The sequence below is a fragment of the Meriones unguiculatus genome, chromosome 7 (genome assembly GCF_030254825.1).
Source record: "Meriones unguiculatus strain TT.TT164.6M chromosome 7, Bangor_MerUng_6.1, whole genome shotgun sequence".
NCBI lineage: Eukaryota > Metazoa > Chordata > Mammalia > Rodentia > Muridae > Meriones > Meriones unguiculatus.
The window spans coordinates 19,815,842-20,093,850 of NC_083355.1; the positions used below are offsets into that span (position 1 = coordinate 19,815,842).

At 47.1% G+C, this 278,009-nt stretch overlaps 14 protein-coding genes, 2 long non-coding RNA genes, 6 other non-coding genes and 1 pseudogene across 44 annotated transcripts; 9 read left to right on the forward strand and 14 right to left on the reverse strand.

The window, feature by feature from the left end:
• Positions 1-10,137: 10,137 nt before the first annotated feature.
• Positions 10,138-12,144, reverse strand: Arl4d (ADP ribosylation factor like GTPase 4D). The gene is made up of 2 exons (XM_021642733.2): positions 12,050-12,144; positions 10,138-11,399 (listed from the first exon to the last, which is right to left on the reverse strand). Exon 2 carries the CDS (start codon positions 11,289-11,291, stop codon positions 10,686-10,688), a length of 606 nt encoding a protein of 201 aa, XP_021498408.1. The 5' UTR covers positions 11,292-11,399; positions 12,050-12,144; the 3' UTR covers positions 10,138-10,685.
• Positions 12,145-18,493: 6,349 nt separating this feature from the next.
• Positions 18,494-18,684, reverse strand: LOC132655698 (U2 spliceosomal RNA). The gene has a single exon (XR_009593483.1). It is a non-coding gene; the product is annotated as a U2 spliceosomal RNA (small nuclear RNA).
• A 4,677-nt stretch (positions 18,685-23,361) lies between these two features.
• Positions 23,362-23,552, forward strand: LOC132655694 (U2 spliceosomal RNA). The gene has a single exon (XR_009593478.1). It is a non-coding gene; the product is annotated as a U2 spliceosomal RNA (small nuclear RNA).
• A 3,635-nt stretch (positions 23,553-27,187) lies between these two features.
• Positions 27,188-27,378, reverse strand: LOC132655699 (U2 spliceosomal RNA). Its single transcript, XR_009593484.1, has one exon. It is a non-coding gene; the product is annotated as a U2 spliceosomal RNA (small nuclear RNA).
• A 3,465-nt stretch (positions 27,379-30,843) lies between these two features.
• On the reverse strand, positions 30,844-31,034 carry LOC132655695 (U2 spliceosomal RNA). The gene has a single exon (XR_009593480.1). It is a non-coding gene; the product is annotated as a U2 spliceosomal RNA (small nuclear RNA).
• A 14,853-nt stretch (positions 31,035-45,887) lies between these two features.
• Positions 45,888-53,075, reverse strand: Rdm1 (RAD52 motif containing 1). Its single transcript, XM_021641194.2, has 7 exons — positions 52,408-53,075; positions 51,934-52,113; positions 51,474-51,596; positions 51,069-51,228; positions 48,710-48,814; positions 48,217-48,302; positions 45,888-46,206 (listed from the first exon to the last, which is right to left on the reverse strand). The coding sequence occupies exons 1-7, from the start codon at positions 52,501-52,503 to the stop codon at positions 46,096-46,098; spliced, it is 861 nt and encodes a 286-aa protein (XP_021496869.1). The 5' UTR covers positions 52,504-53,075; the 3' UTR covers positions 45,888-46,095.
• LOC132655696 (U2 spliceosomal RNA) lies at positions 52,893-53,083 on the reverse strand. Its single transcript, XR_009593481.1, has one exon. It is a non-coding gene; the product is annotated as a U2 spliceosomal RNA (small nuclear RNA).
• Positions 53,084-72,211: 19,128 nt separating this feature from the next.
• LOC132655697 (U2 spliceosomal RNA) lies at positions 72,212-72,402 on the reverse strand. Its single transcript, XR_009593482.1, has one exon. It is a non-coding gene; the product is annotated as a U2 spliceosomal RNA (small nuclear RNA).
• Positions 72,403-79,881: 7,479 nt separating this feature from the next.
• Positions 79,882-84,784, forward strand: Ccdc200 (coiled-coil domain containing 200). The gene is made up of 3 exons (XM_060388316.1): positions 79,882-79,968; positions 82,551-82,875; positions 84,720-84,784. The coding sequence occupies exons 1-3, from the start codon at positions 79,882-79,884 to the stop codon at positions 84,782-84,784; spliced, it is 477 nt and encodes a 158-aa protein (XP_060244299.1).
• A 1,157-nt stretch (positions 84,785-85,941) lies between these two features.
• On the reverse strand, positions 85,942-93,609 carry Tmem106a (transmembrane protein 106A). 2 transcript variants are annotated; one of them, XM_021641219.2, is made up of 9 exons: positions 93,517-93,609; positions 93,128-93,261; positions 92,250-92,473; positions 91,745-91,808; positions 89,831-89,984; positions 88,756-88,896; positions 88,601-88,644; positions 87,606-87,659; positions 85,942-87,270 (listed from the first exon to the last, which is right to left on the reverse strand). In XM_021641219.2, exons 3-9 carry the CDS (start codon positions 92,452-92,454, stop codon positions 87,150-87,152), a joined length of 783 nt encoding a protein of 260 aa, XP_021496894.1. In that variant the 5' UTR covers positions 92,455-92,473; positions 93,128-93,261; positions 93,517-93,609; the 3' UTR covers positions 85,942-87,149. The 2 variants fall into 2 exon arrangements, with proteins under 2 accessions (XP_021496894.1, XP_021496893.1); XM_021641218.2 differs by having other exon boundaries at positions 93,128-93,569.
• A 292-nt stretch (positions 93,610-93,901) lies between these two features.
• Nbr1 (NBR1 autophagy cargo receptor) lies at positions 93,902-123,611 on the reverse strand. 6 transcript variants are annotated; one of them, XM_021641214.2, is made up of 23 exons: positions 123,467-123,611; positions 119,993-120,059; positions 119,570-119,686; positions 114,759-114,821; positions 113,722-113,740; positions 112,124-112,146; positions 110,301-110,498; positions 109,140-109,217; positions 108,520-108,734; positions 107,886-108,053; positions 106,931-107,140; positions 106,088-106,247; positions 105,721-106,008; positions 103,984-104,133; positions 103,449-103,524; positions 102,878-102,988; positions 102,465-102,629; positions 102,208-102,282; positions 100,271-100,682; positions 99,412-99,503; positions 98,712-98,769; positions 97,945-98,050; positions 93,902-95,281 (listed from the first exon to the last, which is right to left on the reverse strand). In XM_021641214.2, the coding sequence occupies exons 3-23, from the start codon at positions 119,669-119,671 to the stop codon at positions 95,108-95,110; spliced, it is 2,943 nt and encodes a 980-aa protein (XP_021496889.1). In that variant the 5' UTR covers positions 119,672-119,686; positions 119,993-120,059; positions 123,467-123,611; the 3' UTR covers positions 93,902-95,107. The 6 variants fall into 6 exon arrangements, with proteins under 6 accessions (XP_021496889.1, XP_021496890.1, XP_021496887.1 ...); XM_021641215.2 differs by lacking the exon at positions 123,467-123,611 and adding an exon at positions 123,097-123,415 and having other exon boundaries at positions 109,140-109,184; XM_021641212.2 differs by lacking the exon at positions 123,467-123,611 and adding an exon at positions 123,125-123,414.
• Positions 123,612-123,973: 362 nt separating this feature from the next.
• Brca1 (BRCA1 DNA repair associated) lies at positions 123,974-190,324 on the forward strand. Of its 9 annotated transcripts, none has more exons than XM_021641183.2 (23): positions 123,974-124,280; positions 126,019-126,117; positions 134,138-134,191; positions 137,353-137,430; positions 140,197-140,285; positions 143,413-143,549; positions 144,417-144,519; positions 145,690-145,735; positions 148,003-148,076; positions 149,292-152,558; positions 153,445-153,521; positions 158,913-159,084; positions 164,371-164,500; positions 167,098-167,276; positions 169,946-170,229; positions 172,537-172,624; positions 176,065-176,142; positions 176,763-176,803; positions 180,493-180,573; positions 184,360-184,414; positions 186,912-186,985; positions 187,881-187,941; positions 189,122-190,324. In XM_021641183.2, exons 2-23 carry the CDS (start codon positions 126,038-126,040, stop codon positions 189,265-189,267), a joined length of 5,394 nt encoding a protein of 1,797 aa, XP_021496858.1. In that variant the 5' UTR covers positions 123,974-124,280; positions 126,019-126,037; the 3' UTR covers positions 189,268-190,324. The 9 variants fall into 9 exon arrangements, with proteins under 9 accessions (XP_021496858.1, XP_060242638.1, XP_060242641.1 ...); XM_060386655.1 differs by having other exon boundaries at positions 158,916-159,084; XM_021641185.2 differs by lacking the exon at positions 123,974-124,280 and adding an exon at positions 124,301-124,530.
• A 1,289-nt stretch (positions 190,325-191,613) lies between these two features.
• LOC132655126 (large ribosomal subunit protein eL33-like) lies at positions 191,614-192,977 on the reverse strand. Its single transcript, XM_060386659.1, has one exon. The coding sequence runs from the start codon at positions 191,993-191,995 to the stop codon at positions 191,663-191,665; it is 333 nt and encodes a 110-aa protein (XP_060242642.1). The 5' UTR covers positions 191,996-192,977; the 3' UTR covers positions 191,614-191,662.
• A 5,767-nt stretch (positions 192,978-198,744) lies between these two features.
• On the forward strand, positions 198,745-202,351 carry LOC132655128 (uncharacterized). Its single transcript, XR_009592766.1, has 3 exons — positions 198,745-198,957; positions 199,402-199,511; positions 200,989-202,351. It is a non-coding gene; the product is annotated as an uncharacterized LOC132655128 (long non-coding RNA).
• A 3,744-nt stretch (positions 202,352-206,095) lies between these two features.
• Rnd2 (Rho family GTPase 2) lies at positions 206,096-209,594 on the reverse strand. The gene is made up of 5 exons (XM_021641172.2): positions 209,326-209,594; positions 208,746-208,833; positions 207,828-207,937; positions 207,064-207,198; positions 206,096-206,891 (listed from the first exon to the last, which is right to left on the reverse strand). Exons 1-5 carry the CDS (start codon positions 209,425-209,427, stop codon positions 206,643-206,645), a joined length of 684 nt encoding a protein of 227 aa, XP_021496847.1. The 5' UTR covers positions 209,428-209,594; the 3' UTR covers positions 206,096-206,642.
• Positions 209,595-211,198: 1,604 nt separating this feature from the next.
• On the forward strand, positions 211,199-218,162 carry Vat1 (vesicle amine transport 1). 2 transcript variants are annotated; one of them, XM_021641149.2, is made up of 6 exons: positions 211,202-211,724; positions 214,277-214,484; positions 214,863-215,033; positions 215,154-215,243; positions 216,282-216,523; positions 216,665-218,162. In XM_021641149.2, the coding sequence occupies exons 1-6, from the start codon at positions 211,293-211,295 to the stop codon at positions 216,746-216,748; spliced, it is 1,227 nt and encodes a 408-aa protein (XP_021496824.1). In that variant the 5' UTR covers positions 211,202-211,292; the 3' UTR covers positions 216,749-218,162. The 2 variants fall into 2 exon arrangements, with proteins under 2 accessions (XP_021496825.1, XP_021496824.1); XM_021641150.2 differs by lacking the exon at positions 215,154-215,243 and having other exon boundaries at positions 211,199-211,724.
• A 50-nt stretch (positions 218,163-218,212) lies between these two features.
• Ifi35 (interferon induced protein 35) lies at positions 218,213-227,986 on the reverse strand. Its single transcript, XM_021641151.2, has 7 exons — positions 227,815-227,986; positions 220,441-220,539; positions 219,567-219,714; positions 219,365-219,471; positions 219,076-219,262; positions 218,879-218,985; positions 218,213-218,694 (listed from the first exon to the last, which is right to left on the reverse strand). Exons 1-7 carry the CDS (start codon positions 227,833-227,835, stop codon positions 218,503-218,505), a joined length of 861 nt encoding a protein of 286 aa, XP_021496826.1. The 5' UTR covers positions 227,836-227,986; the 3' UTR covers positions 218,213-218,502.
• Positions 227,987-229,205: 1,219 nt separating this feature from the next.
• Positions 229,206-232,444, reverse strand: Rpl27 (ribosomal protein L27). Its single transcript, XM_021641120.2, has 5 exons — positions 232,326-232,444; positions 231,980-232,062; positions 231,150-231,319; positions 229,445-229,555; positions 229,206-229,333 (listed from the first exon to the last, which is right to left on the reverse strand). Exons 2-5 carry the CDS (start codon positions 232,058-232,060, stop codon positions 229,285-229,287), a joined length of 411 nt encoding a protein of 136 aa, XP_021496795.1. The 5' UTR covers positions 232,061-232,062; positions 232,326-232,444; the 3' UTR covers positions 229,206-229,284.
• A 2,880-nt stretch (positions 232,445-235,324) lies between these two features.
• On the reverse strand, positions 235,325-246,690 carry Rundc1 (RUN domain containing 1). Its single transcript, XM_021641138.2, has 5 exons — positions 246,148-246,690; positions 241,321-241,479; positions 239,905-240,103; positions 239,262-239,378; positions 235,325-238,376 (listed from the first exon to the last, which is right to left on the reverse strand). Exons 1-5 carry the CDS (start codon positions 246,655-246,657, stop codon positions 237,511-237,513), a joined length of 1,851 nt encoding a protein of 616 aa, XP_021496813.1. The 5' UTR covers positions 246,658-246,690; the 3' UTR covers positions 235,325-237,510.
• Positions 246,691-246,797: 107 nt separating this feature from the next.
• Ptges3l (prostaglandin E synthase 3 like) lies at positions 246,798-252,687 on the forward strand. 8 transcript variants are annotated; one of them, XM_060386661.1, is made up of 8 exons: positions 246,801-246,963; positions 247,236-247,298; positions 247,432-247,621; positions 247,739-247,805; positions 247,922-248,020; positions 249,413-249,502; positions 251,739-251,792; positions 252,290-252,687. In XM_060386661.1, the coding sequence occupies exons 3-8, from the start codon at positions 247,554-247,556 to the stop codon at positions 252,323-252,325; spliced, it is 414 nt and encodes a 137-aa protein (XP_060242644.1). In that variant the 5' UTR covers positions 246,801-246,963; positions 247,236-247,298; positions 247,432-247,553; the 3' UTR covers positions 252,326-252,687. The 8 variants fall into 8 exon arrangements, with proteins under 8 accessions (XP_021496815.1, XP_060242644.1, XP_060242646.1 ...); XM_060386663.1 differs by having other exon boundaries at positions 247,508-247,621; XM_021641140.2 differs by having other exon boundaries at positions 246,798-246,963; positions 247,236-247,621.
• Positions 252,688-253,512: 825 nt separating this feature from the next.
• Positions 253,513-262,609, forward strand: Aarsd1 (alanyl-tRNA synthetase domain containing 1). The gene is made up of 12 exons (XM_021641139.2): positions 253,513-253,669; positions 253,759-253,890; positions 255,214-255,373; positions 257,473-257,530; positions 258,176-258,332; positions 258,426-258,542; positions 258,711-258,841; positions 259,094-259,160; positions 259,300-259,391; positions 259,779-259,833; positions 260,446-260,540; positions 262,409-262,609. Exons 1-12 carry the CDS (start codon positions 253,631-253,633, stop codon positions 262,542-262,544), a joined length of 1,239 nt encoding a protein of 412 aa, XP_021496814.1. The 5' UTR covers positions 253,513-253,630; the 3' UTR covers positions 262,545-262,609.
• Positions 262,610-267,779: 5,170 nt separating this feature from the next.
• LOC132655702 (U2 spliceosomal RNA) lies at positions 267,780-267,955 on the forward strand (annotated as a pseudogene).
• Positions 267,956-273,847: 5,892 nt separating this feature from the next.
• Positions 273,848-277,249, forward strand: LOC132655389 (uncharacterized). The gene is made up of 5 exons (XR_009593202.1): positions 273,848-273,975; positions 275,044-275,139; positions 276,224-276,390; positions 276,478-276,640; positions 277,097-277,249. It is a non-coding gene; the product is annotated as an uncharacterized LOC132655389 (long non-coding RNA).
• Positions 277,250-278,009: the final 760 nt, after the last annotated feature.

A 278,009-nucleotide genomic window follows, 5' to 3' on the forward strand; every position in this document is an offset into this window, starting at 1 on the left:
AGAATGCTCTGCCATAAACCAGAGATCCCTGTCTGTCTCTCCACGGAGGAAACCAGATCTAAGACAAATTTCTCCTTTATGCTAATGAGGCGGAACCCACAACCTTGTGGGTAAGCAAGGTTGTAGGTTACTCGGCCACTGAGCTAAACTCCTAGCCCCCAAATCCACTTCTTTTTTCTCTCCTTTTATTAGATTTATTTGTTTTACTGTATGTGTAAATGAGAATGCCTACTGGTGCCCCCTGGATCTCCTGGCACTGGAGTTATGCATGGCTGTGAGCCACCATGTGGGTACTGGGAACAGAACCCAGGTCCTCTGCAAAAGCAACAGTGCTCACATATCTTTGTATAAAAATTATTCCGTATCTCCGATGGCTAGAACATGTCAGATTCCCCAACCCTAAATACCATTCAGACTGCAGGTGATCGATTAAATAATTCGATTGGAGGCACAGTCTGCTTGGCAGAGAAATGGATGGCGGGGTTAGTCTAGGACTGCCCTGTCCACTCCACTACACACACACACACACACACACACACACACACACACACACACGTTATTGTCCAGCTTGCATCATATAAGCCTCCTGCCTACGTGTGTGCAAAATCAGAAAATCTGGTCTGTGGATTATCCAGACACCCAGCATCCTTCTCCTGAGGGAAGCCTCTTGCTCTCCAGCACCTCATGGGTTGGGGGTGGAAAGACAGGATGAGGCAATCTCCGGCTGTCAGTGCTGCCGCTGCTGCTCCAGCTGTCTGATGAAAGATCAGACACTATTGGGTAAAGCCACGTTAGAAATTTTCGGTGGCTGTCACGTATCTGGGCTTGTCATCCGGCAGAGTTAAGGAGTGCTGGTAGGCTAAAACTGCCCTGAAAGGGCGGGGCATGATGGAGAACACCTTAGTCCCTGCACTGAGGGAGCAGAGGAAGGCAGTCTCTGGGGATTCGAGGCCAGCCTGACCTCGACACCTGTCCTAGCAAGTTCCAGGACAGCCAAGGCTGTACAGTGAGACCCTGTCTCAAGAAAAAAAAAAGGGGGGGGGGGGAGGAGACTCAGGAGATCACTGCCTAACCAGATTTGAGTCACCTAGTCCTGGAAGACCATAGTTTGAAGATATCCTAAAATCATTCCAGATATGCAAAATTGCTGCTACTCAAGCTTTCCAGGAAGGGGAGCAGCCAGATCTTTTGGGTTTTTTCAGTTCACTCTGCCAACAGGCCTCTTTGCCATTTCTCCTGGACAGCCACAGTTTGGGCCTGATTCTCCTCTGACTTCAGAGTTGAGGATGTGAACATGTATCTTCCACTCATCTCTCCTTCCCCTCAAATATCTAGACTCACAGCAGCGACAGGTAGCAGAGTGACTCATGTGCGTGATCTTTACATTTCTAGAAACCCAAATTCTTTTTTGTTTGTTTAAAGTGCTAAGGACTGAACCCGGGGCCTTGAACTTGTACTAAGCAAACTAGCCCTTGGCCACACCCCCGGCCCCGGTCAGCTACATTCTTTAAAGATGAAAAAGAAAGAGATGTGGGCCTAGATGCCATTCAGTGAGCCAGGCTTGCCAAGATTGTGCAAGGCCATGGTTGAATTCCAACACTGCAGATGAAGAAAGAGGAGGAGGAGGAGAAACTGTGAATGTGCCTGTAAGCACAGCCCTTGAGTGATGGAGGCTGGGAGGGGTTAGGTGTTTGATTCAGCTACAAAGTGAACCTGATGTCAACAGGGCTACAGGAGATGCAGAAGCAGCCAAAACAAACAAGCAAGCAAACAAAAAAGCAGATGAGGTTGAGCATGGTATCATAGGATTTTAATCCCAGGACTCAGGAGGAAGAGGCAGAATTTTTGGCTGGCCTGGTCTAAAGCGTTCCAGCCAGCTACACAGTGAGACCTTATCTAAAATCAAACAGTTAAATACAATATTTAAAAAAAAAAAAACATAAAAACAGATTAAACCAATTTTAAAAAAGTAATTAGTAAGCTGGGAGGTGATGGCATACTCCTTTAATCCCAGCATTCGGAAGGCAGAGGCAGGCAGTTTTTTGTGAGTTCTAGGCCAGCCTGGTCTACAGAGTGAGTTCCAGGACTGCCAAGGTTATACAGAGATACCCTGTCTAGGAAACAAACAAATAAAAGTAATTCATTAATGACATAACTGTTTGTTTCTGAGATAAGGTCTTGTACAATTCAGGCTGAGAGCGAAGGAATTCAATGTATCAACATATAGTCTAGGATGTCCTTGGACTCTTTGAGCCTCCACGTGGATGGTGGGAATTAAACACAGGTCTTTTGGAATAGCAGCCAAAGCTCTTAACCACTGAACCGTCTCTTGTCTCTCCAGCAACCTTGATCTTCCCTGTCTCTCCCTCCCAGATGCTGAGATTCCAAGTGTGTACCACCAACATATGAAACTAAACTTAAATATTCTTAATTTTTAAATTACATTTCATTTATTGTGTGTGCGTACCAGGATGCCTGTGGAGGTCAGAAGACAACCTGAGGGAGTCACTTCTCTCTTCCTACTACGTGGGTCTCGAGCCATGTTCTCTGGCTCGTCCTTGTCAGCAGCCAGCTCTACCCCACTGATCCATCTTGTTGGCCCAATAATGGGGCATCTCAGGAATCTCATAGAACTTGAATGTCCTCAGGTGACAGTGGGTAGAGCTGGGGGAGGGGAGTGGTGGACAGTCTCTGAGGAGTGTCCTAGGACATGCAGTTTAATTACAGGAGAGGGAGGAACGAAACTATGTTTGTTAACCTTCAGACTCCAGTCTCTCCTCCTAAGGGGCTGGCAGGGCCAGGGCTGTTCAAGGCCAAGGCCCAGAGTCCCTCCCTGATCGGGGTGCTTTGTGATCAGAACCCCTCCTTAATCAGGATGCTTTATACTGGCTCAGAGTTGTTTTCTTTGCCTCCCCTCCTCCTGGAAGGCTTCCAGAATAAGCCCTCCAGTCTCTCCTGCTGGCTATCCCTTCTAGGGCCCGACAGCTTTTATAAACTAACACCACTTCCTGCCCCACCCTCTAGGCCCTGAGGACATCCAGTGTCCCTGAGATAGGTAATGCCTGGAGGACAGAACATCGAACAGACCAGGTCCCTGCCTAGAAGTCAGAAAGTAAATAGCCCAAAATAAGGTCATTTCACAGGGTGATGAAAGGAGGGGAGGGAAGAGAGAGAGAGAGAGAGAGAGAGAGAGAGAGAGAGAGAGAGAAAGCCTTCCTCTTCTTATTGAGAACTATAAAAGGAACCAGGACCTAGGGGCTGTGGGTCAGTGCTGAGAGTGTTCTCCAAGCATCCATGAGGCCCTGGGTTCAATTCAAAACCGAAGCAAACAATAGCAAGAGGCCCTACCTTAATAGTTCCGGGTCGGCCAGATTACACTGTGAAACGCCATCAAAAATAACAACGCCTGCCTCTCTCAGGCGAAGCGGAGCTTGCTGGAGCACGCCTGTAATCCCAGCACTTGAGAGACCAAAGGAGAAGGATCAGGAATGCAAGGCCATGCTGGGCTGTATAGCAAGTTCAAAGCCAGCTTGGGCTACCTAAGACCTAACAGGGAGGGGAGAGGGGAGTGGGGAGAGAGAGACAGAAAGAACGGGTACTGTTTCCTGCTTGAGTTAGGGTCACCATGACCAGAAGCAGCTTGGGGTTGGGGAGGAAAGGGTTTATTTGGCTCACACCTCCACATCAGTGTTTATGACTGGAGTAAGTCAGGACAGGAACTCAAGCAGGGCAGGAACCTGGAGGCAGGAGCCGATGCAGAGTCGTGGAGCGCTCCTCACTGGCATCCTCCCTGTGGCTTGCTCCGCCTGCTTTCTTATGGAACCCAGGACCACCAGCCCAGGGATAGCGCCGCCCACAGTGGGCTGGGCTCCACCCCCTCAGTCACTAATTAAGACAATGCCCCACAGGCTTGCTAACAGCCAGATCTCGTGGAGGCATTTTTATCAATCAGGGTTCCCTCCTCTCTGGTGACTACAGCTTTCGTCAAATTGGTGCAAAACTATCCAGCACACTGCCCGAGACCCTCATTGATCGATTTTTATGTAGGATGAGGAGAGGTCACAGTTGGTGCCAAGGTCATCTTACCCTTCAGCAAAACAGAACAGGAAGCTGAGGCAGGAGGACCCAGCTTTAGAGACCAAGCCTCCTTCTCTAAAACAAAATCTGAGTTTTCGCCACCTTCGGCTACGTAGCGAGACCCTGTCTCAAAATACAAGACGAAAACAAATAAAATCCCAAACATTAAAAAAAAAAAAAAATGCTGGAAAGCCACGCAGTAGCGGGGCGTGCCTTTAATTCCAGCACTTGGGAGGCAGAAGCAGGCGGACCTCTGTGAATTCGAGGCCAGCCTGGTCTACAGAATGAGCTCCAGCACAGCCAAGGCTACCCAGAGAAACCCTTTCTCGAAAAACAATAACAGCAAATGCTGGAAATAGTGTCTAAGAGATGGCTCTGAGGTTAAGACCCAGTACTACTCTTCCGGAGGACAAGAGTTCAGGTCCCGCGTTCAGGTCCCAGGATCCACACAAGGAGACTCACAACCTCTAAGGGACCTCCAGGGGATCTGGCGCCTTCTTCTGGCCTTTGGGCAGCTTCACTTAAGTGCATATACCTACGCAGAGGCGCGTGCAGGCACACACGCACAGTTAATAAGGGTAAAATTCGGCTGTTGGTTCGTTCTGGAGCTGAATCTCAACAGCGGATCGCGTAACTTGTGTTCAGCCCCCACACGAGCTGGGCGAGGGAGACCAGACACCCTGCTTTCAACACACTCCAACAACAGCTGTAACCTCCACCCTCCTCCAGGGTTCTTTCCACCAGATTAACCAGGAAGGGCACTCAGGGTACCAAGGAGATAAGCCTCCTTCTGCCTCCCCACCGCGCCCTCCCCCACTCCACCGGAGCAGAGAGGAGATGGTATGCCAGGATTAACCAAGAGGTCTGAGTGAACCGAAGCGGTCAGGCCCCGACAACCCACAGTGCTCTGAGAATCAGAGCCACCGGGAGTCCTTGCGCTATTGGCGGGGAAACCCCTCTATAAGGCTCAAGCAGGGGTCACGAGGTGGGTTGGGGAGCTAAAACTTCCTCTTCCCTCTTTAGGGCTTCCCTTCTCGCTCAGTTCCGAGCAGGCATATCTGTCTCAGCCTCCCTCCCTGAGCTAAGTCCCCTCCACTCCAGGATTTATTTCAGGACTTGCTTCGCCTACTTTGTCTGACGTTTCTGACAAGCTGGGTGCTAGGGAGCCTTTCACCATCTGCCAGCCTCCGCCACCAGCCAGGCAGCCGGCAGTGGTGGCGAGCCTGAGCTCGTTCTCCACCCAGTTGAATCCTCCTCTACCCAGTTACTGATTAAGTACCTTCGCTCTCTAAAGCAAAGGCACTCAGTATGGAGAGGCCCGGAGGTCAGCAGCTGCTGGGCGAGGCTGAATATGCTTTAAACTTCTCTCCCTCAAACTCTGGCTAAGCCTTAAACATATATTACCCTCATCCTCAGCGCACCTTAAAACAAAACAAGCCATGTAGACCAGGCTAGCCTTGTATCCCTTCCTCTGCCTCCCAAATGTGGGACTAGCAGCATGTACTAACATGCCTGCCCACCTAACTGTAGGTCTGGTGTGGTGGCACATGCCTTTAATCCTGGCACTCTGGAGGCAGAGGGAGGCAGAGGCAGGGGTAGATCTGTGAGTTCAAGGCCAGCCTGATCTACAGAGGGAGTTCCAATACCCAGGGCTGTTACATGGAAAAAGCTTGCCTCAAAAAAAATGGGGATGGTGGTGGTAGGGATGGGGATGGGGATGGGGATGGGGATGATGATTGTTTTGTCTTTTGGGACAGAATCTCACTGCACAGCCTTAGCTGGCCTGGAACTCACTAAGCAGACCAGGTTGGCCTTGAACTCACAGGGATGCACACCTTTGGGACTAAAAGAGTGTGTCACCTCAACCAGCTCTACTATGATAAAAAGAAAAACTTTGTGTGTGCATGTGTGTGTCTGCCTGGGTATGTGTACGCACATGTATATGAGTATGTCCGGGCTCAAGTATCATTATGCAAGGAGGCCAGGAGTCAGAGAACAAGTTTCAGGGGTAAGTTCTTTCTCTGCATCATATTTGTGTGTGTGTGTGTGTGTGTGTGTGTGTGTTGGTGGATGTGTATGTGGGTGTGGGGGGTGTGGGTATCACACCCAGGTTGTTAGGCTGAGTGAGCTGCCTTGAACTTGTCCACATAATACCCTTCAACACCCCCAAGTAATTTTCCTCAAGCAGATAAAAAAAAAAAAATGCAAGGAGGTTTTTGGTTCATTCATATGGTGAATCCAATAATAAATTCATTAATAAAAACGATGATAAAGCACATCACGAAATTTCATGTAGTCATCATAAAGAGTGAGGAAAAATCATAGGTGTCAGCGATGAATCATGTCCAAGATATATAAATGAAAAAGGCAAATCTGAGCAGGACACCTTATGTAATCCTGTGTGTGGTGAGAGAGAGAGAGAGAGAGAGAGAGAGAGAGAGATCTTTATACCCATATGCAAATATACAGAAGAATATACAGAAGAATAGATTTAAAACTTGTTCACAGCTCCTAAGTTTAGATCAGGGTATTTCTCTACTTTTTGTTTGTTGGTTTGTTTTCCGAGACAGGGTTTCTCTGTGTAGCCCTGGCTGTCCTGAACTCAATTTGTAGACCAGGCTGGCCCAGAACTCAGATCTGCCTGCCTCTGACTCCCCAAGTGCTGGGATCACAGGCGTGCGTCATTGCCACCGGGCTCAGTAGAACATTTTGAAGATTTTTTTTTTCTTACTTTATGTCTGTGTGTGTGTGTGTGTGTGTGTGTGTGTGCTCATGAGTAACGGTTGCTAGAGGGAGTTTGACATGGAACCCTAGGCAGTCTTCCTGACTCAGCCTTGAACCACCCAACTACGCGCACCTGGACAAGTAAGACTTTTTTTTTAGGAAAAATATGTTTTTCTTCATGTTCCAACCAGGAAAGGAGGTCCTAAGAATTCATCCAGACTCCCAGCAGTGAGAGCCCCTGGCAATGTTCAACCCGCTGCTTCCAAGGAACTGTGCTTTGTCCGGGTGGGGGGCAGAGCGGGTCTAAGGATCGTTTGGGATATGGTGGGGTGTTTGGGGGATGTGCCTTATAGCCTCCTTTCTGACATTTTCCCCTTCTACTGCTCACTGGTCGCCCATTCAGAACAGGCCCCTGATAGAGAATAGGCCATTCTCTGCAATGAGGCCTGTCGGGTTAGTTTTGTTTTAAGACAAGGTGTCACTAGCCCTGGCTGGCCTCAAACTCACAGTGATCTGCCTGACTCTGACTCCCAAACGCCGGTACCAGGCCTGTGCCACCAAGCCCGGCCTTTCTGACACTGTGACACATGTTGTCATCTGCCAATTTCAAAGCTGGAGAACCACACGCCTGAGTTCCCAGAAGTTGCGCAAACAGCTGGTAATGTTTTCAATAAGTTGATGATTTTGTGTTGGGCTGGATTCAGAACTGCCCTTCCCCCATGGGCTGGGCTTTCCTGGGAGATGCCTGCCTTAAGACTCTAATGATACACTGGGTGAAAGGAGGGTGTGGACTTTCTGGCCAGATTTGAAACCAGAGCTCTGTTAGGTTAGGAGATAAGACCTTCCACTCCCCAGGAAGGGAGTGAAGGAAGAAGCGGAAAGCTGGGCCTTAATCTAATCAAGGAAAGGGAATCCGAGCGATGTGGGGAGAAGCGGGAGCCCAAAGCACAGGGATAACAACTTGTTCTCCTGGGAGCAGGATCTGAACGTACCCAGAAGGAGCCCTGTGCCCTTGGACAAATCCCTGCCCACTCTGATCCTTATCGGCTTTCCTCCTTCTCCTTGCCCACTTATGCTTGAGCGCATGCGCAGTTGAGAAGGACTCGCGAGTGCAGGGGAATGGAGCCCACTACCACCTCTGCCCAGAGAAGGAGAGGCTCCGGGAAGGAAAGGTGTGCAAGAAAACGCTGTCCCTGTGGATTCTGCATTCAGACTTGGGCAAAGAAAGAGGGTGAGCAGTGGGAGGGTGAGTCAGAAGGGAGCCCCGACTCTGGGCCTACAAGTCTCCCAAGTACCAGTCCCAGCCACCACTCCTGGCCCCAGGGACCCTCTCCTCTGAGAGAAAATTATACTCCCCAGGGAAACCAGGACGAAGGAAATACAACCTGCCTCCAGCCCTCACCCGCTCCATGCCTTGCCCCTTGGTCCTGTGTTCAAAACTCAGAATCCCTCAGGCAGGGCTGCAGAGTGGGAAATCCTGTCTCCCACTCTTTTCTGCAAGACAGGAAGGCAACCGCCTTTGCAGCTCCCCAGTCCTATGGATGGGTCAAGGCAGGATTGTTCCAAAGCTCCCAATGTTTCCCCCACCCCCAGCTACAGTGCAGAGTTTTACTAAGAATTCCCCAGGGCATCCCTCTCTCCACCACGCTGTGGCTGTCAAGGCAATTGGCCTTTCCATCTCTCACCTGCCACCCTTCCCCTCCTTCCTCTACCACTGCCAGCTGAACAGCCAAGCCCAAGGGTTTGGGGGCCTCCTATGGAACATGACCCCTGACCTGCTCAAAGGCTAAGGACATAACTGAGAAGAGTCAAGTAGGTAGGAAGGAAAAGCATTTTAATGGCATTTAGCTGACTCAGAATCAAGAGCTGACACCTCAGAAGCCATAGACACAGAGCGAGAGACAGAGAGCAGGGAGCAGGGAATACATCTCTTTACCTCTTTCCCCAAATCTGGAAAACTTAATCCCAGAGATGTGGAAAAGAAAAAGAAGAAACAAGAAGAAAATAAGGTCATTGAAGACTTCAGGACAAAAGCAGACTTGGGTGGGGAGAAAAGATCTCCCAGGACAAGCCTTCACCTGGCAATGTCCTTCCCAGCCTGGTACTTGTCCCTGAACTGCAGAACCCTGCTCCAAAGGACTGAGAGCCATCAGTCAGGTGTGTCAGAGAGGTCGGGTAGCACATACTTCTGGCAGAACCAGCCCAGCAGCTCTGTCAAGCTGTGTCCCTAGCACTGACGCATTCTGGGGCGCCCTTCCGGATCAGTGCACACTCACAGAGCTTCAAGGGAGTTGCAGGACAAATCTAGATGGCCCTGGAGTCAGCAGCAAGCTTCAGCTTTTGGAAGAGAAGTCTCCCCCAGAGAGCGCTGTTGAGAGTGAGGGACCCCTTTATCAGATCTCCCGGGGCACGATTGTCAAGCTGCTCTGAGGACCCCTTGTTTGCAAAGGCCGTGGGTGGGACTGGGGTTTTAGAAAGACTGTCTTTGGCTGCCTCAGGCCTCCCACCCAGATAGATTAGGAGAATCTTATTTTTCTATCAGACACAGCTGGCCTTCCTGCAGGGGGCGGGCCCCTGGAAGCCTCCGCAGGAACCTGGCAACGTGCACATGTTATCTTACCACTATTGTGCGTGCTGCTGGGTCTCTCGGGGTCACCCCAGACTGGTTGGGTTCTTGTTCTGGCTTCCACCCCCCAAAAAGGCTAGGACTGCAGGTGTACACCTCACAGGCCACTGTTTGCCCTGTTAACATCTGTAGATGGTGTTTTCCCCCCTTCTTGTCTCATAGGTTGGGAGTGGGGAGGATGATGACTTCTGTCCCCTCTGGGAAGACTCGCTGCTGTTCCCGAGGCTGAAAGGCTCAGGCTGAGTCACCAGGCCAACCCAGGTCTTCGCAGCGCCAGCAAGCTGCCAGAGAGCTGCAGTCAGCAGGACTGAGCTCTTGGAGGTGGCTTAAGGCCAGGAATTACTTTCCATTCTTGCCACCTCCGAAAGGGGAAAGAAATCAGGCAGAGTGATGGGGCCAAAATGACCCTTCAAGGTCTCGGGAACAGACAGACGGAAGGGCAGATCCTCTGCCACAGGCAGACCTAAGAGCAGCTGGTCTCGGGGCAGAAGCCAGAGGAAGTCAGAGAAGGCAGAAAGGAGACAAAGCCCCTAAACTAATAGCTTTGGGGGTTTTCAATGAACTCCAGGGTTTCTACCAGCCAACCCGAGTGCTTGTTTTGTTCATTCCGGATAAACATTCCCCTTCCCCTCTGATCCATGCAAATCCCAGACTCTCCACAGGGCTAGGACAAGTAAGGCAAGAAGCAGTTACCAGGTCAAAACAAGAGCTAGAATCATCCAACTTTAATAACTTACAGGCAAATGCTAAAAAACAGTAATACGGAGGACACACAAGGCTTATATATTAAAAAAAGGCTGGGGATCTACAAACATGAGCAGGATTCTTGGCACTTTCACAGACTCAGAAAAGGCTGTGACTTAGGAGAGCAGCTGAGGAGAGCCTCCCCAAGCAGCTGGGGAGAGGGAAGATGTTCCCCATTCATTCTCCAGACAACTTCCTGCACACCCTCCCCCTGAAAAGGTAAAAATATACATCCAAATAAAAAACGCTAGGGAAGGAAAAGGAGAACCAGGGTCGAGGTAGAGTCAGCATTTGTATTTGTCTCCGCCGTCTTGCAGCCTCTACCCTCTACAGGTGAAGGGCAGTAAAGACGCTCTGTCTCCCCTCCCCGTGTGGCACCGAAACAGGGGACCCCATGCTCCTTCGGTCCTTTGAAGTGGACAGGTCCAGCACCCAGGCTGGCTGAGAGGTCACAGGCCCTGCCTGTCTGTCGCGTGTACTGAGCCCTAGCAGGTAGGGTAGGGGCAGCGTGTGGTCACCGTCTCTTCTTGCTCGCCCGAGGTGCCTTCTTCCTCTTGAGGATCATCTCATACAGCCGCTCCAGTCCGGGCTGCAGACCCAGCCCGTCCACAGCGCTGCAGCCCTGCACGTGGGTGAGCGTGGCCGCTGCCAGCTCTCGGACTGCCAGCCTCTTCTCCACCTCGGCCGCACTCAGTGCCCCCGGCTGGTCCTGCTTGTTGGCCAGCACCAGCACGGGGACCCCCTGGTTGTCAGAGGCCTTACTGATGCGGTGTAGCTCCACTTTGGCTTCCTCTAACCTCTCGGCTTCCGTAGAGTCCACCACAAACACCAGTCCGTCTGTCCGGCGGGTGTAGGAGCGCCACAGCGGCCGAAGCTTCTCCTGACCCCCAACGTCCCACACTTGGAAAGTGATCCCACGGGACCCCCCCAAGGGCACTCGGATCTTCTCAGTGTTGAAGCCCTTGGTGGGAACGCTCTGGACAAACTCCTTGAACTTGAGGCGGTAAAGAAGGGAAGTCTTCCCCGCCGAGTCCAGCCCTATGACCACAACGTGCAGGGCCTGGAAGTGGGGCAAAAAGGATGAGGCAGTGGGTGCCATCTCAGTCAGGTGGTTCCCCATGGTGAGCTAGAGTGCAGGGGAGGATCAAGGAGCAGGTCTAGGGCTCCAGGCGGAGGAGGGGGCGGCGGCGGACCTTGAAATGGCAGGTAGCACAAAGTGGGTGCTTTCCTAAACAAGGAAAGGTCAAAAGAGAAAAAGAGAGAGAGAGAGAGAACGGTTTAGCATAAACACGAATTTGCAACTTTTGGATCCTTTCCACAAATCAGCGTCCCACTCTTCTAAATATTCCTTTTAGTAGAACGGTTTAGGTAAATTATTTTGTGCGTGTGTGTAAGCCACACGCAGGTTGTGAGTGGAAGTCAGGACAACTTGCAAGAGTATGTAGGTCTCAGGGATCAAATGCGAGTCCTCGTGCTTTAGGGTAGGCGATTTTGACCGCTGAGCCCTCCCCTTTTCTAAAAACCTAAAAGTACCTACAGGTGCAACAGAGGGTAAACATTCCCCCTTCCCCCAAGATCCCTGCAGTTCTCCTGCCCTAGGGCCAAAGAAACCCTCAGGGTGCGGGTCGCGCGGGCTAGATCCGAGGTAGGGTCGTCTCCCCGCGCCCCTCCCCGGGCTTCGGTGAAGGCAGACTGCTGGGATCTCCATTCCCTGGAGGAGAATCCTCGCAGGGAGGCGGCGGTCGGGCAGTGCGCCCGAAGGACGAGCCGCGAGGCGGGACCGGCCGGCCCCAGCGCCCCTGGAGTTCTCCAGCGGGCCTGTCCGCACCGGCCCCCCGAAGCCCAGCCAGCCTGCGCCGCCCGTGCGCCCGCCTTTACCTTCAGCCAGCCGCGCTCCGCGCCCGCGACGTCCACCCGGCGCGTCCGCCCGCCCGCCCACCCTCCGCGTCTCAGCCACGGCGGACTTTGCGGGGCCGCGGCGCAGGTTCCGCGTTTAAAAACCCTATCGTGACGTCACAAGGCGCGGGCCAATCGGCGCCGCCCGGGGGCGGAGCCCGGCCGGGACTCCCAGAGCCAGCCTCCGCAGCCCCCGGCCTCGCTCTCTCCGGAACCGCTTTATTTCATCTTTTCCTACCTTATTCCAGATTTTAGGAACAAGAGCCTGGGATTCATCACGAGTGGGAGGCGGGAAGGACCAGAGGGACAGGCGTGGCCGCGTGTGACGGGAGCAGGGAAAGAAATGTCTAATAACGGCGCCACCCCACCATCCCTTCCCCGCACACAGAGGGAGCCCCGGGCCCCTCCGGTGGTCTCCATCCACCTAAGGGGTCTGCTCGTAGAGATGCCGGCTTCGTTCGGTTTCCTCGTTCAGTCGTGCGCATTTAGGTAGCTTTCTTCGTCCAGTTTTCAAAACAAGGGTTTACCTGGAACCCCCATGCAGCTGATTTCATAGCACTAAGCGGGTTGCCGAGGCAGTCTCTCCTGTAGCCCGGACTGCCAACTAGTTTTGTAGCCAAGGATGACCCTGAACCGCCTACTCCAGCTCCCAAGTGTTGGGACTGCAGGCACACACCTTTTTTGAAAAATAATTTTTTGTTTTATGCACATTGGTGTTTTGCCTGCACGGATGTCTGTGTGAGGGTGTTGGATCCTGGAATTACAGACAGTTGTTGAGCTGCCGTGTGGATGCTGGGAATTGAACCCGGGTCCTCTGGAAGAGCAACCAGTGCTCTTGACCGCTGAGCCATCTCCCCAGCCCCTGTATGTGCACTATGGCTGGTGTCCACAATGTCTAGAAGAGAGAGAGTCAGATCTCCTGGAACACGGATGCTCTGAACTGAATTTGGGACCTCTGTAAGAGTAGCAGGTCACTGTAGCCATTGAGCCATCTCTCTAGCCACACTGTTTTTTGTTGTTTTTCGAGACAGAAACGGTTTCTCTGTGTATCCTTGGCTGTCCTGGAACACTTTGTAGACCAGGCTGGCCTTAAACTCACTGAGATCCTCCTGCCTCTGCCTCCCGAGTACTGGGATCAAAGGTGTGCACCACCACCAGCAGTCTCTAGCTGCTAATTTTATTGTTGCTTTTAAATTTTTATTTTTGATATGTTGTTTTTCTGAGGTGAGGATTGAACCCACGCCTTGCATTTGCCAGGCAAGCTCTCCACCACTGGGCTAAATTCCCAACCCCTAGATTTTATTTTTATTTATGTGCGTATGTGTTAATATATGCCACGTGTTTATAAGGATGTGTCGGATCCCCTGGAGCTGGAATTATAGTTAGTGGTGACTGCCTGACGTGGGTGCTGGGAACTGAACCTGGGTCCTCCGGAAGGTAGTAAATGCTCTTAATGAGCCATCGCTTCAACCATTTTGGGGGCTTTTGTTTGGCTGTTTCTGGTTTTTTGAGATAGGGTCTTTTTATATATCCCTCGATATCCAGGAACTTACTATGTAGACCAGGCTGGTCTCAAACGCAAAGATCTACCTGCCTCTGCCTTGCTACGGTTAAAGGCCTGGGCCACCATACCCAGGTGCTTTGTTTGTTCTTTGAGATGGGATCTCAGTATGTAGCCCAGGCTGGCCTGGACCCCCTGGCGATCTTCGGGCCTCAGCTTCCTGTATGCCTGTCTGCTGAGATTACTGGCCCCATCAGCACTGTTGATTCTCACAGTGACAGTTAGGAACATTGTATTTTACAGGTACAGAAAGCCCCAGAGGTTAAAGGATCTGTCTGTGACCACATATAGGTAGTGGGTAGCTGAGCAGGACCTGTCTGAATTCAGCGCCTGGACACCCACCACTTGGCTATAACCTCATGAGGAAGCCAAGGGGCTAGGTGGTCTTAGCAGAAATTCCTCCATCAAGGCTGCTCCAACAGCAAGAGCTCAAGGGCCTGCCTTGTTAAAACAAGACTTTAAAAGGCTGGGCACAGTGGTATAGGCCTAAACCCAGCACTCCATACAGACAGCGGGATCTCTTGAGTTCATAGGCCAGCCTGGTCTACACAGTAAGCTCCAGGAGCGCCAACATTACACAGTAAAGCTCTGTCTAAAAAAACACAATAAAATAGACTTTAAAAGACGAAGTTCAGAGCTGGAGAGATGGCTCAGGGGTTACGAGCACTGCCTGCTCTTATGGAGGACCCGGGTTCAATTCTCAGCACCCACACGGCAGTTTGCAACTGTCTGTAACTCCAGTTCCAGGGATCAGACACTCTCACAGACACACACAGGCCAAACACCAATACAAATAAAAGTAAATTATTTAAAAAAAAAAAGAAGAAGAAGAAGTTCAACCGGGCATAACCCCAGCCTGTAATCCCAGGTACTCTGGAGGCTGAGGCAGGAGGATGGTCAAGTCAGAGCCTCTCTAGGCTATACAGTAAGTCCAAGTCCAGAAAGGGCAAATTAACATGATCCTATTTCAAAATATTGACAACCCAGGCTTGACAATGGCAGAGCTTTGGCCTAGCGTGCACAGACTCTGGGTTCTATCCCCAAACAGATAAAATAAAGCTCTTGTTGACCTCACACTGAGCCTCCGCACAGGCCAGAGTTCTAGGGCGACAAGACCCCTGGAGCCTCAAGGTCTTCCTCCATCACGAGTGACAGGCAGTGGCAGCTCAGGAAGACACACGCTGAGTTTTTACAAATCACCAAGCACGGACACCAGACGTGCGTGAGGTTTCAGAGGACGGAAAGACCGAGGTTTCCGGAAATGCAGGGCTTGGGGGTGGGGGCGGAGGGGGGGGGCATCACACTTAGGAGCTGCACTTCCAGCTGCTCTGAAGAGGAGGAGATGTCACAAAGGGCAATGTGACCAAAAGGACACCGGGATCACCCTTGGGAAAAGCTGTGTGTAAAGAGGATTGGGAAGTGTCTGCCAGACTGTCACAGCCCAGCCCTTTCCTGCCCCGCCTCCTCCAGCAAGTGCTGATAAAGACCCTTCCACAGCTCTAACACCAGCCATCGCCTCCTTGTCCCCTCCCTACCACAAAGGTAGCCACCTGGCTTGCCTGGCAGTTCAGGGAGCCTCCAAATTCCTAGCAATCTTCAGAAATTAGCCCGGGAACGGAGACCTTAGAAAGTAACTGTTTTCACTCTCCAAAATGGGGAGTCTCCAAAATGGGACGGACGGGAATGTAGCTAAGGCCCAGAGACAGAAATGAGCATTGAGGAAACCCATGAGGTAGGCCAAGGGCATTAGGGAACACCACGATACAGAGAGGATTTCTATGGCAAACCCCAGTCTAGGAGCTTAACACACTTTTTTCTTTTCTTTTTGGCTTTTCCAGACAGGGTTTCTCTGTCTGACCCTGGTTGTCCTGGCACTCATTCTGTAGACCAGTCTGGCCTCTAACTCAAGAGATCTGCCTTTTTTTTTTTTAAATATCCATAACTGGGTCAGGCACAGTGGTACAGTCCCCTGATCCCAGCACTGGGAGGTAACAAGTTCCAGGATAGCCCAGTCCACCCGGGGAATTTCAGGACAGCCAATGCTACGCAGTCAAGATTCTTTCAAAACCCCAAAATCAAAGAGTTGCGTGTGGTGGTCTACACCCCCAATCTCAGCACCTGAGAGATAGAGGGAGGCAGGAGGATCAGTTCTTTAATTAAGGTTCTTTTTGCTGCTACATACTAAGCTTGAGATCAACCTGGGCTACAGAAAACCTGTGTCCAAACACACACACAAACAAACAGAAAACACTCATAACATAATGGACTCTGAAGCAGAAGAGAGAGGGGAATTAGGCAGTAGGAATAGATACCTTGTCAATTATCTCTAAGATTTTAAGTTTAATCACCAGCATGTTTTAAAAACAAGCAAAAATACAACATACCAAGATTGGGATGAGTTTTGCCTACTAGGAACTGTACAAACAACCCAGGCTTTGAACAAAGGTTATAATGACTGTGAAACTGGAAATACGCATGTCGTCAGGTGTCCTGCCAACTTTCTAACAACCCTTTCCCTCACAGGATTCACACCCGAGATGGAAACTGTCACCTATCTGATAAAGGAAATGGAACTGGCATCCTTTATCTTTCATGTTTGCAGGGAAGGTGTGGATGGACAAATGGGAAGGAGGAGGCGAGGTCTGGGAGAAAATAAAGATTTTGTTTCTGTGGTTGTTTGTTTTTGTTTGGGGGTGACGGGATTTCTCAGGGGCACCTTTTAAAGAAGGGACTTTTTTTAGAAACAGTTTTTAAGTGACTGGCAACTAGATAAGCGTCCCGGGCAGCAGGACAGATGAGCTTGCAGTCATGGCTTACTTCCCTTTCTGGCTTCCCACTTGGGTCAGGGTCCAGCTGTTTGGTCAGGACTTTGAACCCTGCAGGGTGGAAGCTCACTCCTCTTAGCGGAAGCTACACTGAGCGCAGCTCTGTGTCATGGCAGCCCCTCTGCCAGGAAGTCTTCCAAGGAGATGGAGGAGAGGTCCTGGTCATGGAGCCAAGGCTTTCTCCTTGTGTATGAGGTTAGCAGTCTTGGGGGGGGGGGGTGTCCCTGAGCCCTCAGGGCTCCTGTGAGTATGGATGGGCCAAGACTGGATGTGAAATTCTTCATTTCACAGGATCAGGAGTTCAGAGTTATAGTTCAAAGTCATCTTTAGTTGCAGACTAGGTTTGAAGCCAACATGGGCCACATGAGGCCTAGACAACCTGAGCTCCAACCATAAAACCCACATCAAGGTGGGAGGAAAGGGGGCTGGAGAGATGGCTCAGAGGTTAAAGAGCACCGGCTGCCCTTTCAAAGGTCCTGAGTTCAATTCCCAGCAACCATATGGTGGCTCACAACCACCTATATAGTGAGATCTGGTGCCCTCTTCTGGCATGTGGGTACACATGCAGGCAGAACACTATAAATAATAAATCTTAAAAAAAAAAAGGTGAAAGGAGAGAACAGACTCCACAAAGTTGTCTGCTGACTGTCGAATACATACACACTCACATCTTTGTATATACACAATAAATCAGATATGAAATTAAGTAGGGCCAGAGAGCTGGCTCAGTAGTTAAGAGTACCTGATGCCTTTGCAGAGGAAAGGCTTGCAGCTGTCTGTTTAACTCCAGTTCCAGAAAAGCGGCTGCTGTCTTTTGACCTCCTTGAGCAACAGGCACACAGAAGGTGCACAAAACACATTTTTGTTTGTTTGTTTGGTTTCGGCTTTTTGAGACAGGGTTTCTCTGACCACGCTGGTCTCTAACAGAGATCTGCCCCCACCTCCCCAGCACTGGAATTAAAGGCGTGCGCCACCACACACAAAGCCGGGTGCTTTAGGAGGCTGGATGACAGGATCTGATCCCTGGAATTAAGAGTTACAGATGTTTGTGAGCTGCTACGTGGGTGCTGGGCGTTGAACCTGGACCCTCCAGAAGGGCAGCCAGCGCTCTTAACTATTAAGCCATCCCTCCAGCCCCATGTATGGACTTTTAGGGGAGAAAAACAGGTTAGAAATGGGATGATACTTTCAACCTCAACATCCCAAGTTGCTAAAAATCCTTGGATCCAGTCCCTCATTAATACCACTGGATTGGACAAGCTACTCCTCCCCGGGACCGCCACTCCTCAAGGACCGCCACTCCTCAGTAACGACAAGTTTCAGTGGATACCAGCCCCCCTCTCCTCCTCCTAACAGACCATGCACTGGAGGGAGGGAGGGTGAGAAGATGGGTAACTCATCTCAGCTGCCTGGTGTCCTCTTTTGAGACGGGGTCTCTCTGGTTCTGGTCCGGCTGACCCACAACTTGACATCCCCCTCCCTCTGCCTCCTGAGTACTGAGATGACAGTGCGGCACCAACCCTGTCCCCGCAGCATCTTAACCAAGTACATTTCCAAATGATCAGATGCGCTGCGGGGAGGGAGGGGTGGGAGGGAGGCCTAGCAATCAGCTAGTGAATCTTCAGGTTGGAAAGTAGCAAATGCTGCCCCCTGATGGGCACTGTCACTGCTTGATTCCTACATTTTCTGACCATGCTTGTGGGGCTTCATATTGGAGCTGTACAACTGGCTTCGTCTTTCCTAGGAGGTCTAACAGCGCGCCTTTAGTCTCAGCAGAGGAAGGGGGATCTCTGATTTGGACGCCAGGCAGGTCCACCAAGCTAACAGCTAGGGCTACCCACAGAAATTCTGTCTTGAAACACAAAGTATTGCGCATTGTTTTCTAGACAGGGTTTCTTCTGCACTCCTGGTTGCCCTAGCAACTGCAGCGAAGACTAGCGGGGCCTCAAACAGACCTCCGTGTGCTTTTGTTCGTGAAAAAACAAAACCATCCATGCTGCTGCTGCAGCGAGTCTAACTTTCAAACCGCTTTATTCCCCGAGGGGGTGCACCGTTCCTGGAGGTACTGCAATACCAGGTCGATGCGCGGAGTGGACGGAGCAAGCTCCTATTCCAACTCCCAGCTCCAAAAATCCATTTAATATATTGTCCTCGGATAGAGGACGTATCAGATATTAAACTGATAAGAACAGATACTACACTTGATCTTAGCCAAAAGGCCGAGAAGCGATAACTCCAAACGCCCGCTCGCCCGCGCCAGGGACGGCCGCACCCGCCTTCACCTCACGGTCACACTCGCTCACGCGTGCACGCACGCGCGCCCGACACCCACTCTGCCGTCCTATCGCGCCCACCACGTTCACGCCGGGGGAAGCCTGAGAGAATCCAACCCGGGACGAGAAAATGTATTCGCTTTTCGTTCCCAGAGTTCCGTGGAGCCGGGGCCGCGTCCTCATTTGCATGCCCCGCCCAGCTCACGTCAGCGTCAGAAGAGCGCCCAAGCCAGAGGCGCTTTGGCGGGCTCCTTCAGTTACTGAGCTGCGACCGACCCACAGATCCGTTTCTCTCTCAGGTTCTTCACAAAGCTTCAGATTCAGGGTGGAGGACCACAGGGAGGGCCTCACTTTCCTCTTTCTCCACTCCCCCCCCCTTTTTTTTCCTCTTTCGTTACCTTGCTATCTGGGCCTAGGAGCCTTCTTTATACAGAGGTGAGATCATCAGTCTGGGGGAGAGGGTTCCATAGCCACCATACAGCCCCCTTCCCCAGGACAATAGATGCATGGACTGCTGGAGTTCCAGATTATTTATGTATTTCTTTGGCTGTTACATGCTGTTTTGAGACTGTCTCTCATATTGTAGTGTAAGACCTGGGATCTCACAGCTCAGGAGTTTAAGATTGCGCCCTTCCCAGAAACTCCCCCAGACCAAGACTTGTTGAAAAAGCAAGAGGTTTATTAACCATTGCACAATGGGGTCACCCCTGCTGGTCAGCAAAGAGTGGCACCGGGAGACAAAGGCCTTTAGGTTTTTAAAAGAAAAATTGTGGGAGATTTGAAGTTGCAGTCTTGGCAATTTAGGATTGGATGAGGAAGCTATAAAGTAAGATAATTGGTTAGTCTTAGGTGCTCAAGCTTGGCCAGTCCTGCCAAGTGTGGATGCAGCTGCAATTGAAGGTGGGGGTGGTTTAGTTCATCCTTGAAGATTAGGGGCTGCAGACTTTTGGCTGGAGGTCAAAAGCTACTCAGAAGAAGTCTAGGTTCGTTGCTAAGAAACGGTATCTCAAAGACAAGGGTCTGGTATTCTTTTTGCCGAGTGAAGGTCATTGCTTGCTTGCCCTTTTTTTCTATCTGTCCTCACAGATAGGGTCACATTTCTCCATTCTCTGGAAAGGTACTAAGAGGCTTTAGCTTAACCTGGACCTAAAACTCAAAACTATAGGCTTTAGAAGACATGTAGGTTACAAAGTTAGCCTAACCCTTTCAGTAGCCCAAGCTGGACTGCAACCTTCCCGCCTCAGCCACCGCCACCACAGCCCAGCTAAATAACACTTTCCAGGGACAAGGGAGACTGCCAAGAAGGAATTAGCACTGTAAGGAGTACTAACAGGCCCAAACATTGAAACACGGTGCCACAGGCCTTGCCCTTTCCCGTCTTCCCTCGCTAGAAACGGCTGGATTACATTCCTCAAGCTAGGCCTCCAAAGTCTATTCCTTTATTTGGCCACTAACTCATTCTTCAACGGTCCATCTGATCACTAAGCACCCAAGTCCAGCCGTCAAAATCCATCACTTCTACACCGGCTAACCTGTCCAATCAGGACTTAACCAGCCCACCCCAGCACAGACCTGCCCCTTTTCTCCTTCAATACCCACCTGTTGCTGGATGCCTTTGTGGACGCCAACCCCCAGCCTGCCTCCTTGGGGTAATCTCCGTGCTGAGAATTTGGTGTCTGGGTGTGTTCTGTGCCTACGCCAAGGCTCCCTTACACGAGGGACTCCATGGAAACATGTCAGGTATCCCCAATGTCCAAGGAGCTTGTGAATGGCTGTGAATGCACAGAGCTGTGTGACTCCGTAGTAGGGGTTACTAACTTGGAGAAGGCTGGGCGGCAGGTTCACCTTGTTTGTACATAGTCCCAAACAGGAGCTATTTTTGATGGGAAGACTGAAACCTTTTATTGGCTAACTCATCCCGTCTGTTTTTACCCAATTACTGCGGTGATTTGAACAGACTCACATGTATGAATGCTCGCTCCATGCACTGTTAGGAAGCGCAGCCTGTCGAGGGAAGGTGTGGCCTTGTTGGAGGCTGTGTGTTGCTGTGGGGTAGGGCTTTGAGGTCTGTGGCTCAAAATACAGAACCCTTGTTCTGCCCAGTTCACGAACCCCAAAAGACCAGGAATAACTAGACTCCGCTGTAAGTACATGAGGTTCTTTTTATTGTAAATTACAAGCTGCAGCTTGGGCCCCCACACACCCACCACCGAAGCGGTGGGAGCTGAGTGCCCTGTGCCCAGGTTAGTTGGGTCATTTAAAGATTCTGGTCCATCCCAGCATGCCCAAGGCAGGGGCAATTCCTGCCTGTCAAGCATCTACCTGGTGTCCCTCCCTAGAGGGATGGTCCAGTTTCCTAGCAACTGTATCTCTAGTGGGTGGGGAAAGAATGCAGTGAGGTGGCTCTTCCCCTCAGGGCATTACTAGACTTCTTTACGTACCTACTTCAGGTCTTAATAGCTGCTAATTTATCTTTTGGTCTCTCACCCTCAGCTCCTCCCGCAGCACCGTATCTGCCTAGACGCTGCCATGCTTCCCACCACCATGATAAAACCTCTGAGACCGTAAAGCAGGCCCAGCCTTGGTCCTGGTGTCTTGTCACAACAGAAACCCTAAGTAACAGACTTCTTTAGTTGCTTTATTTCTCCCTCTCCCGTCATCACACATCACACCTGTTCCTCTGATGCTCAGGCTTGTAAACACCACCCCCAGCCCATTCCCTGCTTCCTGCAGGCTAGGCAAGCACTCCACCAGCTGGGTTCCATCCCCTGCCGCAGGGTCAACCTGTCACCTAATGAGGGATCCTAAAAATGGTGGTGGAAGGGGCTGGAGAGATGGCTCAGAGGTTAAGAGCACTGGCTGTTCTACCAAAGGTTCTGAGTTCAATTCCCAGCAACCACATGGTGGCTCACAGCCATCTATGATGAGATCCTGTGCCCTCTTCTGGCATGTACATGCGGCAGAATAATGTATGAATAATAAATAAATCTTTAAAAAAAATAACCTGTGTTTGGCTTTTTAAAAAAATGGTGGTGGAAAATACTACCATTAGTATCTGTTTGGGGCTCGCTCCGATAAAATACTCAAAACATTCTTCTGTCCATCTGATCTTCACCGCCACTTAAGAAACTGATTGGCCTCAAGCGCCTCCAAAAGAGAATCTGGCAGGCAGCAATATTTGCAGGTCTCTCTCTGGACTGCAGGTTCGCCTCTGCACCAGGCGTACGGCGCTGCGACATCAGACCTTTGCTCTAAACAGCTCACGGTGCCAGCAACTGGCACATTACTAAGTTTGTCTTCTGTTGGTATAATGTTCTTTTTAAATGTATATGCCTTACCCTTGTTAATTCAAATACTGATTTCCCCACCCCCAACTCTCTGGTTTCGATCTGGATATTGCACTGTGATACTCACTATAAGCATCCTGTCTCAACTCTTGTGTAAACAGGACACAAATAAAGCAACTAGATACAATGTTGTGCAATGGGAGGAGCCAGAGGACAGGAAAGAGGGGAGGAGCTAGAGAACAGGAAAAGGCGAGAAGGAGGAGGAGCTCGAGGAGAGGCCCACGAGAGAGCAGAGCTTGGAGGACTTTGAGCATGAACCAGACCTAAGATTTCACAAAAAGCAAGTATAATGTGGGAAATTTAAATGTTAGGAAACTGAGGGCTTGGAGGTTTAGGAGGGAGTAAATATTGCCCAGCATTGTGTTCTAGGTTAACTAAAGACCCAGTCTCTGTGTGGTGATTTGGTTTTACAGCTGCTGAGGATTAACAGCATTACTAGAAGATAAACCGGTAGTAAATATTAATAACCACTTACAACAGTCTTCAATGGGTGGTCAAAAAGGTTCATCAAGGTAAAATTGTGCCTTTTTTGACTACATTATAATCCTAGACTTCGGGGAGGATTGAACGGGGCTGTGGGGAGGACATGTCAGGGGCAGCTATGCTGAGGATAAGTGGTGCGTCTAAACTGGTCCAGCCTTGAGTTAGAATACGTATCCTGGCTCGCTGGCTGACGAGTCCAGAGCTTCTCCAGTGTTGATGTAACGTTCGGTAACACCTGCTTGCCTAAAGCAGCATTCCTCTGCAAATCTTACTTGCTTTAGAAGCTATGGCACGCTCCAGCAGTTAGTTTCCTTCCAAAGCTTGGGCAGATCCCTGGGGCTACATTCAGGGGGGGGCACCGGCTCCCCTCCCTCCGACGTGGATCTCGGCGCTCAGGACAAGACGCGATGCCGAATGGACTAAAGGAGGGCGAGCGTGGGTGGAGAGGTGGGTAACCTCTGTGGCTGGTGCTGTCAATTCTCTGTCCGAAAGATCGCGAGGAACCCGGCACCACAGTGTCTGTCGCTCCCATAGCGCTCTGCAGCTCGCAAACAGAAGGCGAGCTGGGCGGGGCATGCAAATGAGGACGCGGCCCCGGCTCCACGGAACTCTGGGAACGAAAAGCGAATACATTTTCTCATCCCGGGTTGGATTCTCTCAGGCTTCCCCCGGCGTGAACGTGGTGGGCGCGATAGGACGGCAGAGTCGGTGTCGGGCGCGCGTGCGTGCACGCGTGAGCGAGTGTGACCGTGAGGTGAAGGCGGGTGCGGCCGTCCCTGGCGCGGGCGAGCGGGCAGTGTGAGTTATCGCTTCTCGGCCTTTTGGCTAAGATCAAGTGTAGTATCTGTTCTTATCAGTTTAATATCTGATACGTCCTCTATCCGAGGACAATATATTAAATGGATTTTTGGAGCTGGGAGTTGGAATAGGAGCTTGCTCCGTCCACTCCACGCATCGACCTGGTATTGCAGTACCTCCAGGAACGGTGCACCCCCTCGGGGGACTTACAACGCTGGTTTAAATAAAAGCTGTATTGGCAATGCATCTACTCTTTCCTCTCACTCAGGCGATTCACCTTGACTCATGTCTTAACAAAGCTCTTATTTTTGCCGTCTCCCGCCATGCGATCTGCTTTAATACCTTGCTGGGTGGAGTCTTTTGAGAGACCTCTGTGGTAGACCCGTCTTGTTCTTCCTTCTTCCAATGTCTATCCTTTAAACCTTTCTGAATGAGACTGAGCATCTTAACCAGGGTTCTCCTCCTCACTTAGCTTCTTTATAAGTGAGTATATACCGTGTGTGTCTTTCTGCTTCTGGGACAGCTCACTCAGGATGGATGATCTTTTCTAGTTCCCACCATTTGTCTGCAAATTTCATGATTTCCTTGTTTTTCATTGCTGGAGTATCACTATACTCCATTGCTGGAGGGAATGTAAACTTGTAACCACTTTGGAAATCAATTTGGCGCTTTCTCAGACAACTACGAATAGTGCTTCCTGAAGACCTAGCTACAGCACCCCTACGCATATATTCAAAGTATGCTTAAATATACAAGGACATGTGCTCAGCCATGTTCATAGCAGCTTTATTTGTAATAGCCATAATCTGGAAACAACCTAGACATCCCTCAACTGAGGAATGGATACAGAAATTGTGGTACATTCAGTATAGAATTTAAAAATGAACTATGCAAACCAAATACAAGGACAAGGACATGTAAAACTTCACGCTTTTGATCCTAGCGCAAGAGGCAGAGAAGGGCCTATCTAGACAGCAAATCTCTTCCCACCCAGGACTACATGGTAAGACAGTCTTCAACCACCAACCAACCAAAAGCAGTCCCATCATCAAGGAGCTGGCTTTATTCTAGGCACAAAGGGATCATTCCACTCCTGTAAAGTAATAAATGTTATGCCTCATGCAAAATAGACTAAATCATATACACTAGGTTAAGAAAAGGCCTGATGGCATATGCCTTTGATCCATGAAAGGCTGAGGCAGGTGGATCTCTGTGAGCTCAAGGCCAGCCTGGTCTACAAAGCGAGTCCAGGGCAGCAAAGGCTGCACAGAAAAAAAAAAAAAAAAAAAAAAAAAAAAGGCCTAGAGGTTAAGAGTGCTGGATATTCTTCCAAAGGTCCTGAGTTCAATTCTCAGCAACCACAGGGTGGCTCACAACCATCTATAATGAGATTTAGTGCCCTCTTTTGGCCTGCAGGCATACATGCAGTCAAATACTGTATAAACAGAAAATACCAAAAAATAATAATACTAAATAAATAAATAAATAAATGGCAGCTAGAATGCTTTTAATCCCAATGCTCAGGATTTTGGGACCAGCCCTGTTCTAGGATGGCTCATGCCTTTCTGTCTAGGTAATCACGCAGATCTCTGAGTTCTAGGCAAGCTTGATTTACATAGTGCTATTTAGAACAACTAGTGACACACAGAGAGACCCTGACTCAAAAACTGGAGAAAGAAACTGAGGAGCCTAAAAGATATAAAAGACTACCTGTCTCTTGGCTCAAAACAGTATTGAGAAAATTATCTTGCCAAAAGCAATTTACAGGTTCTATGGAATCCCAGTAAGAATTCTAGTGACTCTCCTGGAAGATTTTAGCAGAGGGAGATCTTTTTTTTTCTTTCATGAACACAGTTTTATAGCAGTCATTATATATCTGGTTATCTGGTTCAATCTTGAGTTTTAAATTTTTATGTGGTATTTCCAGTTTCTTTGCAGGTAATTTTTTTTTAATAATCACTCTACAGCCTGATCCCTAGGCCCCTTCCTTCCTCTCCTCCCAGTCCCGCCCTCATGCTTCTCTCTCCCCATATACCTACCCCCTCTCCTTTAGAGTAGGAGTGTCCCCGAAGAGGTACCAAACCATGCTGGCGCCTCAGTTCGAAGCAGGACTCTCCCACTGAGGCCTGACAAGGCAGCCCAGCTAGGGGCAGGCAACGGAGTAAGAGACAACCCCTACTCCAGTTGTTAGGGGAACCCATATGTTGACCTTAGCTGCACATCTGCTACATGTGTGCCCTTTGGTTGGTGGTTCACAGAGGTGAGGCCCCATGAGCCTAGGTTAGTTTACTCTGTCGGTCTTGTAGTGTCCTTGACCCCTCCAGTTTGCTCTCTCCTTCCCCCAAGCTTTGCCTATTGTTCAGCTGTGGGTGTCTGCATCTGTCTCCATCAACTGCTGGATGAAGCCTCTCAGAAGACAATTATGCTAGGCTCCCGTCTGCAAGCACAGCAGAGTATCGTAAATAGTGACAGGGGTTGGCTGTCTCCTATGGGATGGGTCTCAGCCTGGAACAGTCCATGCTTTGCCGTGCCCTCAATCTCTGTCTGCTCCATCTTAATCCTACACTTCTTGTAAGCAGAACAAGTTTTTGGGGTCAAAGGTTTTATGGGTGGGTTGGTGTCTTCCTGGCTACAGGGGGTGGTGACTTCAGGCTCCTTCAGGTTTCTAACACGCCCCACTGTTAGAAGTCTCAGCTAGGGTTCCCACCCCCGCCAGACGCCAGGGTGCCTCCCCCATCCCAGGGATGCTCACCCCCAGTTCCCTCCCTCCACCTACTTCAGAGGTCTGTTTTATTTCCTCTTATGAATGAGATTCAAGCATCTCAAACGACTCTTTTCCGTTCCTCTGTGTAGCCTTGGATTTCCTTGACTCGTTTCGTAGATCAGGCTGGCCTCTTAACTCACAGAGATCTGCCTGCCTCTGCCTCCGCAGTGCTGGGACTAGAGGGTGTGCGCCACCGCTGCCTGGCTTTGGAGGGGAATCTTTAAAGTGTACAAAGGATCCTGGAAAGCCAAAGCAATCCTATCAAAAAGAACATTGCTGGAGTTATCATCATACATGATTTCAAGTTATAATTTGTGCCTATAGGCACAGCAACAAAACCAAAATGGTATTGGCAAAAGAGAGACATGTACACCAATGGAATAAATGAAGGAGGAAGATACAGATTACACAACTATAGCCATGTGATTTTTGACAAGGATACCATATATATATGTGTGTGTGTACAATGGAGAAATAGAAAAATGTAATTATCTACGTGTAAAATAATGAGTCTTATCTCTTACCCTACACACACACACACACACACACAGCTTCAAAAGACCTCAACATAAAACTCCAATTGCCACCGGGCTGCTGTTGCACACGGCCTGTACCAGCAACTGAGGGAAATTATCTCTCTTGAGTTCGAGGCTAGCCTGGTCTACAAACTTAAAAGTCCCTCAAGACAGCCAAGGCTACATAGAGAAACCCTGCCTCGAAAATGAAAAAAAAAACTGCAATAGGAAAAAAGTATGTAATGTATTTCAGGAGAGAGAATTATAACTCACAGAATAAAACCAATAAGTGAAAAAACATTAAAAGACGGCTGTACCAAAGAAAGATGTCAGTTGAGTGAAAAAGCAGAGGAAAATATTATTAAAGGACTAATCTGAAAATATACAAAGAGCTCAAAAAAACCAGGCAGATACCGATCTTGATGAGGGTTCAAGGCGAAAGAATTGCAGAACAGAAGGCTGACAGATAATAAGATGATAAAGAATAAGATAAAGGAAGGTTCCTGAATAACTCAGCACCCAGCTTTCTTTTAACCAGTGTTGTAAGTCCCCCGAGGGGGTGCACCGTTCCTGGAGGTACTGCAATACCAGGTCGATGCGCGGAGTGGACGGAGCAAGCTCCTATTCCAACTCCCAGCTCCAAAAATCCATTTAATATATTGTCCTCGGATAGAGGACGTATCAGATATTAAACTGATAAGAACAGATACTACACTTGATCTTAGCCAAAAGGCCGAGAAGCGATAACTCACACTGCCCGCTCGCCCGCGCCAGGGACGGCCGCACCCGCCTTCACCTCACGGTCACACTCGCTCACGCGTGCACGCACGCGCGCCCGACACCCACTCTGCCGTCCTATCGCGCCCACCACGTTCACGCCGGGGGAAGCCTGAGAGAATCCAACCCGGGATGAGAAAATGTATTCGCTTTTCGTTCCCAGAGTTCCGTGGAGCCGGGGCCGCGTCCTCATTTGCATGCCCCGCCCAGCGCAAAGCAATGACTGGAGCCGGAAGAGGACTAGGAACTGATCCACAGACCCACAGTAGCTCTGCCAGGTTCATGCTTCAGACGCGGGATGAAGGTCCTCGCTTTTCATTTTCCCTCTACTTTTCTATTTGTGAGTAGGAGCCTTCTTTACAGAGATGTGAGATCAACAATTAGTTGGGGAGAGTTCAAGTGGCCACAATACGGTCCCCCCACCCCCAGATCAAGGGATGCACGGACCCCTGGAGTTCCAGCTCATTATTTGTTTGCTATGTATTTTTCTTTGTTGTTTTGAGACTGTCTCATACTGCAGCCCAGGCGAGACTGCAGCCTTCCTGTCTCGGCCTCCTCAGTGCTAGGATCAGAAGTGAGAACCACTACACAGCTTTTGCGCTCCTGTCTCCGGTGTCAAATCCTAGGAGGAGACTGAAAAAGCAGGAAGCACCAGTTCAGGATGGCGCCAGGTATCAGCATAGAAGGGCTTGAAGGCAGAAGGGGTTAAAAGCTGGACCTGAAACCAGAGTGTAAACTGGTGTGTAACATTTTCCGGGGAGATGTGAACTAACATCCCTTTCACCCCCTGAAAAGGCACTGATAACCAACAGACGAAAGGATTCCAACACGCCTACGCAGTGACTTTATCAGGTTACTTACCGAAGAAAGGAAATGGGTTGCTCATGGGAGCGTGGCAAATTGAAAGGCAGCTGTTTTACCAGCACACCCTGCCTTGGGTGCAGACTTGTGAAAGCTGGGCTGGGGTTGTTCAGAGATTCACCAGCCTGGCCATGAATAGGTTTCAGACACTGGCACCAGTGCTACATACACCCTGTGATACTGGCCAGCTGGAGGCGTGGCGGGCACGGCTCTGGCAGGCATTGCGCTTCTCCCCGATTCCCTCTGCCTCCCTGAAAACCGTCAGATTTACATTCCTAAACTAGGTCTGTTCCCTTTGGCCCTTTTTCTCCTGAGGCTGACTACCAAGGTCCAGCTGCCAAAGTACTGAATTCCAGTAATCAAAAGCACCCTTTGGTTCACCTAATGAACATAGCCAGGACAGTCAAAATTACAGAGGAAAACTTAAATACCTCACCCCTACTCAGGATTTCCCCTTTTACCTTCATAAGCCCACATTTGCTCCTGGGTAGAATCTGTCTCCTCTTTATCCAGAGGCAGTCCTTTGTTCCCCAGGACCCAGGGACAAATGGCCCTGCCCACCTCTCCTTTGTTCCCTTCCCCTTCTTCCTTGTCCTCTTTTCCTGTGTTTGTCTCTTATTGCCTGCCCTTTGTCCCTCTGGGGCAAATACATTTTGGGGTGGGATGGTGGGGGGCCGAGAACTGGATCTTTGGGGTCCTGAGCTTATACTGATCCCTTACACCCTGGACTACAGAATAGCCTGGAGTCAGGGGCTTATGCAGGCAAAGAACAGCTAAATTCTGTTGGCTGCAAACCAAAGGCTGCATATTTATTTATTTAGTCTTGGTTATTTCCACCAAAAAAAGCTTCTGTTTACAGAACCAGACACAGTGGTAACCCTTATGAGTACTCTTACGAGGGACTTTTGTCTTTCATAAAAAAGTTTTGTTAGAGTTATACAAGACCAGGCAATGACAAAAACAACCAACAGCCATTAATATTTGGGCTTCCAATTTTGATTTATAGTTCTCTTAATCACAGTAATTTTTAAACTTTAAAACAAAGTTAGCGGTAGCACATGCCTTTAATTCCAATACTCCAGAGGCAGAGGCAGGCAGAACTCTGTGAGTTCAAGGCTGGTCTTCATAGCAGATTTCCAGGACACCCAAGGAAACACAGAGAAAACCAAAACCAGAAAGAAGGAGGGAAAAAAAAAACCAAAAACAAACAGCTAAACAAATAAACAAAAAAAAAAAGTTGGCTATCAACGTAAGTGTTGCCCATCACATCTTCTGGGCTACTGGAGGAAGAGTATTCTCTGACCAAAACTGTCACTGCTTATTTAAGGGGGGGTGGGGGAATAGAGTGGGGTGTGTAGGTTTCAGAAACTTCCTGAGACTTGCAAGTTAATAGGCTTCCATTCCAGAAGACATCCCTTCACAAAAGGGCTAGTAAGCAAGAAATTAAGCCTGGAAGGATGCAACAGGCTAGGGGGCTAGTTGGACAAGACCACAATGGAAACTCTGACAGGGGAAAGGTACATTATCCCAAGAAAATGACTATCAGGTCTCAAAGACTCTTAGGACAAAAGGCTAACTGGGGTGCCTTATTAGCATATGAAGGCTGGCGCTGGCTTCCAGTCCCTCTAAGCATTGCCAGTACCTGGTACAAGCTCCTCAGCACTGCCCCTCAGTGCCCTGTCCTAACCTCTGGAGGCCCTGTGGTTTGCTTCCTATATAACACAGCCATTTTGGCTATTTTCCTCTTGGTTCTCTTACCTCTCCACTCCTGGATCTCTCTTTGTCCTCTCAGCTCCCCATCTCTTCCTCTCTAACCAGACCCTCACACGGCTCTGTGTTCGGTTTGGACGCTTCCAGATGCCTCTTCCTCATATCTACAATAAAACCTCCTCACCCACACGCAGAAGTGGTCAAGCTTGGATCTTAGTGATGCCAATTAAGAGGGCAGAAGTGGCCAGATTCAGGGGATATTTGGAAAAAGAGCCTCTGTCTGGCATTTGCAGCAAGTTTGCTCTTAACTGACTCATCTCTCCAGACTCCAGATTTCATTTAAAGGTTATTTTTATTTACTCAACTAGCAGACTAGTAAAACAGCTCAGAAGAAACACATCTCAAACCCAGACGGAGAAAACACCTGTGACTGCAGCGAAACACTAATAGACTCTATGAACTACACTTGGTTCCTGGAATCAGAAAATGAACATGCAAAAAAGAAACTTAGAATAAGTAATTACCATTTCGTTTTCCTACTCCATTTAATCATAGAAGAAACTAAGTTCAAGGTCCCAGGCCCTAGGGGAGCTGGCAAGGCCAATAGCTGAACAGCTTCTGTTTTGTAAGGAAGGAGTTGCTTGAGTCTAGTCATGTCAGGCACAAGTTTCTCCATCTTGATGATGAAGTCAAATAAGCTCGTATTCTCAAGCCTAGGAACCTACTCTTACTTCTTGATTGATAGAGATGCCCTTGCTCTGCCGTCTATCTCAAAAATATAACTGGACAGACAGCGACGAAGAAAGAGCAACAACTACAATATCCCCAACAAGCTTTCTTTTGAACCAGCAAGACTCCCCCGAGGGGGTGCACCGTTCCTGGAGGTACTGCAATACCAGGTCGATGCGTGGAGTGGACGGAGCAAGCTCCTATTCCAACTCCCAGCTCCAAAAATCCATTTAATATATTGTCCTCGGATAGAGGACGTATCAGATATTAAACTGATAAGAACAGATACTACACTTGATCTTAGCCAAAAGGCCGAGAAGCGATAACTCCAAACGCCCGCTCGCCCGCGCCAGGGACGGCCGCACCCGCCTTCACCTCACGGTCACACTCGCTCACGCGTGCACGCACGCGCGCCCGACACCCACTCTGCCGTCCTATCGCGCCCACCACGTTCACGCCGGGGAAAGCCTGAGAGAATCCAACCCGGGACGAGAAAACGTATTTGCTTTTCGTTCCCAGAGTTCCGTGGAGCCGGGACCGCGTCCTCATTTGCATGCCCCGCCCAGTTCGCCTTCTGTTTGCGAGCTGCAGAGCGCTATGGGAGCGACAGACACTGTGGTGCCGGGTTCCTCGCGATCTTTCGGACAGAAAATTGACAGCACCCGCCACAGAGATTACCAACCTCTCCACCCACGCTCGCCCTCCTAGTCCACTCGGCATCGCGTCTTGTCCTGAGCCGAGATCCACGTCGGAGGGAGGGGAGCCGGTGCCCTCCCTGAGAGGCCCCGGGGGAGGCAAGTTCTGATCCGCCCAAGGGATAGACGGAGCCTTAAAGATGGGGCCTTTGGGATTTCGGCTCCTTTGCTAGAACTGTTTCCGCTCTGGGATTTTCGTCGTATGTCCTCAGCCCCCACCCCCGCACCTCACCCTCCCAAAACACACCCCGTGTTCCTTCCTTTCCTTGTTCGACTTTTCACACGGAGAAGCAACCCCGGAGGCTACGTGGACAAACCCGGTTTCAGAGGCAGGCGGGACCTATAATGAGTTGGGAGCCAGAACAGTCTATGCACACAGCCCAGGGCTATGTAGTGAGGCTGTGTCAAAAAGAAAAACCTCAAGCCAGGCTTGACAGGGCAAGCACGCCTTTATAGAGTCGAGCCCTCTGGAGGCAGAGCCAGGTAGAACTCTGAGTTCGAGGCCAGCCTGGTCTACAAAGCAAGTCGAAGACAGCCAGGGCTTGATACACAGAGAAACCCTGTCCCGGAAGAAAATAATAATAATAACCATTTAAGTTTGAGCGAGGTGGCACACAGCCGTAAATTGCGAGCACTCAACTCCACAGGCCTGCCAGTGTTCTGCAGTGAAATGCTATTGCTATCTTAAAGGAGTACCTGACTAGAACAGGTTTTGGGTTATTAGATGCAGGCGTGCCCACCCATTTTCCACTGTGAAGGGAATTAACCAACCCCACCAGCTTCCCTTTGACCTTCATACTTAACATACCACCTTCACATACCACACATATGAACACACAGTAATAACAAAAATTAAAAAAAAAAAAAGAGCTAGGCAGATCAAGCCCTCAGGAGGCAGAGAGGCTGGTGGAGCTCTAAAATGTAGGCCAGCCTGATCTACATAGAGAGTTCTTGGCTATCCAGGGATACTCACTGAGACTCAGAGATAAACCCCAGCACATGCTGGCAAAGAAGCTAGACAAAAGGCGGCTCTTACACTGTGCTGGTGGAAACACAAGCCAGCCCAGACACTAAGGAAATCAGTACTGGGGTTTACTCAAACTAATAATAGCTCTTCCAGGGAAGTATGAGGTAGAATGTACGTTCAACATGCAATAAATACATGCATGCACAAAAGCTTAAATACGTATTAGGGCAGTGGTTCTCAACCTTCCTAATACTGGGTGACCTTTTAATACAGCTCCTGTTGGGGTAACCCCCTACAATAAAATTACTTTTGTCGCTACTCTGTAATTTTGCTACTGTTATGAATCATAATGTCAATGTTATGGGAGATGGTCTAGGTGAGCCCTGTGAAAGGGTGATTTGACCTCCTTAGGGGTCACGCCACACAGGTTGAGAACCACCATACCAGGGACTGCTAGTTTTGTTGTGTAACCAAACTTCCTGGGGTGATGAAATACACGGGTCCTCTCAAACCCATGTAGGTAACCCACAAAAAAACAAAGTCCAACTTGGGGAACAAGGAGTCTTACTTACGGAAATAGGGGTCAGGGGTTACTTACAGGAGCAGAACTGATTCAAAAGACAGCAGCATCACCAAGGCCCACCCGGGCATGGGCAAAAGCTAACAGAGCTGGTGCCCTGGAGCACACTGTACAGCCTGCAGGTAGCACAAGAGGTTGGAGAGCGAACTTTCCTCCTTTGGTCTGAACCTCTCCGAGGCAGCACTTCCTGACTCAGGGTCAAGATGTTTTTCTCCTCTGCGTCTTCTTTCCTGTTCAGTTGCCTCCTCTGAGAGGCTCGGCTTTTTACTGTTTACAAGGGAGGATCCTAGTGAAGCTAGTCAGTTTCAGGGACTTCCTGAAGTTGTGTTTTGTTTTGTTTTGTTTTTGAGGTGTTTACCTTCCTGCTTAAGGAACTTCCTGCAAGATGCAACAACAGTGGTATACTTGTGTAAACTCAGTACTTGGAAAATGGAGTCAGAAAAAAAATTGTAAATTTGGGGGCCAGTCTGGGCAACACAAAGAGTTTTCAGGGCTGAGGATTTCAAGTCTACAGAAGGAAACTGTCTTTTTAAAAACAAAGGAGGGGAGGACTAGAATACTCAGATGAGTCTTTTACGGGCTTTTATGCAGATACTGGCACCAGGGCTACACCAGGACTCTGGATTCCCAAATGCAGCACCAAGCCACATCAGGCAGGGGTTTCCAAAGGCAAAGAACAAAGTTACAGACATTTTGTTTTGTAAACAGATGTTTCCCAGGGATCTCGGTGGGCTTTTGATTGTTTGGTTGGTTTTTGTTTTTTTGGTTTTTCGCGACAAGGTTTCTCTGTGTAGCCTTGGTGTTCTGGACTCACTTTATAGACAAGGCTGGCCTCGAACTCAACTGGGATCCACTGCCTCTGCCTCCAAGAGTGCCTTCGCTGTTTTTTAAGACAAGAGTTTCTGTGTATCCCTGGCTGTCCTAGAACTAGCTCTGTAGACCAGGCTAGCCTCAAACGCAGAGATCCCCTACCTCTGCCTCTTGAGTGCTGGGACTAAAGGCATCTGCCACCACTGCCTGGCACGAAAACAATCCGTGTTAACAGTCCTTAACTTCTGGAAATTCAATTTTGCTTTACGGTTCTCTTTAAGCACAGTAATGATAAACTTTTTTTAATCTTTTTATTTTTTATTAATTACAGTTTATTCACTTTGTATCCCCCCATAAGTCCCTCCCTCCTCCCCTCCCAGCCCCACTCTCCCTCCCCCTTCTTCTCGCTTGCCACTCCCAAGTCCACTGATAGGGGAGGTCCTCCTCTCCTTCCTTCTGATCTTAGTCTATCAGATCCCATCAGGAATGGCTGCATTGTCATCTTCTGTGGCCTGGTAGGGCTGCTCTCCCCTCAGGGGGAGGTGATCAAAGAATAGGCCTATCAGATTATGTCAGAGGCAGTCCCTCTTCCCATTACTATGGAACCCACTTGGATACTACGCTGTCATGGACTACATCTGTGCAGGGGTTCTAGGTTATCTCCATGCATGTTCCTTGGCTGGAATATGAGTCCCTGAGGAGACCCCTGTGTTCAAATTTTCTGGTTCTGTTGCTCTCCTTGTGGGGTTATGATAAACTTTTTTTAGCCAGGCACAGTGGTGCATACCTTTAGTCCCAGCACTCAAGAGGGCAGAGGCAGGCAGATTGCTGTGAGTTTGAGGTCAGCCTGGTCTACCAATTGAGTCCAGGACAAAAACAAAAAAAAACCCTTAGTCTTTTGCCTGTGTGTGTGTGAGAGAGAGCCCCTTAAACTGGAGTTACAGTGAGTTAAGTGCTGGGAATTTAACCCAGTTCCTCTTAACCACTGAGCCATCACTCCAGCCCTCATTTTAAGCCTTTAAAGTTAGCCAGAGAGCATTTAGCTATGATGTGAAAAATCCTAGACTGGATCTGTAAGACCTGCAGTCCCGCTGCAGGAACTCCAGACCGCTCCCCTCCCAAGGAGACTCACAGACCGTGGTTTGATGCAAAAGCAAGAGGCACTAGTTTATTCCGATCGCGATGGGGTCGCCCCTTCAAGGCAGGAGATGACCCCAAGCATACAAAGCACAGAGTTTTTATACCTAAAAGTCAGACCACATATGTTTCTTTACATTGACTCGTCAGCAGAAAGATAACATGAAAAACAGTTTTGCAGCTGGCAGCTTGTGGCTTCTTTTTTTTTTTTTTTTTTTTTTTAGCTTGTGGTTTCTTCCAAGAGTAGTCCTCCCTGCCCCAGGTTTCTTATCTCAAAAATAAGCTCGTCCTGTCCTCTAAGGAGGGGCATCTGGTCTGGCCTCTATTCAAGGTTTAGTAGTCCTAGCTGTTTTTCTTTCTAAGCTGGCCCTTATTCAAGGTCCAGTTGTTTTTCTTTCTAGTCTGGGACGGTCTCATTTCTCATTTCCCCCCTTTTTCTTTGACATAATTTTAACCCTAAAATTACAGGCTAGATTCAGCCTGCACCTCTAATTTCTGATACTGCTGTTGAAGCATAAGGACCTGAATGGTACTAATCCGTTCTCTCACGAAGTTAAGCAGCTTGTTAAAAATGCAGAGACCAATAGTTACAATCAGGAGAAGAATTAGCAAGGGGCCGAGCAGGGTGGAGATTAGAGTGGTCATCCATGGAGAGGAATTAAACCATCCTTCAAACCACCCTAGGCTTTGGGCTCGTTCTTGCTTTATCTTTTCTAAGCCTTCTTTGACCTTGTCTAGGGTCTCAGTGACAACTCCAGTATGGTCGACATAGAAACAGCATTCTTCTTTTAGGGCATCACATAAACCTCCTTGTTTCAGAGACAATAAATCTAAGCCCCTTCTATTCTGTAACACCACCTCTGATAATGACTGCAAGGAATCTTTGAGCTCTCTAATTGTTCTTTCTAATCTTTCTATGTCCTCATCAACAGCTGCCCTAAGCTCATTTAGCCCACTATGTCGGAGGGCTATAGCTGACCCTCCAGCTGCTGTCCCTGCTGCTCTCAGTCCCATCCCAAGCATTTTATCTACGGAAATTCCCAAATCTCTTTTTGTTCGTATCAGTGGTTCCCCCCCAGAGTCCCAGTATTGAAAGGGCTCTTCATACGGGTGATAGGTAACTCGGGGGATTACCTGGACCAGGACACAGTAGTCAGACAAATTAACTAGCACCTGAGTACTGACACAAGTAGTAATTCCTGTCGCACAGGCCCACCATCCATTGGTCGGTGGTATGAGGTACCCGGACAGGCCTGTAACATTATAGGTTTGGTTACATAAAAACTGATGACTTGGGGGGATTTTACCCACACAGAGTCCTTGCCCTGAAACAGCAGACAGGCAGAGTCTAGCCTCCCTCTGTGTCCAATGGCAGGCTGTCGCCTCTTGGGTATTATTTATCTCATCTGTAAAGGCAATTCCTTCATAATATGGGGGAGCAATCCCAAAACATAACCAACAAGACTCAGTAGCTTCCGGATTGGTGTTATTTAGGGCCTGGAAGGCTCCCTGTGCTAGGGAAGTAATGTATGGTCCAGGAGGCTTAGGGGAAGAATCTTCACCTATTTTTGAGTTAGGAGTCGGAGAGGGGGTTACTGGGCGTGGGGCCGTAGTCTGGGGGTCCGGTTTTACTGGGGGAACTAGACGAGGGCCAGCTTTATTCGGCCCTACTTCAGCAGATGGGGTTGTTATTTTTAGTTTGATGGTGAAGAATAGCCCATCATCATATCTTTCCTTATATATTCGTAGGCCCCAAGTGAACCCCGTCAACCAGTTGGTTAAAATCCATTTTCCCGCATCCATGAAGCGGATCAGCAGGGGGTGGCACCAGGTGGTACATACTGGCTGATTAGTCCACCTATTGTTCGGTCCCCGGTCTGGGGGCTCAGCATGACTGTAATTAGCTCTAACACTGATGTAATCCCAACTGGAGGTAGGCTCCCAGTAAGTATCGCCAGTGGTCTCACAGCCCCAACTTCTGCAGTAGAAGTCATTTTCCCCCCCACATTTGTTTACTAATTTAGGTTGCTGATGGGGTCCTGGACATACATAAAAGGTCAGGACTCGCAGCATACTGCGGTGGTTGGTGGTCCCGCAGCCCCCCCCAGGGATCTAAGCCCCTCTCACTGTAAGGCCTATGTCTGGAGTGCTCAGGAACCACGTTGGGGTCTAGGTGGCTTTGCAAATCCCATTTTGCAGGCGCTCCTAAAGCCATTTTACAGAGGTCAGGGTACAAGTTCGGCCACCATGTGAAGGGTGGGGCTATCTTTGAAACAGACCAAATTATAATATGTCTCTGATTAGTTACTTCCCAAGTCAGAAGTTTGGGCTGGTGCGGACTGGAGCTCCAGCAAGTATTGAACAGAGTCAGAAGCACCAGCAATTTGTGGATATTACTCACGGCTAGCATTTTTAACAAGCTTAAGTTTTAAGGGATTGTCACTGGGCTGGATTTTCCAGTCAGAAGTGGAGTCCTCTGGAGCGGGTTTGACATGTGATGCGTGGATCCAAGCAGCGATGCCTTCTACCTTCACAGCTGTTGGGGTGGTGAGCAGGACGCAGTAAGGACCTTTCCACCGGGGTTCCAAATTCTGACTATGGTGTCGCCGTACATAAGCCAAGTCTCCAACTTGGAACTGATGTGGCACCTCTAGGGATCCTGGTGCATATGCACTGCCAACCTTGCTCCAGGTTTCTTTTTGAATAAGCTGCAGTCCCTTTAACCTGGACAACAAGTCAGAGTTACTATTAGTTATGTCAAGAGGGTCTCCAAGGAGAGTTAAGGGAGCAGGAACTCCATACGATAGTTCAAAAGGTGTAAGGTTCAGCAAAGAAGGAGTATTCCTGACCCTAAAGAGAGCCAGAGGGAGGAGTACTACCCAGTCACCACCAGTCTCCATGGTCAATTTAGTAAGGGTCTCTTTTGGGGTTCTATTCATTCTTTCTACCTGTCCTGAACTTTGGGGTCTATAAGCACAATGTAATTTCCAATTAATCCCCAAAAATCTGGCCACCTCCTGACTTACCTGAGCAACGAAGGCCGGCCCATTGTCTGACCCGATTACCTTTGGAATACCGAACCGGGGAAAAATGTCTTCTAAAATTTTCTTGGCTACAACCAGAGCAGTCTCTTTCTTGGTGGGAAAAGCTTCCACCCATCCTGAGAAGGTATCTACAAAGACTGAGAGATATTTATTTCCATACCTGGCCAGCTTGATCTCGGTAAAGTCCACTTCCCAATGCATTCCAGGTCTAGTTCCCCTTAGCCGTTTTCCAGAGCTTTGGAAATTCTTCCCTACATTTACCTTTTGGCAGGGGGTACATGTCTGAGTCACTTTTTCAGTTAGAGCAGTGAGGTTTAGTATTCGGTAAGGAGATTGGCGAACAATTTCAGTCAATTTCCTTGTCCCTAAATGAGTCCATTGATGCATTTGGGCTATTAGTCTCCTAGCATCTTCCTGTGGCAAAATGATCTTACCTTTGGAGTCAACCCATGCTCCCACATTAGCATCGAATGTCCCTTGTTTCCTCTGTATTTGCTCCAGGTCATCCTCTGAGTATTTTAGTTGTTCCTTCTCTGGCAACTCAGCAGCTAATATTACTGGAGCTGGACTTCCTCAAGCAGCTGCTTTAGCCTCCTGATCAGCCATGTTATTCCCCTTTGCCGCCTTAGAATTTCCCTTCTGATGTCCCGGGCAGTGAATTATGCTCACCTTGGTGGGCAGTAGTAGAGCATTGAGCAAGGCCAAGATTTCACTTTTATTTATTTATTTTTTTCCAGAGCTGAGGACTGAACCCAGGGCCTTGCGCTCACTTTTATTTTTAATTTCTTTACCGGCTGACGTCAATAGGCCTCTCTGCTGGTAGATGGCCCCATGCACATGGGCCGTAGCAAAGGTGTACCTGCTGTCAGTGTAGATGTTTGTCTTTTTATCTTTCCCCAAAGTTTATGCTTGAGTTAAGGCAATTAGTTCTGCCATGGAGCAGAGGTGCCTTCAGGCAGCGCTTGGGCCCATATTACCTTGTGTCTATTCACCCACCACCACTGCTCCCGCTTTTCTTTTTCCATTTTCTAAAAAGCTACTCCCATCTGTGTAATATGTCACCTCTGCATCCGGCAGAGGCTGGTCTTTTAAGTCCTTTCACCATCCCTGTTCTTCCGCCAACACCTGCAAGCAATCAAGCTCCGGGGGCTGAATTTCTGGATCTGGTAACAGGGTGACGGGATTTAGCCCTGTTGCCAGGGCAAAAGTAATCCTGTCGTTATTTAAAAGCAAAGTTTGGTAATGAGTCATGCGCGCATTCGTGAGCCAGAGATCAGGTGGCTGTCTGACAACACCCTCAAGGGCATGAGGGGCATAGACGGTAAGATCTTGTCCCAAGGTCAGCTTGTCAGCATCCTTTACCAATGCGGCGACTGCTGCTATTATCCGAAGGCAGGTCGGCCATCCTGCCGCTACTGGACCAAGCTTTTTAGATAGATAAGCTACCGGTCTCTTCCAGGGTCCAATCTTTTGAGTTAACACCCCTTTAGCCATCCCCCGGTTCTCGGCCACATAGAGATGAAAAGGTCTAGTGACATCAGGATGTCCCAAGGCTGGACCTGACATTAAAGCCTGTTTAATATATCAAATGCAGCTTGTTCATCTTTTCCCCAGGAAGAAGAGTCATTGCCCTTTGTAAGGGCATACAGAGGGGCTGCCATTTCAGCAAACCCGGGAATCCATAATTGGCAAAACCCCGCTGTACCAAGAAATTCCCTCAATTGTTTAGTAGTTCTTGGAGGGGGAATATGAAACACAGTCTCCTTTCTAGCCTCCGATAACCATCTTTTTCCTTCCTTTAGTATATACCCCAGGTAACTGACCTGTTTCCGACATATCTGGGCCTTTTTCGCCGATGCTCTATAGCCGAGTTCGCCCAATTCTCGTAACAGTCGGCTGGTGGCTTCGAGACAGGTTTTCCGACAATCTGCAGCTAGTAAGATGTCATTCACGTACTGGAGGAGAGTTACCTGAGTATTTGTGGCCCGGAAGTGCGCCAGGTCTCGGTGCAGGGCTTCATCAAATATGGTAGGAGAATTTTTAAACCCTTGGGGAAGTCAAGTCCATGTTAGTTGGCCCGAGACCCCGGAGTCAGGACCTTTCCATTCAAAAGCGAAAACATCTTGTGGCAGGGCTAAGTTGAAGACAAAAGAATGCATCTTTGAGGTCTAGAACAGTGTACCAGGCTCTGTCAGGGGGAAGGGAGCTCAGCAGGTTATACGGGTTGGGGACCGTTGGATGTAAGTCCATAACCTGTTTATTAACCTCCCTCAGGTCCTGCACAGGCCGATAATCGTTGCTTCCAGGCTTCCGGACCGGCAGTAATGGAGTATTCCAAGCGGACTGACATCTTTTTAAAACCCCTAGGTCAAGGAGTCGCTGTATATGAGGGCGAATCCCATCATGGGCTTCCTTAGACATTGGATACTGCCGCACTGCAACGGGGGCTGCCTGAGGTTTTGGCTCTATCTGGACTGGCGGTTGCTTTCTTGCTTTCCCCAAGCCAGCTATCTCAGCCCAGGCCTCAAGGTATTTTTTCACCCACCAGCCAATGTCTTTTTCCCCATCTTTTAAATTTTCAAACAGTCGGTATTCATCCTTCAAGTGGATTGTGAGCACATGAATGGGATCCCCTCTGTTGTCTGTAACCTGTGGGCCTTCTGGGTTAAAATAGATGTGGGCTCCCATTTTGGTCAGGATATCTCGTCCCAGCAATGGGTATGGCCATTCAGGCATGACTAAGAACGAGTGGGATACCCAGCCCACTCCGAGGTCCACCGTTCTTTGGGTAGTCCATGAGTATTGTTTATATCCAGTGGCCCCTGGAACCCATGATTTTTTATCTTTTTTATCCCCTGAGTCTTGCAACAGGACTGAACGCTGAGCGCCAGTATCCACTAGAAAATGGACTGGCATCCCCTCCACCTTGAGGGTTACCCTGGGCTCGGGGAGGGGACCGAACCCCGTCCTCCCTCATCGTCATCGTTCAAGGTCAGGACCCGGGTCCCCGTGGCTCAAGTATTCAGCGGCTTCTTCTTCCTCTTGAGGCAATCTCTGATCCAGTGTCCCTTTTCCTTGCAGTAGGCACACTAGTCCTTAGACAAAGGGCCCTAACGGTTGCCGGGAACTCTCTCCCTTTCAATATGACTTTCCTGTACTACGGTGGCCAGAATCTTAGTCAGTTTTTTATCCTGTCTCTTGTCTCTTTCTCTCATCTCCTGTTCTTTCTGCTTCCGTTCCTCTTTTTCTTCTTCTGTCTCTCAACTATAGACTTTCTCTGCCACTTGCACTAGATCCTTCAACGACTTATCCTGCAGACCTTTGAAGTTTCCTACGAATATCCCTAGCTGACTGATCTATAAAAGACACGGCTACTGTTGCCTTGTGCTTAATCAAACAACCAAGAAGGTTCAGACAGGAGCCTATACAGAAACAGAACAAAACAGAAATCTGACAAACAAAATAGACTGACCTGTTTCAGCCTGACCTCTGAGCCAGGTCTGGTGAGAGCCGGGGAAGGGACGTGTCGGTTTCCCAGGTGAAGCGCCACATGTAAGACCTGCAGTCCCGCTGCAGGAACTCCAGACCGCTCCCCTCCCAAGGAGACTCACAGACCGTGGTTCGATGCAAAAGCAAGAGGCACTAGTTTATTCCGATCGCGATGGGGTCGCCCCTTCAAGGCAGGAGACGACCCCAAGCATACAAAGCACAGAGTTTTTATACTTAAAAGTCAGACCACATGTGTTTCTTTACATTGACTCGTCAGCAGAAAGATAACATGAAAAACAGTTTTGCAGCTGGCAGCTTGTGGCTTCTTCCAAGAGTAGTCCTCCCTGCCCCAGGTTTCTTATCTCAAAACAAGCTCATTCTCTCTAAGGAGGGCCATCTGGTCTGGCCTCTAGTCAAGGTTTAGTAGCCCTAGCTGTTTTTCTTTCTAAGCTGGCCCTTATTCAAGGTCCATTTGTTTTTCTTTCTAGTCTGGGATGGTCTCATTTCTCAGATCTTGTGACTGAGAATTCCCAAAAAGGAGCTGTGTCTGGCTGGAGTAGTCTGTCTGTAGAGACTGACAGACAGACAGGAATGCCAGTGTTTTCAGCACTGTGGAGAGACTGGGACTTTGCAGTTTTGCCGGCTAATTACTTCACCTTGGGCTTGTTTCAGCCATTCCTTGCCTCATTCTGTAGTTGAGCTAATTAACACGGTGCATGACAATAAATCAGAACCTCTTAGAAGCTACTGACTTACCAGAACAAGCGCTTCCACCAACCCAAGAGCTATGATTGTAAACAGACAGCATCTCGGGCCCATAAAATAGCTCCTCCCATCTCAGTGTATCTGCCTCTCTTGTATACACATCAATGTCTTTTTTAATTGCCTTGATTTAGGCTGGGTGGTGTTGGTACAGCTTTAATCCCACACTTGGGAGGCAGAGGCAGCAGGTGGATCTCTGTGAGTTTGAGGGTAGCCTGGAGAGCTAGTTCCAGACAGAGAAACCTTATCTCCCCCCCCCCTTTTTTTTAAAGATTTACTTATTTATTATTTAAACAGCATTTTACTTGCATGTGTGCCTGCATACCAGAAAAGGGCACCAGATCTCACTGTATAGATGGTTATGAGCCACACCATGTGGTTGCTGGGAATTGAACTCAGGACCTTTGGAAGAACAGACAGTGCTCTTAACCTCTGAGCCATCTCTCCAGCCCCCCCCCCTTTTTTTTTAGTGACTTTCTTTGTTCTGTAAATCTATAAAAATGTCGTGAAACTGCTTCCACATTGCAACATGGAATTTGGGGTAAGCTAAATCTGTTCCTGGGCCATAGTCACTCAAAATAGCTTGGGGAAAAAAATAAGTCTTATTTCCTTTAAGATGAGAGCTATGCTTCTTACATCAGCAGTTTCTAGCGGATAGTGGACCAGGGCAATAAGGAGTCTCATGGGGAGCAGGGACACTTGGAGGATGAGACAGAGCAGGGGTGCAAACCTGTAAAGAGAGGCAGTAGGGTTCCTTCCAGGTCATCCTGGGTTTCATCATGAGTTTGAAGCCAGGCTTTTTAGCATATGCCTTTCTTCATTTACCCTTTCCTAATAAACCTTTTTGTTTCTGTTTCTAAAAAAAGGAAAGGAAGAAAGAATTTGAGTCCAGCCTAGGGTCGGGGGTAGTTCAGAGATTCACCAGTCTGACCTTTGTTCAGCTGCTGGTGCCAGGTTTCCTAAATGTAGCACCCACCTCCTCAGGAGTGAGGGGTTTACAGAGGCAAAGAACACAAAGTTACATTCCTTCTGCCTACAATCGGAAGGTCATCTTGAGCAAAACAAGATTTTGTTTACAGAATCAGAAACGGCAGTTGACCTTATGACCTATTATCTTGCCCTTACAACAGTTTCGTTAAAATTGTACAAGACCAGGCAATTTCAAAAGGCAACCTTTAGCAGCCCTTAACATTTCTGCTTTACGGTTCTCTTAAGCACAAAAATTTTAAACTTTCAAACATTAACCTTAGTCCTTCAAGAAAACCTGTTTCCAAAAACACTTGTGGGTTTTTTTTGTTTGTTTGTTTTTGTTTTTTGGGGGGGTGCTAGGCGGGGCTGAAAAGATGGCTCAGCTGTTACTAACACTTCCTGACCTGTCAGATGACTGGAGTGGGGTTCCCAGTGCTCAGGTCAGCTGGCTCACAACTGCCTGTAAGTCCAACTCAGGGGGTCTGATGCCATCTTCTAGCTTCCTGGACACACACACACAGAACACACTTTCGTAAAGCAGCAACTGTTATGGCTTTTTTGTTGTTGTTTTGTTGTGTTTGCCGCATGCACGCACGGTGCTTACAGAAGTGAGCCTCCCCGTGGGTGCTGAGAATCGAATCCATGTCCTTTTTAGGAACAGGTGCTCTTAGCCACTGAGCCAACTCTTCAGCGGGTAAGCAGCACCTTGAATCCATTCTGTGGGGCTCCACCGTAGCCGCACCGTTGCTAAGCTAGCTCCTCCAAGTTCCAGCTGCTTCTACTGAACTCTCCAGCTACTCACAGGAGAGCAAGTGTTCGAAACGGCTAGTTCTCTCAACCTGATCTACACCAACAGTCTGGATCTTTGGAGTGGAGAACGGTAGGGCAGAGCCCCAGTCTGATCGCCCTATCACTGGAACCACCTCTGGGAGCCTTGGGAGCTGGGTCAGCTAGCAGGGCACATTCTGGGGTGATCGGATTCGGGGTATAGCTCCCTGGAGGAACAGGTATCCTGGATTAAAAGCAACTTTCACTGAAAGACAAAACAGCCAGGTGCCGTGTAAGCTGCAGGCACCTTACAATGGGAGAGATTCCATTGATATCGGATCTATCAATGGGAGAGATTCCATTGATATCGGAAGAGGAGTACAAACACCAGAGGTCAGTTGTCCCCAGGCGTGGAGAGAACCTGGAAACAATCCTGGGCCCACTCTGGGAACTACCTGGGCCAGTTGTTACTTAACGAAGATCAGATCCTTGGGACCCACAAGACAAGGTGGATCTGTGAAAGTACTTTTATTCTCCTGTTTTAATTGCTGTCTTGGAGACTTACTGCCTCTATCTGCTAACCTATGCCTAGTCCTGGAAGCTTCTTGCCTCCCGACAATCTAACCTAGGCCTAGAATGTTCTCAGCCTCTGAAACATACTGCTTAATAAGCTCACAGTTGCTTTCTTCTTCTGAGCTCATAGCTGGCTGGTTCAAATCCGTTGTTCTGGCCCAAACTCCTCTCCAAGCCGACTTACTCTATCTGGCTTCTCTCTCAGTTCCTGAATTGTTCCACTTGACCTCAAAGAAACTCCAGCAATCTGTTCTAATCTTCTGGCTCATTCTCTGGCTCGTTTGATCTTCATCTGAGCCTAGCTTTTTCTCTCTGTAACCTATAAAATTATCTCTTCTGTGTTTTACAGAGCTGCCCCTTAAGTAGCTTCCCTTTACTCTCTCTTCTAGTGAGAGTTGAGCATGTCCTATTCTGGATAATCTTCTCTGAATCATCTCTTTTTTTTTTTTTTTTTTAAGATTTATTAAGTATATATACAGTGTTCTGTCTGCACGTATGCCTGCACACCAGAAGGCACCATAAGTCTCATGGTAGATGGTTTTGAGTCACCATGTGGTTGCTGGGAATTTACCTCAGGACCTTTGTAAGAGCCAGTGCTCTCCACCTCTGAGCCATCTCTCCAGACGTCACTTTCCAACAGGGGAGCTTCCTTCTACAAACTAACTTTACCTTCACTGTTTGGGATTAAAGGCGTGTACCCCAACACCTGAACCTAAGCCCTTCTGTTGGGCCTGATAAGGCCTGCTGCATCTACCTGAGCCTGGCTTGAGTTTGGAGACCTGTTTTTAGCTTTTAAGAGGCGCCATTTTGGGCAAAAGGGATTCAGCATATCTGCCTTAAAATCAACCCTGCCTGGTAACTGTTACGTGGAGTTTGGTTGCTGGCCCACCTAACCTTGCCCTCTGTCATCTCACCTCACTTCCTTAATCCTGCCCCTTGACTCAAACCTATAAAAGGGGCTGTTTAATAAACCGAGTTCCTGCTTCAACAGATCTCCCGCCTCGGTGGTGCTTTATTCCCTGGGGCATCCAGGGAGGCTCGGGCCATCGACCCTCATCATCCCGATCAGCCACGGAAGGCATCCAGCTGGACTAGCCACCCTCCTCTCGGTTCCACCTGCCGGATATCGACCCGGTACACCTTCTTTACCTGAAACTTGCTCTAAAACTTGCTCTATATCAGGCAGGCCTTGAACTCAGAGATCTGCTTGCCTTTGTCTCCTGGATTAAAGACATGTTGTATTCCAGCAGGATCTCACAGACCTAGAAGGTCTTTGGGTGTGATCTCTTGCCAGAGCAGCCATGTTCTGAATTAACATTCCTCTACATGGCTCTATCTGGACCTTCAAGACACGGCCCCACACACTGTTCATGACAGGACGCCTTTGTTAGGATGCCTTTATTGTGCTGGGACAGCTCCACTCTATATGGGGAGCCTTTTCCTACCACAGTGACAGGGTGCAAGCCTCCTTTAGACCTCTCCCAGGACGCCCTCCAGGGCCTGACACTTGGGTGTTTGGGGATGCCAGCAGCCCATAGATTGAAAACTTGGAACTTTCCATCAAAATCGGAGGGTGGGGCCTCAGACACCATCAGAACTGCTGGTGCGGCTCCCCGAGATTCAGTTCTTCCTCTTCCAAGCTGAAATCTGAGAGACATTCTTCCTCCCTTTGGCTGGGCTGATTCCAAGGAAAGCAGCTGACCTGCGGGACGAAAAGAGGCCCATCAGGGTGGCGGGGAACACACTGTGGTCACTCAAGTGTTGCCGTCCTCCGACCTTTCACCACCAGGCATCATGGTTCCTGACCCACTGCTGGTTGTGCTGAGCCTACCACAAAACCTGTGATCACACCTAAGCTTGTGCAGGATGGATCTGGGGTAGATAACTCAGCCAAAAGGTTTGTATCAAAGTAGAGAGCCTTTCCACCTTTCCACCAGCCAGGGGAACCATCCGCAGCCCATCCTGACTCACAGGAGCAAGAGACCCTCACACACCAACACAGGGAAGCCACCCAGCTGACTTCCTTCAGAGCCAATTTTATAATCTGTATTATGAGTTGCAAGAAGAGCCTTCATCTTGGGGCTGGAGCGATGGCTCGGCAGTTGAGACATACACTGCTCTTGCAGAGCACTTGAGTTCAGCTCCCAGGACCCACCTGTAACTCTAGCTCCAACGGATCTGACGCTTCTGGCTTCCTAGGACATGCATTCATGTGCGTAAGAGCACATACCAGTGTCCTGATATGGCTGGACACGTAGTGGTGGTTCTTAAAATGGAATTTATTCTAACCGTCTCCTCAACTATCGGTGAATACTGCTGCAATCAGATTTCAGAATCCAGTACTGACTTGCTTCCTATCATATTCAGAGAGCTGGACTTGTAGATAGACAGATAGATAGATAGATAATTTTATGTTCATTGGTGTGTTTCATCTGCATGTATGTCTGTGTGAGGGTGTCAGAAGCTCTGGAACTGGAGCTACAGACAGGTGTGAGCTGCCATGTTGGCACTGGATGGGGGCTGAGAGATGGAGAGATTATCGAGAGAGTGCAGGTGGAAATATCTGCCCGGCCCAAGGTGAATAAGGCAATTATAAAATCTAACAGGTGTCTATGTTTTATTAGTTGTGATAGTGGGTTAAGTAATACCACGCGCACGCGCATGCACAGAGGCACACTCAATAAAAGAATAAACTGATAGCATAGCCCATGGCTTACTAGCCTTACTTTTGGGTAGCCTACTCTAAGCTTTACTGCCTTGTTGAACAAGTTTCTGTTTACATTGTGTCTTAGCTGAATTCCTTCCAGCACCAAGACAGGAGCCATAAGAGAAATATTTACCGGGAAATCTGTTTTCATTGCTTTCCAGGGTACAAACTACTTTTTTTTTTTTTTTTTTTTTTCAAGACAGTTTCTCTGTGCAGCCCTGGCTGTTCTATAACTCACTCTGTGGACCAGGCTGGCCTGGAACTCGCAGCGATCCGCCTGCCTCTGCCTATCAAGTGCTGGGATTAAAGGCCTGTGCACCACCACCTGACAAACTACTTTTTGAGATGGTGACCTTTCTGCCTTTCCAAAGCAAACCACTTCAAAGCTCTAGGGTGTGTAAAGTAATAAAAAATCCCAAGTGACATTGCTATGACTCAGAACACATTTTGGCTCCTACCCTTTTAAAGATATCTTCTGTGTAACAGTGACTTTTTTTTTTTCTTCAAATGACTTTGGCAACTTATTCTTTGATTAAAACCTTTCACACAACTGATTTATAGGGAAAAACATGGCAAAATAGCCTTCTGGAGAGAAGGGGAAATGCCAGGATTTAGATAACAGGCCATATTAGAAAGAGAATGTTTTCCCTAGTAGTAGACAGCAGAAAATGCCCAGGTCCTTGTGCCCTTAGGATCCTTTGAGGAAGCTCTAGAAAAATCCCTGCTCAGGCAGCCTTCAGTAAGGCTTCAGTAAGGCCTGGAGCAGGAGCCTTGTCACAGTCATAGCCATGCTCTTAGCAACCTAGCTCTCTCCAAACTCCAAATAAAGGGACAGAGGCCAGGACCAGGAATTCAGGAAAAGCTCCCAACTGGTCTGCACTTCAAAGCACTTCCGAGACACTACTTCCCTAAGAGTGCTGTGCAGCGCAGTCTTCCAGATCCCGCTGGCTTCTTCAGTCTTGGCTACCCCGGCTTCGGAAACATCGGGCTCCGGTCACCACATACCTGGATTAAATTCTGCAGTTCCTCCTCACTTCCGGGATCTAGGGACTCTTCACTGGGCCTGTACTCCACTGCAATCTTGCCACTTTCTGAGAGAAAGAGGATAAATTCAGAGCTGTTCCCGTGTCCAACAGTCATACCCAGTGAGCACTTACACTTTCTAAACGCTAAAGGAGAGCGTGTCTAGAAATGTCACATCCCATGCTGCATTTGTTAACAGAACCAACCATCTGCCTAAAGAATGAATGAGCAGGGGCAGGCATGGTGGTGCACCCAGGACACACAGGCAGGAGGATCTCTGAGTTCGAGTCCAGCCTGGTCTATATAGTGACAGCCAGGGGTACACAGGAAGACCCAACCAAAAAAGAGACACTTAGACCACTGGCCCCAGCATGATCAATGCTTTCAAATAAACTTTCTGGTCTATAAGCAGGGATACACAGAGAAACCCTACCTCAAAAAAAATAAAAACTTAATAATAAACAAACAGGCTCACCCAGAACCACGATAGACAGCTTCTGGAAGGCGTCTGATAGGGCCCTCTGGATGGCAAGCTTCTGAGCTGTCTTCCTCTTCATAAGAAATGATGACTGCCCTGGGTCTAACCAAACAGATGCATTTCAAATACCTGAATGGGGGCTGGTGAGAGGCTCAGTTGCTTGCTGTAGGAGCGCTTGGACTCAGTGCCTATGTGACAGCTGGGCGTTGCCCTGTGTACGTCTGCAATCCCAGCAGTGAGTTCAGTGAGTTGGGCCAGGAGATATAAAAATGAAAAAAAAAAATATTTTTTTTCTTCTAGGCCTGCCCTAGCTCTGAAAAATGACATGGAGACTTGTACTTATTTCAATAGCTTTAGGCACTATAGGGGGGAGATACTAAGTTAACCTAACCCGATAATACTAGCCAGGAATACTGGCCGAGACAGTGGCGCTGTTATCTTCTAGCTGGCCAAAAAGAAAGACAAACTCCAGGTTGAGGGAGAGCCCCTGCCTCAAATGAATAAAGAGGAGAATAGAGGAGCACACACAGTACCCTCTTCTGGCTTCTGGGCTGGATCCCACAGGCTCACGTGCTGTGTGCACACGCATACATGCATATACTACACACAAATAGACCACACGCACAAAATAAAGTAAGTAAAAATAGGCCCTGCACCTCGGCCTGGGCAGCAAGTAGAGCTGGCCCTAATGGCATGGGCAAGGATGAGCCAACCCCGAGGGTATGAGATCAGGAGAGCTGGCTCGGCCCTGGCTAGCTGCAGCACTGGCTGGGCCAGCTGGGCCAGGACAGGAGACCCTGTCCCAGTGGTGTGGGTGTGGGAAGGCTGGCGGGGCTGACCAGCTCAGGTATTTCTCAGGCCCAGATTCCGGGCTTCAAGTTGGCTTACCCCAACATCTACCCCATCTATGAACTGCTGGAGTGTGTGGGGGCCTCTCCTGCAGATCCAAAGCGGTAGGATCTCCATGACACAGGGCAACAACAGGATAGGGCAGGAGAGTCCTGGTGAGGATCCAGTATTGATGGTGTAGCAGAAGCCGGAGGCCTCAAAGCAGACCAGTGACTCACTGCAACGAACATTTGCAGGCAAAGAAGTGCGGACAAAAGAGTGTTCTGTGGGACACACTGCGACACACTACAGCTTCCACAGTGAGTTTTTTTTCCCTCTGTTGGGGTGGGGAGGGTGTAAGGGTGGAGGGCAGGTATGAAGGGAAGGGGAGGAGGTGGATTGCGGTACATGATGTGAAATTCACAAGGAACCAATGCAAAGTTTAAAAAAAAAATAAGTAAATACTTACATGATAGCTATTGTTATTCAAAGAGAAAACACATTTATGATTCATTTTCAGATCAACTAAAGAACGCATAGCACCAACAGCTGGCTGAATGGCCCCGCTGAGGGTACATCATGATAGGGCCTGTGACTGTACAGGCCCAGTGTCTTCCAAAGTTCCTGATATAATAACCGTGGGGTTCAAATCAGGAACAGGCACACGTGTCCTATCACTGGCCAATTTCAAACTGACAGGCAGGAGCTATACTCACTGCCTGCTGCAGCTCTGGGCTGGAATCACCCTGAGTGAGGTCGGGTGATGGGACAAGGTGGGTGGTGGAACCCCAAATGGATGTCATCTGTGCTGCCACCTCAGGAGCCCACTCAACCCTCCCTCACCAGCACCCTTGCCTCTGACTTGGACCCCTCATGCTCAGGGCCAGGGAGTCTAGAAAAAAAAACAAACAAACAAACTCTAAATCAACCCCAAGAACCTTTTCCCATTGGCCTATTTCTCGGTTGGAGCCATGCCATTAGCAGGCAAAGGACTGAGCGTCTGTCTATGCAGAAGTTTATGGCAATGTTTAGATGATAAATGACATGTCTGTATCTGTATGTCTGTTCCTCTGTGTACACAACAGAGATGTCAGATCCTACTGGATCTGCCGTTACAGGGGTCCCTGCCACCTGAAGGGAGTGCTAGGAACAGAATTCAGGTCTTTGGCCAGAATAGTCTGCACTCTTACTCACTGAGCCATTTCTTCTGTCCTACAGCAGGATTTTGCTGAGATAATTGAAGATTAAGAATTCTGATCGATTATTTCAACTTTGAGCAAGTCTCTAACCACAAGCTAGAGACACCTGACTTCTGCCTCCCCTGAGCTTCTGGGCAAGGAGGGCAGTTCTGTTGTAAATACAAAGGGTTTGTCAGGCACGTGCTGAAAGTGAAAATCTCTATTCTATGGTATAAAAATTCTGCCTGAGACTTCAGTAGTTTAGCAGTGGAAGGACCTGGCTAGAGAGAAGACAGACAGACGCCCGTGACATGCCCGTTCCTGCCGCCCTCCCTGCGCCGGCCACGGACCTTCCTCCAGCTGGTGCAGAGGCTCCTCCGAGATGCCGACTCCCCGGCTCCTGCACCCGTAGGACGGCAGCACCACCTCCGCGGCGCAGAAGAACTGGAGGCTCCGCTTCTGCGAGGGCCCCGAGAGCGCCTCACGGTCAGGCCCGGGCAGCTCCTGCAGCTGGGAGGGGTCGGATTCAAGTCCTAGGATTTCCTCCTCTCAGAGACCCAGACCTAAGGCTGAATTCACCGAGCTCTCCACCACTCTGCCCGGTCCCCAGGTCGCCTAAGATTTCCTAACTCTTAAGGCTGGACCAGTTCGGACACATCCACTTATCCTCCGGCCCCTGACATGTCCTCCCCGAAGTCTAGGGTTAAAATGTGGAAGGGAGAGTGTGGTTAGCCAAAAAAAGGCACGAGGCTTACCTTGATGATCCTCTTTGACCACCCATTGAAGCCAAAGTAGTAATTTGCCAGTTCCTGGCACCGTGAGCTGTTCAGGGCAAAGGTCTGATGTCGCGGCGCCGTACGCCTGGTGCCGAGGCGAACCTGCAGTCCGGAGAGGAGGCAGAGCGGTTGGCCAGGGGCTCCGACGCTCGGAGGGAAGCAGCGGTGATGGGGTCGCTGCGGGCTCCCGTTCTCGGATGATTCGGCGACGGTTCAGCGGGGGAGACAACGGGCAGCAGCCGGCAGCGAGCAGGCGGCGAGCAGCCAACCGGAAACTGAAGGATTCCTTCAGAACAGGCGGTGGAAGAGATGCGCCCTGAGGCTCGCTCTGACAGAGCTGGGCGGGTTGGCTGTCACACGAAAGGGTGGTTTTCCGGGCGCCAGCTGGCTCACGGCGGAGCTCGGGACCCCACTCCAGACCCCCCGCGTCCGCACCCACCTTCACGGGCGAAGTCTGGAAGAGGGGCTCTCCGTCGCACGCCTTTTGGGCTCTCCGGGCGTCCCGCGATGAGTAAAACCTGAGGACCGCGTAGAAGCCGGGGCCGGCCACCGCGGCGTTCGGGAAGACCCGCACCGAGTACACGAGGCCGAACCGGGAGAACGCGGTCAGCAGGGAGCGCTGTGGGAGGCAGGCCCACGACGTGAGCGCCGACTCCGCCGGTTCGCGTCCTCCTGCACTCCCGAGCGGCCGGGGCTTCCAGACCGCCCGGGGTTCGAGATCCGCGTCCCCGAGCGCCGACTCCGCCGGTTCGCGTCCTCCTCAACTCCCGAGCGGCCGGGGCTTCCAGACCGCCCGGGGGTTCGAGATCCGCGTCACCTCCCCCCCGCCCCGAACACCCTCCCGCGCCTCCCCTCCCCCCCATCTCCCCTCCCCCCCATCTCCCATCCCCCATCCCCCCGCGCGGCCTCTCACACTTAAGGCCTCGGCTGGGGGACCGGCGCTCAGCTCCCACACCAACAAAACTTTGTCACTCTGGGCGGGAACTACAAAGGGGATCAACTCCGCCATGTTGGCCGAGCCAGTGCGCCTGCGCGAGGCACTGCCGCGAACTTCAAAACCGTTGGCGCGCAAAGGGCGGGCCAGGCCGGAGGAGTGAGGGGAGGAGGAGGCCGACCCTCACGCGAATCTCGGCTTTTTTCGAGGAAGAGTTTCTCTGTGTAGCCCTGGCTGCCGTGGACAACCAGTGGCTTTACCACGCCGGAGAAACAAATGAGATGGGAGGCAGGCTTGGCCTCGAACTCACGGCGACCTAGCTGTTCGCTGAATGCTGAGAACTAGGTGTGCGCCACGCCAAGCCCACTGCAGGGTACGTGTGGATCCAGAGCAGAGTGAGTTCAAGTGAAACAGCAGTAGTGGACAATTTCCACGTCCTTCTCTTTGAACCGCTTTGTCCCCCGAGGGGGTGCACCGTTCCTGGAGGTACTGCAATACCAGGTCGATGCGTGGAGTGGACGGAGCAAGCTCCTATTCCAACTCCCAGCTCCAAAAATCCATTTAATATATTGTCCTCGGATAGAGGACGTATCAGATATTAAACTGATAAGAACAGATACTACACTTGATCTTAGCCAAAAGGCCGAGAAGCGATAACTCCAAACGCCCGCTCGCCCGCGCCAGGGACGGCCGCACCCGCCTTCACCTCACGGTCACACTCGCTCACGCGTGCACGCACGCGCGCCCGACACCCACTCTGCCGTCCTATCGCGCCCACCACTGTTATCCCCAAAAAAGCCTGTGGGATTCAACAGAGGCCGAGAATTTCTCCTCCCAGAGTGGCTCTTCGCGCTCCCAGAGTTCCCGAGAGCGTCTTCATTTGCATGCTCCGCCCAAGCGCGCCGGAAGCTGGAGCCTGAGCTGTTTCCGACGCCTCTGTGTGAGCTGTCCGGCGCGCTGAAGTCTCCCTGGGGTTTGGCCAGGCTCTCCCCCATATACCCCCGCAATCTTTCCAAGAAGTGACCACACCGACCGCAAGCGGCCCGCTCTTTCTCCCTTCCCCTCTCACACCTTCCTCTCTAACGTTGCGTACCTGGTTCTGAGAGCTTTGTTTTCAGGCGGTCAGATCAACCATGGGTTGGGGTGGGCTTTGACAGCTGAGTACAATTCCCGAGAACACGCACTCTGCCTAGCTCAAAGGATAGAAGGACCCTTGAGGAAAGGGGCCTTTCGATTTCAAGCTTATTTGAGCCACATATCTCTGGTGTGTGTGTGTGTGTGTGTGTGTTTGTTGGGCGGGGGAGACTCAGGTTCGAATCCCAAGCATCCACATGGAGGCTCACAGCCATCTGTAACCTCAGTTCCAGGGGAGCCACACGTGGCGTACGCAAGAAAAACATTCATATACCTAAGTAAATCTAATTTTTTTTTTTTCCAGAGCTGAGGACCGAACCCAGGGCCTTGTGCTTGCTAGGCAAGCGCTCTACCACTGAGCTAAATCCCCAACCCCTAATTTTTTTTTTTTTAGACAAAAGAAGTAAATAAAATTTACAAGGCTCAGGACGTAAATAGTAAATAAAGGCTTTCTAAGCCTACAGGATTCACAAGGCCCTGCCCCCAACTCAGGTGAGCAGTAATAATTACTGGGCAGAGGAACCTCTCCCCCGCTAGCCCAGCTGCCTGTGAGTCAAAGAACTCCAAGAATGCAGGTGTTATGAGCATGGGCTTTTGGCTATGCAGAGCTGCCTTTGAGTCACCCATGTTTTTTTGTTGTTTTGTTTTTTGTTTTTCGAGACAGGATTTGTCTGCATATCCTTGGTTCAGGTCTCGAACTCACAGAGATTCACCTTCCTCTCCTGAGTGCTGAGATTACAGGCATGTGCCAACGCACCTGGCTTCACCCACGCTTTTATAAGCAGCTACCAGTGTTCCTCTAAGTAACCTCATAACTCACTGATTCACCAAGCTGCACTTGGGTAGACTCATTTACGTGTGTTGTTAATGCCTGTTTTAGAGTAAAAGAGAACTTTGTTCACATCTCCCCCAGACAATGTTGCTCCCTTAATAGCCAAGCCATCCCTCCAGCCCAGAGAGGAATCTGTGAACCAGGAGACTAGGTCCAGGACCTAAATGGGCCAGCCTCCCTAAAGAAGGGAAGTATGGGGGACTAGATGGTCAGACAAGACCTCGTTGAAACGCTCAGAGCGGCCCCAGGGTGGACAGGTGTATGTGGGGTTGGTTGATCCCATTCTCCTAAGAAGGGTGACCAGGCTTGGATCCTAGGGATAGCAGTGTAGTGGGTAAGAGGTAACCAGATTCAGGGTTCTTGGATAGCAGAGCTGTTCAAACTTGCCTTTATGGGGGCTCCGGGGGCTGTGAGTTCTAGAGACAGAGAAGTAGGGGTACTTCCAAGAGTTCTGGTCAAAGCTGCTGAAGGACAAATTTACCAAGAGGTTTATGTTCTGAGATCAGCTTCAGAGTCACAAGCTACAAATGGGTGTCAGACAGCCAAGGTCAAAGGACAGCTAAACAGTGGCAGGCACCATGCTGCACAAGTAGGGACCCTTTTTTCCTGTTAGTGGCAGCAGGGATTAGAGCCAAGGCCTTGCACATTCTAGGCAAGCGCTCTCCCAGGGTGCAGTTTTCTCTGTGTGGCCTTGGCAGTCCCAGAACTAAGTCTGTAGACCAGGCTGGCCTTGAACTCACAAAGAGCAAGATGACTGGCTGAATGCCAAGGCAGCTTCAGGATGGTACCTTCCATCATCTTAAACGCAAGACACACAATAAGAGCTTTTGCTGCACCTCAAGTAGGATGATTTCTCTGAGACAGGATCTCATTGTGTAGCAGTGGCTGGCCTGGATCTCACTATGTAGACCAGGCTGGTCTGGAATTCACAGGAATCCTCCCAAGCCCTGTCTGTGCTGGAATTAAAAGCCTGTGACATCATACTCTGCCTGCCACAGGAATTCTTTTGGCCAGATGAAAAGCATGTAAATAAGGAAATGGGAGGATAATGGACCCACTTGGAAGTACGTGAAACCAAACTGGGCCTGGTCTACCAGCCTGGCCTGCATAGAAAGCTCCAAGACAACAAGAACTAACTACACAAGACCTTGTCTCAAAAACAGACAAAAAGTGAAACAGTCACAAGGGCACCCTTTAGCTGTGTCATTCAAAAAAAAAAAAATCAAGTCCTCTTTCTAGATGGTGAACAGAAAGATAAAAAGACCATTTCCTTACTGTTTTTGTCCAACACACACGCAAAAAAAAAAAAATATATATATATATATAGATATAGATATAGATATATAGATATAGATGAGGTGGCACACACACACCCGTAATCCCAGCACTCTGGCAGAGGCAGGTGGATTGCTGTGAGTTTGAGGCCAGCTGGGTCTACCGAGTGAGTTTCAGGACAGCCAAGGCTAACAGAGAAACGTATCTGAGACCCGAAATCAGGTTACATGTTTGGTTGCAGGTTTACACAAGCCCCTCCATGTGCTTCCGTGGTTTGGGAAGATGGCTCTGAGTTCGTGTGGGCTTTACAGTCTACTCTGCTTTTTCAAGACAGGGTTTCTCTGTGTAATCCTGGTTCTCCTGGATTAACCTGCCTCTGCCTCCCCAGTGCTAGGATTAAAGATGTGCACCACTGCCACCACCCTCTTTTGTTTTTTGTTTTTCGAGACAGGGTATCTCTGTGTAGCCTTGGCTGTCTTGGACTCTTGGACTCACTTTGTAGACCAGGCTGGCCTCGAACTCCCAGTGATCCTCCTGCCTCTGCCTCCCCGAGTGCTGTGGGACGTTGATTGCAGGAGGGTGGTAGGGGACAGGCACCGCCAGGGGGCGTGTGGATAGGTATTACCTCTCAGCGACTATATACTATCTTTTTATTTCATGTACATCGGTGTTTGACTCCATGTATGTCTATGTGAGGGTGTTGGATCCCCTGGTTCAGAGGTTACAGTCATCAGCTGCCATGTGGTTGCTGGGAATTGAACCCGGGCCCTCTGACAGAGCAGTCAGCGCCCTTAACCGAAAAGCCATCTATCCAACCCCATCAAAGACCATATTCTAAGAGGCAAAACATGTCAGCTCTTACCAGTTTACTATCTGATGGGCCTCTTATCCCAGGACGGCAGCTTAAGTGGCTTTTCGGAACAACTTTTCGCCTAACTTTTTCCTGGTGGGCCCAGGGCTCATGCCCCGCCCTTCTCCAGGAGGGGTGTGGCCAGCACAGTGGAACAGGCTTCCAGGTGCAAGGTTTTCCTCCCACGATGTGAGTCCCGGGGATCGAACTCAGGTCGTCAAGCTGAGCAGCAGGCACTTTGACTGGCCGAGTCATCTCACTGGTCCCATACAGGCATCTCCTCAATGCGCATGACAGTGATTTCTCACTTCTAACAAGTTCTCCCCGCCCCCCATTTTATAGCCTAGTGTTGCGAAGACTTTCCTCCACCCTCCTGCGGCTTTTCTACCCAATTCCCCTCCCTCACCGAAACACTGGTCGGCCTCTGGTGTGTGTGCAACTAAAAGTAGAAACACGGATCCAGGTATTAGACACAATCACGCGTGCATGGTTTCTTGTTTTCATCCTGAAGGGTGAGATTTCGCACCTAGGACAGCAGGTGCCTGGCCTCGAATCGGCATTTGCTGAATGAGTGAGTGAGTGTCAATCGACTCCACGCGCACGGCGCAGACAGCTCTCCCTGCTGCAACTCCCCAGGGTTTGCTACCCGCTGACCACCGACTGTCTGCGGGCTCTCTTCTGCTTTCTAGTCTGGAGAACCAGAGAAGGGCGTGTCCTGGGGATTTGTCACCCCACCCACTCGACAGCCAGCTCTGGACTCTATCGCGCGTGCCTAAGCCATTCGGGAGTGTCACCACTGCGCATCCAATTTGGACAGAACGGGAGGCAGGCAGTTTTGAGGTTGCGCAGGGCTGGAGGGAAATGCCAGGCTCTTGATGAACCAGAGACAGGCCCCAGGACAACCGGCATTTTAAGTGACAGTCCTCAACCCTCGAAGATACCATGCCACTGTTTGTTTCCCAGAGGCCAAGTGCCCTGGGCAAATGAAAAGATATTTTATAACCACAGCTGGGAGCCCCGTATTTGAAAATAAAAATTTTCTGAGATTTAGCCAGGAATTGTACGTCACCCCAGCCACTTTCCCTGCATCCTTGTAAAAATGTCATCCCCGTTGGAAAGAGGTCTTGGGAGCTTCCGGGCCACAGTTTTCTCTTGTGCCATTCAGAGGCCTGTACCCGTCCCTCTGTGTTTTCTCCGCATCCTCTACCTGTCTCAACAATAGCCACCTTATCCAGGGGAAGAGCCCTTCCAGAAAACAGAGGAGGAAATATGAGCTGCCCTTTCCTCGGCCTCTCCAGTCAGAGCACCAAGCCTCAGGCTTATTCGACTCTCCTCCATTTCTGGATGCTTTACGGCCACTCAAGGCCTCTGTTCATCCTCTGCCTTTTCCCTGCATCCTCAGCATATACAGCCTGGGCTGTATGACAGAACTGTACATATCTCAGCAGTCAATCATGCCTCAAGGCTGAAGGGGCCACAGAATCACTGAAGAAGAGGGGGTCTGCCCCCCCAGGCTCCTCCATATGTCACAGGAGTCTTCCCAGCTTACCTCACCTATGTGCTGTCCACTGCCCCCTGAATTCACCGTGTCACAGGTCAGCAGCAGCAACAGTTTTCCTGGGTGCTGTGAGCCACCCTAGCAAGTGGGTGGCCATCTCTTTTCAAATATTTGTCATCTAAATTTGGGACCTAAATGGATAGACGGCTGCCAAGGCATGGCAGTTTTCTCCTCATTTCGTTTCTGCATCCAACAAATGTTCTGGGAATGTAGAGCTTATGTTTGTAGCCCGAATTGCTTTGTCTTTATTATTATTATTTCGTTTTTCAAGACAGGGGTTTCTCTGTGTAATAGCCCTGGCTGTCCTGGACTCGCTTTGTAGACCGGGCTGGCCTTGACTCACAGTGATCTGCCTGCCTCTGCCTCCAAGTGCTGGGATCACAGACATGTGCCTGCTGCTTACAGCCCAAATTAGTAGATGTGAATTAGAAGAGGACTCTTTGTATTATTTTGCAGAGGGCCCAGGGTTTATCTACATCTTGTACACTAGAGGAAAAAAAAATAAAGCATTATAATGAATGGTGACAGCGTTAACATTGCATCTTCCAATTTTTCCTCTAGAGAGTATGGCAGTATGTGATTTAGGGCACTAAAACATCACTTCATCACTAAAATCAAGTTACTTATTGATGAAGCCTGAAGAGCTAAGACCATCTTTTTTCTTTCTTCTTTCTTTCATTCTTTTTCTTTCTCTCTCTTTCTTTTCTTCTCTCTCTCTCTCTCCTCTCTCTTTTTCTTTTCTTTTTTTTTTTTTTTTTTTTTTTGAGAGAGAGGGTTTCTTTGTGTCCCTGGCTGTGTTGGACTCACTTTGTAGACCAGGCTGGCCTCCAACTCACAGCGATCCACCTGCCTCAGGTTCCCTGAACACTGGGATTAAAGGCATGTGTCACCACGCCTGGCGACCATCTTTTCATGGATATTCCCTTTCTGAGTCGGTAGTGAGTTCAGTGCTGCTGTTCTCCTCCTGAGCCTGTAACACCTCCGTGGATACTCCTGGATCCCTATAGACACCCCGTTAACTGTCAACAAAAAGGAGAATGATTTGGGTAAGAGGAGACTGGTCACCCTTCCACAGTTCACAGCCATACACACACACCCCAAATAAATGAGGGGCCAGCAATTTTGGTGTACCATTAATGGGGGAAAGGTAAACCTGTGAGATGGCAGCAACATGGAGAGCCCACCATTAGCCAACTAGCTGCCTACTCAGAACCTGGAAATTTGCACACAGGAGTCTCCTGAGCACAGCCCACTGCCCCATCCTTCCAGGGCTGGAAAAGAAATGGCTGCCCGATTCTGCAGATTTGTCTGACTGGAAGAGGACCTTCTCACACCCACAGTCCTGCCTCCGGAAGAGTGGACAGAGCCCCCTCCACAGGGAGGCCAGGGCGAGGCCAGGCTTCTGAGGGATCACAGAGAGACACCTCCTCTCTCACTCAGCAGGACACGGACACCTTCCACCAGTGTCTTCCCGTGTGGCCCTCCCTCCTGGGGAAGCTCTGATCCAGTGTATCCCGGGTCCCCCAACAGAAAGCTCTTCACAGAAAAACATACCGTACCCTCCCTGTTTCTCCCTTAAATGTTGGCAGGGATCTTTGGTATAGGTGAAGACATGTTCAGCTGGTTTATCCCTACGTGGACTCGATCAGCAGAGCAATAGCGGCTTCCAGACAATCGTTACTTGAAATCCTAAAGTGCAGAAGGTCAGGGGCTGGAGAGAGGGCTCAACAGTTAAGAGAGCTTGCTGTTCTGGCAGAGGACCGCATTTGGTTCCCAGCACCCACACTGTGGCTCACAAGCGTCTGTAACTCAGTTCTGGGGCATCCAAGGCTCTCTTCTGACCTCCTCTAGCACAGGCATATAGATGTGCAGACAGGACTCATACATGTAAAATAAAGTAAATCTAAAAAGCCCTTAACAAAGGGTGCAAGCTCAGAGCCATTCTGTTCTGGCCAGCTTCAATGAGAATCATGCAAAGCTCCTGAGAGCCAGGCGTGCCCTTGTGTCCATAGGTTCCTTTCCCAAGAGAATTAAGATTTTAAAACCTTTTTTTTTCTTTTTTGAGACATGACTTCTTTGTGTAGCCCTGGCTGTCCTGGAGCTCCCTTTGTAGAGCAGGCTGGCCTCAAACTCACAGAGATCCAACTGCCTCTGCTTTCCCGAGTGCTGGGCTTACAGGTGTGTGCCACCACGCCTGGCTTCAGTCCCCATTCCTTACTTTCTAATAATTATGTTCATATATTTTTCCTGCCAATTTAAAGTTCCTTTTAAAAAAGAATCATCTATTTCTTTAAAGTGTCAATAATAAGGACTAATAATGTACACACTTCTGGACCTGTGTATAAAGGATTAAGATTAACTTTGCAAAACCTGTGAAATGGCTCAGTGGGTACAGGCACTTGCCCCACAAGCCAGACAGTTCAAGCCCAAGGACCCACCTGGTAGAAACTGAGAACCAACTCCTGCAAGTGTCTCTGACCTCCACATATGCACCTGGCACGTACATACATATTCACACATATACACATACAAACACACGCACTAAATTAAGTATTTTTAAACATTTTGACTTGACCCTTCCCAGGAAAGAACGCAGTCTTTTCTTCTCTCTGAACAGACAGAAAGACCACAAAGGAGGCTGGATGTGGCCGGCGCACGGGAGAGAGGCAGAGACAGGTAGATCTCAGGGCATCTGAGGCCGGCCTGATCTGCATAACAAGCCCCAGGGCAGCCAGGATTCGAAGCAAAATAAAAACCAAACCAAACAACACCAATATCTTGCGTGGGTGTTCCCTTCTTGGCCAGGAGACTCGAGATTCATACTGTGAAGTGTTAGGGACACATCTGGTCTGTGACAGAGTGAGGTGGGAGAATCATGAATTTGAAGCCAGCCTTGCCTCCATGGTGAGACCTTCTCTTAACAAACAAGAGATTGGAGGAGCGTCCGGTAACAACACACTGGCTGTTCTTACAGAAAGCCTGAGTTCCTAGCGCTCATGTCAGATGGTTCACAACCACATGTAACAGTTCTGGGCCGTCAAATTCCCTCTGCAGACACTGCGCTGAAATGCACACAACTCACATAAACACTCTACACACCATATGAGGTGGTACATAGTTTTGTTTTGTTTTGTTTTGTTTCTTTTCGAGACAGGGTTTCTCTGTGGAGCCTTGGCTGTCCTGGAACTGGCTTTGTAGACCAGGCTGGCCTTGAACTCACAGAGAACCACCTGCTTCTGCCTCCTGGAGTGCTGGGATTACAGGTGTGCTCCACTGAGCCCAGCTGGTACGTGCTTTAAGTTCCAGCACTCAGGAGGCCGAAGCAAGTGGATCTCTCTGAGCCTGAGACTAACTTAGTCTGCATATCAAATTCCAGACCAGCTAGGGCTGTACAGTGAGGACTCCATCTCAAAACAAACAGGGCTGGAGAGATCGCTCAACAGTTAAGAGCTTTGGCTGTGTTTCCAAGTAGGCTGTGTCTTGATCCAGAGAATGCAACACCTTCTCCGGCCTCCTCAAGCACTGAATGGACATAGTGCATAGACATCCATGCAAGCAAAACACCCATACAAACACAGAAGCAAAACTCTTTCAATGAGGCCACTGAGCACACAACACAAGAGACAACGAGAGATGCTGACTCGTCAAAGTGGAAGGAGGAAACAAGAGCACCACAGTCTACATCCTTGTCCTACATCCTTGCTGGGAAGAAGTTTTCCTCTGACCTCCACCCACGCATCTTCAAATACAGATGGTCATGTTTAAACACAGATATCATATACACATGCAATGATATGTTTTAATCTTTCAGTGCTCCCATAAGTCACTGTGTGACTTTTCAGATTCCTAGCATTCAGTTAAGTTCATTCGTAATACATCCTTCACTGCCTCCTGAGCCAGTCTTATGCTGGTAGACTGGCCTACTGAATCCTCACTGTCCGGCAGCCGTGCCCTAACCTAGGTTGTACTCCCTTGGTTTTCCCCCATTTATTAACAATTCTGGAGCAGCTGGAGCAAGCACAGCTGGGAGCGTTGCTGGCCATGTGTGAGGCCTGGTCAGTCCCCAGACTGCGTAAAGTGGGTGTAGTGGGACATGCCTATAATCTCAGCACACAGGAGGCTGGGGCAACGGGCCCACAAGCTCATCCTTGGTGACGTCGCAAGTTTGAGGTCAACTGGACTACATGAGACCCTGTCTCAAAGGAACACTATACACATTCGTTGGGGCTCCTTGAAGCTCTCCCTAGCCCCCACCCCTCATTGATTACAGAGTGTGTGGAGAACGACAGCACCACAGCCTGCATCCTTGTCCAACATTTCACTAGGCGTCATTTCTTACGTGCATCTAGCATTTTTAAGTTCTCAAGGCAATGTCACAAAGCCTCGGCTCTCACAGTTCTTAGCCCAGAGTACTGCACAAAACAGACGTGATGCATGGAAAGCTAAGGACAGAGACTTGGTTCTGGGGCCACAAGATGGCTCACCTGCTAAAGGCGCTTGCCACAGAGCGTCATGAGCTGAATTCGATGCCCAGGAACCACACAATGAAGCCAGTCTGCTCTGGGAAGTTATCCTCTGACTTGCACATGCTTGCTGCAGCACACATGATACACAAATAAAAAGACAATGAGAACTTTAAGAGATGAGTTTGGGGCTGGGGAAATGGCTCAGAGGTTAAGAGCACCGGCTGCTCTTCCAGAGGTCCTAAGTTCAATTCCCAGTAACCACATGGTGGCTCACAACCATCTATAAAGACATATGGTGCTCTCTTTTGGTGTAAGAACATTGCATACATATTAAATAAATCTTAAAAAGAAAAAAAAAAGAGATGAGTTTGGGACATAACGGGGATTGGATTCTAGCTAACACTCCTATATGTTTGAGGTACTGTGAAGCATTACATGTTTTCACTCTTCTGTATTTCATAGCAATCCTATGAAGTGGCAGTGAAGCTCTCATCATCTCCATTTTACAGGCGAGGGAGTTCAGTCACAGCTAAATAATTTCTCCAGGGCTGCTTAATCTCTTCCCATCTGCCCTCCGCGTGTGTGTGTGTGTGTGTGTGTGTGTGTGTGTGCGCGCGTGTGTGTGTCTACTTATGTGGCCAGGTGTCTGAACACATGCATGTGAAGACAGAGGTCAATGTCAGGTGTCATCCTCTTTTGTTTTCTTATCTTTGACACATGGGTCTCCTGTTGGTATAATGTTCTTGTGGAATGTGTACCCCTTACCCTTTTTCATTCAAATACCGATTTCTACCCCAACTCTCTGGTTTCAATCTGGACATTGCATTGTGATACTTGTTCTAAGCATCACCTGTCTCAACTTTGTGTAAACATGCCAAAATAAAGCAACCAGCCACAATGTTGAACAATGGAAAGGAAGCAGGATAAGAGGGAGGAGCCAGAGGACAGGAAGGTGTGGGAGGGAGAGGAGGAGAGGAAGAACAGGAGAGAGCTGGGAGAGAGCTGAGAGAGAGGTCTCAGAACGAAGTGGAGAATGAACCAGACCTAAGATTTCACAAAAAGCAAGTATAATGGGTGAATCTAAGTGTTAGGAAACTATGAGGGCTTGGAGGTTTAGGATGGAGTAACTATTGCCCAGCATTGTGTTCTAGGTTAATTAAATAAATCCCAGTCTCTGTGTGGTGATTTGGGTATATGGTTGTTTAGGACTAACAGCAACATTACTAAAAGATAATTAACAGTACGTTTTAACAGCAACTTACAACAGTCTCCCATTGAACCTACACTTGGTGGCTGCCCAGCCCCAGGGTTCTAGTTATCCCTGCCCCCCAGTGCTGGGGTTACAGGGGTGTGTTGTGTCAATCAGTTTTTATATGGATGCTGGGAGTCCTGACTCTGGTCCTCGTGTTTGCATGACAATCACTACCTATCCACAAACCCATCTCCCCAGATCCCCAGAATCAACTCTGACCTCTTCACTAACGAGATGAGTTAAAAGACTGGATGAGGACAAGGAGACGCTGACAAGCAAAGGTAAGAGCAGGGCATCCAGCCTCTAGGCTGGCAAGGTCTGGAAGACACAGGGAGGCCTTGAGGAAAAGGCTGGTATGTCTGGCAAGATGCAGATCACAAGTGAAATACCTACAAAACGGTGAAGCATCCATTGCAGGTCTAGAGCTGTGGCACGGGCACTCCACACAAGCCCTGCACCGGCCCGAGACCGCAAAATAGTGTCTCGTCTTGGCGCTGCAGAACAGTGCTGGAGTTCATGATGGCATCTTCTTCCCTTTGCACAATCGAATCTTTTCTGCAGTAGAATTTACCCCCCCCCCGGAGGGAAAATAGCATTCAACCCCAAGGTTGAGCTATGACTTCAGTTAGGTTTGGTAAGCGTGCCTGAACTTGGTCTGGAGGTGAAAGCGTCACTTCAGGGTGTTTTAGAGCCACAGCTGTCCTCTTAGGGACTTCAGGACACGCAGCCTCTGTAGTCGGTGATGCTGCAGTTAGTGACACAGGCTGGCTCCTGGCCTGACGTTGCATGTCATCTCATAAAACACTGGAGCTTGAGCTGTATGCTCCTTGTGTGGGCTGTGCAGGCTCTGTGAGGGCAGACTCCGGAGGGCTGGACAGAGTTCAGCCTCCACACTGAGTCCTGCAGTCAAAGTTCCAGGTCAAAAGGGTGGACTGTGACTTCCGTGAGATATGGATGCCCAGCCTAGACATGGTTTGAGTGTGGAAATGACACCCAAAGTTCTCTTCAAGGAGAAGGTCGAGCCCTATTCAGGACTGCAGGATTTTCAGCCTCTCTATGGTAGGCTCTGAAGTCATGGCGTGTGCTGGTTCGAGCTTCAAATGTGACACTGGATCACGTGGGAATGTGAGCTGGGGTTGATATTGGAAATGTTACTTCCTAATCTGCTGGAGGTTGACCTACAGCCTCAGGTGGCTCTGGAGGCTGCCTGGGTCGGAGAAAGCTCCGCCCTCCTTAGAGCACTGAAGACTAAGCTAGGCTGGCTTGCTTAGAAACGGTTCCGCCTTTGTTTCTCAGCCAGTGCTGCGGGCTGAGATGGGGACGTTTTCTGAGCCAGATATGGCTCTGCCTCCATGGTGGACTCTCATAGCAGACGTGGGGCTTTCTGGTGAGTTGAGGAAGGACCTGCTGCCTTGCGGGTGATGTAGAGTCTGTGCCAGGGCCTCTTGTAGGGCTGGAGAAGATTCATTTTCAGAGAATCCTGGCGGCTGGCTGGGAAGGGATGTCCGAGTGGGTGGAGTGGGGACAATAGGGCCTCCTGCCCAGCTGGAGCAGGTCCGACTTCTGCCACACACCCTGGGGATCGTGCAAGCTCCAGGCCCAGGTGCTTAGCTGTGGTTTTAGGAAACTTTCAGCACCGGCTTCGGAATATCCCAGTCAGACGTCAGACCTTGAACAAGACGTAATCTGTCAGTGGAAGAACAGGAGTTAGCCTCTGCAGAGGATGCTGCAGCTCAATCTGGGATCTTATGGTAGAAGATCAACAGCCGCAGGGGTGGAAGAGGCAGAGCTGAGCTCCCTCCCCTGCTGACTTGGAGAAGGTTCCCCAGGAGCTCTTCCGGTTGGGCAGGGACCCGTGGGTCAACTGCAGCATGCTGATGCTTTGCACAGGATGTTGGCTGCAGAACTGTAACCTGCTGCTTGTCTTCCAAGGGTTCAAGCATCTCAGATGACGCTGGGGACTGAGACAGGGCTACCTCTGCAGTTAAAAGTTTCAATCTCACTAACCGGCTCTCGAGGTTGAAACGTGACACTGTGTGATGCTGGGAGCTGGACTTGATCACGTCCACTCCACGGGTTGGCGGAGGCTGAGATAAGCGTTTCATCAGGAGCTCTGCAGGCTACTCTATGGCCTCCTGCTGGGCTGGAGGAACATCAGCCTGCGGGGGGGGGCAGGGGGCGGGGGATTTGAGTTCTTGGCTGTGGCCTCAGGTGGATAGGTTCTGGAGATGGAGCTGAGGCCTCCAGATGTGCTAGCAACAGAGAGGCTTTTGAGCAGAGCTGAGCCATCATGCTGGGTCACACAAGGTCCTACACCATTAACTGGAACTGTACTTGGTTGAGCTGTAGGCTTGGGGTGTCCTGGAGAAGCTGTTACCTTTGCATTGGCTTCCATTGTTCCTCTACACTGCACATCTGAAGATTTCATGGTCACTTTGGACTGGCGTGAATGCTGACCTTGACAGTGACCTTGATGGGAAATGTCACTTGGAGATGCTCTGATGTTGGAAGGCGCCTGCTGTTTGAGGTTGCAGCTCTCTGATAACTCTCCCCTCCCTGCCCTACAGGATGATTACGGATTGTGGTTTAATGCAAATTAAGCATCCTTAAAGCCCTTAGTTTTAGCCACTCACCCACTCCGCAAAGGGTACATAGCCTTTATTCTCTGGAATAAAAGTTGAGCTAGCTCCTGAGGGGGTTCTCAGAGTGCTCGCTGGCCTTTTTAGCCTTGTGCCTCAGCTTGTGCCCCTCCTGACTTCATGGGCTGGTGGGAAACAGCCCCCCAGGCCGGAGGAAAGCCACACTCTGGGCTGTGAGCTGTTTTATCCTGGTGGATTGGAGAAGGTTTAAACTCTTCTGTAAACTCAGGCTTGAGCTGGAACCTCCAGCTAGCAAGCCAGGTTATCTTTCCCTGGGAAACCCAGAGGGCTGGGCTGGTTGTTCCTGCTCAGAGAGAAGGTTCCACGCCCTCGGCATACACCGTGGGTTACACTGGAGACTCCTGCTGGACCAGATTAGATTCACCATCCTTGGTAGGCTCTGGTAAACATCCACACGCCTCACTGTAATGGGAAAGTTAGAACGGTGAGCTTCATTCTCACCTGCTTAGACTGTCACTTCACAAATTAGTGGAGTGTCAACTGCCTTTTCATAGAAGCTTAGAGTGGCTTTTGGCTTAAGTGGATCCTTGACTTCCTCAGGGGTCTTTTCACACTTAGCCTACACTTTGAGCTAGCTTCCGGAACTGATTCTGCCTCCTCAGGAGACTCAGAGGTTGGTCAGCTGTTCCTGGTTACTGGGAAATGGTTTAAGTCTTCAAGGATCTCCTTGCCTGCCTCTGATGCCTTCCACCATCCTCTTAGAAGACTCAGAAGGCTGAGCTGGCTGTGATGAAGCTGATTAGAAGGCTCAGCTTCCACAAGAGAACCTGGAGAGTGAGCCCAGAATCCCTCTGGATTCTAGGAGATTCTGTCTCCTTGGGAGTTGCAGGGCAGAATGTAACAGTGAACTTGATCTTGACCCAAAGGTTTCTGAAGTCTTACTGGATTTTCAGCTTCACTCTCCACAGAAAGAAGTTTCTGGAACTTGAACTGCAGACTCTTTGCTGGACTTCCTCTGGGTTTTTCAGGATCAGCTGTCGCTCCTAGCTCACTTCAAGCAGTTTCCAGGTCTTCAAGGAGCACTCTAGCGTGATTTAAGACCTTGTAGTGAGTGAAGGAAAGGTTGTGCTTTAAAGGTGTGTTTAAGACCCCAGTAGCTGAAGCCAGGGCCTCTTTTTGGGCTGACAGTCTCTGGGGTTGGGGTTGGGGTTTGCTGTTGGCTTGGAGTAGGCTGCATCTTCTTGCCCGCCTCTGAAATTATCATAACCTTGATCTATACTTGATCCATAATTGATGTTTCACTGTCATGAACGGCACCTACCTCATATTTATAATTTTAAAGACTTGTTTATGTGTGTTGAGTGTTTTGTCTGCGTGCATATATGTGCACCATACATACTTCGTGCTTGGAGTTCTGAAGCAGGTGGCAGATCCCCTAGAACTGGAGTTACTGACGGCTGAACCACCATCTAGGTTCTGGGAACTGAACCCTGGTTCCCTACTGAGCCAGCTCTCTAGCCCCCATAAAAACTTATGACTTGTTATTTTTACAGTGTTCTGTCTGCATGCACACCTGTACGCCAGAAGAGGGCATCAGATTTCATCGTAGATGGTTGTGAGCCACTATGTAGTTGCTGGGAATTGAACTCAGGACCTCTGGAAGAGCAGCTGGTGCGCTTAACCTCTGAGCCTTCTCTCCGGTTCCATAAAAACGTCTTGCGAATCCACAACTCGGGCTGAGAAGGTGTCTTAATGGGTAACAAATTGCTCCCTTCTATTGGAACTGTACCTGAGACACAGCCGCGCCTCCACCTTTTCCCATCCAACCACAGCAAGCTAAGTAGAGCACCCTTCTCCTGCACCGCGCCTGCGTATATTGCTTCGATCGCGGCTCAAAGTGCAAGCGCATCTAATTTGGTTTCGTTTGCACTTGCAAATCTGTATCCGTTTCTGACAGCGAGAGAGATATTTGTCCAGGCCTTTCAAACTGGGCTTTCTGGAGGACAGTGGCTCTGCAGACGGTTTTAGCTGGTGCCCCTCCCTCTTCCCTCCTCCCTCCTCGGCGGCGGCTGGTCGTTGGTGGCGGTTACCAGGAGCTTTGGTCTAGGCCGGCACGAGCACGCTTAGTGGGCGGGGCTCTCTCTCTCTCTCTCTCTCTCTCTCTCTCTCTCTCTCTCTCTCTCTCTCTCATCTTTTCCTTTCTCCCTCCCACTTGTCTCTCTTCATTCTCTCTTTTCTGTACAGTCTCACTATGTAGTGAGACCTGGAACTTACTATGTAGACCGTTTTGGCCTCGGAGATCTGCCTGCTTCTAAAGCTGTGCACCGCCACATCTGTTCCTGGAAGCCTCCCTTGGTTTTACCTTTCTTTCTTTTTTTCTTTCTTTTTTTTTCTTTCTTTTCTTTTCTTTCTTTCTTTCTTTCTTTCTTTCTTTCTTTCTTTCTTCTTTCTTCCTTCCTTCCTTCCATCCTTTCTCTTTCTTTCTTCCTTCCCTCCTCCTTTCTTCTTCCTTCCTTTCTTTTTCTCTCTTTTCTTTTTTTTTCCTTCTTCTTTCTGTGTAGCCTTGGCTGTCTTGGACTCACTTTGTAGACCAGGCTAGCTTTAAACTCACAGTGATCCACTTGCCTCTGCCTCCCCAAGTACTGGGATTAAAGGCGTGCACATCCATATCTTTTTAAAGGCCTTCCACATCATTTAAAAAATTTTTATCTTGGGCTGGAGACATGGCTCAGAGGTTAAGAGCACTGGCTGCTCCTCCAGAGGTCCTGAGTTCAATTCCCAGCAACCACATGGTGGCTCACAACCATCCAGAATGAGATCTGGCGCCCTCTTCTGGCATGCAGACATACATGGAGGCAGAACATTGTATATGTAATAAATAAATAAATCTTTAAAAAAAAGTGATAAAAAAATTATTCTTAAAAAAAAAATTTTATCTTGAGGGGAGAAGGAGGGAACAGGGTAGCCCAAGGCTGTCTAAACTTCCTGTGTAGCCAAGGACAACCTTACATTCCTGGATCTTCCTGCCTACACCACCCCATGACCCCAATCCCGACCATGCTGTGACACAACACCCTATTTCATGGGATGCTGGCGACTGAACCCAGGGCTTCCTGCATACCAGGCACACACTACCAACTGCTCCTCTGAAACTTAGTATTATTTTTTTATTACAAACCACACAGTGGAAATTATGAATTCTACTATCCAAGCAACTGAGATGATCATTAACAATCGTTTGCTCTCTGGTTGTGGACACTGATGATGAAAGCAACCAAGGAAACTGAAGAGAAAGCATGGAGTGATGAACAGCAAAGAAATTTCAGTCCTCGAAAAGAAATTTCAGTCCTCGAATCCAGTAGCTCCTACTCAAGACTATGAGCCAAGGAGCATTGGTGAGGAGGACTAGACTGATTCACATCAGCCCGATAAGCTAGGGGACACAACACGCATCTCTATGAATTTTACAGACAGCTAAAACTACTGGATGCTAAGTTCCATTAACAAGATTTTTTTGTTTGTTTTTTCAAGACTGGGTTTCTCTGTATAGCCTTGGCTGTCTTGGACTCACTTTGTAGCCCAGGCTGGCCTTGAACTCAGAGATCTGCCTGCCTGCCCCTGCCTCCCAGAGTGCTGGGATTACAGACGTGAGCCATTGTGCCTGGCTCTTAACGAGATTTTTTTAAACCAGGCTCCGTGCAGCACGCCTGTGATGCCAGCACTAGGGGAAGCAGAGGCAGGAAGATCTCTGTGAGTTTGAGGCCAGCCTGGTCTACAAAGTGAGTCCAGGAAAACCTGGTGTGTATAGGGAAGACATTTAGGACTACACAGAGGGACCCTGTTTCAAACCATACTAACTTTCCTCCCCCCAGAAAAGAAAAAAACCCAAAGGGACCTAGAGCAAAGAAGGGGTATGACATAATTCTGAATTACCTTCTACCAGAAAGTAAAAGAAATGTTCAAGATATGGGCTGGGAATGTCGAAGGGACACAAGAACCAGCTCAAAGGGCACAAGGGCCAAGTTTGCAACAGTGTTTTTCTTTATGGCTTTATTGAGATACGATGTACAATATATAATTAATATTTCATACAACTAACTCACTTAAGGTATAAAGTCCAGGCTGGGCATAGTGGCACATACCAGTAATCCCAGCACTTGAGAAGCAGAGGCAGGAGGATCACCACAAGTTCAAGGGAAGCCTGGGCCACACCCCGAGACCCTGTCTCAATTAATGAAAATAAATTTGAAAATAAAGTATAAAATCCAATAGGTATTAGGTGTGTTCACAGAGTTCTGCAATTATTACCATTATCTATTTTAAAATTGTTTTGCTCTTTTGGTTTTCTGAGACAGAATTTCTCTATGTAGCCCTGGCTTCACAGAGAACTCACCCTGTACACGAGGCTGACCTCGAACTCACGGAGATCCTCCTGCTTGTCTCCCAAGTGCATGGGCCACCGTTGCCCAGCACCACTTAACTCTTATGAGGTATTCTGGCCAAGGATGGGCAGCCTGGGTCTCATCATGAGGAAATGAAGCCAAACAGAGGGGATCATCTGTGCAATGACTGGGTTGTGTCCTTTCAAAATGCTCAGTCTGTGAGAGCACATGGGGCTGGTCTTATCACATGGTTATATTTCCCCTTAAAGAGGGCTCGAGGTACGAGGACTAAGGCCAGGTGCCCCTACACACACACACATACACACACACACACCACAACATACAAGATGGCTTCTCTGGTGGTCTTGGTCCCTGCCTGGTCTGGTTCTGTCTTTGCCACACAGCCTGCGCTCCCAACATTCTTTGGTTGGTCTCACTACCCCACTCTAGTATTTAAGCTGGAATATAGAGAACCCAGATGAACTAAGATTTTTAGGTAAATGGCTAATAGCTATTTAGCACATTGATTGATGTCATGTGGCCCTCCCAACTTTTGACTCAGGATGTCTCCCAAAGATTGGCTTCTTAGAAAGGGAAGCTGGAGGGTCTGGTTTGACCTTTTAGGTCCCTAAGGGTGCTCTTGGGGTGACAGTGGTCCCAGTACGTGGCCCATCCAGCTTCCAAGCCTACCTCTCTGGTCCTAGCTCCCAGCCAGCCCAGGGCCTTCTGGGAGGATCTACAGGACAAGGTGGAAAAGTGGCAGGAGCCTCCTCTTCCTCACCAAGCACTCTCCGGCGGCCCCATCTCGAGAAGGCACGACGCGTTCTCGGCCACTCCAGCCTTCTGGAACCCTGGTTCTGTGACGTCATCACTCTCCTGGAAATGTGCTGGTTTGAACTGTGCAAACTGTCCAAGCTTTAAAAAGGTAGAAATGGCAGATGGGCCTGGAAGGCAAGGTGTCCAGCATAAGCATGACCTGGATGGGGTTCTGCTCGCCATCTTTGAGGGTAACCAAGGCACACTCCTTTGCTTCAGGGGTGTCTGTGACCCTTCCAGAAGCAACCCTTTCTGAGATGCCCCAATATTGTGTTTCAGTAAATGTCCCTTCTTCCTAAAGTCGAAGCAAAAGGAAACTCTGAAATCAAAAAGCTCTTGATAACTGTGGATATGGGTCCGGTGAAAGAGGACCCCTTCACTTACTCGAGTTTCACACATTAAGGCAAACCACAGCCGGTCTAAGAAAAAGCTTACCAGGACGGTGTGCAGTGGAAAGTAGGATCAGTAAGTAAAAGAAAACAATTAGGGATAGAATAACACAGGTAGCTGAGCAAGACAAAGGACCAGACAAGCAGGACAGGAACAATAGAGTAAAAAGGAATGCCGCAAACTGGAAATGCACGAGCTCTGTTTTAGACCGGTATCATGAGTCCCCCGAGGGGGTGCACCGTTCCTGGAGGTACTGCAATACCAGGTCGATGCGTGGAGTGGACGGAGCAAGCTCCTATTCCAACTCCCAGCTCCAAAAATCCATTTAATATATTGTCCTCGGATAGAGGACGTATCAGATATTAAACTGATAAGAACAGATACTACACTTGATCTTAGCCAAAAGGCCGAGAAGCGATGCCAGACGCAAGCCCCAGAGCCGATGCCATCATCTTAGCCTCCCGCTTTGACTTGTGGTGAGCGTCATCGAGACGCTGTCTCCCCCCTGTGCCCCTCATCGCTCTCGTGATCAGTACTGGACTCTGGTACAAATTTCTTCAGCCGCTCTGCTCCCAGGAGAAACTTCCCGCGCGTGCGGGACCCTCGCTTCTCTCCTCCTCCCGCAGAAGCACGCTCTCCGGCTAATTTGCATGCTCCGCCCAGTCGCGGAGGGGCGTGGCCGCCGCGAGCCGACTCCACCCAGGAGGAGCCTCCCGGCCGGAGACGCTGGAAACTTCCTCTCTTGCTGCGGCTGAAGGCCAGAGCGGAAGATTCGATGGGCCTCTTGGAGGCCAGCCTTCCAGCCTTTCTCGAAGACAACATGGTTGACACACAAAACACACAAGAAAAGCCCAGACTTCATGACACTTAGTTAATTAAGTAGTTAATTTATAGGCAGGATTTCTGAACATAGCCCTGCCTGGCTTCAAACCTAAGATTCTCCTGCCCTTGACCTTCCAGACGCTGGAATTATAGGCATGTGCTCATATCCTTTCCTGCGCCAAGCCCCATTAGACCCTAAGACCTTTCACCTCCGCATGGCCCCAGTTCTGCCTTGCAGGAAGCCCCAGGACCAGACCTTGAATCCTAATTCTGAGTCTAGACCAGAGAGTGAGCTCCCTTTGCCTCCCGCTACAGAACCCGGGAGTTTTCTTCTGGGTTCGGTAAGAGCTGTGTCCGCGAGGCATATCGGCCTGTCTGCATTGTCACCTACGTCCGTCTCTACCCGCCTTCTGATGGTCCCAAACCCTTCCGTGCCAGCTCGATCTGAGTACACACCCTCTCAGCCTTCTGAAGAGCCGTTTCTGCACTGCTCCTCAGTCGAGATGACCTCTTCAAATCTCCAGCTGCCTCCAGGCTGCCCCACCTGCTCTTGCTTCTCAGCACTCGCACTTGTGCCTTTGTAATCTTTAAAAGTCTTGGGGACTGAAGAGATGGCTCAGTGGTTAAGGAAGAGTGTGTCGTGTGGGGCTGAAGAGGTGTTTCAACTGTTAAGGTCCACAAGGCAGCTCACAACCGTCTGTAACTCCAGTTCCAAGGAGATCCACTGCCTTCTGGTTTCCATGGGCACTGCGCCCATGGAAACTGTACATGCACACAGACATATATGCAGGCAAACCAACCATAAACATAAAATAAATTTAAAAAAATTAAAGGACAGACACCTATTTCTCCTTTTCATTCCCACGAACATCAGTTTTCCTTTGGGAGGCCTTTATTCAAGCTCTGGCTGTGCCATTGTGTCCTGGAGACCAGGTGTCTGAGAGCCTTGAAGAGGTTCAAGGAAGTAGATTTGAAGCCCCACCTCAACTGAATTGCTGTGTACTCTGGGCTGAACCATTTTTGGCTTTTTAGGTTTCTTCTCACGCAAACCTCGGAGGCCAGACTGTGCGGTCTAGGATTGTTCCAGGGCTCTGCCCTCTGCAAGCGTCCAGTTTCTAACCTCACTGCTAGCACGGACGCAGGAGGAGCTGTCCTTGGTTCTGAACCCTAGAGTGTTGCCCGCCTGGGCTAAAAATTTGTTCTCAGCAGATCCTAGCTGTTCTTGACATGCTTAGAGACTGCTGGGCTCAGGACAACACAGAAGGCTCAGAAACTGAGCGCGGAAGGTGACTCCATGGATAAAGCACTTAACATGCAAGCAGGAGGACTGAAGTTCAAATCCCCAAACACTGTTTGTCTAAATCTCTGGCCCTGAGGAGACCCTTTGTCCTATTTCCTCTTCCTTTCCCACAGTGCTTAAGACCAGACTGTAGTCACCTATATCACCTAAGAAACCTATATCACCTATAAAACCTAAGAGGTTTTAGGAAAAATGCATTATTGTCTTAAAAATGTATTCTTTCAAAGATTTTTAAAAAAAATATATTTCTTATTTATGCAGCATTCTGCCTTCATGTGTGCCTGTGTACCAGAAGAAGGCACCAGATCGAACTATAGATGGTTATAAGCCACCATATGGTTGCTGGGAATTGAACTCAGGACCTTTGGCAGAACAGCCAGTGTTCTTAACCTCTGAGCCGTCTCTCCAGCCCTCTTTCAAAGGTTTTTAAAAAATATTTAATATTTCTATATCAGCTTTATCTTTTTTCTTTTTTTTTTAAATATTTATTTATTTATTTATTATGTATACAATGCTCTATCTGCATGTACACCTGCAGGCCAGCAGAGGGCGCCAGATCTCATTATCGATGGTTGTGAGCCGCCATGTGGTTGCTGGGAGTTGAACTCAGGACCTTTGGAAAAGAAGCTAGTGTTCTTAACCTCTGAGCCATCTCTCCAGCCCATCTTTTTTCTTTTTTTGGGGGGAAGGGTTTCCAGACAGGGTCTCTATGTGTAGCTCTGACTGACCTGGAACTCACTCTGTAGAGCAGGCTGGTCTCAAACTCAGAGATCTGCCTGTCTCTGCCTTCCGAGCGCTGGGATTAAAGGTGTGCACCACCACTGCCTGGCTACTGTTGTTTTTTAAAGTCTCTCACTGGTCTTGAAAGGATTAAACTAACTTTGTAACCTATATGTCTTCTAAAGCCTATAGTTTTGAGTTTTAGGTCCAGGTTAAGCTAAAGCCTCTTAGTACCTTTCCAGAGACTGGAGAAATGTGACCCTATCTGTGAGGACAGATATATATATATATATATATATATATATATATATATATATATATGCGAGCAAGCAATGAACTTCACTCAGCAAAAAGAATGACCAGACCCTTGTCTTCGAAATAGTGTTTCTTAGCAACCAACCCAGACGGCCTCAATCCTTCTTCTGAGTAGCTCCTGACCTCCAGCCAAAAGCCCGAAGCCCTGATCTTCAAGGATGAGCTAACCACCCCCACCTTCAATTGCAGCTGCATCCACACTTGGCAGGACTGGCCAAGCTTGAGCACCTAAGACTAACCAATTATCTTACTTTATAGCTTCCTCATCCAATCCTAAATTGCCAAGACTGCAACTTCAAAATTCCCAGGCTTTGTTTTTTAAAAACCCAAGGCCTTTGTCTCCCAGTGTCACTCTTTGCTGACCAGCAGGGGTGACCCCATTACACAATGGTTCAAATAAACCTCTTGTGATTTTGCAACGATGAGATCTGGTCTCCTGAGTTCTCTTCGTTGCTTCTAAAAATTAGGCTCATGCTGGGCCTAACAGTCTGGAACTCACCAAGTAGGCTAGGCTTGCTGGCCACTGAGCCTGAACAATCCACCTGTCTCCACAGCACTGAGATTACAAACATGCACAGCCACACCAAGGTGATGAGGGTCTGAATTCAGGTCCCCATTCTTGCATATCAAACATTTTGCTGAGCCATCTTCCCAGCCCCCACATAGCTGAATTAAAAAAAAAACAAAAAACAAAAAACAAAATAAGCTGTTTATTGCTATACAGGACCTAAAGAAGCCTCCAGAATCTTGTAATTTTCTTGTGTGTTTTGTAATTTTCTGTGAGTTGCATGAGCCTTCTTTTTCCCTGAAGAGATGATGCTTCTTCATTCTGGAGGAAATAGCTACACAACAGAGGATTTTTGTTTTTGTTTCTCTGAAGAAGCCAACAGGCTCCATTTTCTCCTCTCACTCTTGCAGACAGAGAGGCTGGAAGCCCAGGTTTCCTGTCAAGAGCCACTAGGGAAGGTGGGTGGCTTGTGTTGGGTCTAGAGGTTGTGCAAATAATAAGGACAGGACCGCCAAAGTCAAATTAAACCAGGCAGCAACTTTATTCACCACGTGGAGTGCTTCTAGCTGGCTAGGGACACAGCCAGACACAGTTTCTTTTTCTTTTTTTTTTCTCTCTCTTTAAGATTTATTTATTATGTAGACAATGTTCTGTCTGCATGTACACCTTCACGCCAGAAGAGGGCACCAGATCTCATTATAGATGGTTGTCATAAATAAAAAATTAAGTGTTGGACTGTACAAAGTTTATTATTAGCCCTAAGATGATCGTGGTGGTATTATTTAACCCACTATCACAAACAATAAGATACAGGCACCAGTTAGACTTATAATGGCCTTATTTACATCTGGTCTACCTTCCATACATAAATCCCGTGGTACTTGCTTATATATTCTTCATCTGGGCCTTTTCAGGCCGTCATTGGAGTCTTTTCTCCCAGCTCATGTGGTTTTTTCTTCTCCATGCTAACCCATTGTGGTGTCCTCCTTCCTCCTCTCTTCCCATTTGTTTGTCCGCCCCATGATTCTATCCTCTCCAAGCCCAGGGAACCTTAGCCATGCCTACCCCATTCTGCCCTGCCCAGGTTTAGGCATAGGCCATTTAATTAGCCAATCAGGTAGGTTTACACAACACAGATAGTTGTACCCAGATCTTGAGAGCTAGTAACATGCATCAGACCAACAATGGTTGTGAGCCGCCACGGGAATTGAACTCAGGACCTCTGGAAGGGCAGCCAGTGCTCTTAACCTCTGAGGCCATCTCTCTAGCCTCCGCCACAGCTGCTTTTAAAGGAGCTCCTTTAAAAAAAACTATGAACAGATGTTAGGATACAATTAGGAAAGAAGTTAGTTATTCTTTAAATGGATGGGCCTGTCCTTGAGTACCAAGCCTGTTCAGGATGTTGGCACAAGCGATAGCGTGGAGAGGGCACATGGGAAGGGAAGTGGATCAGCTCAAGACTCAGCTTCTGTGGTAGCTGAGCAATGAGATGGAAAGTGGGTCACCTCAAGGCTATTCCAACAATGCAGCAGGGTTTTTTTTTTTTTTTTTACCTTTATGGGCCAATGCAGGTTTTTTGGGGCAGGGGGCTCCCGGCAGAAAGGAGGCGTCAGAATGGGGGCAGCATGGAAATGCTCTAGGCCCTTCAGGCTGCACTGTGATGGTACCCGATTTCACCCACTTTACATCCCAGACACCAGGATGCATGATATGGTTTATGCCAGGAGAAAGCATCATTCATTTATACAAGAGCATCAGTCTTGGGTTTTCTTCCTCCTTCCTCTTAGGTTCATAAGATAATGCAGTTTCTAACAGTCCACGTTGGCTTAGACACCATACAATAGTGTAATAATAAAAGTCTGCATTTACTGCAGCTTGTGCTTGATATTGATTCTGTCTCTGTGTGTGTGTGAGGGCAACATATGTTGTACACAGCCATGTGAAGGCCAGAGATTGCCATCAGTGGTCTTCCTCAATTGCTCTCTACTTCACTGGCTGAGGTACAGTGCCTGAGCCTAGCCCACCCCCAAAAATCTACTTTAGTTAGCCAGCTCTTTCATTTTATTGAAAATGTTTTGTGTTTTTTTTTGAGCCAGGTGCACACCTATCATCCTAGTACTCTGGGAGGCAGACGCAGGTGCATCTCTGTGAGTTCGAGGCCAGCCTGGTCTACAAAGTGAGTCCAGGACAGCCAGGAATACACAGAGAAACCTGTCTCGAAAACTCAAAACCAAACCAAACAAGCACTGGGGCTCAGAAATTTAGAAACATTTCCCCGAATTCAGGCAGTCAGATGCACTGTCCCGTCTCCTTTATCTTACGATTCTCATTTTAGATGTCTGTTCCTTCCAAGTCAGTGGTGTAGGGGCTGAGGAGATAAAGATGAAAGTGAGAGATGAGAAAGTGCAAAAAAATAACTCATTTCCTGTTTTGTCCTTTAAGGAAGAGAGACGGAGGAGGAGCCTCTCCCTCTTCCTGTTTTCCATACATATGTTGTGGCTTCCTTTTGAGAACAGGATCTTACCCTGTAGCTGGTCTGTAACTCTATAGCTCAGGCTGGCTTAGAATTTGTAGCGTTCCTCTTGCCTTAGCTCCTCAAATTCTGGGATTATGCACATGAGCCGTCATGCTCCACTCTTTTAGAGTCAGTTTCTACAAAGATAAACATGATGTAAAGATGAATGTCCAAGATTGGGTTTAGTGCCACAGACTTTTAATTCAACTACTTGGGAGGCTGAGGGCACGAGGGTCTCAAGTTCAAGGCCACTCTGGCAGCTTATCCTAAAACCTAAGGTAAGAACTTATCCTAAACCTAAGGTAAAAAGGAGCGCCAGAATACAGACCAGTTGTAACTTGACTAGCAGGCAAAGCATCAGTCACATTTCCCTCTATTATAGCCTCTCTCTCTCTCCCTCTCTCTTTTTGAGACAGTTTCACTCTGTAGATCAGGCTGGCCTTGAACTCAGAGATCTGCCTCCCAAGTGCTGGGATTCCGAGTGCTGAGAGAAGGAGATGTCACCGTTTTACTGAAAGGAAAAGATCCAGCAAGACAAAGCATCCCTCCTTTCACACATCGGAGCTGGAACAGCTCTTCCCTCTTTTTATAGCTTAGTGTCCCACTTTGAAGGTGGGACATGCTTTGGATATGAACATGTTTTTGTTTTAATCCCAGGTGTGGGATGTGGGACTGATTCAGATAGTCCACAGCAGCAAACTATTTCCCTCCCTCGTGCAGGCTCTGAGAGGGGCTCTTTGCCCCATTTATTCTCTGGAGAGAGAATAAATGCCAGGGCCCAGAGAGTGGAGAGCTCTGAGAAAGAACAAGGCTGCTGCAGCTCCTATTGCTATTAATGCAGTGAGACAAGAAGTTGGAGGTCTCCTGGAACAAGGGCTGGCTCCAATGAACCCCACGACCCTAACCAGCAGGAAGCAACTTACAGAACTGTGCCCCCCCTCCTACTAACCCTTTCTCCTACCTAGTGTTGGAAGGGATTGGGGTGTTGGAAGGGATTGGGGTGGAGTGGGGAGAGATATAAAAAAATGTAAATAAAAGTTTTTAAAAAGTAGGCCAACACCAGCATCCTTTACAGGGCAGGCTCTGGGACACTGAGTGGCCTGCTCAAGTTCCCTCAGCTCAGTAGGTGACACAACCAGGATTAAATTTCCATCAAGGTGGTCCCACTACAAACAGCTCGATTGACAGGCTACTCCATTCTTGCCCCTCCACAGCGAAGCTCGGTCAGGGTTTACATTTTCTTTCATCTCAACTCAATGCTAACCGTTACTGGAAGGACAGTGAGATAGGAGAGATGGAAGAGTGAGGGAAAGGTAACTCCAGACAGCTTGTGAGGAGGGAAGGGCCAGCAGAGGGTCAGGTGCTACTGCTGGAAGCTTCTTGGCAAGTCTCTCCAGAGACTCAAATGCCCAAGTTTTATTGTCTCCAGGGTCCACTGAGACCCCAGGCTGAGGAGGGATTGTATCTCTTTTCTCCTCAGGACTCTGAAAGGACTTACAAGTGCTCCCATGAGCCTTGGGAAGAATGATCTCAACCTCCAATACTTCAGGGGGAGTTGCTCAGTTGCCCTGACAGTGGCCACATTGTGAGGTGATCCAGTCAGGGTAATAGGCCATGTGGTGGGGCTGGGGTGGGACGCAAAAGAGGCCTCCGGGCAGTGGCATCTAGGGCTCTTCCTGCCCTCACATCCTGCTGAGGCTTTCTATCACCACACCATCATGGGGAGTGCCTACCACTGGGAAGCTCGGCGTCGGCAGATGGCTTTGGAACGGAGGAAGAAGCTGATAGAGCAGCAACAAGAACAGGTAAGTTCATGAGCTGAGCTTGAGCCTTCAGGGTCCGAGGTGGGGCATGAGTGAATGGGGACTTGTGACAGACTCCCTAGGAAGTGGACTGCTGGCTTGTGAATGCTGTTTGCTTGGGTAGGAGGCCAGCTAACTCAGTCATCCTGCTGTAGGCTGGTGGAGAGGGAGATTATGGCCAAGAGGGTATCTGTTCGAAGAGATGAGGTCTCACTCTGTTGCCTGGGTTGACTGTGAACTTTTGGGCTCAAAAGATCCTCTAACCTCAGCCTCCTAGTGCCTAGCTGAAAGTAGTGTGTTTTTCATGGCCTAAAACCTGTGCTGCCGGATATTATAGCCCCGAGCCTGTGTGCCACTGAATTCTTCTGATGTGGCTCAGAGCGAGAAGCTGATGTTAATATAAGTTTAATTTAGGAATAAAATTAGAGCATCAGTTCACATAGTAAGAAAAAAAATTCTAAGTATTTTTCATATAGTTTGTGTGAAGCTTCCCCCCCCTTGGTTTTTTGAGACAGGGTTTCTCTGTGTAGCCCTGGCTGTGCTAGACTCGCTTTGTAGACCAGGCTGGCCTTGAACTCACAGTGATCTGCCTGCCTCTGCCTCCCCGAGTGCTGGGATCAAAGGGGTGTGTCACACCACCCCTGGCTTGTGTGAATCTTTTTCAACTGTACTTTGGTTTTTTTTTTTTTTTTTTTTTTGGCAGGAAACAGCCCTGTATAGACCAGGCTACCCTAGTAACCAAATTTCCTGACTCCAATATATCAATATATCTATCTATCTATCTATCTATCTATCTATCTATCTTAGATTTTTTTTTTTTTTTGAGTTTCACCATGTAGCCCTAGTTAACCTAGAGTTTACTATGTAGACCAGACTGGACTTCAACTCATTGAGATCCACCTGCCTCTGCTGGAGGACTGGGATTAAAGTTATTCCACCACACCTGCTTATGGATATACATGTAAGATTTTTGTATGTAGGGGCTTTGCTTGCACGTATGTCTGTGCACAATGCATGTGCCTGGTGCCACTGGAGGCCAGGAGAGGGTTTTGGTTCCCAACACTGCCATTACAGTTATGCACTGTCAAATGGTGCTGGGAATTGAACCCAGGTCCCATAGAATAGTAGCCAGTGCTCTTAACCACTGAGCCATTCCCCAGATTTATTTCGTGTGTGTTTGTGCCCTTAGGGGGTCGAATGAAGGTATCAAATCCCTTGAAGCTAGAGTTATAAGTGTTTGTGAGCTGCCTGATGTGCTGGAAACTTCATGTGGGTCCTCTCGAAGGACAGCAAACACTTTTCATTGCTGAGCCATCTTTCTAGGCCCTGAGTGCAAATGCTTTTAATAAAAATCCAGTATCCAGCTGGGTGTTGGTGGCACATGCCTTTAATCCCAGCACTTGGGACGCAGAGGCAGGCGGATCCCTGTGAGTTGGAGGCAAGCCTGGTTTACAAAGTGAGTCCAGGACAGCCAAGGCTACACAGAGAAACCCTGTCTCAAAAAAAACAAAACAAAAAAGAGAGAGAGAGAAAAAAAAAACAATTCATTGTCCTTGTGGCTGGAGAGATGATGAAGTGGTGAAGAGTGCATGCACTGCTCTTCCAGAAGACCCAAGTTCCTGCTCCAGGATGCATGTCCAGCTCCACAGGCACTGAAACTCACACTCGCATACCCCTCTCCTCCTCACACACACACATAACCAAAGATAATAAAAACGGGCTGGAGAGAACACTGGCTACTCTCCCAGAGGGACCCAGGTTTGAGTCTCAGCACTCATGGGGTGATGGCCTCTAGCTTGTGGCAATCCTCCTGCCTCCACTTCCCAAGTTCTGGAACGACAAGTATGTGCCACCATATATACCACCACGACCTGCCTTAATATATTTAATAAACCCTGGAGCTGGAGTTACAGGCAGCTGTGAACTGCTGGTGTGGGTGGTGGGAACTCTGCAAGAGTAGTATATGCCCTCTGAAGCCATTTCTCCAGCCCCAGGACCTACTCAGTGCCGAGTTTCAACGTGGTCGACAGGGGCCTGTGGGCAGGTACTGAAGCTTCTGACTAGAGTGACTGGGAAAGCGTCGATTGGCCTTTTTTCTTTTCTTTTTGTTTTTTTTCAAGACAGGTTTCTCTGTGTACCCTGTCCCCGACTGATGTGCTTCCTAGGGTGCTGGGATTAAAGGGGTGTGCCACCACACCCCACACGTCAACCTTTTTTCTAGAGTTGTGGCAGAGAAGGTGGGGATGTTGTAGACCAGATTTGAGCCCTGTAAAATCTGGAACTGGGACCCACAGAATGGCTTCCTGGTGGAGACTCTTCAGCGTAGGTTCGGTCGGTCTGTGCCTAGAAGATAGGACCACTTCTGGGACACGAACTGAGCAAGGGAGCACAGCCATTCAGAGCCATGCCTTGGCTGCGGAGAATGCAAACAGCCTAGGCCCTACCTCCAGCCTCTAACTCCAGGGGATAAGGACAGACTAAGCTCCTCTCTTGTATTCCCTTTCTCCACCACTCAGTTTGTCTCGCAGATGAGTGACTGACTGGGTGAGGGGAGAGGATGTCATTTGCTGGGGTTTTCTTGCCAGGAAATAAAAAAACTGGAAGAGAAGAAACAGCATTTTGAGAAAACATGTATTCCGCATCAGGATTCAAAAGGGCTACCACCTGCACGGCCACAGCCACAGCCACAGCCACAACAGCCACAGCCACAGCCACTGCCACCGCCACCGCCACCGCCAACACCTGGGCTAAAGTCACAAACGGAGCAAGACACTTCCATTCAGATCACCTGCAAAGGTAGCCTCCAGAGCAACACCCAAAGGCAAAGACCCCAGACTAGACCAGCAGGGACCCAACAAGATGGTCAGAAATCCTGTAGTGGGCGTGGACCTCCAATCCTTCCGGGTTACGGTGAGTGGGTGAGTGTGCCGCCTGGGAGGGGAGGTGGGGAGCGGAGCGACCCCTTGAGCCCCTTCCAGCACTGTAGCTGCGAAGTTCTATTGGCCCCTGGCCCGTCCAACCCCTTCTCAGCACCGTTGGCCTCTAACAGCCCAAGTGGCCTCTCCTCCCTCTGGATGGATTTGCTCCAATCTAGGGCAGCAAAGGAGCTTTCTCAATAGAGCGACTGGGAAGGCAGCGGCAGCCTCTTTTCTAGGGTATGGCAGAGAAGGTGGGGATGAGCCCTTGAAGTCTGGAACAGGGAACTACACAATAGCCGAGGTTCTTCAGAGTAGGTTCAGTCTGTGCCCTAATAGCCCCAGAAAGCGCCTACTCCCAACCCACCGGGCCTCCTTAGCAACTGCTGGATGAGTGACTCGTGCTTTGTCTTATCAGGTCTGAGGAACGAAAGCCAGTGTAGCTCTTCTAAATATTCCCGATTCACGGTGAGAGAGGCAAAGGGGCTCTGGCTGAGTGACTGAGTGCAGGTCCTTGTGTGCCTGTGGAGGTCAAGGAGGATTCCTTAGCAAGGAGTCCAGGGAGAGGACTGGAATCATTCCAGTCACTTCTGGGTTTTGTTTTGAAGTTTTTTTTTTTGTGGTACTGGGGATTGAACCTAGGGCCTTATGCATGGCTAGTCAAGAGCTCTATATCTGAGCTAGCGTCCCCGCCTACTCCACCCTCCTTGTACTTTTTTTTTTTAACTTAAAAAAAGTGGATACTTACATGTGCTTATATATGGTGTGGGTATCTGAAGAGGCCAAAAGCTAGCAATGGATTCCCTGGAGCTGGAGTTACAGATGGTTGTGAGCTATCTTATGTGGGTGCTGGAAACAGAACTTTGGTTCTCTGCAAAATCAGCAAGCATTTTTTTTTTCTTTCTTCAAGACGGGGTTTCTCTATGTAGCCCTGGCTGTTCTGGAACTCATTCTGTAGACCAGACTGGCCTTGAACTCAGAGATCCACCTGCCTCTACTCCCCTAGTGCTGAAATTAAAGGTGTATGCTACCACCACCAGGCCTCAGCAGGCACTCTTACTGCTGGGCCATCTCTCCAGCTTTCCTAGTCTTTCATTCTGTGGCAGGATCTTGTTAACTTTCCCAGGCTCACTGTGAAGTCACTCTGTACCCCAGGCAAGCCTTGAACTTGTCAACTTCCACTTCAGGTTCCCCAGCAGCTGAGATTACAGGCTTAGAGCCATCAGGCCAGACTGCCAGCCCCTAACTCCTAATCAGAATTTAAAATGGCAGGAGTCCGGTACAGCTACCAAAGCGAGGGCACCTGTGCAGTTTCTCTGAGGCTTTAGGTGGAGGAGCAGCTGTTCTGTTTTTTCACTTCGATTCTTCTGGTCTCAGAGGCTTAACACAGTATTCTGAAAGCAGCACACCCAGAAACAATTAACTCGTTTTGCTTCCTGTCTCTCCTTTTTCCTAGTCAACTAATTACATCCAGCAGTGGTGATCCAGAGATGGACTCCAAGATTCGATGATACCACAAAGCAAAAACAAACCCCCAAAACAAAATAACAAAACCCAAAATCCAAACAACAAAAAAGACCAACAGCAACCATGCTTTCTTTTCATCCAGCAACCTTTCTACTCCAAACGACCAGCCACATTTGGAAAGGAGGCTCGTTGGGATTAAAATCTGATTCTGGGGAAGAACAAGGATTTTTGGTCAGCTGAATGAGGGAGGAGGGCCCACAATGGAGGTAGAGAGGATGCAAGATAGTAGAAGGCAAACCCATGCTATTTGAGTTTGAGGCCAAGCCTGGGGAGAATGTGGTCTTGAACCCCCACCCCCATTCCCACCACAAGCTTGCACCTACAACTACTACTACCACCGTTCCTCATCCGGCGACGACAGCCTCCTCAGTTTGTAAATGACCATCACTAGAACAGAGCCAGCGCTTACTCAGATACAGCCTGCGGGAGGGGCTGCAATTCAATAGTGCAGCAGTAGAAAAGGGGGGGAGGGCATCTTAGCCTTCTACAAGTCTGGATCCACACTAGGTATTGAGCCGTGAGGGAGGAGATGTGGGATGAGGGCGAGAAATTTCAGGAGGGAGAGGTGCTGCATCACTGGGCTCAGGACATGTGACCTTGGAAAGGGGCATAAGCTTGCCTACTAAAGTCCTCAGGCCTCTTTTCCTTCTGGGTGTCACACTTTCCACTTAGCAGAGGGCCAGAACACTCCAAAAGCTCCAGGTCTCCCTTTACCTGGAGGAGGCAGGGCTAGGGACCCTCAGTATCCGCCTCGAGGAAGACACAAATCCTGTAAAGTCCTTTCTGCTCCCATTCTGAGACAGGCCCCCTCCGTCACAACTGGGGACCAATGGGTCATTTCATTCGTCCATGGGGCATCACCTCCAGGTCAGGAGCCGTGTCTTAATGTAGTCTAGAGATGATCCCTGAGTGGGACAGCTGGGACAGTATGCGGCTTGAACAGGAATATTAAAGTTCAAAGATGGTTTAGGGATACACAGTGGAAGAAAGAGCAAGCCTCTGTGGGATACTCTCTCAGAAGCCAGAGAAGCAGAACTTGTTTCAAAAGGTCTTAGAAGCCTACATGCTTATCAACATGAAAGCTTTAAAACCTGGGGAGGTAGCCAGTTGGTAAAGTGCTCTCATCTCGCAAGTACAAAGGCCTCAGTTTAACACTCAGAACCTGTAAGAAAAGCTGGGCATGGTGGCACAGGTAATACCAGCACTAGAGAGGTGGAGAAAGGTAGATACCTTGGAACTTTTTTTTTTTTTTTTTAAAGGATAGTGCCTGGCACAATGGCACATGCCCTTACTTCCAGCCCTAGGAAGGTAGTGGCAGGCAGATCTCTGTGTGTTTGAGACAAGCCTGGTCTAAATAGTTCTAGGGCAGCCAGGGCTCCACAGCGAGACCCTGTCTCAAAATAATACATTTTAAAAAAGGATAGTACCCAAAGATGGACCCCCAAGGTTGTGCCCTGACCTCCACACGCATGCACACACAAAATCAAATGGCTTGTGAGCGCCGGCACCCTCACTTTCCTGCCCAGGAAACTCCTTTTTTTTCCTTTAGCACCGCTAAATAGTTTATTGATAGAAATCTTTTACATTTGATGGTTTATACCCCAAGACCTCGGCTTGACCTCCCTGCGACTCTGTGTTTTGTTGGCATACCTTAACCCTGGCTACTCAGGGGGGAAAGCTTGGGACAACAGACTTTCCCTCCTTGCAGCCCGAGTCTAGCTATATAGTTCCGTCACCATTACTGCCTCATCAGCTTCTTACCACACCACCTGTCTGAAGGGCCAAGGGGAGCTAGTTTAACGAACAAACATTCCTGCCTTCCTGCAATACAGATCTCATCTCTATGTAGAATCCTTTGGGAAATTGGGAGTTACGTGGGATTTGGTTCAGTGCAGTGACAGGCGAGGATCTAGCCCAGTTCTGGTGAATCTGTCACTCTTCACAGTCAAAGCCCAGAGAACAGCAGAGGCCTTGGGAAAAGAGGGTGGGCCGGGTGCAGAGAATCCATGGGAGCCCCACAGCTTTGGCCTGACAACAGTTCATGGCCTTCAGACTTTCTGAGTACAGTCACTGGGCCTACTCTATGTACTGTGTCCACACACATGGGCTTGGGATTGTGGGCTTAGAAACTTTAATAAATACCTTTTCAAATGACTCTGCCTTTGATCTAGGGTAGACCAGACAGCTCCTCCGCAGCTACTTAGCTTTAGAGCTGTTCTATAGGGAAGAGGTTTAGATGAAGTACTCTGCCTTCCTGGAAACCAGGGACACTGTCCTCAACCAGGAAGGATGAGGACCTTACGGTCCCTCATCTGGATAGCTTGTAAGGGGAGAGACCACTTATTGAGAGACAGGTCACCACCATCACTATCACCTGACCAAAGCGACAGAGAACATTATAGTCACCTAAAAAAGACCTTGCAGACGGCACTGGATGTCCTCAAAACCACTTCTTACTGGGAGAAGCACTTGAAAGGGTCCACCCATGTTGTATGTCTCAATAAAACTAAGACTTTCTCTGAAGACCCACCTCAACACAGAGCATGGGTAAGATCAGTCAGATGTGACTCAGGGGATCTGAGGTGTCAGGGCCTATGACATAGTTACAGAAGTTCCATGTGCTACGGGATAACAAAGCAGAACTTTTCCTTCGGCAAAGTCACTACAGTCCATCCTTGCGATCCATGGAAATGAGCCGCAGACCAGCCTGCGGGTGCCTGGAGTACAGAGGCAGCAGACAGGTCAGGCTGGACGAGGGAGCTCCAGGTGGGGCACTGACATGTTCTCCCTGCAATCCACATACTCAAAGCTCTCGAAGGGCAGCTGCTGTGGATGGCTCAGGTAGGAGCAGGTCAGGGAACCCCTGGAGAGGAAGGAAGCAGGGCTTGCTGTGAAGTCTGCAAGGGAAAGGACAGCTTTGGCCTGGGTCTACTCTGTGTGTGAAGCTGGCTCCCCAGGACCTCCCTCCCGCTTCCTTCTGCTCTGCCAGGACTCTGGGACAGCTGTCCCACCTGTGTTCTAGAAACTCCAGACAGGGATCATAAGCAAGACAAGATCGGGCCCCAGAGTTGCTATTTCCTGGAACTGCCAAAAAGACTCATGATGTCAGCTACCGGAACTCTCTCTCTACCTCGTGAAATGCAACTGAGGTGGGACTGAAGTGAGAGCGGGGACCCAGGAGTTCCACACCATACTTACTGGATATTCAAAAGAATATGGTGGACCCTGACTTTCAGCCACGTACAGATTTTGCTGAGAGAGAGAGAGAAAGGAAACACTGAGCCTTGTTTCACAGTGAGTAGACAGGTAACTTAGAGGACTTAGAAGTCACAGCACGGCTGGGCATGGTGGCACATGCCTTCAATCCCAGCACTTGGGGAGGCAAAGGCAAGCAGATCCAAAACAAACAAACAAACAAAAAGGCAGAATACAGTTTTCTTGCCTCCCTTTGGGGGCCTTCACGATGCCACTCTTACTTAACCCTTTATCCTTTAAGATGAGCCTGGCCACCTGGCCATCCATGTATTCCTGGCCCAGGAATACGCTGGCCTCTGCCTCAGCAGAAAACTAGATATTATTCTTCCACAGAGATTCAGAGAGTCCAACTCAGATAAAGATTAACAAAACTCCACCTTGTTAGTCTAACCTAGGTCCGACAGGAAGAAGAGGCTGTGGACTTTTGCCCTTGCATATTGCTGTCTTGGTCACGAGTCCTGAGTCCAGTTATAAGAGGCAGGCGGATCTCTGTGAGAGCTCAAGGCCAGCCTGGTCTACAAATTGAGTTCCAGGATAGCTAGGGCTACACATGGAGAAACCCTGTCTCGAAAAACAAAACAAAACAAATACGTTTAGTTGTTGGGGGGGTGGTGGCTCACACCTTTAATTCCCCCACTAAGGAGGCAGAAGCAAGTGGAACTCTTGAGTTTCAGGATAGCCAGGGCTACACAGAAAAGCCCTGTCTAAAAAAACCAAAAAGATTAGTGCGTGTTTAGGCACACTCAAGTCATGGCATCTGTGAGAATGTCGAGGGACAATTTGTGGGAGTGGGTTCTCTTTTCCTACCGCAGAAGACTGGAAGATTAAATTCAGGTCAGGGTGGCAAACACCTTTACCTCACCAGCCCGTCAGTGAATGCTATCTGGGTTTTTAAGCCAAGGAAGAGGGTAGGAGTGAAGAGAACAGAGGGCACTCACTATGTGTTTTCATCCAAAATCCTGCTGGCAACTTCATAAGGCACCTGTCAGTCAAAGGGACACAAGATTAGCTTGTGTTGTCAGGCTGTCCCCTTTCCACCACCACAAACATCCACATACCTGTAAGCAGGGCTGGCCAGGGACAGGGGAGTTACCTGCTCGTTGGCCAAAGGGCCGATGTGCAGGCGGAGGCTGCTGTTGACTTGTCCTACCACAGAGGTCAGGTGGAGCACCTCGGCAGTCAGCCATGTGACTGTGATGGGATAGAAGTTGCTGTTGGAGATGTTGAGCACATTCTGGAGATGACAGCAAGGACAGAAAATGGTGAGGATGGCTCCCCTGCAGAAGGGAGAACGGGAGGAGCTGCAGAAGTCTGGCCCTTTGGCCGAGTCCCAGCCTGCCCTCTCTACAGATGACTCTGGAGGCTTGTTATGGCAAAGGTCACCTTTAAGGCGAGACGCTGAGCTGGGTTCTGTGGTGCTCCCTTACTCTCCTGATTACTCTGGAGACTAAAAGGATCACTTGAACCCAGGAATTTAAGACCAATGTTGGGCAACATAGTGAGAGCCAATCAATCAATCAATCAATCAATCAATCAAGGTTTGTTGGCTCAGGTTCCAGGTTTGTTTTCTTCCCCCCCCAAGACAGAGTTTCTCTGTGTAGCCCTGGCTGTCCTGGAATGTACTCTGTGGACCAGGCTGGCTTAACAGAGATCAGCTTGCTCCTGTCTCCCAAGTGCTGGAATTAAAGGTGTGTGCTACCACTGCCTGGCCAGCTTTTTTTTTTTTTTCCTTCAATGATTGATTTTTATTTTGTATGCACTGGTGTTTTGCCTGCACGTATGTCTGTGTGAGGGTGTCAAGTCACTTGGAGCTGAATTATAGACCGCTGTAAGCTGTGGGTGCTGGAAAGTGAACTTGGGTCCTTCAGAAGAGCAGCGAATGGCCCCTCACCCCCTCCAGCAGCTAGTGGTCTTAACTGCTATCTCTCCAGCCTCTCAGTAGCCAGTCTTATCCATTTCTCTCCATTTTTTCTGGACATCCTATTCCTCCCTATGATTGACCTCTTCACTCTGTGGAGTCCCAATCCCATACCATCTACTATGGAGCTCATGGTGCCTCTCAGAATTTTCTGCATACCACAAGACCCTTGGTACCTGCACCTTTAGGATTACATGGAGATGTTTTGGAGAAGAAGACAGTAGTGACAGGAGGAGCAGCTACCACCTACCGTCATGTTGAGCTGTACATGATTCTCATCAAAGGCTACCGTGGAGGAGTTGAGGCCTACAGGCTGCACGACAATGGACCGTGGATACAGGAAAAAGATGGTGAGGGAGAAAGCCAGCAGGCAGATGCTCACCGCCAGGCACACAGAGAGCTTCCTGTGTGAAAGCAGGCCCCCAGGATGGAGGAGAGAAGTCTGAACACCAACGAGACCTGAGGAGGAGATTCAGTCCCTCCTCTCCAGACAAGCGGTTTTCTCTTGCACATTGCCTAACAACTGCACACTTAGCTCTCTGTGGCTTGGCACAGGGTTTGAAGGCAGGCATCCTGGCTTCCATCCCCAGCTCCCTGTCCCCACTGATGTAATGCTGAGTGACACTACTTAACCTCTTAAAAAGCCAAGCATGTCTGTGAAGAGGAGATAATCTATTTCATAGAATTTCCTATGGGTCAACAGAGGGAAAAATAATCAATCACTGTTCTAGGCACACAGTAAGGCCTCAGTGAAGCCAGGACATGGTGGCCCACGCCTTTGATCCCAGTACTCCAGGAGGCAGAGGCAGGTGGATCACTGTGAGTTCTACAAAGTGAGCCCAGGGCAGCCAAAGCTACACAGAAAAACCCTGTTTCAGAAAAAACAAACCAAACAAACAAAAAAAAAACTTAGTGGGGATACAGCTGGGATACAAAGTTCATAAACTGTAACTAATATTAAAAAAAATAAAAATTTAAAAAAGTAAAAAATGATTAAAAAATAATCAATCAAGTGAATACCTCAGTGAATGATACTATTACCATTAGAAGCCAGTCCATATGCTTCTTTGTTTCTAATTTTATTACATTTATTTGTTTATATATTTATTTGTTTGTTTGAGGTAGGGTTTCTCTGTGTAGCCCTGGCTGTGCTGCTGGACTCCATTTTTAGACGAGGCTGGCCTTGAACTCACAGAGATCCACCTGCCTCTGCCTCTGCCTCCTAAGTGCTGGGATTACAGATGTGTGCCACCACACCCGGCTCTACTTATTTATTTCCTTTGTGTGTGCTAGAGCATGTGTGTGGAGGTCAAAGGGCAACTTGTAGCAGTTAGTTCTCTCCTGCCATGTGGGTCCCGGGGTTTGAACTTCAGGCCGAGCAGTAAGCACCTCAACCTGCTGAACCATGGCCTGGGATAGTTTCTGCTTTTAGTACGTTAGCTAGGGAGGCTGGCCAACAGCCCTCAGGGAAGCTGAGGGTCTGTGGAGGAGGTTACAGGCATCCTTGTTAAATGGATGCTGTCACATACAGGGTCACTGACACCGCACAGAAACTCAGGGCTGCTTCTGAGGTTCTGAACTGTCCCAGAACAGAAGTCCAACTAGCTGCTTTCTAATCTCTCTTGGGAAGAAAGCAAGATCTAAATTGCTATAGCAAAGGTAGCTGCAAACAGGGTAACTTGTTTGCTCCCAGAAAGCTTGGCCCCTCCGTGAGGGGCCTCAGCTCATCTCTACTATGAACTATGCTGCTTTTTTTTTTAATTGTTAAGTTATATTTTGACCAACATATAAGTGTACATATTTATGGGATATAACATTCCAATCTCTGTTATCTACATCGTGAAACACGGGTAGTTAACAAAACTATGACATTTATCTTTTTTTTTTTTTCTTCTTTTTGCTAGATATAAAACCCAGGGCCTCATTCACGCTGACTAAGCAAACACACTATTAGTGAGCTACAATCCCAACTGCGGATACTATATTTTGTTTTGTTTTTTGACACTATTCTCTTAAACAAGGACAATCCTTGGAAACAGGAGGGTAGTGTAAGTTTGAGCACAGTAAGACTTGGGCTTTCTGGATGAAAACCAACAGGGGAAAAAAAATCAGATCAAAAGATGGGAGACAGGTAAGGCAGCCCCCGCGGACATATGAAACTCACGTGTGTTTGGGCTTCAGCCTTTGGTCCCCGTAAGGGATGAGGGCTACTAGCTGCTTCTCTAACTCTGTAGAAGGAAAGAGAATGCTAAGAAGCATCCGTGACAAATACTTCCTGTGCCAGCCTCCCTGGCGCATCCCTCCACCCCATCAGGCTGTGCCAGGAGCAGGACTGAGGAAACTGGGTAAAGCTGGCAGCACACTTTCAACTAGAAAAGGAGCCTGACTTCCACTACGCAGTATGAAGAAACATTGAGACACTAGCAAGTCAGAGGTGCCCCATTTCCTTTGGAAAGGTCATTTTTAACCTCTTGAGGAACAGATGGACAAGAAACTTTCCTTTAGGGGCTGGGGAAGAGAGCTATGGCAGGATCTGGTATTTCTCCTTGGCCAATCTGAGACTAAGAGAACATGAAATGGCAGGGTTCACCCGCTTCAGTTGACGCAGCGGGGCAGGTCTGGGTCTCTCCCTGGTTTCTCGGATATTTCCCGGACCTTGGGCTACTCACCTTGGCGGATCTCCCCATTGCCTTGGCAGGTAGGGCAAGTCACAAAGCCGGTACCAGCAACCTTTTCATAAGGCACACCGCGGGGTGGCTTGTTGCCACAGATGCTGAAGTAGTTGGCCGCCTTGCTGGTAACGGCTGGGTTGTCGGGGAGGATCGGCCTGTCCTCATCCTGCTGAGACTTGAGCTGGGAGAATGCCTTACCCATAGTTCAGCAGGATTCTTCACTAATGAGAAATAAAACAAAGTTCAGTGCTATTAGCCTGCTAGCACTGCTGCCAGACACAATTCTGGTTTTAAGTTTTCAAGATCAGCAGGAAGCCCCACCGTTATCTAAGCAAGCTTTAGCTTAGGGAAGAAAGGTTTGGGCGGTGCCTTGGGACTTATTTATTTTTTAATAAGAATTCAATTCAGAAAAGAAAAGCAGAAGTTATTTCACTTTAAGGGCCTTCCATAAGTGAATGGTGAATATTTTTTTTTACCAAGAAAAGCTGAACTGTCATTTCAAAGAAAGGGAAGCTGGGTAGGACTGGGAGTGGGAGGCACAGCAGTGGCAGGTTCCTTTGTCCTCCCTAATCAAGTTATTACTCTGTGGAGAGGCAAGAGTGCCAGGGCAGAAATGCCTGAAGTGGGCTTGCGAGTGTAGAAGGCAGGAATCTGGCTGAATAAGCAGGGCTTAAGTGAGAGGCCAGAGCTGTGGCTAAGCCCCGTGAAACCGGACTGGGAGGGAGCCTAAATCTGTACACTGCTTTCTGAGACATCTGAGAGTGTTCTTCATTAGGAAAGGTCAAGACGAAATCTGAACTTTCCCCCAAAGCCCCAAAGTAGCAACTCTGAACACATTCAGATCATCCTGGACTAAAATAAAGCCCCTTACTCACCTGGTTTAGGTCTGGGATTCCAGGCTCTTTTCAGCCTCAAGACTGGGTTTTCTGGAATGCTCCTTTGGGGAGAAGGGCCTCTGGGTTGCGGTGGCCCCAGGGCGGGAGGACGGTCAGCTCCCTTCAGCGGAGACCTGAGAGAGTTGAACGTGCAGGGAGCAGGGATTCTAGCCTTCCGGGAGGGTCAAGTCCCCTCCCTACTGGGACTTTCCGAAGGGCCACCAGGTGGGCAAGGAAGGAAAAGGTAGGATTTCATTGAAGAAGGATTTTAAATCCACCACATTGGCCGTTAGTCGAACTTGGCACTGCGTTGGGCGCTGTGAAAGCTCAGACGACCCTGTTTGAGCTTTTTGTAGAGGGGAAGGAAAGGGGTCCTGGGAGCGCCTTACCCGAAGGTGGCGACGCCCACAGCGTAATCGAAAGTGCGGGAGCTGCTCGCTCATCGCAAGCTCGGAGTCCAGGCCCGGCCGACCCCGCCCTCGGCCCCGCCCTCTCCCCAGCGGCGCCCCCTGCCGGAACGCGCTTCCGGCGCCGCGTCTCCGAGCCCCGCGGGACCGTGCTATTACAAGGACCGACTAGCCCAGGGAAGCGTTTCAGGGAACGTTTATTCACAATTCTTTAAGTGACTATGCACAAGTAACAACGGAACGAACGCCTAGACCCGGACGGTCAAGACAGGTCCGGCTCCACATCCACCTAATCACCCACACAAAATGGCTCTGCCTCTACCCAAACCCCACGAAAGCGTTTTAAATAATAAACAGCTTGGTTGGCTTGAAGTTTGAATTGTGGTTTATTTAGAAGCATTCAAGAGTTAGACTGTAAGTAAACAGATTATGAGTAATTAAAATCTCCATTTATTATAAATACCAACTAAGTTAAATAATACTATTTTAACTATCTTTCCCCTTTCAGCTGGGGTCCAGATTCCTTCAATAAATTCTTTAGTGTTTCGTTACCTCTTCTTTCACCACCTGTACCCAAAGCCCCCTTTATGAACTAGCGCTCTGAGAGCAAGTTTCTTCCCAGTTACCCTAACGGTAAACTAACCTTTCAGTGGGTTAGCCCCCAACCACCACACTTCCTGTTCTCTAGGGCTGGACACCTCAGAAGCAGAGTACATTCGTGAAGTCACCAGCATTTCTCCTGTGTCCCCTCACCCACACTCACATCTTACTGAGATGAGTATTTGCACATACCTGTTCTCCTTAAGATCTGCTATGACAGTCAGAAAAAGGATGATTTAAATTTACCTTCCCTTTATCTAACAGGTGGGGTTTTCATTTCCCTATAGGATTCAGAAAATACTTCACACTACCTAGGATTTTTCCTTAAATAAAACTTTATGCAAAAGTACTTCAACAGACACTGCTCAGTAGGTGCTGGTGGGTTAACTAGCATGCCCTTCCATCCTTCCAGGTGGATACTTAATTGTACCACTGGAGTCTTCTGAAAGCTAAGTCTTAACAGAAAAATGACTTTCTTGATCTGCTGTCCTTTAAGGTCACGTAGCTATGAAGCTTGGGGTTGGTTATAAAAATTAGGAGAATAATTCTTGAAAACATTCAAGATTAATCTTTAGAAAACAAAACAAAAAAAAAACCAAACTAACATTTAACAGCCCATTAAGAACATCCACATGAACCAAAGAAAAATACTCAACTTCAATACTAGCAGAAGGAAAAGCAGTCCACAGGAAGTTCAAGGTACACGCTTCCTTGTACTACAGTGGAGAGAGTTCTGTCCAGAGCAGTTGGAAACTGTCTTCCTACCATTCATCCCATTTCTAAAGTGAAAATTTAAGTTCTGGTCTTTGATTTTGCTCCAAAGAATACTGTAACAGGTATTGGTTCAACCATTCAGCGACGCTCGATATAGATTCATCGGATTAAAAAACAAGCAAGGGCTTCCACCCACACTCAATGACAGGATAGAGATCATCTCTGAGCGGCAGGCGGTTATTTAATACAAGATCAGGCCTCAGTAGCGGTGGCTGTACCAGTCGTTGTTGCTGACTTGGAGGAGCTCTGTCACAACCTGCAGGATATTCTGATTGTGTTTTCTCAGCAGCCTCAGGTTCAGCTGCCTGTCGCAGAATCCCATTTCAAAGAGATGTGCCATCAGGGCTGCTGTCTGATCTTCAGAAGTGATGGGCTGTGCAGAGACAAGTAGACATTTTCTGTATAATTTAACTGCTTATCTTGCAAATATTTATTAAACTGTCATCCTAGGCTTTCCTTACTTAGTCAACATGTTAGGTAATGGACTTTCTGAAAGCAGCATTAGGCACAGTGGCTCATACCTGATTACAGGTTGGAGGAAGAGCACAGGTTTGGGGCTAGCCTGGGCTACAGTGAGACCTTGTCTCCAAAACCCCAAACAAACAAAAATCACCAATTCTTCAGCCAATTAAAAATTGAAGAGCAAAATGAAAAGCCTTGAAAACTTTAACTAAAATTGTGATGGAGCAAATATGAGCAAAAAAAAAAAAAAAAAAAAAAAAAAGACTTCCTGAAGATGGCAGGGGACATGAAACTACCAGGTATGCAAGTAAGATGGATATAAAATGGGGAAATTACATCTTTGGCAGTCTTTTTGACTTTTTAACCCCAAGACAGAAGTGATCCATTAAGAGGAAGCTAACACTCATTTACAGAAACTCCCCTCCCTTTTCCGAGAAAAGTCTCTTCCTGCTGACCAGGACATTATTGAATTCAGAGATGCAGCATCAGCTTCCTATATGCTGCTTTGCCACTGAGCTATAATCCCTAGTCCCTCTTTCTGCTCATTTTAGAACAGGCTAACTACCACCCTTGACAGGTTTGTTTGTACATTGCACTCTCTTGTTTTTCGAGATAGCGTTTCTCTGTGTAACAGCTCTGGCTGTCCTGGAACTCACTTTGTAGACCGGTCTAGCCTCAAAGTCAGAGATTCGCCTGCATCTGCTCCTCAAGTGCTGAGACTCAAGGAGTGTGCTACCATGTTTGGCACATTTTTCTCTTTACCTCTACCACCTCAGAAATATTTCCTCATTTCTATTGATAACACCTTTCACTGCTAGGCTTGCCAGCTTTCAAGTTTAGACTCGAATTGTCAAATTCCTCACCACTGGGTCACAGCTCTCTGCAGCATTTAGCACTCTACTGTCCTCTTATGAATCTTCCCAAGTCCCAGCAGTGGCCCAGTTTTCCTCTAAGTTTTGTTTTAGCAAAATTCCGACGCCTTGATCCTTAAAAGGCTGTTTCTGTCTCCCCCTCCCTTTCTGGATAATCTCATCCAATCACATAGTTTCTACTAGAACCTGTATACAAAAAGACTCAAACTTCAGCTCAGGCCACACATCCAGCTGCACTCTGGATGGCTCTCCTTTTAACCTAAGTAAGTTGTAAACTCAACACTAAGCAAAACTGACAAGATTTACTCCTACCCAAATGGTTAACTTTTTTTATGGGGGGGGGGCATTAATGTATTTTTGTATATTTGTGTGTATGGTGCTCATGTACATGTCAGAGGACAACTCATGGGAGTCAGTACTCTTTTTCCATGATGTAGGTCCCAGGGACTGGAACTAAAGTTGTCAAGGATTGGCAGCAAGCACCTTTGCTCACTGAGCCATCTTACTGGCCCTACTTCTTACAATGCCTGGTACTGAGTACCTAAGCTAAAGCTTGAGATTTATCCTGGGGTTCTTTGTATTCAATCACTTACAAGTCCTGATATTTCTGTTTCCTTTACATTAATGGGGGTATGGTGCCACATGCCCTTAGTTCCAGCACTCAGAGGCAGGTGGATTTCTGTGAGTTCAAGGCCAGCTTGGTCTACACTGAGGCAGCCAGGGCTCTGTATAAACTATTCTAAAAACAAAACAAACCCAAAAAACAACATAACAACAACAAACACCTTGTCTATGTCTTAAAACCTCAGCAGCTGGTCTTTTTGCTTCTCACTCCTCTCTTCAGGTCAGAGTTATATCCACTCACGTTCAACTCTACTGGCTAGCTATTCTATTCCAATTTTCTTCTTCTTCTTCTTTTTTTTTTTTTGAGACAGAATTTCTCTGTGTAGCCATGGCTGTCCTGGAATTCATTCTGTAAAGCAGGCTGGCCTCAAACTCAGAGATGCATCTGCCTCTGCCTCCTGAGTGCTGGGATTAAAGGAATACGCAACCACTGCCCGGCTCTATTCCCTTTTTCAAAAGGGAGGACAAGATCCTGCAATTGAACCCAGGGTGCTAGGTAAGAATTCTGTTGTCCTTAAACTACATCGGTACTCTTAATTTTTAATTAAGAAAAGGTTGCACTGTGAGCCCAGGCTGGCCTTGAACTTGCATTCTTTCTGCCTCCTGAGCAGCTGGGATTACAGGTGAGAGCTACCATATCCAGCATTAAAATACTCTTTCCTGGTTCGGAACACTTGCTTTGTCCTCTAGGCCTCAGTGCAGATACTAATTTCCAGGAAGCCTCTGTCCCAGGAGTTAGAGATGCCCTGTCTGTTGGACTCGCTGGCACAGTATCTTGCCCTGTATTGGAAATGGGGATGCTTTGCCAATCCCCGGCAGTTGTTGGAATGTGTGACTTATGTATCCTGTAGTATCTGCAACTCTGTACATGTGGTAGGTTGTCAACAAATCTTAGGTTCTTTTCCTTTTCTCCCCAGTTAACTTGATTAAAAAGATAGAAAATGGCAGGGCTGTGTGTTCAAGGACTACATCCACATAGAGTCCATGCCATGTAAACTGCCAATCCAGACAGAAACACAGTGCCATCTGCACTGGTGACTTAAGGGCTGAAGTTAAGGAAAAGAAACCACACACTGACCTGTGCAGTGACTGGTGGCCCAGAAAATAGGGCCTTGTACGCAGAGGCAGCAACAGACAAAGCCCCCTTCACCAGTCCTCCAGCAATGCTGCTCCCATTGTGGTGCCTACAGAGGAAAACCAAATTATCTCCCCAAATAAAGTCAGGACCTTATAAGATAATGTGGGTGCTAATCTTCAAAGAAAAATGAGGTATCCTTAAGAGGAAAAAAAAAATCAGATGCAAAAAATGAGAATGAATTGTTTTCATAGCTACAGATCATGGTTTGATGCAGGGCTCTGACTCGGCTTGCACAAGACATGAGCACTGTGGGAAACGTTTGCCCTAGTTACCACGCCAGCTTTCCATCCCAGCTGAAAGTCAACGTGGTCAGGGCACACCTGGATAGCAGCAATTTGTCTGCAAATCTCAGAGAAAACCTGGCAAAGGAAATTAGATTTTTCTGGATACTGATCTGAGATGACAGGCAGCTGTATCTAAGAAAAAATGGCCAAGATGCACGTGGGGCTTGCCCCTCCTGTTTCCTTGGGCACTACAGGTGAGCTTTAGGGCAGTCCTTTCTTGTCTGGAATGTGGAAACACTTAAGCGTAAGCCGTAGCTCTCTGTCCAGTGGCGCTTGAAAGCTTTAGAAGTAAAAACAGTGAGGAATGAGTGCGCGCCTTCCTGTGCTCTGCTGGTGGCACATGCTCTGAAGAGGCTCATTAAAGCAGAAGCAATGCTGGGATGTCCACCTGCTTCTCAAGAAGAGACGTCACAAGGTCGTTACCTTGAGTGGTCACAGCTCCTCTGTCTGCTGTTTACAAGTCCTGATGAGCCTCTGGGCTCTAAAAGCAAAAGAGCTGTTGGTTAGCCGCAGCGTCCACAAGCCCCGTATCCCCCAACTCAGCAAAGCTATCATCGAGGCAGGCAACAAGTTAACTGGGGTGCCTGAAGTCCTTTTCCTTCTTTTTCTAAGTTTCAGAAAGTTCTGTGTGTGGTTTAAGTAACAGAGGAAGACAAAACTCTCTAGAAATGCTATACAAGGGGACTTCATTGAGTAAAAGAAAAAAAATCATAATCCCATTACACCGATGTGTTAGTTTTCACAGTTTTAGGTTTGGCATTTTCAGGAAGGGAAGTGGCTGCGAGGACCTACCTACTACTTCACAGTGCTACTGTCCTGATTGTTCAGATAGCGGACAGACCTACAGGCATTACAAACTAGCTGAGCTGTTGTATCCTGCTGGGGAGGAAAGGCAGAACTGGAGCCTATACTGGCCTGCTTCCAAGGATGCGCTCTTCCCATTACAATGCAACACCCACCTCCAGGTCTCCATATATACTGAAGAGAGTAGAAACAGCATGAGGGAGAAGTACAGAAAGGCCCCTAAACAAGGTCACGAGTCACAAAACAGACAACTTGCTGATACCTGGCTTCTACTGGAAAGAAGCAAAGGAAGGGAGGCGAAGACCAAGCTTGTCATTACCTCCTCTGATCTGATCAGGGACTGAAGGAACTTCTTGGATGGTAACTGGTGAATCCACTCCTGGGGACCCATACTGCCCACAAGGGGAGCTCCTTTAGAAAGAAATAATAGTGGAGGTAAGCTGAAAATCATCCAAGGCAGTGGTAGGAAAACAGTTAACAGTGAAGTAGTGCCAGAGGCTCTGAAGGCTTCACATTCTCCTCCCTATCACATGTGACTTTGGCAACATGGTCAGAAGGGCTGCAGTCTACTCTCTGATTTCCTCTCTAGCCACAAGCCAGCCAGAAAGACTGGCTTCAATTCAGGTCACTTCCCTCTCCATCAAGTGGGGCTAGCAGATGCACATTTCTAGCTCCCTGCATAGTTGATGTTATATTCAGGGCTCTCACGTGTTCTATATAGAGGGAGAGACCAATGGCTCAGACCCAGCAGACTTACATACTTTCTCTCTGGACTTGAGGTATATATCCATAAGGAATTTAATTTCCTACTTGTTCTTTGCTTCTGTTAAAACATGGAAGACAGAGCTTTTCTGTTGACATGCTTGCCAGATAAATGCTCTAACTTTGAGCCAACTGATAAGTGCTTACATAAGTTTTTGCTGCACTCATTCAACCCAAGAATCAAAACATGAAGGGACGATCCAGAGATGTTTGTGTTTAAAGACTTTCCTCCTCTTAATTATAAACAATAAGTAGACAGGCTATGCTCAGGGAAGTTAGGTCAACTAAAACAAACATTTGTGAATCCCAAATTCACAAATGCTGAGAAATATCAATATGACCTTTATTCATCTAAGTTTAGACTATGGTCATTTCCAGTCTCAGGAACAGGATGGCTAAGGGGTGATGAGCAGTACCTGGATGGTGCTGGCGGAAGCCCTACTACTTCGGGGACTAGAGGCACTGTGTCCAGAGTCTGTGAGGTCGTGAGGATGTCACTGATGCTCTGCTCCTGGGGCTGGCTCTCCCCTTCTGGGAGTCTCTCTCCAGCCTCGGTTGGTTCCTGCCCAGCCTCGATCCCAGGTTCGCCTTCAGACCCTCGCTCCAGGCCGGGCTGTGAGAGTGCAGAGCTGTACATGGAGTCCCCCAGTGGGCGGCTGGTGTCAAAGCACTCAGGCAGGATGATGATGTAATCTTCAGAGGAAGCAGAAGACTGACTTTGAACTTCATCTTGGAGTTCTTCCTCCTCAACAACTTCTTCCTCAGCAACTCGGATAATTTCCTCCCTCTCATCTCCAAGTGGTCCTTCTTCAGGCAAAGCAAATTTCACTAAGGAATGATGAAAGTAACCACTGTGAGGGAAGAGGCTTAGCAGCAAACCTCAGTGCTGTTCTCACTCAGCAAAGCCTTGTAGATCATAGGTTAGCACAAAAGCCACAGTGGAAAGAACTGGAGGAAGAGGCTGCTGCTGGAGCCATGGCTGTACTCTGTGTTTCAAGATCATGCAAAACAAACAGGATGGAAGTCAACAGAAACAAGTGTGTGGGCAGAAGCAGCGAGGCCTCCGGTGAGCACTGGGAATCCTACAGGCCTTTTTCCTCTTTGCTGTGATAGTTAAGAGACTGAGATAGTTTAACCAGAACTGATAAGCTAGCTAGCTGGGTTATAAAATGGACAGTCATGTGGTAAGCACTTTAGTTTGTATGCTCGTTTTCCTTTGCCTTAGAAAAGTGATGCACAGGGGTGGGTACAAAGGTGCCCCAAGATCCTATCAGAGTAATAACTGGTAATAACTGTGAATAATCTGGTTTATCCTTCCACACCTTTCCGCTATTTGTATATATGTATAAAAACTAAAAACCATTCATACTTGTGTGTTCATTCTAAGCAAATATAGGACAATTATGTTTGAAGGTATATATAGGTCAAATTTCATGTTTTTACATGTGTGTGTAACGCATGCTGATTACGTCTCTGTGTGTGCATGTGTAGGCCAGAGAAGGATATTAAGTGTCTTCCTCTGTTGTTGGCCACTTTATTTAAGACAGGGTCTCTCACTGAACCTGAAGCTTGGCATTTTGGCTAAGATGTCTGACAGTGAGCTCAGGACCTGCCTGTCTCAGTTCCCTGTTGATGGGGTTATGGGCAGACAGGGCTGTACTTGTTTTAGGTGGGTACTAATTTAGGCTTTCTTGCCTGCACAAAAAGAACTGTTACCCACTGAGCCATCTCCCCAATTTGGTACTATCATTAAGCACCAGAAAGTACATTTTTTGTATAGTTTTTGGAACATATGGTACTGGCTCTACTAATTTGATACTAGCAGTCTGTTTTAAAGGTACTGTTTATGTGTGTGCGCATGTCTGTGTGTCTATGTAAGTGAGCAGGTGGATAAATGGGACTGTGGATGGCGCCTAGAGATGAGGTCAGCACTGGGTGCAGCTCTCTAGAAGCCATTTCCCCCATCTTTTTTTGAGATGGTGTCTCACTACGCAGCTGGCCTCAAACTTATAGAAATGTAGCTACATCTACATCCTGAGTACTGGGATTAAAGACATTTGTAAAATGTCTGTCCACCTACTTTATTTTTGAGACAGGCTCTCATTTTGAGCTTTCACATGAGTACTGAATGAGTACTTTTCACATGGATGGTGCTGAGCCCCTCATGCTTGTAAAACACATACTCTATCTCCAGAACCCATGAAGGTGTTTTCATGATAGAATTTAACTCTGGGAAACAGTCTTGTTTCTTGCAGGAGTGCATTGTCCCACACTTTTCAGATTGCTGCCCTTCAGGGAAAGCAGATGACCCCGCTGCCAATGGGAACTTTGCTGAGGAGCTCTGTCAACTTACAGGAAGAATCCTTTCTGCAGAATCCAGGCAGCACTACTGGCTGCTGTTCCTCTGTGGAATGCAGTTGTAATTCTCCTGAGAAAGTGCAGAAATGAGTTAGGGTGGCCTCTGTTCTGGTGCTCTAGTAAGAACGCCAGCATACTCAGAAGTCAGTGCAATCAGGTTCCAACAAAGACCAACCTCCCTCCCCTCTTAGAAGGCTGAAGAGCACTCATTCAGGTGCCACTGACAGCTGGTGGAAACACAGGGACACTCACTCTGTGGAGACCTCTGCCGGCAAGGTGGGCTGTGGTCCGGAGCAGCATCCAAAGTGAGCGATCGGATTACAGTCTCACACACAAACTGGGTCCCACTCAGGTCTTCCTCCGTTTCATCCACTGAAACAGAGGCCTCAGCCTTCCTCTTTGCCGATATGGTGGAATCTGAAAGACACACAAAACTTGTCTGTACTTGGTGTTTAAAGGTTTCAGAGCTTTCACCAGTCACTGCATACTAAACCTGGGTGAGGGAATAGCTGCTCTTGTTGTCATGAGGAAAGACTTTAAGAGAACGAGAGGCTATGGGACATCAGTTCGCATGCTGAGGTGAAGTTAATGAGGAATGGGTGTATGAAGATGGGTGTGGATGGAAAGGGATGGTACAGGTGCTTTACAGATATGTAACCCCTTACCAGGAGGTGCTTTAAATCCCGCCCCTTCACTCTCTTCCTGTATCTGCCCCAAGCCTGGCTTCTCTATTAAAGGACTGTCATGTGGCAGAGGAGACATGCAGGGAGTCATATCTGGAGAATGAAGACAGGAAAACCATCAACTGAGAAAAAGCATGACATCATAAACAGTCAAGTGTCCAGAAGCAGCATTTGTAGGTTTCTTGCTTCCTATGGGGTTAAAATAAATCCAAATATGCTCCATTATCTGTCATAAAGAACTTCTCTAGATTACCAGGAATGAACCTAGCTTTGACTCATTAGTGCTGGGTCACAACAAGTAAATGGCCTGGAATGTCAAAGCCAAAATACAAAACCACGAGGAAAGAAACAAAGGAGAAAAATGAAGGTGGGTCCCATTATAATAGGGAAGCCCTGCACACACTTGTACTGTGGCATTGACAGACAACAGGGAGAGGAGGAGATGGACCATGGAGGCAGCTTCACCATCACAGTGTGGGAGGATTCTTTGCCCTCTAGTGCCTCAGACTGTAATACCAGCACCTAAACCAGATGAGCCAAGTGACATTCTTACCCACAGGGGTGTTGTGGGGCACTCTCTCCAATTCTTGGACAATGTTTATATCCAGCAACTCAAAGGACAGCAGGTCCTAGAAAAAGAGACAGCCAAATAAAGATGACTGCAGTGCAAGTGGGAGCCATGTTCTGTCACGAGTGGACCCACAGGTCTCCGGTACATTGTCTGGATTCAATTCTGTTCAAGTTCATGTCCCTCCTTAATCAAAGTGGGAACTCTTGTTCTCAAAGTCTACCTGGCTGGGGGGTAGGAAACAGTGGGTAGGGAAGCAAAGCAGGCGAAGAAGAAGAGGAGACTGAGGGAAGTTGTGGCAAACCACAAACCTGAGCTTCCAACTCAGGAGGAAATGGTTCAGAAGCTTGCTCCATGTATGATCTTACTTCCATTAAATACTGCTGGCTGGATCAAGCCTGCCCATTGCCAACTTCCCAGAGCCACGGTGGCTATGCCATCTTCTCAATACCAAGGTGGGAACTTTCTCAGTGCTCACTCCCTTTCTGTCCCTGTCCCTCAAAGTGTGGGCTATATTTACCTGAGCAGTCAGAAGGTCCACGGATGGAATGTAGAGTTCCCTCTCGCTGGCAACATTTTGTGTCTTTTGTGGGGTGCTGGTTCCTGTCCTTTCTGTCTGCTTTGTCACTTCACCCAGTGGAATCTCTTCTTCAGCCAGAAGAAAAGCTTCCTGTAGAGACAAATAATTGGTACACATTTTAGGACCTCAATCGAACTCAAGCACCAGGCTGACAATGTGACCCTTAAAATAAAAACACAGTGGAATCTCTCCATTAAAAATTTTGATTTTGGGCTGGAGAGATGGCTCAGAGGTTAAGAACATTGACCGCTCTTCCAAAGGTCCTGACTTCAACTACCAGCAACCACCTGGTGGCTCATAACCATCTGTAAGAAGATCTGATGCCCTCTTCTGGTGTGTAGGCATACATGCAGGCAGAATACTGTATAAGTAATACATAAATCCTCAAAATTATTTATTTCTTTGTTTATTTATTCAATACTTCAGAGAGGCAGAGACAGGCAGATTTCTGTGAGTTTGAGGCAAGCCTGGGCTACAATGCAAGTCCAGGACAACCAAGGCTACACAGAGAAATCCTGTCTCGAAAAAAGACAAAAAAAAAAAAAAAAAAAGGCTGCAGAAATAGTAGAGTTCACATACTGTTTCTTCACCTAGTTTGCTCTACAACTTAATAAAAGCACCGTTAGCCCAGACTGGGAATTTAACACTGGCTAGGGCCAAATTCAAACAGCAGCATTTGTGCTATTAACAAAAAAGCAACAACAAACTGTAGCAAGGACAGGCAGGTGAAGATGTCCTCAGTGCTCTGGGAACAAACAGGGATATTCTAGAAGATGAGTGTTAAGGGAAAAGCTCTGGCCCTTATTTCCCTGGTCCAGCAAGCACTATCCCAGAAACAAAAGCCCTCAGGGACTGCCTGCACCTAACCCTAAGGACAAGGCCAAACACCAGCATAAAAATGTACTGATGGGGGAGTATCCCCAAATCCCATGCATTAAGAGCCAGGTGGTGGTGGCATATACGTTATTCACAACACTTGTGAGGCAGAGGCAGATGTCTGAGTTTGAGGCCAGCCTGGTCTACAAAGTAAGTCCAGGAGAGCCAAGGCTACACAAAGAAACCCTGTCTTGAAAAACAAAACAAAACAAAACAAAAAACAAAAAAGGTGTAGCCCCTAGAGGCATGGCATTACTAGGCAATGACCCTTTTTGAGGTAGAACATTACTTAAGATCCTTAGGTCACTGTAGGAAAAAAAAATGCTGAACTTTGGTCCCTTCCTCTTTTTCTCTTTTCTTCCTGGCCCCTGAGTGGCATTTTGTTGTTTTTGGTTTTTTGCTATGCTATATATTCTCTGTTAGTACAGTCTAGTACACCAACCAGAGGCCTAAATGCAATGGGTCTGCCTAATCATGGACTGGAACCTCTAAAACTATGAGCCAAAAACAAACCTTTTCTCTTAATAAGTTAAGCATCAAGTATTTTGTTATAGTGATGGAAAACTCAGAAACAGTAAGCTTTTAAGGAAGTCTAGAAGACCAGCACGCTATGAGTGAGTTCTTTTACATTCTGGTCCTCAGGGTTCATTTGTGTCAATGCCTAGAGCTAGTCTTGAACTTGTAGTTCTCTTGCTTCAACCTCCCAAGTGCATGGAATATAGGCAAGCATCACAAGGCAGGCCACGCCTAACGACTGAAGAAACAGTCTGGTATACTGGGCCAAAGTCTGCAAGTGCTCACCTCTTGCTCACAGGTGAGATCATCAGCTTTGCTTGAGCCGATCGCGCCTCTTTCATTGTCAGAGCTCTCAGAGGAGGGAAAAGGATCCACTATGATGCTGCACCAGACCCGTGGCCCAAACTGCTGGCCTCTGTGAGAGAGACGCCAGTGTGAAGTGTACGTCCCCTCCAAGGCTGGAGCGATGAACTCCACAGACACAACCCCCACATGGCCAGCCTTCAGGCAGGGAACCAAAACATCCTTCTTCTCTGTAGACGCCAAAGTCAAGTTTCCCCACATGAACTTGAGCTGAGAAGGACAAGAGAAAGCTGGTTAGCTCTGCCCTCTGCTGCTGCACACCCGTCTTTGCATTCTGTGGGAGAGATACCTTTGTGTCTGTACTCCACTTCACGTTCCCTGTGTTTTTCATCCTCCAGTGTTTGATAAACTTGGTTCCTGGCTGAAGATGAGTCCCATCAGGCAAATTCTCATCCACAAATGCTGCGCTGAGCATGGGCATAACTGGGGCACAGGGCTGCAGAGGAAGCCTAGACAGAGATCCATATACTTAGTCACTTGCTGCTGGGGGTGATGGCTGACGGTGCTTTTTAAGGGTGTACTAATATGTTTGCCTTAAAAACTTACACAAATTAGGCTGAGCTTGTGGGAAGGCTCAGCAGGTAAAGCTATTTGCCATGCAAGCCTAGTGACCTGAGTTCAATCCCCAGAATGCACAATAGAACAGAACTGACTTCACAAAGTTGTTCTCTGATCTCAATATGCATGTCATGGCCCACATGCCCAGACCATACACATCATGTGCACGCACACACGCGTGTACGCGCGCACACACACACGTACACACACATAATAATAAAAACTAAGAATAAAAATTGTGTGCGCGTGAAAGATAATGCTAGGAGTCAAACTCTAGGCTGTCAAAAACATGATGCCTAAAGGGGTAATAAAGTGTCCATACCTACAACTAGAGACTTGCTTCCTGTTTCCAACCTGCCAGACTGCCTCCAGGAAAGAGAAGTCTGAATTAGCCCAGTTCTCAGTCTTACTAGCTTCTAGCTTTTGGACTGGGGCATCAAAGTGTCAGAAATAACCCTGAACCAGCTTGGAGATCAGACAGGGGATACAAGAGCTAAGACAAAGGGCGGCTCCAGTTCCAGGTTAGAGAGCTGGGCCAGAAGCCACACCCTGACCTGGCCTGGGATCTACCTACATCAGGGTGTTAGGATGCAGTAGGCTCTCAGGTCGGCCCAAAGGGGACTTGGGATTCTGGAGACCATGGATCGAATTCCACAAATGAATCTTCCTGTGGAGTTTAAGCTGCTTTTTAAGCTCCTTGACTTCCGCTTTCCGCTGTTTCTTCTCAGCACGCAACCTTTGCTTTTCTGCTTTCACAAAGTTCTTATCCACCTGTTTTTGGAGCCTGTGGGATAATGAATGATGTCTTAAAGCACAAAAAAGCCTGAGGCTAATACATCAATGTTAGCATGTAGTTTCTCAATTTCTTTTACACTCATCATTTCCCCTTGATGAGTCTCAGCCCACTGTTTCATCATTACACATCAACTGAATAAGAGCAAGAATACGGAGATTAATAGTAATTTTGTGATAATATGTAACATCATTGCATTTTTCTTTTGTTATGAGACTGTCTCACTGCATAGCTCAGTCTGACCTAGAACTCAGTATGGTTCTGAATGCTAGGCATCACATCAGAGTTTGTGGAACCTTCGCTTGTCCTGGAACTTGCTCCATAGACCAGGCTGGCCTTGAACTCAGAGATTTGCCTGCCTCTGCCTCCCGAGTACTGGGATTAAAGGCGTGTACTACCACTGCCTGACTATATATATATATATATATATATATATATATATATATATATATATTTTTTTTTTTTAAAGATTTACTCATCATATGTAAGTGTACCTGTTAGCCTGATGCCCACAGAAGGCAGAACTGGGTATCAAATCCCCTGAAACTAAAACTGTAGACTGTTGTGAGCTGTCATGTAGATGTTGGGAACTGATCCCAAGTCCCTGGCAAATGCAGCAAGCACTCTTAACCATAAGCCATCTCTGTAGGCCACATCAGAGATTCATCATATCAACACCTGCAGCAGCAGAATCAGGAAGCTCGTCAGAGGAACAGCCCCAAGGGTATGGCTTTACCTGACTTGTTCCAGAGCAGCAGGCAGACGCGGGGTGGGACACTTTGAGTGGCAAAATGGTTCGGTGGAAATCACAACAGGTCTCCGCAACTTCAGCAGGACGTGGTTCGTGTCATGGGCATATGGTCCCGCTTCGCAGTCTTCACATATGTTGTAGGATGGGCACAGGCTGTGTGAAAAGAACAGCATAGTAAAAATGTCACAGTAGGAAGTCCGTCAATAGAGAGGAACCAGACTAGACTTTAGATTTGCTCCTTTAACAGCTAGGTGGTGACCTACAATCGCCACTTGGCTATGCCATGGCTGATGCTTCTCATTAAAATGTAAATAAGAGTAACTTCCAATCACACCCATGTCCATGAAATAGTTTACAGGAAAAAATAAGATACCAGATCATTCTGAACAGGGGGAGTCTATCCTTAGTGACCTGACTTTGACTGATTTTGTTCATCCAAATGTACCTGAATAGCACTCGGAATAGTTCCCACCAAACCCACAAAACATGGAACAGAGGAGTAGCTTGTGCTTCCAAATCAAAGCTATATCACCTACTGCTCAGAGACAGAGGATGTCCAGCTTCCCCTCAACTACTCAGAGTGCTAGGCAGTCGCCGCTTTTGCCCAAGAGCTGCTTACCTACACTGGTAACGCACACCAATAATCCTCTTTTGGCAGTGGCTGCAAGCAATATGCCAGCTGAACTGGTTTTCTGGCAAAAACAGTGTTTCCTCTGAAATAGGCATGGAGACTTCTGAGGGCGAGGAACCCAAGGGTGGCTTCTGGAGGACAAGCTTCTCCTGCAACCTCTGCTCAAGCTTCTCAACTGTTTCCTTAACCACTTGTTCTCTGAACTACAATGCAGAGCAGAAGGTGGGGGAAAAACTCAGTTCCAGCATGGGAAAAAGTGAGAAGAGAACATGTTTGGATCTTTCCTGTTGACTGTTGATGATATAACCTAAGAACATGGCTAATGGCTACCGGAGGGATGGACAGAAATGAAGCAGGTCTCTTCCTTTCACGGCTAAACTGATTCTTCTCTTTCTACTTTGTCCTTCACAAGCACAGAGATCTGTCCCTCTCCCTCAGATGCTTAGAACTGGATTCTCCTTTCATGATGCTTCAGGCAAAGGCTACAACTTTCTTCATGACATCTGCTCTGTGTCTGAAAATCACTGGCTGCCACTCTCCACTCAACCGCACCAGAGGCTGCGGCCATCTACCTGACTGCTAAAACCCAGGCCGAAGAGAACACTCACCGTTTCCAGGTAGCTCGTAAACCAGTCTGGGGGCTTGTCTTGAGGCTGATCCGTGTCACAGGGAGCAAGTGAACATGGCTGTGAGAAGATATAATCTGAGACCTTGGAAGTTACTTTTCTTTTCAAAAGTAATTTTTCCAAAATGTATTATTTTCAGGTTTCTTCTATCAGATGTCACAAGCATAGGACATGCAAGTAATTTTTTTTTAAAGTTACGGTGTAAAAGAACACAAAAAGAAAAACAACATGTGTATTCTAGTTTCTTTTCTCTAAAAGTACACCAGGGTGGTCAGTTTCAAAGATTCAGATCTAGATAGTCAACCTAACACCCAAATTCCTGTGTGCATGAGGATGTGTGCATTTGTGTGGAGGCTGGAGGACAACCTTCGGTGTCATTCCTCAGGAACCTTTTTCTTTCTCTTTTTCTTTTTAAGGCAGATGCACTCCCTGGCCTGGAAACAGCCAAGTAGGCTAGGCTGGCCTGTAAGCCCCAGAGATCCTCCTGTTTCTGGCTTGTCTGTACTGGGATTATAAGAATACACATACGCACCACACCTGACTCTTCTTCTTTTTTTAAAAAAAGTTTTTTGACACAGGGTTTCTCTGTGTAGCCCTGGCTGTCCTGGAACTCACTCTGTAGGCCAGGCTGGCCTCAAACTCAGAGAACTCAGAGATGCACTTGCCTCTGCCTCCTGAGTGCTGGGACTGAAGGTGTGGGCCACGCGCCTGGCTCCACACCTGGTTCTTCTGTGTGTGGAGATCAAAGGACAGCACTATGCTGGCTCTTGCCTCCCACCTTGTGAGAGACAAAGACTTAATGCACATGCCAAGCTGGCTGGCTAGCAAGCCTTCAGAGCTCCTCCTTACTCTGCTTTCCATCTTGCCATAGGAGCACTGGGATTACAGACATGACTCACTGTCTGTGAATTTGGGGGACTTGAACTCATGACTCATGCTTGCACACTAGCCTCTTTACCCAGTAAGATATCTTTCCAGCCTTTTCTGATTTAAACATGGGTTCTGGGGACCAAACTCAGGTTCTGTGGTTTTAAGATTATCTCCCCAGCCTCCTTGCCCCAGTCTTTGATGACTCTTCAATGGTATATAAGAGACAATAAGATGTAAGGTTAGAGTAAGATGTAAGGCCCATCCTTCTCATACCTGTGCTGCAGGCTCCTCTGTGGTCTTCATCTCTGACCCCAAGACTCTCACCAGTGAAGAATAATGCGCAAGTGGCTTCTTCCCTGTCCTGCCAGCTGCTTGTTTTTCTACTACAACCTGGGGGAATGCTTCATCTACAACGTGGTACCCTTCGTGGACTTGCATCTGTAGTTGGTTTCCTTGCTTACTGTTAGCCATCTGGGAGCGTATTACAAAACAAAAAGACACTGTGATTCTCCTTTCCAAATGAAATGTCAAGGCACTGAGACCCCGAAGTTCAGTGAACTATGCTGTGACTTTTGTTTGCATTTCTAAATGAACAGGTGGAGTACCCCTAATTAAACTTCACTTATGAGATGCTGACGTGATACCACAAGTAGAAAAATTAGCAGCTGGCATTTATGATTAGTAATAATCAAAATACTGTGAACTAAGAATAATATAGAAAATTACCTTTAGGCTATATAACATATATGAGACAAATTTCAAATTTAGCCCATTCCTTCATAAGATACCTCATTTATGAATGTACAAATATCCCAAAATCAAAATTTTAAAAATCGAGGCATGTCTGGTTCCAAGTATTTTGGATAAAGACAATCAACCTCCATGTTAACAGCTAGCCTGCTGTTTGTTAAGAATATTAACAACAAATGGCTTTATTATATTAAAAATTGATGAAATTGCTAGGTGAGATTTTCCCATCAACTGGATTCTTCTTTAATTATTTTGTTTGTCTGTTTTGACATGGAGTCTGAGTTGCCCTGGCTGGTCTCCAGCTCAAGATCTTCCTGCTTCACCCTCTGAGGTACGACAATTACAGGTGTACACTACCATACGTGGCTTAACTGGTCATTCTATAAGGTAGTAACTCTAATCTCAACTTTCTAAAAAACAAAAATAAATTCCAGCCTAACACTAATCATGGCCACTTAAAGCTGTTCCCTATACCTAAGCACTTATTTTTCCGTAACCTAGTATTTCACAAAGCAAGTTTAAGTGGTTCTATCTCTGAAGAAATTTTCCTAATAAAGTATTACAGAAATTCTTCAAGAAGCTGTCTGGTTTCCAGGAACATACATAAATGTTTAAGAAAAATTAGGGACTGAATGGATTGGAGCGCCTCTGTTTTTCCTTTACTTATTTTTATACAATAGACTTAAGATTCCATTTAAAAACAACATTTTTTTTTTGTGTAACTATGTTAAGTAATGCGTATAAAAATTAAGTTGATTATTTTATTAAGATGGGATATAGAATACTCACCTAGCATGCATGTGGCTCTGAGCTAGAGCAGCATTAAAAAATCCTCCTGTCCTCGCTCATTCAACCCCCCTTCTCTTTTCTGGTTTTTTTGAGACAGGATTTCTCTGTATAGCCTGGGCTGTCCTGGACTTGCTTTGTAGACCAGGGTGACCCCCAAAGTCATAGAGATCCACTTGCCTTTGTTGGGAGGCATGTGTCACTGTGCCCAGTTAAAAAAGTCTTGCTACATAGCCAAGGCTGGTCTCAAACTCAGTGTGTAGGCTAAGCAGTCTTTGAACTCAATGGTCCAGGCACTTTGGCCTCCTGTGCTGGGAGCACAAAAGTTACCACCACATCCGAGGAGGGGGTTTCTCTTTAAATGATAAAATGGTGGCACCGAGACCCACAATGTGAGGACACGGTAACTTAATGCCTGCTGCCGAGTCATTCACAACGCTTACCAGAGGCTTCCTAACTGAATGGCTGTCATTTCACTTATTCTTAGTACTTTCCAGTGGAGTTTAGGTTTCAATAAATATTTTTAAAATTGCTTAAAAATAAAATGAAGTAAACATTACCTTAAGTGCTTCTTCATATTCTCCTAAAGGGACAAAAAAACAAAAACAAAAACAAAAACAAAAACAGTGTTTTGTTGTTTTTTTTTTTTTTTTTGACCATTTCTCAACATTCTATTGACAATCACCTATCATAGTTTTTTGCTTTTTTTAGGGGGTGGGCGAGTCTAGCTATGTAGCTCAGGCTGGCTTAAAACTCACAATCTTTTCTGTGTTGGGATTACAGAAGGCAAAACCAGGCTTGACTAATCCTATGGTTCCTATAGTTCCAGTGCACAGCATCAAGAATACAGTTAATGTATTGTATTGATGAATTCTGCTATAGTAGATTTCGCCTACTTTCACCCTGAAATGGCAGAGGCAGGGTGTGGGGGGTGGCAATTGTGAGGTGAAACACATTTTAATTTCTTTCACTGAAGGTACTCTTTTAAAGCCACCTGTATGTATTTCATATCAATGTTGTATATCTTAAAAATACGCTCAAATTCTTATAATCCTTACATATGGACTCTCTTCTTATTGCTAATGATGCTTTTCCTTCTGGTCATAACAAGAGCCCATTCTTGGCCCCTGCCCCCATAGCTATGACAACTGAGTACAACAATACAGTGGTAGCCAGCTCTGGCAATGGAGCTATTGGTAGTCCACGGAGGTGGGAGGAGACCCTTGCCTGACATTCCACTCCTTTCCCCAGATGCAAGTGGTCTTGAGAGATGATATCCTATTTATATAAGTGAAGGATGATGAAAAGTGGGGCTCTGTGATGCAGTGAGAGTTCAAACCATGATGGGGCGGGACCTTGCAGTGATATCACTATTTGGGGGCTGTCCACACTTCTGTACACAACTCCACTCTAAAAGAAAGCCCAACAAACTCCCTGGTTCCACCAAGTCTGACTTCAATGAGACTGTGCTTTGATCTGTTGTTGGTGCCTACCTGGTGTGGCTGGACAGCGGTTTGCGTCTCCCCAGGAAAATTCAATGCAACACTTATCCACGGCAAAGAGAAGCTATGACAAAGCACCTTTCTCTCAAGTTCCTCTGTGCTGCTCTAGCCTTCTAGACAAAATCCCTTATGAGGCGGGGAGGTAGCTGTGCTGGAAGAGTGCTCGCCTAGCTCACAGCAACCCCTGAGTCTGATTCCAAGTGCTGCATACAGTTGGAGTGGAGGCATGAGCCTGTAATCTCAGTACTCAGGAGGTGGAGGCAGGAGAAGCATATGTTCAAGGTCATTCTAGGCTACACACTGAGTTTGAAGCCAGCTGGGGATACCTCCTGAGACCCAACCATCAAAAAGAAAAACAACAACAACAAAAAAACCCTCCTACAAAACTAATGCCCACAGATGACTGGGCACACCGTCAATTTACAGCATGCCAAATTTTATTCTACAATGTATGCTAGAACCAAATATGGTTTAAATGGAAATAACTCAATGAGCAGATGAACTTGTTTTGAAACAGGGTTTCACTATGTACTGAAGATTGCCCTTAAACCTGGAATCCTCCTGCCTCAGCCTCCTCACTATTAGTTTCACAGACAGAGACTACCACGTCAAGCAAATTTTAAGTAAAGCTAACTAGATTTTTCTCAGGAACTTACCTTGACTATTGATGGATATCTATGAAGAGAAAAAAAGCAACAGTGAGTTCTAAGTCTTATCACCTGAGCATTTATGTTAACTAGGACCAGTCTTACCCAAAAATCCCACATCAGGTGTTCAGCATTCCCACTACTGCTGAAGTAATGTGCTCTGTTTTATCTTAGGGACAAGAGCCTGGGATCTGGAGCCCCTACTTCCTTACTTTTGTGCCTCTGGGCCAGATTCCTGACCTCTATGAGCTGCTGCTTCTTCATGGTAAATGAAGATAATGTCCCAGGTGCACAATACTGATAGTATGCTGTGCGGTAACCACTTGGTAAAGAGTCCCTATTAGCAGCAGCATAAGCTAAGCGACAGCCTTGCTATATTTTAGGTTCTCTCTCTGATAGTCTTCACGTTGCTTTCCCATTTCTCAGCTTCATCTCAGATGCTTATAGTCTTTCTTTCTTTTTTTTTGAGACAGGGTTTTTCTGTGTAGCCTTGGTTGTTCTGGAATTTACTCTGTAGACCAGGCTGACCTTGAACTCAGAGAATCCACCTGCCTCTGCTTCCTAGCCAATAATCTTTATGAAGAATGCAATTAACAAATATATTTAAACTATTAGGCAAATGAGATAATACTATTATGAACTTTTTTCTTTCTTTTGTTTTATGTCTTCCTTCCCCTCATGGCTCTTTGAGATAGACTTCTGTTCTAAGCCCTGGTTGGCTTAAACTTCCCAGGATCATGCCTCAGTCTCCTATGTACTGGGAAGACAGCTGTGAGCCATTACAATGGGCTTTATTCTGAACGTTTTTTTTTTTGTTTGTTTGTTTTTTTGTTTTTTAAGACAGAGTTTCTCTGTAGCCTTGGCTGTCCTGGACTTGCTTTGTAGACTAGGCTGGCCTTGAACTCACAGAAATTGGCCTGCCTCTGCCTCACAGATAACAGGTGTATACCACCGCACCCAGCTTATTCTGAACTTCTAAAGCTCTTATCACTTTGGAAAAGATCCCGATTCTAAATATCTAATAATGGGGTCCGCAAATACTTTACCTCCTCATTTTCCTCATCCAAGTATTTTATTTGGATATTATTCAGATCAAATGAAACTTTTACCTGCAAATGAAACAAATTGATCAGGGTATCTCACTATATAAAGTTAAACATTGTAACTGTCTTTATTGACTATGAATTTTCCAAACATTACATGTATTAGTGGTAGTGGCGGAGCTAGAGTCTTCTGCCTGCGCCACCAATAGTGTGGCGACCTTTCCAACACCACAGCTCTTGCAGCCTGAAGATATCTCCAGAGCTCACCAACTGGGCTAGTCTAGTTAGGCAGTATGGGCGTCCCAAGCAACTGACTAAGACAGACATTAACACACACTTTACACACACCTGCACAGTAAGGGTTTAAGCCAAAGAGCCCTCTCCTCAGCCCCTTACATTCATTTTTTGTGTGTGTGATGCTGAAATTCAACACAGAGCTCTGTGAATGCCAAATGAGCCCTTCACGAAGGTACATTCCCAGCAAAACATCTTAACATAGATTTAAAAACCTACAAAAGTCAAAGAAAGCAGACTAAAAGTAAACATTTGTAAGTGGCAATAGGGAAAGGAGTAATAAGACATAAAAGAGCATCAAAAAGGACAGATCTGATGGTTAATAATCCAAAGGCCCAGTGTGCTAGTGCACATCTTCAAGCTTTTACTCTCAGCACGTAGGAGGCAAAGGGAGGTGGATTTCTATGTTTGAGGCTAGCCTGATCTACATAGTGAGTTCTAGAACAGCCAGAGATAGATAAAGAGACTTAAAAGAAAAAAAGAAAAAAAAAAGGTTAAAAAATATATTAATTCAAGTAAAAATGTGCAGAAAAATTACAGGGAGGAAACAGAAATGCCTAATAAATACATAAAAACACATTCAATTTTCCTGGTAGGCAAAGTCTGAGACAGCGCTGGCTGTCCTGGAACTCACTTTGTAGACCAGGCTGGCCTTGAACTCACAGAGATCAGCCTGCCTCTGCCTCCCAGGCACTAGGATTAAAGATGTGTGCCAACATGCCCAGTGGTAACATTTTTTGAAGCTGAAATAGATAAGTGTGGTCAAAGATTCAGGGCAAGGGCCATACTCAGTGGTACAGTGCTGGTCTAACATGTAGAAAGACCCATGTTTGACCCCCAGCACCACAAACAAAACAAAACAAAACTCAAAGCATTAAATATTTTTTTCTGTAAATTGTTATAATTATTCTGTGAACCATTTGGCAGTTATCGATTAAATGTTCTGAATTTTGCTTTGTGTGTATAGGGTTTTGCCTTCATATATGTCTGTGCATCCTGTGAATGTCAATGCAGGCAGAGGACAGAAGAGAGTATCTAATGTTCTGCAACTGCCATCTGGATATTGGAAATCTAACTAGATCCCTTGGAAGAGCAACCAGTGCTCGTAATCACTGGGCCATCTCTCTAGCCTCCATCTATAAAAATTTAAAAATTTTATAGGCTTATGAAATGGCTAATGAAATGACTTAATTAGTAAAGTACTTACACAGAAGCCTACTAACTTTTTTTTTTTTTTTTTTAGATCAGGTTTTTATGTGTAGCCCTGACTGTCCTGAGCTTGCTCTGACCAGGCTGGCCTCAAACTCAAGAGATCCACCACCTGCCTCTGCCTCCCAAGTGCTGGGATTAAAGGCATGTACCACCACCAGCCAGCCTAACCTGAGTTTGATCCCCAGAACTCAAATAAAGGTTGAAGGAAGTAACCATTTCTCTCTCTCTCTCTCTCTCACAATAATATAAAAATAACAATAAAAACAATTTTTTAGAAGTTCAAAACCACATCTCACCTTTGGGTAGAGTCCACCCAATAGAACAATACATAAGCTATCCCCACTGAGAGATGTAGATCCTGTCTATTTCATAATGGGAAAAGAAAGACAACCCTGTGGGGAAGTCAGTAAGTAATAGTTACATCCACAGTGGTCAGCAACACCAGCAGTACCCTGGACCCACAGCTTTAGAAGACGGAGCTTTGCTCTGTGTCTACTGATTAAGAACTATTGCTGTAGCCTGGCATGGTGGCATATGCCTTTAATCCCAGCACTCAGGGAGGCAGAGGCAGGCAGACTGCTATGAGCTCAAGGCCAGCCTGGTCTACAAACAACGTCCAGAGCAGCCAAGGCTACACAGAGAAACCCTGTCTATTAAAGGTCGGTTTGATGCAGGTTACTGGCCTTCAAGATCTGGTAACACCTACCCTTGTTTTGTAAACCTGCCTAAGACATACCTGATTGGTTGATTAAATGGCCTATACCTGGGCAGGGCAGAATGGGATAGGCGTGGCTAAGGTCTCTAGCTTTTGGGTTCCAGAGAGAATCACAGGAATCAGATGGATGGGAAAAGAGAAGGAAGGAGGACAACACAATGTGTTAGGGTGGAGAAGAAACCTCGTGAGCTGAGAGGAAGGACTCCAATAATGGCGTAAAAAGGCCCACATGAAGAATACAAGCAAGTACTAGGGGTTATGGACAGAAGGTAGTCCAGGTAGGAAGGATTACGCTGGATGGCACTGAATGGGGCCGGGGAGATGGATGGTGAGGCTATTGAGACAGTGTAGGTAAAATATCTGCCCGGCCCAAGGTGAATAAGGCAATTATAAAATCTAACAGGTATCTGTGTCTTATTATTTGTGATAGTGGGTTAAATAAGACTGCCGTGATAACCACAGGGCTAATAATAAACATAATATAGCCCAATACTCATTTTTTATTTACTAGAACACCTGTCTCAGAAAAGCAAACAAACAAAAAAACCCCAAACAAACAAAAAAAGAATTACAGCTACAGTATGTTGCTGGGCAAGAAAAGCAAGCTGGAAACCAGGCTTACTGTAAGGCCTGACCAGATACCTGCATGAACGTGGAATATGGAAACGTGGTTAAGTTCCCAGAGCGGATATCTCTGTCACTCAAAGGAGGGGTGAATAACAGACGCAGGGTAGGAGTCTGTGGACAGACATTATCTCTTTACTTGTTAAGAGTGTTTCATATCAGGATGAGGGGATCTCTGAGACAAGCTGGAAACCTGGGACAGAGTAGGCTACAGAGAAGACTTGGGGATCTCTAGCTGAGCCCTCCAGCAGTGGGAGACATGGAGACTAAGGAGGCCACCCTCCAGTCAGACAGGACTTATGGTGGTGGGAGGGGAACACCAATCTACCTACAAAATCTTCTACCCAAAATTTATCCTGCCTGCAGAAATAAAGACCGAAACTGAGGGAATGGCCAACCAATGACTGTCCCAACCTGAGATCCACCCCATAGGACAGAGCCAACCCCTGACACCATTAACGATCCTCTGCTACGCTTATATACGCCTAGCATAACTGTCATCAGAGAGGCCCCACTCAGCAGCTGGTGGAATCAGATGCTTAGACTCAGCCAAGCATTAGCGGAGCTCGGAGCTCGGGGAGTCCTGTGGAAGAGTGGGAAGAATGATGGAAGGACCTGGAAGGGACAGAAATGCCACAAGAAGACCAACAGTCAATTAACCTAGACCCATGGGGGCTTGTAGAGTCAGAAGAACCAACCAAGAAGCATGCATGGACTGGACCTGGGCCCCTACACATGTGTAGCTGATGGGCAGTTTAATCTTCCTGTGGGTCCCCTAGTGAGTTGAGTGGGTGCTGTTTATGGCATGGACTCTGTTGCCTGCTTTTTAAATCACTTCTCCCTTGAGAAGTGCCTGGCCTGGCCTCAGTGGATGAGGATGAGCTCAATCCTGATGCAACTTGATGTGCTGGGGGGACTTAGTGGTGGTGGGGTTCCCCTTTTCTGAGGAGAAGGGGATGAAGGGGAAAAGGGTGGGAGGGGGGATGGGGAAGAGAAGAGGGAGGAGGCTATGTCTGAGAAGTAAAGTGACTATATAAATTAAAAATAAATTCAAAAATTAAATGGGCATGTATTAAAATTTTACAATAAAAGAAAAAGGTAAGCCACCAACTCACCAGCTATTAGGGAAAGAAAGGTAACTGGTGCTTTCCCAACAGCCTTCCCCCTAGGACAGTCCAGAGGAAAAACGTTGGGAGGTAGGACTAGACTTAGAAGGAAGGTCCTTCTAAAATCTCCTTCCTTCCTAAGCTGCCCACACAGACAACCACGTTTGTAACCAAATGGTTACTTTAAACACACGCGCCCAAGTAGTAAAACATTAACCACAGCAAACTCCACTATGCTGGAAGGGTACAAAGGGCAAACCAAGGCGAGAGAAACTATCAGCAAAGCAAGGAACGGATGCTGCATAAGCACCCATGGGAGGTTTTCTTTTGCTTTTTGCCAGCTCTGAGACAGTCAACCTTTGACCTAGCAACAAGCAGGTCTTGCAAAACACCAGTCATATCCTCATTAGTTAACAAACAGCAGCAATTCATCTGCTCTCCAGCCTGAGAAAATTCCCCCACAGCCTGGCTGCGGGGGAGACAATCTAATTTATCCTTCAGAATGTTCCTACACCATATTTCACTCAAAAAATAAGTTTACCTGATACAGTAGACAAAGAGAGAGAAAACCCACTCCTGAAATTGACCCAAACTTATGTTCTCTCTCTTTTTTTAAAATAAACATACATAATTAAAAAATGTTTAAAGAACATAGTCATTTCTTCCCTCTATCCTGGTACATTTCCTATTCAAATACTGAGCCCCTATAAAAAATAATTTTCCAAAGGTCCAGAAATGGTAATGATGACAAACAACAGTTAAGAATTAAACTGCTAAAAATAGCTTCATTTTATGAAAGAATATCTGTGTCTAAACCACTAAGAAACAGAACAAAGTGAGAAACGGAACACAATAATACTCACCATAGCTTCAACATCAGCCCAAGTTGTATTTTCTGGATCCGAAACCAGAAAGCTTTGAGTTTCATTTTTAAAAGTCACATTTAAAGTAACCTGTGGTTCCATGCTGTGGGGCTGAGGCTGGGAGAATGGGTGGACGAAAGAAAGAGGGAGGGATTAAAAAACCGCACTGACACATTAGCTTTAACGTAGAAGTTAGATTTGGGAGATCACAGTGATTAAGAAAAGCAATGTCCCTTCTGCTACATGATTTACTACCCAGAGTGTGTTTTATACCAAATCTGTTACATAAGAATTTTTCTTTCTCAGGGATAAAGACATTAATGTTCAAGCTGTGCCATAAAGATTTATGCTTATGCTACAGTTAAACTTATATAGAACTTCCACGTTAGGAATAAAAGCCAAGTTAGGCACAACAGCACATACCTGTAGTCCCAGTTACTCAGGAAATTGAAGCAGGTTGGTAGCTGGAGTCCAAGAGTTCTAGGTCAGCCTAGGAAACAATAAGATTCTGTCTTTAGGACTAAAGAGGTGAGGTGCTGGGAGGGGAGGAGAAAGTCTGCTGAAACAATTGAAATTTTGTCCGTATCCACAAAAACTCCCCTAACATGTTTCCAGCCTCTGCGGTGTTCACTGTGTTTCAGTGCTTGCATAGGTAAGTATCTGTAGCATGAGCCAGCAAAGGTGGATTAACATAGATAAGGAGTCAGCCAGCACTTGGGCAACAGAGAAGGTATTTCCAGTCTTAGGCAGTGAGAATAGCCTGGGCTTCAGAATGAGCACTTGTCTCCAGAAAACAAGCAGGTAAAGTAACAAAACCACCAAAAACCAACCAACCAACCAACCAACAAAAAACCCAAACCACCCAAATTTCCCACAATTACTTGTGAAAAAACTTAAAAGCTACAGCTGGCTTCTACAATTAACAACTGGGAACTAATTTTGTTACCCAGAATTCCTTCCTTTCTGGTGTTAAGTGTGTGTGTTGCTGCAGATGGAACACAGGTGCCTGAATGCTAGGGAGCCACTCTACTACTGAGCCACAACCTCGCCCCATGAAAATGTCCATTTATTCTCAAATACCTATGAGAAAAAAAATTAAAACCCATGTTCTCATGCCTAGTAAGTTGGCAGTTCCTTAATGAAACACCTACTATTAAAGTCTGTTTGATTTTAATGAAGGACTTTGCTTACTGATAGACTGTCACTTCAGGGAGAAAATATTTTAAGTTCTGTAAAAATACAAGTAAATCCACTGGTGACAAAAAGAAAAGTCGCCTCTTGAAATATTTAGCTTATTCTCAATCTACATCTGAAAGAGCCACGTTCTGCTCCACACATAACAGATGAACAAGATTAAGTCGTAGATTTTCCAGTGTGATAGGAAGGGAGCCCATGGGATAGGAAGACCGGCTCCAGACAGCGCTCCACAAGATTAGCTGTGCAACTATGAGTAAGACGGTCTCTGAGCTTCTGCTGCTTAATCTGTAAAACAAGACTATTTTGCTTATTTTAACAGTGTTACTTAAGTCTACTGAAATCATGTGGCATCAATTTCCAGCACCACCAAGCGTGCAAACTCTTTGAAATAGTGTTTAAATATGAAAACGACTATTATAAACAATTCTTTAGTTGATAGCTATATCTTATTATTGGGGCCATACTGCAGCCCATACCTGTCTGGAAACTGCTATGTAGATCTCAGGTTCTTACACAAATTTGCTTGCTTCTGCCTCCGGAGTGCTGTACTATGAATACAATTGTCATTTTAAGAACCTCGAGGTTTTTTTGTTTTTGTCTCTCTGTATAGCCATTGCTGTCCTAAAACTCACTCTGTAGACAAACTCACAGAGATATGCAGAGAGCTGGGATTAAAGGGGTACACCACCACCCAACTGAACCTTGTATTCTTTTTTGTTTTAAAGATCTATTTATTTATTATGTATACAGTGTTCTGCCTGCATGTACACCTGTATGACAGAAGAAGGCACCAGATCTCATTATAGATGGTTGTGGGCCACCACATATGGTTGCTGGGAATTGAACTCAGGACCTTTGGAAGAACAGCCAGTGCTCTTAACCTCTGAGCCGTCTCTCCAGCCCCGAACCTTGTATTCTTAATCACAGATTACTTTATATACTCAATTATCCAATTTCTTCCCCATTATCAGTCTTCATCTAGAGTTAAATTCACCAATTCTCTGCTGACATCCAGCATTTATTTACCTTAAATGCAACAATGCAACTCTTCCTTAGGATCTTTGAAATTTAGGCCTAATCCCATCAATTCCCCTCCTCCCCCCCCCCCCCCGTATGCTAGACTTGCCAAACGTAAAAAATCTGAAAAACACTCGCACTTTACAACTTCAGGAAATAAACTTCCGGGCTGGAGAGACGGCTCTGAGACTAAGAGCACTGGATGCTCTTCCGAAGGTCCTGAGTTCAATTCCCAGCAACCATAAGGTGGCTCAAAACCATCTATAATGAGATCTGGTGCCCTCTTCTGGCCGGCAGGTGTACATGCAGGAAGAAAACTATAAATAATAAATAAATCTTAAAAAATAAAAAAAGTGAAAAAAAAAAAGTAAAGCTTTCACATTTTGTGTTTGGAAGGAAAGTAATCTTCCTCAGTCTCAAATTACACAAGTGGGAATTAGTTCCCATATCCTGGAGTTCATCCAGCTGCTCTTGCCAATGGGAGAAAACAGGAAGTAGGAGAGTCTAGCTTAGCTGGCCAATATTCCAGTCTTCATAAGGGGCCTACCTCGCTTACGTGTGAAAATTCTTTCAGTCAGAGCATTAATCTTGAATTTGTGAAAAGACCAAAGGTACAGTTAACCCCATCTATACTTTCTACCTGTACGTTTCCAGCCAGCCGTCAGGTAGCTGTACTTAAGCCTGCAGCTTCCCTAAGCCTTACTGACTCACATTCATGTGGCAAAGGTCAGCTTTTCCCCATGTGAATTTTTTTCAACCTCGACAAATAATTTCAATGAAGCCAACGTGGGAATCTTAACTTTACTGTCTCTACCAGAGGCCAGTACAAGCTCTAAAATGGGTGATCTGAAAGCTGGGTGTTTGACATCAAGGGAAAACGATGCCTCTCCTAGATCAAGATATCTTCAGTAGTCTCAAAGAGAGGAAAGGCTTAGAAGAAGAAAGACGCGTGTCCTTTCTTCTTGCAGACTTAAATCCCAGTCTTCCAGTAATGGTTCCCTGGAACTCCATGTCCCCAGGACAGTGAGTGTCACCACCGCCGGAGGCCCTCTTTTGGTACTGGGGATTTCGACCTTCTCTTAGCAGAAACGGCCTTTCTAAGCGATGAACTCTCTCCCTCGGGCCGTATCCAGCCCCCTGGGTACTGTCGGTGACAACCCAAGCGACTCTCTCACCTGGACTCCGAAAAAGACTGGCTGCCCCTGAACATGAAAAAAAGTCACTCCTCCTTGCAAGATTACTCCCTTGAACTTCGCCCAGCCCTCGGAGGACGACATGACCCTACTCCTAGGTAACAGCAGTTGTTTCCTTACCAGCTTTCCGCCCACGGGGGGCGCTTACCCGCGGCCAGCGCAAGGACCGTTCGCTGCCAGCTCGGCGGCTATCCCTGCGGGGAGAATCTAACATGGCGGACCGAGACCGGGCCCAGTCCCATGTTTCTCTGAGTTTTCGGCAAAGTGATTGGCTCTTTCTGTTTGTCCCTCAAAACCACCGCTCCACCGATTGGTCAACGCTGCGCCGGCAAGGGCGGGACAGAAGCTCTCTGAACCGCACAACAATAACAAACACCCGGGCCGAGGGGCGGAACCAGTGCGCAAATGTCAGCGGAGTCGATTTTTCTTTCTCAAGCCGATTGGCCGCCCTCGGCTTTCCCTCAGGTCACTATCTTGGAGGACTAGTTACCCGAGAATCGCGGGGCTGGATGGGAATTGTAGTCTTTCTGGAGCTTGCAGCTTTAGCCGAGGCTCTGTGCGCAAGACATGAGAACCGAACGCTGCGGTGCACAGCAGCTGTCTTGCATAACCGCGAGGTCTCCGCCGTATCGACTCGGTTACCGTGCTAACTGCGCCTGCTTCGGGTGTCGGAAGCTCCCGTCCCTCACGACTACAGTTTCTAAGGGCCGCTGTGGAGAAGGCCTTTCTTTCCGCAATGCATGCTGGAATCGGTAGTTCTTTTTATTTTTACACAAGTCTCTGTTTACCTAAACTGGAGACTTCCATGGCAGGAAGGCTGAGGGAGGTATGAGGCCTCGTCTTGCAACTGCTTTGGCCACTACCTTGCGCTCATATTCCGGCCTCCGGTAGCGATTCCGACCCTTTGTACAGAATTACTGTGACGTAATAAGCAAGCGTAAATGCGAGGAGGCGGGTGCCTAATAGAAAGAGTTTTTTCTCTTCCGTCTCTTTTTAGTGACGACATACAGGGAAAGACTAGGTGGCCAATCCCGAGCCTGGAAAGAGTCTCGGCCTTTTTTTTTTTTTCCTACTCTCTCTCCCCGCCCCCTTTTCCGATGACGTGTCTGAATCTCGTGTTCCTAGAGGCTGACACTAGGCGCCAAGCGGCCGGTTTCCTTGGCGACGGAGAGCGCGGGAATTTCAGATAACTTGCAATTGCGGCTGCGCGGCGGCCGCCGGTGGAACATACGCCGTTCCAGGGTCTTCTCTGGGATTTAGGCCTTGGGGCTCGGAAGCACGGGCTTTTCCTTCTCGGAGTGAAGGTGAGGCAGCCATGAAGAACACAGAGAGCACCTAGCGATGCTCTTGTGAAAGGCGGGGAGCCGCAGGTGGAGAATGCCCGGGACGGAACCAGAGGGTTCTCGGCGTTGTGAACTTGAGAGGACTTCTGGGGGGGGGGGATGTAGTTTGTGCATTCCCGGAGGCAGCTGTGAAGGAAGAGGGCAAGGCATGAGTGAGCGGGATCCTGGCTGTAATCGAGCCTTGAGGCGGTATAAGGCTTCCGGCTAAAGGGTGAGTGAGGATAGGCGGGCAGAAGTGTGGCAGGGAAGAGAAGACCCGGGGTTTGTGGAAGAAAACTTGGGAACTAGATCTATGTATTTCACAGAAGGTGCTAGAAGGGACGTAAATAAAAGAACGGCATTAGGAACGAATGCTGTTGGCAGGGGAGACGTATTTAAACAGTGCAGGGTGGAGAGGCCTCAGCAGTTTTTAGTGTTCCTTTTGGTGACTTTTTTTTTTTAATGTGTTTCTTTTCGCTTGTTTTGGTTTTAGGTTTTTGTTTTTGTTTTTGTTTTTTTTTTGAGATAGGGTTTCTCTCCTTAGCTTTAGCTGTCCTGGAACGAGCTCTGTAGACCAGGCTGGCCTCGAACTGACAGAGTTAGGCCTGCCTCTGCCGTTCGAGTGCCGGGCGGCTGGTTAGTTTTTAAGACAGCCTCATTATGTAGCTCTGCCTGACTTGGAACTCTGTATGGAGAGCTGACTGGCCTTGAAATCATCCTTCTGCCCTTGCCTCCTGGGAGAAGGGGTTAAAAGTCTCCAATGCCCAGCTAGTTTTGGAGTTTTTGAGACAGGGTCTTCTGTAATCAGATTGGCTTTGAATTCCTTATGTAGTCCAAGGTGACTGTTGTTAAGTGGTAATTAAATTTACTATGGATTTATCTTTTAATAATGCTTGCTGTTAATCCTAAACAGCTGTATAACCAAATCACCACACAGAGACTGGGTTTATTTAGTTAACCTAGAACACAATGCTGGGCAATAGTTAGTCCCTCTTAAACCTTCAAGCCCTCATAGTTTCCTAACATTTAGATTTTACCCACATTATACTTGCTTTTGGTGAAATCTTAGGTCTGGTTCATTCTCCATGCTGTTCCAAGGTCTCTCCTCCAGCTCTCCTAGCTCTCCTATCGCCCTTCTCCTCCCACTCATTTCCTGCCCTCTGGCTCCTCCTCTCTTTCCTGTCCTCTGGCTCTACCTTTGCACAACATTTGGTTAGTTGTTTTATTTTGGCCTGTTTACACAGTTGAGACCGGATGCTTAGAATAAGTATCACAATGCAATATCCAGATTGAAACCAGAGAGTGGGGGTGGGGGAGAAATCAGCATTTGAATGAACAAGGGTAAGGTGTATACATTTCATAAGAATATTAAACCAACAGGGGACCTTGAACTCCACTGTAGTTCCAGAGTCCTGAAAGTACCGGTTTACAGCACTATGCCTGACCGATTTTGGTCTCTAACTAGCCCAGAAAGACTGCTCAACTTTTTGTTTTGGTTTTTCAAGAGGGTTTCTCTGTGTAGCCTTGGCTGTCTTGGACTCACTGGCCTCAAACTCAGATCTGCCAGCCTCTGCCTAGGATTAAAAGTGTGTGCCACCACTGCCTTGCAAATTTTGTAATTATGTGTGTGTGCCAGAGGTTCTGACCTGGATCTAGACATGTGTATTTAAAAACCTTTTCAAGTAGTTTAATTACATGCATTTTTAAATTTGTGTTAAAGTTCACTAGAACTGGAAGAAATGGATTTATCTGATGTTCGAATTCAAGAAGTCCAGAATGTCCTTCATGCTATGCAGAAAATCTTAGAGTGTCCAATATGGTAAGTCAGTGGAAGAGTTTATTAATTTGACATTCTTCATATGATTATCTCTCATGCAAATGAGGAGTGGCTCACCCTGCCACCCCTTCCCTCTTTTCCCAACCAAAGGACTCTTGACATGGTCTTCCTTGGTTCTTAATTTGTTCTGGATGGATTAAGTGGCAGGTTGGCTTTTCCTCCAGCTGTAGGACCAGCTTAAAATGACCCTAATAAATAATGTCAAAATAAAAGTGCTTGGTATTTGTGAGCCCTTATGTCTCTGGATGAAAGTTTGGCTGAAACTGACCTGTAAATTAATGCCACCTATCCTCAAAGCTTTTAGCAAGCCTACTGTGAAATGATCTTTTAGTTTTCTTTTTCTAGGAAAGGAAGAGGGGAACAGTTCATTGGTTTATTCTTGCTACCTTGCTGCCTTTTTGGGGGGGGAGGGGGTCCAGGCTACATTGTATAGAGCAAATTGCCCTCAAACTCATTAATTCAATATCTTGACCAAGCCTGACCTTGAACTTAAATCTCTGGCCTCAGCCTCTTGAGTGCTAGGATTATAGGCATATACCATCACACCTGGCTAAAAGAGTTGGGTTTTGACCAGAAGAGTTTTACCTGTGTGACTCTATCTCCAATCAAGATATGAAACATTTCCACTACCCTAGAAAGTTCCCTGTGTACTCAGGGAGTTCTTAATTTTCAGACCTTCTAGAACCTTTGGAAATTAATTTTTAGTGTATAATTTTGTAATTTTTAGAATTTTATGTACTAGGGCTTAGAATGTAGCTCCGTAGAGATTGCCTAGCGCACAGGAAGCTATGGGTCACTTCCTATCATTTCATAAATTAGGCCTGGTGGCAGACATCTGTAATTTCATTAGTAGGTAAAGGCAGGTGGATTAGGAATCAGTGTCATCTTGGACTGTCAGAACAGCCTGGGATACATCTGACCCTGTTTCTTTTTGCTTGGCCGTAGAGCAACTTGACAAGCATGCTTTAGGCTCAATTTTCAGCACCACAAATAAATGATAAAGAAATAGATATTCTGAGAAAAGGGTCCCTGGCATAGCAAATGTTAAAAGGCCTAAGCAAGGGCTGAAGAGATGGCTTGTGGTTAAAAGTTCATACGCTTGTAATCCCAGCACTTCGGGAGGCAGATGCAGGGGAATCTGAATTTAAGGCTAGCCTGGTCTACAAAGCAAGTCCAGGACAGCCAGGGCTCTTTTCCACAAAGAAATCCTGTCAAAAAAAAAAAAAAAAAAAACAACGAAAAGTTCATACTGTTGTTGTAGTAATTATTAAAAATATTTGAGTGTTGGACTATATAATGTTTATTATTAGCCATAAGGCTATCACAGCGGTGTTTTACTCCACTATTACAAATAACAAGACACAGACACCTGTTAGATTTTATAATTGACATACTTGCCTTGGGCCAGGCAGATATTTCACCTACACTGGCTTAATATCCTCACCATCCATCTCCACCCCCCCTCCAATGCCATCCTCCTTAATCCTCATCTGGTCTACTTTCCATACATAATCCCATGGTACTTGCTTCTATTCTTCATCTGGGCCTTTTCATGCCATTATTGGAGTCCTTCCACCCAGCCAACGGGTTTTTTGTTTTGTTTACTCTCTACCTACTTGACTGTCTCCTTCATCCTCTCTTCTTTCTCCTGTGATTCTCCTGAACCTGAAGCCCTGGAACCTAAGCCACGCCTACTCCACTCTGCCTTGTGCAAGTATAGGCTGTTTAAACAACCAATCAGATATGTCTTAGGCAGGTTTACAAAGCAAGGATAGGTGTAGCCAGATCTTGAGAGCCTGTAACATGCCTCAGACCAACCTGCAACATACTGTGCCTTCAGAAGCATCAGGTTCAAATTCTGCTCTTGAAGATGACCCAGTTCAGTTCCCACTCGGCATCCACATGGCAGTGCACAATTGTCTGTAACTCCAGGATCTGACAATCTCACACAGACAGATGTATAGGCAAAACACCAATACACGTAAGATAAAAATAAATAATTCTGGGGCTGGAGAGATGGCTCAGAGGTTGAGAGCACCGGCCGCTCTTCCAGAAGTCCTGAGTTCAGTTCCCAGCACCCACATGGTGGCTCACAACCATCTATAATAATGGTGCCCTCCTCTGGCGTATAGGCATACACTCAGGCAGAATACTGCATAAATAATAAATAAATCTTTAAAAATAAGTAAATAAATTACTAGAAAGAAAGTTAAAATTGTTGCTTCTCTTCTCATTCTGTGCAGTGGTTATTTAGACCTGTAGCCAGGCCTTTTAGCTGTTCTTAAAATGTGCAATATTATCTCCTGCTTCTGCCTTTAAGCCAATAAGGCTTCATGCTCTCTTTGACTGTGATCTTTTGATCCATATAATTACCTGACTTGAAAAATCTGAGTCTTGATTTATGAGGTGCAGCAGTTAAGAGTGCTTGCTTGCTGCTCCTTTGGGGAAGAAGAATTCAATTTCTGGCATTCTAATTGGGTATTCACAATCATTTGTAACTCTAGCTCTAGGGGATCCAATGTCTTCATCTGGTCTTTCCAGGCACCTGTGTACACCTGTGTGTGTATACACAAAGAGACACGTCAAAACAAGACAAAACTTTGCATTTTATAAAAATGAAAGAACAATATTTTATGTGCATTTTCATGAGGGTGTCAGGCCACCTGGAACTGCTTATGGACAGTTGTGAGCTGCCATGTGGGTGCTGGGAGTTGAACCCGGGTCCCTTGGAAGAGCAGACAGCACTCTTAACCACTGAGCCATCTCTCCAGGCCCCCCCCCCAATTTTTTTTTTTTTTTTTTTAATGTTAGCAAGCATTTAATTAACCTTCCTGGGGGTCTTTAAGCCACTGGGATACAGCCACCTGCAACACCCTTAATCCTGTCTTCAGCTCTTCTAATGAAGAATTTGGCCTTCACAGTGACAGGCTGCTTAGGGAGCTTGCCCTTCCCCAGAACTTTATAGCAGCCTGATCACACAACATCTAGTCGTTTTCTGCAGCACTGGCCGTGTCTGCTCACTGACCTTTGTCCACAACTCATCCAGGTTGACAGTTGGTCAGAAGCTCTGGTTCCTCTTTAAGTGATAATACCAAGTTTCCCAAAGTGACCTGGATGGTATTTGTTGAAGTTGGTCCTGTGGTGATGCACACCTCCAGCATTCCTGAGGTCTCATGGGTACTCGGGGTGCTTAACAATGTGGCTTAGGAGGCCCCAGAGTTTCCCGGTCTTCCTCAGTTTGGACGGCAGCAGCAGTGAGGAAAGAGAGTGAAAGAAAAATCTTATACTTTGCCTCTGTGCTTCATTTGTTTGTGTTCTGTGTATAAGTGCCACATATGTGTGGGTGCCCTTGGAAGCCAGAAGTTACCAGATATCTTGGAGCTTGAGTTATAAGCTATTGTGAGCTACTGGACAGGGGTGCTGGGAAGCAAACCTAGTTCTTGTAGGAATAGCAAATGTTTTTAACCATCTCTCTAGCCCTCCCTTTCTTTTCTTTTCTTTTTCTTTTAATGTAGCTCTAACTGGCCTGGAACTCACTATATACATTGGTTTGTCCTGACACTCACAGAGACCCACCTGTTTCTGCCTCAGAGTGCTGAGAGTAATGGGATGAACGGTGTCAGCCACTCTTCTTTTAACTAGCTTCTTTTGTTGTGTTGTTTTATTTTATTTATTCATTTTGCATCCTAATTGTAGCCCTTTCCCTCCTCTCCTTCCAGTCTCCCTCCTCTCTCTCTTCTCCCATACCTCTTTCTCTACTCTTCAGAAAAGGGGAGCCCCTCCCAACCCACCCCAGCACATCAAGTCATGTCAGGACTAAGCACTTCCTCTTCCACTGTGGCCAGGCAAGGCAGCCCCATCAGGGTCCCTGTCAGAGACAGCCCCTGTTCGTTCCCCTTACTAGGGAACCCACTTGAAGGCTTAGCAGCCCATTGGCTACATCTGTGTAGGGGGCCTCAGTCCAGTCCATGCACAGTCTTGGTTGCTGCTTCAGTCTCTGTAAGCCCCACTGGGCCCAGATTAGTTGACTGTTGTTTTTTGTTTTTTTAGACAGGGTTTCTCTGTATCTCTGGCTATTTAGGAACTTTCTCTCTGCAAACCAGGCTGGCCTCGAACTCACAGAGATCTGCCCCCCCCCCAGGTGCTGGGATTAAAGGCGTGCACCACCATGCCAGGCTTCCCTATCTTTAAATAAATTTTTTTAAAGATTTATTTATTTATTATATACACAGTGGTCTGCCCGCATGTATGGCTTCACGCCAGAAGAGGGCACCAGATTTCACTATAGATGCTTGTAAGCAATCATGTGATTGCTGGGAATTGAACTCAGGACCCCTGCCTGGAAGAGTAGACAGTGCTCTTGACCTCTGAGCCATCTCTCCAGCCCCAAAAAATTTCTTTATCTCAAGTAGACTTGAGGGGTGAAGGAGGGAACAGGGTCTTATGTAGCTCAAGGCTGTCTGGAGCCTCTTCATGCATGTACACCTGTCAATGTGCCAAATTTTTTTTTCTCATTGACCTTTGGAAGGTGAATTCAAGTGACTTTGCCTCTGTGCTTCATTTGGGGTTTTTATTTCTGTTTGGAATCAAGTTAATAAGATTAAGAAAGATGTGTGTACTTTCACAGACAAGATTTGAAAAGTGCTAGCCTTTTTACCCACAGCATTGCAGCTAAAAAACAAGAGTTAATGAGATTTACATCCAAATCTATGAAATACCAGAGCCACAGAGGCAGAAATAACACTGCAAGAGAGATTGGTTTTGAAAAGCTTAAAGTTACTGAGAATAATTGTAAACAGTGATCAAAAAGTCTTCAATGTGGCATTTGGGTCCATTTATTTTGTATTCCCATGGGACCCAGTCATAAAAATGTAATGTTCTTTCTCATTCTGGCAAATTAAACCATCAGTTAAAAATTCAGATACATATAAACTACAGATGCAAGAACGAAAGTTACTGCTAAATTTTCTCTCTAGTCACTCAGTGTTCTCAGCTTCTTGTTCTTCTCCTGGTCCCTTTTGGACATCTGCCCAATGGCTCAATCCTCTAATTCCTCCTTTAACTCCGCCTCCCATGGCTGGCAGGAAGTCCAGCCCTATCTCTCCCCTGCTCAGCGATTGGCTGTAAGGTGCGTCATTGGCATATCTGAACAACTTAGGGATCCGAGTTTATACACCAGTGAGACAAGAGAGTCCCAGAACAAGTATTGCAGCCAGATATGGGGGATACAGAAATAAGCATTTGGATTACACAAGAACCTTATGCCTATGATGCCAGGATTGCTTTTAATGATTTTTAAACTAGACTGTTCAGGACAGTTGTTTTTAAAGCTTAGGGTCATTTGTAGGAAATGTTCTAGAGTGGGACTGGACCTACTGCTCTTTTTTTTTTTTTTTATCTCTCTTTTTGCAGTTCTTGGGATCGAACTGAGGTAAGCAGCATCCCATCTATAGTCGTAGCCTGGGTGATTTCTAGTTCTGTGCATCCTCTTTCCCCGTGTGTTAATGAGAATTTCAGAGCTGATATATGCTGGACACATACTACTGCTAAGTTATATCCCCAGCCCATGCAGTTACTTACAGTTAGTTCTTAATTTTAGTCACTGATTTTGACTAAAAATTGTTACTTAGCACCTTTAATCCCAGCTTTTGGGAGGCAGAGGCAAGGGAATCTCAGAATTTGAGGCCAGCTTGGTCTCCATAGCAAATCTGGACAGCCAGGAATTTGTCTCAAAAAAACAACCAGAAAAAACAAAAGCTGTTGATCCTTGGGGTGGCTGTAGGGTAGTTGCTCAGCTCTTGGATCTCCTTCACTGATATTCCTTCTGCCTCTAAATTATGTGGGAGTAGCAGCTTCATTAAAATAAAAAAAATTATTTATTATGTATAGTGTTCTGCCTGCATGTACACCTGCACACCAGAAGAGGGCACCAGATCTCATTGTAGATGGTTGGGGGCCACCACATGGTTGCTGGGGATTGAACTCAGGATCTTTCGAAGGGCAGCCAGTGCTCTTAACCTCTGAGCTGTCTCTCCAGCCCCACAGCTTTATGTTTATTTTCAAGCTGTTGAGTGTGAAGGTGGAGTCTTGCACTGTCCAGGCTGGTCTCCCGGTCCTATGTTCATAAGATCTTCCCACTTCAGCCTCCCAAGCAGCTGGAATCACAAATGCTAACTGCTACTTCTGGCTACTTGTGGTAACTGGTAGTTTCATGTGTGTCTAGTGTGTTTGTTTGTTTGTTTGTTTGTTTGTTTGTTTTCAGGAAAGAGTTTCTCTTTGTAGCCCTGGCTGTCTTAGAGTTTGCTCTGTAGACCAGGCTGGCTTCAAACTCACAAATCTACCTGTCTCTTCCTCTTCAGTGTTGGGATTAAAGGCATGTACCACCACTGTCCAGCTCTTTTTACCTTTTAAAATATGACTATGTAACATTTTCTATGTGCTAAAATGTGTACCTAGTAATTTGTTGTTTTTTCAAACCTAAACCTAGCTTCTTTCCCCAGTGATTCATGCTATTAAAGCTCAAACTGCAAATACACAGTAGGCTGAAAATACTGTGTGGCATGAAAAGTGTTTAAAACATTTGAATTTTATAGTAAACATTTACTCTTATCAAAAGCTAGAAGAGAAACATTTTAATTTTTTTTCCATTTTCATTCCTATTCATCTCCAAGCTCTTCCTACAACAGTCACTACCTTTTTACATATGGGAGTTTTCATCTGTTCAGAGTTGGTGTTTACAGTGTGTTTATATAGCTTGGATCATAATTACCATACTGAAATATAATTATTTCAGAACTGAGTCAGTGGTGAGAATGAAAGCCATCTGGTATCATGACTCAATCCAATTTCTGTTTTACTAAGAACTTTCTTTGGTGTCTAGCCTGTCTCAGAAGTAGTGATCTAGTAACAAATCAGTCTCCTTTGTCCGAATTATTTTTGCAGTAGCCCCAGAAGAGTGCCAAAGTGGATGCTCAGGTAGAAAGCTCGGCCTGAGGTTATGCTGTTCATACAGACAGAGCTGATAGAAGGAACACAGCCTGGTCAGCTTGTGTCCATTGCTTTCTGCAGTGAGGAGCCCCATGACCACAAGAGTTATGTTGCTAAGCCTTTTCGGCAGGCACTTCCACCCCAGCCTTTCCTGGGGTCCTTTTCTACATTTAACCCAAGGACTGTCTTCCTCTCACACCTAGCAAGTTCCGTCTTCTCTAATGTCTTACATGTCATTTACATTAGAACTTATGTCTGTATCTCACACAAAGTAAAGCTAAAGACAGACATTTCCTGCCCATCTAGGCTCCCAGCTACCTCTGTCCCCTATTGCTGGCCTCCATTACTCCCTCTCAGCGCAGTGGCCCTACACGGTCCTGCTCAGCTCAGCTTTTCTGCGGTCTCCAATTATAGTCTGTTTCCTTCTATGACTCAGCTGTCCTCCACTGTCACTTCCTCATTTGTGCATTTTATCGCCACGCCTATATACCCACCAGTGTGCACTGCACTCTGTTCTTTTGTCCTGTTTAGTTTTTTCTTTTTAACACATTTCTTCCTTCTGGATGATAGTACATAAGAGTACTTTTTCCTATTTTACTTGTGCAAATGTTTGAACTCAGTTTTAAAAAGGCAATCCCAATCCTATGCCAGAAACATGCAGGTTCATACTTTCTCATCTGTTTAGTGGTTCTCAACCTTCCTAATGCTTTGACCCTTTAATACAGTTCCTCATGTTGTGGTGACCCCAACCATAAAGTTTTTTGTTGCTACTTCATTACTGTAAGTATGCTCTGAACTGCGATGTAAAGATGTGTGTTACCTGTGTTTTCCGATTGTCTAAGGTGATCCCTGTGAAGGGTTGTCCTACTCACCAAGGGGTCACACAACCCATAGTCCTAAATCTATGCTCAGTTACAGCAACCTAAGCTTAACCTCTTTACTAAAAATATAAAGAACTTATTTATTTAGCCTCACTTATTTTCTTTCTTTCTTTTTGGTCCCCGTACTCTTCTAGTTTGGAATTGATCAAGGAACCCATTTCCACAAAGTGCGATCACATATTTTGCAAGTAAGTGAACAACTTTGTAGACCCAGTGTTAGCTTCTGTGCGTGTTCTTCATTCCATAGCATCTTTTCTCCAGTTAAATGACAACAAAACTAGTCATTCTTCCTCAAGGATCACTTCTGAGTTTTCCATATATATTGGCTGTAGCCATAGTTCTTGGTAAAATTTTGGCATTGCTTATCTGTGTATGAAAAAAATCATGAACAGCCACTTGGAACAGCCACTCTGTTTGGTCTTGGTGTCCAAGGGGGAATGCAGACTGAAAACAATTGTGAAATAAGTAAACTACGTTTTAGCCTTCCTGGCTTCTGATTTCTGTTCATTCCTACAAGTTCTGCTCTTCCAACTTAGGAGGTGCAGACGGTACAGTGCTTCGAGATGCTGGTGAAGATAGGGATCAGAAAACTGTATATTTAGGTTACACTTCATTCATATCAGTGATTCAAGTCATATGTAGTGTAGCCCTTTGTTTCTAGAGGTTATGTTACTGACTGAGTGTATCAGCCATGGTTGAAAATAGTCAGGAAACATTGTGTCCGCATTGAACCTATGGAGACCTTTTCTTCTTTTCACTGCCCCCCCAAACAATATAAATTAATTTATAACACTTATTTATATGTGTGTATCCATGTTTATGTGAATATATGTATGGCCAGAAGAGGGTGTTGGATCTCCTGGAGCTAAAGCTACAGACAGTTGTGAGCTGCCAGATGTGGGTGCTGGGAACCAAACACAGGCCCTCTGGAAGAGCAACAAGTGCTCTTAACCACTGAGCCATCTTTCCAGCCCCAGATCATTTATATTTCATTATATTAGGTGTTTTAAGTAAACTATATATCTTCAGCTGTACATGGTCACACATGACTTTAATCCTAGCACTTGGGAGGCAAAGGCAGGTAAGGTGGATCTCGGTGAGTTAGAGGCCAGCCTGGTTTACAAAGCGAGTACAGGACGGCCAGGGTTACACAGACAGGTTCACCCTGTCTTAAAAAAACAAAACCAAAACCCTATTTATCATTTTATGTAAGAAACTTGAGCATCCAAAGATTTTGGTATCCATGGGCCCTGTCTCCCCCCTTCTGAGGGAAGAACATTAAGAATCTTTCCGTTTCGTGTTGTTTAAACAGTTTCAGATATTATTACAGTTCTATCAGTCAGAAATTCAAAATGAGCCCTAAGGGGCTCACCGTCAGCTGTTGGCAGAGTTGCTTTCATTGGAGTCAGTTTCCAGATTTCCGGAATACTCCATGTTCCTTGGCTTCTGTGGTGCTGCTTTTCTTTTTTTTTTTTTTTGTAACCTTGCTTTTTCTTTTTTAAAGACCAGCACACCTTGAACTTACAGAGATTCACCTGCCTCTGCCGCCCCAAATGCTGGGATCACAGGCGTGTGCCACTATGCCTGGCTCACCTAGCCTTCTTGATGCTTTTGTCTTCCTATTTATGTCAGGGTCTCTTTCTAAAGGAAGCTGTCTTCTTTAGGGGTGTTTTGTTCATTTTCCTTTTTTGTTGTTTTATTTTCTTTTGTCTTTGAGACTGTGCATACCTGGGTAACTTGAAATTACTATGTAGCTTTGAACTTACTGTGATCTCCTTCTGCTTCCTAAACACTGAGAGTACAGTTGTGGGCTGCAATGTCTAGCCTTTAAAGTGAAAATATTTAAGTCAGACATGATGGCTTACACTTGCCTTAGTTACTATTGTTATGATAAAACACCATAACCAAGACAGACTAGAAAAGGAACCATTTAATTGGGGCCTAAAGCTCCCAACAGATAGGAATCCATCACCTTGTCATGGCAGGAGCATGGCAATACACAGGCAGATATGGTGCTGGAACAGAAGAGCTCACATCCTGACCCATGCATAGGAAGTAGAGAGAGTGCATTGGGGATGACAGGAGGAGCTCCCTTTATATGTGTGTGTGTATAGATATATTTCTATATATGTAAACTTACATATATGTGCGCGCGCACACATAAAGGAATTTATTAGACTGGTATACAGGTTGTCGTCCAGCCAGTCCAACCATGGCTGTTGATCAATGGAAAGTCCAAGAATCCAGTAGTTTTTCAGTCCATGAGGCTGGAGGTCTCAGCTGGTCTTGAGTATACACAGGAATCTGGAACTAGGCTGCAATTAATGTCAGCAAAGGAATGGACTTGCTAGCAAGAGCAAGCACACAAGCAAAAAAGAGAGCAACCTCCCTTCTATGTTTTATTAAGTAGGCTGCCAGTAGAAGGTGTAGACCAAATTAAAGGTAGATCTTCCTACTTCAAATGATTTAATTTAGGAAAAAAAAAATTACAGCCAAAACAGTCTCTCTCTCTCTCTCAAAACAAACAAACAAACAAACAAACAAATAAGAAGACCCCAGCCAGGTAGTGGTGGTGCATTCCTTTAGTCCCAGCATTTGGGAGGCAGAGGCAGGTGGATCTTTGTGAGTTTCCAGCCTGGTCTACAAAGCAAGTTCAGGACAGCCAGGATTCTGTTATACTGTCAGACCAAACCCTGTCTTAAAACAAACAAACAAACAAAAAAAGAGTCCTGGCTATCCTGGAACTCACTGTGTAGACCAGGCTGATTTTGAACTCATGGAGTTGCCTCTGCATTCCAGGTGCTGGGATTAAAGTTATGCACCACCACGAGTTTCAGATCCATATTGACTTAATTACTGTAGCTTTGTAGTAAAGTGCAGACTTTTTGTTTACTTGGTTCTGGAGTGCAAAGCTGGGACTTGTGTATACTGGGCAATCACCTTAGCACTGAGATGTATATCCCTGGCCCTAGATGCTGAGCTTCTAAACTGATAAAACCATTTTATATTAACTACTTAAGCGTTTATATCTGATTGTACAGCATGAAATAATTATGAATATATCATTAAATATGCTGTGTTAATTTTTTAATGTTTTGTTTAATCATAACAGTAAGTCATGTGCAGGTAAGTCAGTTTTCATAGGTCATTTCTTATGTGGTTTGATTTTTTGCTAAGGCAGCATCTAAAAATAATTACTGAAAAATCATTGGTTGTAATTTACCTGTCATGACTCTTAAATGACTCTGAAGGGCAGTTGTGAAGTATCCTCATGGCCGTTGACTTTTGAGTGTTCTTTCTATAAAAGAAAGTAACAAATTGTTTTTATTTCTTTCCTTCTAACTTACAGATTTTGTATGCTGAAACTTCTTAACCAGAAGAAAGGTCCATCAAAATGTCCTTTGTGTATGAATCAGATAACCAAAAGGTAAATAATTTGTGTAATGGTGGGAAGTTGGAAGCAACAATGACAGGAAAACACAGAAATTAATACATAGTTTTGCTATTTTGTGGGTTCTTTCTTCTACCTTTCTCCTTCCGTTTTCTTCCACCCTTTCAACCCCCTAACACTAGATAAGAGAAAAAAAAGGATAGATAGGAAAAAGGATAGAGATCCCTGAATAAAATCAGGGGTCAGAAAGGGGGTGACTGACTTCCTGCTGATTAGGGGCCTTGAGTTCCTTGGGGCAAATTTAATCTTCATTGGCAGTCCATGAGGCTGGAGGTCTAATTTCCTGTTTTGTTTGGTTTTGGCTTTTTGGTTTTGCTTGTTTGTGCGCGCACGGGTGTGTGCATGCGCGTGACTTACTTAACAAACAGCAAACAACCAACAACTCCTAATTCTTGGTGCCCTGGCATTTATATATCCTTCTGAAAAGTCCCCAGAATTCCAAATGTCACACAATCACAGAAACTATTTGCAGCTGGCAAAATCATGACCCTGCCAGAGCACAAGGCAAATCAGTCAGCTGCTGTGGAGCAGACACACATCCCACAGCTGGGATTAAAATGAAAACATATTTTTATAATATTTCTGTGGTGCTTTTTTTTGGGGGGGGGTTTAAAATAAGGTTTCTCTGTGTAGCCCTGACCGTTTGGACTTAGTATGTAGACCAACCTGGCCTTGAACTCAGAAAGATCTGCCTGCCTTTGCATCCCAAGTGCGGGGATTAAAAGCTTGAGTCGCCATGCTCACTATTTCTGTGTTTTTTTTAGTAAAACCAAAATTCTCTCTACGTGCAGGTAGTGTTCCTATAAAACCATTTCAATGGAAAAACATACAAAAATGTGTTTGGGGGCTAGAGGTGTAACTCAGTTGGTATAGTGCTTGCCTGGTAGAGACAAGGCCTCCGAGTTTACCTGACGACACCACATAAAGCAGGCATCTCGCCTGAGATGGCTGAGTAGGTAAAGTTGCTGTGAAGCCTAAAGACCTGAGTTTGCTTCCCAAGACCCATATGGTGGAAGGCGGGAGCTCTTTGCAACTTGTCCCCTGGTTTCCAAACATGAGCTGCAGCACACACACTCTTTAACTAATTAGTTAAGCAATTAATTGATTTTTCTTTTCAGAGTTGGCTCAGAGGTTAAGGGTATTTGTAACTTATGACTGTCTATAACTCAGGTTCCAGGAGATCTTCTGACCTGTGGGCACCAGGCATGCAAGACAGTCTTACACATAAAATAATAAAATAATAACAAATCAGGATATAAAGTGAATGCACAAATTAAAAATAAAGTAACAGGTTTGGCTTCACATACCCATAACACTAGCACTGAGGAGGTGGAGGTCAGAGAATCACTACTTGCAGATTGTCCTTGACTATATGGTGCGTGGGAGGTCAGCCTGGGCTCTCTGAGACCTTGTCTCACAAAAGGTGGGTTTAACAGATTATTTCTAAAATTATTTCCTTGTAAGTTTTATAGGACATCTGCTTCAGCAAATATTAGCAATTTGCTGTGTTGTTCTTCCACCCACATGCTAATCACCCCCATCCTGCTTAATTTCCAACACCAAAGGAGATCAGGTGCGCTTAGCTGCTAAGGACATAAATAACATTATCTTTTCCTAATGTTCTGAAAAATGGAAGAACTCCACAGTCAATCTCAAGTGGAGTAGCACTTAGTATACCATACATTTCTCCTACCAGATAGTTCTGTTAGTACAGGACTATCTTAATCCTGTTTCTCCAATGTTTAGTACATAGTAGGCAGTCAGACGTTTAAAGGAGAAAGCAATTATATTCTATCTAAGCCTAAATCTCTCTTTGGGTTCTGGTGTCTTGTTTTCAAAATGACGAAATTACTATTTGATGAAAATCTCTTAGAAGCAGAGATAGCAGTGAGGGGTTAGATTGGGTTGGGATGGGATGTTAGCATTAGGGGGTGGGGAGGTATGCATCTGTAAACCCAGCACTTGGGGAGGCTGAGACCAGTGGGTCTCTGTGAGTTTGAGGCCAGCCTTGTCTATAAAGTGAGTAGCACAGGATAGCCAAGGCCTTTCTCGAGGAAAAAAAAATTAAGTTTTGTTTGTTTGTTTGTTTGGGCTTTTTGTTTGTTTGTTTGTTTGTTTGTTTTTATATCTAATAATGTATTCAGGGTAGAATTTTGTGGCAGGAGCAGGTTAAAACAAGGTCTTTCTTTGGTCTTAAAATTACTATGTCTAACCTCAAACTACAGAACCTCCTGCCTCAGGGGAGATTATGGGAGATTATGGGAGAGTATGACTCTGCCCGGTTTTTTATTTTGTTTGAAGCAGTGTCATGTAGTTCAGATTGACTTTGAGCTTATGCTTCTGTCTCTGCCCCCCCCAAGTGCTGGGATTGCAGCCATACTTCTCCTCACTTGGTACTGTTAAGCTAGGGAATTTTAGGCTTTTCAATTTAGGAATCTAGGACCTCTATGAGTCACGAAAATATTTTAAAAATCAATAGAGCAAAAAAGAAAGAACATATACAAAAATCAAGGCAAAACAAGTATACCCACAGAGTTATTCCATGTCAGCGATTCCATGATATAATGTGATATCACGGGTAGGTCTGTGTTTGTTTTTACTGTGCTGAGTAAACTACTAGTTCTTTGTGCTTTCTGCTATGTCTGCAGTAGGAAAGTTACAGTCTATGTGTTTATGTGTCTTTATTTTAATGTGCTTAAAATTAATAATCACTTACGTACTTCTCAAAAAAATTAATTTCAGGAGCCTGCAAGAAAGTACAAGGTTTAGCCAACTTGTTGAAGAACTATTGAAAGTCACTGATGCTTTTGAGCTTGACACAGGAATACAGTGTAAGTATTCTCCAGCACAGCCTCAGAGGCAAGCCTCTGGGGGCTGGATGGAAACCTTGAGAAGTTTTTGAATTTTTTTTTATGTGAATAGGTGATAAAACTGTTTGGTCTGGTTAAAGTTGGATCTGCACCTGAAATTATGTTTTATTTATTGGGAGGCAGAGCTGGGGCAGATGTGTCTGTACTTTTGTGGAACCCAGAGGTCATCTTCAAGTATTGTTTCTTGGGAGTGGTCCACATTGTTTTTTGAGACAAGATTTCTCACTGGTATGTGGTGCTTGACCGTTAGGCTAGCCTGACTAGCCAAGGATCCCCGGTGATCCCTGTGTCTGCTTTGCCTGTGCCCAGCTCTTTATGTGAATACTAGGAATCAAGATAAAGTTCTCATGCCCAAACAGCAAACACTACTGAGCTCTCTGCAGCCTTTTTGATCTGTCTTCTTATATTTAAAAATTAAAGAAATTATCTCATGTATATGGGAGTTTTGCCTACATGTATGTGCTGGCTAGTTTTATGTCAACTTGACACAAGCAAGAGTCATCTTGAGAGGAGAGATCCTTAATTGAGAAAATGCCTCTATAAGATTGGGCTATAGGTAAGCCTGTAGGGCATTTTCTTAATTAGGGACTGGTAGGGGAGGGCCTAGCCCACTGTGAGTGAGCCACCCCTGGTCTGGTGATTTGGGGTTCTAGAAAACAGGCAGAGCAAGCCATGGCGAGCAAGGTCGTCGACAGCATTCTCTTGGCCTCTGCATCAGCTCTGCCTCTTACTTCCAGCCCTGCTTGAGTTCGCGCCCTCACTGCTTTTTGATGGAGTCTTGACATACGGAAGTATAAGCCAAATAAACCCTTTCTCCTCCAAGTTGCTTTGGTTATGGTGTTTCATCACTGCAACAGAAATCCTAAGAATGAATGTACCTTGTATGTGCTGCTGCCTGTAGGCTCCACAAGAAGGAGTTGGATCCCCCGGAATTAGTTGTGATGGCTGTGAGCTACCAAATGGATTTTGAGGATCAAACTTGGGTCCTCTGGAAGAGCAGCCAGCCAGTGCTCATATAATCCCTGAGCCCTAAAATTAATTTAAGTGACATTTGTGTGCGTGGGGGGGGGGGGGATATGGCTCAGTCATGCCATAGCATTTATGTGGAAGTCAGGACGGCTTGTGAGAGTTGCTGCTATCCACAGGGTTGGTACTAATGGCCTTTACTCACTGGTCCTATTTTTAAATTTGTTTAGTAATATTTTTTTCTCATTTTTAAAATTAATTCAATTTACATGTTGGTCATAGGCCCCTCCCTCCACATTTAAAAGTTTTTTATTACTGCAAGTAGTGTGTGTTTGTGTATGCTGTATGAGTGCAAACATGCATGTGCTAGGGCACTCATTTGGAGACCAGAAGACAACTTAAGGGCTGATTTTCTCCTACCTTTACATGGTGTTAACCCTGAAATTTTCAAGGAGAAAGACCACATCCATGATTGTCTAATTAAACAAGCTTTAGTCAGTACCGGCCAGGACAACGGACACTGGCGAGGCCCACACCCCAGGTTCCCAGAGAATGGTGCTGAATTCCGTTAGTCGGGTGCTCATAAAAACAGAGCCCACAAGGCTCTGCACTTCCTGCCTGCTCCCAGTTGGGGGCGTAGGGGAAGCATGTATCTTCCTGGCTGTGTGTGTCCCTGTGTAGGCACCTGTGATGGAGCATGTCCTACGTGGTTGGGGCAGCCAATCTTACATGAACACCAGCCCTCGCCATTCCAGGAAGTTATTTGTCCTTGGGCAAGTAGGACTTACAGGTTAACTTTCAACTTTAGCCCTCACACTTTGGTTAGGGTCAAACTAAGCCCTCAAGGGTGCTGAGTCATCTTGCCAGCCTGTATTTTAAAACTATTAACAGTCTCGCATTTTATTCTTGCATCCTAAAATGTGTATCTTTTGTTTTTCCAGTTTCTGTGTAAAGCCCTGGCTGTCCTGGAACTCACTTTGTAGACCAGGCTGGCCTTGAACTCAAAGATCTGCCTCCTGAGTGCTGGGATTACCAATGTGTACCACCACCACCTGGCCTAAAATGTATATTTAATATCTCTGAAATTTGGAACATTTTATCAATTGTATGCAGTTACCTAGTGCCATTACCTTTCTTAGTGATAAAAACAATAGTAGTGCATCTTTTTTTTAAATAATTTGTTTCATTTTATTCTTTTTGTGTTGGTATGAAGGTGTCAGAATCCATGGAATTGGAGACAGTTGGGAGCTGCCATGTGGGTGCTGGGAATTAAATCAGATTCTTTGGAAGAACAGACGATGCACTTAACCACAGAGCCATCTCTCCATCCTCCAAAGCTGTACATCTTAACATTTTTGCTCCTTAAATCAGAGAAATATGGTACATTTGTTAATGGGCAAATTTATTAGTTTTTTGGATGGGGGATAAAAATAACTTAGATCGTCTCTGAATTTTTAAACTGGACTTTTAAAACAGTTATGGGTCTTGGGCTGGAGAGATGGCTCAACAGTGAAGAATGTGTAGCTGCTCTTTCAGGGGACCCAGGTTCAGCTCTTACCAACCACAGCAGGTAGCTTAAACTCCAGGGGATCCAATGTCTGATTTCCATAGGCCCCTGCAAACACATGCTGCAAATGAACTCATGCATGCATACACACATACACATAAATTTAAAAATAAATTGAAAATTAAATGTAATCAGGTATGGTGGTATACACCTTAAATCCCAGCACTCAGGAGGCAGGTGGATCTCAGTGAGCTCAAAGCTATCAAGTTTTAGGCTAGTGAGGGCTACACAGAACCTGCCTTAAAAAAAAATGCCATAATGCATTATATTTGCTTGTTTTTCAAAATAGGGTATCTGTGTGGCCCTGGCTATCCTGGAACTTGGTCTGTAGACCAGGTTGGAATCAAACTCAGATTCTTCTGCCTGTGCCACCATACCACTTCCAGCCTTCCTGCCTTCCTTCTCTCTCTCTCTCTCTCTCTCTCTCTCTCTCTCTTTTCTTTTTTTCCCCCATTATCCTTATACAGCAGAGAGCAAACACAGTATTGTTCTTGGGTATTTAATGAAGATGAATATATTTTCTTCTAATAAAACATGTCCCTTTGTGTTTTACAGTTGCAAACAACTGTTTTTCCAAAAAGAAGAATAATTTTTCTGAACATGTGAATGAAGAGGCTTCTATCATACAGAGTGTGGGCTACCGAAACCGTGTCAAAAGACTTGGGCAGGCAGAATCTGAAGATGCCGCCTTGGTAAAGCTGTTTTTTATTCTTCCCAGCATCTCTTTATTGAACATTAGCATTGTGAGTTAGTGAACGTATGGATTTAATAACTAAGAGTTCAACTCAGAGGTCAGGGTACCTGTTGTGACCGAGGCACTTTTTGGGCCCTTTCCCTACTTTACAATTCATCAGCTCTGATGCTTGTCTGAAATGGACAAAATATCACTGATCTTTTGTAAGAGTTTGAAAATGACTTCAACTTAACCAGTGTAAGAATCAAAGAAAATGTAATGAGTTGCTCTGTTCATATGTGGATGGGTAATGGAGATCACAAAAATACACCTTACTAAGTATTCTTAGACTGCTGGGATTTTTATGGCTGTCACCAATCCTTTATTTAAAATTTTTATTTAGATTCTTTTAATCTTTTTTTTTTTTTTAATCTTCAATTATGAGGGTGGGGCGGGTTGTGCATATGAATGCAGGCCCTCTGGATTCTAGAAAAGAGGATCAGATCCCCTGCTCCTGGAGTTACAGGTAGTTGTGAGCTATTACAGCATGGTCACTAGAAACCAAACTTTGGACCCCTGCAAAGCAGTCTGTGCTCTAGCTTAATACCTGTTTTATGTTTTTAAATCAGTATATAGTGTGCTAGAGAACACCACAACATTTTCAAACTATTTGTTTTCATAATTCTTTCTCTTGATTGCCACCCTTGCTACTGTCCTCCTTAGTAGCCTCTTCTTCAGACTCTTTCTCTAATCATTTATTTTGCTGAAAATACATTTTATGTTGCCAACCTTATCATGATTGTAATTACTTTTGAAAAAATAAGTCAAAAAAAGGAAAAGAAAATTAAAAAAAAATAAATTTTAGGCATTCTTTACTGTTTAACAGAAGGACAGTCTTAGTGTCCAGCTGTCTAACCTTGGAATTGTGAGATCAGTGAAGAAAAACAAGCAGACACAGCCTCGAAAAAAATCTGTCTACATTGAACTAGGTAAAGGTCTCAGATTTTATTAAATTCGAAATTATACTTGCTGGATTGTTTGGCTTATAGCTTTATCATAAATCTTGCTTGTGATTTATATGTAAAAGTAAAATAATTTTATGGATGCTATCTTGATTTATAAATTATGTAAGTTACACTTCACACCTTAAGAATCTTCCTTTATAAAAGGAACAAAAGAAAGGATGTCTTGTTAAGTGTAAGTGAGTTTGGACAATCTGAAGTCACAATAAAAAAAGAACATGATTGGTTGCCATAGCATTTAGAGAGATCCAAGATAAAGTCTCCAGGCTTTGCATTCCAGCTGGCCAAAAGGAAAGAGAAAGACAGAAACTCAGAGCTTAGTCTCTAACTATCTTTTCTCAGTGTGTGTCTGGGTTTTTCATCCCAGCATTTGAGAGGCTGAACCAAGAAGATTGTGAATTTGAGGTCAACCTCGATTTCATCGAGGACTCTGTCACAATAATAATAATAAATTGGGAAGAATCGTTCTGATTTTAGTTCCCAGCACCACCATGTGTCTCCACAACGTTTATTGTATTTCTTTGAAATTAACTTGTGTGTCTTTGAGTCACAATAAACCCATCAACAACAGATGTTTTGTAAAAATATTCCAGGTGATAGTGAGATGTCTTGGGTGGTAAAGGTGCTTGCCACCTAGCCTGATAACTTGAATTAATCCCTAGAATCTATAAGGTAGAAGAGAAAATCAACTCCAACAAATTGTCCTCTGACATCTACACATATGCATACATCTAAATAAATTCGTATTAATAAGAGTAGTGCAAATAATGTCGGTTAGTATTTAGGAGCATTTAACTGAAAATTAGTTGCTGTTTTATTTTTTTATACCTCATCTAAGAGGTCAGTCCTAAGGAGTTACTAATTTTACAGATGAGAAGTTTAAGTCACAGAGACGTTAAGATTTGGGATGGAGGAAGTTGGCTTTGGAGCCTGTGCTTTCAGCTACTTCTCTGTATTGCCGAATATGTCTGTACTTGCCATATAGTGGGTATTACTTATATAATATATTAGTAATATGTATTATAAAGTTTCTGGATGAACTGTGTTTTACAAGAAGCATTTTTATTTTGACCCTTTTAATTAAAAACTGACTGATTTTGCTTTTCTTATTTTTGTTTTTTTTTAATTTTTTTTAAGATTCTGATTCTTCTGAAGATACAGTTAATAAGCCTGATGATTGCAGGTGAGTCAAAAAAGAGCCTTTGTCTGTGAACCTGGTATTTTCCTATCTATCTAGTTAATTTTGAGGATCCTAAAGCTAAATCATAGCGGTAGAGGAAACTTTAAGGATCATTTAGTTTTATCTACTTTATTTTCTGTGAAATATTTTTTGTTTGTTGTACATTTTTTTTTAATGCCAAAGGAGTTTTAGATAGCAGTGGAAGTTGGCACACTCTTGTTTCCACCAGGTTGTTCTCTGAGTTTCTCTCATATATATTGGTAATAATGTTTGATAAAACACTACATTTATTTTATTTGGTTTTTTTTTTTTTTAGAGAAAGTTTCCTTGGCTGTACTAGACTCCCTTTGTAGACCAGACTGGCCTCACACTCAGAGATCCACCTACCTCTGCCTCCCTGAGTGCTGGGATTACAGGTGTGCACTACCATGCCTGGCCCAAAGATCTTAATTTTATTTAAAATCACTCAGCTTGCTTCCTTAAGATCTGTGATAGCTGGTCTTCCTAAGTTTTTGTTTACAAATTACTTTTACCTAACCTTAAAATTGGAAGGGGGGACTGGAAGTATGATTCAATGGTAGAGATTAAAGGTTTTTTTGTTTTGTTTTTTAATTTTATGTGAAGCCAGGCATGTTAGTGCATGCCTTTAATGCCAGCACTCAGGAGGCAGAGGCAAGTGGATCTCTGTAAGTTTGAGGATAGCTGGTTTATATAGCAAGCTCTAGAACAGCCAAAATAGAATACACAGAAACCCTGTCTTAAAAGAAAAAAAAAAGAAAGAAAGAAATGTGTATGGGTGTTTTCCTGTGTGTATATTTGTGTACCACATTGTGCCTAGTGCCTGAAGAGGCCAGAAGAGGGCCTCATATCCCCTGGAGAGTTACAGATGACGGTAAGCCACCATGTGGGTGCTAGCAATTGAACCTTGATCCTCTAGAAGATTAACAAGTATCCTTAACACTGAGCCATTTCTCCATACTCCAGGGTGTTGGACCATCCACTGGAGTATGAACAATCTCAACTCCCAAGGGACCCCACACCCTTGAAGGAAACCGACCCGCAAAGTCTATCAACTGTTACAGCTCCTTAGTTAGGGGTGTCGCGCATGAACCCCTCCTCTGGCCATGCTAGAATGTTAATAGGCTTGATCTTATACACATGTTGTTAGAAACAACCAAAACTTGATGCAGTGCTTTTGTTGTGTGCAGAAGACACTTTTGCTCTGGCCTTTCCAACTTTTTAGACTCTTTCTGTCCCTTCCTCAATGGTCTCTGAGCATGCACTCTCGTGTGTGTGTGTGTGTGTGTGTGTGTGTGTGTTTGCATATCCAGTGTGTGTGTGTGTGTGTGTGTGTTATTTGCATATCCAGTGTGTGTGTGTTATTTGCATATCCAGTGTGTGTGTGTTATTTGTATATCCAGTGTGTGTGTGTGTGTTATTTGCATATCCAGTGTGTGTGTGTGTTATTTGCATATCCAGTGTGTGTGTGTGTTATTTGCATATCCAGTGTGTGTGTGATTTGCATATCCTGTGTGTGTGTGTGATTTGCATATCCAGTGTGTGTGTGTGATTTGCATATCCAGTGTGTGTGTGTGTGTGATCTGCATATCCAGTGTGTGTGTGTGTGATTTGCATATCCAGTGTGTGTGTTATTTGCATATCCAGTGTGTGTGTGTTATTTGCATAGCCAGTGTGTGTGTGTGTGTTATTTGCATAGCCAGTGTGTGTGTGATTTGCATATCCAGTGTGTGTGTGTGTGTGTGATTTGCATATCCTGTGTGTGTGTGTGTGATTTGCATATCCAGTGTGTGTGTGTGTGTGTGATCTGCATATCCAGTGTGTGTGTGTGTGTGTGATTTGCATATCCAGTGTGTGTGTGTGTGATTTGCATATCCAGTGTGTGTGTGTGTGTGTGTGTGTGTGTGTGTGTGTGTGATCTGCATATCCAGTGTGTGTGTGTGTGTGTGTGTGTGTGTGATTTGCATATCCAGTGTGTGTGTGTGTTATTTGCATATCCAGTGTGTGTGTGTGTGTGTGATTTGCATATCCAGTGTGTGTGTGTGTGTGTGTGTCTGCATATCCAGAAAGTAATGTTCTCTACTACTCTGATCTTCGTGACTGCTTAAAGGAGAACAGATTTCGGAGGGTGTCAATCTGTTCAGTTCTCCAGACCCTGTCTAGAGGGGCTAAAATATTTGATCTTGCACATGTGACAACTCTGTGAGTGTACAACTAGAATTTCTCAGCAGGGGTTATCTTTTCCCCTTTAGTGTGACAGAGCAGTTGTTAGAAGTCACCCCTCAAGGAGCTGGACATGAGGCCAATTTGCATTCTGCAACCAAGGGTAAGTCATGCCTTCCTAACGTTTTGACACTAATGGAAATGAGTAGATCCAATTCTGTAATTCGATTAAACTGAGAACCATTTTTAAAATTTATTTGTGATTTATAATCTACATTTATAATTCACAACATCTTTTTAAAGAATTATAAAATATCTTTTTTTTTTTTTCCCCTCAGCTGCCATTGTGAGGTAGTGAGTTGTTCTAGACTGGTGTGATTATAGTAATATGTGTAACTGCATGCTGCAGTTTTTTTTTTTTTAAGACAATTCAATATAATCCAGAGTAATCTAACCATGCTTTTGTTTAGCCACCCAAGCGGGGAATATCCTTACATACAATGAGTTCTTGCTGTCCTTTTCTCTTAGTTGAAATATTTTGGTTTTGCCACCTGTTTTTGTTTAGATCAATTTTGAGACAAGCTCAGCCTGGCCTTGAACTCTCAGCATTTTTCCTGCCTTAAGCTTCTGAATATTGAAATACCATACCCAGCTGTCAACTAGTTTGTAATGTAGAGTACACGAGTTTGCAAACAAAACAGAAAACGGGAGGTCTGTTGATTAAATAATCTGCTTTAATTCAATATCAAAAGACTTTTGGGATGGGTATATGGTGTGATTATTGTGTTTGAGAAAATATCATACTCTTCTTAATTGGGTTACATGAAAGAGCTAGATCCTTAGTATACTTGGGAGTGTATGATGTCAGCTCCTCTAAAGAAGCCAGTGAAAGCTGGGCAGTATCCCACACCTTTAATCTGAGCACTTGGGAGGCAGAGGTAGGTGGGTTTTATGAGTTCAAGACCAGCCTGGTCTACAGAGAAAGTTCCAGGACAGCCAGAGCCACAGAGAGAAACGCTGTCTCAAACAAACAAAGCCAGTGGGTTGGGGCTGGAGAAATCGATAAGCAGTTAAAGAAAACTTGTTGCTCTTGCAGAAGACCTGGGTTTGGTTCTCAACATCCACATGTTAGTTCATAACCATCCATAACTCCAGTTCCAGGGGATCTGAAACCCTCCTCTGTCTTCTGTGAGCGCCAGGCACACCTGTGATGGACATACATTGATACAAGCAAAACATATAGTTAAATTTTTTTTTTTAATATCTAAAATTAAAAAAAATAAGGCTGGTGGATTAATTGTGTTCCTAAATTGTATTAGGTACATATTTTCTCATGATAATTCCATTTTTAAGTACCTTGTCATTTTGTATATTTCAGCTGCTTGTGAGTTTTCTGAGGACATAACAAACCCTGAACATCATCAATGCAGTGATAAAGATTTGAACCCTATTGAGAATCATGCAACTGAAAGGCATCCAGAAAAATGTCAGGGTATTTCTGTTTCAGACTTTCATGTGGAGCCATGTGGCACAGATATTCATGCCAGCTCATTACAGCATGAGAACAGTAGCTTATTACTCACTGAAGACAGAATGAATGTAGAAAAGGCTGAATTCTGTAATAAAAGCAAACAGTCTGGCTTAGCAAAGAGCCAACAGAGCAGATGGGCTGAAAGTAAAGAAACATGTAATGACAGGCAGATTCCCAGCACTGAGAAAAAGGTAGATTCTAATGCTGATTCTCTCTGTGGGAGAAAAAAATGCAATAATGAGAAAAGTCTGTGCCTTGAGGATTCTGGAGCTACCCAAAATGTTCCTTGGATAACACTAAATAGCAGCATTCGGAAAGTTAATGAGTGGTTTTCCAGAACTGGTGAGATGTTAACTTCTGACAGTGCATCTGACAAGAGGCAGGCATCAAATGCTGAAGCAGCTGTTGCGTTAGAAGTTTCAAATGAAGTAGATGGATGTGTCAGTAATTCAAAGAAAACAGACTTGGTAACCTCTGATCCCCATCATGCTGTAATGTGTAAAAGTGAAAGAGACTTCTCCAAACCAGTAAAGAACAATATCAAAGATAAAATATTTGGGAAAACATATCAGAGAAAGGGAAGCCTCCCTCACTTGAACCATATGACTGAAATTATAGGTACATTTATTGCAGAACCACAGACGACACAAGAACAGCCCTTCACAAATAAATTAAAGCGTAAAAGGAGAAGTACATGCCTTTATCCTGAGGATTTTATCAAGAAAGCAGATTTAACCATTGTTCAAAAGACTCCTGAAAATATAAATCAGGGAATTGACCAAATGGAGCAAAATGACCAAGTGATGGGTATTACCAGTAACGGTCAGGAAAATGAAACAAAAAATAATGATCTTCAGGAAGAGAAAACTGCTAATCCAGTAGGGTCACTGGGAAAAAAGTCTGCTTTCACAGCAAAAGCCAGACCTATAAGCAACAGTATAAGTGATTTGGAGATAGAATTAAGTGTCTATAATTCAAATGCACCTAAGAAAAATAGGCTGAGGAGGAAGGCTTCTACCGTATGCGCTCCTGCAGTTGAACCAGTCAGTAGAAATCCAAGCTCACCTACTCATGCTGAACTTCAAATTGATAATTTTAGTAGCAGTGAAGAAACAAAGAAAAACAATTCTGACCAAGCACCTGTCAGGCACATTAGAAAGCCTCCACTCAGAGCAGACCCAGAACCAGCACCTGAAGCTAAGAAGGAGCGGAGTGAACAAGTAAGAAAGAGAACTGCCAGTGATGCTTTCCCAGAAGAAAAATTAACAAGCACAGACGGTCCAAGTGACCCCGAAGGGCCTGTCAAGCCTAGCCCTCAGAGAAAAGAAATAGAGAAACTTGAAACAAGCAAAATGCCTGATAACACCAAGGAACTCAAGGATCTGGTGCTGGGTGGAGAACAGTGTTTGTCCACGGAAAGATCTGAGGAGAGTACCAGTGTTTCACTGGTACCCGACACTGATTATGACACTCAGAACAGCGTCTCAGTACTGGATGCTAACACTGTCAGATCTGCAAAAACAGGGTCAATTCAGTGTTTGACCCAGTTTGTAGCAAGTGAAAACACCAAGGAACTTGTCCGTGGTTCTAAAGATGCTGGAAGTGCCACAGAATGCTCTAAGCATCCATCGAGACACGAGCTTAACCACATGCCAGAGACAGTAGAAATGGAAGGGAGTGAACTGGATACTCAATATTTGCAGAATACATTTCAGGTTTCAAAGCGTCAGTCATTTGCTTTATTTTCAAAACCAAGAAGTCCCCTAAATGAGTGTGCAACAGCCTCTACTCACTCTCTCCTCAACTCCTTACGGGAGCTGAGACCAAGTGTGACTTCTGAAGGTAAAGAAAATCGGGTACATGAAGAGTCTGAAATCAGTCACGTACAGGCAGTTACTGCCGCAATGGACTTGCCTGTGCTTCGTCAGCAAGGTAAGCCAGGTGCCAACACCTTGTGTGCTGGAGTGTCTGGGCCTTGTCCATCATCTCAGTACAGAAGCAATGAAAGTGAAGGCAGCACCTCAAGTAAACCTGGAGTTCCACAAAGCTCATATCTTAAACAATCAGTTTCTCCCGTGAGGTCATCTATAAAAACTGACCGTAGAAAAACTCTGTCAGAGGAACGACTTGAGAAGCATACATTCTCAGCTAAAAAGGCAGTGGAAAATGAGACCATTGTTCAAAGTTCAGTACATACAACTAGCCAAAATAACGGAGGAAATGCTTGTCAGGAAGCCAGCTCAGGCAGTATTAATGAGGTATGTTCCAGCGGTGAAAACTTCCAGGGACATCGAGATAGAAACAGAGGGTCTAAGGTAAGCACCGTGCTTCCGTTGGATCTTTTGCAGCCTGAAGTCTGTAAGCAAAGTGATTATAATAAATATCTTGAAATGAAGAAGCAGGAGGGCAAGGCTGTTGGTACAGACTTCTCTCCATGTCTGTTCTCAGATCATCTTGAACAATCTATGAGAAGTGGTAATATTTTTCAGGTTTGTTCTGAGACACCTGATGACCTGTTGGATGATGTTGAAATACAGGAAAATACTAGCTTCGGTGAAGGTGATGTAATGGAGAAGTCTGCTGTTTTTAATGGAAGTGTCCAGAGAAGAGAGTTCAATAGGAGCCCTAGCCCTTTAACCCATGCATCGCTGGCTCGGCGTTTTCATAGAGGATCTAGGAAATTAGAATCCTCAGAAGGGAGTGATTCTAGTGAGGATGAAGATCTTCCCTGCTTCCAGCACTTACTTAGCAGAGTCAGCAGTGCCGTGACACAAGGTCGGTCAGAGAAAGCAGAGGGGGCCCTAGCGCCATGGAAGGATAGCATCAGTGACTGCAATAATGAGGTGATCTTGGTCGAGGCATCTCAGGAGCATCACTTTAGTGAGGACCCAAAATACTCTGGCAGCATGTTCTCTTCACAGTACAGTGCTATCCAAGGCTCAACTGCGAATGCAGACTCCCAGGATCCCTTGCTTAATCCTTCCAAACAAACGAGTCAGCAGTCTGAGAACGAGGATGATTTTCTAAGTGACAAGGAATTGGTTTCAGATGATGAAATGGGAACTTGCCTAGAAGATGATGATCAAGAAGAGGACAGTATAGTCCCAGATTCAGGTAGTTTTGTTTGTTTGCACAGTCTACAGAAGTGAGGTGAATATTTGCATCTTTGGGGGAGTACATGGATTTCTAAGTTCAACAATTATATTAACTAATACTTAAACTTTTCCTTAGAAGTCCTTCCTGGGGATGGAGAGATGGTGGTTAAGAGGCACTCAGGGAGGCTGGCGAGATGGCTCAGCTAATGAAGAGCACTGGCTGTTCTTCTAGAGAACCCAGATTCAATTCCTAGTACCCACATGACAGCTCACTTCAGTTCTAGGGAATCCAACATCCTCACACAGACATGTGTGCAGGCAAAACACCAATGCACTTTTTTTTTTTTTTTTTAAAAAAAAAAAAAAGGAGGTATTCGCTTGCAATTAACCTAAGTTTGGTTGCCAAAACCTGTGTCAAGTGACTCATAAGCACTTATAAGCCCTCGTAACTCTACCTGCAAGACAATCTAATGCTTTGGCTTCCACAGGTGCCTGCTACGTTCATATATAATAACGCATACAGACATGCACATAGTTAAAAATAAATATTTTAATGGCTGTATGCAACAAGAATGTGTGATAGGATGAACTTGAATGACCTAATTGTCAGTAGACTTGCTTCTAGTTTTTATTGCAGTATTTATTTATTTATTTAGGCAAGGTTTCTCTCTGTAGCTCTGGCTAGCCTAGAACAGAGATCTGCTTCCCAAAATCTGGGATTGGATGCAGTCACTACTACCCCCAGCTTACTATGGGAGTTCTGAAAAAAAATCCAGTGTCCCAAATTCAGTCATTCATTTGAGACGACAGTGAAGCAAGTGCTGTAAAAGGGAGGGAACAGACACTGCAGGCTTCAGAGTTCATGGTCTGCCTTTATATCCGGGTCTCTGGTTTGATTGTTTAAGGTGAAGTGGCATCTGGATATGAGAGTGAAACAAACCTTTCGGAAGACTGCTCACAGAGTGACATTTTAACCACCCAGGTAAAAATCCTACATTTTTACGGCTACTAGTTTTGTATCTCGAGTAAGTTTTTTTTAAGCACTCACCATGGTTTAATAGTTTTTTTATGTATGTATATCCACCATCTTGCTCATTGTAGAATGCTGAACACTATAGAATAGCCAGGAACTTTAAAACCTATTAACCCCATAGTAAGATTATATGAAAGCAGTATTGTATCAAAAGGGTTGTATTTATTCTCAGAACCAAACTGAAGCCTACAGAGCTGTCTTTGCAATAGAGTCCATCTCACTTTCATTGTGTTGTGGATATTTCTTTTTTTATTTTTGTCTTTTAACCTAGTTGCTTGTTAGGAACTCTAAGTTAACTCTTTCTTGTTAGAGAAAAACTTACCTGATATTCATTCCTGAACTTAGAAATGGGCTGCTTTTGAATGGAATAACAGCTTTATTACCTCTACAGCTCTCTATTGTATGAGTGCTTCTGCACCATGGCAGGAGAAGTCTCTTAGGGAAAACATTATTTATTTATTTGTATTATGTGGGTGTGTGTGCCACCAAGGTAAATGTGGAAGTCAGGTGACACCTAATGGGTGTTGTTTCTGGAGATCAAAGCAGGTCCTCATCTGTGATGGCAAGTGCTTGTATGCTCTGAGCTAACTCACTGGTCCAGTGGAGTTGTTTGGAACCTTTTGAATCATCCTGTTGTGGCTTTTGTTTCTCTCCAAAGTATGAATGCACTTGTAGCTGCTAGCCTGTGGGTAGTTTTTCTTCTCTTCCTAGAAAGTACCCAATTAAATTAAATTGGTAGTTCTTAGTATTCTTAACATCATGTTTGTTGTCATCAAAAACTCAGAAAAGGAGCCAGGCATGGCAGCGCACGCCTATTAGTCCCAGCCCTTCTGAGGCAGAGGCAGGTGGATCTCTATGAGTTCTAAGCCAGGCTGGTTTATATTTTGAGTACCAGGCCAGCCAGTGCTACAATGTGAGACCCTGTTTCAAAAAAACAAGATAAAACAAAAAAAAAAAAAACTGTTCAGGTAACATTCTAAATACTTATATTGTGATTTACTCTTTTTTGTGTCATTAAAATTTATCAGTGACTTTTTAATGTTATTTATTAATTGTACTGGGAATTGTGTATGCTAGGCTAGCACTATACCATGAGCTACTTCCCTAGTCTCAGTGACTTACATGGGAGAAGGGCCATTTGTTTGTTGAGACAATGTCTCACTTTGTTATAGCCTTGAGATCCTCCTGTCTATGCGTCTTGAATGTTGGAGTTATGCGAACTCACCAGCATGTCTGGCTTTTTTTAAAGATGATCTATTTATTTTTAAATTTCATGTGCATTGGTATTCTGCCTGCTTGTGTATGTGAAGCTGTCAGATCCCTTGAAACTGGAGTTACAGACAGTTGTGAGCTGCCATGTGGGTGTTGGGAATTGAACCCAGGTCCTTTGGAAGAACAGCCAGTGCTCTTAACTGCTGAGCCATCTTTTTAGCCCATGTCTGGCTTTTTTTTCAGTTACTGAGTAGCTTTCGATTGTTTGATTTCTATTATTTGTTCCTTTGCTGCCTGAGGTTTTAGGCTAAGAGGCACGTTGCTATTAGACACACCACTCTAGTAGACATCCTGCTTGCTGGATATTCACCCCCATCTCTGACGGTTTTGATGTACATACATAGCATTACGCTGTTCTTTAGAAGGAGTAAGCCACTCTGCTTCTACCTTCTGCGGTATTTGGAGTTTCCACTTTGCTGTTTCTTTGCCAACACTAGGTGTTGTCCAGTATTTAAGTCTTCTAACTCCTGGCTGGCATTGCTGTGAGGCTGACAAATAGAAAGGACTTGCCTCCTACTGACCGTGTTCTGTTCAGAGTAAATGCTAGGCCTGAAGCCTGTGGAAATTGAGAGGAAACATTGAGACAATGGTCCATTCCGCATCGTATTTATCACTCAAATTCTCTATTTTTGCAAGATTGTCATGATGATCAAGTTGATTAAAAAGACCTGTGTTCCATTCCTCTGGTCCTTTCTGGGTTTAGATTTGGGGCTGTGTCAATATGTCTGTCACCTAATTCTGTCCCTTGGCTGTTTGTTTTTTAAGTTCCAGCTTTTTATTCCATCTGTCTTAGCCATACTGCATTATATTTGACATTCAAGAAACTACTTCATTGTTTCTTGTATCTCTGATCTTATTCCCAGAAATATGTTCATTATTTGTTCAGGATTCATTTTTTTTAAATTGTTTTTGTATCAAGTATCTATTTAAAACAGGTGACTTTTATCTGACTAGCACAGATAAGCAAAATGATTGAAATGGAGTCTTTCCCCTCTGTTCACATAGAACTGAGGAGTAATAGATGATACAGAATGCCGCATTTGATATCATTAGTATACCTTTTTGATGCTCCTGGGGTGAGCGGGTATGTGTGTGCACACGTGTGTATTCCCCAGCAGACAGGTGACCTTGCAAGGTTGTCTCCTCCTCCTATATAGGTCCCAGGGATCAAATTCAAGTTCTTAGGCTTGGTGGCAAGTACCTTTACCCACTGAACCATCTTGCCAGCCCTCCTACCTCTCCCCTATTTTTTAAACCTAAAGATGTCATTCAGTCATTCATTCATTTCTGCATTAAATGTTTGCAGAGAACTTACTCTCTGATAGGCAGTTAGGGTCAGGCTTGGTGTTGCACACCTTGTAGACCTGAGCATTTCCAGCATAAGAGAATATTAGGTAGGAGAATCAAGTTTGAAGCTAGCCTGGGTTTACATAGACCTGTCTTAGAAACAAAATAAAGTAAGCAAGGGAAGCCTTCTCACATCAAGGAAATTGTGTGTTGTGCCCTGAGTATACTGATACATTGGCAGCCAGAGCCAAGGGATGAGGTGTACTGTTCTGATAGACAGTTACTGGCTGGGACATCCCAAGGAGACTTGAGCTAGGCTTTGACATATGAGAATTGTTTACCAAATGGGGAAAGAGGGGAGGCAGCAACGGAGGCAAAGACCTGGGTGCATCGAATGCCTGGGGATCACTGACTAGTCCGGTGTCTCTAGAATACGTGGCCTGTGGGAAATGTTGGGGATAAATAACAGACAAGACCTAGGTGTGCATGGACTTTTGAACAGTGTCTTTAGGAATTTGGGCTTTGTCCTAGGGGCAGTAATGACTACGTTCTTTATTGTTCAGAAATACTGACTTATTACCTGAGTCATGTTATGCTACTGAAGGCCCACTGGGAAAAGGAGTCTTGATAAACATAGCTTTAGAGAACTTTGGAAGTATTATAGCTATATTAAAGTGAGAGAGTAGCGTTGTGGGACTAGAACTGAAGAATAAGAGAGATATTTTCAGAATTAGGATCCAGCAGGCTTGGTAACAAGCATGGCTTTATCCTTCCTGGTACATTTGAGCAATTACCTAGAGTAGAATTTGCCTAAGGTATGCATCCCTTTCTATAGGAAAACACAAAGAAAGTCCCCACACCAGTACTCCAATTACTTTTTTTTTTTTTTTTCTGATTTTCTGGTGTGTTTAATGGCTGCTTGGAAGTTTGAGGGCAGACTAATTCGGCATTGGTCTGATAATCTGATGTAGGACCTTGGCTAGGGTTTGATCAGCAATGTCAGTACTCACGGGTACCACGTGGTGGCATTGGCTTCCCTGTAGATGTTGGCAGCTGTACATCTCAGAGTAAAGCTGAAAATACATTTTTTTTTTTTTGGTCATGAAAGTCTCTTGAGAACTATGCATTTAATGTAGCTGTAGGAAGAAAATGGCTTGTTTTTAGTGGAGAGCAAAGTCATTTTCAAGGGTCAGAAGAAAGAAAGAGAAGATGAAACTGATTTTTCTCCTCCCCCAACTAAAAAACAACATTCCTACTGAAAGTGGTGAAGAGACATATATTTTGGGAAGTTCTTTATATACCTACATTCTTTGCTTATCAAATACTTTTAACTTGCTGGGATTGTTTGTGCCAGGGCCTCACTGTGTAGCCCTGGCTAGTCTGGAACTCACTATATAGGCCAGATAGGCCTCAACTCAGTTGCTGGGGATTAGTGGAGTATACTACTATGCCCAGTTTAGACAACTTCTTTTTGGTTTTTCAAGTCAGGGTTTCTCTGTGTAGCCATGGCCATCCTGGAACTCAATTTGTAGACCAGGCTGGTCTTGAACTATTAGATAACCTGATAAACTATTAGATAACCTGATAAAGCTCCAACAGGAAATGGCTCACCTGGAAGCTGTGCTGGAGCAGCATGGGAACCAGCCTTCTGTCCACTCCCCTTCCCTTGTAGCTTACCTCTGCCTCCCCAGTGCTAGGGTAAAAGGTAGGCACTGCCACTGCCTCGCTAGATGACTTACTGAATTGGAACCGTAAACAGTAGGAACTCATGTTCAAGAAGATTTCATTCTCTTGAATTGAAAACAGTAGCTGTTACAGGTCTCCTAGAGTGTAATAGAAAATTATTCAATACTTCATCCATTTAAAAACTAAATATAGTGAGGGCTGGAGAGATGGCTCAGAGGTTAAGGGCACTGGCTGCTCTTCCAGAGGTCCTAAGTTCAATTCCCAGCAACCACATGGTGGCTCACAACTATAATGAGATCTGGTGCCCTCTTCTGGTGTGCAAGTATACATGCAGGCAGAACACTGTATACATAGTAAATAAATAAATCTAAAAAAAAACTATACTTGGTGCTGAGCACATCTCTACTCTTAGCTTATAGATACTTTAAAAATAAAATAAAAAAATTAAATCAGGAGCTAGAGAGATGGTGCAGTGGTTAGCAGTACTTGCTGCTCTTACAGAGGACCTGAGTTCAGTTCCCAGCACCCACATGATGGCTCACAACTCCTGTTCTGGTGGATCTAATGCTCTCTTGTGGCCTCTGAGAGCATTAGTCATACATATGTAGACAAAACATCCATAACCTAATTTTTTTTAAGCATACTTTTTTTTTTTGCAAACTAATTAAATTCTTATTCCACAGTACCGAATCTTTGAAAAATGGTTTATGTAAGATATTAACAGATTCTTGCAAATTTTAAGCCTAAGGTACTGTTATTGTATCCATCATTGTGTCCCCTGTCCCATCCTGTGTCCTTCACCGTCGCCCTTCCGCAACCCCTTTATTTTTAAAAGAAAATAATGAGCTACAATGAAGCAAGTCTATTTAGGAGAATTGGAAAATGCTCTCTCTCTCTCAACATCATTCTGAAATAATTTCAAGGTCATTAACCACATGAGCATGGTTGGATTAAAAGATATTCAACCAGAACTCATAATTCCATGCTAGGTGATTTTGGTTCTCTTGCTGAAATTAGTTGGTGTGACATTTTTACTTTATGACATGTCCCTCAAAAGTGTGTGACATTTTTTGGTGTTCTCTTTTGGTTTTACAGCAGAAAGCTACCATGAAAGATAACCTGATAAAGCTCCAACAGGAAATGGCTCACCTGGAAGCTGTGCTGGAGCAGCATGGGAACCAGCCTTCTGTCCACTCCCCTTCCCTTGTAGCTGACCCTCGTGCCCCGGAAGACCTACCAAATCCAGAAGAAAACATATCAGGAACAGGTCTGTAAATACCTTTTATTCACCTGTCCGGTTGTCATCTCAGAAGCTTCCAGCCTCTGTCTGTTAGCCTAGGCTTAGAGTGTTTTCAGCCTCTGAGACTTACTGCTGAATGAGCTCAAAGCTCACCCTTTCTAGACCTTTCTGAACTCCTGCTGGCTGGCTGGCTGGCTGAACTCAGCTCTTCTGGCTCAAGCGCCTCTCTAAACTGACTGATTCTCTCAGCTTCTGACTTTCTAGTCTGCTTGGCCTGAGACTAACTCTAGCAATCTGTTCTAATCTCTGGCTCCTTCTCATTCTTTGGGTCATCTGTCTTCACCTGTGTCTAGCTTGTTCTCTCTATAGCCTGTCTCTGTAAAACTGCCTCCTCTCTCTGTCTCTTTGTGTCTGTCTGTCTTTCTCTCTTTCCTTTTAAGTCACCTCTCCTCTATTCTCATGAAAGTTGGGCATATCCTATTCTGTCAAATCTTTCTCTAATTCATTACTTTGTCTGCCTCATTTAGATATCACTTTCAAACATGGCTGCTTCTTTCTACTACTTAACTTTACTAGTAAACTTCATTGTTTGGGATTAAAGGTATGTGCTAGGGTCATGTCTGTATTCCAGCCAGAGTAGCCATGTTGCTGGATTAAAATCCCTCTACACAGGTCTGTAATACTGAACAAATGCCAGTATCGGAAGCAAAACTCTGCCTTCCTTAACCTCTGTTTCTTTCAAGAAGTGAGGACTGAGTTCCATCACTGAGTGATCTTTGCTTACTCCGTGTTTACTAAGTTGTTCCCTGAGTAATTGGGAGCCTTATTTCTAGTCCCTGCTTACAAGCGATGTACCCTGCAGAGGGGCCCAAGATAATCATTCGTTCATGTCCTTCTAGGGGGCCTATGGAGACCCCACAGCAAATAGAAATAGTTCTTGCTCTTAGTTGTTGGGGAGATTGGTGGTAGTTGACCCCTTAATTCCAGAAAGCCATGAGAAAATAAAAACCACTCAGATGTACTCCTTATAGTGATAGATCACAAAGCAAAGACCTTTTTCGGTGTTTTCTGGTCTGAAGGAAAAACCTTTTATTTCAGGAGCTGTTCCTTACGTTTTCATTCAGAAAGTGGGGTTTGGTGGTCGTGTGTGCGCTTGCGGGGTGGAGGCACGGGGATCAGGAGTAAGAGTTTTCATTAGAGAATCCTTGTGTCTGGCAGCCACATACAGGAGTTGGTGCTTGGGCACAGACCAAGGTGGTGAGCCCCTCTCCGAGTTTCTTTGCTCTGGTCGCAGTAGTCCCACCAGTCTTGGTGCTCGGGTTCAGCACCTCCTCCACAGTCCTCTGGGGCCCTGAGGCCTTCCTTTGACTCTTAGAGACTCAGCACTGTTCATTATTCGGTATAGTGGCCTTGGTCTCCACATGTGCCTTGTAATATTTTTATATTCTGAAAGAAACAGTAGCTCATGCAAGGGAAGCTGGGAACTCTGTTGCTATGGCACTGATTCAAAATGAGTCTGTTCCCTTAAATACTTTCTTTGTTACTGCATCTTCATTTAGTTTATCACCAGATAATGAAACAGAGTCCCATCCCCAGTACAGTTATCTTTGGGGTACTGTCACTGTTATTGTGAAAATAGATGGGACTTTCAGTGCTAATGCACAAGATAAGAATTGTTACTGTCTAGCTTCCAATCGCTGCCTAAACCTACTACCTCACATTTGGCATACATGCTAGGTTTTTTTCCTCCAACTGAATATCTGTAGATAAAATGTTTCTTTGTGAAAAGAATAAAAATGTTTCTTTGTGGCTCATTTCTAAAATACTTGACTGACAATACCAACTCCAGTTTTGAGCCTTTCTCTCCTTAGGCTGATGCATTAGGAGAAACCCAATCTCCTTTACCTTTTAAAGATATTTTTAGGAAGAGCACACACTTTTAATCCCAGCACTCAGAGAGGCAGATGCAGGAGGATCTCTATGAGTTTAAGGCCAGCCTGGTCTACATAGCGAGCTCTGGGACAGGAGTACATAGAGAGACCCTGTCTCAAAAAGCAAACAAACAAAAAGATATTTTTTGATATAGACTTAAGTGCTATGGTTAAGAAGGTTTACAGAAAGGGTACAGTCATATATGGAGGATTTTCAGAGGCTCCTGGCGTGGTTCATTTTCTTCCTGATGTTATCTTAATGTTAATTAATCATAATTCTTTTTTTGGTGAATGTGCTGTGTATGTATGTAGTGTGTGTGTGTGTGTGTGTCTGTTCAATCGTGCACACATGAAATGTCTTACTTTCCAACTTCTCTGAGGTAGTCTTTTCTTAAATCTGGAGTTTGCATTCTATATGGCTAGACTGGCAGCCAGGAAGTCCTAGCAATCCTCTGTCTTCACACCTCTCACCCTTACCCCCAGCCTTGGGGTTACAGGTACACCTGAGCCACCCCTAGCTTATAACAGGTGCTAGGATCCAAATTCAGGTCCTCAGGGTTACACAGCAAGCGCTCTTAACCACTAAGCTGGCTCTGCAGCCCACCCCTCCACTCTGAGGCTGGTCTCAAGCCCACCGTGTAACTAAGGATAACCTTGAAGTGCTGGTCCTTTTCAGCATTGGCCAAATGCTGAAATTGGGTTTGGGCGTGCATCACCATGCTTGTTTTGTGCAGCGCTGGGGCTCTAATGCAGAGATTCATGAATGCTAGGCACACACTCTGCCTTCAACGCACTCTGGATCTTCCTGCCTATGACACTAGGCCTGACCACCAGTCTTTTTCATGGAGAGAAGATTATGTACATGACTGTTTTGCCTGCATGTGCATATGTGCTCTAAGTGAGTGCCTGGTGTCCACAGAGGTCAGAAAAGGGCAATGGATCCCCTGGGACTGAAGTTACAGGTAGCTGTAAGATAGTACATGAACACCATGTGCGTTCTGGGAACCAAACCCAAGTCCCCTGCAAGAGCAACAAGTTTTGTGGGTGTTTGTTTGTTTGTTTGTTTGTTTTGCGGGGGTGGAGGAGGTTCAAGACAGGGTTTCTCTGTGTAGCCTTGGCTGTCCTGGACTCACTTTGTAGACCAGGCTGCCTCAAACACAGATCCACCTGCCTCTGCCTCCCTGAGTGCAGCAATGGGAGCAGCACTGGGTCCCACTGCAACAAGTGCTCTTAACCCCCGAGTCTCCGCTTTTGAGCTGTTTCCAACATTCCAATATTCTCCTGAGTAGGGTGGCTCACAGTTGGTTCCAGTGTCTTTTTCGGGGGAAAGGGTTGTCTTTTTTTGGACAGGTGCTCTAGGCTGTCCTAGGACTCCCTGTGGAAACTGGGGTGACCTCACTGAGACCCTCCCTGTCTCTCCCAGGTTCTGGTGTTAAACACTGCCCTGGGGCTTTGTTTGTTTTTGAGATAGGGTCTCACTATGTAGCCTTGGCTAGCCTGGAAATGCCCCTCTGTCCTTATACCAAGTGCTAGGATTAAAGGTATACACTCTCATTCCTAGATTTTAGTGGCTTTAAATGGATAGAAGATATTTAATTTTCAATTAATTGTTTTTGATGTTTGAATATTTTTTCTACTTTGCATAGTAGCACGTGCCAGAGCCTTACCTTGGGTCAGTTATGATTTTCCTATTTCTGTGCCTTTCTTTATTAGTTCCTTATATTTCTCAAGATTCCTTATCAACCAGTACCGTGAGGTAGAGGTGTGTGTGTTTCATAGTGATTGAAAGTGTGAGGCAAATGTCCTACGGCCTACACACACATACACACACACACACACACACACACACACACACAGCCTATACTCACTTGTGCACACAGAAACACATTAACACTCCAGCCGGGTCCTGTGTTGTGTTTGGTGTGTTTTGTGATTTCAGTACTTTTGCTTTCTTGATGGCAGTAGAGATTTGGGCACAGTTCAGTTTGCTTCAGAGATAAGAATACATTATATATTCTTGTTTTCTTGTCACGCAGGGCCAAAAAAGAAAGACTCAAAGATAGTTTGTTTTCAGCCTGTGGTAACTGAATAACTATTTATAAAGTCTTAACATTCCTGTTCTGAAAAAATAAAACTAGTAAAAAAAAAAAAAATCCTGTTCTGTTTTTCTTTTTTTTCCCCTCTCTCCCTCTCTTTCTCTCTCTCTTTTCCTTTGGGATTTTCCAGATGAGGTTTCTCTGTGTAGCCCTGGCTATCCTGGAACTCACTCTGTAGACCAGGCTAGCCTTAACTCAGAGATCCACTAGGGTCCTGGAGCTGGCTTCCGGACAAAGAATGGGGGCTCTGTTTCTCTCAGGGACAGCTAGAGCATTTTAGGGCGAGGCCTAGCCCAAGGCCTATGTGCTAGGCTGGGGTGTCAAAGTTTTCCACATAGTGTTACAATTTAGCTCTTTTAGAATGAGATTGCCAGTGGCAGTGGAAGCTGGGGCTTCCAAAGCCTATGACTATAGCAAAATAATGTTACAGTTCTGGGTTAAGCTGTTGTGCTCAGCCCAGCAGAGGTGTGGAAGGGTGGTGAAAACCCATGCCTGGTGAGCTTGCAGCCTGTTTGTTTGAAATCAGGGATTTATAAACCTTAGGGCAGTGGGTGAGATTTCAAGGATGAGTATGCTTGATTCCCTGGGGTCAGTGCTTCAAGGATACTTGGTTTACATGTGCTGTCTCATTTTTCATGCAGTAGCTTGGTCCTTTCACAAGAAGGAGAATACAGTACTTAATTATCCTATAGGTGAGGAGGAAATCTCCAAGTACAGTTGGAAATCACTGCCGGGGACTAGGATCCTTAGCAGGGTGGAGCATTTCTAAGAATTCCCAGCTGTTTGCTGGAGTGGTTTCCTTATCAGAAAAGGGTCTGTTCTGTAATCTTCCCTGAGGGCTATATGACCCTCCTTACAAGACGTGGGGTCACCCAGATCAGGGGAGACTTTTAGAACCTTGCTGAGAAAAGGGAGTCTGTCATCATAGACAGACTGCAAATAAATGGCTATCCAGAGATGTCAGACTTCAGCCTTATCCAGCAGAGCCCCACAGTCTGCTACATACAGTCAGGTGTGAAGGCACACAGCTGGGACCCTGTACCTGAGGGGTAAAGGCAGAAAGATCAGTTGTTCAGTCCTGTCACTGACTTTTGTGCTGGCCCACGCTGGTAAATTATGCTGAAAAGATGGAGGCTAGAGAATCACGAGGGTCCTGTCACACACAAAAGAAAAAAAAACCAGTTTGACTGTCCTAGATTACTGCTTTTAAAAAAATCAATATCCTCACCTGAATTAAGACCATCAGAACAAATAAGTAAAATAGATTTTTCTCATTCTATTTAAAGCAATTTTAACTTCAGAGAACATTAATAAGAACCCTGTAAGCCAGAATCCAAAGAGCCCTTCTGCTGACAAGTTCCAGCCACAATGTCCCGGCGGTTCCACCAGTACAGAAAAAGAATCGGAAGTGGGAAGGTAAGAGACGTCAGTCTGTGGCATCCAGGTGACATCTTTGCTTGCACTGACCTGCTCTTAACTTTGTTTTCATCAAGCCAGGAGTGGTGGCGTGAGCCTTTAATCTTAGCACTTGGTTTGCAGGCAGGATCTCTGAGTTCAAGGACAGCCGGGGCATCACAGAGAAACCCTGTCCTGAAAAATCAAAAAGAAAAAAAAAAATCTCTGAGCTAGGGCCATGACTCAATCATGTGATTTCAATGCAAACATGAGGAGCTGAGTTCAGTCACTAAAGCCCACCTAAAAGTTATTAGAAGCTGCACACCTATAACCCTGTGCTAGGGTTCCTGAGCCAGGGACAGAGATAGGCAGATCCTGGGTGCAGTGAGAGATGGGTACAGAGCTATAGCGGTAGACTCCAGCCTCCACGATCACCCACCCAGGCAAGCACACATGCATGCATGACTGCACGTGCACCTCACTCATACAAAAAATGCCAGGAGCAGCAAACAAACCTAAAACGGCAGCTCTGGGACACAAAGACAGGAAGTTCTTTAGTGTTGTTGGCCAGCTAGTTTATCCAAACTGGTTTTCTCAGAAGAGACCCTGTCTCCAAAATAAGGTAGAGAAAAATCAAGGTGGCTACTCAGCGTCAGTTCCTGTTTTCTTTTCCTTGGCTTTGTTTGGGGGTGTTTTTGAGACAGGGTCATTCTCGATGGTTTGGAACTCACCAGGTTGGCATCAAACTTGCAATAATGCTCCTTCAGCCTTCAGAATACTGGGTGTACACATTTACAGACACTTAGTGATCATAGGTTACATTCCTCTGTTTATTTGGATACAGCCTTTTTGGGTGTGTACAAGGCTTAAACCACAACCTGAGAAATAAGCACTTGAACTTTTTTTTTTTAATATTATTTTTTTCTTTTTTATGTGCATTGGTGTGAGGATTTCAATCAAGTCCCTTAGAATTGGAGTTACAAACAGTTGTGAGCTGCCATGTGGGTGCTGGGAATTGAACCCCGGTCCTTTAGGAAGAGCAGACAGTGCTCTTAACCACTGAGCCATCTCTCCAGCCCCTTGGCCTTTCTTTTAAAGGTGAAAATACAATAGAATTAACCAAAACTGAAACACGCTTAGGAGCTGATGACAGATGGCTCCAGGCAGGCCTTGCCCTAACTGAAATGTTTGCCTTCCTAGAAGTCTGTTCATTTACTCTGGGAAATATTAAAAATATTGTTTCAGGACATATATTTAAATCACTTGATAAAAACTATACAGAAAAAAATGAGACTGTCAAATCAGTCTTCTGAATTTGGGGATTAGAGAAAAGTACCACCAAAGCCTGCTTTTATTTTCAGAGATACACCTATAGGACAAACATCTTAGCACTCCAAGAAACAAAAGAGCTCTTGTTTTTCTGAATCCTTAGTATGTGTATATATCCTTTTGGGGAATGGTGACAGGTTGTCAATAATCTAACAATGCCATCCTTCCCTGGCTTTGGACTTAACCTAGAACTTATTTTTAAGCTGGCATTGAGATTGTAACCCCCTCCAAAAGGTAGGGGAGTCTGCTTTTTTGGGTACTAAAGTGATGTTTTGTGGTAAGTATCTCATTGGCATAGTAAGTCATAAACACTCAAAACACTAGAGGAACTGCTCATTAGACATACAAATTATTAAGGTGTAATGGTTGACTTTTTAGGGTGTGTGTTGGTGGGAATCAAATACAGGCCTTCAAGTGTGCTAGGCAAACTGCTTTTCCACTGAGGTATGTGCCTGCCCCTGATAGTTGACCTTTTTGTTGTTGTTGTTTTTAATTGTATATTTTTGTGTATGTATTTCAAGACAGGGTCTCAGGTAGTCCAGGTTGGCTTTGAACTTACTTTGTAGTTAAGGGTGACCTTCAGCCTCTACCTCAGGAGACTGACTTTCATTTATGTGCTACTACTCCTGGCTTTTATTTATTTTATTTTATTTTATTTTGCATGTGTGAGTATTTTGCTCAAAGGTATGTCTCTGTTGTGCATCTTGGAGCTGGAGCTATGCACAGCTGTGAACCATCATGTGTGTGCTAGGACTTGAACCTAGGTCCTCTGCAAGAAGAAAAGTGCTGTTAACTGCTGAGCCATGTCTGCAGCCCAGCATCTTGCTTTTAGAATGACTTTGGACATTGAAAAGGCAGGAAATAAAGGGGATGTTATAAATTCTTCCAAAACTGAGTAGAAATAAAATGTGAAGATGTCAGCATTACCCAGTTCTCTATCTTCATAAGAGGCCTCACATGCATTTGGACTCAAGTAGAATAGTGGATAGAATCTGAATTAGCCACAGTGGATATTTGGCAAAAGAAAAAATTGCTGACATGCTTCTAAACAGCTCTGAGATATACTGCCTCAGACCAGCCCTGGAGGGGAGATACCGTACGTCAGCAGTGGCATGTTGGCAGGCAGCATGAATCCCGGCTCCTAGGCTGTCGCGTGGGCTCTTTTTTGCTGATCATTCCTTATTTCTGTGACAGAGAGATGTTTCACTCATGCTTTGGCTGCCGAGGAGTTATGATTAGGCCTTTCTGAATTGGTAGTGATGGTTTTCTTCTTTCATCCATCTTTCCAGGCCTTCCCCTTTTAAATCTCCATTGACAGGCAGTAGGTGCTCTGCACATAGCCGCTCTGGGGGTCTTCAGAACAGAAACTGCCCACCTCAAGAGGAGCTCCTTCAGGCTGTTGAATTGGAGAAGTCATGTGAACCACAGAACTTAACAGGGCAGTTTTGCTTGCCAAGGCAAGATCTAGGTAATGCTTCACCTTTTTAATGGAGAAACACTTTGTTTCACTCTGTATCCTGATAAAGCTGTTCTGGTTTGTCAGCTTTCAAATGCACTGGGTTATCATGGGTGTTTATTATAAATATGTAAGTGTACTTTTGAAAAATAACTTGAGTTGCAATCTGAGTGTACTTGAAAATTATTACAGTTGTAAGTCTGTCCATAGCGGATTACTCATAGTTTTGAACATTGTAGAGTCTGGTCATCTAAATGTTTCATTTCGACTGTTAGAATCTTGAGACCCTAGAATAAAAAGTTAGAGGCCTGTACTTTACTGGAAAATAAGTCACATCCCAGAGTGAACTTTTTTTTTTTTTAAGATTTATTCATTTTATGTATATAAGTGTTCTATCTGCATTTACATCTGCCAGAAGAGGGAATCAGTTCACACTGTAGATGGTTGTGAACCACCATGTGGTCACCAGGAATTGAACTCATGATCTTTGGAAGAGCAGACAGTGCTCTTAATCGCTGAAGCCATCTCTCCAGCCCCAGAGTCAACTATTTTTAATGAATATAAATGACTATCTTTTATGCTTCAGAAATCACTTAGTAAAGTGATTATATTTTATGACTTGTAAATCAAAGTTTTAATCAGTAAAGAAAGGTTTAGTTATTCTCCAAAAATATATTAATCATTAAAAAAAAAGCATTTGGCATCAGATTTTGGCTGTGTTCTTACCTAACTTAATTTTTTTAAGGATTTATTTACTTATCTGCCGTGTGCATAGGTATTTTGCCCACATGTATGTGCACAGCATGCATATCTGGTGTCTCTTAAGGCCAGAAGAGGATGGCGGATACCCTGGGGCTAGAGTTACATGCTAGTTACATGCCAGGAGGTGCTAGGAAGAAAACCCAGGTTGTCTGGAAGAGCAGCCAGTGCTCTCAGCTGCTGAGCCGTTCTTTTTATCTTTTTAGCCTAATTGTTTGTTTGTTTTGTTTCTGTGTGGCCCTGATATCTTGGAACTCTGTGTAGACCGGGCTGTCCTGGAACTCCCAAAGATTGACCTGCCTCTGCCTCCTGAGTGCTGAGATTAAAAAGCAAGCACCCTACCACCAGCTCCCTAGTTTAATTCTTGATCATTGACATTTTCTAAAATGTTTTAAAGATGTGTTTGCTGTTTTTAGGTGCTTGTTTATTAATTTAGTTCTTGTTGATTAAGGGAACGATGTAAAGGTTTATAATTTTTAACCTTTTTTTCCTTAATGAAAGTCCTGTGTATTGACTGCCCCCAAAATGGGCAACATAATAAATACAAAATAAGAATATTTAAAATCACCTCTATTCCTGTCCAGTTACTACTAATAAAAGATTGCTGTTTCATCTGGGCATGGTGGCACACACCTATTAGTCTCAGTACCTGATTGGCAGAGGCAGAAGGATCTCTGAGTTTAAAGCCAGCCTGGTCTCCATAGTGAGCTCCAGGCTAGCCAGGGCTACTTAGACTTTCTACAATAATAATAGCAATAATAATAATTGCTGTTTCTTTGGTTACTGTGGTCAATTTTATTTTTAGAATATAGTTATTGAACGCAGTGTAGTGGCACACGTCTGTAGCCTCAGTTACTTGAGTAGCTGATGCACGAGGATTGCTTCACCTAGAGTTCAAGGCCAGTTTCATTAGTGGCAGTATATAAGACCTTATTTCTTTGGTTTTTTTCGAAACAGGATTTCCCTGTGTAAGCTTGGCTGTCCTGTAATTAACTCACTATGTAGACCAAGCTGACTTCGAACACAGAGATCAGCTTGTCTCTGCCGCCCAAGTGCTGGGATTGAAAGCATGTGCCATCACCACCCAGCACAAGACCCTATTTCACCTAATAAGTTAAAGTATAGCCTAACTTTAAACTTGCTATATAGCCCAAGTAAGCCTTGACCCTGTAAGCTTCCTGCTGCAGCCTCAAGTAGCTGGGCTTATAGGACTTTGCCACCAAGCCTCATGACAGTAAATGTTTCTGGACTGGACTGGCAAGATGGCTTATAAGGTAAGAGCACTGCCACCAAGTCTGATGACTTGTGAGTTCAATCTCTGGGATTCTTAAAGTGTAAGGAGAAAACCAAACCCTATAAATTGTCCTCTGGCCTCTATAGTATATGCACATAGACACGGCAAATGAATGAATGAATAAGTATATTTATTTTCAAAGTATAAAATGTAATGGCTAGGCCAGAGAGATGTCTGAGCAAGTTGCCCTGTGGATTCCATGTGCAAAATAAGTAGATGTTAAAAGAGAACGATAATGGATGAAAATGGCTCTGTTGGAGTAAGTGTGTGTGTGTGTGTGTTTTACATACATGTATGTCAGTGCAGCACATGCATGCCTGGTACTTAGGTCAGAAGAATGGATGCCTTGGAATTTGAATTAGAGGCAGTTTTGAGCTACTATGAAGGTATTGGGAACTGAACCTGGGTATTCTGGAAGAACAGCCATCTCTTCAACCTCATGTTATGTGAGGGGTTTTGTTTGTTTGTTTTACATTTAATGTCATGTTATTTAGAGAAATTAAGATACATTGCTTTCACCAACAATATTCTATTAACATAACTTAATGGGTCTTTTAAATTCTTTGCAGAGACTGGAACCTAGAAGTCAGCATTTATTGCCACTTAAGTTAAACTTCTCTCCTTTCAGAAAGAACCCCATCCCTGGAATCTGGAATCAGCCTTTTCTCAATCAGAAACTCTGAGTCTGAGTCCCCTAAAGAGCCAGCTCGTGTTTGCACATCAACTTCAACCTCTGCACCAAAAATATCCCAGTGTCAAGGTGCTGCGTCTTTCAAGAGTCCCGCTGCTGCTTGGGCTGATACGGCAGGGCTAGAGGCTTTGGGCAAGAGAAAGCCAGAACTGACATCTTCAGAAGAAAGAACCCATGCAGAAATATCCATGGTGGTATCAGGCTTGACCCACAAAGAAGCAGTGAGTGTGTTCATATGTATCCCTATGGCAGGGACTTGACTTAGACTCCTTAATTAATATAAATACTAGCAATGAAAACCTGTGGGAAGAAATGAATATGAGGAACAATTACTGAATACTAGCCACCTTGAGGATATGATACAGTGTTTGAATTATATATTGGTGGTTTGTTTTTATCAAAGGTGGGGGTAGCTGGATATAGCACCCCTCTCCAGAAGGCATCATCTTCCCTCTTCGGCTCACATCTAAGTAAACTTATGAACGTGTGTAACTCAAAGTAGCCTGGTTCCGAGACAGAGCCATCTCTCCAGGATTTGTCCTTCCTATCTGTCCTGTAGCACCCCCTTGCTTCTTAGGATCTGGGTACCTTCGTGGGTCTCTGCGTCAGAGATGGGAATAACAATAAGTTCGCTGAACCCATGTTTCTCTTTAAGTCACTTGTACATTTCAAGCATTCTGGGAAATTTATTTCTCTTATGATTAACTGTTAACATGTCAGACAATCAATTGGATTTAATAGTAGATGCCATTTTTATTGCATGCCGAGAGGCAACCAAATCATTCTGAAGTGTTCATGGACTGTGCACCATCCCCATCCTAACCGCTCCACAGGTGGTGCCTCAGCCTGAATCCTCAGTGCCTCCACATGTCCTCTATTGAAAAGACAAGCTTTGTCCTGATAGGTAAAATGTGTAAGTACAGGACAATAACTCTTGATGTTGTCACAATCCCATGCTCAGACAGCAATTTGCTGTGAAAATTCTTACTTCTGTTTGTTTAACTAGCTCTTGATGGACTTGCTTACACATCTAGAACTCCCATTTGTTCACTGAAAATTTTTATTTCCTATTTCTTTGTTTTGTGAGTTCAGCTTTTTAGAGCTAGCTAGAGTGGTCTAATCATTTTTGCCTTGGGCAATTCTGAGCTGCAGATTAAACTACAAGTAGCTTGGGTACATGCTTTCTTTAAACAAGCAAAGAGGAAAACTTTGAGCTCTATTCAGGCTTGCTGAAGTGTGTTAAATTTATGATGAAAGCCACTGACTGTATTACACATGATTAATTCTGAAGCCTGTATTAAGATGATCTTTTCAGCAGTTGCTTGTCTAGCTGAACAGTGTTTTAAAGCTGGGATTTCAGCAATTAACCAGTTCAGAATTGCTAATGACACTGGCAGAGGGCAGCCTGGAAGTTGGAGGAGGGCAGCATTGGCTTCTCCAGCATGCTGGTTTCCCGTGCTCGGTGGCAGTGTGTAAGTAAGGCAGCATGAAAGGTGGCTGTCTTCCATTGTTGTACTAAGGGCATATCAACGTCTGCATGGGAAGCAAGGGTTAGAAAAGGATGCTCTTTGGTAAACAAGCCTATTTACCAACCAGTAGCTACCAACTATGTCAACTGTGCCTGTAATGGATCTGGTTAATTTCTTTTACTGCCTATTGATTTTTATTTGCTTGATAATAACTAAGAGACTCTAGATTTCTTTTGGGAAGATAATCTCTTCCGGTATTTTATTTTTCGTACTGACTATACAAATATCTTTCCTTGAGTGCTTTGTAACTATCAGTTAAGTCTCGGTTTTAAGCTACATATCTAGCTACAGCAGAACTTTCTATATAAGGCTAGTTACTGCTCGGGTTTATGAGATGTAAGCCGATAAGTCTATTACAGGATAGTGTGCTGTCATTCTGTAAAGAAACTCAGAATCAAGCCATATGATCTGCTTGTAACTCCATGGCTTCTAGTCCTGTGTAGACTGTATTTAGAATGTTTTTCTCTGATTTACACATGGTTTTGGGTTTGTTTGTTTGTTTGTTTGGAGGGTAAGGGGCATTGTTTGTTCGAGACAAGATCTCACTGTAGCCTAGCTGGACTAGAACTCATAGAGATCTGCCTGCCTCTGCCTCTAGGCCTCCTGAGTGCTGGGATTAAATGTGTATACTACCATGCCTGAATGATTTATGCATAGATTTTATTAAATTGTCAGTTTTGAGACTTCAGCTATGTTATATGTTTAAAAGCCCAGGTGGAGTGATCACAGTGACGCAACAGTATATGCCACGTGAGCCTGATAGCCTGAATTCAATTCCCACACACATGAAAGTGGAGAGAGCCAACTCCACAGAGTTGTCCATTGGCTTCCACATGTGTACCGAAGCACATGCACACGTGGATGCACGCGTACATAATATTTTAGATTTTTTTAGAGATGTGCCTTTCCCGGGCATGGAGGCTCAAAATTAGAATAATTAATGCTCTAAGCTTTGTACCAGAGATAGCAGCATAATTCAGTATTTGATTTTCATTTCAGATGATTGTGCAGAAGTTTGCCGAAAAATATGGCCTCACTTTGACTGATGAAATTACTGAGGAGACTACACATGTAATAATAAAAACAGGTATACTGCAGACTTTTACAGACTATGTTGCATTTACCTCATAAGCCATATGAAGAGCCATATCAATCAAGTCAGGCATGCATAATCCAAAAGTTCAGATCTACAACTGTTGGAATATGGACATAACGTTACAAGTGGAAAATTCCACCCTTCGTGTGACAGTTTGCACTCACAATGTAGGCATGTGAAACGTTGTGAAAAATTGCCTACAGGGTTTGCAGATGCAGCTTAGTGGAAGAACAGACTCCCTTGGCATACACAAGGCCCTAGATCAGTGGTTCCCAACCTCTGGGTCATGTTTGCACAACCCTTTCACAGAGGTCACCTAAGACTATGGGAAAACACAGATATTTATAGATTTTTTTAAAACTTTGTGTATGTCTATGAGAGGGTGTCAGATCTTGGTGTTGTAGACGGTTGTGAGCTACCATGTAGGTACCGGGAATTGAACCCCGGGTCTTCTGGAAGAACATTCTGTACTCTTAACCAGTAAGCTGTGTCTCCAACCCAGATATTTATATTTACATGATGATTCATAACAGTCGCAAAATTACAGTTATGAAGTAGCAACAAAAATAACTTTATGGTTGGGGATCATAACATGAGGAGCTGCGTTAAAGGGCAACAGCTTTAGGAAGGCCGAGAACCACTGCTCTAGGTACTATTTCTAGCACCACAAATAAAAAGTTACCCTTGGGATATATATAAAAAACATGAACAAGTTGGCTTTACTGACTCACACCCATGATCTCAACATTCAGGAGGCTGAGGCTGGAAGATCAGAAGTTTAAGGCTAGCCTAGGCTATAAAGCAAGACTGTCTCCAAATAAAAAAAAAAAAAAAATGAAGCGACAGCAACAAAAATTGGATATTTTGTCATGCATGGAATATGTCTCATATGTGCAAATTTTCCAACATATTTTTGGGCCTAGCATATCTTTCAGTCTGCCATGGATGAAGTGCCCAGTAGTCACTCTGTGCTTTTTTAAGGTAGCCATTTTGTTTGACCACCTTCTTTTGGATTAAATATGGGAACTACTTCCTGTCTACCTGCTTGGAGTTTGGTGAGTATAGAACAAAGACCAAATCACAGAAGAGCAACTAGGGCAAAGGAGAGAACAGGGTAGAAGTAAGTCTTTGCTCAGACTCTGGAGACTAGCTAGCTGCATGTGGCTCCTGGCTTGAGTGTGGCTGAGCGTGTTTCAGGAAGCAAGTCCTAAACCTTAACATGAAAAGAGGAAGAGTGGAGCAGCTCCGTGATGTATGCTTTCTGCGCCTTCAGTCTTAACTGTGCATAAGAGAGCACTGGGAGTTTTCACTTGGCAGTGTAAAATCTGAGTAAACATTTCAGGCTGCTGAAAAGCTTGCTTGAAATTGTCCTGCATTACTACACGCCCAATATGTGTAGCAAGTGAAGTACGGATTTAGCCTTTCATAAATCTTCTGCAGCGACTGTCTAGGTGATATCCTCTATGCTGAGCACGGTGCTTTTTCACAGTGGCAACTAAGAAGCTTAGAGTATCAGGAGGGCGCTAGAGCACTGGCTGGTCTTCTAGAGGACCTGGGATCAATTTGCAGCACCCACTTGGCAGCTCACAATCTGATGCCCTCTTGTGGTCTGCAGGGATACATACAGACAAAATACCTCTAAACATAAAACAATAATGAAGTTTTTAATTGTTTTTTCAAGACAGCGTTTCTCTGTATGGCCTTGGCTGAGCTTCGTAGACCAGGGTGGCCTGGAACTCACAAGATCCACCCGCCTCTGCCTCCCCGAGTGCTGGGATTACAGGCCTGCACTACCACACCCTGTTTTCTTTTTCTTTTTTCTTTTTTTAAGCAATCTTAAAAAAAGTATCAAGGGGCTGGAGAGATGGCTCAGAGCTTAAGAGCACTGGCTGCTCTTCCAGAGGTCCTGAGTTCCATTCCCAGCAACCACATGGTGGCTCACAACCATCTATAATGAGATCTGGTGTCTTCTTCTGGCGTGCAGGTGTGCATGCAGATAGAGCAATGTACATATAATAAAAATAATAAAATAATTTTAAAAAGTATCAAGAGGTAGATGGGGACAAGAAACTCAAAATAATGTAGTTTGAGGGTTGGAACAATGGCTCAGTGTTCGGAGCATTTGTTCTTGCAGAGGATTTGGTTCCTGGCACCCACATGGCAGCTCACAACCTTCCAAAACTCTGGTTCCACAGGATCCAAGGCCCCCTTGTGCCTTTAGGCACCAGGCAATCATGTGATATACATACATCCAAGCATAACAAATCTTTTTTAAAAATTAGTGATGTTTGACAGAGGATAAAGGAATGAGAAGACTGAGGGGTCCAAGATATCCATCTTTTAGCATCTGAAGAATTATTGTCAAAAACAAAAAAACAGTGCACAGGGAGATGGGGTGCAAATCATGGCCACACCTCGTTAGCAGAATTGGTTCTCTGATACACCCTTACCCATTCTGGGAGAACACCAGCCTTCACCAACGGGCCCAAAGCTCTTTGACTTGCTGCCTTAAGGCTGCTGAAATCTAGATTTCTTGTTCATGAAAACTGTACCAGAGAGCAGTGTTCACTGGAATCAGGAGTCAGAACAATTTTAATATATTTAAAGCAATAGGTTTGTCAAAGGGTAAAAAGAGAGCTATAAAATAAAATTTAAACCTAAAGTAACTCTTTAAACTCAAAGGCAACACATTTATTGCTTGTGAACTAAAGTCAGCTTTTATAGCATTTAAACAAAAAGCTTCAAAAATTGTGAGGATTCTGTGAGGCAGAATGGCCACTTCTACACTTCTGCTGCTTTTGGATGGCCTGCTGTGTTTGGGATTCGGCTGAATACATTTCTCCTGTTTAAATGTTTTTTTGTTGTTGTTGTTCTTTGTTTTTCTCAGTTTGCTTAGTTCTTCAAAGGGGCCTTTGAAACACTAGGCAATAAACAGATTCTTCAGCTACTGCTTGTTGGAATGCCTACACAGAAAAGAGAATAGCTGTGACAAGACCAGTTTCCTGTCCCTCTCAGGAATACAAGGGGGCTAGGGTCCTCCGGGTCGGAGTTGCAGGGGTGAACTTCTGTCACATTGTCATTGCTGATTTAGGATTTTTTTTTTTCCCAAGTTTAGGACTTCAACACTATTTTCTTCTCTCACATATTGCTGTCTGGTAAAACAGATTTCTGTCCACATTAATCACTGTTGCTAATGAGGATAATTAACATAGGACTCTTTAGCTAGCCTTGGCACCCCAAAGCTGAGGCTGACAATTCCTCTGGTCTTAACGTGGCATCTGCCTCTTCCAGGCGTCCAAACCTGGTCATCATCCTGGTGGATCACAATTCCATACTGATCTTGAGAGCTGGGGCTCCAGCTTCTGGGGTGGGGGATGGCAGTACTTCCTGCTTCTGTGTTTCTCACCCTTTGGATGTTTTTCATTCTGCAGATGCTCAGTTTGTGTGTGAACGGACGCTGAAATATTTTCTAGGAATTGCAGGAGGAAAGTGGATAGTTAGCTATTCATGTGAGTACAATGCTCGGTGTGGGGTGGGTGCCTCTGATGCCTCCTTCAGCACCTCAGCTGCATTTTGCACCTGACATGTTAACACCTGAGGTTCCTGCTGATGCCAAGTCTGAGCTTCCAAAGGGTTTTTAGTAGTAACACAAAACTTGCCTTGTTCAGATCCGCTGGTGATCCAGAGAAAGTGTTTCTTTTGTTTGTTTGGTTTTGTTTTTGCTTTTTTTAATATATAGGGCCTAATCTTCTGTTAGCAGGGTTAGCGTGTGAACAGGGTTTTATTTAATAGCGCCGGGGGTCCATGTACAGCGGCACTTGTATAATGCTTATGCATCAGCTGTCTCCAGAAGGAACTCTGCCACAAGCCTTATTAAAGAGGCCACTTTTGGTGCTGGAGAGATGGCTCAGCCATTAAAAGCACTGGCTGTTCTTCCAGATGGACCCAGGTTCAATTCCCAGCACCCACATGGCAGCTCACAGGCATACATGCAGACAGAACACCAATGTACATATAATAAAAAATAATTATTTTTAAGAAAAAGTCCACTTTGTTGTGACTAGCTGAGCTCCCCGTCTCCACAAAAGAACGTACTCTGTGTGATTTATCTTTTCTGTATTCTCTTCAGGGGTAATCCGGTCTATCCAAGAAAGAAAACTTCTGAATGTGGTAGGTACTTGACACAAACTAATCAGAGACACTTGGTTGGTATCGGTGTCACAGGCGGGGGTGGGACCTGATTCTGCTTTCTTCCTTTAGAACACACACATCTTTTTTTTTTCCTCAACAAGGAGGAACATGAAGAGTGATGCACAGCAGGCCAGGAAACGCCATATTCTTATTCATTCTAGGTTTCAAAGAAAATCTTTTCTTTGGAGAAAGAAAGGAATTTCCAGAATAAAGATTGATAGAGAGAAATACTGAGCCACCTCCAGACATACATGAGGTGGTGCACATCTGTAGCACTGGCACTTGGGAGTCTAAGGCCTGACTGAACAACATAACAAGAGCTTGTCGTTTTGGTTGATTGGTTGGGTTTTGGTGGTGGTGTTGTTTTCAAGACAGGGTTTCTCTGTGTAGCTTTGGCTGTTCTGAACTTACTTTGTAGACCAGGATGGCCTCAAACTCACAGAGATCCACCTGCCTCTTTCTCCCTGAGTGCTGTCGACACACCCAGCTGGTTGGTTGGTTTTTGTTGTTTCAAGGCAGGGTTTCTCTGTGTAGCCCTGGCTGTCCTGAAGCTCATGATATAGACCAGACTGACCTTGAACTCAGATATCTACCTTCTGAGTGCTGGAGTTAAAAGCTTGGACCACCACTGCCCAGATCAAGAGCCTGTCTTTAAAAAAAGAAAATCAGAAAGAGTCCTGTCTCTGGTCTCCCAAGCACTGGGATTATAGGATTATAGGTATGTTCCACCACATGAAGCTCCTCCTGACTTTTTTACAGACAAGTGTGAGCTGCCATATGGATATTGGGAATTGAACCCAGGTCCTCTGCAAGAGCAACCAGTGCTCTTAACCACTGAGCCATCTCTGCAGCCCCTTCTGCTGACATTTATAAAGTGTACACCTTTGTAGGAACCTGGCTATTCACCATTGTTAAAGAAAAAGACTTTGGGTAGTAATTTGGCTTAATTTGTGCCTGTCTTTGAAGCCCTGGGTTTGATCCCTGGCACCTCATGAATACGTTACACAAGCTTGTAATCTAGGCTAGTGAGAGCAGCAGGATGAGAGGTTTGTTCTTCCTTAAATTACATAATGAGCTCAAAGCCAGCATAAGCTACATGAGACCCTGTCTCGGGGAAAAAAATACTTTCCTTCCAAGAAATGCTTTTTTATGATACTAAGAACAGTGAAAGGTAAATAAGGTTAAGCATGTAGGAGGAAGAATAAGTTTAGAACAGCCAAGAGCTGGTGATGACAATAGATAACACAAAACAAAATTAGTGGAATCTCTTTGAAACTGTTATACACTACTCAATATATTCACAATTAAATGATACTTTTGTTGGTTTTAATTTCATTTAGCGACCATTTATTGCAAGTCTACTGAGTGTCAGTTACTAGATATACAAATAAACAAAAATGACCGTTCCCTATTCTGGAATGATGTATGCCCTAGTCAGGGGGAATACACAATAAACAGATGAATTTAATATACCAATAAATGCCATGATGGACAGCAGACTAGCAGTTGTCTGGAGTCAAGGGTTCCCTACCTCACTTGTAGAGGCCAGGTGAAGCCTTTGTAAAAAACTGAGCTGAGACCCAAATAACAAGAAAGAATTGCCTTTGAAAAATGTGGAGAACAATTCTTATAGGCAGGAACAGAAAACATAAAGATCTGGGTGTAGGAGTGAGTTTGGCTTGTTAAAGAAAAATAGACATTGCAGTGAAGAAAGGTTAATGGTGAGCTATGTGTAGGGAGCAAGGGTTGGATGAGGGGGAGAAGTCACACAAGGACCAGCTCAGAAAGAGTTTGTGTTAAGCCCCAGTAGTGATTTGAGCTTTTTTCTTGGGATAATTGGAAGAATGGAGATAGTCTCTATTTGGGGGTTGACTTTTTATTCAGTATGGGGGAAGGTGTGTGCCTTTGCACGTGTGTGGAGATCAGATCAACTTGTGGTCATCAGGTGTCCGTTCTCTCCTGCCATGTGGAGGCTGGGAATCAAACAGATTGTCAAGTGTGGCAGCAAGAGACTTGCCCACTGAGTCGTCTCTAGGCCCTTGCTGCGTTTCCTGATCCTCCAACAGTGCTTAGCAAGTCCTCCTAAAGACAAGTTCCACTCACAATGGCTGCTAAGCACTCTTCCCCAAAACTAAACTCCCAGGCCCACTTCTTTCTCTTGTCAAAATAGTTACTATGAACAAAAAAAAAATCTGAGCTTCTTCAAAATAGGATGTGTGTGTTTGTATAGGCCAGAGACAACTTTGTAGAGTCTCCTACCTGTTTATGGCTTCTGGGGGAAGGGCTCAGGTTGTTAGGCTTCATGGGAAGTACCTTTACCTGTTGAGTGCGCCATCTCAATTGGCCCCGTTTTATCATTTTGACTTCATTAACTGTAAATCTCTCGGCAGAACTCTGAAAAGCTGTTAATTTCTTCAGCTGACAATATACAATTGATTTAAGTGATCAAGAATCCTCAATGCTGGCAGTTTAATCTAAATGCTAAGTGAATGTTTTGAGAAGGTACAAATGTTAGAAATAAAATACATTTAAAAAAAAAAATCAAGCCCAGAGAGGTGAAAGCCAATTGGTAATTTCAACAAAGATTTGCTTTGGGGGTGTTGGGATAGCTTAGGTAAAGGCACTGCTGCCCATCCTGACAACCCAAACACAAGCCTCAGGACCCACATGGTAGATGGAGAGAGCCAGGCTCAGCAAGTTGTGCATCAGCGCTTGGCCTGCATGTATTCGGTCTGTGTGAGGGTGTCAGATCCTCCAGACCTGGAGTTACAGACAGTTTTGAACTGCCATGTGGATGCTGAAAATTAAACCTGAGTCATCTGGAAGAGCAGCCAGTGGTTAAGAGCACTTGCTACTCTTCCAAGGATCCAGGATTTTATTCCAGCAGCCTCATGGATTCTCACAGCGATCTGTAACTCCAGTTTCAGGGGATCTGACCTCTTTGGCTACTAGGCATGCATATGTATACATACATGTAGACAAAATACTTGTAACATAAAATTAAAAGTAAGAATGAATTTTTAAAATAAAATTTTTTAAAGATATATTTATTTAAATTTTTTATGTATAGGAGTGCTGTTTGCATGTAGACCTGCATGCCAGAAGAGGACATCAGATCCTAGTATAGATGGTTGTGGGACACTGTCATTGCTGGGAATTGAACTCAGGACCTCTGGAAGAGCAGTCAGCGCTCTTAACCACTGAGCCATCTCTCCAGCCCCCTAAAATAAATTTTCTAAGACAGAGTCTCTCCCAGATTTGGTGTCACACATCTTTAATCTCAGCTCTTGAGAAGAGGCAGAGTCAGGCATATTTCCAAGTTCCAGACCAGCCAGGCTACACAGCCTTGTAATAAATAGAAAAAATAAAGACAAGGTTTCATTATACAGTACTGGCTGGCCTGAACCTTAGGTCACACGGCCTACTTTTTAAAATTCTGTGTGTGTGTCTGTGTCTGTCTGTCTGTCTCTCTGGATTTGTCCACATGATTGCAGTGCCTGTAGAGCTTGTGTCAGATCCCCTTAAACTGAAGTAACAGGTGGTCCTGAGCAGCCAGGTGTGGGAACTAGGAACCAAACTCTGCAGGATGTTAATTGCTTAATGCTTAACTCTTAACTGCTGAGCCATCTCCCATCCCACTGACCATAGCGTTGTGTGTTTGGTTTCAGCATGAATTTGAGGTCAGAGGAGATGTTGTGACGGGAAGAAGCCACCAAGGTCCAAAGCGATCCAGAGAGTCCCAGGACAAGGTAAAATTCTTCTTATATGTGACAGAACCCGCAGTCTAGCTCTCTACCGCCAATCGCTGTGGTCAGGTCGCTCTTTACCTGGTAAGGCACATTGCATGTTTGCTGTCAGCACACTGGCAAACACGGATTGCTTCTGCCTCGGGAGTAAGGAGACATAAAGGTGACCGTAGCAGTTGCAATCTGGGTTCCAGTCTGAGGTTTAGATCTCATCTGGTAGTGCCAGAGCTTGTATTACAGAGGTGTGAGCCTAAACCTTTTGTGCTTGTGTGACCCTGGTGACTTTGCTCTAGGCAGCACAGTAACTGCTGTGAATAGGGTGGGCATGGTGCAGCCTGTGGGCACAGAAAGGAGGTGAACCATAGTCAACAGTCTACAACACTGTGATGTGTGTGCTAGTATTACCTATATTGTACATATGAGAACATACCTCATAGTTTACATATGAGAAAATTGAGGTCCAGGAAGCATAAGTTCCCCAGGGTCACTTAAGCCAGTAAGTGATAGAAGAAGTTGAAACCATATGCTCAAGTTCCAAATCAAGATTCACGAGTGCCACAGCTTTAGAAAGTTATAGATGGCTTTACAAGACAGGACAGATCATCCCAGCAACGTTGCTAGTAAGAGCAGCACGCTCGATGACTTTCCCCACCATATTACAGCAGATGGTGGAGCCTCCTTGCAGGAAGAAGTCTTCCCAAGATTTCCCACCTGCCGGGCAGGCCTGAGCCAACTGCTTTCTCAGGTTACTGGAGAAGTGCTTGTGTTCCCAGGCTGCTTTTCTTGTTCAAGTGTGTACCAGCAGGTGTTTCAGAACATTCCTGTACGAAGCACCTTCTGTTCCTTCATAGAAACCTGAGAGGAAACCGGTAAAGGTGGTTTTCTAAGGAAAACTGCTTTGGACAGGATCACAAATCAAGCCTGGAGTCCTAAGTCCTTGGGATCAGCCCATCCTCACTCTCTGAGCCTATCAAATAACTGTTCCAGATGCCAAGAAAAGTGCTCAACCTCCTTCTACTTCTCCCTTTTCCTCAAGGAGTTCTCTGTGAGCCAGCCATTTGTTCTTATCCACCTGGGAGCCTTGCAGAATTAGCACCAGGTTCCTTCTTGCTCAAAATGCCTTAGGATTTCTTTTACATTCAGAATAGCAGTGATGGAAGCTGTGTGGCAAAGTAGTGACATTCAGAAGATAACAAAATGTCACTACACTATTTTCACAAAGAAATGTATTCGCACAGGTGAATCTTCAGATTCCGTATCTCATCACTAGACATTCTCATCAGTAAGTGTCAGCCTGGATATGAAAGTTCCTAACGTTTTATACTCCTCAAGGCAGCGTTCAGCTCCAGCTGGCCACCTGGAGGGAACTTTTAGCGTTTATGAGCATCCCGGTCCTGTCAGTACTTTGGAGATCCGTTTTGTTCATAGAGATCTAGAGAGAGCAGCAGAGGTGGGAACTGTCATTCCCAACAATAACCGATTTGCCTGCTGCCCTCATTCTCTGCCTGCAGGGTGGGTGCAGCCATTTCCAGTACAGCCAGCTGTGTTTAGCCCCTTGATTTTTGTGTCTCAGCCTCTGTATCTAGGTGATTTTTAGACCTGGACAGTTTTCTTTTAGTGTCATAAGACAGCACAAAGACAGTAAAAAAAAAAAAAAAAAAGTTATTCAAATGATAAATGAGAGTGTATCCATCCACCCTAGGTCTGATGGCACTCCTATATCCTACCACTCAATGCTAAATAAAGCAGGACTGTGGTTTGAAGCCTAAACTACAGATTGAGATCGTGTATCAAAAAAGAAATATTAAGGGTCTGGAGAGAGGGCTCAGTGGTTAAGAGCACAGTCTGCTCTTCCAAAGGCCCTGAGTTCAATCCCCAGCAACCACTATAATGAAATCTGGTGTCCTCTTCTGACCTGCAGGCCTACCTGCAGGAAGAGTACTGTATAAATAGTAGATAGATAGATAGATAGATAGATAGATAGATCTCAAAAAAATATTAAAAGCTGCACAAATTTAGGTTTCTTTAAAATGATAGCTTGAAGCCCTTTCTAAGAACTCATGCCAAGGTATGCATGAGCTTCTGTACTAACACAGTTGTTACTAGACACACAGAGCTGTTCCACCTTTGATTGCAAATGAAGCTGAATGCAGATACGGTGGTTCACACTTATAATCCCAGCACTCAGGAGTCAGAGACAGATGGGTTATTTATTTAAGTATGGCATGATGGCATGCTCTTTCATTGCACAGTACTGAGGAAATGGAGACAGGCAGATCCCTCCAGCTTGCTAGCTAAACCCCCTGGGTGGCACATGAGAGAACAACCAAAGCTGTCTTTTGGCCTTTATACACCCATGTGCACACACACTTAAAAAGCACAACCAAGTCAGCTGTGCTGGCATTTACCTGTAATCCTACTACTTGGCAGGTTGAGAGGCAGGAAGGTAAGGAGTTGGGGCACGACCTTGGCTATAGACTGCATTAGAGGCCAGCTTGAGACACTGTGAAGCCCTGTTTTTAATTACATCAGCTCCTTGCTGGGGGGAGCGGGGGGTTAGAGAGGTACACACCTTTAACCCCAGAACTCGGGAGGCAGAGACAGGCAGATGTCTGTGAGTTCCAGGACAGGCAGGGCTACACAGAGAAACCCTGTCTCGAAACAAAGTGTCTTTTCTCAGAGCCCTAGGGAGGGAGGGAGGGAGGGAGAGAGGGACGGAGGGAGGGAGGGAGGGAGGGAGGGAGGGAGGGAGGGAGGGAGGGATCCTTGGCTAGAACAGAAATGGAGCATGTCCACATAAAACAGACACTCTGCTGGAGTCATGTTAAGTGCCGATGTAACAACCTGAGTAAGCATCTTGAGTTTCTGGCCATTAGACATAAAGATGGACCAGGTGGGATTGTTTGTGGGTTTGTTTTCCTCATCTCTGACAAGGAATAAAACCACTTTGCGTGGGTCACCAAGCATGAGCCTGGACCTGATTGATGACAAGATGGGAATTCATCCTTTGAATGACAAAAAATAGGAACCCAGAGAGTTGTCTCCGAGTTTCATAACACTTGCTGCTCTTTCAGAGGACCCTCACTCCTAGTGTCCACATTGGGTGGCTCACAATTCCCTATAACATCAGCATCAGGAAATCTGACACCTTCTGGCCTCCACTGGCACTTGGACATATATGGCACACACACGCACAATTTTTTTTTTTTTTTTAAAGAATGACTAAATAAAAGTAATTATTAAAAAAATGACTTGGGCTGGAGAGATGGCTCAGTGGTAAAGAGCACTGTCTGTTCTTCCAAAGGACCCAGGTTCAATTCCCAGCACCCAAATGGCAGCTCACAACTGTCTGTAACTTCAGAGATCTGACATCTTTACACTAATGTATAAGAAATAAAAGTAAATAAAAAATGACTCTAGAATGTAGATTAATTGTATACGAAATTCAGCAAACTCTGAAATCAGTTCAGGATGTTGAACTGATTGTCCCTGGGAAGGAGCACAGAAATCTCAAGTGGTAAAGAAAGGTTCTTCCATTTAAAGGGAGGGTCTCTGTTTCTTATAAAAACTCATGCTCTGGGTGTGGTGAGGTGTTCCTGTTAGCCTCAGCATTTGGAAGTGGAAACAGGAGTCCAACACCAAACCTACCTTACAAGTTTGAGACCACCTTAAGATGCTGTCTGACACAAAGGGTAGAAAGCAACTGAAGAGGTAGCTCATCGGCTAGTGCTTGCTGCTCATTCAAAAGTTAGACTTCCTCTCTACCCCATCACTCTCTTCTCTTTGCAGCTCTTCGAGGGCCTGAAGATCTGTTGTTGTGAGCCCTTCACCAACATGTCCAAAGGTAAGCGCCTGGGAGGGCTGCAGCCATTCTTACATGACAATAGTATGGACAGAGTCAGGCCATATGGAGGTTCCTCAGATTACTCAGATGTTCCAGAGTTATTTTTTTCTCTACATTCTCTAAACGAACAAGCATTTAAACACCCTGGGACAAAAAAAAAGGCATGTGCTTTCCTATGTGACCAGTGAAGGAGCTAGGATTTAAGGTGCTATATTCTGTGCTTGTGTGGACCCAGCCTCTGTTACTGCTCGTTTGGACTAAGGAAGGGCAGGAATAAGAAACCAGTAAAAACACTTGGGTATGGCGGAACACGCCTTTGTTGCTGTAGTATGTTGGTTTTGTTTGTTTGTTTGTTTTTTGAAAGGGTCTCTGTATCAGCAGGCTCTTTGATCGCCTCCTGTGGGGGGTGCAGCCTTGCCAAGCCACAGAGGAAGATGATGCAGCCAGTCCTGATGAGACCTGATAGGCTAGAGTCAGATGGAAGGGGAGGAGCACCTCTTCTATCAGTGGACTCAGGGAGAGGCATAGGGGGAGAAGAAAGAGGGTGGGTGGGACTGGGAGGAGAGGAGAGAGGACCCTACAACCAGGATACAAAGTGAATAATTTGAAATGAATGATAACAAAGTAAAGTTTCTCTGTAGCCCTGGCCACCCTGGAATTTGCTATGTGGACCAGGGTGGTCTTAAACTCAGAATCCACCTGCCTCTGCTATTACACCTTTTTATTTTGTCTGCATGTCCTAGTACCACTTGTGTGCTGGGAGCCCACAGAGATCAGAGAAGTCAGATATCCTAGAACTGGAGTTACAGATGGTTGTGAGCCACCGTGTGGGTGCTCAGAACCAAACCTAGGACCTCTGTAAGACCAGTCAGTGCTCTTAACCACTGAGCCATCCAGTCTTCAGCTCATGCCTTTAATCCCAGCACTTTGAGTTTGAGGCCAGCCAGGGATACATGATTAGAACCCTGTCTCAAAAACAAACCAAAAAAAACCTGGAGTTTCTAAGTACCAAAAAAAGAGTTCTGTTCTTCCTTCCACCTTCATTTAGTAAAGTTTTATGGGTCTGGGCCATGTACAGGCCGGGGGGGGAGGGGGGAGGCTATCTCGTGATGAGTATTTTTGGTTCAATTTTATATTAAATGTGATGTGACGATTAAAACTGCTTTGAAGCTGGACTTAGTGACCTCTGCCTGTAATCCAAACACTTGGGTAGAAGCAGGTGAATCAACAGTCTGGGGCCATCTGTGAATACAAGTGCACACAGCGTGGGCTGCCTGAGTCCTGTCCCACAAGGGAAGACTGCCGGGGCTTCTGCTCTTGCACATCAAAGGCCCCTGTCCATGTATAGGTTTAGTTAGTTCTTTTTATCTGCTTCACTTCAGCTCCAGGGACTGCAGTCCTGGGACTTCGGAGAGGGAGGCTGAGGAGCAGTGGCTCTCTTCCTGATGCTGCAGCCCTATAGTACAGCTCCTCATGCTGCGGTGACCCCCAACCATAAAATTATTTCATTGCTACTTCATAGCTGTAACTTCAATATGATACTATTGGGAATTATAGTGTTAATATCGGATATGCAGGATATCTGCTCTACAGCCCCCAATGGGAGATGACCCATAGGTTGAGGGCCACTGGCCATAAGCAGATGAGTAGTAGCAAGGGAGCCTGGCAGTGTAATTTTGTTCCCTTCTGTACTGGTTATTGATTATATTTTTAGAAAATTTCTAGTGTCACTCAAGTGATTTCTGTTTTTAGACTTTAATATAGTGAAAGCCAGGGGTGCTAGTGGGTTCACTGGAGAAGGGCCTAAGTTAGTAGCCTCAGTTCAGGCAGGCAGGCAGATGCACCTCCACAGTTCCCAGGCATGAGCAGATGTTCCTTCCGGAAGAGTGCGAGGATGCTTTGAGCACCGCCAAAGAAGCCGGGAAGGTTGCTCAGTGCTGCTGATTCTTGAGCCCAACCTCATTTGAGATTCATTCCCTAGATAAGTGGATTCTAACTCAGCATGTGACCTTTCCTAGTGATATGCTAGGCCTCTGGCCAGGATAACATGTATTTTCCCTCCACTGGATAAAATATCTTCTGTCTTTTCACATTTATAGTGATTACCATCCAGGATGGTGCTCTCAAAGGCCATGATTGTCTATTACCAGCCAGCAGTGAAGTGGGATGCAGGAGCAAAGAAGAAGAGAGATGATGTTTTTCACATAGTATCTAGCAGTTTAGCAGATTATTGGAAATTTGATCCTCTTTGTCAGCATGTTTCATTTGGGAGACCATGAAACCTTATCTACCACGAGGCCTCTTGGAGATTAATAGCCAGAGTAGGCAGCAGCACATCAGTGGCAGACTGACTTAGAAGCCATACTAATTCTGGGGTCCTTCTATCCTTTAAAACAAAAACCAGCTTGCTCACTGGGGTTTGCTCCAGGGAAGACTGTAGAGGGCACGGGGCAGGGGTATGGGTGGCTCTGGTAATTTTTCCACCTGTGCTTTGTAGATGAGCTGGAGAGGATACTGCAGCTGTGTGGGGCTTCCGTGGTGAAGGAGCTTCCATCGCTCACCCATGACACCGTGAGTATCTGAGGCCTCCTTAAGGTGAGGGAAATACTCTCCTTCCGTTAAGCAGGTAAAGTAGCACAGAGGGCTTTCTCTATCCCTGATCCTGTAGCAAAAGGCCCAATTGTGAGGGGTGAGTAAGGACTTGGGAATTATAAGCATCAAGCCTTTTCTTTCTGGCCCTTTTTACCATGTAAAAGTGGTGACACGACTTTTCCAAACCCCGTGCTTTGACATACTGTAAGACCTGGGGTCTCATAGCTCAGGAGTTCAAGATCACGCCCTTCCCAGAAACCCCCACAGACCACGACTCATTGCAAAAGCAAGAGGTTTATTAACCATTGCACAATGAGGTCACCCCTGCTGGTCAGCAAAGAGTGGCACCGGAAGACAAAGACCTTAGGTTTTAAAAAAAAAAAAAATAGCGGGAAATTTGAAGTTGCAGTTTTGGCAATTTAGGATTGGATGAGGAAGCTATAAAGTAAAATAATTGGTTAGTCTTAGGTGCTCAAGTTTGGCCAGTCCTGCCAAGTGTGGATGCAGCTGCAATTGAAGGTGGGGGTGGTTAGCTCATCCTTGAAGATTGTGGCTGCGGGCTCTTGGCTGGAGGTCAGGAGCTACTCAGAAGAAGGATTGATTTGAGGTCGTCTGGGTTGGTTGCTAAGAAACACTATCTCGAAGACAAGGGTCTGGTCATTCTTTTTGCTGAGTGAAGGTCATTGCTTGCTCGCTTCTTTTATATCTGTACTCACAGATAGGGTCACATTTCTCCGTTCTCTGGAAAGGTACTAAGAGGCTTTAGCTTAACCTGGACCTAAAACTCAAAACGATAGGCTTTAGAAGACATGTAGGTTACAAAGTTAGTCTAACCCTTTCAATACTAAATGCTTTTTCCTTTTTGGGAATGCAGGGTACTCATCCAATTGTGATCGTACAGCCAAGTGCCTGGACAGAAGACAGTGGCTGCCCTGGTAAAGTATCTTTGCATCGTCTGGGGTCCTGTTGGTAGGGTTTGAGTCACTACTATACTTGACTAATACAATTCCCAGCTGGGTTTGTTTGGGGTTTGTTTTGCTTTTGTTTGGTTGGTTTGGGTTTGTTGGTTTTGGGTTTTGGTTTTGGGGCATGGTCTCATGATGTAGGCCCTGCTGTCCTGGAACTCAAAGAGATACACCTGTCTCTGCCTCCTGGATGGTGGGATTAAAGGTATTGTCACCAGGAGTGGCCTGTTTTGTTGTGTTTTTTGTTTGGTTTTGGTTGGCCTGCATCCTGGTCTCAAATACTTGGCAGCCTTTCTGCCTCAGCCTCTTTAGTACTGAGATTATAGACATGCTTTAACTGCACTCAGTGTTTTGGGCGAGGGTGTGTGTGTATGTATTTTTTAAGACAGTGTTTCTCGGGCTGCCCTCAAACTCAGAGAGCTGCCTGCCTCTGCCTCCTGAGTGCTGGAATGAAAGGTGTGGGTCACCACTGCCCAGCTTTCAGCCTGTTTTTAAATATTTGCATGAATGAATGACTAAAATGTCTATTATGTTTTTGTGTGTGTGCGCGTGCTTTAAAGTGCATGTGTGTGGAAGCTGAGGGAGTTAATACTCTGTCCACCATATGGATCCTAGGCTCAAACTCAAATCATCAGGCTCTACACCAATGTCTTTGATGTTTTAGTTTTATATTATGAAAGTAATAGATGAGGTCAGATGTAGTGGTACACTGTTACTCCCAATACTTGGGAGGCAGAGACAGTTGGATCTCTGTGAGGTCAGGTTCAAGGGCAACCAGAGATATACGGTGATACCCTATCATTAAAAAAAAAAAAAGCGTGTGTACTGCATGTACATTTACACACAAGTGATCATGCTTATGGTGTTTTGTCTCTTAAGATATTTCTCCACACCATTTGCCCTCTCTGGTGGCTTTTCCTTTAAAAGGCTAAAGCTCATGTTATTTCAGTTTCCAGAGACTGGCTTTTACCTCTGGCTTCTGAAAAGTTTCTGTGTCCTGATGTGTCACCTCAGAGCACTGATCTGGCTCCTACATAATTAGCCCTAAGAACTTATGTAATCAGACCTAATCAGACCTTGGAGTGGGTTGGTTAGAGTCTGGTCTGGTAGAACGACTTGCCACTAATCTCTGCTTGTGTTCTGTCTGCAGAGCTCGGGAAGCTGTGTGAGGCCCATCTGGTGATGTGGGACTGGGTGCTGGACAGTATATCCGTCTACCGTCGCCGGAATCTGGATGCCTACCTGGTACAGAATATCACCCATGACTATAGCGAGCTCCAAGACCCCAACGATTAGTTTAAGAAATGGTCTTTCATATCCAGGGAGCATCTCTCACTCTTGGGTCTTTCTACATCCTATGTACTAAGTATTTTATATACATCAGCCAGGAAGAAAACAGCTTCTGCCTATGTGAGGGTCCCTTAAATTTTTCTAATTTAAGTCTCCCTTTGGAATCTGTCTTGAGCACAAAGAGTGTGAATTCACCTGAGAATTATCATTATTTAAATCCCACCAATTGAGCAAGATGCTAACTTGTTATGTGTTGTTCTTAGAGAGTCGATGGTTTGGCTGTTCTGAGCTGAACATGGTGGTCTTAGCTGAACATGCCGGTATGTGACCATAATCACAGCACGTGGCAGCAAGAGACAGAAGTGTTTTGAGTTCAAGGCCAACCTGGGCTACATAAGATCCTCACTCAAGCAAATAGCTAGTGGTTCTGATTCGTTTCTTATAAAATCTCATGTTCATAAAGGCCAATAGTCAAATCCTTCAAGGAGTTTGCTTGAGGTCTGTGATTTGACTTAAAATCAGTGTCCCTTGAGTCTCCAGGTTTAATGCCCAGCACCAAACAACGCCCGGTCCCTCCCCCGAGGCAGCGCTTGTGCAGGGTCTTGGATGTTGGAGGCCACTGAGGAAGTTCAGAGGCCGATAATGGGTTTGGTGTGAATGTGAAGTTTTCAGCTTCCAGGATCCAGGAGATCTCTCTCATTCCCCGTAACTGACGAGCAAAGCGTTTGTTGTAGTTGCTCATTCCTCTTAAAATACAAGATCTCTGATACGAATATTTCATGTCTGTAAAATGATGGATTCCACCAGGAAAGGGGCTGTTGCTTTTCTTTTAAGTAATTTTTCCCTTTTGCTTTCTATTGCTAAACCATACTACTTCGTAAATAATTTTGCTTGCTGAAGAAAAAGACCATATTTTTCATGAACTCATTATCTTGGACTGTTTATAGCTGTTGGAGGGAATATTCTTCCCTGTGTACCCCAGCACCCTGTGTAAGAGCATGGAGGCCTGATTATACAAAGTATGTTTTGTACCACTAATGCTGCAAATAAACTGAATAACAAACACTTTGAGTACTGTTTGGGGGTCTGGCAAGATGGCTCAGTGGCTAAAGTGCCTGCTGCCATAGCTGACAGCCAGAGTTCAATCCCTGGGATCCAGATGGTGAAAATAGGACTCCTGCAGGTTGTCTTCTGACTTGCACATATATGCCATGGCCTGTGTATGCTCAAGCACATACAAACTAAATAAATATTAAAAAAATAACAAAAATAAAGTATTTCCGGCAGTGGTTGTTCACACCTATAATCCCAGCACTAGAGAGGTAAAGGCAGGTGGTTCTTTGAATTCAGGGCCAGCCTGGGCTACAGAACGAGTTCCAGGATGGGTAGGGCTACACAGAGAAACCTTGTCTCCAAAAACCAAAATTAATAATAGTACTAAATTAAGATCCTTACTGTTTTGGTGTTTGTTTGTTTGGTTTTTGGTTTGTTTGTTTGCTTATTTGGTTTTTGAGACAGGGTTTCTCTGTATGTAGTCCTGGCTGTCCTTGAACTTACAGAGATACACCTGCTGGCTTAAGTTATTTTTTAAATGGCCCAGCAGTTAAGAGCACTTGTTGTTGCTGTTAATTGATTTTATTTTTGAAACAGGCTCGCTTACATGTCTCTAGCTGTGCTGGAACTCATATTGTAGACCAACTGACCATGAACTCAGAGATCCACCTGCTTCTGCCTCCCTAGCGCTGGGATTACTGGTGTGGGCTGCCTCACCCAGAATTCTTCTGTAGAAGACTCAGGTTCAGTTCCCAACTCGCACACACATGAATGCAGACAAGCACTCTTAGACTAAAACAAACAGTTTAGTAATCTGCATACTTGCCCAGAGCTTTTTCTCTGGGCCTCAGCTTCCGCATCCACACAAAGCGAAGCTGAGAATTGTATCTGCCTTGGGGATACTGAGGCAGTTTAAATAACCTTTTTAGAAATTTTTTTATTGCTTTCATAACAAATTGTCACTAATTTAGTGGCTTACAATAATATCTATAATTTCACAGTTGGATCCAGAAGGCAAAGGTGATTCTGGCATATTCAAGGCGCTAGTTTCAAGGTCCAGGAAGCCCAAGTACTTTCTTTGTTTCAGGTTTCATGGAACCAAGAGCCCCGGGGATGAGCCTGCTTTAAAATCCTTCAAGTTGGGCTGGAGAGATGGCTCAGAGGTTAAGAGTACTGGCTGCTCTTCCAGAGGTCCTGAGTTCAATTCCCAGCAACCACATGGTGGCTCATAACCTTATACTGAGATCTGGTGCCCTCCTCTGCCCTGCAGGCAGAACACTATACATAATCAATAATAAATTTTTTTTTTTTTTACAAATCCACTTTTATTTATTTACTTTTCATTAGTTTAAATCTGGGAAGGGTACAGCATCACACGGATTCTGTGTCCAATGGCCTTCGCAGGAAGGTTGCTTCGGAATTTGGCATGAACCATGCCACTGTTCCCATGGGCCCGAGTTACTTTTCCCCAGATCACTCTGGTTTTGTTTGGCTTGCCTCCAGGAGTCACTGTATTGTTTTTTGCTTTATACACGTAAGCACATCTCTTGCCTAGGTAGAATTCTGTTTCGTCTCGGGCATAAACACCCTCAATTTTAAGAAGAGCTGTATGCTCTCTTTGGTTCCAGAGACCTCGCTTGTAGCCAGCAAAAATGGCTTTGCACCACAGCCTTCCAGACATCTGCTACTTAGAAGTCCTGTTCCTAGCAGGCCTTCCCAGGCGCCAAGATGACATGACGGAAAGAGCAATAATAAACCTTTAAAAAAAAAAAAATTCTTCAGGCATTGGTGGCTTCCACTTTTAATTCCAGCACTCCCAGCAGGTGCATCTCTGAGTTCCAGGACAGCCAGGGCTACACAAAGAAACCTTGTCTTGGGGAAGATAGGCCAGGCAAGGTAGCACACACCTTTAATGCCAGCAGCCAAAGCTACATAGTGTGTCCCTATCTCCATACACACACACCCAAAAAAAAGTTTCTCTTAACTGTCTTGAACTCCCTTTGTAGATCTGGCTGGTCTTGAACCCACAGAGGTCTGCCTGCCTCTGTCTCCCAAGTGCTGGGATTAGAGGGGTGAGTCGCTGGACCCTGTGGGAATCTCTCTGTTAAACAAGTAAACAAATAAACAAATTCATGTTGATGGAATTGTTCCTTGTGGTTTGGGACCGGGATCTGTGTCCTCGGTGGTTGTCCAGTGGTCATTTCCCACCTCTGCTGCCTCCATCTTCAAAGCCGTTCTCTGCTTCTAGCTGCTCTATCTCCCTAACCCTTCCTGGAGGCACTTCTGTTGTAGGGAGTCAAGCAGTTAGATTGCACCCACTAGATAATCCTTGTCATTCTGTTTTAAGGCCCATCATGTCAATTTCAAATCCCTTCACGGTGGTATCTGGATAGGTGCTGGGTTAAATAGAGACATCTGTGAAGGAAAAACAGGGTCTTGTGTAGCCCTCGATAGCCTGGAACTTAGTGATTATAAGGCTTGCCTCAGACTCAGATTCACCTGATGCTACCTCCTGTGCGCTAGGATTAGAGCAGTGTGCTGCCACAGCCAACCTGTACATCATTTCTTAATCCTTTTACTATTCAGAGAATAAACTCTCCTTCAAGACAAAAGATGAAATCATTACACTTCAGTAATACTGGGACATTGGGGGTAGAAAAATAAAACAAACTGCAGCTACTCTATTCTATCTCAGTCTTCATCACAGCCTAGGAAATGAAGTGGGTATTTCATCACTTTATTTGAAAAATGGAAGCAAGTTTCGTATTGATAAGGTTTTCCATAGCTGTCAAATGACTGAGGAAACCTGGACCTGCCTTCCGTCCCATCTTTCATTCCATTTGCATCAGTCATGACCCCAGGAAAGAAAGCAGTTTAGGGTTTTTTGTTTTTTTTTTAACATAAGGGTTTTTAATTTGTATTTGTTTGTTACAATTTATTCACTATGTATCCCAACTGTAGCCCCCTCCCTCTTCTCCCATGCCCCTTCCCAAGTCCACTGATAGGGAAGGTCCTCTTTCCCTTCCATCTGACCCTAGCCTATCAGTAGAATTTTTTTTAAAGGCTTCCTTCACTGGCTATGGTGGAAAAACAATAAAGGCAACTTGTCAGGCAGAAGCTCACATATGGGGTCATGGCTACCATTCCTACTCATTCAGTCTCCCAGCTTTTGATTGTTCGCTCAGTTGTCAGAAAATACTGGTTCAGATGGGCTAGTGATGTAGCTTAATTGACAGTGCTTGCCTAACATGTACTAAGCTCTGGGTTCAAGCCCTAAAACCACACACGCACGCACACACAAAAAATAAAAAAAAACCTGACTTCATTTTAATTCAGAACATGGCTGCTCTGGCAAGAGTTCACATCCAAGGAGCTAGGACCCTGCGATCTGGCTAGAATGCTAGAATACGCACACACCTTTAATCCAGGAGACAGGCAAACATCTGAAATCAAGGCCAGCCTGGTATAGAGCAAATGTCAGGTAAAGAAAAGCTAGGCTTGGTGGCACATGCCTTTAATCCCCAACAGTAAAGGTGAAGTTACTTTGTAGAAAGAAGCACCTGTGTTTGGAAGTGATGTCTGATTAACTGGCAGAAAAAGAAAGTGACAAAGTGACGAATCAGAAGATTTGACAGAATAGGATATGCCCAGCTCTCAAGAGAAGAGAGGAAAGAGAAGCTACTTTAGGGGCAATGCAGAGAGAGAGAAGGCAGTTGTGCAGAGAGGTTGAAGGAAAGAATAAGCTACATACAGGTGAAGGCAAAAGGAGCCAGAGGACTAGAACAGGTTGCTGGAGTACTAGCTTGAGGCCAAGCAGAGAGATCCAGAGGCCAAGAGAGAAACCAGATTGAGTAAATTAGCTGGGAGAGGATTATGAGCCAGAACAGATGAATTGAATCAGCCAGTCCCAGAGCTCAGTGAGAACAAGAAAGGGTGGGTTTATTAAGCAGTAAGTCTCAGAGGCTGAAAACATTCCAGGCTTAGGTTAGACTGTATGCTCACTAATCCCTGTATTTAGAGGGGAAAGTTGGGGGATCTGTTCCTGGCCTACACTGTCTCAAAACAAAACAGGTCTGAAGAGATGGCTCCGTGCTTGAGAGTATCGACTGCTCTTGCAGAGGATCTGGTTCCCAGTACTTGCATGGGAGCTCACAATTCTAACTTCAGTTCCAGGGGATCCAGTGGACTCTAGGCACTGCATACATGTGCACACGAACTCACATCATAGACAAGCCACATGCATATAAGTAAGTACATCTTTAAAAAGTTAAAAAGAAAAGAAAAAAAGCTTCCTAATTCAGCCTTACCAAAGCAGGACCGCCCAGAACTGTTCCCTAAGTAATTATCATGGAAATGGTGAGTCTCCGTGTTAGTGGTAAGGGCAGGTAAGGCTCATTGGCCTAAATGAGCCTTATTTCCAGGGCCCAGTCATGACTTGCAAGGTAGAATGTAACCTGCTGTCCCTTAACACTGATGTTAGAAGAAAGAACCGCATCCACCCAGAACATCCCTGCCTTCATGGGATCCTGGGTGAAAGCAGATTTAACTGAAATGCATTTAAAAGTCATGTCATTGTCTCAGTGTCTGACACATATACACCCCATCTGATTGGAGCTCTGTTTGCCTTTCCCAGAAGTCTACTTCTGGCCCTGCTCATGGTGCTTGGCTTAGATTAAGAGTACTGATGATGGAGTAAATCTTGTTCCTTTGACCTCTGACTGATGCCTTCCCACTTTCCCACCCTGCAATCTCTTAACCCTCTCTGGGCAGAGCAGCACTTTGGAACTGGTTCCTATACTGCCTTTTATCTCACTGCAAAGAAGCTGGAAAGGGAAGAGGATTACCAGGCAGGCCTAAGGAGGGGGCTTAGAGGAGAGTTCTGGCTGCTTATCTCCTTCCTGAAAAATGTAACCAGGATCCACAAAGTATCTGCAAAAAAACACCCAAGAGGAAAAGAAAGGAATCAGTGTTGGGATGGTTGGAGCGGAAGGAGTCAGGATGCTCAGAATGTATCCTGTGAAGGCTGCTAGGAGCAGATAAGGACTGCCTGCGAAGAGGGCTGCACGGGAAAGGGCAGAGTGAGGGGACCGCAGATGTGCCCAAGGAAACCAAACAGAAGGGGGCCTGCTGCCCAACAAATGTGGGGCTCACTCACCGATGGCTTCAGCTGGCTGAACTCCAAGGCCTCTGCACCCTGCTTCAGAGATGCCCAGTGCCTGCAAAACAACCTGAAAATCTGCTAAAACAAGGGAACACTAAAGAGATGCATCTGGCAGATGAAAAGTTGAAGAGAATTAGAAACAGTTTGTACAAAGAGCACAGCTTGGGGAATCTAGACATTAGTCCTCTCCTGTTTCTTAGCACTTGGGAAACTTGGGCCGTGCTTAACCTGGGAGTGGTAAGTAGCTCATACAATCTAAACACTTTTTGCCTGAGGCAGAAAGGTCCCTGTTCAAGGTCAGTTTGAGCTACAGAGACCCTGACTTGAAAAAACTGAGGGGCTGCCTGATGTGGTGGAGCACGCCTGTAATCCCAACACTCTGGGAGGCAGAGGCAGGCGGATATCTGTGAGTGGGAGGCCAGCCTGGTCTACAAAGCGGGTGGAAGGAGACAGATGGTTCAAGCAAGTCCTCTTCTGATCACATGAGTTCTGCAGCCCTTCTGTGGGCACCTACAGACACAAAACAAGTACAATGTCATACAAATTAGAAAAACCCCAAGAAGCCGATCCTGGTTGATAGCCTAAGCCAAGGAGTCCCTAACATGGCTGAAGGGCACAACCTTTGAACACCTGGTTTCAGTATGACAGCATTCACCTTAGTAGCATGATTTCAAAACATGCCCACCCTTGATGGAGGTCTTGGGGTGGAGCACTGACATCACCTAAGAATTTAGGCATGCAGATTCCTAGGTCCACTGATCCCTGCAACTGTGGCAGGTAGGGCCCACCCAGTGACCTGGGACTCTGTCACAGATTCAGTCTAAAACACAAAAGCTGAGATAAAGGGAATAAAAATCCTGTAAATGGCGTGCTTGGTGGTACACACCTTTAATTCCAGCACTCAGGAGGCAGAGGAAGGTGGATCTCTGTGAGGTTAGCCTGGTCTACAGAGCCAGTCCAGGACACAGAGAAACCCTGTCTACAAAAAAAAAAAAAAAAAAAAAAAAAAAACAAGGACAGGGCCTTGTGGCACATGCCTGTAATCCCAGCACTTGAGAGGCAGGCAGAAGTAGACAATCTTTGTGAGTTCAAGGCCCAGCCTGGTCTACAAATCCAAATCCAGGACAGCCAGGGCTCTGGGCTCTGTTACACAGAGAACACCTGTTTGGAAAAAACTACTACTACAAAAACGTTAAAAGGCTCTTATCTCCAAGGTTGCAGCAACTGGCTTCAGTTCATTCCACAATAGCCCTTTAAGAATAAACAAAGCCAAGGACAAAGATTATATTATATTAGCAACCTAGGAACAGAAGGGCCAGAATAGTTAAAAAAAAAAAAAATACAGCTAGAGGTTTAAGAGATTTTATTCATATTTAAATTGTAGTGAAACCACAGCTGCAGCCTTTGACTCCAGCATAGAGATATGCAAATGTGGCTTTCAAAAGCAAGGCAATTTCACACAGCCCTCAAGGTAACAAGAACAAATAAAACAAATGATTTTGTAATTTATCTCTACTGACTGATGAGTGGAAGGCATGGACAACCCTGAGAGAGTCGGCAACTGCTCACTCTCTAAGGGGAGCAGAGAGAGCCTGCCTGGAGGAGCAAACAGCCCCATAGTCTGGTGACAAAAGAGACCCAAGGAGAATGGAGGCTTCTGGGAGGTGGAGATGACTACATTAAAATGGAGCCCTGGATGCTGAGAACCATTCGATCCTGCCAATTTAAGAGAGCAACAGCAATAATTGTACATTACTCCCACTTGCCGTGCTCCTGAGTGCTGTGCGCCATCCCCTACATACAAATAAAGTAAATGAAGTCGTTTTTAAGATTTTTTTAAATTTATTTATACAGGGTTCTGCCTGCATGTACACCTGCACACCAGAAGAGGGCACCAGATCTCATTATAGATGGTTGTGAGCCAAGTGTGGTTGCTGGGAATTGAAGTCAGGACCTTAGCCTCTGAGCCATCTCTCCAGCCCCCATTAATGAAGTCTTGAGAGGTCAAGTGTCATACTCTAGGTAGGTCACACTACAAGAAAAAGTGACAAAATCTCGAATTCGGATTCAAAGATGTGTCAGGCTGAACAGCCCATATCTTTTCCAGTACATTTCTCTGGGGACCAGCAGGCAGTGAGCAGTAAGATTAGTTAGTGATTAAAAGCCAGGTATGTCTGTATGAGGGTATCAGATCCCCTAGGACAGGAGTTATAGGCAGTTGTGAGCTGCCATGTAGGTTCTGGGGATGGAACTGGAGTCCTCTGGAAGAGCAGCCTGTGCTCTAACCGCTGAGCCCTCTCTCCAGCCCCATCTTTATTACTCTTAATCATGTGTGTGTGTGCTGTTGTGGGGGTGTGCGTGTGAGTGCGTGTCTCTTGGAGGCCTTGGTTACAGGCAGTTGTGAGCTGCTCAGACATCATGGCGCTGGGAACTGGACTTGGGTGCTCCACTAGAGCGGGTGGGAGCACTCATCACCACTGAGCCAGCTCCCCAGCCCGGGGTTTGTGTCTCGTTTGCTTCTTGTTTTGGCGACAGGATTTTGTGTAACCCAGGCTGGTGTCAAACTCACTGAGGCCAAGGATGACCCTGAATTCCTGAGCCTCCTGCCTCTACCTCCCAAGTAGTGGAGAATGAGCACCACCATGCTGGCTGGATAGGGACATTTTCTTCAGTCACCTGTGTCTCTCTCCTTTCCTCTCTGTTTGCCTAGAAGGTGCTTATGTTCCCTAATGGGTTGGTTAGTAATTTTTTTTTTCACCATTATGATCACACAGTTTGCCCCGGCCACTGCCTTGTCAGCCATCCAATGAGTATTTGCTAAATGAGTTGCAGGGGACCCATGAATGGAAGTGCTTCTCCAGCTGTGAGCCCCAACTTTAAGAACATCAAAAAGCAAGCCACATCCTGCCCCTCGATGTGGATGTTCGGATTCCCTCCCACCTGTTTTGTGACCTGCTCCACCATCTAAGCCGTCTACACGCCTGACTCCCTGTTCTGAGCCCACTCCTAAAGACCTCCCCTTTGATTCTGTTTTGCCCGTCGTGAAGCCAACCCTCTGTGTTTAGTCAGAATGGTACCTCCCCATCAGCCTGCCCTGCTTATCAGAGAGCCGGGACCGGGGAAATAATTGCGATGTGCCCAGGAATGCCTTTGCAAGTTCAAAGCACTAGCCCCGCCATTATCTCTCCTCGCTAGGACAAGGATTGCCTCATAGGTGATAAAACTGAAGTCTGGGCACTTGTCAAAGGTCACTTTATGAGTGGGTGGCAGAACGGGACCCAACCAGCCCAGGAGTCCCTATTCATTACCGCACAGATAGAAATGCTTTCATTAAGTTGTCTGGTCCATGTCTGGGGAAGGGAGCTTTGAATGGAATTTGGAGGCTGGTAAAGGTCAAAGAAAGTTGGCAACTGTAAAGGCTTTTTTTTCCCTTGCTGGAAGCTAGCATTGGTTAATTCCATAAGAGTTTTTGTCAGGCTAAGGTACGTACGTGTTCCTGTGTACATGTGGAGGGTGCAGGTCAACTTCAGGTGGCCTTTCTCAGAAGCCAAACACCTCGGCTTGTGGGCTTGTGGCTTGTTGTTTGCTGTGGTTTGTTTGAGACGGGGCCACACTTTCACTGTGTAGCCATGGCTGACCTAGACCCCATCATAGGCTGGCCTCAAAAATCCACCTGCTTCTGCCTCCCACGTGCTGGAATTAGTACCAGACAAATGCTTTGGGTTTGTTTGTTTGTTTGTTTGTTTTTTTTTTTTTTTTTTTTTTTGTGACAGGCTCTCTCACTTGGGACCTGTAGCTAGGCTTGCCAGTAGGCCCCAGGATTCCAGTATTACTTTGTATGGAAGTGGTGGTGCTACCTCCTTTTTCATGACTACTGTGTTTGTGTGCATGTCCTTTAGCAACTCAGCCATTTCCTTTTCTTTAAGCATCCCCAAGATCTTGGAGGAGGAAAGGAGCAGCGTTAAAACAAAGACTGCAGTAAGCAAATGTCTTGCCATCTACCTTGAAAACTGCATACATCAAAAGGACTATATCAGTAAGTGAAACTCTGAGTACACCTTGAGGGTTCTCCCAGCTTGTGGTTTAAGGACTCTAGAATAAGAGTCTGTGTAGCAAGTTAGAAAAGCTTGCCTAGCCAGGCTTGCTTCTGGAACCTGGTGAGGGGAGGGCTTTCCAGGAACAAAGGATTTGTGCGGACTGTACTGAGAGTCTCCCATTGCTTCTAAGCTTGCTGGTGGGATCATCCCAAACATGTAGAGGTTCAGAAAACCGTGAAACCAAGGTCTGTGCAGAAGCCAGCTCTGGTTTCTCACCAAATGCCAAGAAATCAAGAGGAACTGTGCCAGCCCAGGCAATGAGCACTCTCCCACCAAAGGCCAAGCACAGAACTAGCCCCTCCTGGCTTCAACAGCTTTGGGATTTTCTCCAACACCAGCCTCCACAAGCCCTCCACTGTTCTGAGGTGTCAGTGTGTCAGCGGCGTCCCGTGAAGGCTGGGGTCCACACACAGAGGGACATAAAGCCTAAGACCAGAGCAGTGGTCAGTACACCAGCTTGGGAATGCACTAAATGCCACAGAGGTGTACACTTTGCAATGGGGAACTGTATGTGATATAAATTTCACGTATGCCCCGAATCAAGCAAACAAACAAACAAACAAACAAAAAGCCACATTTGGGGCATTGGAGAACTGAACCCCAGCTCTGAGGTTTTGAACGGGTCAGGGCTCCTTGCAGGGTGAGGCAATGGCAGACAATGTGAGGGCTAGGCTGGGCCTCCCCCTCCTCCTCCACCAGATGGGAACTGGGACTCCTGAGAAAGGCCCAACTAGGGCACGGAGGGAAGGGCTGGGGCAGAAGAGAGGCCCTCAGTGAATGCTCTGGCCACAGCCGTCCGCTCATTTGCATCATAAGTGATTGGCTTTCCCTGCTCCTCCCTCATTAGGACACAATGGCCAGTTGTTTGCTGGCGCAGCAGATCATTTACCGAGGGAGAGAGAGGACAGAGCACAAGTGACCGATAGGCTTTGGTGTTAGGAGCTAGCAGCAACCCTCCACCCCTGCCTTCCACCGGCCACGGGAACTTTTGTTTTCATGCCGAGAGTGGTCCTTACGGTGCCAACGAATCCTCTCCTTTGGCAGAGGCTCTGAGAGGATCTGAGACTCGAAGTCAAACAGCTAGAGCTGGGGCCAGTACCAGGAGTAGATTCCAGGCTCTCAGGCTCAACCCACTTTAGCCCTATAGTCTCCTTCCCTTCCTCTTTCTCATCTGAGGTTCTAGATCTCCATCTCCTGTTCTGGGCTTTGGTTTCCACTGTACTCTCTCCTGTGGTGTCTCGTACCTATAACCAATCTCCTTGTCCTGTCCTACCTCTAATTAACTCTTGCAAGAACAAGAGTGGATCTGGGAGGACAGGTAGTGACTCAGAACTGTCTCCCTGCTTGTGTTTGGGGGATGGGTGAGGGCAGAACAAATACACATCATTTTTGGTTTTGTTGTTTTTCCTCCTCCAGTTTGGGATCCTCTGACTTCTGAGTGCTGGGATTACAGGCATGCACCACTGAGCCTGGCTCGGAGCCTATTATAAAGCAGCCGTGAAGACAGCCACACTTTCTTTCTTTCCATCTTTCAAGGTAGAGTGGAGCTCAGAGAGGTTGAGTAACTAGGGCAGGGATACCCAGCAATTGATAGCTGTTTGATTCAAAAACCTTGCAGGGTATGATGGGATGTACCTTTAAACCCAACCCTGACACGGAGGCAGTCGAATTTCTGTGAGTTCAAGGCCAGCCTGGTCTTCATAGCAAGTTGCAGGACAACCAGGCCTACTACATAAAGAGACCCTGTCTCAACAGACAAAACAAACAAACAAACAAACGAAAACCTCTGTCTTCCACTAGACATCCCCTCACAGAGCCTAACAATGCCTGGTAAGAGGCTCATGAGACACACAGCCCCACAGAAGGCAGCCACCGCTCTGTTCTCCAGTGACAGCCTCCTGCAGGGCCTGCTCCCACCCTTCTCTGGGCCCCTTTTGCAGGACCGCGGAACAGCACAGATGCAGGGCTTCTACCGCCCCCCTGGGGGTGATGGCAAGGCGGTGATCCAGGCAGAGCAGCCTGGCAAACCAGACCATGGATGGGGGTCTCCCTCCTGCTAACACCCCTCCCTGTTCCCATCTGCCCCTCCCTTTTGTGGGTCAAGGCTGCCAGCTTCTGATTCTGCTTCATTATGCTCTGGGGGAAGGGAGAGTCGGGGTGACAGGGTGTCTGTGTGCATGAACATAAGGCCTCCGGGTTCATTCTGACGCTGAATGAAAAACTCGCCAATTATTCGTCCAATCTCATTAATATGCAGACAGACATCTGTTATTTAGGAGTCAACAGCAGAGGCATTTTCTTGGGGGGGAGGGGAACTTATGTACATCTCTCATCTCTGGCTACTGTGGGATAGCTGCTTGGGACTCACCCCTGCCCCCCTCGAATCTGGAGCACCCCTCTCTGACCTCATAGCAGCCCTGAGGAAGGGAAGTAGGGGTTGACTAGAGATGGAGGGCATTCCTGGAACTCAGAAAGGAGGGAGGCAGAGGGGAACCAAAATTATGAAGGAAACTACTGGAACAAAGAGCGGAGCTCCTTCTTGGGGAAGAGCATGGAGCAGAGGAGAGAGCTGCACTAGGATCCTGCTGTCCACTGGGAAGTTGGAGACATGATGACTTGCCCTCCTCTTCAGGCCACTGGACAAATCCAAGAGGATCTGTGTGGGTTGCTCTAAAAATATGGGGTCCTTAGAGACTGTAGAAAGCTGGGCATGGGAGCATACGCCGGTAATCCCAGTACTGTTATGGCTGAGGCAGGGGGATTGCAAGTTCGTGGCCAGTCTGAGTTGCATAATAAAATCATGCCTGAAAAACAAAAACATCTGGGCACTGTGGCCCAAGCCTGTATCCCTCAATAACCATTTTATGATGCTTGTAGGAAGTGAGCTGGGTGCTGTATGCTGAGAGAAAGTCAGATATTTATCTATATGTAGAGAGATGAGTGTGGATGTGTGCGTGTGTGGGTGTGTGTTTGTTTCCCTCTGAAACAGTGTCTTACTATGTAGCCCCAGGTGTCCTGGAACTCACTATGTAGACCAGGATGGTCTCAAACAGAGATCTACCTGCCCGAGTACTGCGATCAAATGCCCCACTGCTCATCTGGCCGTTCTGAACAACTTTGTGAGACCCTGTTTTAAAATAAAAGGCAAAAAGAAAAGGGAGGTTTAAAAAAAAAAAAAGGAAAGAAAAGAAAAGAAAATGAAAAGGGAGTCTCCAGGGAAGGGCACACCAATTGGTTAGCTAAGTGGAAATGATCAGCCCAGAAAACACACACATATATATATTTAGAACCGTAACAATGTTTTAAAAGGAGGCTATGAATTTGAATGAGAGCGTGGTGGTGGGGTACATGGGAAGGGTTGGGAGGCGGAAAGGGAAGGGAGGAAATTATAGAGTTATAATATAAAAAAAAAAAATAGAAAAAAATCCAAGGGGGACATGGGATCTAGCTCAGTGGGACGCTGTCGCGGCAAACAGGAAGCCCTAGAGTCAGTCCCCAACAAAAAGAAAAGATGAAACCTGGCTCTTCAGAACCAGTTCAGATGCACATCTACCATCATGTTGACTAGAAAGATTGACGCCAGGCTGGGCATGGTGGTGCATACCATTGATCCCAGCACTCGGGAGGCAGAGGCAGACGGATGGCTGAGAGTTCAAGGCCAGCCTGGTCTACATGTTAAGTTCCAGAATAGTTAGAGAAACTTTGTCTCAAAAAAAAACCAAAAACAACAAGAGATGGATGCCAGTTCAGACCCTGTCAAGGAGCCAATTGGCTTTCTCGAATTCTTTCTGCTCTCAGGAGAGTCCTCTCAAAGAGATAGATATCATCAGCCCCCTTCCCTAGGTATGAAAACGAAGGGTCAAGCAGGTGCTGGGCCCTGCCCAGTGCTGTCCAGGGGGAAAGCACCAGGCCTGGACCCACGACCTAAAGCTCTATGACTGACCCGCTGGGAAGGGCTGGTGTCACTGCTGAGCTTGGGGGCTTCATAGGCTGAAGTGTCTGAGAAGTTAAGCCCGGGAGACTCTCAACCTACCCTGGTGTGTTTATTTCATTAAATGGTTATCAGTGAGTGCTACACTGGTATCTAATTTGTGGGGGAAACAGCCACAGAGGAAGAAGCTGAATCTAACTCTTAGATGTGGGGCAGGGGGTTGGGGGCAGATGTAAAGTCCCCTCCAGCCTGCAAGGACATTTTTGGACCTATGAACAGCCCCACTACCTCTTCCCACGCGTTGGGCTCCGAGGTCCTGAGACCCATTCTCCTCTGCAGAAATAGGCAACACAGCCCTGCAGAGGGAACCAAATTCCCTTCCCACTGCTTTTGGAAATATATTAAACATTGGGGGGTTCCTTCCACTGATTTATCTTCCTAATTATGTTTGCTTTAGGCAGATATTGAAATGCATTTGCAATCTCTAAGCACAAATTGTGGATGGCACAGGAGAAAGGTTGGGGGACTAAAGGGACTGCAAACATCCTGGCCTCTCGTGGCTATGGGCCCCAGCCTACTTCGTGTTGGGTGTCTAAGAGAAATGACCTGCCAAAAATCTCAAGTTAACGCTTTTGAAGGTGGCAGAGTGTCATTCTGTAGCCCACGATGGCCCTGTCCTCTCAGCAATCCCCCTGCGTCAGCCTTCCTAATACTGTGATTACAGGCACTGACCACCATGACCCCCTCCCAGGTTCATTTTACAGCAAGTCCCTACCAAGGAAAAACAAGCAGTCTTCTGTCAGGCAGAGCCCCACCCTCTCTAGCACCTCTGGGTTCACCTCTGGGGCCCTTGAGGAAGGTTTCAGAGTCAGCCCTAAGCGGTGGAGGCATTGTACCTAAACTCCCTTAGAGTGACAGGGATGGCTTTAGGATAGGAGTCCCACAGCCTCATGGTGGCGGGGGGTGTCCAGTAAGCCAGAAAATTAGGAAGAAGTTCCTTTCCAGAGAACAGGGTCTGGCAGAGGGAAAGGAGGAGATATCTTAGGTGTCGTATTTCATAGAGCCCCCACACTTACTCTCCACCGACTCACCCATCCCAAGAGCCAAAACCAGTCACTTCTGCCTCAGATCCCTGGTGGCTCCTCACAGGGAGGTACTGACTTCCTGTGGGCTCTTCAGTGGCCTCATGGGAACTTTCCAACCTTGTCTTCCCTGCATGCTGTGGAAACCCCGCCACACCACACACACACACTCTCTCTCTCCTCTGTACCTCTGTAGTACCTGCTGCTCCTATGCCAGCAGAACCCGGCGCCTTTCCCTCCCCCACCCCCGGCCAACTCCCGCAGGACTTACTGGTTCAGGGAGCCCCACAGCAGCCTGCATGTATGTAGGGTCCCTCAGCCAAGGTAACCTCTATACCAGTGGTTCTCAACCTGAGGGTCACGACCCTTCTGGAAATCAAACGATCTTTTCACAGGGGCCACCTAAGGCGTTCAGAAAAAAAGGATATTTACTTTGCAATTCATAACAGTAGCTAGATCACCGTTATGAAGTAGCAACAAAAATAATTTATTTTTGTGGGGGGGGTGTCACCACCACATGAGTTGCTGTATTATAGGGTTGCAGTGTTAGGAAGGTTGAGAACCACTAATCTAGACTTAGGGTTCCTCCCTTCCCTACTGGGCTAGCCTCCAGCAGCTGCCTTCGTCTCAGTCTGCTGTGTGACACTGTTGGCGCAGTACGTGCTTGGCGGATTCACAGAGGGGTGGGGTGTGCACGGACAGGGTCGGAGCAGATGGGAGGGTAAGGCCCGCCTTTGGTCTCTCCTAATGTTTCTGGGAGAACTGGATGGGTTTGATCTGGGGGAGGGTAGAGCCGCGAATGGATGGTTCCTGGGGGAGAATGTCACCAAAAAGAGGCCAGTGGGACCAGAGCCAAGGAGGGAATACAGGACAATCTGAAACCAGACTCCCAAGAAAACAGACCAGCACTGTCCTTGCTGACAAGTACTGCGGCCATCCCCTCCACCAGCTTTTATTCGCCAGGGGCTGGGCTAGGGATAACAACTCTCCATGACAAATGGCGCTCCCCCACCAATCATCAAGGAGCTCAAGATGGAACTGAGGAGGCAGATCCCCTGTCTGGGCCCCTGGAGAGATCCCAGGGGTTACCACCCCCTTAGGAAACTTGACCTTGCACAGGGTTCAGATTCAACCATGTGGGAGCTTTCAATGCCTTCCTGTCTTCCTAATCCTTAGAGCATCAGCAGGCTCCAAGCCAGGGCGGAGACGGCGAACAAGGGGCCTGTGCCACTTCAGCAGGCCCTCTGCTATGCCAGCAGAGCACCCGGCCAGGCTGACTAATGCTGAGCAGTTGTATATCATCAGTTCACGCCAAACATCCTGCGCTCCCCCCACCCCCGGGGCTGTCTAACCCCATTAGCTCTCCTACCCTTGGCTCCTAAGGGTTTTCTCTGTGGGTGAGGATGCTGGTAGATTTCCCCGTGTTTTCTCTGTGGGTGAGGATGCTGGTAGATTGGTTGGGGTTGGGGGTGTGAGTGTGTAAAGGAACACAGAACTAAGGCCGTAGCCGTTTTCCATGGTCATGGGCTTTATTTGCCGACTGCTGGGGGAAGAGGGGAAGCTAGAACTGGCCGGGGGGTTGATGGTAGGAAAGGGCTTCTTGCTTTAAAATTTAGTGCGCGTTGTTTGGAGGTTAGAATGTGTGAGAACAGATGTGGAAGTGAGAGGAGAGAAAAAGAGAAGGTCACCAAATGGACACTTTATCCTTAGGGAAGGCAGACAGGACATGGGGACCGGGGTAAGGAGGGAAGATACACTTTACGCAGAAGACTCAACCAGAGTCATTGTTTGATGCTGGCTTCCCAAACACCCACCTGCCCTGTCCAAGTTCATGCCCCAGATGCCTACCCTGTCAGCCCTCTCAGCTACCAGACAAGGGGATAAGGATCTGGAGAATGGTGACACATTTCTGTCCTCCAGCTTCTCCGACCAAATTGCTCCTCTGCCTGCCCTGACCTTCCAGCCAGGGTCAAGAGGTCAGAAAGTCCAGGAGCAAGCAGGGGGACAAGTGTACCTCTCACCCAGCCCTCTTCATCCTCCGCATTCACTGCAGCCCCTCACATGAGGTTGCAGCTCTTGGCTCTATCCTTATGTATCTCTCCTTCGTTTCCCCGATCTGGCCGCCCTGACAGCTGAGTGGATCGCTGCAGGCCCCGGCGAGAGTCAGTGCGGCGCAGCTGCCGATGGCCACGGCCGAGGGAGGCCACGGTGGCCACGTGGAAGACGTCCCTGACGCTGCGCTCGGAAGACCGGGAGGAGCATTCGACGTAGGACACAGCCCCCACCTGCTTGGCTAGCACAGTGCCCTAGAAAAGCAGCAGATGGGTGGGAATCATGGGGCTTACTTCTCCCACAGCGGGGAGACTGTGGGCCCGGGTTAAAGGTCAGACAACTGGGGAAGAAGCAAGGGTTGGGGATCAGAGGGCGTGACAGCTGATGTCTGGGCTGGAGTTCAGCTGGAGGTTAGGGGTCCCTCACCTGCTCGTGGGTAACAGGGATAAGTCTCTGCTTGGACAGCTCCCTCAGCGTGGCCAGGTCGGTCCGCATGTCCAGTTTACAGCCGACTAGCACCACCTTGGCATTGGGGCAAAACTCCTGAGTCTCTCCTTGCCACTAGTTGGGGGAGGAAAATAAGAGTTATGGAGAGCAAGACCCAGGGAAGAGTTATGCTCCGCGCATGCCGAACTCACTTATCCTTCTAGACCTCCTAGGTGAGGAATGACCTGGGAAGGCTGCTCTTGGGTTGAGAGTGCGGGACAGTGTCGGAGGCGAGGAGAGCCTGAGTGAAGACTCCGGGGTTGTCCTCAGTTAGCCTGGAACCTTCCCATTCTCGCTCCCCTTCCCATACTTTGTCTAGAGAACAGGCCAACCACACTCTCCCCTGCCTGGGAACTAAGGAAGCCCTAACTGACTTTTGTGCATTCACCACAGGCTTTTCTTATGGAAATAATGGCCTGGACAGGAGGCCATAAGGCTTTCCAAAGGTTTGGCATTTCAACACAACCCTTCCACACAGGGCCTCCACAGCCAAGGAGATAGGGAAGGCAGATAGGGAAGTCCTTGAACTCGCATCTCCCATTTCCAGCCATTTCCAGCTCCAAGGAAGCTTGCAGGTGGTAGGTATGGAGCTGGAGTAGAGGGATGCTAGCTTCATCCACTACCCAGCTGAGGGGCATGTCATTACTCCCTCCTCCCGTTTCACGCTGGGCCCAGGCTCCTCAGTAGTTTCCCCAGACTCCCACCTTCTTAAGGACACTGTCCAGTGTTTCCGGCCGGCTAATGTCAAAGCAGATGAGCACAGCATCAGAATCTGGGTAGGCCAGAGGCCGGACATTGTCATAGTAAGAGGATCCTGAAGAAAGACAGAGAATAAGCTGATAAGGCACCTGAGTGGGTGACAGGCCGGGAAGGGAATGGGGGACTCAGGTCAAGGGATGCTGAAAGCAGGAAATGAAAAGAGAGTGCTCTCAAATACCCATCACAGAGCGTGGGTTGAGAACAGGCAGAGGGGAGCAGAAAGAGTGAGAAACAGCTCTCTGCTTCCTATGGGTTTCTCTAGTCTAACAGGAATAATTTGTAATCTTTTGGAGTGTGGAAGCCCTTTAAGAATCTCAGAAAAATCTACCAATATCCCAACAAATTTTGTGCATGTTTTCTGGGCTTTGATGACACATCTTCTAAAGTCCTCCTGGGAACTGAGTAAAAATAAAAACCCTTCCCATGGGATTGGAGCAGGGACAGGAAAAGAGTGTTCCTGTCCTCTTGGGACTCTAGTTCAGTCTAGAATTAAAAAAAAAAAAAACTACTTGTCACCACTGACTGAACCCTCCCCCCCCCCCCGCCCCAGAAATTCTAAATAGCGCGCTCCTAAACTCAGTCCCATTTCCTAAGAAACATGTTCCAAAATTGGTCATTTCTTCCCCCAAGTTCCTTGGGTAAGCAGAACCCAGCTGCAGGGCTCAAATATTAGGCTTTCTACCTCAGAACATGGTTTCTGTCGGGGAAACTGCCTCCGTTCCCCTGGCTCAAAACAGAAATTGGTGTTCCATTCTAAAATCGGATGGCTGTCGGAGCTAACCCGGCATCTAAGGGGTCTAACCCAGGGAGAGGCTAGGGTAAGGGGCCTTGGCAGTCAGGGTGACCCCGAGGGACTTGGCTACCTGAAGTATCCCACATGTTGAGCTCAATGCGGCGCTTGTCGATCTCGAAGCTTGCGGTGTAGTTCTCAAACACGGTGGGGACATAACTCTGCGGGCACGGGTTAGTAAAAAAAAAAAAAACGAGAGCTTTTCTCACCCTGACAACTGCCCTCCTGCCTCGACACCCGACCCAGCTCAATCCCTAGACAGAAGTTGGTCTGAGGCTGGGCTAAGGGAAGCTCCGAGGAGCTACTGCCTCCCCCTCCGCGGAATCCTAGCTAGACTCTCAGACCCCCGTCAGGGTCCTTTTAGCCCCTAGTTCTTTCCCTCCCGGCTGCCCAGGACCTCCGACATTCACCCAGGGCGCCCTCCCGGATCCTCCGATGCTCCCGAAGCCCCATCCGTTTCACCGCGTTCCTCGATCCCTTCCACTCCAATCCTCTGCAGTCCTTTCCGAGCCCCCAACGCCTCCTTCCCCTCCTCGGAGCCTCTTTCTCTCGTCCCTGGTTACCCTGGTGCCGGTCTCCAGCGGCCCCCCGGGGCCCCTGCTACCCACTCCCCGCAGCCTCGGCGCCCCTCTCTCCAGACGCCAGTTCCTCACCCCGGGGTAGGCGTCCTTGGCGAACACCTGCAGCAGCGCCGTCTTGCCGCACTCCGCGTCCCCCACCACTACGATCTTGCAGCGGCCGCTCTGCCCCTCCATAGTCCCGGCTACGCGCCGGCCCACCACGCTGCCCCCCTCCCGGGCCCCGCCGCCGCCGCCTCTACCGCCTCCTCCCCCGCCGCTGCAGCTGCAGCCTCTCGGGCCGCCGACACCGGCATCTCGCGGGCCCGCGCCGAGCCCCCGCCCGGGGCTGCGGGCCCCCTCCGCCCCGCCCCTAGCCCGCGGGCCGCGCCCCCGGCCCCGCCTCCCGCCCGCGCCGCCGAGGGGCGGGGCCCGGGTGGGCGGAGCCTGGGAGCCGGGCAGGGAGGCGGGGCGCGCTAAGGGCGAAGTTCTGGGGGTTCGGCTGCGGCGCTACACACGCGGGCGCGAGGCTTGGGGCCTCCTGGGAGCCCACGCGTGCACGCAGGTGTGCCGGTGCGGCGGACACGCGCGGCGGTAGCCATCTACTTCCCCAGCACGGGGGTGGGGGGCCGTGAGGTGTCCAGGCAGAGCTTGGGGAGATGGGAATCCAGACCCTAGCACTCCCACCCGACATTGGTGACATCATAGCTTTTCGTCTCCACATCGACGGGTGGCGGGATCTAGGCTTGTGGCACTTAACTGTGGGCCTGGACCATCCTAGAAAGCGTGGACTGAGTTCCTCTTAGCCAAGTACTGAGTGGAAAGTTTTAGGGGAGCGTTTGCGTCCTCTGGTGGACATTCTGATAGAAAGGGAAAGGGAAGGCTAAGGAAGCTAGAGCCCAGCGACAAACAGCTCAGCGGGGGCCAGAGCTACGCCCCAGAAGCCAATTTCAGCCTCATTTCACACCAGTAATAACCAGATCGCTATTTGCACGGCATCTTTCACTTTCTAAAAGCAAAGCGCTTCCTTAGCTGGGAGGGGTGCTGCATGCTTTCAATCTCAGCACTCGGTTGGCAGAGGCAGGCGGATCTCCGAGTCTGAGGCCAGCCTGGTTTAAACCTAGCGAATTCCAGGACTACACAGAGAAACGCTGTCTCAAAACAAACAAACAAACAAAATTAAAGCTCTTCTTTAAGTAAAGAACGCTCGTTTTAATTTTATCTCATTTTGCATAACCCTATAAAGATAACTAGAACACATAATATCACTATTTTACAAGGAAACACAAGGCTGAACGACCAAAACTGTTAGGTTTACGCTGGAGGTGGAGCTCAGGGGTAGAGCTACATTCATGAGTACTTGGTTTCTCTCCTCAGTGTCAACAAAAGGAAAAGAAAGGGAGAAGGAAATGGAAGAGCAGTAGCGCCTGTCTTTAACCACGGCACTCAGGAGGCAGAGACAGGCGGATCTCTGCGAGTTCAAGGCCAGCCTTTGTGTGCATGGCAGGTTCCAGGCCAGCCAGGGCTACAATAATGAGATCCTGTCTTAGCGGTTCGACTCACACGCTCATAGTTCGCCACTGCGAGACCACAGTGAATAGCGTCCGGTCACTACTAATGGGTAGAGTTAGAACCCGAGGCACAGTTTCACCGGGTTCTGATCCGCAGGTGCCTAGCTCCCAAAAATGATATGATAAACTCAGATTTGGGGAGGGCGGATTATCCTTCCGACTGCGCCAGAACAGCTTTCAATTCGTGTAAGGCTTGTGATGAATGAATCAAGTCAGTCTCAGCCTCTGCATGCCCCAGCCTCTCCCCAGGCTTCTCAGCCACACACACCCCTCCCTCGCCACCCTCCACCCGCACCACCAGGCTCGCCGCGCTCTCGGAGTCGGTCAGCAGAGGGCCTAGCCCTTTAAGCCCGCGCGCGAAGCTCCGCCCCCGGGCAGAGCCCCGCCCCACCCACTAGTGTCCGCAGCCTGCGCTCTTCCTGACGCGTGTCCCGCCCTCCCCAGCTGTGCACCCTTTCTGGACAGCTGGGAGCGCACGTCGGGAGTCTAGCCATGTCCGCGGAGAGGGAGGCGACCGAGGCGGCCACTGCGGCGGCGGCGGCGGCGGCGGAGGCCGGGACGGAGACCCGCACCGGGGCCGGGGAGGATGCGCCCTCGCAGCCCCCGACGGCCGAGGCGGCGGGAGACCCGCAACCACCCCCGGCCCCCGAAGCGTCGGCCTCCGCCGCGGCGCCGCCGCTCCGCTGCCTGGTACTCACCGGCTTCGGTGGCTACGACAAGGTGAAGCTGCAGAGCCGGCCGGCCGTGCCCCCGGCCCCGGGTCCCGGTCAGCTGACGCTGCGCGTGCGAGCCTGCGGGCTCAACTTCGCCGACCTCATGGCCCGCCAGGGTCTGTACGACCGCCTGCCATCGCTGCCGGTCACCCCGGGCATGGAGGGTGCGGGCGTAGTGGTGGCCGTGGGCGAGGGCGTCGGCGACCGCAAGGTGAGCGGCAACCGGGCAGGAGTGGGCGCGCGCCGGGGGTGTGGCCGGGCCGGGGAGCCAGCGCGGACGCGGGTGGACTGGATACGGGACGCATGGGAAAGCAATTCATGTCCTGAGGTTCCGGGGAAAAGGCTTTCCCAGGACCCGGCCACAGTGTTCTTGCCCCTTCCCCAACCATTTTTCGGTAGTGGCCACCGCCCCAAGCCGAGTTGGGGGTGGGTGGGAGGGAAAACAATGAGGCGCGCCCAGGCGCATGCGCAGGAGGACCTGCTCGCCCCCCTCCCCTGGCAAAACCACACCTGTACCCCAGCCCACTAAACACTCCCAGGGGCAGTTGTGGTCTGTGACCGTGAGTGGTGGCTAGCTCCCGCCTTCCCTCCCGGGGGAGCTTGGAGGAGCGGTGTAGACGGGGTTAGGCGGGGGCGCAGGGGCAGTGCCAGGGCGCTAGTCACATGCAGCCCCGTGGTGTATGGGGGTGTAGGACGGCCCCTCCCTGAGCTGGGCCAGAGGGGACACACCCATCATGGAGCAGAGGGAGCCTCGCTTCCCCCACCGCCACGGGCCCTAACGCTACTACTCCGGTTTTTTGTTTTTTTGTTTTTTGGCGAGGGGGAGGCGGGATCGGGCTCCCATCTTTGTGTTGGGCTCTCTCCATCGCTTCTCCAGTGACTCAGCGGGCAGGCCACGACCCGGGGCTACCCTTGGGAACTTCCGGCCCAAACCGCCCCGCCTACGTGTCCGAGGACCCCAGCCTCCGAAACCCCGGGCCGGGCGGGTGGAGTCCATTTGGACTAGGGTAGGGAGGTGTGGCACCTTGAGCAGGTTGGCCCAGCTTTGCCGGTCTGTTTCTCCTCTATCGTTAATCGCAGCCATAACCTTGGCCACAAGAGGCTCACCGATGACCAGCTTTTTTGAGAGATCTGGGGTGAGGCCTCTTCATATCATGTGTTGAGGAGTTTCGTTTCAAAATCCAGCACCTCAGGAGAGACCGACCGCTCCAAAGCAGTCTGAGTCTAGTCTTTGCTAACCTGCTGGGTTGGCTGCATTTGCTGAACATGCAAACAGCTCCGGCTCCTCCTCAAAATCCCTCTCCATGAATCCAGCAGTGGTTCCACCCTTGCCGTGATTTAGAAATAATCCTACTCTTGGATAGTGCTAAAAGAAAAAAAAAATGTTTTTTTGGGGGGAAGGGGAAGTTAATAGTTCGTGTTACCGCTGAAGGCCACCCATCTATCCACTCCTCCCCACGCTTTCCGCCTGGTAAATACAGGATTTCCTGCCTAGGGCAAGAATCTGCTGTTAAGAGCCTGGGTTCTGTGGGGAGGGCTATCCCAACCTTTCTGGTGGCTGTGTTGGGAGGGACGGGGTTCGTGGCCCTGAGCTGGAAGGGCTAAAGGTTAGCTATGAGCTAGATTAGGTGACACTTGTCCTAGACTCCATCCGAGACTGGCCATCAGTCCTTCTGGCTGTCGCTCTGTTGTTAGCTCGTGTTGCTGCCGTGTCTACCAGACTTGAGTTTTGGGGCTTCCTTCCCCAGGCCAGCTCTCCCAGCAAAGGTGTGCTCTTGAGTGGAGTGTGGGGACTTGATGACACGAAAAAGAGCCTGTGTAGGGGGTCTCATGCTCCTGCCCTGTGGATCTTCAATTTCCAGTCAGGAGCTAAGCCAGGCCCTGATTGTCTAGGACAGAGCCTACACTTGTCTCTGCCAGGAGGATTCCTTACTGACTCCCCCCTCCTCCTCCTGCCTCGTTGCTAGGCTGGAGGGATTTTTCTGTCTTTGTCCCCTTTCCTCCTGCAGAGAGAGACCCTCATGCAAGTGACTAAGGACGAAGGGCAACGCCTTTTCCTTGTGGCTGGAATGTGCTGTTCTCGAGCATCAGCCTGTGTACCATGTCTGGGTACATGTTCTTTTCTAGGGCTGCCATGTTTGCTGAAATACAACTTCCCCCTGGGGTGGTCACACCCAGCCATTTACCACGCATGTACACTTACCTGCACAGTCCTTGCTAGTCTTCAGTTATCGGATGACTTCCCCTTCTTGCTGTTATTTTTGTCATTATTACTAGCTGACATCGCTAATAAGCATTAACTCTATGATAGACTGCACCAAGTGCCAACGAATGTTGTCCTTTCCCACTTAGTTCTTACAATTCCCCTTACGCAGCTGGGAAAAATGCTTCATTTTTATTTGCTCCAAGGCCGCAGTGTCACTAAAATGGTGGAGCCCACTTCGTAACCAGAGCAGTTTGATCTCTTTAACGATACTGCGCTTGGCTTGCCCTAACTGTTTCTTGCGTCCAGGGCTCTTACGCAGTAATGATCCGTTACATGGAGATAAGGACAGCCCAGCGTGGATGTAAGGACTGATTGAGCGCTTTGATATGCAGCACTAGATTAAACAGTCTGTAAGTGATGCTGCTACTGTCGATACTCCGAGCACCGCTGTCGAGTCGACTGCTTCATCTCCAGGGATTTGGGACATGGCGAAGGCCAGCATGGCACCTGCGGGTGAATGAATGAGTAATCCAATGCTACTCTTCCATTGTTTTAAGGCAGGGGACCGAGTGATGGTGTTGAACCGGTCTGGGATGTGGCAGGAGGAAGTAACTGTGCCGTCAGCCCAGACTTTCCTGATGCCTGAGGCCATGACCTTTGAGGAAGCTGCTGCCTTGCTGGTCAATTATATCACCGCCTACTTGGTTCTCTTTGACTTCGGCAACCTGAGACCCGGCCACAGCGTCTTGGTACACATGGCTGCAGGTGACAGGTCCCTTCCCTTTTTCACCGGACCCTGATTTGCCTTCCAGGCCCCTTTCTGTAGCCTGGCTGCTTTGTTGTCATGGCAACACCAGGCTGCCTGGCCTGTGGATCCCAGAGGCTCCTGTCGTCTAGTTGCCGTGGTAACATTTAGACACCAGGTCCAGCCTGCCCTTCTAAGCAGCTTGCCCTCGCCCCGCGCCCCACACTGTCTCCTGTCCAGTCTCCCTCCCTCTGGTTCTCGAATTACGGAATCCGAACGTTGGGCCCTAAAAACGAGCTGAGGCGCCTCGAAAGTGATGGCCCGGCTGAACCAGGTCTCTGGGAGGCTGGTGTGCAGAACAAGCGGCCAAGGGACTCTGTGCTCCCTTCTTGCTGCAGGTGGCGTGGGCATGGCAGCCCTGCAGCTGTGCCGCACCGTGGAGAACGTGACAGTGTTTGGGACAGCCTCAGCCAGCAAGCATGAGGTGCTGAAGGAGAATGGGGTCACGCACCCCATCGACTATCACACGTCCGACTACGTGGACGAGATCAAGAAGATCTCCCCCAAAGGTGGGGGCGGGGCCTGGCAGTGGGGAGGACGGCACAGGCTGGGAGACGGGGGTCTCCAGATCTGTGGATATTAACGTTTTTTCCTCTCCCCCCCCCCCGCTGGGTCTTACTCTGTGACAGGGGTAGATATTGTCATGGACCCTCTGGGTGGGTCAGACACCGCCAAGGGTTACCACCTCCTCAAACCCATGGGCAAAGTTGTCACTTACGGTGAGTTGGTAGTTGTATCAAAGTCAGAGAGGTTTTGTGGGGCAGGAGGGTGGGACTAACTAATAATAGTTAATAGTCAGTGGGTAGAAAATCCCCATTAATAGGGTGGGATACCAGGGCCTGAGCTTTTGGGTAAGGAAGGAGGGTCTGGAGCGCTGTGTTAAGGTCAGGCTTTAGAAGGGTCCTGGATATTTGAATGAGGTTGCTGCCTTCGGGCGCCAGCCATTCATTCTCTTTCACGGCATTTCACAGGAGTCGTCGAAATTCCGCCTCCCCATTTGGGGATTATTTCTGATGCGAAACCAACCAGTCTGCCTTCTTCCCGAAGCACCACCTGGGCTTTTCTCGGGCAAGCTGGATAGTTATTTAAAAACCTACTTTACGCACACAAAAAGAGTAAATATAAAAATGAGAGCAGTTTTGGGAGAGAGCACGTGTGCTCTTCCTCTGCCAAGGGCTCCTGGTTCTTTTTTTCTCCAGCCTTCCTGTCCTGAATGCTGGGATGACAGGAATGTGGTGCCATTTTGTTTTGGTTTGGTTTGGTTTGAGACAGGATCTCACTAAGTAGCTCTAGCTAGCCCAAACTCCCAGAGATCTTCCTGCCTCTCTCTCCCGAGTACTGGAATTGAAATTGTGTGTTAAGACTACATCCAGATCTCCAATTCCTTTTTCTTTTATTCTTTTTTTCTTTTTCCTTCCTTACCTCAAAAAAGAACTAGAGAGCTGGGTGTAATGGTAACACACAATTTCAACTCCAGCGCTTGATGTACATGTGGAATTCAGGGGACAGCTGGCAGGTGTCAGCTCTCTTCTTCCATCATATGGGTCCCAAGGTATCTTTGGTGGCCAAGATGGGCACAGAGCCATCTCAAAGGCTCCTGTGTGTGTGTGTGTGTGTGTAGACAAAGAGCTAGTTTAGGCCTGGTAAACAGAACTTCCAGGATTGTCCTTGCGTTGAGTGTTACAAGATCAAGAAGCTAGATCGGCCTAAATTCGGACACACAGGGATGTATTTGGCCATGTCGCTCTGTCCCTTAGGAATGGCCAACATGCTGACGGGCCCCAAGCGGAACCTGATGGCCATGGCCCGCACCTGGTGGAATCAGTTTAGTGTGACAGCTCTGCAGCTGCTGCAGGCCAACCGAGCTGTGTGCGGCTTCCACCTGGGCTACCTGGAGGGCGAAGTGGAAATGATCAGTAGGGTGGTCACCCACCTTGTAGCTCTGTACAACCAGGGCCGCATCAAACCCCGAATTGACTCGGTCTGGCCCTTCGAGAAGGTGAGTGTGGCGACTGCAGGAGAGGTCTGGGCAGGACTGGGGAAAGTCCAGGGGCTCAGGAGAGGATCCCGGGTGTCTTGTTTGGGCCGGCGGTGTGAGGGGGGCAGGTGGCATCAGTAGTGGTCTCCTCTTCCTCGCCAGGTGGCTGATGCCATGAAGCAGATGCAGGAGAAGAAAAATGTGGGGAAAGTCCTCCTGGTTCCTGGACCCGAGAAGGAGACCTAGGGCCAGGGCCTGAGGGCCCTAGAGAGCCAGGAAGGGCGACGGGAAGCCTTGTTGTGTTGCCTTTGGGCCTTTCACATTTCATCCTCTGTCATCCACGATGCTCTACCCTTCCCTCCCCCAAAAGGTCTCTGCTGATGACTGCTTCCCTGCTCTGAGCTCACTCTTTGCTCAGGGCCTTCCCTCCCCCTTCCTGCCCTCAGGAGAGGTTGGGAAGTGACCACTTGGATGTCTGGGCCCTGCCAAGGGGACAGAGAGGGTCATTGGGAGGCCGCTTCCTGCCCCCCACCCTGTCCCTGGGCCTGCCATGCTGCTTTTGTGCCAAGGTTAGCCAGTCCCTCCCTGTCCTGTCCTGTGTGCTTTCACCCCTGCCTCATCTTCCCTCCTGCCCCACCACCTCCCCAAAGAATCTAAGTGTCAGCTCAGGATGTGGGGCTAATTTGTGTGAGTGAGTCCAGCATGTACCTGTGTCTCCGTAGCGTCCATGCAACCCAGGCCAGCGAGTGCCCACCCCTGGACTTGATCAGTACCCAGCCTTGTCTCCCGCCCCCAGTTTCTTAAGCACAATTGGACTTCTCCCACCTCCAGTTTGCTGCCTTTAAGGGAGGCTGCCTCCTATAGCAAGGGCAGGAATGGGACTGACTCCCTCGCTCACCGCTCCGGGAGGGGTACCTGAGTACCCTGCCTTTCACTGAGGTCTCTGGATTTGTCTCAGTGCCTTAGCATTGGAAAACCTGTGCTTGTGTATGTGTGTGTGCAGGGAGCGGCCCTGTCTCCACAGCTCCTTCTCCACCCTTCTCCCCAGTGCCTTCCTTGTACTGGTGGAGCTGAGGCCTACTCCTCCCCAGTTCTACAACACTGCCAAAAATCTGTGTATGTGCCAGGGGGGAAGAGAGGACGGCTCCAGACTCTGGGGATCAGTTGCTTTTACTGTGGTCTGCGCCCTGTCCTGTCTGTCGGTGGTGGAGGAGAGGCAGGAAGCTGGACCAGCCAGAGTTCTGGGAGACACAGCTGGGTCTTAATTCCGGGACCAAAGTGAGAATTCAAGCACATTCATTCCCTTTGCTATCAAGGGAGGCAGCTCTGCTGCTCAGCCCCAAACTTTGTTTACACTGGTGGGGGAGGAGGAGCTTGGGCAGCGGAGTTACTGGGCTGGTTAAAATGACCTAGGACCTGGGCTACTGGAGCCAAAATGGGGACCTTAGAGGCTAGGTGGGGTTTGCCCCTCTGCTTCTGAGCTTAAATTAGGGAGAGCTATTACTCCAGCCATTGTCAGGGGGAGTTGGCGGGGGAGGGGCCCAGCATCTCTGTTGTCCACATGAGGCCTCCTCGGAGGAAGCATGATCTCTACTTCTGTGTCCCCCACCCCATTACCACAGCTGCCTTTGTGTTGTGTCAATAAAAAGCCAGACCCTGAGTCCTGACCGGATATTGCATCTAAGAACTGCAGGAAAGCCAGGCGGGCGGTGGTGGCACACATAATCTTTAATACAGAGACCGGGATCTCTTAAGTCGGAGGTCAGCCTGGTGGTCTACAGAGGGAATGCCTCGGCTACACGAGAAACCTAGCCAGTGGAAGGCCAATGTCAAGGTCTGGATTCTGCCCTCTCTCACATGTCTATAGTCCCCGTCTTGAAATAAGAATATCACAGCTGGTTGGCACTTTTCACTGTTCCGGGTTATTGGAACAGCGATTAGATCACATACGGCATTAGGCAGTTGTGTGATCCCAGCCCCCAGCATGCGGACATGCAGACCTAGCCTGACTCGGAAGTGAAGACAGCCAGGACCTGCTCCCCTGGGGGCACAACTTCCAGGGCCTCTACCTCCCCACCCCCACGAGTGGGCTTCTGGAAGTGGATCTCCAGGATGTCGTGCAGCTCCTGAGCATCCAGGACGTCGGGGATATTGGTCACCAGCACTGAGTGAGATGCCTGCTGGAATCTGACCTAGAAAAAGAGACGGAAAATGGCAAGGGTTCACGGGATACAGGGCAGCGGGGAAGCAGAGGTTGGGGCAAGGAGTATCCCATGAAAACACGGGATGGGTCTGGAAGCCCGGAAAGGCTGCTGTGGAGGCCAGCGAGGTTTGGGGCCCCTGAGCCTTCCTTCCCCGGCCCCACCCAGCACTTACCTCAGCTTTCTTGATCTCCCCACTCACATAGGGAGAGACTTTCAGAGGGACCTGCTGCTGGCCCAGAGGTACTGTGAACTGGCCAATCCGGCATAAGCGCTGGGCCACTGTGAGAAACAGAAGGGTGGCCTTTGGCATCAAGGCCTCTCTCGGTCTCACGCACTCTGACCCCCTAACAGCCTGCACAAGGCCCTTACCTTCTTCGTCAACAAAACCCAGCATGACGGTCCCTTGCAGCATCTCCCGGGCCTCCACATCCCCACCTCCATTCCTGACCTTGCCAAAGAAGATCTCCAGCTTGTCCAACAGCTCCTCCTCGCTCAGCTTTAGTCCATCAGGAAAGCCACTGACTAGCACCCTGTGGTTATCTGGCTGGCTGGACACCTGGTGGGAGACAGGGCAGAGTAGGCTCAGCTGGCCCCCTTATCCATGGGACCCAAATGCCGAATCCCACCCATTGCCTGGCGCACCCTGCCGTTCTGTCACCTGGATGTTGGTCACCAAAGGCAGCTCCAAGGGCTGGAGCTGCACCCGAAGCCGGCAGTCCTCTATGTTGATTCTATGCTCCTCTTGCTGCAGCAGCCGTTCAACCACTGGGGGTGGGGGGACAGGGTCAGCACTGGGAAACCTTCTGACCCCCACCCCAAAAGCCTCCACCAGATGCTGCCCCCCACCCCACAAGACTAACCTTTGGGGTCATCAAAGGTGACCAGAGCAGACCCTCCAGGCAGAGGGCAGCAGATCTTCAGGTTAGAAACTATGGACTTAGGCACTTGCTTACGCCCCTGAGTGACGCCTTGGAATACCAGGGAGACTTCAGGTATTGGGAAAGGGATCTGGAGGTTGGGAAAGGAAGGCAATAAACAATCTTCAAGAGTCAGAATGTAGAGGCGGAGAGAAGGCTCAGCAGTTAAGAGCACTGGCTGTCCTTCCAGAGGTCCTGAGTTCAATTCCCAGCAACCACATGGTGGCTCCCAACCATCTATAATAGGATTCAGTGCTCTCTTCTGGCACGCAGGCTCTGTATGCAGAGAGAGCACTCTTATACATAAAATAAGTAAATAAATAAATCTTAAGAAAAAAAAAGTGAGAGAGGTCCCCACCCCTCTTTTCCGGACAGAATGTGTCCCTCAATTCTGTTTGATTGATGCTCAGTGCAGAATGCCTTCACTGAAGAGCTGGATGGTTGGGTAAAGGCAGGTCACACCAGCCACTTGTCAATCATACAAGCTCTTGGTTTGCCCTCACACAAGCCTGAGAGGCAGGTAGCTTCACCTCACGGATGAGAAAAACAGAGATTCAGAGAGTTCAAGAAATGTACTTGAGGTCACCTTGCAGGGAAGTAAAACGTGGCAAATGTATAGGCATGAGCAGATGTGTGTTCGGTGCCTGTGGGGGCCAGAAGAGGGCGTTGTCTCTCCTGCAACTGGAGTTAACAGGCAGTTCTGAGCTGCCCCATGTAGGGCCCGAGAACCTCCGAACCTGTGACCTCTTCAAGAGCAGCAAAGTGCTTATCATCTCTCCAGCCCTTTTCTACAGGACTACCTCATTTCCCATCTGACCTTGTCTCTGGAAGAGCGTGTGCGTTCCCTTTTCAGCTGCTGCAGCTCCTGCAGCCTCGCCCTGAGCCTGCATTGCTCCTCCTGAAGACTGTAGAGGACCTGTTGGAGCAGAAGGGATTAAGAAGGAAACCACCAGCCTTTCTAGAGAACAAGTGAGCGGGGATGGGGGGGTACGCCCTCTGGACTCTACAGAAGCAGAGATGATACTCAAACCTCTCAACACCCCCAACCCCTTTTCCCTGCCCTGCCCTGCCCTGGTCCCAACCCAGTCCACCTAGGGGTCCTACAGCAGCTACAACTCATTCACAAGCTAAGTCCAAAGTTTAACAAATGCAAACCAAGCTCCCTCTATAAGGCTAGAAGGCCTTGTGTCCTGATATGGGAAGAGTCCTGCTAGCCCTCAGGCCTGTACCAAACTCATACAAATTGTGTGGCCGACTGTGGAGAGAGGCAGGAGTTTAGAAGAAAGATAATCCTGAGGCAAAGAGATGAAAGCAAAATATAAAAATAGGTGGGCGGCAGTGGCACACGCTTGTAATCCCAGCACTCTGGGAGGCAGAGGCTGGCGGGTCTCTGTGAGTTCAAGGCTAGCCTGGTCTATAAAGTGATTCCAGGACAGCCAAAGCTACTCAGAGAAACCCAGAAAGAGAGAGAGAGAGAGAGAGAGAGAGAGAGAGAGAGAGAGAAGAGAGAGAGGAAAGCAACTGAATCCTCTAGGAGCCAGAGCTTAACATACCACTGTTTGCAAATTTTTTCTGTTTCTGGGGATTGAACCTCTGCCCTCGGGCATTCAAGGTGTACAGTGTCACTGAGCTACAGCCCAGCCTAGCTGTTACTATTTACAGAGCTAGATGCGTTTGCTTTCTTTCTACAGTTGTGTGAGTGTGCATGTGTGGAGCCCTGAGGACAACTGTGGAGTCCGTTTCTCTCCTCCCTCCCTGTGTGTTCTAATTACACTCAGGTGCCAGGCTTGCTCAGCAAGCACCTTTACCCTTTCTTTCTTCTTTCTTTTCCCACCCCCTCTTCTCCCTCCTTCTTCTATTGATAAGATCGCAAGTAGCAGGCTGGGCTCGGTAGTACATGCCTTTAGTCCTAACACTAGGGAGGTAGAGGCAGGTGGATCTCTGTATTTGAACCCAGCCTTGTCTAACAGAGAGAATTCCAGAACAGCCAGGGATACACAGAGAAACCTGTGTCAAAAACAAACAAAAAACAAAAACAAACAAACAAACAAAAAACTCAAGTAGCCCAGGCTGGCCTCACACTCTTTATGAAGCCATGGGTGACCTCCTCCTGAGAGCTGGAATTACAGGCACCTACCACCAAACCTAATCTACGCAGTGGCAGGGATTGAGCTCAGGAGTCCAGTTGGATACCATTTAGCTCAGGCTGGCCTCAAACTCAAAGCAGTCCTACTTCAGCCTCCAGTGTTGAGGGATTACAGGCATGAGCTACCCTAACCCGTAAAGGAAACCTTTCAAAAGGCCTCTATCAGTCAATTCTTGTCACAACACTATGGAGCCCAGCTGGAAAAGGTTAAAGGGTTTGTCGGAAGTCTTTTGACCAGGCAGACTGATTCCAGAAGGCCCTGCCATCCAGGGCTTCCCGGTGAAGAAATTAGGTCCAGAGTGGAGAAGTAATTTGCACATCTCCTAGCCTGTCCTCTTTCCACACAGCAATCGGCCTTCAGGCTGGTGTGATTTGGAGCCAGTCCAAACAGAACACCAACAGAACAGACAGGGAAGAGGGCACGAGGAATACCAATGAATGCACCTTTGTTTGTGGGAGAGCACAGACATTGGCTGGCAGAGCCCAGGAGGCTGTTATGGAACCTGGCCCAGAGGAGGGCATCTTTATCTGGAGTGAGCCAACCCTGTTTTGATCTCTTCTGTATCCCTAACGTCTAGAAAAGCCTCTGGGACAAAACAGGCACCAGGAACGGCATGGCGAATGAATGGAGTGGGGGGCGGGGCAGGAGCACACTACAGGTGGCACTGAAGACCTCCTGGATGAGTTTCTTCCACCTCAAGCAGAGAACTGCAGCTTGACCACATTATGCCGGCTTAGGAATGGTGAAAAGGGTCCCCGCTTATACCTGTGCATCAGATCTTACAAACTCAAATGGTTTTTGTTGTTGTTTTCTTTTTCTTTCTTTAGTTCTTTTTATTTGTTTGTTTGCTTTTGTTTTTTCCCCAAGACAGGGTTTCTCTGTGTGGCCCTGGTTGTCCCAGACTTGCTTTGTAGACCTGGCTGGCCTGGAACTCACAGAGATCTGCCTGCCTCTGCCTACCGAGTACTGGGATTAAAGGTGTGCACCACTAGCTGATCTGGTGTGCCTGGGTCTGTGTGTGTGTGTACAGGCACGCATGTGGCACACAAGTAGGAGTCTGAGAACAAGCCAGATATCAGTCCTCCCTCTGCACCCTGTTTGAGACAGGGTCTCTCAGGTGTCACCACTGCAAGGACCTGGCTAGCCCTGGGTTTCTGGGGACTTTCCTTTCTCTGGCTACCATCTTGACATCTATGCACTAGGGTTACAGATGCAAGATACTATGTCCAGCTTTACTTGGGTTCCAGGGATTTGAACTTAGGTCCTCATGCTTGCATAGCAGGCACCTTGCTCACTGAGCCATATCCCCTACTATATATTATCATTTTTAAAATCTAATCTATTATTGGACATATACATTTTCACTTATTTTTTCCTTCCTTTTTTTGTTTGTTTGTTTTGTTTTTTTGTTTTTGGAGGCAGGGTTTCTCTCTCTGGTCTTGGCTGTCATGGACTCTTTTTGTAGACCAGGCTGGCCTCGAATCTGCAGAGATCTGTTTGCCTCAGCCTCCCCGAGTTGGGATTACAGGCACATGCCCAGCTCCATTTTTCTTTCTGTTTTGGAGTTCTGAACACAAGGTTTTCAGTTAGCCCAGCTAACCCAAAATTCAAGGCAACCCTCTTGTCTCACCCTCCAAAGTATTAGAATTACAGGAATGCGCCATGCTCTTTATTCCTACTCTTATAAATGATGCTACAATATTAGTTTTCGCACAAGGGTCTCTGTTCACAATGAGATAAGCCTATTTTGAGTAGAAAGTACTGTAAGTCCAAAACGCATTAACTTTTGGATCCTGGCTCCAGGATGACCAAAAACAGGAGAAACAACACTGGGGGCAAAAAGGGCCACAGCCGCCTGCAGCGGATTAGCTGCTCTAACTACACCGGATGCATGTACAACAAGACCATTAAGCAGTCTGTCATTCAAAACAGAGCAGAGGCCAATGCACCAGGGCCACCTCTGAAGTGTCTTTGGTGGTCATGTGCTTCCCAAGCCTTATGTGGAGCGGAGCTGCGTTTCTGTGTGAGCTATTGCATTCCTAAGCAAGGTGGTCAGGGATCAAGTTCCAGAAGCCTGGAAGGACCGAGCGCTTCCACCTGATTTAGCTGTGCCACCAAAGCCCATGTAAAGAGAGCTTGCTTCATAATAAAGGAAGAAAAAAAATCTTCTGAGACTAATAAAATAAGATGGAAATTATGCTTTTAAGAAAAGCATGAAGCCGGGTGGTGGTGGGGCACAGATTTAATTCCAGCAGAGGCAGATGGAGCTTTGTGAGTTCAAGGCTAGCCTGGTCTACAGAGCAAGTTCCAGGACAGCCAAAGGTACACAGAGAAATCATGCCTGGAAAAAAGAAAAAAGAAAGAAAGAAAGGAGGGAAGGAAGGAAGGAAGGAAGGAAGGAAGGAAGGAAGGAAGGAAGGAGAAAGAAAGAAAGAAAGAAAGAAAGAAAGAAAGAAAGAAAGAAAGAAAGAAAGAAAGAAAGAGAAGAAAAAATGCATTGAATAAAACAGGAACAACAGGAGAAAAACAGAAATTTAGGCCGGTTTGGGTTTACAGATCTCAGTGGGCAAACAGGAAGAAAGATGACTGAGAGAAACACGAAGGAAAAGTACTCTGAATGCACTTGCCACGGTTTCACTATCAGCTGTCATCCGCGTGACTCCTTGCCATGCGCAGAGATAACATCCTATCACAAGTGCAAAAGATCAAAATGCAAATGTGCTGGTCCACACCTTTAACCCTGATCTGCACTGTGACTCCCGAGCCACCCAAGTCTGCACAGTGAGACCCTGCCTTAAAAACAGAGCAAGAGTAAACGGAGAGTGAAACAAAAGGCTCCTGCTGAATGTGTGACACTTAAGCTAGTGTGCAGCTGGGCTGTTGCCGGTTGAGGGCTTGCCTGTCTGTAAATTTCTGCTCATTATCTTTATGACAGGTCTAACTGTTTTTAATTGCATAATCCAAATGCTGACCAAGTCGCTAAACTCCTGTGATCACACCCCCGTGCCGCCCTGTGCTGGGGATAGAAGCAGGGACTTCTAAATGTTAGGAACATGCCCTATCCCAGAGCCACACACCCTGAGCCTAGCAGATTTTGTGATACTTGAATGACAGATTCCCCACCGTACCTGATATATACTAGATCCTCAGGAGCCCCTCATCTGCTTCCCCTGTCTGCTGGGTAAGTGGCATTCCACTAAACAGGCTCCGGGTGGGAGGTGGTGAGATGGCTCAGTGATAAAAGCACCACACACACACACACACAAAGACTGATGACTTGAATTTGACCCCAGATCCCATGGTGGGAAGAGAGGACTTCCTGAAAGTTGTCCTGTGACTCACATGCTCACCTTGGCAAGTGAGCTTGCTCTCTCTCTCTCTCTCTCTCTCTCTCACACACACACACACACACACACACACACATATACACACAGTAACCACAGCAATAAAGATTATGTAGTGATTAAAAGGCACATTACTAGCAGGGCTGGAGAGATGGCCAGCAGGTAAGAGTATTTGCTGCTCTTTCAGAGAGAACTCATATTTGGTTCTTAGCACCCGTGTGGTGATTCACAACCACCTAATGTAACTCCAAATCCAAGTAATCCAACACCCTCTTCTCTTTTCCACAGGCATGGGGCATACTTGCAGACAAGACACCCATATAAAGATAAAAAATAAAAATAATTCTTTCAAAAAAGAGAAATTAGTTTAAGACTATTTATTTATTTATTTGTATGTGTGTGTGTTTTTCGACAGTGTTTCCTTGTGTAGGCCTGGCTGTCCTGGAACTCGTTCTATAAACCAGGCTGGCCAAGAATGCAGACATGTGCCTGCCTCTGCCTCCTGAGTGCTGGGATTGAAGGTGTGTGCCACCACCACAGGGCTCTAAAACAATTACAAAATAATAATGGGAGGCTGGGCATTGTGGTGTATGATCTTAATCCCAGTGCTTGGGAGGCAGAAGAAGGTGGATCTCTGTGAGTTCGAGGCCAGTCTGCTCTACAGGAGTCCAGGACAGCCAGGGCTGTTACACAGAGCAACCCTATCTTGAAAAACAAAGCAAAACAATGGGCTGTAGGGGTGGCTTGGAAGTTAAGAGCACTTGCTGTTCTTGCAGAATGCTGAGGTTCAAGCCTAGGACAAGCAGCTGAGGTGCCCATTTGACCTGGCCCCCAGGTTCTCCCAGCATCCCTCAGTCCCTACCTGTTACAGACAGAGCTAGCAAACCCAGTTCTCTGCCCTGAACTTTCCAGCCTGGCAGTGTAGGGGATAGGGCATCCACCTCCCCTGGAAGCTCTTCCCCATATAATCCAGAAAGTTTGGTTCCTCTCACCCTCTCCCTTTGCATGGCGACTTCCCTGGCCCCTTTCTACCCACCTGAGAGCTGCACCCAGCAAACCTGCATTTAGTTTGGCTTGAATTGGCTCATTTTGTTGGCGGAAATATCTTATCACAGATGTCCTAAGTTAAGTTCCCAGGAATTTTTTTTTTAGTCTTTTTTTTTTTTTTTTAAGATTTATTTATCATATATAGTGTTCAGCCTGCATATAAGCTTGAACACCAGAAGAGGGCACCAGATCTCATTATAAATGGTGAGCCACCATGTAGTTGCTGGGAATTGAACTCAGGACCCTTGGAAGAGCAGCCAGTGCTCTTAATCTCTGAGCCATCTCTTCAGCCCCCCAGGAATTTTTTTTTTTTACTATTTTTCTTTTTGTGTGTGTGTGTGTGTGTGTGTGTGGGTGTTTTGCCTGCATGTCTGTGTGTGCATCATGTGCATGCAGTACCGGAGGAGGCCAGAAGATTGCCAGATGCCCTAGACCTAGTTGCAGAAGGCTCCTGACTCCATGTGAGTGATTGGGAGCCGAACTGGCCCTCTGGAAGAACAGTCAATGCTCTTAACCATCGAGCCATCTAACCAGCACAGTTCCTGGGATTGAAAAAAATTTATCTGTGTATTTTTAAAGTATTTACATTGATGGATATTCTGCTTGCATGCATGTCAGTGCACCACACGCATGCTTGGTGCTGGAGAGGCCAGAGAGGGCGATGGATGCCCTGGAACTAGAGTTACGGATGGTTGTAAACCAACACGCTGGTGGTGGGGGCTGAAGCCAGGTTCTCTGCGAGAGCTGAGCCATCTTTCCAGGCCCCTACTTTACTTTTAAAGGCAGGGTCTCACTCTGACCTGGAGCTGTGCAGTAGGGCAGGGCCGTGCCCATCTCTTCCCGCCCACTGCTGGGATTATGGGCACATGCATGCCACTGCACTCACTTTTTTTTTAAACCTGGGTTCCTGAGGACTGAATTCCTTCCTATGCTCTCAAGGTAAGCAGTTTACAGACTGAGCTACCTTCCTATGGGACAGGGAGAGCCTGCGGGTATCCTTGTAAAGAAGTGTAATATCCCTACACAGGAAGTGGGGAAATTAGAAAGAAAGGCTAATGTTTGCTCCAGTGCAACATGGTCTGAAGAAACCACGGCAGGTTTCCTCCTGGAGCCTGTGATTTTTCATAATGTATCAGAGAGGCAAATGAAAGTTTCCCAAGCAAAAGAACTAACAAAGAAAGAGACGGAGAGCTGATGAGGACAAGCTGAGCTGGGTCCTTCCTCAGAGGTGGCTGCCTACGGTAGGGCACTGTGCTTGCTCCTGGGGCCTTCAGGGCTGTTAGCTGCTCTGCTTCACAGGTCAGCCGAGCAGATCTGAGTCGGCCTGAGTTTGCATTCACAGAAACCGCCTGTCCCAGAGGACCAATGGTCAGGTTGATGCAGAAATCTGAGAGGGGGTGGTTGGCTAGAAGTGCTGGGCATTTCTGTTACTCATTAGAGCAGATACAGAACTCTAATGTGAATTAGCAGTTCTCTCTACAAAACCCAAAAGATATATCCACACAGAATTACCAAGATGAGAGTCCTAGTCTTTGAGGCAGTAAGTAAAATGACCATCCACAGCCCAAGGGGACGCCAGCTCTCTACTTCTCAGCCTAGAGCACTGTTGCTCTGGCACACCGGCAGCACGCCCTCTCCTGCTCCCTTACTTACAGCTTGAAGAGTCGCAGACATGGCTTGGCAAAAGCTGAGGCTTCAGAGCAGGGTTCAAAATGGAGGGTCCTGAGAACTAAACTGTTTCTTGGACCCTTAAGTCTCTTCAGCCTCCCGCAGTGTCTCAAACAACCCACTCCCGCTGGTAGGTTTTGCTTCCACTTTCGTTTCCTGTGTTCTGCCTCTGAGCACATAGCCCCACCCTTGGGTGGAGCTTTTCAAGTCTTCAACTCCAATTACCCAGAGCCGGCCCTGAGTCTGTGCTCTGGAGAGGGTAAAGGGAATGCTAACCCTAACTAACCTTCCTAGGCAGCCAGTTCTGGCATGTAGCACATCTTGCTTATTGTGTGGGCACCATGGTGAAAGAACCATGGTGGCCAATTTTTGAGTTGTTTTATGTGGGTCCCAGAAACTGATTTGTATCAGGCTCAGCTGCTTTACCCACTAAGACACCTTGCTCTCACTTTAAACATTGTGTGGACTTGTGTATGTGATGCAGGTGTTGGATAACTTTAGTGCTAAGAGCAGAGTTAACTGCTGAGCCGTGGATGCTTCCAGGCCCAGGATGTCTCTCGTAATGTTTTACATACATGAAGAACTGCTCTATCTGCATGTAGACCTGCATGCCAGAAGAGGACATCAGATCCCAGGATAGATGGTTGTGAGCTTTCATGCAGTTGCTTGGAACTGAACTGAAGACCTTTGGAAAGGCAGTGTTCTTAAATTCTGAGACATCTCTCCACACCCCCCCACACACACAATTTTTTTAAGATTTGCATCATCAGCACTTGAATTGTGCAAGGACAACTCTCAACTTAGCACACAGGTCTCAGGTCCCTCCTTTTTTTGAGATGGTGTCACCATGTAACATTGGCTAGGCTCTGCCTGAGTCTTCTGGGCTTGGTGGCAAGAGTGGCTGGCTGCTTCAAGAGGGTCTCACACTTGACCTGGAACTTAAGTAGACCAGGCTGGCTCTGCCTCCCAAGTGCTGGGGTTTTGAGCACGTGAAAAACCCTTTGATTGAGACAGGGTTTCTCTGTGTAGCCCTGGATGTCCCGGAACTTGCTGGGTACACCAGGCTGGCCCTTAAACGCAAGAGATCCTCCGTGCCTTGTGTGCTGGTAATAAAGACACATACCACCACCATCTGGCTGCCTGTATTTTTAATCTCTGCTTTCTTTTCCTTAAGTGTTGAGGACCTGGTGTTACCAGAATGAGGCTCCTAATGGGAGGCAGCCAGGAGCTTCACCTTTCCCTGCTTCTGAGGACCTCATTTAAAATGTCAGCAGCAGCTCCTGGGCAAATTCACTTTCCTCAAGGAGCTGTCAGTCTATCAGGTAGTCCCAACCCAGCGGTTCAAGACTCACAAAAGCACAAGGGCTTCATTACCCACAGCCCCCCTTTCCCATACACATTTAACAGGCAGACTTTTTTTTTTTTTAATTTTTAATGATAGAAATGAAAATATACCTAAAAGCGAAGCTTCTGGAAAAACCATTTGTTTTTCCCTGTCTTGTATCTAGAAAGGAAAATAAATAATAAGTAAATAAGTGACACTTGGGAAAACAAAGTGGAACACGACAAATTCTCTCATGGGAAGCTGCATTCAACAAACATAGGACCCACTTACCGTTCCTCAAATTTGACCTTGGCCTCCCGCCTGGCTTTGCGTTTCAGAGCTGGGTCTCTAAAGACATCCTTGTTGACAACAGTTTTGTCCAAGGGGATGTCCACAGAGTACCTGGGGCAACAACAGTGCAGAGGCAGATTAGCTAGGGACACCAGGAAGCCGAATCCTCAAGGGACCCGGGTGTAGTCAGGAACATAGCAAGGAGCAGCCACTGAAGACATGCTACATTTCCATTCAAGTCCTTGGAGAAACTCTTATTTTGGTAGCCATTTATGTGGTCTCAAGCACTAGAAAAAATTGTTCTCAAATTTCTGGAACTTCTACTATTCAGAGGTGAGATTCATCATGCTAGACTTCACAGCTGGTTTTTCCTAACTGAGTGTAACTCCAGCAACCCAGAGACTGAGGTGAGATCTCTGGCCAGCTTGAGCACAGCAACCTACTGAGACCCCCCCCAGGGGAAAGTCACTCTCAGCAATCAATCTTAAAACACACAGTACTGGCCCGTTCCTTTATTTTGGCAGTTCCTTTATTATCCCTGGACTAAGACAGCTTGTGCTAGAAAGACCCTGCCACCAACTTTTGAGCTGGTTCCACTATATAGCCGTGGCCGGAATATCCACCTGCCTCAGCCTGTCAGGTGCTGGGATCCTAACCGTGCACTACCACCTCAGATTTTTGGGGGTGCCCGTGGAGACGGTTCAGTTGTTAAGAGCACTGGATGCTTTTCCAGAGAATCTGGGATCAATTCTCAGCACACGCGTGACATACATACATCCATATATAAAGATTAAACATCTCTATGTTAAGACTAAAAAACAAACAGGCTGCACAGTGATGATGCTTCCCTTCCAGCCCTGCACCTGGGTAGGAGTATCTGAATTCTAGGACAGCCATGGCTACACAGACAAGACAAACCAATCAACCACCATCACCAAAAAACAGAACAAAACAAACCCAGCTATACAGCCTTGGCTAGCCTCAAATTTATGTGGGGGGAAAAAAAATCCTAATGTTGGGTGTCTGTGCACATGAGCGTAGGTGCCCCTAGAGTCCAGAAGAGGAGGTCTGAACTCCAGAAGAGGAGGTCTGAACTCCTGGAGCTGGAGTACAGACGGCTTGGAGCCATTAAACATGGACGGGTTCTGGAAACTCGGCAAGAATAAGCACCATCAATAACGAACCCATCACTCTACCTCTATCTAGGCTCCAGGGATGGGGCCCTGGTCACCAACAGAAGGCACTAACCTGTCCCAAGGCCAGAGGAACCCATCTCACAGGACAGTGACAGAAGGCAGACCAGACCCTGTCCTTGTGTACAGGGACGTAAGCCCAGCAACCTATACTTAAGGAGGCAGCGGAGGCAGAATGCTCACCTCTGACCCAGAATGCAGGATTCCAGGTTTGAATATAAGTCTTTCCTCAAAAACGTAAGAAGATGCGAAGGACCTGGGAGATTAGGAGACAGGAATTCTCCAGGATGGACTAGAGTAAAATCAAGCTTACTCCCACTCTCCCGAAGGTGCTGTGCTAAAACCTACGCTCTTACATCTGCTGGGTAGAGTAGGGCTACACAAGCTGAGTTAGCTTAGCGTTCTCAAAACAGGAGAGGGAAAAGGGAATATGAACGATGGCCTTTTTTTGTACCTCATCACCCATGAGAGGAAAGGAAAAAAAGCCACACTTCCGTTTTTGGAAGGCTCACCTTGTGGGCATGAGGTGATTGTAGTTATAAACTTTCACAAAGGACTTGATCTTTGATCTCTTGGCGATTTTCTTCTTGCCCATGGCAGCTGTCACTTTTCGGGGATAGCGGTCGATTCCAGCCACCAGGGCATGGCTGTAAGGGCGGTCTGAGGTGCCATCATCAATATTCTGAATAAGGGAAAAAAAGCCATGTTATGGCTTGGGCCCTATCTTAGTAAAATAGTATGTTTACTGAACACACACTAGATGCCCCACATCTCTCGACTATTGTACAGGAGAATCACAATCAATCAAAGCTAAAAGTCAACATGGCAGCAACTGTGAATTGAGTGTTTATTCCCATCAGAAGACTTTGCAAAAACTCGAGGGACAGGCGATTTAAAAGTCTTAGAAAACATTCAGAGTGACACTAGGTGCCATCTTTCACACCTATCACCTTCCTCCATGTGCCTAATGCATAGAGAGCCGAGACTCCTCAATTTAAAATAAATGGCAGTTATAGAGGCAGGGGAGGCCAGAACCACAGCGGGTTTAAAACTGGATAAGGAGGAAGCAGCAAAATGCTTAAAAATACAGGCAGCGCATGTTGTAAGTGGAAACAGCTTCTCCCAATCACACAACACACCTGTAATATCATATGTTCAATACATGGCGGCCGCTATTATATAAAGCTTATTTGGTGGAGATCACAGTCTGGGTCAGGATCCCAACTCAACTCACACTTGCTTCAGACCCATCGTGCATACGTTCACCACCCGCGATCCCGCCCATCCGACGCTGCAGCCCAGATCCCCGCACGCAAGCAGTCAAAAGGCGCCCGGAGAATACCTTCACGATGACGGCTTTGCGTCCCGAGTAGCGTCCGGCCAGGACGAGCACCACTTTCCCGGGTTTCATGAACTTGCCCATTTCTGCGGAGAACAAAGACAAGGAGCCGCTGAGAAGTCTGTAGAGCGAAACGTCCCGGAGCCCGACTTGGACACGCGAGTCCGGGTGGTAGGCCGGCGACTGGGATCGCTCGCGGCCGACCAGGCCACGCAGCTCGCAGCTACTGCTCGCGGGACGCGACTCGCCGCGAAGCCGGCAGAGGCGCTGAGTGTGAAGGAGCCCAGCAACCCGACCCCGGGGAGGCGATGGCGGCGGATTGCAAGCCCCTCTCCGGGCCTCTACTCACGGACAGCAGGCAGCCGGCACCCAGCAGAAAGGAAAGACGGACACTTCCGCTAACCTTTCACCCTGCGGGGCGGGGGGAGGGGCCAACTTCCGGTCCCGCCTCTCAGGCCTCTTCCCCGCCGCTTGGTTGGCGGTCCAAGTTGCTGGCGGAAGAAACCCGCGAGGCCGGAACGGGCCGCGCGTTTGTATGAATCAAACTTTATTCATACCTCCAGCGGCAGACAGGAACAGAGCTCGGTCTCCGGCGGGGCGAGGGAGGGGCGAGGAGCACGCGCGAGCCTGCACTCTGCGCCGTCGCCGCTAGGGGGCGGACGCAGGCTGAAATGGACTGTTTTGCCTCGGAGGACGAGAGCTCTGACCCAACACGCGAGGGTCTGAGAGACACTTCCAGTTCCAGTCTAACCTGGGTTCCACACAGAGATCCTGACTCCAATAAGCAAAATACATTACATTCATAGAGAATAAATGACCTTCTGTACTGTTAGGTGAAAAATAGGGAAGGTAAAGCGATTGTGTCTCTAACGGTCAACCCAAAGAGGTCAGAACTAGCTTTTTTGTTGGCTCGTTCGTTTTTGGGTTTTCTTCAAGACAGGGTTTCTCTGTGTAGCCTTGGCTGTCCTGGACTCGCTTTGTAGACCAAGCTGTCCTCGAACTCACAGAGATCGCCTAGCCTCTGCCCCCCAAGTTCTGGGATTACAGGTGTGCACCACCGCTCCCGGCTTCATTTTTGGTTTTTCAAGACAGGGTTTCGCTGTGTGTTGCCCTGGCTGTCCTAGACTCGTTTTGTAGATCAGGTAGGCCTCGAACTCACAGAAGTATGCTTGCTTCTGGCTCCTGAGTTCTGGGATTACAGGTGTGTGACACTATGCCCAGCTGGCATGCCTAGATTTAAATATATATATATCCTTTTCTCAAATATTTTTATTTTTTGTGTATAAGTATTTTGCCTTTTGCCCGCTTGTATGTGCACCAATTGAGTGCCTTGTGTCTGAGGAGGCCAGAAGAAGGTGCTGGATGCCCTGGAACTGGTGTTACAGATGACTGGGAGTCACTATGTGGGTGCTAGTTGAACCTGGGTTCTCTCCGGTCTTCTGCATGAGCCGAAAGTGCTCTAACCACCAGGCAATCTCTCCAGCCCCTATTTATCATTATTTCAGTATTTTTTAATTTATTGTAAAGGCTTTAATTATGTGTATGTGTATGAGAGGTGCCTACAGAGGCCACAGGCATTGGATCTCCTAGAGCTGGAGTTACCCAGCTGTTGTGAACCATTTCTTGTAGGTACTGGGATTAGAATTCATGTCTTTTGGAAGAGTAGTCAGTGCTCTTCACATCTAAGCCATCTCTCTAATTTCTGAAAAAAAAAAGACCTTGAAGAGTTTAAGTTAGCCTGGGTATAACTTCATTTTTTGAAATAAGGAGCCATCTTGACTGGGAGCTGAATTCAGGTACCAGGAAATATCACCGAATGTATACTTGGCAGAGAGCAAACTTAACTCTTCTAGCAACAGCCTCCAGGAAATATCACTTCATAGAAAATAGAGACAATCTTCCTGGCAATAATCAATAAGAATCGGTTGAGAATCAGGTGGGAAAATTCTCTCCAGTGTTTCAGATATAGTTATTCTTAACTATAGCCGTTGTGGCTCAGAGAGGCATAGGCCTTAGGCAATTGTGCCTCAGAGGTCACCTTGCCCCTCTAACTTTTACCTAATCCTGTAACATCAAGGCATGTGACCTCCTGTTTGCTGTAATGGAAACCCCCTGCTCACAGACTTTTCCTTTAAAAACGCTGCTCACTCAGGGCTCAGGGTCCCACTTCTCTACTGCTGCGTGTCAGTGAGACTTAGGTCCCGAGTTCCATTACTCCCATAATAAAGCTTTCCTGCTATTGCATCGAGTCTTCTCCTGGTGATCTCTGAGGGTCCCATGAACCTGGCATTACAACCTTACTCTTTACTCTGTAGCTAAGACTGGCCTTAAAACTCACATTTATAGTCTAGGCTAGAATCCAACTTTCAGTGAGCCTCCTGTCTCAACCTCATGAGTCCTGGAATTATAGGTGTGAACCATACTTACCTTTCCTTACATTTCCATATCCACTTAAAATTGATACGTGTGTGGTGTATGTGTGTGTATTTGGGGGCTGGAGAGATGTCTCAGTAATTAAGAGCACTGGGTGCTCTTCCCAAAGACACGGGTTCAAGTCACAGCACCCATATGGCAGCTCACAACTGTCTATAATTCTAGTTCCAGGGATCTGATACTGTCACACACATACGAGCAGGCAGAACACCAACATACATAAAAGAAAAAAATTAAATATAAATAATATATTGCTATATATTTAAATATGTGTAGTTTATATATGTATATGTATTTATATGTGCATATATATGCACATATATATTTAAACTATATACCTCAAGTTGCACTTGCATTCATAGCAATCCTCCTGCCCCAGCCTCTTCCATTTGTGACTATAAACATGGGCCACCATGTCTGGCTGCAATTAAAATATTTTCTGAAGCAGGAGGAAACATTTCCAAAGGTGATGAACAGACCAGGCTCCCCCACCTATCAAGTCAAGAAAATATTTTACCAGGCTCTCTCCCACATACCACGTTTTAAATACATTTTAAAACATTTTACTTTTTATTTTAGATGTGTGGTGTTTTGCCTAAATGTATGCCTATGTACCGCAAATATGCCTGCATGCAGGCCAGAACATCAGATTCCCTGGAACTGCAGTTACACACGGCTGTTGGCCACTACGTGGGTGCGAGGAAATGAACCCCAGTATCTCTGTACGAGCAGCCAATGCTCTTAAGTACTGAGATGTCTCCCCAGCTTCCACCTATAGAGATCACCTTCTAGGTCTGAGTGATAAAGCTGGAATACAGACAGGCCTTTAATTCCAGGAGACAGAGGCCAGCAGATCAAGTTCAAGGCCAGCATGGTATAGAGCAGGTTTCAGGTAAAGAAAAACTAGGGTCCAGGTGTGGTTTACACGCCTTTAATCCCAGCACTCAGGAAACACAGGCATGAAGAGCTCTTGAGTTCCAGTGAATGCTGTTCAGTTGAGTCAGTGGAGTTGAGTTCATGGCAGTGGAGTTCACGGAAGTCAGAGGGAGTTTTGCCTGGAGAGTTTCACAGGGAGAGCTTAAAAACGGAACGAGCTGGACACAGATGAAGAGAGAAAGAGCCAGAGACTGAGGAGCCAGAAGATTAGAACAGATTGGTAGAGTTAGTTTGAGGCCAAGCAGATCAATTCAGTGAGAAACGGAGAGAAACAGATCAAATCAGTTAGTTTGGAGAGGAGTTTGAGTCAGAACAGCCGAGTTGAGCCAGCCAGCAAGAGTTCAGAAAGAGCTGGGCATGCTAGTGCACGCCTGTGATCCCAGCACTCAGGGAGGCAGAGGCACATGGATCTCTGTGAGTTTGAGGCCAGCCTGGTCTACATAGTGAGTCCAGGACAGCCAGAATACAGACAGGAAGTGGACAGTTTCTAAATAAATGCTGACCCAGATTTCATGGGTGGATGGGACTAGAGAGATTTAGAAAGAGGAGGGGAGTTATGGGCTTTGCAGAGAAGCTACCCAAAATACTGTAACTTTATTAGCAATCACAGATATTATATATGATATTTTATAATTATTATTTTTTCCTTGGAGAGAGGGGAGGGGAGTGCTGAGGATTGCCAGGCAAGCAGCCTACCACTGAGCTGCATCCCAACCTCCTTAACATTGCCGTGGTTCACAGGGAAACTAAATGTCCTTCCACTGACTGTCAATGATGCATCTTAAGTGGCGCATTGCTGAAAGGAGTTAAAGTGCACTTCATAGGAATCAAGTGCAGGTGGCAGCTCAGCTCACGCATCCTCGGTGAGTCCTGGGGCAAGTGCCCATGGCGAGATGAAGGACAAGGGAGTCACTTCCACAGACAGGCAGCGGGTGGACTGTGTGGAGGCGGCAGCTGCTGCTGTGCACACCGAGAACAAACCTCCCCCGTCAGCCAGTCTCTAGGACAGATGGGGCCAGCGAGTCACAACCCAGGGGCCATGGCACTCAACCCGCAGAATGTGTGTTCTTGAGCGACAAGGATTCTTTCTGAATGCTTTCGCTTCTGAAGACCGTGTCAGTCCTGAGGGGCCCACGGAGGAAAGGGACTGCCAGAGGCAGTACCCGACATCAGCTGTCCTTTATAACTGGAGGAGCGCTGTGTGTGCGAGCATTGCTCAGCAGGGAGATTTCCCATCTTAGACCCGTATTAAAACTCCTTTGGAGGAAAGGGGACTCGGAATTCCTACAGTTCTGGCCCTAGGGCTCTCTCAGCTGCTTCTCATGAAGGAAGACTGTCCCAACTTCACCAGCAGGGGCCTCAAGTCTAGCGTCTTCCAGAACCCCCTCATGTGGCGACTTGCTGCCATGAAGAGAATGGTAGGCCCAACATGCACTTTCTAAAAATCAACATGGCAGAGTGAGTTGGGCATTAGCTGTGCGGGTGACTGATTGCTAACACAGGCTCCAACAGTGGGACAGGCACAGTGGTGAGCTAAGGTCAACTCTTCCTGCTTGCTTTTAGGTCCTCAGCCCTGGCTTTCCACGCAAGGCACCACTGAGCTACACCTCTAGTCCTGACATTTATTTTGTGGATTTTATTATTACATTTGTTTGTGTTTGGGCAGGGATTCACATTCGCTACAGTTTGAGTGGAGGTAGGAGGCCAATTTGTGGGAGGACTTTTCTCTCCTTGTACCACCCGGATTGTCAGATTTGACAGCAAGCACCCTTACCTGGTGAACTGTCACTCAGGCTCCTGAGACTATTTTTTTGTTTGGTTTGTTTGTTTTGAGACACGGTTTCTCTGTGTAGCCTTGGCTGTCCTGGACTCACTTTGTAGACCAGGCTGGCCTCAAACTCATTGGGATCCGCCTGCCTCTGCCTTCCCGAGTGCTGGGATCACAGGCATGCACCACCACACCCGGGCTCCCTGACACTATTTTTGATGACAGTCTCTCACATGTCTTTCTAATATGCTAAGAGAGAAAATGGACTTTGCTTCCATTAGGCTGATCACCTGAAAAGGGTCTAAGAAAAGGTCTCTGACCCTTCCTTTGACTCCCTGACTTTTGCTAGAATTCTAGGACACTGTCCCTTCAGAGAAAGGTGTGTGGGGCATTCTCATCAAAAGGCATCTTTGATGTTCTTGAGCTGGCGCACAGCCAAGTCTACAGGAAGGCTGAACTTGAGGCTGCTGAGGCGGCTGAGCAAGTTGAGGGCGCTCTCGAAACCTGTGTGCACCATGTAGCTCCAGGGCTGGTAATGGGGCTCGATGAGGGAGCCTGACTTGCAGATGAGGTTTACCCAGGACACCAGGCGCTGCTCATTGAGCGCCATGCACACCAACGCCTTCAGCTCCGAGTCCGCGCTGCGCCTGAAAGGGTCATGCTCTGTCAGGACCAGGTGGATGGCTGTCAGAAGGCTCTGTTTAGGAGTCACGGCAGTGCCACCCATTACAGGCAGGGCGAAGGACTCTGAGAGCTTCCGGGCTGGGGATTCCACATATGCACGGCCATTCTTGGCATGATAGTACTTCACAAAGAGCTCCCAGGGGTGCATGGTCTCAGGGGCTGAGGAGAAGGCTGGCAACAAGCAAGCAATGGGAGCCATGACAAGGCTCATCCCAGAAGACGAGGCACGTAGTCCATGGGCCAGCAGGTCCCTCACAGCCACTGTCAGCTCCTTCCGTACAGCCATGGTCAGCTCATCCTTGCCTCCCAGACAGAGGTCCTGGAGGTTGGCCGAAGTGATGACATGGTCATGTGGCTGATGCTGCAGGGCTAGCTGCTTTACTCTGTCTACTGAGGCTTCCAGCCTCTTCAATAAGGGGGAGTAGTCTCTGTCTGCCTGGTCCCTCTGCCACAAGGTTTGAGGGATCTGGCCTGTGGCACAGCCAAACTGGCTAACAACAAAGATCTGGAGCACGGCCAGTGCTCGCCGCATCAGGTGTTGCCCTGCCTCCCGGACTCGCTTCATGTCTTCTGCCTTGGCTGTTTAGAGAACAGTGACTCATTAGAAAGAGGTCAAAATGACATAGAACATTCAACAAGTCACAAGCGGGGCGCAAGCCTTACTTCTGAGCCACGGTACAGGCGCCACACGAAGGCAGGGATGTGCCTGGACTGGCTTAATTTGGGCTGCTAATACTAGCTGTGGCTTAGATGCTGCGCAGCTCACCCACTTCCAGTGCACAGTTCAGGCTGCTGTTTTTTCAAACAGGACCTTGCTACCATGGCAGGCCTCACCCCTCAGCCTCCCTACTGCTGAGGTTTCAGGCAGGCACACCATGTCCAGGCTGGTCTCAAACTCTTTACCTCCCCACTTCCCTCAGTTTCTGAGGTGATAGGGTTCCAGGTATATGCCACCATGCTCAGCTTCTTTTTGTCGTGTTTCCTGGTGCTCAGGATTAAGTGCAGGGCTCTAGGACTCCATCTACACTGGGCGTGTACTAGCCGCCTCTCCTACATCTGATCATTTCAAAATCATACTTAGGAGTTGCATCTCTGCTAGGCCAGATGCACACACCTGTGATCCTAGCACTCGGTAAGGCAGAGACAGGTGAATCTCTGTGAGTTCAAGGCCAGCCTGGTCTAAAAAGTGAGTCCAGGACAGTCAAGGCTTCAAAGAGAAACCCTGTCTTGAAAAAAAATCCTTATTAGAATCTTTTCAATTACCCCCAAAAGATATCCTGCCCTATTATCATTTCCTCTACTCCATGCTTCCCAAGACTCAAGCAATCATAAATCTTTAGCTAGCCTCTTTTTGCCAGATAGATTCTCGAGATGTAGTCCAGATTGAGCCTGAACTCTCCGTCTCCTGCTCCCGCCCCCCACCTTTTGCTTTTGCGGCCCGTGTGTTCTAGGAGCTGTACTCACTTTTGCTGGTTCCTGGGGGCAGTGTGCCGCTGCCTGTTCTGGTGGTGCCGTTCCCTGCCTGCCGGCTGGCTTTGCACTCACAGTGTTCACCCGTCTGCAAGGGGCTTCCCACTTCATCTAGGTAACAAAAATAAGACACATTTATCCCCTTCCTAGCAGATTTTTAAAAGGAAAAGAAGAGTTAATAGTGCCTACTCCATGACCGGCATTCTATAAATGATTGTGTTTCACTGTGTGAAAGGTGCCTGGTACAGCACAGGTGGCTCAATAAATATTTGCTTAGCAAATGAAGAATGAATCATCCCTAGTGAAGAGAGTAAGATCTGCTCAAGGACATGAGGCCAGCAGTGGACCTGAAAGACCTGCTTCTAGACAATGTTTTTTTTTCCATCCTACTCTGGCATACAGAAGAGGTCTCCCTCTGTAGGCCGGCCTGGAACTCGCTTGTCATAACAGGCTGACCTAGAACCCAGAGGTCTGCCAGCCTCCGTCTCTCTGAACTTGAGGATTACAGGTGTGCACCACCATGCCCCATTCAAGTCCACAAAACAGCGAGAACTGGCTTCCTTACACAGGAATGCTCAGACCACAGGGAACTACCACACTATCTGTCTTCGCTTCCTCGTCCCAGATGCTCGCTGACCTTGGATGAAGCTGATGAACATCTCAAGATCCCGGATCTGGGTTTTCAGCTGCTCAACCAACTGCTCTTTGACCCGAGCCGGGTTAACAATCTGAGCCACCGCTGCGTCCACACGCTGGCGAAGCTCCTCAGTGGACAGGGAACTGATGTCCTCATTCAGATTCATGTCCAGTTTCTTTATTAACTCGTCAATGATCACCTGTCAAGATCACAGCAATGAGTGTACTGTTTGCAGTTCTCAAGCGGAGGGCTAAGGAGGCGAGTCTTAGCGAGGCTTCTAGTCTCAAGCCACGCAGACCTCCGACTTCAGAAGAAACGGATGCAGCTGCTGCTTAGGATAGGGCTGGAAAGACAGCTCAGCAGAGGAAAGCACTTGTTACATAAGCCTAGTGACCTGAGTTGGACCCGCAGAACCCACACAAAGGTTGAAGGAGAGACTGTGTGCTACGCCACCTGCACACCCACACTCATACAATAATTTAAAGAGAAAGATGAGGATGCAGACTCTCTTTTCCTTTTAGAGTAACCCGGAGCTCAGGGCTGGGGAAGAAGCTGCTTGCGGACCGTTTGCCTAGCAGAAGTGAAGACCTGGGTACGCCACTCTCAGCGCCACATAAGCCAGGTGGGAAGATGTACACCTGTCTGTCGTCTACGCACGTGGAAAGAGAAGGCAGGAGGATCACAAGTTCAAGGTCATGCTTGACTACACAACAAATTATGAGGCCAGCCTAGGCTATATGAGAACTGTCTCAACAAACAAACAAACAAAACAGAACAAAAGAATACTTAGTTCCTTTTGACCGGAAATGGTACCTCTCATGCACTGTGAGTTTACCAGGCCATTAAGCTTTCATCCAGTAGGACAGGGTAAATGATCCAAAGTGGCTAAAGACCCAATAGCCTCATGTTTGGGCTGGAGAGATGGCTCAGCAGTTAGGAGCACTGGCACTCTCTTACAGGACTTGGGTTGTTGGCAGCACCCACATGGCATCTCATGGCCTCTGTGACTCCGCTTCAGTGGTCTGCCACCGTCGTCTGGCCTCCACAGGCCGTCCATGCACATGGTACACAGGTGTATACGCAGCCAAAACACTCACTCACATAAAACAAAAATGAGTAACGTCCCAAGAGCTTTACACTGATTTTCTCTAAAGGCTTCCAAGTGAACATATACTTATTTTGTAATTTCTAGTCCTTTTTATTAATGAAAACAAGTGATAAAGGAGCTTCGAAAGGAAGGGAGCAAGAGAGAGAGAGACTGGTTCCAGGAAATAGTAGACTGTCTCTTTGATTTGGACCTGTGGTCCTTGGTAAGGCCATGGGAGAGGTGTACTGGGGACAGGCTATGCTGGTATACCAGCAGCAGGGACACATTAGCTGTGAGAAATGCTGGTGTCACCTCTAAGGTATTCTCACCCGCTGTCTTTCCAAGACCACAGACTGTGGCAGGGAGTCATAACTGCCCTCCTGATAAGCGAACGTTTCCAGGTCATCAAGCTGGGTCTTGAGCTGCAGAATCAGCTCCTTCTGCTTCTCCCTCTGGGTTTCCAGGCGCTCCCGTTTTTCCTGCTCACTCTATGATGAGAAAAACACTTGAGTCTATTTCACAGAAAAGAGAAACCACGGGCACTTTTAAGACTCTAGGCCAAAAATGACCAGGAAATATATAATGCTTCCAAATAGGTCAATGAAACAACTGACAGGTTCAGCAGTAACAATATACTTCAGCCAGGGCAACTGATTATGGTTTCTTTTTTCTTTTTTTTTTTAAGATTTATTTATTTATTACATATGCAGTGTTCTGCCTGCATACCAGGCAGAGGGCACCAGATCTCATTATAGATGGTTGTGAGCCACCATGTGGTTGCTGGGAATTGAACTCAGGACCCTTGGAAGAGCAGCCAGTGCTCTTAACCTCTGAGCCATCTCTCCAGCCCCCTGATTATGGTTTCTTTAAGAAGTGATCATCCCTTCATTGCAAACAGAACACAAACACAAGGAAGCCTTTTGTGAAGAGGCTTGTTGTTTTTCAAAGGTCTAGTGATGAGAGAGAACACTTAGGTAAGATGGCCTCCAGGAGTTAAAGGTGTCATCCTCCACAGCCAGTGACCACAGCTTAACTCTTCGTGCAAATGGTCTGCGCAACTGTCTGGGGGCGAGCCAGGAATGGTGGTTTGTGAAGACTTAGGATCAGATATCAAGTCTAGCATGAGCTAGGTAGCTAGTTTGAAGCTGGGTAAAATGAGACCCTGTCTCAAAAAGCAAAGCCTTGGGGCCTGAGAAAGGCTTTATGTATGTAGAAATCAACCCGTTTCCTGAAAATTCAAAGTTACTTGGGAAGGTTATAGCTATTTCCGTAAAAGGGGAAACAATGACAATGTAAGTACTGGAGGCACAGAAATACATAGAAGGGAAGTCACGGGGGTGGGAAGCTAACAGTGCGGGCGTACGTGTGGGTCGAGGTTCTCTGAGGACAACTGCCTTCCCACTGCCAGCTACCGCGTAGCATCCTTCAGTGGGATCAAGTCTCGTCAATTTAGTCTTAGAGACTGGGTATTCATCATTTTTGAGTTCAAAATCAAACCAAAACAAAAAAGCAAGCCAGGCAGGACATGTACACCCGTACTCCTCAGTGAGTGTCAGGCCAGCCTGGGCTACATAAATAGACACTGTCTTAACAAGTAGCACCACACACGCACGCGCACATACACACACAAAACCCTAAAACAGAAACAAAACAAGAGGTTGGGGATTTAGCTCAGTGGTAGAGCGCAAGGCCCTGGGTTTGGTCCTCAGCTCTGGGGAAAAAAATAAAAAAGGTCAAAGGAGCAGAGGCATTAAACCACTTGTAGGCATAATAAGGGTGGATTTAAGCTAGGATCTCCACAGTATTAAAAGTTAGCCTTAGGGCCTGGAGAGATGGCTCAGCAGTTAAGAGCACTGTCTGCTCTTCCAAAGGTCATGAGTTCAATTCCCAGTGACCACATGGTGGCTCACAACCATCTAGAATGCGAACTGATTCCCTCTTCTGGCAGGTGCAATTGCAGATAGAACACTCATATATATAAAATAAATAAATCTTAAAAAAAACATACATATAAAAAAAAAGTTAGCTTTAAAGCGGTACTTACCAAGCCCTCAAGAAGCAAGGTAGGAGAGAGAACAGACGAAAAACAAAGAATTAACTTTTCGTTCAACTTCATAAACGCAATCCCCTTCCTTCAGCTTTGGTGAATATGAAAGCAAGCCTCCGCACACTCCCCAGTCCACTGTCAGGGTACTGCTTTTTCTCAGAACCCCATTCTCCTCCTCAGATAGTAACTAGGTCTCCACTAAAGGCTTTCCCGGGTTCACTCGAGGAAGAACAAGTCATTTCTTTCTTTGTGTTATGTACTCTTACTCATTACAGTGTTTGTTTAAGACCTGCCTCTGCTAACCTATTGACTCCTGAAGGGCCTTGACTTTCAATCCCCAGTACACCCAGAACTGTGTCCAGCATGGGGTAAATTCTCAGTACGTACTTTTTTCTTCCTTAAAAAAATATTTTTTTTTAAATGTTATTTTACGTGTATGGATGATTTGCCCACATGTATGTCTATGTACCGCCTGAGAGTCTGGTGGCCACAGAGGCTAGTAGAGGGTGTCTAATGGAACAGTGATTATAGACAGTTGGGAGCTGCCATGTAGATGCTGGGACTCAAACCTGGGTCCTCTGCAAGAGCAGCCTGCTCTTAACCCTGAGCCATCTTTCCAGCCCTCAGTACGTATTTCTTACATGTTTTTGGACTGAATTAGGTACAGAATAACAAACTCTAGATCAGCTCTGACTGGAGGATGTTGTCTAATTAGCCAAAAGAGAAAGCAACAAAGAAACAGTCCATCTTTGTCATCCCTCTGTGAAGCCAAGGGAGAGGGACACTAGCTGTAAATCCTGACGTGTTTCCATGACTGCTCTGCCAGAGCAGCTCACTTGCTGTCGTAGTTACAGCGTATCTGCTGGAGCTGCGTAAACAAATTTAACAGGGAGAACAGTGAGTTCTGGGGCAAGGCAGGAAATGACAGATTTATCCAGTACACATGGAGATAACGCTGAAAGTAATTTGGAGAGGCTGGGGAGATGGCTCAGTGCATCAAGTGCCTGCCTAGCATACACTGGGTGCTGTGTTCAAACCTTAGCACTGACAAACTGTGAATGGCCCCCATGCGTCTAATCTCAGTATTCAGAAGGTGGAAGCAGAAAGATCAGAATTCAAGGTTAGGAACACCAAGCCTGATGACCTGTTTGATTTTTTTTTCTTTTTCTTTCTTTCTTTCATTCTTTCTTTTTTTTTTTTTAATTTCTTGTTTTTTGAGACAGGGTTTCTCTGTGTAGCCCTTGCTGTCCTAGACTCACTTTGTAGACCACGCTGGCCTTGAACTCACAGAGATCCGACTGCCTCTGCCTCCCCGCATGCTGGAATTACAGGCGTGTGCCACCATGCCCAGCTCAGCCTGTTTGATTTCTATAACTCATGTTCTAAGGAAGAACTAACTCCTTAAAGTTGTCCTCCAACCTCCACATGCAGGCTGTGACACCAGCACTGTGCACACACACATTTGAAAAAAGTACTTCAAGGTTATTCTATGGCAAGTTCAATGGCAGCCTGGGCCAGAGAACCAGTCTTTAAAAAAAAAATAATAATCAATGACAATAATTTTAAGAGCTGAGGACACAGATTAATTGGTGACAGAACACTTACCTACAACGTGCAAGTCCCTGGGTTCCATCCCCAAGACTGTCCCTTTTGCCCCCCAAAATAGAAAAACTACATCACTCAGCCCAAAGACGTCCTCCACTCAGGTTCTACCTGTTCATACATCAAGAATAAAGCTGCTTAGCCAGGTGCTGTGCTGCCTGCCTGTAATCCCAGCATTTGGGAGGCAGAGGCAGGCAGATTCCTATGAGTTCGAGGACAGCAGGAGTTCAAGGCCTCACAGTCTACAAAGCCAGTCCAGGTCAACCAAGGTTACACAGAGAAACCCTACTGGCGGGGGTGGGAAGAATACAGCTGTACAGCTGTTGGGGCTGGAGATGGAGAAATGGCTCAGTGGACCCAGGTTCAATTCCTAGCACCCACATGGCAGCTCACAACTGTCTATAACTCTAAGATCTAACACCCTCATAGAGACGTACATGCAGACAAAACATCAATGCAGTAAATAAACTTTAAAAAAAAAAAAATACAGCTGCTTTAATGGTGAGCACAATTTTTTATGGCATCACCGTGAAAAATTTTCCACAAGTGACAGTGACCAATAAAAAGAGAGTATCACGTCTGCACAGGCCCTTTCATGTCATTCATTACTACACAGAGCCTGGCTACTTTCTAAGCCTCTTGACTCTGCCTGCCTGCTCCTTGCAAAAGGATATATGGACATGAAAAGGAAGGAACAGTAGCTAGTATCTGCTACCAGTTAAGTTTTCCTGGCTAAAGCCATTTCGAGTGAGAAGCGAGCCACCTGTGGACGGTGATCTGCAGAACAGGAAGGGGAAAGGTGGCCTCTCTCACTACTTCCAGCTTCCAGTGATTCAACGTTTGTAAGGAACCTTCCCTGTGGTTTACAGGATTCCACTGTTTCTTCAGTGTACTGAAGAATGCACTTGTCAGTTAGAAGGGTCCTTTCAGAGAAACCCGTTATTTAGCAGTTTGAAGATACTGTTAGGACATCCTTAAAATCAGGTGTATTTCTTGCCACTGCCAAGGGAAGGCGTCTATTCACCACACCTCTCACTGAGATCAGACGGCGTAAAGATTACAGCCTATCTATATGCCAAAAAAGCATGGGGCATCAATTTAAATTTCCATGGGCTCCAATTTACTTCCCTTTCACTAGTCACTTCTCCCGGTCCTCAGGCTCATTCTATCAGCAAGTGCTCAGGGCTGGAGGTATACCTCAGAATGGAGCGTGTGACCCAAACACACTCGGGATAAGTACCTCAAGGCGTGGGCGAGGTAAGGGGAGGCTTCCATTACCCACTGCCTTTCCAATACCGCCTTTCAATGCCCACAATATGCCTTTTTGCATCTTCCCACCTCCAGTCTCTTTATCTCGTATTCGCGTACCTACAGTACTTGCAGCTTGCTCGTTCCTCACCCTATCTACCTCCGTCCTCGTCAGCATCACCAACCACTTTCCACCTGCCCGCACCACATTCCTCCTCCTCCTCCTCCTCCTCCTCCGGACCCAGCCCCAGACACTCACCTGGTCCTCGCCCCGCACCCGTGGCCGGTCCCCCGGCCGCCCATCGCCTTCGCCGTCGCCGCCGCCGCAGGGGTCCTCCAGCCCCTCGTAACCCAGGACGTGCGGACAGCCGCGGAAGGCGAAGTCCTCGAGCTCGCGCAGGAGACGCTGCTGCTCGGCCGGCGCCCCGCGCACTACCTGGCGCAGGCGGAACTGCACCTGAGCGAAGTGCGAGGACAGCGCGAGCAGGGCCGAGTCCAGCTGCCGCCGCTCGGCTTGCAGCCGCCTCACCGTGCGGATGGACGCGTCGGGAGGGGAGCCCGGAGCCGCTCCAGCCTCCTCGGCGGCCGCCTCCTCCGAGAACGTCGCCGCTCCGGGACCGGCCTCGGCCACCGCCCCCACGGGGGCCCAGCGCACAGTCTCGCATGGCGGCAACGGCTCCTCCTCCTCCTCCTCTTCTTCGTCCTTCGCCTTTGGCCCGAAGGCAGTCGCCACAGTTCCCAGCTCCGCAGCCGCCTCCACCGCCGCCATCTTCCCGGAAACGCCGCCGCACGTCAGTCGCGCCCCCTTGCTGCCATGGCAACGGGCGCTGGCAGGGAAGCCTGGGGGGGCGGTGGGCGGGGTCTGCACGCCACCGACCTCCCGAGGGCCCGCCCCCTCGACACTTCTTTACGTGCATTTTGTGAATTAAACACAGGAGTACTCTGCGTTGGAGGAACAAGTGAACGAGGCCGAGGACAAGTAATTTCCTGCTGATAGGGTCTAGGGTAGCCCTTTCCCTGGCCACAGAGGGTAGAGCTGGTATCCTGATCCGTGTATTTCTGGAGACCCCGAGAGGTAGGTGAAGGGATGCAGCAAAAGCTCCCAGAGTCCCTCTGGAGTGCAGATGATTTTTTTCTGTCCAGCCACCCTTCATTCCCTTCCTCTCAACCCTTCCCCCTACCATATAAGGAGAGCAGCTGCTAGGGGTGTCTCTGGGTTCTAAAGATAGTACTGGGCCCTTGCTTGGGACTCCAAAAGCCACCAGGCAGCTGGAGCCACCATGGAACGGTGAGTGTCAGGCTGCAGTCGTACAGATCCCATCTACCCCCTTGCCCGTTGCCCTGCAGATTTCCAGCCCCACATCTTGTAAGACGCTGCCGACTTCTGCCCATCGGAGCCCCAGACTCCAGGTCTCTGTGACTGTGGGTGAGAGGGGTGGTGTGATCCGAATGTACCTCCTAACTCCTACTTCCCTTGTCTTTCTGGGTTTATCCTCACCACTGCCACCGGCCCCTACCGCTCCCCTCCACCTGGTTCAAGCAGCACCCCGTACAACCATATTGTCTCCTCCCTCCACCTCTCCGGGTTGCCTTCAAGTCCCCACCTCCAACCTCCTCAGGCAGCATGCCCGGACCCTGTGGTACGACAGACCCAAATACGTTTTCATGGAGTTTTGTGTTGAGGACAGCACCGACGTGAGTGTGCTCATTGAGGACCACCGCGTTGTGTTCAGGTAGTAGCCATTCCCCCTGCACGGGCCTGGTGGCTCAAGAACCATCCTCTAGTCCTGGTGTTTCAAGAGAAGTCCCTTCAACTCCTCCTAGGTCTTACCTTTTTACCGTATCTTTAGCTGCAGGAATGGTGATGGAGTGGAGCTCTATAATGAGATCGAGTTCTATGCCAAGGTGAACTCCAAGGTGAGGGCAGGGTAAGGACTGGCAGGTCTGGACAAGAAGGGCTGGCCAAGCGAGCGAAGAACCTGGAGGTCCATCCTAAAATGCAGTCTGTGAGAATGAGGCTGTCTGTCTGACAGGACTCCCAGGATAAGCGCTCCGGTCGCTCCATTACTTGCTTTGTGAGGAAGTGGAAGGAGAAGGTCCCCTGGCCTCGGCTCACCAAGGAGGATATAAAGGTGAGTGTGTGGAGCCTGGTCTCCGCCGTGTTCACTCTGGACCCGGGCACCACAGTTGTATCTGGATCGTGTTTGCCTTCTTTCCAGTCAGTATTCAGTGGGTCCTCTGGGGCCTGCTTGTTAAAGCTCCCAAACATTCTGGAATCTATAGGTTTCCTTCTGGTCTAGAAAGGAAGTAGTCTTTTGTCTGTCTGTCTGTTTTTCCAAGACAGGGTTTTGGCCACTGTGCCCAGCAGTCTTTACATTTATTTAGTATTTTCTTTCCACAGTTAAAAAATTATTTTGAAGCATGACAGTGGTGGGGCACACCTTTAATCCCAGCACTCAGGAGGCACAGGCAGGCAGATCTCTGTGAGTTCAAGGCCAGCCTGGTCTGCAAAGTGAGTCCAGGACAACCAAGGCTACACAGAGAAACCGTCAAAAAAAAATTTTTTTTGTTTTAAATTAAAAAAGTTCTTTTGAGGGGCTGGACAGGGGCTCAGTGATTAAGAGCACTGGTTGCTCTTGCAGAGAACCTGAGGTGAATGTGCATCTTCCACATGGTGGCTCACAACCATCTGTAACTCCAATTCCAGGAGAGCCAACACCTTCTTCTGCTTTCACGTGCACGTGATACACATACCCACAAGCAGGCAAAACAGTCACACACATATGATAAATACATCTTAAAAATTAATTTGACTGGCTACTGACGTTCACAATTTTTGATTTGTTGCTGACATTAACAAAAAAATAGATTAAAGGGCCTAGTGACATGGCTCAACAGATAAATGAGAGAATTGAACTCAGGACCTCTGGAAGAACAGCCAGGGCTCTTAACTGCTGAGCCATCTCTCCAGCCCCTACCCCCCAAAATCTTTGAAGTAAATATATACAAACGTTTAATTTCCCTTTGTTTTGTTTTGAGGCGGGGTCTCCTGCAGCGGAAATTGAACTTTATCTTGCTATATAGCTGAGGGTGATCTTGAACTCCTGGTTCTCTAGGCTTTACCCGGGGCGCAGCATTACACTGGCTTGAAGCGGGCACTGTGGAATACTGCCCTTGAAGGGTCGCCTCTGGCTCTAGGGAATGCAGCTTGTCTGTCTGGCCTGGTTGAGTCCTAGGGTGTTTTGTGTTACTCCCTGAGTCCATCAGCCCCTGAGGGTAGAATTCTGCGCTTTCTCAGACCTCCCTGTTCTCTGCATTGTGTCTGGCTTGAGCAGATTCTGGTGAACATTTGTGGATGCAGCTTGGAGGGCGGATTGGCCAAAAGGGGTGCAGCTGGGAGCACTGTACCACACTGACCTTTCTCTCTGAGGCCCTCATCTGTGCACACACACAAGCCCCCATTTTTTCTGTGTACTCTTTCTCCTCTCCATCCCCCCTGTGATGACTTATGCTTCCTCCCGCAGCCCGTGTGGCTCTCTGTGGACTTTGATAACTGGAGAGACTGGGAAGGAGATGACGAGGTGGAGCTGGCTCAGGTGGAACATTATGCAGAGGTAGGAGACACGGCACCTGCTTCCCATCTTCATCATTCTCTGTCTGCACACGTGCATCTGGGATATTGGAGTGCCTTCAGCAGGCAACTGATATGCTAATATGCTGCATATTTTATTCATCGTGTATGTAGCAGAAATGAGAGAAATAAGTATTAGTGAAATTTAAAAGAAAAAATTTAAAGATTTATTATATTTATTTATTTACTTGTTTATCGAGAAAGGGTCTTAACTATATAGCCCTGGCTGTCCTGGAGCTCACTCTGTAGACCAGGCTGGCCTCAAACTTACAGAGATCCACCTGCCTCTGCCTCCCGAGTGCTGGGATTAAAAGTGTGCAACATCATGCCCAGTGTTATTCTTTTTATTTATGTCTATGTGTGTGTTGGATCCCTTGGGGGCTGGAGTTACAGGTGGTTGTGAATTTTCTGATGTGGGTGTTAGAAATGAAATTTGAATTCTCTGGAGGGGAAGCAGGTACTGTTAGCTGCTGAACAATCTTAAGAAGAAGAAGAAGAAGAAAAAAAAAACAACCCAACAACTTAATACATTTTACTTATTTATTTGGGAGGAGAAGGTGCCTAAAAGCCACAGCATCCATGTGGAGATGGGTAAACAAAGTGTGGGAGTCTGTCTTCTATTTCCAAAGTGTAGGTCCCAGGGATTGAACGCGTGTCATCAGGCTTGGCAGCAGGTGCCTGTTCATACTGAGCCATCTTGCTCAATATGATTAAAATGTGTAAAATTAATAAAATTTCGCACAGCTTCACTTACTGTTTGCAGAGTGGTGCCTGCATTCTGTAAAAGTGTAACAAAGCCTTTCCCACACTCTATAACTCTTGTTCTCTTCTATGATTCTATGAGTTTTTCTTAAGCTGGAAAGTTCACAGGAATATAAAACTAAACAGTGCAAAATTCCATATTATAGGGCTGGAGAGATGCCTCAGCAATTAAGGACACTGAATGCTCTTGCAGAGGACCTGGGTTCAATTCCCAGCACCCACACGGCAGCTCACAATTGTCTGTAACTCCTGTTCCATGGGATCCAACACCCTCACACAGACATACATGCAATCAAAACACCAATGTACATAAAATAAAAGTAAATATTTTTAAAATTTCATATTGTAAATTACTGGTTCTCCATAAACAATATCTGTCACATGTGATTTTGTTTTAGAAGACCAGAAGCTCCCTTAATTCAAATCATGAGAGGACTCACAGACCCCCGATTTGGATTGATAAGGAGGGTGCTTTCTGCGTGTGTTTAAATTGACTTGTTTTTCTTTTGTGAGAGAGGGCCTCCCTATGTAGCTTAAGCTGATCTTGAACATGCTATCCTTCTGCCTCAAGCCTTGTGTGTGCTAGGATTATTGGCCTGTGACATCACACCCACTTTAAATTAGATTTTTTTTTTTCAGAGCCTAGGACTGAACCTAGGGCCTTGTGTTTGCTAGGCAAATGCTCTACCAATAAGCTAAACTCCCAACCCCCAAACAGCTTTTTTTAAGAGTTATTTGCATTTTTTTTTAATTTACTGCGTATATATGTGTGCCTGAGTGAGTTTATGTGCACCAACTGCATGCAGGGGCTGAAGGAGGTCAGAGAGCAGTAACTGCCTGATGTGAGTGCTAGGAGCTGAACTTGGTTTCACTGCAAGAGCAGTTAAGTGTTCTTAACCACTGAGCCATCTCTCCAGACCCTGGCCCCCCTTCTCTCTCTCTTTCCTCTCTGTCTGTCTTTCTCTCTGTCTCTCTGTCTCTCTCTCTCTGAGACAGTTTCTCTGCATAACAGCCCTAGCAGTCCTGGAACTCACTCTGCAGTCCATTCTGGCCTCGAACTCACAGAGCTAGCTACCCATTCCCTTGCCTCCTGGGTGCTAGGATTCAAGGCATGCACCACCAGGCCCGGCTGGACCTGCCTCTTTCAAGACAGGGTCTCATGTAGCCCAGGCTGGCCTCAGGAACTGCCTGAGGCTAGCTTTGAACCCCTGATCTCTCCCTGCCTCCACTTGTTAGGTTCTAGTATTGCAAGCAAGAACCAACACACTCTGCCAGAGGTTCACTTTTGTAAGCTACCACTCGGTGCTGGGAACCATCCCCGGGGTCCTGATCCTCCTAACTGTTGGACGCTTAATTCCAGCGCCCTCGGGCAGGGACCATTCTCCAGGCTCTACTAGTATTCGGGCTGCTCTTCCCTCACCCCTCCTCTCTTGTGACTGTTTCTCTCTTCCCGTTAGCTTTTGAACAAGGTCAGCACTAAGAGACCTCCCCCTGCCATGGATGATCTGGACGTAAGTAACACCTTCCCTAGATCCTTCCGTTCTCCTTAAACTCTAAAATGACACATTAGAGCGGGACACAGCTCAGTGGGGGAGTGTTCCCCCCCCCATGCATGAGACCTGCCCTCCAAAGAGCAATAGGGAAAAAGCACAGCATATAAGAACCTGCATTCCATCTTCTGACACATGGTAGCTCTCTGCATGTTAACCAAGCCTGAACTTGACACGAGGCTGGGTGTTCTCTAAACCTCTCCCTTCCTCTGCATGCTAGAACAAACCTGGCTCCAACGAATGCCTTTGCCCCTTTAAGGAGCAATAGCACCACCTGAAACTCTTAAAACAAGTGACACCCAGTAAGAGTGCTGTTCACTGGACCCTGGTGATTTATCTCATTACCCAAAGTTGGCATCCTAAGAGACGCGACTTAGGGTTTTAGGAGAGCAGGGGGAGTGGGCAGCAGCTGTGAAAGTCACCATAGAAACCACAGGTATTTCGTCTTCTCTTTTCAGGATGATTCTGACAGTGCGGATACGACAACTACCTAGCTTTCTGTGACAGCGGAGGAGGCTGAAGCTACTGTTGGTGTGCTGAGAAGCTGTGATGGGGCCTTCTTCAACTTTTTCATTATTCGTCAAGAACCACTGAGACCTCGCAACGTTTCCAGAAACTCTTTCTTTAAGGGCCCCTCTCCATCTATTAGGTCTTCCTCCTGGGCACCTCAGTGTAGTCCTACGTCAGTTGCAGGGAGAGGGGCCAGGGTTCATTGCTAACTGGTAGGGCTTCCGACTTCCCACCGATTTGACTTAAAAAAATCTATGCTTTGGATGCTTAGTTTTTTTGGACACGTGTTTATACGTGGTAAAGCAAAGGCCAAAGAAGAGATTACAATAAATTCTAGGAGTGATCATGTCTCTCTCCTCCTCGTATTTTCCCCTACCCGTGAAAAGCCTTTTATTTCTCTCTCTCTCTCTCTAGAGATTCTGGCCCCTTTTGCAGTGGGAAGATAGATGTTACTGGACAGGCTTGTATGCAGATGGCTGTCATCGCTAGACCATTAGCTTCCTATACATCTTCCCTTAACCATCTCTGTGGTTAAGAATGTGCAGTGTTTTTTTCAGAGGACGGAAGTTTGGTCCTCAGGACTGATACCAGGTGGCTTACAACCACCTGTAGTTCGGTGCACATACACACAAATAAATATAAAAATTAAAAATCCAAATTATTGCCAGGCAGTCATGGCACACACCTTTAATCCTAGCACGTATGAGGCAGAGGCAGTCGGATCTTTGTGAGTTCGTGACCAGCCTGGTCTACAAAGTGAGTTCCTGGTCAGCCAGGACTGTTAGACAGAGAAACCCTGTCTCGAAAAGACAAAAACAAAACTAAAAGTCCAAATTATCCTAAATCACAGGTTCCTGAGGCTTGTGGGTTAAATGTCTCCCCTTTAGTTAAGGAAAAAAGTTACCAGTTGAAATATTTTGGATGTTGGCGTTAAGTAAAATTTTAACATAGATAGATGCCTTATCTATTTCCGTCCAGGCGGTCTTATTTCCACCTGCATGCAGCAGGTTCCCCGAAAGTCCAATTACACGGCCCCAAGAGCGAGCTGAACAACCTCTCATCCTGAGCTGTGAATCTTGCTTTGCGGTCTTTCAGTCCTAAAACAGCGACCCAACAACACAGAACACCTGGCAGTTAGCAGTTTCAGTAAGCCCGGTCAAGCCACGCCCCTTCCCTCACGCGTTCACGTTTGCACAGATTACGCTTAAGAAAATTTGTCCCACGTCGCTCTCCATCCTCTGCCCGGCTCTTCTGCCCGCGCGGGGCCTCCGCTGGCCTTGGAGACCGCGATGGCGTTCCTGTGTCAGCGCGATAGCTACGCGCGGGAGGTGCGGCCCGGTGGGCGAGGGTCCCCGAGACCGAGGGTGCCCCGGGAGGGACGGCGACGGATAATGTTCTGTCCCCTCTCTCCGCCCAGTTCACCACCACCGTGGTCGCCTGCCGTCCCGCCGAGCTGCAGACGGACGCGAGCGGCGGCAAGAAAGAGGTGCTGAGCGGTTTCCAAGTGGTTCTGGAAGACACGCTGCTCTTCCCCGAGGGCGGGGGCCAGGTACCAGGAGCAGCCTCGCCGCCCCCTTCCCACGAGCCCCCACATTCCTCAGCATCCATAAATCAGACAGATGTTAGTTCGCTGCATTATTCTTTCAGCAGGTGCTCACGCAGATGTGACACATGCAGTGTGTCATATTCCTGGTGCCGGGGTGGCCCACGCCCCGGGACCCCAGCACTCTGGGAGGCAGAAGCAGGCGGCTGGTTCTCTGTGAGTTCGAGGCCGGCGTGGTCTACAAAAGTGTGTCCAGGACAGTCAAAGCTGCACAAAGAAACCGTGTCTTGAAAAACCAAAACCAAACACCTGGCATTCAGGAAGGCACAGAGTGCTTATGGCCGACAACTGTGTGTGGCAGGTGTAAGGGATGATAATTTCACTAGACATACAGCTGGGCGGAGACTGGTGGAATGCTCTCCTTTGTAGATTATTCCACACAAATGTCTGTGACGGGAAGGGTGAGCCGCTGTGGCTAGGTGTGGTTCTGGGACGAGAAAGATTTCAGGTAGACAGAATAGCTCTACAAAGGCCCTGAGACAGGAATTGGGATAAAGTGTTTTACAGGGACTGTTTTTTCTTTTTTTGAGATAGTTTCTCTGTGTAGCCTCAGCTGTCCTGGACTCACTCTGTAGACCAAGCTGGCCTCCGCTTCACAGAGATCTGCCTGCCTCCGCCTCCCAGAGTGCTGGGATTTATAGGCATGAGCCATTTCGTAACTGTAGCATCAGTGCTGAGGACTGAGTGGTTAAAGGCAGGGCCGCTCACTGTAGACACTGTTACAGATAATCAAAGTCAGTGGTTCTCAGCCTTCCTAATGCTTCGGCTCTTCAGTACAGTTCATCCTGTGGTGACCCCCAGCCGTACAATTATTTTCACTGCTCCTTCATGACTGCAATTTTGCCACTGTTAGGAATCGTAATATAAATATCCGATATGTGATTCCTGTGAAAAGATCCTTTGACACCCCCCAAGGGGTTGTTGACCCACAGGTTGAGAACCACTAATTGAAGGTGGCAAAAATGAAGATTAAGGGTCTTTGAGTTTTAGTAAACTCTTCAGGGCTGCACTTACTTCTTTTTGTTTTAATTCTGCTATTCTAACCTAAAACAAAACAAAAACAACAACATATATAGGTGTTCCAAAAGAGGACAAGGAATCCCGTCATGGAACAAAGTGGGCCCACCTCACTTGACTCCTCTTCCCCTAGGGAGTTCAGGTTCTGGGTCTGTCTGTCTTAGAGCTTCCCGTAGAGGGTCTTTGTTTTTTTTTTTTTTCCATCTAGTTAGGGTGAGCCCTGGCCCAGTGTTGCTTGCTTCTCTCCCCCAGCCTGATGACCGTGGTACCATCAATGACATCTCTGTGCTGAGGGTGACCCGTCGTGGGGCCCAGGCCGAGCATTTCACACAGACACCTCTGTCCCCTGGGAGCCAAGTCCAGGTCCGGGTGGACTGGGAGAGGAGGTTTGACCACATGCAGCAACATTCAGGTAGGGCCGAAGGATGGGGCTGTGCAGTGTGGTAGTAATGACTGAGGCTGGGTTTCAGCTCGCTAGGAGTGAGCCTTTTGGAAGGGGTCGACATGCTTAGAATCAGCTTGGATTCAGGCAGTGTATTGTGAAAAACAACGTGAGCATTAAAGTTCTAGAACTATTGGCTTTTTTCCTCCTTTTTAAATTAAAAAAGCTATCAGGGAGAGGGGGCTTGCCCATGTCATGTGATGTGGTGTTTGGAGGACAACTCGTGAGAATCAGTTCTCTCCTTCAGCCATCTGAGGGTTGATCTCAGACTGTCAGGAAACTCCTTTCTCACCAGCCCATTCTTATTTGTTTTTTTCGAGACAGGGTTTCTCTATGTAGCCCTGGCTGTCCTGGAATCAGTCTATAGATCAGGCTGGCCTTGAACTCATAGACATCCCCCTGCCTCTGCTGAAATTAAAGGCATATGCTGCCACCACCTGGCCCTTTCTTGGCTTTTTTGGGGACAAGGTTTTCCTACATAGCCTTGGTTGGCCCAAAACATAATATGTAGATCAGACTGACCTCCTGCCTCCTAAATACTGGATTGCAGGCCTGAGCCGCCATGCCCACCCAGTTATTGCTGGTTAGGAGTTTTCCCACTTGGTGTTTCTATCTGCATGTCTTGTAGGTTTTCAAATTCACCAAGATGAAATGGTCGCCACCTTCTACCTGGGCTTGCTTTAATATCCTGCTGGTCAGCTGGGCATGGTGCTGCACACCTCACACCTGGCATTCAGGAAGGCAAAGGCAGGCAGATCTCTGTGAGTTTGAGGCCAGAATGGTCTACAAAAGGAGTCCAGGACAGCCAAGGCTACACAGAAAAATCCTGTCTCAGAAAAAGAAAAACGGGGCTGGAGAGATGGCCTATAGGATAAGAGCTCTGACTGCTCTTCCAGAGGTCTGGAGATCAATTCCCAGCAATCACACGGTGGCTCACAACCATCTATAATGAGATCTGGCACCCTCTTCTGGCCTACAGGCCTACATGCAGGAAGAACACTGTAAAGATATTAAATAAATAAAATGTTAAAAAATGTTAAGAAAAAGAAAAACAACCCTCCCCCCAAATAGATAGATAGATAGGGAGATAGATAGGTAAATAAATAAATGCATCCACAATACTCTGCTGGTCTTCAGCATTTCCTCAGTCACATCATTCTAGATGCCTCTCTGGAGACAGTGAGTCAGTCACTGAATGTCTTGATTTATCCTCAGTTACCTTTCTTTTCCCATCCACCACATTTGTCCCAGCCCTCACCACCTTCCCCGGGGGACCTCAGCTGTTTTTCTCACACCCAGTCTTGCTCCTGTGTGCCTATACAACAGCCCAAACAGACTTTTCCTTTCCTCACCTTAAGGACTAAATTCAGGACCTCATGCCACAGAGCAAACCGTTTGTTTCCTTGCTGTGCTGGAGATTGAACTCAGGCCCCTGCGTGTTCTAGCCGAGCTATGTCCCTTGCCTGAGAACAGTGTTTTAAAAAAATGAAAGTCAGATCACCTCACTCCCTTGCACTTCAGGATCTTCCTGTGCTTCTTGTGTGTAAAGCCATTCTCCTTAGTAAGGCCTACAGCCCTCCTGGGACCACTCTTAGATACTCTTCAATCTCATCGGGGCCTCCCACAGCTTGCTGCCTGCACCCCCTACCACACCCATCTTTTCGAACACATCCCTGGCACATACCACTCCTCTTTCCTCCTGAAGGCTTTGTCTATTCCTTATGTCTTCCTGGCTACTTCTTCCTCTTCCCTTTCTTACTGTCTCCTTCCCTTTCATCAGTCAGGAGTGCAGCTGCAGTCTGCATGTGGCAGGTGTTGAGTAAACATCTGTGAGCTGAATGAATGCCACACGCCAGAACTTCAGCTCAGAGCCCGCGCCCCCCACCCCTCTCCTCGGCGCTTCGAATCGACTTAGGGCCTTATCATACCTTCTGGGCAAGCGCTCTGTCACTGAGCTACACTCCCAGCTGTCGTGGTGGTTTCTCAGTAAGAGTGCGTGAGGTGCTGTTGTCGTGGGCATGCGGTGGCTCCGTCTCTCACTTTGCTGCTGTCTCTTGCTCTTGGCTTAGGGCAGCACCTCATCACGGCAGTCGCTGACCATCTCTTCGGAATGAAGACAACATCATGGTGAGTAGAGGGCACACACAGGGTGTGGCAGGTCCTCGGACTCCCCGCTTCTGTCCCCAGTGATGGGCTAGGACAGGAAAATAAAAGAAGGGACAGTGTTGAGAGCTGCCCGTCTTCTCTTCTCAGAGACCGGGTCATGGGATGGCCTTGTGCTTCATAGGAGAAGCTTAAGATGAGAGCAGACCTTTGCGTGGGAAAGGACATAGAGTTTAGAACCCAGAGCTAAATCTGTGGTCCCACCGACGCGTGACTTTTTGTCACGTTCCTTGTTGTGTGTCCTCAGTAAAATGGGAATGGCAGTCTCTACGTGTGGGATTTTTTTTGTGTGTGTGGATTCAATAAAATCATTTATATGGATTTATTTTATTTATTTAAAGTTAGTTTCTAAATAACCCAGGCTGACTCTGGAGTTGGAGGTTGGCCTTGAATTCACAGCAGTTAGCCTCCTGAGTATGGGATTATAGGCATGGCCCCGCCCTTGCTGTTATAGGAACATGGACTTGCTGTGTATTCAAAGAGGACTTAAAGTCCAGTCCTCCCTCCATCTTCCAAGCAGTAGGCTTCCAGGCATGCACCTCCTGGCTCAGCGGTGAGCACTCCTCACGAGCTTTCGGCACACTGTGCCCATGCTTCCTTTCCTGACAGGGAACTGGGGAGACTCCGGAGTGTGATTGAGTTGGACAGCCCTTCTGTGACTGCTGAGCAGGTAGCCGCCATTGAACAGAGCGTCAATCAGAAAATCCGAGATCGGCTGCCTGTGAGCGTGCGGGAGCTGAGCCTGGATGACCCTGAGGTGGAGCAGGTGAGGAGAGCAGCAGGCAGCGGTTTGCACAGGGTGGCTGTCCAGGCTCCTCACTGAGATTCAGACAGCCCTGTGACCGTCCCTCTGCCCCAGGTCAGGGGCCGGGGTTTGCCGGGTGACCACGCTGGGCCCATTCGAGTTGTTACCATCGAGGGCGTAGATTCCAACATGTGCTGTGGGACCCACGTGAGCAATCTCAGTGACCTGCAGGTAAGTGTGGAAGCGTATGGCGTGTTTGAGGGCCAGGTATGGGGGTCAGGGCTGGGGGTGGGAGGTGAATCTCTTAGGCCCCTCAGGGCTAAGGAGGGGTCTGGTCTCCCTCGCCTTTATGTTCTAAGACCCACTGTGGTGTATGTCTTTGTCTCCTGCTTCGTGTAGGTCATTAAGATTCTGGGCACTGAGAAAGGGAAAAAGAACAAAAGCAACCTCATATTTCTGGCTGGGAACCGGGTGCTGAAGTGGATGGATCGAAGTCACGGAAGTGAAAAGGCCCTGACCACGCTACTTAAGTATGTCCTGCTCCTGGCTCCCAAGGTCTGCACTCCTGGGCTTATTTCCCCCTGCAGGGGCGACAGAATGACTTGCTCTGGAGGGTGAGGTGCTTTGGGCGGTAGCCCAGGCCCACAAAGAGTGGGTTAGTCCTCTGTACCTCCCTCCCAGTTGCTCCAGGGTCTCTTGGCATGGTCACACCGTGAGGAAGGCACCCCAGCTGTGGAAGCACCTGGGCAGTTGGCCAGTCTCCATTAACATTTGTCTTACAGGTGTGGAGCGGAGGATCACGTGGAAGCAGTGAAAAAGCTCCAGAACGCCACCAAGCTCCTGCAGAAGGTGACTAGTTGCGTGGGGAATGGAGAGGGCCTAAGCCCATGAGTGGATTCTCAAGGGGGTTTGAGGGCAGCACCAGAGGAGAGATGACGGTGCCCTCTGTTGTCTTTTCCACCTGTCTGCGTTCTCTCATCCATTTCAGAACAACCTGAACCTCCTTAGAGACTTGGCTGTGTCCACCGCCCACAGCCTCAGGAGCAGCCCGGCCTGGGGAGGAGTGGTCACACTACACAGGTGAGCAATGACGGGCTCAGGTCTCAGCCTCTCCCCAGAATGCCGTGCACAGTGGAACGCGCGTTGCTAAGTGGTTGGTACCCCAGGCCAAGCGGACCCCCGGAGTGTGCTGCCGCCCTCCTGGGCTTAACGGTAACATCACTGTAACTGTGTAGGCGTCACTGGCTCCTTCACTGGCCTGGCACCATCTGACAGATCTCCCCGGATCTCAGGGATCCTCTGTAAACCGCTGAGGCTGAGGATGTCTTCACCATGCTAAGGGGTCTGGGACTCTCAAACAGGAAACAATGAGGACTGTCAGATGTTGGCCTGCCTCAAGAGGAGGAGCCTATCCTCCTGTGTGTCACGGCTTCATCCTGAGTCTCACATCTGTGTCCTTTGTCGTAGGAAAGAGGGCGATTCTGAATTCATGAATATCATTGCCAATGAGATTGGGTCAGAGGTAAGAGGAGCATGAGAGTCCTCCACTGTGAGGCTCTGGGTGTTACGAATGAGGAAGTTAGCTTAGCCAAAGTCTCTCCAGGTTAACAGAAGAAGAGTTAAAACATTTCGTCCAGATTGTTTTCCAAGTACTGACCACAGTCAAGTTCTGTTGTTAAGAAAGCTTGGAAGACAGCATTTGTAATTTGAAGTGATGAATGCTGGAGGCAGAGCACATCACCCAAAGGGAATGAGAGGCTTCAGGGCTGGGCCACAAAGCCTGCTGAGAGGGGCTCAGGTAGCCAAGGAGCAGAGTGGCCAGAAGGAGGAAGTGACATGGTGGTTTAGGCAGTGGTGGGGAGGGTGTCCGGTTCACCAAAGTCAGGAATCAGTGGTGGAAGTGAGACCACGAAAGTTATTTTATGCTAGGTACTGTCAGTGGCCCTCTGCTCCTCCTAGTGTTTAAGCTCCTAGCCATTCCTCTCTGGCGGCCTAGCATGCCAGAGAGGAGGGCTGCCTCATGAGCGACGTGGCCGCTCCATGGTTAGAGAGAGGCTGCCCGTTCCCGTCAGGAGAGTTTGGGGCTTGCAGAAGTTGACCCCGTGTGTGCTTATTGTCTGGTCTTACCTCTTAGGAGACCCTCCTATTCTTAACCGTGGGGGACGAGAAAGGCGCGGGGGTCTTCTTGCTAGCAGGCCCAGCAGAGGCCGTGGAGACCCTGGGGCCCAGGTAATGTGAGGTGGGGAGGGTGTGAGCTGCTAGCCTGCTGATGCAGCCCTGTGCTGCTCAGCAGAGGTCGTCACATCTGGGCTGTCCTTGGCTCAAAGGCACCTGAAGCGGGCCGAGCAGATGTGGTCCAACACCAGCACTACCAGCGTGGCAGATGAGGGTGCTGTGGCACACACCTGTAATCCCAGCACTCAGGGAGGCAGAGGCAGCCGGATCTCTGTGAGTTCGAGGCCAGCCTGGTCCACAAAGCAAGTCCAGGACAGCCAAGGCTACACAGAGAAAGCCTGTCTCAAAAAACTAAAGAACAAACAAACAAACGTGGCAGAATGAGCCTCGGGGCTTTTGGTTTGTTTTAAAGAAAATTGACCCCAGAGCAGTGCTTCTCCATTTAACACAGTTCCTCATGTCGTGGTGACCCCCAACCAAAAATTATTTTGTTGCTGCTTTGAAACTGTAATTTTGCTACTGTTATAAACTGTACTATGAGTAACTGATATGTAGGTTATCTGATAGGCAACCCTGCAAAAGGATCTTCCCACCCCAAAGGCGTTGCAACCCACGGGTTGGGAACCACAGTCCTAAATCTAGGAATTGTGTGACACTGTTTCTGGGCAACTGGGAACGAATGTCTGTCTGCTCAGCCCAGGTTGGGATCCAAAACAGATGAAAGTACAGCTACCGTCAAAGTCAGAGTTGGTGAACCAATGACTGAGCTTTATGGAGTTTACTTAGGGAATATGGGCGGGCGAGGGTCTGCTTCCGAGCCCCAGCTGACTCGAAGACAGCCGAGTCACGAGAGCGCACCCCAGCAGTGACAGCTCACACAGTTGGGAGCCTGGAGCTCACTGCGTGAAGAACGCACACTGTGCTCTTCTGCCCGTGCCTGTGTTTAGCTGCCTGCCATCCCTCAGAAGGGCAAGAGCTGCCCAGTGCCTGTCTGTTTCTCAGCGAACAGCTCTGCCTCTGGAGTTCAGTGTGTGCACTGCTTCCAGCCTTGTAGTTGTTGTTTTTTTTTTTTTGTTTTGTTTTGTTTTTTTTTGGGGGGGGGACAGGGTTTCTCTGAGTGCTATGATTAAAGGTGCATGCCACCTTGCCTGTCTTTTCCAGAGGTCTCTGACGCCTGTTCTTTTGGGTATTAGAGTTTTCAGTCATTATTGGCTCTCTGGAGTATGTGTTTCTTGGAAACGTTGAAGGAAAACATATTTATAATGGAGATTCCTAACAGGCAGCCACATGTGCCCTGCAGTTTGGTTTGGCATGTGCACGGTCCCATTCCTCTCCCTTTTTTCTACCCCTCTTTTTACAAGAGTTTCTTTGTGTAGCCTTGGCTATCCTGGACTTGCTTTTTGCTCTGTAGACCAGGCTGGCTTCAAACTCACAGAGATCTGCCTGCCTGCTGTGTGCGACCACATCTGGCTTTTTTTGATAAGGTGTTATCCTGTAGCCCAGTCTAATTTCAAACTCTCGATCTTCCTGTTGCCACCTCTCAACTATGTCCCATGTATGTACTAAAAATAACTTCCTAGGCTGTCTTCAAACTTGCAATCCTCCATCAGCCTCCTCCACCTCCTTCAAAGACTTATTTATTATTTTATACAGTATTCTGCCTATGTGTATGCCTACATGCCAGAAGAGGACACCAGATCTCATTATAGATGGTTGTGAGCCACCATGTGGTTGCTGGGAATTGAACTTCGGACTGTTGTAAAAACAACCAGTGCTCTTACCCTCTGAGCCATCTCTCCAGCCCATGCATCAGCCTTCTGATTGCTAGAAATCACCTAGTCTCCTTGCTCTAAGCCCTGAGGACTGCCCTTGACTTTTGGCTTTTCACAGACCATTTCCATAACTATTTCTCCATTCTCTAGGGTGGCCGAAGTGTTGGAAGGCAAAGGAGCAGGGAAGAAAGGCCGCTTCCAGGGCAAGGCCACCAAGATGAGCCGACGAGCAGAGGTGCAGGCGCTTCTGCAGGACTACGTCAGCACACAGAGTTGTGAGGAGTGAGGGCAGAGGATGTCAGTTCCTGTTGCCACAGCAGTCTCTGGACAGTAAAATAGTTTGACTCTAAATGGTTGTGTGCTATCGTGTAAGTCGGTGTGCGTAATTTGCACCGTGCGTTCCAGTGTGCTGATGTGATTAGCACCCATGTGAACAGTTTCTAACATGGCTCCTGTTAGGTCTCACCTTCACGAATGGATACGTCCTGGCTAGGTCCCACTGAAATCTTCATGGCATGGTATAGTTGTTTTTGGCTAAGGTAAGGCTTGATCCAGGGCTTAGCCTCATCCAGCTGGGCTTGCTTTATTTTGTCTTTGTGTTTTTGAGACAGTCTTTTTATGTCACCCAGGCTGGCCCCACAATCTGCAGTGCTACCAGGTTTCAGATGTGTGTGTGCTTGTGTGTACGTGTGTATGGAGACCACAGCAGTTGTCCTGAAGGCACGGGTTCATCTTCAAATTTTTTAATTTATTCATTTATTTTTGCAAGGGCACCTCTGCTAGCCTGGAACTCGCCAAGTAGGCTACGCTGCTCAGTGAGCCCCAATGATTCTGTCTTTGCCTCCCCAACACTGGGATTGCAAGCATGCACCACCGTGCTGACTTTTTTTTTTTTTTTTTTTGAGATAGGGTTCCTGTGTGTCCCTGACTGGCCTGGAACTCACTATGTAGACCAGGCCAGCATCAAAGTTACAGAGATGCCTACCGTGACACGGGTTCTAAGGATCATGTCAAGTCCTCACGCCTGCAAGACAACTGCTTTGTCAACTGACCTGTCTCCCCAACCCATCAGACCTCTGTGTGTGTGTGTGTGTGTGTGTGTGTGATGAGTGTGATGTGTGTGAGTGCAACCATTCATATGGGGTGTGTGTGTGTGTGTGTGTGTGTGTGTGTGATGAGTGTGATGTGTGTGAGTGCAACCATTCATATGGGGTGTGTGTGTGCGTGTGTGCATGCATGCATGTGTGCATGTGCAAGCGTGTGCGAGTGCCTCCTAGCTCACCATAGGAATGCTGGGAGTACAGATGCAACTGCTGTGTCCTGCCTATTTCCAACATTTAAAATAGTTGTGTTTATTTTGTCTGTGTGTGTGCCGAGTGTGTGGAGCACAGAGAACAACTTCTGTGAACCAGTTCTCTCCACCATGTGTGTTCTGGGGATTAAACTCAGGTTGGCAATCTTGGAGGCCAGTGCATTTACCTGAGGAGCCATCTGACCAACCCCGATCAGGCTTTTTCTTTTTTCTTTCTCTCTCTCTCTTTTTTTTTTTTTTTTTTAAGATTTACTTATTATTTATATGGTATTCTGCCTGCATGTGTGCTTACACACCAGAAGAGGGCACCAGATCTCATTATAGATGATTATTAGCCATCGCGTGGTTGCTGAGAATTGAACTCAGGACCTTTGGAAGAACAGCCAGTGCTCTTAACCCCTGCGCCATCTCTCCAATCCCATCACCCACCCAGTCCAGCTTTTTGGGCGAGATCAGCAAGCACTTTTCCCCACTGAGCTGTCTCAGCCCCACGGACCTCTCACAGGGCACCAGTCCGATTCTTGAATGCTCTGTCCCCATCAGATAGCCATGTTTATCTTGAAGGCTGCGGCCCCTACACTCCTCCCTGGGAGCTAAGAGGTGGCACAGCGCCGAGGGCCACAGCGCTGAGGCTACAGGGAGTGATAAGATGTGGGCTGCACAGCCACCCCTGCTCAGCACCGCTCCGCCGGCCTGTGGTTCACTTGGAGCATGAGCGGCTTGTTCAAACTTGGGCTCACTTCAGAACAAGTCATAAACCCTCCTCGCCTGGCAAACGTGGACATCTGGCCTACTGCTGAGGCACTCTGGCCTCCAGTTTCTTTTTTTTTTTTTTTTTTTTTTTGGCCTCCAGTTTCTTGACTTAAACTTGGGGACACGAGCACAGTATCCTAACAGAGAAAGAACTTTCTGAAATAACTCACTTAGGGAGAAACATAAATACTGGAGCAGAGCACATGAAAACAGTAATTGGTTGTGTAAAGCAGGGTAAACAAGCACTGTTGGACTGGTGACATCACTCAGGCCTGTCACAGTTCCTAAGCCAATGCCCGGGACAAGAGCCGTGCGTGCTCAGGGAAGGGGTAGACTGCCTGATGAGCTTCACCAGAAAATACACAGAGTGGGTTTATTTGTTGGAGAACTTTAGAGGGGCCTCAGGAGTGGCTCAGCCATTAAGAGTGCTTGCTGCTCTTCTAGAGGACCCAGGACCCACATGGTGGCTCATGTTACCAGCTGTAGCCATAGGCCTAGAGAACCGAATTTTCTTTGGCCACCAGGCACATTATGCACAGACATCCATATAAGACACCCATACAAATAAAAATTAAAAAAAAAAAAGGGTGGTCCGTGGAGAGATGGTTCAATGGTCAAGCGCACTGGCTCTTCTTCCAGAGGACCTGGGTTCTCTTTCCAGCACCCCCATGGCAGCTCACAACTGTCTTTTTAACTCCAGTTCCAAGGGACTCGACACCCTCACACATACATGTAGGCGGAACACTGCCCATGAAATAAAAATGAATCATTAAAACATTTAAAAGGAATTATATGTGTCTACACAGAGATTATGCTTCCTGGAGTATAGCTATGGTGCATCTTTGCGGCAGAATTTGTCTTCGTGAGGCACACATCAGTGTGAAGAATGAAAGATGGTTCCAGCAGCAGGAGGCAGTCGTGTCAAAAATGCCCCTAGGCCCCACCTCATCCTTTCATCCTGGGTGGAAACCCGTGAGTCAGCCACTCTATGCCAGAATGCCTGAGTTTTTTTCCTCCATGAAAACTTAAATAAACTCTGGGGCTCTGGTGCTTCTGGGAAAACAGACGGTCCAACATAGCCTGATGAAAAACTCATTGGAGAAAACGCCAGTGTTTTCTGTCCCTGAACCTGAGTCAACTATGACTAAAGCGTCCTCAGCAGAGGGCAACCTCGCCATCTGGGGAGAGTGATGGGGGAGTTTCCTTTTCTCTAGGAAAGTGCTGCATCTCCTGTGCAGTGTCGGCTGGCAGGACAGCAGGCTCCACAGTCAGAGACAAAGAGCAGGCCTTCCCTAACTCATGTGCTGTAGGCTTTCCTAAGGTTCTTGTGTGTGGCTGAGGCCTGTTGGTAAATAGCCCTGTTTTTTCTTTTTTGTTTGGTTTGGTTTGGTTTGGTTTTTTTAAATACCAGCTTCAGGATCTGGTCCTGGGTCTCAAACTGAAAAACAAACACACAGAAACCCCGCCAACCTCAAATCTAAATTGGGCAGATAGAGAGAGGACACTGGGTAGATGTTGGTCAAAGCATAGAAATTTTCAAAGCTGGTGTGGCACATGCCTGTATTCCCAATTCATGAGTGTAAAGCAGGGGGCTTGCCTTGAGTTAGAAGCCACCCTGGCCTATATAAACAAGACCCTTTCTCAAGAAAAGGGGGTGGTCGATCGGAGGAGACAGCTCAGTCAGTACATTGCTTGCCACACACCCACATAAAGATCAGGAGGCAGAGACAGGAGGATCCCGGAGCTCAGTGGCCAGTCAGCTTAGCTCCAGGTTCAGTGAAGAGACCCTGCCTCAAAAGATACGGTGGTGGAGAGCAATAGAGGAAGACGCCTGACCTTAACCTCCAGCCTCCACGCACATACAAGAGGGCACTCAGACACACATGAACATGTACACTAATTATTTTTTGTTTTTGAGACAAGGGTCTATGAAGTCTGGCTATCCTGGAGCTCATTATTTAGACCGGTCCGGCCTCAAATTCACAGTGTCTGCCATTCAAGCGCTGGGATTAAAGGCATGAGCCACTATGCTCAGCAATACATATATTTTTAGAGAGGCAGAATAATTTAAAGAGCTCTACAGTCCCTCGTGGTGAGTATACTTAAAAACAATTAACTTAGCCAGGCAAGGTGGCGCACACCTGTAGTCCCAGCACTCTGGAGGCAGAGGCAGGCAGATCTCTGAGTTCAAGGACAGTCTGGTCTATAAAGTGAGCCCAGGACAGCCAGGACTACACAGAGAAACCCTATCTGGAAAAAAAAAAAATACAAGCAAACAAAACAATTATTTTTTCTTTTTTCGGGGACAGGAGGAAGGAAGTGCATTGGACATCAGTCCCAGGTCCTCACGCTTGCCTGGCAAGTGCTTTCGCACTGAGCCACTCCGTCAGCACTGCTGGATTCTTTAGATTTATAAGAATAGTTTGTAAATGTTGTCGCTGTAAAAATAATGTTGCAAGTATGTGGTAAATACATGTAATCTTTTTTTGCATTAAAATAAATAAAGCCAGGGAGTTTCAGAAAGAAATGACATTTCTGCGGACAGAAAAGCCTCTTTTCCTTTCACAGCAAGGCAACCTGTATTTTGCTGTTGCTGTTGACTTGTGTCTATCTATAACGACTGAGCCCAGAAGTCACTTGCTTATTTACTCAGAGGTTTTTTTGTTTTTTTTTTTTAGAGCTCAGCCTGTGCTGGGTGTGTCCTAAGCTCCTGCAATCACGAGCAATACAGCCGTGGACCCTGTTCTTAAGGCAGTTGTAGCTGGGGAGAAGAAAGACGATAAAGAAAGAAAGGCAAGAAGGAAGGGGTCGTCTTAGTTGGGGTTTCTATTTGCTGCGATTCAAAAGCAAGTTGGGGAGGAAAGGGTTTATTTGGCTTACATGTCCGTATTACTGTTCATCATCGAAGAAAGCCAGGACAGGAACTCAAGCAGGGCAGAATCCTGGAGGCAGGAGCTGATGCAGAGGCCATGGAGGGGTGCTGCTTTTTCCTATAGAACCCAGGACCAGCAGCCCAGGGACAGCACCACCCACAATGGGCCGAGCCCCGCCCCCCATCAGTAATTAAGAAAATGCCTTAACAGCTGGATCTTATGGAGGCATTTTTCTCAGTTGAGGGTCCCTCCTTTCAGATAGCACTAGTGTGTCCAGTTGACTCTAGACCAGCCAGAAGAGAGGGGATGAGTGCTCTAAATTCTGTGGGGCCAGGGAGAGAGAGAGAGAGAGAGGGAGAGCGCACTCAAATGTTAAGAGCACTTGTTGCTCTTGCAGGGGCCTGTGGTTCCTGGAATCCACAGAGTAGTTTAAGACCATCAGGAACTTCCGTTCTAGGGGATGAAATATCCTCTTCTGACCTCAATGGGTCCCTGGGCACACACATGGCACCCACACATATATTTAGGCAAAATACTCAGACACAAAATAAAATAAATCTAAAATAATTCTTTAAGGACAATAATTGCTTCTCAGCCTTTTGGCTAAGATCAAGTGTAGTATCAAGTGTAGTATCTGTTCTTATCAGTTTAATATCTGATACGTCCTCTATCCGAGGACAATATATTAAATGGATTTTTAGAACCAGGAGTTCGAGGCCAGCCTGTTCTACAAAGGGAGTCCAGGACCACCAAGGCTACACAGAGAAACCCTGTCTTGAAAAAAAATAAATCATCACAATACTGCAACTGAAAAGCCAGGGTTTATTATTTTCCCTGTTTACACATGGAGAGGCCTGAGGACAATGCCAGGTGGCTTCCTCTATGTCGCTCTACTTTGGTCCCTTGAGACAGCCTCTCTCTGAACTGGAAGGCTTCTATCACACTTCGGCCGATGCTCGGTGAACTCCAGGGTCCACCTCTCTCCACCTCCCAGCGTTGGGGTAATAGGCCTGCGCGGCCACTCACAGCTCTTTTACATGGGTGTTAGGGTTTCGAACTCCGGTCCTCATACAAACGCTCTTACCCTCTAAGCTATCTTCCTAGGCCCTAGGGATTAACCTTTATGGGGCTCTAAGGGTAAGCCCCTGGCTCCCTACACTTCATCTTGAGCCTGTTTTTCTTTCTTGTTTCTGTAACCCTGGTTAACACACAGTATCGAGCGAGCATAATTTTCCACTGCTGATGCCTTTGCTGTGGATGTCTTGAAGGGTTCTATTCAGCCAGAAAGTCTGAAAAGCCATCATTATGGCAGAGTTCAGGCTCTTGGGTTCCTTTGCTTCATCGGTGTCCCATGTTGTGATCCAAGCGAGTGAGTTCCTGTGGAGTTTTGTACAAAGCGTTGCAGTTTCTTCTGCCTCCACAGCGTTTGGCTGTGATCAGGATCCTTCAGTAATGTCAGTCTCGGAAGCCCATCCCTGTGATGACCAGCAGAGGGCGCTGTGAGCATGTGCTTGTCAGCGCCTCTGCCTGAGGCAGACTGGGGACGTAGCTCAGTTTGGTAGAGGGCTTGGCTGATGAAACCAGCCTGGACCCTGTCTCCAAATTAATTAACTAATTAAATAAATAAATAAAAACATAGATAAAAGAGCCCTTGTCCAGCCAGGCAGGCATGGTTTCCTGGTTCCTAGGATGTGGACTATAAAGAGAGTTCCAACACAAGCTGGGAGACAAGGGGCGGCTTGTAGTCTTCTGGATTTATTTTCCTTCCCTCCTGTCTTTCTCTCTCTGCTTGTGAGTAAATTTCCATACATGTGCCTGTGTGTTCTGCACATGTGTGCACAGGGCCTCATAGTTGCATGACAAGCGCTTTATGGACTGAATCGTCTCTCAGTCTTCCTTTCTTCCTCCTCCTCCTCTCCCCCTCCCCTCTCCCCCTTCCCCTCCCCCTCCCTCTCCTTCCTCTCCTTCTTCTTTTTGGTTTTGTTGAGACAGGCTTTCTCTGTGGAGCCTCGGCTGTCCTGGGCTTGCTTTGTAGACCAGGCTGACCTGCCTGCCTCCACCTCCATGAGTGCTGCTCACAGGCGTGTGCCCAGCCTCCCTTTTCTTCCAATGGGAGCTTTGCTCTATTGCCCAGCCTGGTCTCGCATTCCTGGACTCTACTGTCCTCCTGCCTGGACAAACCGAATAGCCTGGGATCCAGATGTATGTTGCTTGGCTTGGCATCGTCGTTTCTATTTTTAAGGAGTTCCAGACTTTCCTCCAGCCTTTATTTTTGGTGCCTGGGTCTCGGTGCCACTGAGCTCAGGCGCTGCCATTGAGCCACCCTCACGCTGCTGACGTTTGGATATTTTATGCCTTTTACTTCATCATCTAGCTCAGAGGCTTCAAACAGCGCCAGGCCCTGAAGTAATACAGAAGGAGCACTCTTCCCGGCTTCCAAGACTCCTGTGGATTCTTTTGTGTTCATTCCATGAATAGGAACGACACATACTTTTTTCTTTCTTTCTTTCTTTCTTTCTTTCTTTTTTTTTTTTTTTTTTTTTTTTTTGCTTGTTTGTTTCTTGTTTTCTTTTGAGATAGGGTTTCTCTGTGTAGCCTTGGCTGTCCTGGAACTTGCTCTGTAGACCAGGTTGGCCTCAAACTCACAGAGACCCACCTGCCTCTGCCTCCCCAATGCTGGGATTCAAGGCGTGCGCCAACAAGGCCTAGCTTCTGTGTTTTTTTTCTAACCTGAGGTTTGAGCATCGCCTCCAGCTTCTCAGTTTCTCAAACTCTGTCTTCCTCCAACCCCAGATCACATTTCCCCAGGATCCTGCTCTTCACTGTTGACCAAAAGGCCACGATGATGCTCTCTCTCTCTGTTTCTGGTTAGGTCCATCTTCCTTTGCTCTACGCACATTTTCCATATAAGGATCCAGATAAAAGGAACATGAAGGTGGCTTTCTCAATAGAGAGAGAGAGAGAGCCGTGCAGGCAGGGAGGCAAGAGTTTGGCCCCCAACGTCAACCTAAAAAGCCAGATGTGGTAGTGCAGACTTGGGACCCCAGTGCCGAAGAGGTGGCAACAGGTGGATTTCTGGGGCTTTCCGGTCAACCAGCCTACGCCTGCTGCCTACTCAAAACAATAAGGCGAACAGCACCTGAGGAGGAACAAGACCCAAGGTTGACCTCTGACCTCCACATGCACCCCCCCAGATCTACACACACACACACACACACACACACACACACACACACACAGAATCTAGAAGTCCCTATGTAACAATCAACGGGTGACTTAGTTTTATACAACTCTTCACATTGAGTTCATGGCAAGACACATGATGTAACATTTAACTTGTAAGTTTCCGTATGCATGTATGTGCATGCATGTGTATGTGCTGTATGTGTGTATGTATGTCCACACTCTCATTGGGGATGACCTGGGTATGTGTGTGCACGCGGAGGTCAGAGGTACAGATTTGGTGTCCTCTCTGTGGTTCTCCACATTTTTTTTTTCAGGCAGAATATCAAACATAGAAAGAAAACAAAGTGTCTGCTGTGACCATAAATACACAGACCTGCCTCCCTCTACCTCCCAAGGGCTGGGAAGCCTGCACTACCACTCCTGGATAGTTGTTTTATTTTTTTTTTTTTTCTTCCTTCTCCTTTGTATTTACTTTTCTGTTATCTGTATGGGTGCTGTCTTAGCCTTTTTATTGCTGTGAAGAGACACTACGAGCAGGATAACTCATATAAAGAAAAGCATCTGCCGGGCATGGTGGCGCACGCCTGTGATCCCAGCACTCTGAGAGGCAGAGGCAGGCTGATCTCTGTGAGTTCAAGGCCAGCCTAGTCTACAAAGTGAGTCCGGGACGGCCAGGGATTACAACCAAAAAAAAAAAAAAAGAGTTTCAATCCATTATTGTCACTGTGGGAAGCATGGCAGTGTGCAGGCAGATATGATGCTGGAGAAGGAGCTGAGAGCTACTCAGCTTGATCTGTAAGCAGCAGCAAGCCACAGAGCCACCCTGCCTTGCTTTGAGCTTCTCAGACCTCAAAGCCCACCCCGGTGATGCACTTCCTCCAACGAGGCCACACCTACTCCAGCAAGGCCACACCCACTCCAGCAAGGCCACACCTTCTAACATGGGCCTATAGGGGCCATTTTTGTGCACCATGTGTATGCAGTACCGGGGGCCGCCAGAAGGGGTCAGGTTCTTGGGACTGAATGTGAACCTCAGTGGCCGTGCAGGAAGCTGAAGCTGAGCCTCAGCGAGTACAGCAAGTTCCCTTAACTGCTGAGCCATCTCTCCAGTTCCCTCCCCTAATTCCACAGCTCCCTGAGCCGTGGAGGCAAAGCCTCCATCCTCGTGCTCATTTGCTTCCAGGTAGCTTCTTTTTTGTTTGTTTGTGTTTTTGTTTTCCGAGGCAGGGTTTCTCTGTGTAGCCCTGACCATCCTGGGCACTAGCTCTGTAGACCCAGCTGGTGTCATACCCCCGGCGATCTCTTGCCTCCCTCTGCCTCCTGTATGCTGGGGTAAAGAAAGGGTGCGCACCACCAGCGCCTGGCTGACTCCAGGTAGCTTTTAACTGGCCGCATTAACTATTTTATTTTATAAAACAAGACTGTGGGAAGGCAGCGTTTGCAGAATGTACACGAGAAAACGAGTCCGTTTTTGGAAATTGTTGTGGATAGAACCGTGTTTCTGTTTTAATCCCAGGTGTGGGACTGATCCTGATGGTCCACAGCAGCAAACTATTTCCCTCGTGCAGGTTTTAAGAGGGCTCTTTGCCAGCTGCAGACAGTTTAAATCTGAAGGCTCTGGAGAGAATAAATGCCAAAGCCCAGAGAGTGTGGAGGAACTCTGAGGAAAAAAAAAAAAAAAAAGCTGCTGCTGGTTCCCTCTGCGGCTCCTGTTGCTGTTTCTTAAGTAAGCCAAGAAGTTGGAGGTCTCCTGAAACCAGGATTGGACTGGCTCCAAGGAACCCAAGACCCTAACCAGCAGGAAGCAGCTAAGAGAACTGCTCCCCTTTTCCTATTAACCCTTTCTCTCTCCTACCTGGAGTTGGGGTGTTGGAAGGGCTCAGGATGGAGTAGGGAGAAAGAGATATAAAAAATATGTAAATAAAAGAGTTTTTTGTTTTTGTTTTTGTTTTGTTTTAAGTATGCCAACAGGAAATCATTCACACTTTTGAAAATGAAATACGGGGACAGGCTTCGGGATCGGGACCTTACGAAATTCTGTGTGTTATATTTGTAGCCTGTGCTGCTTTCAAGTAAAGTTTCCAAATAATTGGGCTGACGAGGTGGCTCCGTGGGTGAAGGCACTTGCTGCCTAAGCCTGACACCCCAAGCCCCAGCCCCAGTGCCCACAGAAGGAGGGAACCAACTCCACTGACCTGTCCTCTGACCTCCACATGGGCATCATGAGTGCAAATGTGTGCACACCCATAAAATAGGTAAACAAAAATTTTAAATACTTCTGAATAGTTTTTTGTTGATATAAAAAGTAGAAAAACAGCCCAAACTACATGATCAAAATAGCAACCCCACCCCTCCCTAAATCCAAACAAAATAAGTAAATATATAAGGCCGGGTGTGGCTCAGTGGTGCTGAAGGACTGATTGTCCACGTAGATGCCCGAGGGGCTTTTGATTTGTTTACATGTATTTACTTATGTGTGTGGTGCGGGGGGTGGGGCATTTGTGTATATTGTGTAGATGTATGTGGTATGTATGTGTGTGGGTGTGGTGTGTTTGGGGGTGGGGGGAGGGCTTCACAAAGCTCCAGCGGAGCCAGCTGGAAAGAATCTCCTGACTTCTGTCACAGTGTTGCTGTTTGACAGTTTCCCAACTTCTTTTGCCCACGGTAGAAGAAGGAAGAGGAGGGCCAGGAGGAAGAGAAGGAGGAGGAAGAGGAAGAAGGAAAAGAAAAAGAGAGGAAGTTCAATCTTATTTTGTGTGGTGGGAAAAAAAAATCCTGGTCAAATTGCCTAAATGTGTTTTTTGTGGGAATTTAGAAAAAGCCAGCAGAAGCCCTGCTGTGTTAGGAGTCATTATGGTTCTCAAAAATGGATACGGTATTGAAAAATAAAAGATCAAAATGCTCCAATAGACTACCATCCCCCTGAGGAATGTTATGGCAAGTGGGTTGGAAGAGCTATGCAACTCCAAACTTTTGACCCACTGATACCAAGGAAGTAATAATCCAAAAAAGGGAAAAATATAATTTTTGCAAAAACATTCACATGCTATTTATAAGAGCAAAACCTGGAACCAGTCCAAATGCCAAATAAGGGGACGGCTTGTCACAGGGGCCTAGGCAGCCCCAGGACTCAGCTCTCAGGGTCAGGGGTGAAGCCTTAGAGATTCTGATACGCTGGACTATTGGAAGTGACGAGGACATTGTAAAGTGCGTGCCAGTGCAGAACCACAGTACTGCTCAGGGATGGACAGTGATGAGGCCTTCGGGGAAGGTGCAGTGATTTGCCATGTCCTCCACAGGCCTGGACGTCTGGCCAGTTACAGATGGTTGTGATGTACTTTGTGCACGCTGGGATTCGAACTTGGGTCCTCTGGACAAACAGCTAGTAGTGCTCTTTACCTCCAAACCATCTCTCCTGACTCCGTTTTAAATTGTTGACTAATGCATAAGTGTGCGTGTCACCATGGGATGTGGGAGGTCAGAGGATAATTCGTGGAAATCAGCTCCTTCCTTCCCATGATGTGGATCCTGGGGATCAAAGTCAAGCCTGAGGCGTGAGGACAAGAGCCTGTACACACTGAGCCATCCCACTGGTACTATTTATTTATTGAATTTATTCATCTCTTTTGAGACAGGCTTTCCTGTGGCTTAAGCTGGCCTCAGGCTTGCTGGGTAGTCTGATGTGATCTTGATTTTATGATTCCCTGCCTCTCCCTCCCAAGCGGTGAGTTGCAGGTATGTGTCACCCCTGGAAGTTTTATATGGCGCTGAGGATCAAACTCAGGGTTTCTTCCATGCCAGGCAAGTGCTCTACCAGCCAAGCTATGTCCTCTGCCTTGTCTTCAAAGTAACATATCTCTAAAAGCCAGAAAGCAAGAACATGCCCACCGGAGGGAATGTTGCTACTTAATGTTTACATGTCAAGATGGACCTCGTTTTTTCTAGTGAATTCTTAATGTCAGGCAGTTTTTCAACCTGGAAGTTTTTTTGTTTTTTTTTCCTTCAAGGTTTACTTAGGCAGTAAAACATGAATAAATTGGGATTTCCTCATCAGTAACTAATGGAAATTATTCCAGCAGTATGGGCACTGAATTTTGTGGTAATGTGATAAAGAAGTAAGAGCTCAGGGATAGAACACTTGCCTGGCACATGCAAGGCTTTGGGTTCAGTTCCCAGCACTATAAAGAAAGGGAGAGTCTGGCAGAGAGGATGAAGAGGAGGAGGGGAGGGAGAAGGAGATGAGAAAAGAAAAAAAAAACCCACATAAATTAGGTATGGTAGCTCACCCCTGTAATACCAGCAGGTATGAGGATGAGGCAGGAGGATTGCAAGTTCTAGACCAGCGTGGGCTATATAGAGAGTTCCAGGCTAGGCTGGGCTATAGAGTGAAGAAAAGGAAGGAAGGAAGGGAGGGAGGGAGGGAGGAAGGAAGCAAGCAAGCAAGGAAGGAAGGAAGGAAGAACATGGGACCTGTTTTATCTCCTCCGGCTCTCTCTGGGAAGTCAGAGCAAAGTTATGCACCGTTTATCCTAACTCGGTTCTCTGCTGGTTCCTAGAAGAATGTGTTTTGTTTTGCTCGTTCTCCTTGGTGATTTCACAACAGTGTTAAGCACATCCAGGCCTTTGGGGAGACAGATGATCTCTCCCACTAACTCCTACAGGAGCAGGAGCTGGCTGTGTCAGACTTGGCTCATCTCACCCAAACTTTGCCCGAGATGCTCAGTCGACCTGGCGTCCAGAGCTGGCTGCAGCCGTGGGTGAGTCAGCACACAGGCGGGGGGGGGGGGGGGGGGGAGAGAAGGGGGAAGGCTTTGACCCTGGAGCCACGGTGTTCTGATTTGCCATTGCATATGCGATGACTCTGGTTGCTTTAACAGAAGGAAATATTTTTTTAATTTAAAGCATTAAATCTTTCAAGTAACATAGAACTGGAAGAGGGCTTTTTTGTTTGTTTGTTTGTTTTTTGTCAACTGTAGGGACGACCCGACCCCCCCTTTCTTCCCCTCAGAAGTTTGAGGTCCTCTTGAACTACGTGATAGGCCCAAGGCCAATCGAGGGAGGAGAGCCTGGCAAAGATTGGGGTTGTCATGTTCCCTTCTTTGAATCCGGTCTGATATCTCTCAGGATCCTACCCAAGGCTTCCAAACCGAGGGGCCCTCTGCAGGGGTGCCAGGGTGGCTTGCAGAGTCTGCAGGGACAGGCATGCACATCATCCCACCGTAGCTGGCAGGAGGGGTGAAACAGTCTGGTCCGGAAGACCTTGGCAGTTTAAAGACATGATCTGTACTGGCTACTTTTCTCACTGGTGTGGCAGAAAACCTGATAAAAACCAGCTGAAGGGAAGAAGGGTTTATTCTGAATCATGGTTTGAGGGAATGGTTCATCCTGTGGGAAGAGGTGGTGTATATGGCAGAAATCAAGAGGCAGAGAGAAATGAATGTTGGCGCTTGACGCCCTTTCTTCTTCTTCTTCTTCTTCTTCTTCTTCTTCTTCTTCTTCTTCTTCTCTAAAAATAAATAAGTATTCCCAGCACTTAGGAGGACACTTATTCGTGTCACTTGGGTTATTAAATTTGTTAAATCAATTTCTCTTTCTTTTTTCTGGGGGTGGTGGTGGTGTTTCTCTGTGTAGCTCTAGCTGTCCTAGAACTTGCTCTGTAGACAAGGCTGGCCTTGAACTCAGAGATCGTTCTGCCTCTGCCTCCCAGAGCGCTGGGATCGAAGGTGTGGGCTGCCACCACCCAATTACATCATGTTGAAGGTGGACCCAGTGGGGGACCATGGGTTGAAGGTGGAATTTAAGGGAAGGAGGGAAGTGAAAAGGTTCAACTCATACCACCAGAAGATGACCCGCCTGAGTCAAGGAATCTAGAATCCGTCCAGCAGCGAAGGGACTTTTGCTCTTCTCACCCTTGGAGAGACAGGAGTTGGAGAATGTTGGCCTCCAGGCAGAACACTGTTAACGGGCTTCATCGGGGCAGCTGGGAGTCCTCCCAAGACATTCTCAAGGTTGGGCCCGTTTACGTTCTGTCACAGAGGAGGCCTGGGGGGACTCATTAAACACTCACTTAACATTCCGGCCTCTCCTTCTGTCAGCTCTCTTCCATCTGTGTGCAGTTCTGCCCAGGGAGAATTGGTCTGGCGGGCCTGGGCAGTGATGGAGCGTGTGGATGGTCAGCTGAAGGAGGGCTCTGTCTGCGTCGATGTCTCGACTGAGACTTTCTGGAACTATGGGTGCTTGGCAGCCACCCACACCCCTGTGAGTAACTCCTCATGCATGCTTTGTAAGCCTAACAAACACATCCATCCTCCCAGGGTGGGCTTCAGCGGATTCATACTGTGGTCTCCCATTGGTGGGGGGCAGACATCTCTTCAGATCTCCCCGGGAGGGTTCATGGAACAGCAGTATAGCTAATAAGGGACTGGACCCAGGCTGGAGAGAAAACTCAGCAGTTAAGAGCACTGGCTTCTCTTTGTTAGAGGACCTGAGTTTGAGTCTGAGCTCCCGAGTGGTAACTCCCAGTTGTCTATAACTTCAGTTCTCATGGCCTCTGAAGTCAGTGCACACACGTGATATCCAGACATACAAGCAGGTAAAACAGCAGTACACATGCTATGTAAATAAAGACACATATATACTAAAGGGACAGAGAGAGAGAGCCCAATTCGGAAAGATTGAAGCAGTTTCCAAATTTGTTTTCTTTTTACCAAGCAGCAACATCTGGCAGCTACTAAACATTTCATGCCGGAATTTGATTTGTCTGTTCTTCCAGAGGTCCTGAGTTCAATTCCCACATGGTGGCTCCCAACCATCTATACTGGGATCTGATGCCCTCTTCTGGCCTGCAGGTATACATGCAGGCAGAACACTCATGCATAAAAATGAATAAAATCTTCTTTAAAATTTACATTTATGTATTTATTTAGTGTATGTATTTACGTGGGCTCACACATGCTATGGCATGTTTGAGAAGGTCAGAGGACAACTGGCAGGAGTGGGTCCTGGGGGTTGAACTCCAGCTGTCAGGCTTGGCAGTAAATTAAAAAGAAAAAGAAAAGAAAAGAAAAGAAATGTTGCAGGATATTTAATCCCATTGTGAACTGTAAAATCCTGTTTCTGGTTTGGTGTGGTTGAGCCCTAGCACACACCTTTAATCCAAGAGCTTTTTATTGTAAATAGGTGACTAAGGCGTGGTTCACCCAGCCCTAGCACACACCTTTAATCCAAGAGCTTTCTGTACACAGGGTTTAACAAAATTAACCCTAGGTCAAGAGGCAGAGCAAGAAACCAGTTACAGGGATTAAGGAGTAGGAGGGACTCTGAGTTGAGGGTATTTAAGACAGTGTGGAGAAAAAGAGCTTTTAGCTCAAGCTCTGGCTTTAGCTTAGGCTTCAGCTCCCCAGCTTCTTGGCTTTTTGAGCTTTGAGCTAGCAAAACCTTGGCCTTGGGTTTTTTTGGCGTTTTCCTCCTGGGCTGTCAGCTGAGCTAGTGAGACTTTTAGGTTTTTCCATCCATACCTGAGCTGAGAAAGGTTAGCCAGGTGCGGGTGCTTTTTCTGCCTCTCTGAGCTGGCAGGTTTTCACCCCAGCATCTGGCTCCTGGGTTGGTAAAATAGAACGAGTAGGAT

Bases quoted from the DNA above. Each gene is read 5' to 3' on its own strand.
- Rdm1 (XM_021641194.2), bottom strand. From the start codon at position 52,503: ATGGCGGAGTTGATCCCCTTTGTAGTTCCCGCCCAGAGTGACAAAGTT. The intron at 48,303-48,709 runs GTGAGCCTGTTT...TCTTTCTCTCAG, and splicing joins GCTGTCTATCGTGGTTCTGG to AAAGTGGCAAGATTGCAGTG. The intron at 46,207-48,216 runs GTATGTGGTGAC...TTCGTCCCGCAG, and splicing joins AACTGCAGAATTTAATCCAG to GTCAGCTGCTTTCCTTGGAA.
- Nbr1 (XM_021641214.2), bottom strand. From the start codon at position 119,671: ATGGAACCACAGGTTACTTTAAATGTGACTTTTAAAAATGAAACTCAA. The intron at 99,504-100,270 runs GTACTGCTCATC...TTCTTTCTAAAG, and splicing joins CTTCCGCCAGCACCATCCAG to GAGCTCCCCTTGTGGGCAGT. The intron at 95,282-97,944 runs GTCAGTGTGTGG...GTCTCTGCACAG, and splicing joins GGCCACCAGTCACTGCACAG to CCCATCACTTCTGAAGATCA.
- Rundc1 (XM_021641138.2), bottom strand. From the start codon at position 246,657: ATGGCGGCGGTGGAGGCGGCTGCGGAGCTGGGAACTGTGGCGACTGCC. The intron at 240,104-241,320 runs GTGAGAATACCT...TGATCTTGACAG, and splicing joins TGGTCTTGGAAAGACAGCGG to GTGATCATTGACGAGTTAAT. The intron at 238,377-239,261 runs GTGAGTACAGCT...TTCTCTAAACAG, and splicing joins GCCCCCAGGAACCAGCAAAA to CCAAGGCAGAAGACATGAAG.
- LOC132655126 (XM_060386659.1), bottom strand. From the start codon at position 191,995: ATGTCTGGAAGGCTGTGGTGCAAAGCCATTTTTGCTGGCTACAAGCGA.
- Rnd2 (XM_021641172.2), bottom strand. From the start codon at position 209,427: ATGGAGGGGCAGAGCGGCCGCTGCAAGATCGTAGTGGTGGGGGACGCG. The intron at 207,938-208,745 runs GTAGCCAAGTCC...GTCTTTCTTCAG, and splicing joins CAACATGTGGGATACTTCAG to GATCCTCTTACTATGACAAT. The intron at 206,892-207,063 runs GTGAGGGACCCC...CTGCTTTTCTAG, and splicing joins TCCCTGTTACCCACGAGCAG to GGCACTGTGCTAGCCAAGCA.
- Ifi35 (XM_021641151.2), bottom strand. From the start codon at position 227,835: ATGTCTGCGACTCTTCAAGCT. The intron at 219,263-219,364 runs GTGACAGAACGG...GTCTCCCACCAG, and splicing joins CTTTGGTGACCAACATCCAG to GTGTCCAGCCAGCCAGATAA. The intron at 218,986-219,075 runs GTAAGGGCCTTG...TGTTTCTCACAG, and splicing joins GGGTTTTGTTGACGAAGAAG to TGGCCCAGCGCTTATGCCGG.
- Tmem106a (XM_021641219.2), bottom strand. From the start codon at position 92,454: ATGGGTAAGGCATTCTCCCAGCTCAAGTCTCAGCAGGATGAGGACAGG. The intron at 88,645-88,755 runs GTAACTCCCCTG...TTTGACTGACAG, and splicing joins GCCCTTTGGCCAACGAGCAG to GTGCCTTATGAAGTTGCCAG. The intron at 87,660-88,600 runs GTGAGTGCCCTC...TCTCTCTCTCAG, and splicing joins ATTTTGGATGAAAACACATA to CAAAATCTGTACGTGGCTGA.
- Brca1 (XM_021641180.2), top strand. From the start codon at position 131,397: ATGCCTATGATGCCAGGATTGCTTTTAATGATTTTTAAACTAGACTGT. The intron at 144,520-145,689 runs GTAAAGGTCTCA...ATTTTTTTTAAG, and splicing joins ATCTGTCTACATTGAACTAG to ATTCTGATTCTTCTGAAGAT. The intron at 170,230-172,536 runs GTGAGTGTGTTC...TTTTCATTTCAG, and splicing joins GCTTGACCCACAAAGAAGCA to ATGATTGTGCAGAAGTTTGC.
- Rpl27 (XM_021641120.2), bottom strand. From the start codon at position 232,060: ATGGGCAAGTTCATGAAACCCGGGAAAGTGGTGCTCGTCCTGGCCGGA. The intron at 231,320-231,979 runs GTATTCTCCGGG...TCCCTTATTCAG, and splicing joins GCAAAGCCGTCATCGTGAAG to AATATTGATGATGGCACCTC. The intron at 229,334-229,444 runs GTAAGTGGGTCC...TTTCCTTTCTAG, and splicing joins AAGGTCAAATTTGAGGAACG to ATACAAGACAGGGAAAAACA.
- Ccdc200 (XM_060388316.1), top strand. From the start codon at position 79,882: ATGGGGAGTGCCTACCACTGGGAAGCTCGGCGTCGGCAGATGGCTTTG. The intron at 79,969-82,550 runs GTAAGTTCATGA...TTTTCTTGCCAG, and splicing joins TAGAGCAGCAACAAGAACAG to GAAATAAAAAAACTGGAAGA. The intron at 82,876-84,719 runs GTGAGTGGGTGA...TCCCACCACAAG, and splicing joins TCCAATCCTTCCGGGTTACG to CTTGCACCTACAACTACTAC.
- Aarsd1 (XM_021641139.2), top strand. From the start codon at position 253,631: ATGGCGTTCCTGTGTCAGCGCGATAGCTACGCGCGGGAG. The intron at 253,670-253,758 runs GTGCGGCCCGGT...CTCTCCGCCCAG, and splicing joins GCGATAGCTACGCGCGGGAG to TTCACCACCACCGTGGTCGC. The intron at 257,531-258,175 runs GTGAGTAGAGGG...CTTTCCTGACAG, and splicing joins GGAATGAAGACAACATCATG to GGAACTGGGGAGACTCCGGA.
- Vat1 (XM_021641149.2), top strand. From the start codon at position 211,293: ATGTCCGCGGAGAGGGAGGCGACCGAGGCGGCCACTGCGGCGGCGGCG. The intron at 211,725-214,276 runs GTGAGCGGCAAC...CATTGTTTTAAG, and splicing joins AGGGCGTCGGCGACCGCAAG to GCAGGGGACCGAGTGATGGT. The intron at 215,034-215,153 runs GTGGGGGCGGGG...ACTCTGTGACAG, and splicing joins CAAGAAGATCTCCCCCAAAG to GGGTAGATATTGTCATGGAC.
- Arl4d (XM_021642733.2), bottom strand. From the start codon at position 11,291: ATGGGGAACCACCTGACTGAGATGGCACCCACTGCCTCATCCTTTTTG.
- Ptges3l (XM_021641140.2), top strand. From the start codon at position 247,338: ATGTACCTCCTAACTCCTACTTCCCTTGTCTTTCTGGGTTTATCCTCA. The intron at 247,806-247,921 runs GTGAGGGCAGGG...TCTGTCTGACAG, and splicing joins ATGCCAAGGTGAACTCCAAG to GACTCCCAGGATAAGCGCTC. The intron at 249,503-251,738 runs GTAGGAGACACG...TCTTCCCGTTAG, and splicing joins AGGTGGAACATTATGCAGAG to CTTTTGAACAAGGTCAGCAC.